This window comes from Ictalurus furcatus, chromosome 18 (genome assembly GCF_023375685.1).
Source record: "Ictalurus furcatus strain D&B chromosome 18, Billie_1.0, whole genome shotgun sequence".
In the NCBI taxonomy this organism is placed as follows: domain Eukaryota; kingdom Metazoa; phylum Chordata; class Actinopteri; order Siluriformes; family Ictaluridae; genus Ictalurus; species Ictalurus furcatus.
The window spans coordinates 14,162,388-14,450,745 of record NC_071272.1 but is presented as its reverse complement, the minus strand read 5'-3'; the positions used below and the strand labels follow the sequence as shown (position 1 = coordinate 14,450,745).

The window sequence follows — 288,358 nt, the reverse complement described above, 5'->3', positions numbered from 1 at the left end:
TACATATTCTATATAAATATTGAGACATTTGCTAATAGAGAGTCTGCTACTTGTTTCATCAGTTAATATCGGACTTTCTAGTGACATTATATATTGCAGCAACATACTGATGATCGATGGATAAAGTGCTTTCAGGCATTTTAATTTAAGAGGTGTATTAATATCTAATTCTGTAATGAGGTGAGATATCTAATTCTGTCTAATATCTAATTCTGTAATGAGTTGAGAAATGGTCAGTTAAGTTATTGAATATTTGCCAAATTACTGCAAAGTATGTCTAATGGGGAAGGTTGTCAGGAGAAGGCGCTAGCTGGAAATAACCTCAAATGTTCTCCAGATAGCTGAGTTAGCACTGTCATAGAGAAGTAGAGGAAGAACCTGTGTCATGGCTCAGGAAACTCGAAGCTACTGGCACAAAATACAATTTACACCGCACCTCTGAAACTATAGTGTTCTCAGTTCTTCTTCCATATCTCTCTTCTCCAGCTATAGAGCTGAACCCAGATTATGTGCGTGCCATTCTACGAAGAGCAGAGCTATATGAGCAGACAGAGAAGCTTGATGAAGCTCTGGAGGACTACAAGGCTGTGCTGGAAAAAGACCCAGGCATCCCGGCAGCAAGAGAAGCCTGCTGTGTAAGTTTCTTTATGTATTTAGAAAATGAACATGGCAGTTAAATGAAAACAAAATTGATTTTTGATTACAATGAGTTTTTTTTTGATAAGTTTGTCTGGGTCTGCAATGAACTGCATGTACAGCTGTACTCATTAGATAATCTCTAACAATTTGTAGGAATCTATTACTTTAATAATCAATCATAATAATAATGATTGACTGTATGGTGTGATGCAACCTGCTGTAAATCAAAGTTCCTGTTACCACCGTGAAGTTGATTATTTTTCCTATAACAGCATGTCCCAAAGAATTTTTTCCCCTCTAATACCACAGCAATTTTCCAACAATTACAATTTTCCATTTATTAAAGAGCGACGCAACATACTTTTATCTGGGTACCAGGACTAATACCTTGAGAGATGGTGGGTTCAGTTCAGATGCTTGAAGGGAGCGTGGTGCAGAGTGAGGTGTGAAGTGCCTTCAGGTAGGCAGCCGCTGGTCCGCTTTCGGCTTTGTAGGCAAGCATCAGGGATTTGAATCTGATGTAGGCCGATAAAGGAAGCCAGCAGAGGAAACACCGAAATGGGCTTGTGTGGGAAGACTGAAAACAAGTCACTGAATTCTGGATCAGTTGCAAGGGTCTGGGGGAAAAAGGGTGAGTTGCAGTCTCAAAATAATAAGGGGCTGAACACGCACCTGAGTGTCCTTCTTGTGTTATAAGAGAAACCTGTATGACCGCGTCAGGTTAGTACAGAGCCCCTAAAGTGACCTTTGCACAAAAAACCCTTATCATGCATACTAAAAAAATCTCCTGAAAACAGAAAATTATCTCATGCACATGAAAAAAAACAACAACAAAAAACAGAGAACGTAAGTGGAGGGCATTACTCGGTGTCCCTTTCTTTCAGAAAAAAATCATGCAGAAGAGAGAATATTCTGAGAAAACAAATGGACAGAACATCTTTTTTTTTTCCCTGTAATGTTCTGTTTTGTTCTGTAGTATTGTGTGCTCACCACTTAATATTATGGTGCTCACTTGCTTAATACTTGTTTTCACTTGTTTTCTTTAAGAAAGAGAAAAATAAATCTTGTGAAAAAAATATATTTTCACATTCGCACAAGATTTAAATAAGATTTTGTTTGTTTATTTATTCATTTAATGCAAAGGTGCCTTTAGGGGTTCTGTAGGTTGGTAGTGTGAGAGAAGGACAGTTGGTTGTCCAGAACTACCCCAAGGTTGCGTTGCCAGATGGTGTGAGATCTGAGAATTGTCGAGGGAGATCACAATGTCTTGACACGAGGATGCATCTGGGATTTAGTTTCAGCTGATGAGCTGCCATACGTGACGAGCTGTCCGTCGGACATGTTGGGATCCATGCAGAAACAGTGATGGAGGAAAGGAGAGGATATCAGTCTGATGCTCAATATGAATAGATATTGCTCATTGAAATTAAAATACATTATTCAAAAAAGATTTTCTGGTGACCACAAAGGAAGCTAAACAAGCTTCGAAACATCAAATCAATACACTTTCGAATAGTGTTTAAGTAGTGCCTAAGGTTGTGGCATCAAAATGATGTATTGGAAGTGGTGAGAATCTGCAGGGCCTCATAATTACACTGAACCTCATATTAAGGAAATATGCAATTATACGTGAATTCTTATGCCTCTTGAAGCTTTTTGTATTTCTACATTGATTTTATTTCGAGTTTTACTGCTCTCTGCTTTTACAATGTATTATTATTATTATTAATAATAATAATAATAATAATAATAATAATAATATTTTCATCCAACATGGTAAGCAATTAGCTTATAATTGAAAACTAAGTATATGCTATTTTCTTAATGTAATTATTTGGAAAATCCACATTTGTAAGTTTGAATTAATAATTCATATTCTGATGTTTCTGGCTTACTAAATATTTTAAGTGCTTGAAATTTAAAATAATTTCCTCCTATTCTTATGTAAGCCTAAATAAAACTTGTGCCAGTTATGACCCAACAACTCTGAAGTTGAATTAATATTTCAGGATTTTCAGGGAGACTGACTTAATAATGCTACTTTAAATTTTCATTAGGCCAGTTTCAAACTGCAGCTTTTAAACAATAAGAACATATGACGAATTGAGGTGCAATACAGTTTGCAAGCCACATACACCGCTTCCTGAATTATGCACAGCGCACAGAACGAAATCTAAACTTCTAAGACTCATCGCTGACATCTAGACAAGCACTGAATTGTTTGGCACACTGTTTAGCATTTTATCTTGCATTTTTCATCCAGTTTCTTCATACGTTAAGAGATGTGACAGAAATTAGATCAGGAATTTAAAGCTATTGTTATATATCATACTTAATCCTGCATTATATTTACACTGTTTAATGGGTCACGTAATTTTGACGTTTTTTATTATTATTATTATTATTATCCTCTCCTGCAGAGATTACCACGACTGATCGAGGAACGAAATGAGAAACTGAAAGAAGAGATGCTGGGTAAGATGTCCCTAAATAAATAAATAAATAAATAAATAAATATGTAGTGTGTGTGTGTGTGTATATGTACGTGTGTGTGTGTATATATATATATATATATATATATATATATATATATATATATATATATATAAATGTGTATATATATATATATATAAATGTGTATGTATGTATGTATGTGTGTATGTGTTCACATACACACAGTTTCATCTCAAAAAATTTTAATATCGTGGAAAAGTAAAATTTTTTCTGTAATTTAATTCAAAAAGTGGAACTTTCATATATTCTGAATTCATTACACAAAGTGAAATATTTCAAACCATTTTTTGTTTTAATCTTGATGATTACGGCTTACAGCTCATGGAAATCCAGTATCTCAAAATATTAGAATAAAGAATTAATACAGAAATGTTGATCTTTTGAAAGGTATGTTAATTTATGCACTCAATACTTGGTCGGGGCTCCTCTTGCATGAATTACTGCATCAATGCGGCGTGGCATGGAGACAATCAGCCTGTGGCACTGCTGAGGTGTTCTGGAAGCCCAGGTTGCTATTATAAAATTAGAATATTGAATGTCTTCACAATAGAGAAGGCTCATGCATTTTCTGAGTGTTTTTGTCTGTTGCGGGGAAGAAAAGGAGGGTCTTGGTTTGTTGTTTGGCTTGTTATTTTCTTTCAGCTCAGTTCATCTAATCTAATCTGTGAGCTCATGACTAGGCTAAAGGCTAACAGAATGACAGCAAAGGGACCAAATGTGCTCGATGTTCCCAGAACAAAACATTCTGAGTAGACTGCAGTACAGAACATTTTGATTTTAAAAATAGGGGGATTACTGAAGCAGCTCACAGTTGCAGTGTGATCATTTTTAATCCTTGAGATCATTCTTTTTGAGGAGACTGTCCTGAATACACTGCAGATTAAATATGATTCACATTGTTAATGTTTTCAATTGAAATATACAAAGACTATATACAGTATATTTGTTTTATTTATCCTTATGAATACATGCTGAATGTTACATGTACAATTTAAATTGACAATTTTTTGATGATGCATGTGAGTACAATAATATAATATTCCAGATGATTTAGGGTGCTTTCACACATGGTGAGTACTTCTTTGTGCAGACATGAAAAACAAACTTGCGTGATGCGCCCACTGTAACCGTAGCAATTCTAGCTTGTATCAGCTAATTAAAAAGTCTAGCTTGCTATCTAGATTAGATTAATTATTATCAGTACTAAAGATTAAATAAAGTTTGGTTTAACTCTGGTGATAGAAATTTAAAGTACGGTAGATTTGAAGGCCAAAAATCACAAGAAGAGCAGCCACATCATGTACCAGTATTTTTTAGATAGATACCGCTGTTGAGGGGGCTCCTAAGTCATTCGCCATATTGTTCAGAGATTGCAAGTCGTCACAACGTGCATTCAGCCAAAGCCCTCTTCACGTGCATCAAACATGAGTACCGCTAAAAGGTCTCTTCCACCAACAAACATCACTGTGAAAGACTGTACAAAACAGTTTCATTCAGTTGCAATTTAGCCAATTCAAGTAGTTTTCTGCAACAAAAAAAAAAATGCACAAAAAATTGTCATTTTTTAAAGCTCCGCAGCAAAATTAAGCATTTTTGGCTGCATCAAATCACTAAAAACTCTGCAAAGTCCTGTATGGACTGATGCAGAACAGGACAAATTTCCTCTTAGTGTGTTATGCAGCATGAGTAGAAGTTCAAAAAAATTCAGATGCAGTTGGCTGGTTTCACATGTCTCTAAAGAAGCACGTTAGCCTTCCCTCTCCTGGGTTGGAAGCTGTTGTCTAGTGGCTTTTTGTTGTCATTTCAACCATACACCGTGTTCCCAATTATTATGCAAGTGACACATCAGTAGGATTTCAGTAAAATAAACATTTAGGTTTTAGTTTTTCAAAGAAAGTGTTTGTATTATTTCTCATATCTTTTTAGATAACTGCTATCAATCTCAGACAGGTTTGTTCATTAGTTTGTTAAATGGAAACCTTAAAGAGGTTGTTCCACACTATTAAGCAAGTCACAGTTCTCATGCAATATGGGGAGAAATAAAGATGTTTCTGAAGATGAAAAGCATGAAATAATGCAGTGTCTTGCATGAAAACAGCTCATCTTTCAGGAAAACTGAATAGAGATCATAGAACTGTCAAAAGATTTGTGAGGAATTCAGAGCACAGATCAATTCGGTCAGATAAAGGTTTATTATAGAAAGTTTCTGCCAGATAAATGATTGGTATTAAAAGGGCAGCTATAAAAAAAAAAAAAAAAAAAAACAGGTATTTGAAGCTGCTGGTGTCTCTGGAGTCCCAAGAACCTCTCGATGCAGAATCCTCCAGAGGCTGGCCATTCCTAACCAAAGCTCACAAAGAGAAACGTTTGCAGTGGGCTCAGATATACATGAAGACTAATTTTCATACAGTTTTATTCATCAATGAATGCCTTATTCTACTGAATGGTCCAGATGGATGGAGTTCTTGACAGTTGGTGAATAGTTGTTCCCTGTTGCAACAAATCTGCGACGTCAGCAAGGCGGTGGTGGAGTGATGTTTTGGGCTGGAATAATGGGAAGTGAGATGGTAGATCCCTTTAGAGTCCTTGAGGGTGTCAAAATTACCTCCACAAGATGTGGAGTTCCTGACCGACCATATTCTGCCATAGTATAAAAAGAAGAATCGTGCCTTCACATCCCATGTTGCAAAAAACACACCATTGACTCCTTGGTTACTATGGGCATGAAAGGAGAAAAAGATGGTTCGGCCACCATCATCCCCTGACCTCAATCCTATTGAGCAACTGTGCTCATTTCTTAAAAGGAAGATTTATGATGGTGGGCAGCAGTATACCTCGAAAGAGCAGCTATGGGAGGCAGTATTGGTGTCCTCAAATGAAATTCAGGCAGAAACTATACATGGACTTACACGTTCAATGGATGAGAGAGTTGTTAGTCATCTCAAAGAAGGAACACAAAATTTTTTATTATTTTTTTTAAATGATCTGTCCATGCAGATTTCTGTTTTGAATTAATTCTAAACCATTGAATGTTTTCAAACTGCATTCTTTTCTGCATTCGGTTATTTTGTCATCTTTTCAAAACATCAATTATCAGTTCTTTCACTTGTCATAATATCCACATTGTATTATAATTGTTGAGGATTAGAAAAAAATCCTTAATCATACTGACTGTTTAGGAAAAACAAACAAATATAGCATATGCATAATGATTTGGAACATGTTGTATACAGCTGGTACAGTACACAGTGAAACGAAACAACGTTCCTCCAGAACCATGTAGCTACATAAAACAACACACTAACCACATGCGACGACACAGGACTAATTAAAGACCTACACAGTGCACTTGCGAACGTGTGCAAACAACACAAGACCGTACAGTAACTACTAAAACGGGATTATGTAGTGACTGAAACGCCAACCAGTACACAGTTCTAGTGTAGAAGTGTTCGATATAACAGGTAGTGCAAAAAGATGTAATAGCAAACGAATAATATAATTAAAAAAAAGAAAATGCTATGGTAAATGGTACACTTATATAACGCTTTTATCCAAAGCGCTTTACACTGTGTCTCATTCACCCATTCACATACACACACACACACCACTGGTAGCAGAGCTGCCATGCAAGGTGCTAGCTTGCCATCAAGAGCAACTTGGGGTTCAGTGTCTTGCCCAAGGACACTTTGGCATGTGGAGTCATGCGGGCCGGGAACCGAACCGCCAGCCTTACCATTAGTGGACAACCCGCTTTACCACCTGAACCACAGCCGCTCATTATATTATTACATTACATTATATTATTCATTATATTATATGAATATAAACATAACATGCATAACATGATTAAAGCCGATTTTTTTTGGCCATGATTTGGTCGTCTGAGACAAATTTTGAGAATCCTAAGAGATTCTTATAATCCTAGGCCAAAATCTGTAGTCTTTGATTGCTAGTTTGACGTTCCCCGACAGCCGATTAATGACAGCAGTTGCTCTCATTGGTTCCTCTGTAGAATGTGGTGTGGATGAGGGGTGGGAGATGTACTTTGTCTTCACAGAATGTAGAGACGCTGCTGGGCTTTCTTGGTTATGGAGCTGGTGTTGAGGGACCAGATGAGGTTCTCCGCCATGTGAACACTAAGGAATTTGGTGCTTTTGACAATCTCCACAGAGGAGCCGTTGATGTTCAGTGGAGAGTGGTCGCTCCGTGCGCTCCTGAAGTCAACAACCATTTCTCTTGTTTTGTCCACGTTCAGAGGCAGGTTGTTGGCTCTGCACCAGTCCGTTAGCTGCCGCACCTCCTCTCTGTATGCTGACTCGTCGTTCTTGCTGATGAGACTCGCCACGGTCGTGTCATCAGTGAACTTGATGTGATTCGAGCTGTGCGTTGCTGCACAGTCATGAGTCAGCAGAGTGAACAGCAGTGGATTGTGAACAGCAGCAATCCATTGGAGTGTGCGTTCTGCGTTCTGTTGTATGAGAAGGAAGGGAGAGTGGGCTGGTGGATGGGAATCGGCAGGTGACCAAATAAAGGAGACAAAATTTAGGGTGGGGAATTGGATTTTTTTGAATTACCCAAGTTGTTTCATCATTCACTCAATAACACAGCTGGTTTTTCATTGGCACGCTTGTCCTTCGTTTTTATGTTTCTCCCTTGCCCCTCACTGTGTGACCTGATTTTGTCAGACTTGTATCACTGAGCTTTTCTGATGAGTCATTCTTTTCTCAACTTTGAACGCACTTTTTAAAAGTGGCTGCATTCCGCCCACCTTGCTACCACTTCACGTAACATAAAATGTAAAATGTGTGCTGGAGGCTGAGAGAAAAATCCACCTTTACACAGCATTGAACTGGAGATAATAGTCCAGGCAGGTTTTAAAATGTGAGTTCAGTATATTTTTAAAGTCAATGCTTCAAAATAGAGGGAGGATGGAACAAAAGCCAAGTTCTTGTCAGCTGTGCTGAGTTTCACAGCCAGGTTCTGCTACTGTTAGAACAATTTAACTGTTGTCTATAGCAACTGTGCTTTAAAAAGCCATAATATTTGACATTTACCTTTGGGCTTTTTCTGTTGAACACTGATGCCAGATTACAATCTGCAGCCATTTGCACCAGCTGAACACAAATCAGGGTGGAAAGTCTGTCTTGGATTAACAATAATGATGTGTAGAACAGACTGTTAGGAAAAGTCAATGTTTAAAATATTTTTTGATGTGCTTAACGAGTTGGTTCTAATTTGGTGGCTGGTGCTGTATATTTGTTATTCCTGTAAGAAGTCTGTGTGTCATGCTTGCATCACAGGAAGACATTGCTAGCATGGTTACAATGCCGTTTTATAGGAGAAACGTTTTAATGCTAAAAACAAAAGATCAAGAGCTTCTTTTCTCACTCAATATTTTCTAGCAACATTAAACATCATATTAATGAGAAGCAGTCCAACATAGAAATAGTGGAGACTGCAAACTGTGGACTCAAAGTTCCAGGATGCAATTCAGTTATACGGCACAGTTACGTTATGGCAGAGACTCGGGTCAGCAAGTTCGTGATCTGTGAGATGATGAGTAGGATGGCATTGATGGCAATCTTGTGTCAGCAGTGCAATGCATAAAATCATGCAGATGCAGGCCAACCACTTTGGGTAATGTTCACATCAACCATCAAAATGGAGAAAAATGTAATAGCAGTGCTTTTGACCATGGCGTGACTGTTGGTGCCAGACGGGCTGGTTTGAGCATTTCTATAATTGTTGATCTCTTGGGATTTTCACATACAGCAATCTCTAGAGTCTACAAACGTTGTCACAAACTGGTTTAATGAACATGACCAGTGTTCTTCAGTGGCCTTCTGAATCCAATAGAAGATCTTTGGTATGTGGTAGAACAGAAGATTCGCAGCATGAAAGCGCACCTGAAACATCTGCAGGAATTGCATGATTCAGTCATGTCGACATGGAGCAGAAACTCAAAGGGATGTTTCCAAAATCTTGTGGAATCCATGCCGTGAAGAACTGAGGTTGTTTTCAAAGCAAACGGAGGCCTTATCCTGCATTAGCATAGTGTTACTAATAAACTGCTCTGTGAGTGTACATCTTGGATGGCATCGAAAATCATATTGGATTAATGTGCAAGTCATTCAGGGTGGAGTTTTCCTTTAAAGCTGTGTCACGGCGCAACGTAGTGTCCATTTTACATTCAACCGAGGCTACAGTAGAGTTTACTTCCCTCTGGTGCAATCGGCCACTGATCCAAATTGTACATTAAAAGGTGTGCTGCCGCATTGAGTGATTCCATAATTTTTTCCTCTACTTGATCTGGGAAAAAAATGCCGTTAATTAAAATAAATGCAATTAATTTCATGTCATTTGTTTGAAGTATGTTTCACAAAGCCAGAATGTTCAGCTATTAAACAAAAATTGTTTTGTGTCGGATCTGTGATTTGTTTATTTACTACGAAGTTAAAAAAAAAAAAAGCTGGGTGAGCATCCTCTAAGTGTGGTGATTCCATCATTTTTTCCAGGAGCTGTACATTCGCTTTGCAATGACTTTATCTAGGTTAACTTTGGCCTGTGTCTTGGTGTTGTGAGCCAGTTGGTGGGTTAAAGAATGAAGGAGGATGTTATTATTATTATTAAGTAGCCACGTCCACGCTAGGGTTTTTGTGGTAAAATTCTTCTTCTTTTTTTTCCTCTGTCTCTCTGTGCCTTCAAGGATTTCCTTGTTAGCAGTGTGAGTGAGTGAGCAAACAGTGGCCTGTGCCTGCTTAAATATTCCATATTGATCATACTGCAGTCACAGCTTCACAGATATAAACAAACAGAGACAAATGTGAAATCCTGTTTTATTGATATTAAATCCTGTTTTATTTCTTTTTCTTTTTCTTTTTGCCTACAAAGGTAAACTCAAGGATTTGGGCAACATGATTTTGCGTCCCTTTGGCCTCTCTACTGCCAACTTCCAGGTCAAACAGGATGACAACTCAGGATCCTACTCTGTTAACTTTGTTCAGAATCCCAACAACAACAGATAGCAGCATGGACTCCCTTCTACAGCACAGCAGCAGCTACCAGACTAATGCAACGGCGCACCATCAACATGTTCGTCAGTGTATTGTGGTGTATCCCTAGAATTCTGCTTAAATTATAAGTAAAAATGAATCTGGCCGATCACTGCTTGGTGACTGGTTGCCTTTATTGGTGGTGTTATTACATTTACAAAGCTCAGAGTTCCTACCAATTTGACTTTCCTTTTGACTGAGTATAATAAAGAAACCACAGCCTATAAATCCCATAACCATGAAAGAATATAGACTAGTTTAAGTATGACATTGCATGAAAATTACTACAATGCTAAATATTATTACTAATTTATTTTATGGAATGTAATAGTAGGTATCTCCAAATTTAAAAAAATAAATCCAGTTGAGGGCAAATGTTTGTATCCCCTATTGTTTTCTTGGCAAGTCCACTTGAAGGACAGGCCACTGCAAATCAATAAACAGTTCTCCTGACTTACTATTTAATCCTCTTGATTTCTATCCTGAGGAGAGTGGTCTCTTCCAGGACGACTCCGCATCCATCCACAGGGCACGAGGGCTCACAGAATGGCTTGACGAAGATAAGAAAGATCTGATGATATGATCTTCTCAGTCACAAGATCACAACCCATCTGAACTCCTATGGGGGATTTTGGAGTGACGTGTTCGACTGAACTCTCTGCCGCCATCTTTAAAAAACATCTGAGGCAGTATTTTTTGGAAGAATGGCGTTCATCGTTCTAGAGATGTGTAGAATCTGTACCAAGGATCATTCTGGTGGCTTGTGGTAGCCTGACACCTTTTGAGATGTGTTTCCACTCACCACGGTTGTAAAGAGTGGTTATTTGAGTTACTGAAGCCTTCCTGTTTGACTATTTTCCTTTGACTGCTCTCATCAACAAAGCATTTTTGCCCCCAGAACTGCTGCTCACTGGATGCTTTTTGTTTTCTACACAACACTATGTAAACGCTACATAGCGTTACGTGCGAAAATCCCAGATCAGCAGTGTCCTGAAATACTCATCCAAGCCTGTCATTTTGTGATCATATTCTATATGCAGCAAAAACATCCCTTATTAAAAACAGTGCACAGATGTTGATATGAGGGGGAAAAAAGCAGATTTATTTTTATTGTCCATTTCATAAAGAGATACATATAAATCATAACAAAATCTCTTTGCAAGCCCACATCCACCATTCTCATGTATATTCATGAGTTGTCCAATTGTACTGAAACATATTAGAAAATCTTCCAGAAAGAAGGGGGGGGGGGGGGGGGGGAGAGACTGTGTGTGTGTGTGTGTGAGAGAGAGTGAGAGAGACAGCTCTTGCAGCGTTCCTTTTCTCTTTCACTCTTTTCTCTTCATGCAGAGCTCTGAGGCATTAAAGAACACCTGGCTGAAAGCAATGAGTATGTTATATAGTTTTAGGGTCACCATGTAAACTTATGACAGGTCAAACTCGACAGCTGTGTCTTTAGAAACCTTAGAAATCTACGTAGATTTGTGGTAAAATCATGGTGGAGGAGAGGGATGGACTGATGATGCTATGACAAGACACATGGACTATTATTGGTCATGACAGTGTAAGGATGCACACTTTATAACCTCGCAGTGGCACAAAGAACAATACTACCACATTATTTAGTCTGTTTTTTCTTTCTTCAGATTCTATTCTTCACTTCTTTTCTTTATACAGTTCAGGAACAATTTTTTCCCAAAGCATTGTGAAGTTCAGATCATTTTAACTGGGAGAGAGAAAGAGAGAGAGAGTTCAAAGTGATGCTCGCTTTCCCATTTAACAGTGATCTTTGTGCTGTGATGCTTTTGGAAAGCTCATACAAGATTGTTGAGCAGTTTGTGTTGGCTCACTCTTTTATAAACTCCTAACATAAGTAAAATAAAAAAAAAGCGAAATGAATTTCTTTACTTTTTATATTTTATTTTCACTACTGAGCAGCAATGCTCTGGGAAATCCAGCCTTCATTCTGTCCGTGTTTTAAAGCTCAGACTTTCTCCCTTCATACAAAACAAAATAAAAGAGCATGAGGAACATTTCTGCAGAAACACTGGCATTTATTCATCATCTCAGAACAGTAATCTCTCCCCAGTGCTCTGTAACTTGTCCTTTGAAGCATAGCACATGCAATATTTATTGCATTTCACATAGAAAAGGTTTCCATCATTTCTAAATGAATTCTTCATTCTTATTTTTATCAGAGATAAATATACACTTAAAAACCCCTGCATATACCCTGACGCCTAGACATCACTTATAATTTATAATAGTAAAAACAAATCTGTGCCGTCCAGTATTGCAGACGTCCTTACTCAAAACATGCTGTGACTGAATGTGCACAGAAGAAAAGGAGCCAAAAAAAACCAAAACATCGAGCAGGATCAGCATGATTGATTGAGCAGGAGGTGGACAGTCTTAAATTCATTATTATAAATATATAATTATTCTTAAATAAAAATAATTTCTCCATTACACCTGGTTCTCTCTGTGAGGACGGCTCCTCCCATCCTGTTGGCTCTTGACCAATGGCAGTGTCCTGGGTAATGGACCAATCAGCATCCCTTCAGTGTCGCAGCACTGAAAAAAAGCAAAGAGAATGACAGGTCAGACCTTCACCCTGAAGACATCTTAGAGAAGCCACGCTGCAGGTTCATTTCATGAAATACACAAGCACTGAATCTCATGAATGCAAAAAAACAAAACGATGTGGAAATGACCAGCACAAAATATCATTAAAATGGGTATAAGATAACTCTGAATTTAGACATGGAGTTATTAACAGTTGAATTTAGACACAGGAATCTGTTCTGCTCAGACAGGTAAGTGTTAAACTTGGTAAACAACAGTTAAAGTTTTGCCACAGATTTGCTTTGTACTGTCTACCATAGCGGCTTAAAAACCTTAATAACCCTGGTTCACTGTACTCAAGCCAAGATCGACAGAATGACTAAAAGAAGATGAAAAGCATGCAGAATTTGAGTCTGGAATGATCCGGACGGAAAGATTTACATGCTTGGAATTTTATACTAATACACACACACAATTTTAGACATATGCTATAGGCAGGGCACAACGGTGAATACCCTTGTGGCGGTCTGCAAAACCCATGGGATGTCGCTGCAGCTGAAGTCTAGCAGACATTCTGACATGCTTTATCACTTCAAGCTTAAGAAATCATAATTATATAAGTCTCAGTCCGCACACATTCACTTGTGATTGCTACGGCCTAAAATGTTTGATTTTGCTGCTTTTTCCCCCACCAAAATCTGCGATTTGTGGAGTTTTTCTGGAAAACTACTTGAATTGGTGAAATTGCAATCGCAGGAAATTGTTTTGCACAATCTTTCACAGTGACGTTTGTTGGTAAATGAGACCTTTTAACTGTACTCATGTTTGATGCATGTGAACCGAAGAGGGCTATAACTGAACGCGTGCTGTGATGACATCACATGATGCGTCTTGGCCCAAGTCCGTAAAAACCTGCAAAAAAATTGCAAGCTGCTCCAAATATTGCAGAGATTGCTTGATTTTGCATTCATTTCAAAATCGCAAAATCCTGGAGGGACTGATACACGTCATACATATCATAAATATGATATAAGGAGCCAATTTGACAAATGCTTGGTTTAAAAAAACAAAACAAAAAAAAAAAACAGCCAATCTAAACTAAAGCAGGGATTACACTATGATTTTCGGTCTGATTTTGCTGCTGCAGACCTAAATAAATAAATCAAATCGCACACTGAATACAAATTCTTTAGCTGCAAGTTTGGTGGTCTTATGCGCATAATGTGACGTGCTAATTTAGTTCAGAAAAGCTTGTAGAACTTTTATATATATATATATTTATGTGAGAGAGAGAGAGAGCGAGAGAGATTACCCAATATCTCATTGCACTGTGTGAAAGGTTTTCCCAGGGCACCACACATATTTGTGACACCATCCTGATAATGCCTATAACGATTAATAAACTTGAACTATTCCAGTCTTCCAGATCAGCAACATGTGATCTTATAAACTGCAAACTGACATGAAAATTTCAAAGCAGATTCAAAAGGCTAAAATAATTTGGTTTTTACAAAATACATTAACTATTGTAGAAATGTGAAACGTGAATAAACGTAACGTCATCTTCTAATTCTAACCTTCACTCATCTGTTTGCAGGTGAGAAAATAACCTTTTCTTTGTGCCAATATTGAAGCACTGTGTTTTTATTCCTAATAACAGCTCTGTTACATTATTCTGAGGTTCAACAAAAAGGACCAGCTTTTTGTTTTTTGGTAATGCTTTTTTGGGTAAGTGTTACAGAGTGCTAGCTAATCTCAGTTATGGTTTAGGAATTTTAGATGAAATGCATTAGTCAGGGAAGATACAAAAAAAAAAGACAACTAGGTAAAATTCTTGAAGTTCACATTTTATTTATATACTCTTAAAACATCAGAAAACATGTACACAATATCTTCCACTGTAATTTTTTTTCAATTGTTTTACAGCATTCTCTGACCTGCAAACAGATAGAAATAATAAATGTAAAAAATAAAGAGAACGAAATGAAACAAAGCCAACCACCAAAAATAAATACCATTTTGCTCTGCTTTTGACAAATAAACGTCAGTCAGTCAGTGTGGTCTACCAAGCAAAGTGTTTTGTTGTTTTGGGGTTTTTTATTTTATCTTATCTCAAGTTCCTGATCTATGCCTACGTGACTGTCGTACTTGCGAAGACCAGGCTCTTTTACAGTAAATCCCTTCTCAGGTGGAAAAAAAAAAATACAGTTAAGAATGCTAATGCAAGTGAAGGACAAACATGGACACAGAGAAACTGCATTTTCTCTTAACATAACTCTCACTTGCTTCATACACATTTCCAACCATTTGTTCTCAGGTACGAAATGTTCTCATGTTCTCAGTATACCATTTCCTCACCCAAATCACCTGGTAAAATACATGCTAAATAAAATACTGTATGTATGTATATATGTATATATACACACATACTCACACTCTCTCACACACACACACACACACACACACACACACATACACACACTCACACTCACACACACACACACACGTGTATCCCACATGTTCAGCCCTGTGATCCAAAAGAAGTGAGATGTCACAAAAATAAAGTTTGGGCACAACAAATAAACACCATTTAAAAAAATTCCTCCGAGACACAAAACACTAGAATCAGATAAATCATTGAACTACTAAGCAAACACGTTTTTTTTTCTTCCTTAAAGAAGCTTTAACGCATAATTATGGTTAAACATATTATATTTACTTATCAGAACTGCTGTCTTGTGCTTCAGTGCTCTAATTTTCGGAAAGACATTTTAATAACAGTCTTCTCTTAACGGTGTAACGCAGCTTGAATTTTAATGCTCGATTGTAACAAAGTGTGCTCATGAAGAAGCACGGTGATAAACAACGATTAAACCAAAAGAAACTAGAACACCACAAGAATGAGGGAACAGGAATATATGAGATAAAACCAGATATATATCTATATATGTAGTGGAAGATGAACACATGGGAAAGGTAGGAGAGAAAGATGTGACGTGGTGACAAATGGAGAAGAGAGAGAAGTGGGTGAGAAGATGGACAAGTGAAGCAAGCAGTTGCAGCTGTGAGGGTGGGAATCATGGCTGCTCAGTTCGGCTGGCATGTCTGCTTCTGGTTTTATCTGCTAAGAGATGAACAGGGCCTCTGCTCACACCGCTCTCTGGCATTTGAGGTGGCTTTGGCTTGTACACACCTCCAACAAAAACTCAGCTAAACTGCCTGCGAAGCCAAGGCTGGCCAAGAACCACACCCAGGTCAAGACTCCTCTCTTCTCCTCAGACCGAGGATCCAGCATCTGATTAAGTCTGATTGTAAAGGAGGAGCAGCACCAGGCAAGTCTCTTCGTCTACCTGAGTTAGAGACTTTGTACCCACCAGGGTCCTTTTTCACATTTTACTGTCTTTCTTATGTGTTGTTCCGTTTTACAGCGAGTGTTAGAGTACAGTAAGAGACATCTAGTGGAGTGGTCTGAACTCCTCATGAACACTAAACTGTTCCCAACAAAGCCCACAGCACCTCTGTTCTACATACCACCAAAAAAAAAAAACTATAAACTAGTAACGACAGAAATGCCTTTAATCCGTCTGCATCTGGACCGATATTCACATCTCCCTGAAACGTCCTTTTAGCTATAGAACAATTTATCCTGTCTAAAGCAAGTCCAATTCAATAAATACTATTTAAAAGATTAGGAATAATAACATTAATTATAATTAAAAAATAATACAAATTTCTTCCACTGACTGATTCTTTTACTATATGACACTAGAGGTTTGAGCAAGTGATTGATCTGGGAAGAAAAATGATTAATTATGCACTAATACAGTAATGTACTGACATGAAAATATCAAATGATAGATTCAATATGGCATATGGGCTCAAAAAAAAGTTAAATTATACATGAGAATATTTCATCACATGAATCATGACAACCATTTCCTATCATTATCATCATTCTCATTAATCAGCATCTCAGTCAACTTCCAACAACATTCAGCTCCCCAAGACCCCCTAATTTCTGCTTTTCCAATGAAAATAAATGAGTCCTGGTTGACTGGCCTGACACTTTTTGGGCTTCTCTCTGGCAAGGTGGCTGGGTACGGTAAGGGGTGAAGAGTTTGTATTCTTTCTTTTCTGAAAGGGGTATGGGGCAAAAGCGGTGCCTGCTTTGCCTACCTTTCAAAGGCACACAGACTCACGTCTCAAACTGAGTTAGCAAGGCGCGAACCTCAGGAGTGAGCTGTTTGGCTGCCTTGGCAGCCTCTGTGATGGCTTTACGGTACAGACCCTTTCTCTTCTTGTCAAAGCGAGACTGGAAGTTTTCTAGAAAGGGGGCCAGCTGAGTAATTGCCAGGAAGGAAGTGGTAGGCGACCCAAACCAGGAGACGCGGGCCTCCTGCCTGACTAACAGCCCATTATCTTTGCGGCTCACTGTGATAGCTAAGATGCGGGCAGGCCACCATGGGAAGCCAAGGATTTTAGCCCACACAATGTCCCCTACGCAAATCGTCCTGCCATCCAGAGCAACACACTTTGAGACATTTTTGGAAAAAACTGCAGCTTTGAGGGATTTACTGCGCTTTTTTGAATCCTTGGGAGCAGAGGAAGAGGCAGAGATGAAAGTGGAAGATGTGCCAGGGGCAGAGGCAGATCGAAAATCGCCAGGAGGAGGGAAGTCAAGGGTCTCAGTCGAGCTACACTCAGAGTTTGATGACTTTAAGTCATCTGCACTATCGACGCTGCACATGGAGGTGCTAGAGGAATCGGGCTGCCTGGGTTTCAGGGTCATGTATACCACCAGGTTGCCAGCCTTGCTCCCGTGCATCTCCTGCCCCTGTTCCTCTGACTCAGGCTGCGGTTTGCTGTGGTCCGAAGGTGACTGGGAGATCGGTTGGGATTTGGGTCGTGCCAACTCACCGTCTGGACCCTGAGGCTCTGCAGCGGCAGTGGCCTGGCCTGCAGAGCGTGTGGAGGTGCAGCGAGGAGCAGCTAGCTTAGGCAGCGTTAAACGCCCTCCTCCCGGCACTTTCTCCAAGCAAGGTGGCTTACATGAGGAAGAATCATTTTCTTCATTACGGTACCTTTGAGGCTTGATGCGCATCCTGGGTGGCAGCGGGTTGGACATGCCTGGTCCTCCTCCACTGATCTGCTGCAGTCGTCGGGTGAAGTGGACCTTCTGGTGGGCCTCTTGAAGAGCTGCAGCCCTCGTCATGGCCTTTGTGTTACCGCTGCCGCCAGTGACAGAATCGCTCTGCCTCTTCTGTGCTTTGGCCATCTTCAGCACTTCCCGTGCCTTCGAGTGGTCAACGTTTTTGCTCTGCAGCACTTTCTTGGCACTGAGTTGGACTCGGGAATTGGCTGAGGCCGGTGCTGTGGCGGACACTCCTTTAATCACTCGGCTCCCTGCAGCTGTTCCTTTTACTTGGCTCTGGCCCAGACTGGATGGGGTCGAAGAAGTGACCCGTATCGCTGCAGCTTGCCGCTTGGGCAAATCAGCCAAGCGGCTCCTGTCCTCTGAGCGCGCATCGTTACGAGGCCGCTTCCCAGCACCCGGAGCTGTGCTCTCATTGCGCCGACGCTTTGCATCATCACTCCGGCAGTCTGATATAGGGCCTCTGCGAGTTTCACGCTTCTCCCCTTGTACCACAGCCCCTTTGCATTTATCACACAGTACTTGTCTTGGTCGAAGCTTGATGGCATTCATAATGGAGGTGGGCTCCTCTCTGTATAATCTGCGCTTCGGCCTTTTGATCTTACGAGGTGGAGGCTGAGGTAACGACTGGTTGTAAGTGTCCCTGATGAACAGCGGAGGCGGGTAAGGAGCCCCCTCCTGAAACAAAGGGGGTGGTTTTACGGTCCATGGTTTGGGCTCAGGGTTAGGACTGGGTTGAGCCACTGAAGGCCCCTGCACAGGTTCCTCTGAAAGGATGTCAGGAGTTCCTTGAGCGACTCCCTTCTCATTCTCTGACTGGAATGCCTCCGTCTTAAGCTGCATAGATTCTGGTTTGTCCTTGTACTCTCTCTTGGGAAACACAGTTATTGGAATTCCATAGGGTCCAAATCTGAGGACAGAGAATGGAAACAGGTAAACAGTTAAAAAGTGAATGAAGCATACATTTTTTTCCTCATTTACATCCTGAACATCTCAGAGAAATCTCAGGCTTCTTGTTTACCATTTGAAATATTTACACATCTTATATACTATGATTGCAGCAATCAGTTTCATTCAGATCACAGTGGCTGCAAGCAGCATAAACTCGTACAAACTCACACAGACTCATGACATCTAATACCTACAGAATTTTCACTGCTATTTAATTCATTCACGTGTTTGTGGAATGCACCTTTATGGCTTGTTATAAATACATTACAAACCCCGTTTGGTCTAGGAAATCCTCTCGGTGTCTATGTGGATCATTTATTGCTTCTGATGTTCAAATACTGAAAAACTAAACAAAATTTAAAATCCTCCCTAAGTCCCCCAAACAACAAAAGATCAAAAGATTTTGCTTTTAAAAACAAAGTTAATCATGTCTGTTTTTGTTCTGTTATGCATGTTGTCGGCTCATGTAATCAGTACCATCTAGGTCACACCATTTTATTTGTGTAATGAAATTCTGTAATGCCCTTGTTTTTTTTTGCCCTTGCCTTGCAGAAATAAAGAGTCTGGTAGAAAGAGAAAGTGAAAACTTCACATTTCATATGTCTGGGACTAAAGGAGACTAAATTATAGTCTGCATCAAAAGAAAATGAATAAAACATAATAGCTTGCCTTCAATGCTTTCTAGGAAGGAATCAAAAGATCCAGTTCTTTTTCAAGATGTGATGATCTAACAAATCTAACGGGAACCAAGGCCAAAATGCAAAAGGTGGTCACCTCCGACTTGCTTGTGACTATTCAATTCAATTTTAATAGTATAGCGCTTTTAACCATGGACAAAGCAGCTTTACATAATATATAAATTCAGAATATAGATTTTAAATGTATGAATTTGTCCATCATGAGCAAGCCAGAGGCGACGGTGGCGAGGAAAAACTCCCTGAGACGATATGAGGAAGAAACCATGAGAGGAACCAGACTCAAAAGGGAATCCATCCTCACCTGGGTGTCACCGGATAGTATAATTATAAATAAATCCCTTCTATAAATGTGCTAATACTACATGGTCAAATAGTGCAGTTGTGTATCCAGGAAAATTCATTACAGTTTTTACATGAAGTCTGACTAAATATGGTCGGAGCATCATTTCAAAAGCTACGATACAGAACGGTTTGGGCTGAGTGCTAGAAACTTCCTAGCACACTAACAGGGTGTGGTGAGCCAAAATAATCATGAGTACACTGTATATTAATCACTTTTATCCACTTATGAAAAGGAAACCTATTCATTGATCAATTACCAGGTCAATGTTGCGTCAAATCAGATAAAACACTCTTGACAGGAAAACCCTGTACATTTAGAAGTGTACATTTGCTCCTGAGTAACAAAGCAGAGAATAAAGAGCAATAATGTCATCAAATAATGTACAACTATAACTGGAACAGTAGGTACCATATTACTATACACTCTCTGCTTGTAACTTGGGAGGCCATATGGCATGTCTTATCAGAGCTGGAGGAAACTGTTTGGCCAGGCACTGTTTTTTTTTTAAAAAGAACGACAGACGGCTAGAACACGACAGAACCCTCTGTAAAGAAGTGACATTTCATATCCAGTGCCAATATTCTAAAACACAGAGGAGTGTTCAGTTTCACACGGACATCGGCATGCAGTGCTAGACTGGTAAAGAATTTCACGTATCTAATCCAACGACGTATTCTTTAGACATATTATGAACATGTAACAGATTTACTGACAATTTTCTTCCTTTTATGCTAATTAAAACAGGCAGGCTTTTCATTTTCATTCGAAGTGCATTCATATTTGAAATGTGACTTTCCTCACACACACACACACACACACACACACACATATATATATATATATATATATATAAAAAATATGAGGGGGAAGACTGTATCAAAGAAGTATTGGGTATCATCTGCTACTCAGATCTAATATCTGTAACAGTGTATATTAACTATTGACCTACAATCACCAGCCACTTTAATAGGAACACCAGCACCCCTACTCATTCATGCAATTACCCAATTAGTTAAAATTGTGGCAGAAGCACAATGCATAAAAGCATGCCAATACCAGGTCAAAGGCTTGGGTTAATCTTTATATCAAACAGAATTTGGGGGCGGGGACTTGTTTTTGGAATGGAATGACTGGTTAGAACTTACAGAACGACTAAGGAAACTTAAATAACCACTCGTTAAATCCGTGATAAGCAGAAACGGATCTCAGAATGATCATCTCAACATGTCAATTATTGAGGTGGGTGGGCTACAGGAAAAGACCATATCGGATTCCACGCCTGTCAGCCAAAAACAGTGTGTGAGGCTACAGTGGGCACGGGCTCACCAAAACTGGACAGTTGATTATTGGAAAAACATTGCTTGCTCCAGGGCTGAAGTTTTTGATTTACCCAAAACAGGTCAGCAGTGTCTTCACCATTTAGGCATCAGAAACTGTGAAGAGCAAAGCACCGTTTTTGGCTCAATGCATTTTATATACACATTTTATACACACACACTCACACATCCATCCAAAATGTTTACGTTTTTGTGGAAATACTTCTGATTGTGGCCGGATTAATGGTTTTGTATATGTTCTGTAGCATGGACAGATATTGTTGTTTTATGTCAATAATGGACTGTCCTGAGGCTACTAGTGAAACTTTGGCAGTAAACTAAAGATAAGAACGTTCACAGGCAACCAGCGTAGAGCTATTTGAGCAAAAAAAAAAAAATTGCTGCTGATGTGAGACAGTGTAATCTTATTCATGTGAAAAATGTTCTATACTAAATGATAAAACCCAAACTGACTCTGGGTGTAGCTGGAGATACACTGTTACATAAAAAGTACCATTCTCAGGGGTCTTTGGAGAGTTACGGATATTTAAGCTTCCAAAAAGGATTCTACAAGGAACTGTGAAGGGAAACAAACCCACTGTCGTTTGCCACAGAACTTTCAAGTGATCCTTCGGACACCTTTAGGTGTCCAGATTTAAATGTTTTCTAAGCATGTGGTGCTCGTTTCTGCACATAGCCCACCAACTGGATTTCACTTAAATATCAATATCTAGGACTAACCGATATAGCTATTCATAAAGCGACTGCACATTTATGTTTAGTGACCAGTTCTGCCATTTTGAAACTCGATATCACACACACACACCCCTTACTGATGTTATAGCACATTTAAATTGCTTTTAAATGTAGAAATTGGGATTTCTGTTTTACACAAAACCTTTTATTTAGCATGCTATGAGGAATAATAGTACAAAAATAGTTAGTCCATAACTTCAACATAAACCTGAGATTGTGTATCGAACTTTAAATATAAGTAAGGAAATTTTTTTTTTCTTCCATCTTTAAATATATTAATATCAAATATCTCAATCTTGAAATGTTATATGCTACCTGATACTGATCCAGACATCCTCATAAGCTTCTGGGTTTCTTAGTCATAAAAAAAACCATAGCATGCATAAAGAACATGTGCTTTAAGACAGTTTGTGCATGATCTGTAGCGTGTCAATCAACACATCTTCACATCTGTTACAGCATTTCAGGTTAATATTGACCATGATATCAATACTAAGTACCAGATTGGTGCATTCCTATACATAAGGACTTCTAGTAGTTGTATTATGCAGTGATTGTGTGATTAATAGAGCAGAACTGTACAGATCCTTTTTAAATTGTGTAATGGTGCCATGTGTAGAGGGTGGGGCTTCATTCAGACCACCCCATAAGGTAAACAAAGATTTCTGACAATGCCACTCAGGACTGAGCAGAGAAGAAACACAAGCCATTATCAGGTTTTAATTCCTTGCACCAATGCAAAGCAGGTGTTTACCTTTTGGAAAGGTCCATGAGAACCCCGGAGAAGATCTTCTCGCCTAAACGAAACGACACAACAAGTGCATCGTCGATGATGTGATCCAGTGAGACCCGAACCTCGGAACCAGGTACGAGTCCGCAGATCGCCTCGGGCGGTCTGTCCACAGTTTCTGCACACAGTTTCTGCTCAGACTCTGCGCCGACACCCGAGTCACACCCCACTAAACTCTCATCCTCCGGTTCTGAGGAGGTGTGAGGATGCTCGATCTCTGCTGGAAATTGGACAGAGTCCTTACTGGAGATGTTAGAAGAGTCACTTGTGCAACTCTGTGCTACCGATTCTCTAAACGACGTCTCTTCTGATGAAGTGGACTGCGACTTGGGAGACTGAGGGCGTTCATGGAAAGCATCCTCTGCAGGTCTGAAGTCGGAGCAAGGAGCATCACATGCAGCTTCGGGCTCCGAGACTGTCTCTGATCCTAGGAAATCATGCTCCAGATCAGCAGGGCACACGGATTCCAGATTACTGTGGGCTGGTTCGTCTGTTTCAGTCACAGTCTCTGTTTCAAGAACGGCTCGAGCGGGGACAGAATGCGAGAAAACGGTGGAGGGATCATGACCTGAACCGGAGCAGGGCGGAAAGCAGGCGATGGACTCATGTGGACTGACCTCGTTATGAGCAGCCGGCGCGTTTGGAGAAAACGACTCTTTCAGGCGCTCCTCTGCAACCTCAGTGTCGTTATGCATACAGTCCGTGAGCACGCGCTCGTACGTGTCGCTGTGTCCATCCTCTGCGTGCACACGGAGCGCTTTTCCCGCGACTCGCAGGTCCGGCCTTCTCATTTCCATTCGGACCTGACTGCATTCCTGAGCTGCATCCACACTCTCAGCCTGGTGACACAGCTCCATTTTTGAGACGAAGCCCGCTGCCGAGTCGGGCTCTAAGCCGGCCACATGCTCACCAGGCTCCGCTTCGTACTCGAGCCCGTCCCCCACTGTTGTTGTTGATGCAGCAGCAGCTCCTGGCTCCGCAGCCACGGCCGCCATTTTCTTTCCGCTTTGCAACTACTACTTGGCCCTCTCCTACTGATAAGCAGAGATCCCGCCCACCGAGGAACTAAGCGCACTCGCTATTGGTTAGTGTGGCGCGAGTCTGTCATTGAGTGGCTCAAATTACTGCCATTCAAATGGAAGTCCTGGAAACGCTATTGTGATTGGCTTCTATTTTGTCAATATTGCTTTGCTTACAAAAAAAAAAAAAAGGACAAGTTTGACGCCACAAGGGGCAATGTTGAGTTGCGAGCGTACTGGACCCTTTGCAGCAGTGGTTCTCAAACTTTTTTTTTGTATAGCTAGGGAGTCCTTTAACTGTAACATAATTTTTGAAACCCCCTCAACACAAATATATTTTATGAACAATATTTAAATGTACCATAATATTCAGTCTATTTATCAGAGCCATAGCGCTTTCTATTCCGGAAGCTTCCACTGCCAGCATTAGGTCCAAGTTGACAATATTTAGGCCAACCTTTTTGTTGTTGTTCTGGGGTTATTAATGTCAATTCAAGTGACCAGTCAAACAGACTTTGATAAAAGTGGTATAATGTGTTTCCACTGCTGTAACCATCCATCCATTTTACATATCGCTTATCCTACATAGGGACGCTGGGGATGTCTGGAGCCTATACTATGGAACTCGGGGCACACCCTGGATGGGGTCCCAACACATCACAGAGCACAATCGTGCACACACTCACACAATATGGAAAATTTGGAAATGTCAATTTACTACAATGCATGTCTCTTGACTGGGGGCGGAAACCGGAGTACCCGGAGGAAACCTCCAAAGCATGGGGAGAACATGCAATCTCCACGCACAAAGGGCAGAGGCGGGAGTCGAACACCCAACCCCAGAGGTGCGAGGAGAACATGTGAACCACTAAGCCACCATGCCCCCATACTGTTGTATCCAAATTTCAAAAAATCATGGAACATCTGGCTACACTTCATGGACCTCACTTTGAGAACCACTGATTTAGGCATTCGTTAACTACTCTGCTTGTGAATCAAATTAACAGATTACCAAATTACCTTGACACCAAAGTTGCAATTCAGTAAAACAAGAAAAGGGAAAAAATTATTTGATATTCTGTATAATATATAGTATAAGACAGAGGCATCAGCATGACTGTTGTACTTGCTATTAGTGGATTAGTGTTGAAAGTGTCTGTTACACTACTATCCAATAAACTGTGTTGTATATATGTTGTATTTATTCGTTAACTATTTGCTGAATCCAGTGGCGAACATGAGGAACTTTGAATGCAACTTTTGCTCTCTCCACTACTTCTACATTGAACTAAGCTGGAAAACGGTGAGTGAGAAAAGAAACTCTTACCTTTTGTTTTTAGAAACTAACAGCAAAACCTGGTCTTTATCCCTTAACAATCCGAGATTATTGACTTTTTTTCTCCTATTAAAACATCACTGTGAGTCATTCCATCTCAAGTGGTCCAGTGCAGGTTGCTTCTAATAGCAACACATTTTCTTATTATGTTTCTCTATGTATCTTTACTCATTAAAATTAAGAACATTTTGTTTTACAAGATCCTATCTCTTTCACCATTCTTTCAAATTCTTAACATCATGACCCTGATGAGCGGAATAGATTCTCTGTGTTCACACAGGTACATCAGGTTCTGTGTTATGCATATTTCCGTCTGCTCCATCAGTTTTGTGGTAAAACACAGAGAGAATGTGTGTGTGTGTGTGTGTGTGTGTGTGTGTGTGTGTGTGTGTGTGTGTGAGAGAGAGAGAGAGAGAGAGAGAGAGAAAGAAAGTGCAAGCTCAAGATTTGCATATTTTTTACTAATGCACAAGAATTTAGCACAGTGTATTGATAGCTTATTTAGCAAATTGCAATTTAACAAATAATTAATAATAGTATAAAAATATTATTTTTTTACACTTAGTTTACATTTGTTATACAATAGGGAAAAATAACTTATTTAGTGTTCCACACTTTCTTGACTTCTTGACTTTCTTGAGTTTTCTTGACTTCACAGCACAGTACTTACAGAAGAACTAGGTAACGTCTGATACTAAATGTTCACCAAGCTAATAAAAAAATTAACCTGTGACATTTACTTAAGTGATTTGTCCTCACAGCAGGTTTCATCACAGCACATTTATTGTCAAACCTTAAGGGACACTTTGTATGACAGTATTGTAAAAGTTTATGTTCCACTATAGTTTATAGTCAGTGAACTGATCTAATCTTAAGAACAGACCTGTCAAGGTCAGTGGTTAAATAGCCATGTTGTAACTTAATGTAACCTTGGTCACAGGTGCTGTTTCATGGGTTTTGGCACAACCTGAGGAGACTTTTTATGTCACTCAAAATACAATGGGGTCAATGACTTTTAGGTCATAAATGAGGTGATATTCTACTAAACCCATATCCACAGTGACATTTGAAAACATATCATACTAGCATGGTTGGAAGAATATATAAATACAATATATACATATACAATATATACGTATATATATATATATATATATATATATATATATACACACACACACACACACACACACACATACACACACAATACAGGCTAAAAATAATTTATTTTAAAAAGTGGAACTTTCATATATTTTAGATTCATTACACAAAGTGAAATATTTCAAGCCTTTTTTGTTTTAATCTTGATGATTACGACTTACAGCTCATGAAATCAAAAATCCAGTATCTGAAAATATCAGAATGAAGAATTTATAATACAGAAATTTTCACCTGAGAAAAGCTCTAATCAGCTAATTAAATCAAAACACCTGCAAAGGTTTCCTGAGCCTTTAATCGCTCATTCTGGTTTAGTACACACAACCACAATCATGGGGAAGATTAAAGCAAATTTTGCATTCCAGGCTGCTATCTACTTGAATGGTGAAAGACATGTTCACAAAACAGATTGACAATATGACCTTTTAAACAATGAAATGGATGGTAAAATCTGCCCAAATTGGGTAATTTTTGGCTCAAATAACACAAAAAAATTAATGCGTCCTGCAGCACAAAGTGCCCCCTATATTTATGCAGGCATCAGTGAAAGAAATTGATAAGCCAAGGATTTCCAAGTAACATCGTATCCAACAAACTGACTGACTCTTTTCTCAAGTGCAGACAGAATCTCAGAGATAGACAACTCTCTCTATTCAAACAGTCTCTGGTAATACACATTCAAGAAGAATTCAAGGCTGCATCCTAAATGAAATATTATGCACTAAATAATTTCTGTAGTGTTGTACTGATATACTATTTAGTACAGTAGTGATAGGGCCCAACTATTTGAGGCCCTGAGGATGTAAGTATCACCTGTCTTTATGGGTATGTCCTCAGTATTACAGAAGTGTTATGAGAATAAAAAAAATATTGGACACATCATTGTGATTTACAGTTACTGAGTACTAAAAAGCGAAAGCTCTCTCGCTGGTCACACAGTCAGCTCTGTTCTCATTCCTTAGCTCTGTTTGTGCAACATGCCCTCATTCATGTTCTGCAGAATACAGCACAAAAATCAAGCTAGCCAGCTAATGTAGCTATCTATCTAAAATATAAGCTTTTGTTAAAGGTAAGATGCTGTATAATTGTACTCTCTCTGTGCAGGGCCTTGTTTGACAGTACACTAAACAGGGCTAAGAGCTAGCCAGCTAATGGCACCTAGCTAGCTAAAACATAGAGTGAAGTACAAAACATACTCTTGGTCACTTCTGGTGTGTGTATTCTTATCATCCAATCTGTGGTCACTGTGCATTTTGTTACCTGATCTGTGTATTATGGTTTCTGATCCAGTTTGCATTCACAGTCTTTTAGCCAGCTAGCTAAAGTTAGCCAGTTAGCTCACTACTGTTTGCTTTGTATAAACAGAATATCATGTTGCTTCAAGTAGGATATTTTGCTTCAACCAAGGGTGCCCAATATTATCCAAAAAGAGCCAGTATTTTAGTTCCAGCCAACTAGGCGCACTTGCAAAAGATAATATCTCATCGAAAGGAAATTCTCTTATCATGTACTCTCTTATATTATGAACTGCTATCAAATACCTATGATGAATGTACACATTTAATTACCTCTTTGAATAAGCTGATCACCTGCCATCTTTATTATAGTAGACTTATTTTGTAGTATGACCCTGGGTGCTGTGTGTTTTGTCTAAATCTGTCTGGCCCCTGCACCAGTAGAAACCGTCCATGCACTGCTTCTTATCAATGTGTATAAATACTCTTGGTTTGCATGAATAAACTCGGATGTCTATTTGAGCATGCATGTGTTAGTGTGTGTTCATTTAGGCTCCCCAGATCGATCTGAAACGCTCTGAGGAGAACCACACTTTCTAAGCACAGAACTAAAAGTTAATAGAAGTAATTGTAGAACAGGTTGAAAGGCATGACGGAAGATCTGAAAGGCATAATCTGAGATTCCTGAGATACATGGAAATCTAACATTAATAATATCTGATAATATCTGTTGATCAATGTCCCCTTAATTTTCACTGTACAGAATAGGCATACAGTTGCCTCTTACTAAACATCTGTTTTATCTAAGGGTAGATGAATGTAGACATTCAGAGGATGCTGCAGAACCTGTAGCATGTTTATGCTCTATTTATTTACAGTTATAATCAAAATTTTTCCACCCCATTGTAAATCAGGTTTATTGTCAATATTTACAGACTTTCAGATGTTTTCAATGAAAAAATCAAACAAAATCAATTGAAATAGTTCAACACAAGAATGCTACTAGTGGTTTCCCCAAATTCGACTGAAAATGCAACTTATAATGATTTCTCCAGTTTCAAAATTATTCAACCCCTTCATGGCAAGCATATTTAGTACTTAGTAGAGCACCCTTTTGCTGTTATGACCTGCTGCAAACGAGATGCATAGCCAGACACCAGCTTCTGGAAGCATTCCTGAGGCATCTTAGCCCATTCCTCATGAGTAATGGCCACCAGTTCAGTAATATTCTTGGGTTTGTGTGCTGCAACCACCTTCTTCAAATCCCACCAGCGATTTTCTATAGGGTTCAAGTCAGGAGACTGTGATCGCCCTGTAGAATCTTCAAGGACTTCCTCAGCAACCAAGCCTTGGTGGAATTGACTTCAGCTTCCTCACAGATGGCATGACATTTTCTACTAGGATTTCTCCAATGAATCCATCTCGCCTTCCACACACTGCAGGTTTCCAGTGCCAGAGGATGTAAAGCAGCCCCAGAGCATCACCGAGCCACCATCATGCTTGACTGTGGACATAGTGTTCTTTCTTCATTCTTCTTTCTCCAGACATACCACTGATTCATCATGCCGAAAAGTTCCAGTTTTGTTTCATCGGTCCACAGAACAGAATCCCAAAATTTCTGTGGCTTATTTATATGATTTTAAGCAGAATTTTCTTGTGCTTTTGGTTCAGTAGTGATGTTGAGCTCTTGGAGATCTGGCATGGAAACCTTGTGTGTTTAGTATGTGCCATACTGTGCTCACTGAAACCTCAGTGCCTGTTGCCACTATGTCTTGCTGCAAGTTTATGCAGTCACTCAAGGGTTTTTCACAACCTGCCTTCTCAGAAATCTGGTCACAGCCACTAATAGCTTCCTTTTTCTGCTCTGTACAGGTACTTAAAAAATTTTCTGCCCATAGCCAGTTCAGGTATTTCATGTGTTCCAGCACAAGCACACATGGTGCGACTAATGAAGCCCTTGATTAGTTGCATCAAGTTTGCTTGAGACAACAGATGTTTTGCATATTTGTGCTGTTGTGAGGGATTCTATTCAGGGGGTTAAATAATTTTGAAACTGGAGAAGTCATTATAAGTTGAATTTTCAGTTGAATTCTGGGAAACAACTTGAAGCATTTGTTGTGTTGAACTATTTCAATTGCTTTTGATTGATTTGTTCATTGCAAACAGCTGAAAGTCTTTAAATTTTGATAATAAATATAATTTGCAATGGGGGTTGAATAAACTGTATCCTCATCACATCAGTGGCATAAAGAAGGAAGAGACAAATTTATATCCCTTAAATAAACTGAAGCTATGTTGCAATTAAAGTTGTAATCCATGAACCACTGGCATTGAGTTTAATGTGGTAAGGGCACTGACCTGTGGGTCATGCATAAACTGTGACCTGTATTTTTCCATTTTACCAAACTACGTTCTGAAATGTTCAGAATGGACCGTTTTACTCATAATATCTTAAGTGCAAAGATTTAAAAATAAAATTTGAATTCGGTGACAATTAGCTGAAGACCTAATATTGGTTATTTACTAATTGAATGATGTCTACTGTCAATAGAGTGTAGTTACTTTAAAAATGAAAATCATCTTCTAACAGTTTTAGATAAATAATTTTGCAAGGTTTATTCACATGAAAACATGTCATTAATATAACTTTGTCTGTTAAATACATTTACTTTTTAATATTGAGTACCTGAGTACATTTAGAAGTAGCAACGTTTCTAATTTCACTCAAGTACATTTTGGTTGTATACTTCCACTTTTAATTGAGTAAGATTTTGATGCTTTTATTTGTTCTTCATTTAAGTACTGTATTTTTTTTGTTCAGTTTCCACCCTTGCCTCTATAAGACTTGTTTAGGATAATATTCTGATATAAGTCGTGCTGCTCCTCACCTTTGGAATTCTCTCCCAGTTAACATCGGCAATTCAGACTTGTTATCCCAATTTAAAGTCAAACTCAAACTCACTTATTCAGAATAGCTTATCCTTCATGATTACTGTCTGCACTCAAATCTAGCACTTTGTGTTTTTGTTATTCTTACAGTTGTCATATTTGTAATTGTCGCTTTCCTCTTTTATCATTTTATTGACAGTTATTTATTGTTATTTATTATTTTGACATTATTGCTACTTCTTGTTCTTGATGTATGGTGACTTTGTGTGATTTGAAAGGCACCTTAAATAAATAAAATGTATTATTATTATTATTATTAACTCTCAGATAGCTAATGATATTGTAATGGTTTTCATGGAAACTGTAATGGTCATTGTGGGTCTCTACTGGTAATTTGTTGCCTTCTAGTGGTGGCATGTTATGTCTAGTGGATACTGTTGAATAATGGTAATTGTAATGGTTTTAATGGTTAGCTGATGGTTTGTAATGGTATTTGTAAAGGAAACCATTAGAATTTCTGTGCTGGTTTCCATTGTTTTGTTTTTCAGCAGAGTTATCTGACCTTCAAAGCAAAACACTCAAAAAGCATACAAAGCTGATGCATTATAAGATATGTTACAATTCCTTTAAGAACATACATTACAAACATTGGGAAAACATACATATTTAGACAAATATTCATAAGCAGGCTATATTCTATGATATTTTGCAGTATTACTATATAGTTCCTTGCTATAAGGGTATATGTATGACTAAATCTACAACTGAATTACTGAATTATGTGTATATATTGGCACACAATATTGAAGCAGTACAACAAAAAGTGAATGAAGTCATTCATTACAGATCTCTAGTCACTATTTAATGCAGGTGAGAAACCTCACAGTCAAAATCTTAATGACTTGTCATTTTGCCATCATACAACTGTACAGGTTTATGGCCTAATTATGATATTGCTGTGCTCATATCATAAAGTTGTAGAGTCAGCAGGAAGAGATGTGTATTTAAGCAGAGGAAATTTATCCACGAGTACTTTCCTCTAAAATCAGCCATCCATTCACTCCGCATTGACATCATTTCTGTTCAGCCATGGCATTCTCTGGCAAGTGGGAGACTGAAAGTCAGCAGGGATATGAGGACTTCTGCAAACTTCTTGGTGAGTGATTTGGTGCCTGATGGCTTAGTCTGGATTAGGGATGTGTCGTTTTCGTGAGCGTGTCAACTGTTTGAGACTCTTTTGACAGGGAGGATCCTCTGCACTGCTGCTTGGTAAAGATGTACAGGATTGGTTATCACGATAAATGAATCTTCTTAATGAAGCACAGATGCACCAGGCAAAGGGGTGCTTGCTGTTTTTTTGTCAGTGCATATTTTCATTTGGCAGATGCCCTTATCCAAATTGACCTACAGATGTGCACTGAAGTCTCTATCAATAAATACATCCTCATACTGGTTCACTAGGTCAGGGACTAAGAGTACTATCAGTCTAAAAACCCTGTTGGGGAGGTAAGTATGGGGTGAAAGAAAAACACATGACAAGGATTTTTCTAGACAAGTACTTCATGAAGAGGGAGGTCTTCAGTTGTTGTTTGAAGACCATCAGTGACTCAGCTGTTCGGACAGCTGGGGAAGTTCATTCCACCACCTAGGTGCTAGAACAGAGGAGAGCTTTGATGCATGCCTTTCTTGTACCCCGAGGGATGGTGGGTCCAACTGAGACATGCTATGGGATCGGAATGGGTGTAGAGCAGAGTGATATGTGATGAGTGCTTTAAGGAAGGTAGGTGCTCATCCTTTTTTAGTTTTGTATGCAAGCATCAGTGTTTTAAATCTGATGCAGGTAGCTACAGGAAGCCAGTGGAGGGAGCGTAGCAATGAGGTATTCAGCTGCATTCTGGATCATTTGCAAAAGTCCAATTGCACGTAGAAGCAGACCTGCTAGGAGTGAGATGCAGTAGTCCAGTCTCAAAATGACCCGAGTGGCCTGTGTGGATAGAAATAGATGAATCCTCCTGATGTTCTAAAGGAGAAACCGGCATGTGTGTGCCAGTATAGCCATGTGAGATGGAGAGGAGATTTGATTGTCTATGGTTGGGGTAACTATGAACAATCCAAGGTTAAATGCAGTGACAGAAGGTGAGATCTGAGAGTTTTCCAGGGAGCTCACACGATCATGATGTGTTGATGCATCTCCGGGGATGAACAGCAGCTCAGTTTTGCTGGGATTAGGTTTCAGCTGATGAGTTTATTGGACATAGTGGGGGGCTTGGGATTATGAAAGACAGCCCCATAAACATCTCTACATGGAACATTATGGAATTTTCTGATATATGCTGCATTTATTTATTTTTGCATGTTTGTAGGTGATTTATAAGAGACCATAATCAACCATGTTCAATTTGAATAAACACAGTAGGGGTTACTGAGTGTAAATGAGTGAAAATAATTGAGTGCATATGTTCACATACACTTAAGAAAAAATAGTGAAGACAAAACAGTGCCTGCTTCAGAACAGTTCTTGGGATCAAAAGGGTTATCTCAAGATAAGATTTTCATCTCTTTCTTTTGGTTCTATTAAAACTGGTGCTGTCTTATGCTTTGGGCTGTAATTGACTTCTTGTGAGATACACCCTTGTTTCATGTTAAATCGTTTAGTTATTTTTTCCCTAATTTTTTGAAAGTGTAAAATTGTGTCTTGGAGCTAATATTATTTTGAGAATTTCATCAGCACATGTAGTTTTCTAGCATCTGTGTACACAGTCCTTACTGCAAGGACAAGCATATACTGTATAGCTCTAAGGTTATAGAGATTTATTCACAGTATTTGATTTATTAAGAGCGTTTTAACACAGGAAGGACAATAATTAGTCTGTACCTTTGCACTTCAGGTATCCCTGCTGATGTGATTGAGAAGGGTCGTGATTACAAACTTGTGACGGAGGTGGTTCAGAACGGTAATGAGTTCTCTTGGACTCAGCATTACCCAGCCAACCACAGCGTCACCAACAAATTTGCTATTGGCAAGGAATGCGACATGGAGACCATCGGAGGAAAGAAGTTTAAGGTAAGATTGAGATGATCCCTTTCGAAACAATAACACAGAAAAGAAAAATGCAGGCTTTGCTAGAACTCCATCAGAAAATGCACAAGATCTAAAGATCTACTGTATAGTTACACTGAGAAATTACAGCTCAGCAAGACATCACAGCACTGAATACAGATTTGATTAAGATAATGATTTTTTTTTTTTGAAAATCAATCTATTATAAGATCTGTGAATGGGATTTATTCTTACCATCACCAGGCAACCGTCACCATGGAAGGGGACAAGCTGAGGACACAATTTCCCAACTACAACCACGTAGTTGAGATCAGCGGCGGGAAGCTGGTTGAGGTACATCACTGAATAAAATTTGCTTAGATTGTACAAACTGAAATTTTCGAGGTGGTAACTATTAAAGTAGGAGTACTTCATTACTATACTTGAGTATTATAATGATCAAAATAGTATATTTGCATTATTAATTATAGTATATTAAAAATGAATACTTTTACTCTGTTAGATGAACAAAAACACACTTTTTACTATTTACAATTTCATTTAGACCTTCCAAATGATCTCAAAGATCATTACACAATTTTTTTTCTGTCGATGTTTAAAAATCTAATCCTTACCTCTGGATAACACAAGGACAATTTGCATATTAGCGTTACTATTTCTTCATGTATTAAATTTAATGGAAAAATACTCAGTCATGAGAAAAAAAACAAGGCAAACAACATTTATAATCTTCATAACTTTTAAGTCATCTGAATATTTACTGACTGTGTGAGACCATGTGAAATATATACTGATTTCTATTTTAAAAAATTATTCTAAACAATATTTTTTAGTTGAGTTTTTTTCTTCAACAAAGCATGGGCACATATTTTAACTTTCACTCTAGTCCAGATTTTGACACTACCCATTTTTTTTTCACTTTATTTTCACATTGTCACTGTGTGTAGAAAATGGCTAACGTGACTACCATTCTCTGCTACACAGACTTCCACGGCCACGTCAGCTAAAGGTCCAGTTGTCCTGATCCGAACCAGCAAAAAAATCTAAACGCATCACATTGCCTATGTATGACTACAAACGTGTTCAATAAACTATAAACATTTATTTTAATCTTTGTGTGTGCCTCTCAATGTTTCTTAAATGGAGACTTTAAGAATATAAATGCTCAAAATCTTAAATACAAAAACAGCAGCAGCATTTTAAATCACTATATGGCTACCACTGGGGGGCAGTCAGCTTTCAAAATGTGCTCCTGCCCTGAGGGTACGATGTACCCCTGCCAAAATCCTTGGTAGTTCTCTTTGTTACAGAACATTGAGAGAACATTAGTTTGATGTTGCTAGAAAGGATTTATTGCAGCAAATCAGACATTTCAAAACCAAGTCTTAAACGATGATGCAAAAAGTAAAGTGATTGATACTGAGGTAATTATAATAGACTAATACATGCACTTAGACTAGTCTCCTTTTATTTTAGCATTTCCATTTCCAATCCTTTTGACTTTATAGTATTTTTTAAGTGGTAAAACAATCCAAGTGAATGCATGTTTCAGTTTGGGTTTGAAAGTAAACCTTTCTAATAATTAAAAGTGTGCCAGCACCTCCCCCTCTCTGCTGTTCAAACAAAGGTTGTGAAAATGATCCATTACCCAACTGGCACCCACCCTCCAATTCCTTTCTTCACACCGGTTCAGACATGTGGTGTACCTCCCTGGGCCTGCACATGTACCCCCAACAGAGCATTCGCACAAAGGAGGCTCCCTCCTCCCCTCCCAGGCTTCCTCTCGGTCGTCTTCCAGCCAGTATCTTTAATTACTCAGATAAGACGGCTCTCTCAACAGACCCACTAATCTAACATGACATCCCATTCTCCGGGTTTACACCTTATCAGACTCGCATCAGTCCACAATCCCACAATGAGTGTCTTGAAAAATATTTGCTCCTTTAAACAGTAAAGACAGTTGGATGAGCAAATAGGACAGAGGCCAACGTTCAGTTAAATAGAACGAGTGACATAAATACAGCATTAAGGGTTTTTTTTTTTTTTAAATTGTCCTTTTTTGAGCTGTTCTTTGATCCAGATAATCTCATTTCCCAGCCCCATACCAAATGGCCTGAATGTCCTACACAAATACAAGCTTTTAAATGAAAAACCATAGACCACTGAACAAATCTATCATTACTTCCTGGTATACTAAACATCTAGATTTAGAAGACATCAGTCAAAATGTGCAGCATGTTCCTAATGGAAAATAAATTTCACTGCCTTCATGCAGTTATACCCTGTTATAAGAGCACACCAACGCTAAATTAGAACAAAACAAAGAAAATAGAGCATACGCCAATTCATTATAATATGCTCAGGTAAATAAAAACTCTGGTGATTTATAAATACAGCACTAAGCATTTTTTTTCACCAGGTATTTGCAAGAACTAAATAATAAAATCATTAACTGGCTAATAGCACAGATAGTTGAATTTCTTAGTGTTTCCTTTTCATAACACTGACCTCTGCAGAGTATGATTAAGAAATACATTTTCTCTCTCCGTCTTAGTTTTTCAGGCTGTTCTTTGAGCCGGAAAATCTTTAGCCCTTGCTTTTTATGTTTGCTCTTTATTTGCTGTTTAGTGACAGGAAAGAGTGTCATGCCGAGCAGGAATCCCCTCCATTGTCTTGTATGTAGCACATGAAATGGGATGTCGGGGGGGGGGGGGGGGGGGGGGGGCGAGAATGACAGAGGGACGGAGGGAGGGCACTGCTTTCTGGGGTGGGGCTAAAGGAAGAGAAGAGAGCTCCCCACTCCCTTCTGACCTTTTCATGTGCAACGACTTCACATTCATATTAAACAGCACGTGACCTATGCAAATGAACTGCTTTTACTATTTAGTACAGTATTCAACCAAGACGACGAAAAAAAAAAAAAAAAAAAAAAAAGACATCTCTGCTGTTTTTTCTTTTGTTTTATTTTTTGGGATTTTATATCCAAATGTCATGTTCACCCCACCCCTCCCCACTGGCCACAATCTCCTACACAAATACAGGCTTTTAAATAAAACCATAGACCACTGAATGTACTCATCAGTATTCACTGGTCTACTAAATGTCTAGATTTAGCAGACATCGGTTGCAATGTGCAACATTTTCTCGGTGGACAATAAAATAAAGTAAAAATCCACTGCCTTCTAGCAGTAATACCTTGTTATAAAAACACACTAAGGCTAAAATAATAAACAAAATAACGGAGTGGTTAAAAAAAAAAACACAAACAAACTGTAACAGCTCTACAGTAACAGATGAAATGAATGGTTACGTATTGCACACACAGAGGCTTCACTGAAATACAAAAACAGTGCCTACATCTGTTACAGTGAACACAATTCATCTACCTACATAACTAGACTCCAACATAAAAGATTAATGTGTGGAATAAAAAGTTCTGGGAATTAAAAAAAACAAAAAAAAACAAAAAACAACGAATCCTGAAGCTCATGACCAGTCAGAAAGAAGATAATCAAATAAAATAGAAGTCCTGCAAAATAAGCATAAAAACAATGGCATACATTGAGGTAGTTAAAGATTCAGGACTATCAGAGGATGATTTAGATCCAAAGTCCAATAAAGTGGTTAAAAAGCTAATAATTTAGCAGGACATAAAGCAGACACTTTGGTCTTGCTGCTGGTTGATTTTTATTGTGCAGTTGACATCCCTGTAAAACCCACCAAAACCTGAGAGAAATGGACTTGGAGTTTGCGCTAGTCTAATCTTTAGTGTTCCGTGAAAATGTGTCTGCTTCATGAATATTCAGCTTCACTCGATTTTCACAACAAAGCAAACCGTTTGGAATGACAAAAAAAATCATAAATCATGAAATTGAAGAAAATGCATCGTCTCTGCTGTTTTTACCCATCACAGTGTCATCAAGCTCACCCATGTGTGCGTAACTAGATCTTCCATAACCGATGGATCAGTAGTATAGTTGATTATGTAACTGTATAATATTGTCTAATCTACCAAATATGTAGGGCAATTGTGTCCACAGTATCCTAGCATTTGATTGGAGAATGACTGTCAGTAGTGTGAGGTAATATGCATGCACCACAGTGACTAAATGGATGAGGTAAAAGACAATGAAGTCATCTTTCTATGGTAGTGAGCTTAAAATGGATGAATCAAGGAGTCCCCCCCACCCTCCTGCCCTGACCGGGTAAGCAGCTTGTAAAGCTCAGCTTCCTCCAGCGTGAGCTACAGAGGCGACAGGACAGATGCCTCATTCCCCTGGGGTTTCCCCTCCATCTGCCTGCGGGAAGGCCAGAGGGATGGGGCTCTAAACCAAAAGCTGCAAGTAACCATCCTTACAGACATGCTCACCTTTAAAGCAGAATCAAATACAAACATATTTACAAATTAACCACTTCATACAAACATCAGCTGGTATTTTTCAATGGCATTTTTTTTTCAAGTAATCTGCGCATCCCTGATATGTGTTTTATTTAGTCACTGTAAACAATACCAAAAAGGGAGACAGGTTTCTTGGTCATAAAGCCAGCATCTGACTTTTAAGGCAGCAGCATCAAGGACGACACAGTAATTCCAGTGTGAAATTTCAAGGACGCCTTATTTATAAAAAACAAAACAAAAACAAACAAACAAACAAACAAAAAAACGGAAGAGAGAGAGAAAGAAAAGGAAAATAAACAGCAGTTTGGGAACCCGATATCCACCGTTTCTCTTCTTAAGGCTTTGTTTGGAACTAAAATGCTCCTGTGGGACGTTTCTAAGTGTCTGATAATCATATCTTGCAGTGATGGCATTCTACTTTCCTCCAGTCATGTTCTCAGAATGAATTAGCCCCAATAGATACATGGGCATTTTGTAGTCTTTGAGATATTTTCTCAAAACGGGCAGAGCAACAGGCACCTAGGTGTTTAAAAGGAAGAAAAAAGCAGAAGGTCCACACTTGAGCTAGTTTCAGCTTGTTTTAGCTTAATACTATGACCTTTGATGGATCTGTTTGGCTGTGGGCCTTCTGTTTAGAAAGTCTATGCCTCTGGCTGAGGGTGGATGGCGCCGGGGAGGTGGAGAGGACGGCAGAGGACAGCGAGTTCTGTCTGCCCTCCCTCTCCTGGCGTCACCTGTCGAAACATCCGGCTGCGAAGCCGTGGTGTGAGCCAAGGTAGCTATTTGCGTAAGCCAGGCCCACACAGGGTCGCGGTTCTGCCGCCATGCTAACCTGCATGGAGAGGGGTCCCTGCAAGGGTAAGCCACACAGCCCAGACGCCAGACTGGGGAAAGACGGGAACGATGTGGTCGGCATAGAGGAAGAGAGCAGGCTAGCCTGGTGCGGCTGGAGATATTCTCGTGTGCTCACTGCACCCATGGCCTGGCACTCAGCCAGCATGTGCAGCTGTGCCAGAGCAGGGGAGTGCTGTGTGAGCGGCGGGTAGCTGCCAGTCTGGAGCAGTAGCTGCTGTGAGGTGGATGCAGGGTGTCTTTGCAGGGCTGAGGGAGCAGGGCCGGGTGAGGCATGAGCCTGGGGTTGTGCACTCTGATTGGATGAAGGTGACGACTTGGACTTGTTGGCTTCTTTCACGTCATTATCATGCGCACTGTAGAAAATACACCAACAGTTAAGAAACAATTAAGTTGTTCCTATTAAGAAACTTTTGTTCCTGTAAAGCTCTTTGAGACAGACAAATGAGCTGAGAATAATATACAGTCATGTGAAAAAATAAGTACATCACATGGAAATCGTTGGATTTCTTTTTGACATACCGTGCCCTCCAATAATATTATCACCCTTGGTAAATATGAGCAAAGAAGGCTGTGAAAATTACTCATTTTTAACCTTTTTTTTTAAATCACAAAAATACTCTGCTTTCATGGATAAACAATCACAAACATTGTTTAAAATGTTTTGTTTGCAATTATTTGATATCCATGAGAGCAGTGTGTGTTTGTGATTTTTTTTAAAACAAAAGATCAAAAGGTTAAACAGCCTTCTTTGCTCATATTTAACAAGGGTGCCAATATTAGTGGAGGGCACTGTATTTGGACAAGCAAACATTTGATCATGTTTGAAAACAGTGCCTATTAATGAATTTGATATACTTGATCAAAACCACAAGGAAAATTTGCTTTTTCAAGCATTTATTCAACAGTAATATCAATAGAAGTGATATTCCTCTGTGGAAAAGTAAGTACACCCTTGGCCTCAGAAGCTAGTATTGCCCCCTTTAGCAAAAATAACTTCTTGTAGGCATTTTGCATATTTATCCACCAGGCTTGCTGGAATTTTTGACCACTCGTCCAAGCAATATTACTTCAGTTGCAAGATGTTGGAGAGTTTTCTTGCATGTACGACCTGTTTCAAATCCCCCTCACAACATTTCAATGGGATTCATATCCAGGTTTTGACTTGGCCATTCCATAACCCTCCATTTCTTCTTTTTAAGCCATTCCTTCGTGGATTTGCTAGTGTAATTAGGATCATTATCCTGAAAGGTCCACTTTCGGTTCAACTTCTGAACAGATTGCCTCACATTATCTGCAAGTACTCCTTGATATGATGCAGAATTCATAGTTGAATCAACGAATGCAAGTTGTCCAGTCCCGGAGGAATCGGCACCATTTGTAGATTATAGACATCTTATAGACATATATAGACATCTTTTTAAATCCCTTCCCAGACTCACAGGCATCCACAACCTTTTTCTGAAGGCCTTACAGAACTCTTTAGATCTTGCCATGATGACATCACACATCTCAATAACAAAGGCAACACCAGACACTAGATATGATAGGAGTATAAATAAGACAGGTTCCACCTGCACTCCCAAAGCAGGTTCTAATCACCGCCATCCAATCTTGAACACCTGATTCTAATTTTATGGATTTGAAGGTGTGAAATGTAGGGGTGTACTTATTTTTTCCATGTGACTGATCTGTTTGTCAATTTAAATTGTGAAAATGACTACAAAATGTCAATTGTGTGTGTCATTTGATAGACTGTATTGCCTTTATTAATAGACACCGTTTCAAAGAGAATCAAATGTTCAAATACATCCATCCATCAGTACTGTGCAAAAGTTTTGCCCCCCCCCCCTTTTTTTTTTTTTTTTTTTTTTTTTTTTTTTTTTTTAAGTACAAAAGTTAGTTTTTTTTATTTTGAGACTACATTATCAAGTCAGTACAAAAAACATTTTAGATTCCCAAACATTAGTTTTCCAGCACAAAATTAAATGTTACAGAAAAATGTGTCATAGAAGACAAAACATATGAAGGCTGCTGGGTTTTGCTGCAAAAATAAGTAAGTGCGACAGTCAAAGTCTCCAGAAGAACCGTGGCTGGTTCTGCAAGATGCTCAGTAAAATTACCAGCTCATTTCCTTCTAAAACTGCACAAACTGAACCAGAGACTACTATTTAGATTTTTTTGTCACAGCAAATAGTGTTTCATTTACTACTGTTTACTGCTTTTTAATGTATTTTTTTATGTAGAAACATTTAATTTCATAATTTCGAAGGCATCTTTGCTCTACAGCATTTCTTTGCATGTGCCTAAAACTTTTGCACAGTACTGTATGTCAAAAAATCCAACAATTTGCATGGGTGAACTTACTTTTTCACACGACCGTACATGAGTATTAATAATTCTCTGTAAAATGAACAGCCTTATGGTTTTTTTGTCTTTGTTGTTATGACACTACCAGTCAAAAGTTTGGACACACCACCTCAGAGATTTGTAACAGTATTCCTGAAAATGCCTAGGAGTTTTTCATAAAGTTCCCAAATAGTCTGAGCTCCTCATTGCTTCTCATGTGTTCAATTAAATTTAAGTAAAAACATATTTTAACTAAATGTTTTTTTTAAGAAATACATTTATACATATTATATAATATTATTTCTACATGAGCCTTATCTTCACTATTTACATTTGTCTTAGAAACAAATTTGACAAATTTCCTAAAATACATTCAACCGAGCAGGCCTCAACATTGGACAGTGTGTAGATGGGTTTAAGGAAAACTAAATGGATGAAGTTCATTTTTACAGAAAATGATTAATATGAATAATTACACAGTCCACTCTTACTTTTCTGTTTTCTCCCAAAGGAATTTACAGGAAGATATAATAATACTATTATTATTAGTAGTAGCATTATTATTATTATTATTATTATTATTATATAAATACATATTAATGGAGAACAATCTGCAAAATAATTACATATTAATGGAGAAAAATCTGCTATATAATCCCTCATGTTTAAAATGAAAACATAAAAGGACAAACAATACACTGCAAACAATGACATCTTAGCAAGTGAAAATATATCAAATATAGTCAAACGTATCTAGCATTTCATATTATAAGATTATAAACCATAAATCAAATATAAGCTTAAACCTATTTATAGACCTTTTTAAAAAACATTTCAAGCTTGAAATAGTCTTATTCTATTGTCAGAGAATTTTGCTCATTTTTAGCATTTATTTCCTGAAAGAAGCAAAATTATCTGCCTATAGAATAAGACTATTTCAAGCTTGAAATGTTTTTTTAAAAAGGTCTAGAAATCGGTTTAATAATCTTAGATTTGTTTTATTGTAAACTTAACAGGAAACACTAGATCCATTTGACTATAGTCAAGATATTTTCACTTGGTAAGAGGCCACTTTTTGCAGTGTAGTTCTTTAGTTTCAAAAAAGCTTTTTATTTTTTACCTATATATTTATAAATTACATGACATATATACTTAATATATAATTTATATTGTAAATATTCTATTTGCATGCTGTACTGATGGCTTTTGTATGATGTGATATTTGGCATGTTCTTACAGCAGCATGAGCTGGATGCACTGGGTCAGGTGGTCCCAGGAATATCCTGTGAGCAGGTGGAGCACGGTGGTCCAGCTCGGTGAAATCTGCAGGCAAATGCGAGAGGCTGCGATGCAGGCGGCTGCCACCTGTGAGGGTCTGAAGCTCAAGAAGGCGTGATCTGCGACGAAAACAAGTATTCAGTCGGACGAAATGAAGGTCACTGACCTTGTGCCATCTGTCTTTCTTGTCTATTAGAATATTTCTTTTAAGAAATATTTAAGAAAATATATTTAAGAAAATAAATGTATGCATGTAATATTGTTTATAATAATGCTGAAGCTAATCCACATTAGCACTAAGTATTGCTCTCACAATCTCAAGTCACCTTGCAGGGAAATCTCCAGGAAGTAGTGTGTGTATTTGTCCATGAAGGCTTTGGTCTTGGACAGCGAGGTCAAGGGCCAGCCATTGTACAGGTCACCCTCCTGCACGGCAGCGTGGAGGTAGTAGTCGATAAAGTGGGCTGGCGTGGGCATGCACAGGTTCCAGCCAAAGGTCTCCAGCAGCAGCAATTCCATTTTGATGAGGTCACGCTTATTCAGGGCCAGGTTGAGGCTGCACATGAAGCCCAGCGTGTTCAGCTGCTCCAGCTTAGGCACACGGTCCTCCTTCTCCTCAAATTTACCTACAGAGAGAGAAATATGGAGGGGGAGGAAACTTTACAGTTAACAAATGTACTGTAGTTCATTTTTCAGTTTAATCACAATGATATAAGCAAAGAAAAAAAACCCAAGAACTGCTTTTTTAAATCATAAAGACTGTCTCACACTCATTCAAGGACTCTGCCTTTGTCTGAAACAGATCTGAATTATTTTCCCCTCAGCATGGACACACAAATCTGATATTTTCAGATCAGACTCGAGTCACTTTTATATCCAGATCGGATCAGCAGCGAGTCAAAACAACAAAGTAGGCAGCAACAACAGTGGCCAGTTATATTCAGTTGAAGGATGGGGAAATAGGTGATTTACTTTCAGTATACTTCCAAAATACTTTCAATATTTGGTTTATCGATTCAAGCAAAACTGGAAGGAACTTACAGATAAGAGAGTAGTGTAGAAACAACTGGCCAAGAAATCAATGTGCTCATAAAGAGCATTTCAGGGGATAGAGGGGTTGAAATTAAGGACAGAGAATGTGAACATCAATTTATCAAGACAGACAGATACAATCTGTGCAAAGTAAAAATTAAAAATAAAAGCCCAGAGCTGTGTAAAGAAGTTTGTAATGTGAACCCAGTCTTATATGCCTTTAAGTCCTCTAGACCTGTATATTGTAACAATTTATAATCCCACTATCGGGTGTTACCCAGAAGAGGGGAGTCTGGTTCCACTCAAGTTTCCTCAATGTCATCTCAGGGAGTTTTCCCTTGCCACCATCACCTCTGGCTTGCTCATTAGGGCACTAAATCTATATCCTGATTTTGTGACAATGTCCATTGTTAAAAGTGCTACAGAAATAAAACTGAAATCTACAGTGTTTTACAAAACTCCAATATATGCAAGTGAAAAGTATGTTAATTCAATATGCGAGTGAATAATTGCTTTCTTTTCTGCCTCATCACATTACCAGCAAGATCTTTGGGAAACCAAGACCAGGCTAATTACACATTTTTATTTATTTTTTTAAATAAATGCCATCATTACAGAGATGGTGAACACATTTGTGTTTACTGGTTGGGAAAAGGAGACCTGGAACTCATTTCTGTGAACCTCCATTCACACATTTCCCTGTTGGCATTTCACACATCACAATATCAGAGATGTCAGTCTGCCAGCCTGAACAAGTAATTATCACACAGGCTAGAGCCCAGATCTCTCATTCCTTCCACATACCAGTGTGTTTAGAAAATGCAGGGTGCCTGTGCACATTCTCCTTTCAAGTATAGCCGCTACAACCAGATAAGACTGTGCTTAAAAGCCGATATCCAAGTGCAAATTCGAAAGGTATGAATTTTATGTTGAAATGAGTAAGACACAGAGCAGATGGAGCATTTTGGTAATCCCTTTGATGAGAGAACCAGTGGTGGGCTAGGATAGCTACTGGTGCAAATAACACACTGGTGAGAATTTAAACACCGTTTGTCCTGTGGTTGAGCAAACCTACAAAAGTAACTAACTTGCACATTTGCGCTAAAAGCATGTAGGTTCACTAAACGTACAGTTTATCCCCCATGAATGTTGGAGGAGAAAAGGAAAATGCATCTACTTTTACAATTTATTAATATTAAAAAAAATTATGTTTAAAATGAGATATGATTGTGTCTTCAACAAGACAGAAAAACAACATAGATAACTTTGAAAATGAGCCTCCCCAGCCCCAGACCTGATTACAACTAAAGCTTTCAAGAATGCATACTTTATTACCATTTTGAGATACTTGAGATAATGAAGGAAAATATGTGAAACCCAACACACAAACAAACGGCTTGTTGTGATGAATCAAATTTCTTTGTCTTCTTCGGTTTGTCCAAAGGGTATGCAAATATTTGCACTCGACTGCAAGTTAGGCAGGAATCACATTCAGCATGTCTGGCGGTCTCAAAAAACCAAATGACATACAGAATAAAGATTAAGAGTGGTTAAAATGGTGTGTGGAAAGGGTTTGGAAACAATTATACTAAGCTTTTTAATAGGTTATTAAGAACATTTGCTAATTTTGCCTTGGCGCCAGACTGGTTTGTGGTGGAGCACACGAGTAATAGTTCGCTATAAAGTTCTGCTTTGTGAATTTGTTCTATGGTCCGTTTCAGTGCAGTTCACACGGCTGTTAAAATTCTTCATGTGCCACCTTAAGTGTGTAAAAGCCTCTTTAGCAGTCATTTACAGATCATGTTTCTATAAAAATGTGTATGTTTTCCAAGATTTTGAAAATGTCCAAGTTTCAATATTTTGCATGCATCACCCACCCCCTGCAGTGAGGACTGCTTTAGATGGAATTCCTTTCTCTCACTTTATACCCCTCCCTTCGGTCTCTCTCCACCCTTTTGTGCTAGGTGTTAACATCTTTACTGCAAAGTCCTAGTCTCCTGTATTACTTCCCCTGCATTTAGATGCCACAATAATAAAGCCAGCATGACCCCTGACCTCTCCAGCTCACGCTCGTGTACTCACAGTCTTCAGATCAGTAGCGGGTATAAAGGCGACCTGAGCCGAGGAGCAGGGGGTCAATAAAATTCCCCACAAGCGGTGCTCACATCTGCATTCTTTGAAGAAACCAGATTCCTACAAGATGGCTTGTACACCTTGAATTTAACTAATTGTTTAAATGTTTATTTAAGAAAAAACAACCGGGTGTCCATAAGATGAAAATGTGCACAAAATATGAATTTGTTTTTTTGTTAACAAAATCAAAAATGATCTAAATGCCACTGTCAAAAATAACATTTGATTTTGGAAACAAACTTAAAAATGTTACTTAAAATGTTATATTTCAGCTTCTTAATTCACACATTGCCATCTAACAAGTCCACATTTATACCATGATGACCTCCATACATTTAAACAAATTTTTCCATTCGTCGTCACACCGGCATCTGTGGCCAGCATATAAGGCTCTGTTTTCTCAATTATCTGTGGTGTATTAATTCCCTTCATTAGCATCAAACCTCAGGGGAACGTCCGTCACACTAATCTGAAGATCAGGAACCCTGCTGAGTGTTTCAGTTCAAACATGACCCTCTAGGCTTTTTTTGGCCCTCCCTCCTTCCTCTCTGGCCGGAGGAGGGAGAGGGAGTGAGGAGAGGACGTAGCGAGACGACCCTGGATGTGCTACTCTCCACTGCTTTTTCAATAAAATAACAACAAAAGAGAAAGAAAAAAAAAGTGGTCACATAATCGTCCAGTTATTATGCTTGAGTTTTCTTTCAGGTCAGGAAATATTAAGAATACGTAAATGTTAAACTGCTGCACGGGGGTTTTGTTTACTTGCCGTTTTGGCTGATGGGATTCTGGGTAAAGAAAATGGCACTCTTTTTTTTTTTTTTTTTTTTTTTAAACAGACGTTGTGCTGTGGCAAGCTATAAACTGGTTAGCATAACAAACCTCATGTGTCCCAGGAACATGAGAGGAAATTCAGTATGCTTTCAGCCACGAGCTGCTCTCCTCCCCCTCACGCTCACACACAGCTGATAACACCCGGCCCAAGAGTGCATCCATGCGTCCCCCAAGCCTGCCCATGGCCATTGCTCAAGCATTATTATCAAAACAGCAGCCCTAAGAGCAGTCCATTAGTTGTGTAATTATCGAGTACTTGCTTAGTCTCAGCTTCAAGGCTAATTAAAAAAAAAAACAAAACAAAAAAAAAAACATGTTCCTGGAATAACTGTTTAGAATAAAGAGTTAACTGAAGGCAAAGGACTTCCTTCAAAACAGACAAGCTTAGATTTAGCGTGGATTACAAAATAAGCAGACAAGCTTTAGTGTGGATTACAAAATAAGATGACTATTTCAGAAGCACAAACTAAAATTAAGAAAACATTCCAAGCCAGAAACATCTGAAAATACTTGATTGAGGGGCATTTTTATTCAAAAAGGGTTTTATTCAAAATGAGCAATTTGCCTTCATGTCCTTGGCCTGAATTGCGAGTGCATCTTGAATGTAGCACTTATTTTACTGGAAACAGTTCAAACCCACTGTGTTCGACCCACTAAAAAACCCCGGCTTCTATTCAAATGTGGCCCGATTCATAGTTTTGAAGTGTGTCATGTCCACTATTTTCAATTTCATCAGTTAAATATTCAGCCAGTTTTGGGGAATGAACATCAAGCAGAATGAAAGATATCAGAGAAGAAATGGAAAATAATGAACAAACCATAATTTAAAAGCACACAATGCCATGGCACTATCTTTAAAAAAAACAAAAAAAAACACTTAATGGATTCTGGGAGGAATAATGTTCAATTCAAAATGAGCAATTCCCCTCCATTTGTCAAAACAAATAATGTCCTTGGCTTGAATGGAAACGAAGCCTTTTCTCCCCCCGGGTTTGGCCTGGAGCAGGCCTCTATAGCCCATCTCGCCGAAAGCAACGCAACAATAGCGGCTGCAGAAGAAGCGTGAATCAATGATGCAGAAGAAGCGTGAATCAATGACTCAGAAAAGGGAGGGATACTTTAAACCCAGAGCATCAGCAAGGTCATTACTCATTCAGTCCTGTGCAATTAATTAATGTCTGCGCAGTGCCAATTGCCAGCCAGCCTTAACGCCCCCTCCTTTACTGAAACCAAGCACCTTCATGAATGACAGAAGGATGAAACAAAGATGCTGGACTTAGAAAGTCATCTTTAATACAAACCGAGGTGTGTCTTAGGAAAAATTATGGGTGTTGGCGGACAGGGTTCAGTGTTTATCTGACTGTTGTTCATGAAACATTATAGGACTACGGAATAATACAAGGTTTTACAAATGTACACATACCAGTCATACCAACGCAAAACAATAACAGCCTTGGAAAATGTTTTTAGAACAATGTAGCTGTCGATATATGATCAATATTAAGTAAAGAATAAAACATCGGGGGGCATGCTGTTACAAGAAAATAATCAATCAATGACGGGTTGGTGTGATGCAGGCCAATGCAAAACAGAGTTACTGTTTCCACCCTAACCATTATTATTATTTTATTATCTGCTTGTACTTGTACTTAATGTTGTGGAACAGAGTTACTGTTAGCACTTATGACTTACAGCAGCTATAAACAAACAGTTGTTCCTTCACCAGCGTCTCTTTTCCCTCTCTTTTGCAGCTTATCACGTTACCGTCAAACCACAATACCCTCAGTCTCAAAGAATTTCCCATGCCAGAAAACTAAAGAGAACAGCTTCATTCATGCAAAGTAAACTATGTATCCTCACAGAAAACTTGACCATATCAACAACTGGAGTGTCTGCCATTCTATTCCATGTGCAAGTGGTTACTATTAAATGACAATATAAATTGCAGCTGGAACTACTGTCCAAGCCGAGCGTTAACAGTGCTGTGGTATAAAACGTCTACATGTCCACATAATCATAACATATGTAAGGAGCAACAGCCTATATTGCTGGCCATTTAAAATGGAGATATATATATATATATATATATATAAATATGCAATTATTTTGGGTTCTGTGCGTAGAAAATATAAGGGTTAAAGAAAATCATCTAAGGCTCAATTTAACAAATATAATAGTACACATTAAAAAAAGGTGAAATGCGTTCAGAATATTAATCTGTACTGCCAAGATTTAGAAACATGATTCCAATTTTTGAAATTTAGACGGGATTAAGAAAATTCCCAAAGCAATGTTACATAAACAATGTCTGCACACTACACTTTAAAAAAATAAAAATTGTCATGTTATGTTACATGTCATATTAATTACTATTTCACAAGGATAACAATGTTGCTCTGTCAGATTTTGTTCCCAATAAATCAAAAACTAAAAGAAATGTTTATTTCTAAAATGTTGCTGCCAAACATCTGGAAAGAACAAACATTCACAAAGTTGTTATCCAAGACCCATGTATCTGATCTGTGCCTCGTTTTCGCCTCACTTTGTTTGCAAGCAGGGCGACATGGCTGCCTCTGATAACACATCTCAATACAGTGCTTTAAACACTGATAGACAGCTGGTTTGCCCTACAAATTTCCTGAGCAATAAATCTCATTAGGAGATGAGACCCTGTGGCCGCACCACAAAACCATTGCAGCGTGTGTGTGTGTGTACGTGTGCGCGCGCGCAACATTCTCAAATCATCCCAACAATCTAAATGTAGTTATAGTTGGCGAGCTCTATAAAAAAAAGAGAGAAAGAAAGCAACCTTTCTGATTTGTAAGTGTACAAGCTGCCTTGGTGACTAACTGAAGGTTCTTTGGGGTCCGCCGAAGGCCATGGTCTCTTAAGCGCACAGCTGTCATGGAACACAATGCAGCAGCCGGTGAGGCAGCACCGAGTGCCAACTACCGCATGTGACGTTCCAGCATACAAAGTCTACAGTGGACAGTATAGTTTAAGTCATAATTGACACTTTCATTTTGGTGATGGAAACTGAAACAGTGGACTGAAAAATCAATGAATTTGATCAACACTACAAACGTGGCAAGCAATTCAGTGCTCTAACTAATCTAGCTCACGCCATCATTTCAGCCATGCACAGTGTTACATTCATGTAGAAAACACTGAATGTTCAGACTAGAAGCTATCTTACTGGCTAGGAGAAGGCAGGAAAGGGCGATGACGTAAAGTTGTCTCACGGCTACGTCATAATGGTCCATGAAGAGGTCGAGCAGGTAGACAGCCAGGTGGCGTGCCGTGGGACACAACTGGTAGCGATTACTGAGGACGGCGAGCAGGTCGGCAAAGTAGCGCCTCATTCCAATCTGCGGCGAATGACCATGGTATGTAGGTAACTTCAGCTCCTGGGGACAGACAAGCGGGGAATAAAAGAAATTAGTGCTGGGTGATGGTATAGATATGTTCCGTGTCCAGGGAAAAAAACAAAAACAAAAAAAAACTCAAAATAAAAGAAAATAAGTTGTTCATGACAAAAAATTATTAGAAACATCTTAGATATCTTACAAAAGGTTATTGTTTCAAGATTATAAATAACATCCAAGTGAGATTATAGCACACTGCTGATGAGGGCTCAAGTCTAATTGGTAGATTAACTTTCAATAACTGCAGCTCTGACAGTAGTGACAAGACAAATCACAGGTTTATATTAATGCGCTGTTCTAACATGCTATCATTTCTATAGTAACAACTAACATAGATTTGTATGGTGGATGCTCACATAATCTATTCTAAGCCTATTAATATACAAATAAAAACTGTGGGGGTTTTTGACAAAGAAGAATTGTTATGGGAAAGCTTTCAATAAGGAGACGTTTATTTAACGTATACAAAGGAGGTTCCAGTGTCAGCACTTTGTAACGGTCAAAATGAAGGTTTCCACCACAGTAAAGTCTTCAAGACAGAGGAATTTGCTTTGTGTTAACATGACAAGCTGGGTGTTTTTTTGTCCCACTCTGCTGTGTCGTGTGGTTACAACAAGCACTATGTTGTTGTGGGACCTGAACAGATTCATATACTCGCCCACTGTAAATACGATCATAAGCATAAGCATGTCAATAACACTGCAGCCTCTGATGTCCTCCAGCACATCGGGTTGCTTTATGATGGCTGTTTGAAAGAGAACTGGTTCCTCTGCTGGCCCAGCCGCCATGTCTCCCAGCCATCTGTCCCTCAGGGTGTAAGGGGCTGAGCCTCGACCCTCTTAAGCAGCCCTTTCTTGTGTGTCGGCTGTCCGCAATTCAGACAACTCTACAGCTGCTGGTCTCTCTGAACGACCAAAGAGGTTGGTCAAATTCACATCCCTACACTGCTACAGGCCTCTTTTAGGGTTTACTGAGAAGAACTCGAAGAATTCACAGATAAAATACATTGGCAGAGGTAGAGGAAGTACGTCCAGCCAAACCAGTTCAATTAATCACTGTTCTTTGTCATGTTTGTTTCCACTCGTCTGCTTCCAGAGCGGGTGAGATCGGGAATGAGCTTTTCGCACATTTAAACGGCACATTAAACAAGGAAAAGGTAAACTGTTCGAGCCTTGTTAAATCGATAGCATACGCATTGTAACACCAATTATGATGCACATACCAGACTTATTACAGAGTTCACTGGAAACATTTATATTCGTCAGTAAATAAAGCCGTCAGCCTAATCTGGCATGTTAAATTAAACACCATTTAAATGGGGCTGCTTCTCATTACAGCCATGTGCAGACAAGCCGGTAAATCCAGCAAATTCAGAAACAGGGGGAAGGCAATAAAGACAGCGTCGGCAGGGGGGGAAACGTTCAAGCAGTCAGGCATGGCAAAACAGAACGCAAACTTCTGCTGATCTGCACAACGATTAAGTCAATAATTCTGCATTTCATTCCAGAATAATACACACAAGAGGACAGATTATGCTGATTCAGCACACTGCCAGTGCAGCAACAATGAATCTTGTGTACGTTTCCACTCGTTTCGCACAAATAGCTGCATAGACGGCTTTAATTCACTGCGTTGAACTCTGTACAGGGGTTTCAGTGACAGAGAAGGCAACTCAAACAGAAATCTTTTGTAAAAAGCAATGGAGCCCACAAACATACACAGCAAATCACTTCTTAATAAAGATCCATGTAAGAAAACATTACAACAAAAGAGTTGCATTCATTTTTCCTCTATTTTCCCACAATGTTCACTGTGTATTAAACCTTGGCAGTGTCTTTTTTTTTTCTTTAGTCCGATGAAGTTGCAGTAGAAGTTAATAACAGAGCCTGTTTTAAAGACCAGCAGAGACTTGAAATCGGACAAATACGAACCCTGTTTAAGGATAACTACTGCTTTGCTTACGTGCCACTAGAACTAGTTATTACAAAATGAAAATTTAGGCAACTTTGTGGAAAAACTACGTTAACAATCTAAACACATACCTTACCATATCATCTTGCCCTAAATAGTTATGTATATGCACTCTAGAATGAATCAGCGATCTCTAAAGCTCTAGAGATTTGCAGACCAAAAATAAAAGCAAACCAGATTTAGAGCTAATTATTCAATTAAATGATCAACTATATCTACTTTAAAACAATAACAACAAAACACACATGTTCCTCATGCTTGCAGGAATTTTGCTTCTTGAGAAGTAACATGAAAGACCTTTTTCTAGCGCTAGATACAATAAGTAGCAACAATTAAACTTAATAGTCAAACTCAAGTACAAACAAACACAAACGGACCGCTTCCACTTTGCATTCCCAGCCGGATGAGGGATTGAAATACAGCCCCCTCATAAACAGGCCAGACAATAAGAGAATGACACACATGTCCACTTCATGAACAGTCCAGACTGAGAAAACACACACACATTAGCCTTCACACTGCTCTTGGCACACAGCAAACTTAAACACAAGCCCAGCTGACAAGTTCAGACTTACTGAAATCTCACAGTTCTCATATACAACAGACTTCCTAATTCATCCACATGCCTGTTAAATTAAGCATTAAGGTCTTTATTGAACACATACATGTGTCTGTACTGATCAGAGAACATTTCTTTCTTTGCAGATCATGTTTTCTACAGGACATATAGGTTTCTGTCGGCATTGAATAACATTTCATGAAAGATTTTTGAGAAGGAAGAGCCACTGCTTATCACATTCCCGATGCTGACAATGAGAAATAACAGCTGGTATTTAGTGATGTATAAAGCAGGCCTGCTGTACTCAGTAACCTTTTTTTCTAGAGGACATGCAAAATTTCACACCTTTGCTTCAAAGACAGATGGGCATCAAACCAATCCAAGTTAACATGAGCAATCATCCAGCTCTACAACAAAAAAACTAGAACACAATACTGGTAACATGCAATGCATCACAGTTCCATCTTAGGAAGAAAAAAAAATTAACAAAGGTTTAGTTAGGGATAGTTAATGATTTTGCGATTTCTATTCGAAACCCTTTCTGATATGGGAACACCAAACAGATTAAACTTGTATCCTAACAGTTCAATGCCACGTTTAGACGAGTTTTGATCAACTGATTAACAAGTCAAATTAGTTAAATAGCATTGTGACAAAAATGGATGGAAATGTGAACAAAAAAAAAAAATCTGATCAAAAGTAATGTGATGTTGAAAGCTCACCTTAATTCGCAGAGCCTGATGGATATCTGAAGCAAGCTGGCTTTTCCACCACTGTCTCTCTGCTTCCATCTTTCCATCCAGAGAGGCCCTCAGCCTTGAATAAAAACATCATCCAGAGTGAAAATAGACCGTAACTTTAGATATCTTTCATTCACATTTAAAATAGTGGGTTTAAAAAATATATATACACACACTTTCTCCACTTGTTTGTTATGAGACTTCAAGTTCCTCAAGCATCTACTCGGAGGTGCTGTGACGTCACAACATTAAATCCTTAAATATATACACGAGGTCATCGTTAAACTGCTTTTCTCTGGATTAAAAAGTTTACAAAACACTACTATTCTTTTAAAACATACACCAGAGGTGCAAGTTGCCCTAAAACTAACACGGGAGTGAATTCCAGTATTAAAAGGACACACTCACACGCGCACCCCAAACACATACACACACGAGCAGCTCATTACGGTTAGTGCTGCGAAACTAGAGTTTCGACGTAAAAACGCAACTCCACTCGCCAACAACTGGACAAAGAGAACCGTAAAGCAAACACACAATAAAAGCAGATGAAAAGCCACTGCGTTCGGTCAGTGTTTACCTTGCAGCCAGTTGTGTTTCCAGAGAACAGAGAACGCCGCTCGGAGTCCCTTTGTTTCAGAGCCGCTGCATTTTCGGGAGCCACACCGCGCGCACAGAAATAACAGCCGGCTTCACGCGCTCATGTGCACTCCGTTGAGAGCCAGGTTTCCCCCTGGCCTTCTCGCGTGCGTTTCTAATAAGTTGGACTTTCTACAAAGATGTGTGGGTGGTTGTGTGTTTTTTTTTTTTCTCGTTCGCTCTCGCTGTCTGTTCTGTGCGGTGTTCCCCCAGCGGCCGGAGCTGAACGGACAGCCTAATGACACTGTAGAGTGAGTGAGGGGGCTCAATGAGGAGGAGGAGTGGGAGAACGCGTACAACAAGCGCGCGCACACAATCACACGCGCCCTGATTTAATATCTTCCCTATGTGAGATTTATGCTGTGTTGAAGCTAGGTCTGACTGTGTAACTTCCACAATACATTCATATATATATATATATATATATCTTTATATATATATATATATATATATATATAGAGAGAGAGAGAGAGAGAGAGAGAGAGAGATCTTTTTTCACTAACGTGATGAATGATATCTCATGTTTACAGGAACTGGTCTGGATGAATGGAGTTGAGCAATCCTTAGTGTTTTCTTTTCAAATTAAGAGACCCCGGCTTTTTAAGATGCTTTATCCATGTTTGAACACTAGATGGCCGCTTGATAACGCTCCTCGGTATTCCTCATAATAATAATAAGAAGAATAAGAATAATAATTCATTCATGCGGTATGTTTCTGTGGGAAATATAGATGTATCACTATTTCGCAGGGTTTGTTTTCCCCCACATGTCTGAGAACTAAAACAAAGTCCAGGTTTTGCTATGACACCATCAGAGGGTATGAAAGAAGCTGTGTGCTGTTGTAAAAGTAAAAGAAAAGAAAAAAAGTTTCAAAAAAGCACTTATTACAAGTTATTATTTATATCACAGTATTGAAAAGAGTATTTATAAGTTATTATTTAGAATCAAATTTATTTGTTGTTTTGGTTCATTCTTAACAGAAACAATATTTTAACGTTCCCGCTCCAGCACTCCACACAGCCATGTAGCTGGAAATGTTATTTTATCTGGAACAAACTAAAAGAATGGTTAATAATAACTTTCTTTACATATGATAACCTGCTTATATTATTCTTATGGTATAAATAAAGCCAAACACTGCATTTACACCAGAAACATGTATTTATTTATGAACATTTTCAGAGCATCTTTATCTACTTTTTGAATTGTTGCTTGCAGAATCGTCGAAAAAATACTTCCTACACAGATTTTCTTGCCATCACCCCATCTTCAAAAACCTGGTGTGCATGACATGACAAATTCTGTACAGGAATATATGCCTACTGAGGAATTTAGGCCTATTGAGAAAATGTTTAGGATATACTTTCTTGAAATCACACTGAAATAAATAAATTTATAAAATAAATCAGTTAAGCACTTTTTAAATTAATGTTTTCTCTCAAACAGTTTAGGGTGATTAAATTTTGATTACATTCAATGGAACAAGTTTATTTTTTGTTTTTGTTCCCTGTTACATTTGCATTCCCTGAATAATTCATTTACACATTTCTGGGGCAAAATATAAATGTATTTCTGTTATGCAATTTATTCTTTTAAATAGAAGTTTGAAATCTAAAATGAAAGCTTGCCATGACACTATCAGTTTGTTTTTTTGGGTTTGTTTTTTTTGTATCTGTATCACAGTTGGGGGAAAAGATTGATTATAAGTTATTGTTTATATCACAATTGGAAAAAGAGTTATTAGAAAATATTATAACTTTAATAATTAAATCATATTCATAAAAAATATTATTAGAAGTTATTATTTATATCGCAATATTGGGGAAAGGAGTTATTAGAAATTATCATTTATATCATTTGTGTGGGAAAAAGTTATTAGAAGTTATTATTTATGTCACATTCAGAAAAGGAGATGCAAACCCTTTTCAAACTTTCAAAAAAATTTTTTAGAAGCTATTATTTATATCACATGCTGGGAAAATTCGTTATTAGAAGTTAATATTTATGTCACATTGAAAAAAGAAATGCAAACGTTTTGTTTAAATATAAGGTTAGATATTCTCACTAAAATAATTCAGTCCCTTCATCTTGGCACACCAAATTTTATGTGTTTTTCAAATAAAATGTATCTGTTTTATGAGCAAAGACCTTTAAACATGAATTGTAGTTGCTCTATACTTGTACATTCATGCTAGCAAATCATAGTTGTTGGAAATCTCAAACAATAACCAGATTGTGTTAATTAATTTCACAGCTTTATACCTGGCATTATTGAAGTTTTTCCACAGCTCTGAACATGAACATATCTGTAGTCATGACAAGACTATGGCCTAACATGTTCATATTTGTAGCTAAGTATGCCTGAGGATTTTTTTTTCTCTGCTGATTGATTTGCTAGTGCACCAACAAGGCTGTAATTATATTATAATCATAGAAGAGAACCTATTATAAAAAATAAAAAATAAAAAAAGGTTAACATTTCCTATGCAGTCACATTTCCTAGAACATAGCTTATGTGGTTTTTTCATCTGTTCCTTTCACATTTATACCATTGTTTAGTCTGTCTGACAGGTGGCTGCCAAGATATCTTAAAATTACAACTGATAGAATATTCTGCCAATTAAATGGAAATATAGTATTTATATAAAATTCTAAATCTGGTACTATGTTTGTATGACTGAATTATTGTACCATTTCTATTTTTGTTCATAAATGTACACATTTACACACTTAAAATACTCAAAATATAAAATGTGAGGTTTATAGCCTCACATACCAAGAAAAGAAACATTGGCAAACTGTTCACCAAAAAATAAATATTTCTCTGTTTTTAAAATAAGTTGTATCCCTTTTCAGAGGCCAGTATGAAGGCCGCACAATACCATTAACCTTCATGACATGTACTATAGCTTTCGGTCACATTAGCACCACAGTGTTACTATTGCCCACTAATCTTAAAGGGTGTTCTATACATCCGAGATATCCAGAGCTGATACCACAGGCTCATGTTCAGACAGACGATTATATCATGTTATTAAAACATTTGCAAAGACCAACTGGTTCACATGCTTCAGCTCTCATAGCATGCATGGTTTCATTTCCTTCAGTGGATGTCCCAGAGTAAACTGGCATAACACACAAAAAAAATACATGGAGGATACACTTGCACATTTGCTCTTTAATGAACTCTTTGCTTCCAACAGCAATGGTAACACTGGAAGCTCTTTGCCCATATTGACCAATTAAATTCAGGAAACTGGATATTACAAATTACTCCAATTTAACCACTCTGTTTGAAGTTGTTATTTAGAAGGTCATATGTTCTTCCCAAGCCTTCTCCAAAAGTCCCTAGCTCTATCTCTCTGATGATAATGTTATGAGCCTGAGGGAGTTATATATAACTGGCTCTGTGACTGGACTGGCCCAGCAAACTGGATTCCAGAGGCAAGCTAACCACACAGCCAGACCAGCACCTGCTGTAAAAGTTAACTGCCACGCTTCTACCTCAACTCCAATGGGGCCTGGATCCTGTAAACTGGGCCAACTCTCAGCAGCTAAAAATTAAGGTCTGATTCATTTCCTCTGCAGAATTTAATTTAACACAGGTTTTAAGATGGTCATTGGCCTAGTTTCTTATTTTAGCTATCTAGATGTGTAAATAAATATAAAAAAAATATATTAAACATACTAAAGATTCTTTCTTTTTTTTCAACCATGCTTTGGAAATTACAGGAGTTTCTGTACAAGCTGGTTTGAAGATTTACAACAGGTGGGTATATTGGATCTCATGAGAGTTTTAAATTGTCTTGGGAGCCAGAGAGTTTCTTGTACATTACCAGCAGCTGTCACCCTGGAATATCCAGTATTTCACATGACCAGCAAAACATAAACACTAGTAGAGCACTGGATGCTTTAAGGTAAACAGTGTAAACATGAACACGAATTAAAGCAGGAGTAAGCACAAGTTCTCAGATTGTTTAAACTAAACTGATTAAAATGTCTTCCTTTGACAATGTTTGTGATGTTGAGTAATGCTGTGCACTCTTTTTCCATTCTAGAGGACAGGAATCAAGTCAGGGAGTGACTTGGAGTATCAGTGCAGAGCTTCTTCTTTGATCCAAAACTTGAGAGTACTGTTCATCCAGCTATAAATCTGTACATGTCCTGTTGCACTGGGATACAGAAATTAATTCCGTTTTCTTTGCATATACTTTAAATATCTTTGCCACATAACTATGTCAGAGGACAAAGTTCAAGATGACAATTTAAAATATGTGACTCACTCATCCTTTCCTTTGAAAGAAAAAGCCTTTAAGCTTCAAACAACACGAAGAGATGAGGAAGAGAGTAACCCAGCACTGGCAGATGATGCCTTGGATGACTCATCAAGTTCATATTGCAGTGCACTTTGTTCACTCAGTGAGTATAGTGAGGCTTTGGAAGATGAAACACAGACAACCTGTACTGACCGACCATGCAAGAATGCTTCCTTTGAGTCCTCACAATCTGTAGCTCTTTCAGGACGAACCTTGACAAACTCTTCACCTGAGAACACTGATCTACTTCAAGACCTCAAAACAAAGCAGACGGATGGTAAAGGAACTTCACAGGATGTTTTAAGTAAAGAACCACTATATGGCGAAAATATAGTTTCTGCCAAAAATCCTGTTTTGAATGAATTAAAACAATTTTCATCAAGCCCTAAAATAACTATTTTAAATGTGAATCTTATAAATATAAATTCTGTAGATGCTGACCAAGACAATACTTCCACTAGTACACCTAACCTAATACCATGGGATTATTTCAAATGTAAGAACAATGCTGCTCAAACTGATATCAAACCTGTTCAGAATGTTGTCTCCCTGGAGCAAAAAATTACCCAAAATAGTATTTTGACGAGAAGTAATGGATATAAGTACAACCAGGAAAGGAACCAAGAACACAATAGTATTAAGCCAGAAGCCACAACACTTCAACAAAGCTCCAGAAATGCTCACTATAAACCCAGCACAGAGTTCAAACTGGACAGTAGTGAATCTATTGTCAGTAAAATGAAATGGGAGGGGGAGGAGCAGGGTATAGGGGTTGGAAAAGGGCAGGCAGAACTGTCACTCAATACTGGAAATAGAAAACCGCCTGCAAGTTGCACCTCAACACTCACAACCGACAAGCAGAAGTCAAGAATTGAGCCACGTTGTTATTCCAAACGTCTCCTCGCAACCAGGAACCAACACCAGTCCCAGAGCCCTCCTGTTTCCCGGAGGTTGAAAAAGCAGAACGGACAAGGCATCGGGCTGTCCACATCATTTCAGCCAACACCCTGCAGTAGCTCCATGCAACACTGCAGCTCTGCAAATACCAGAGGAAAATTCAACATGGCTACAAAGGTAGCTGGGACAACCACAGAAGTAAGAGGCCTTTCTGCACTGGAATATACAAGCTCATCATGTCCTGAAACTAACTACCTGGATGTTTTCAACTCCACCTGTTGGTCCTCAACTCAGCTGCCTTCTGATAGAGACTTTTATGATTGGTCCAAGGATGTCTTGTCCTTCAAGATGCCAATGATATCATCCAACAACAATAACACTTCAGCATGCTCAGAGGCTAGCAGTTTTGAATGTATTGATGTGGCCTTGGAAAACCATGAAGAAGTGGATAGAAATGCAAAGACAGTACCAAAGAGACAGATTCAGCTGAAAAGAAGGGACAATGCAGAGTCTCATGCTAGCGAAAACGACATTATTCCATCTACACCTAGCAGGCCTCGGGACACTCTTCAGCGCCAGCATAGTACCCCTGCTGCCTTTCATCAGGACTTGTATGGATCCGAAACCAAGTCTGGGCAAACTGAGCAAAAGCAGAAGCTTCAGAAATCATTATCCTTGGATGAAACATCCAGCAAAACCAAAATGGCTTCCTGTATCATTAAAAATGTCCTTTCAAAGAGGATGCAACATGAACAGGTCCTTCACAGTGTGGATGTCCAAGATCAAACCTTCTGTCCTACCAAAGCAGATGGCACAGTCAATAATATTGATTACCTGTCCTCTTGCACTATGGAAGAGTGCACTGAAAGTAATAAAGTTAACGTGGCTACAGTTCCTCTTTTAAGTTGCCATACTTCATCTCAGAGTCCAACGCTGAAGACTGACTCCCAGACAATGAGCTCTATCAAAGAACATATCAGTGTTAGCTCCAAAATACTTCCTAAATTGTTAACCAAACACAGTTTCAACCCTCTGCATGGAGGCCTTGGCAAGATTCAGTTTCAGGGGAGTGGTACTGAAATAGCTGCCTATTCTGAAAGTGAAAAAGAGAAGCTGAGTCCCAGTAAGGAGGCAAACCAGGGCAGTGGAGAGAAGCTATCCCGTGACTCAGCAAAGGGTAAAGTATGGAAATTGAGTGCAGTGAAAAGCGGCACTATTGGCAAACAAGCCGCAGTGAAAACTATACCTAAGGAATGTGTCGATGTGCAGGGAGCCCGGAAACAACATTATGTCAAGGATCAGCCCATTGAGAAGCAAAAGAAACCAGGTGAGAGGAAAGAAAGTTCCACAGTGTCTGCCTGGCTAACTTGTAGTCTGGATGCAAGCACAGTGGATAATGTCCTGTCCCAGTCTGCTCAGTGTAATCTGGAAAAAGATCAGGAGAGTGTCAAGGGAGAACTCAGTCCCCCTGGGCAGTCAGTAAATATGGGCAATCAGAGCCAAGGAAAATTCAGAGCAATAGCCCCTGTGCATGTGGTGAGGGATATGCGGAGCCTAGTGAAAAACACATACAGTCTGTCATTCAGGGGGCCCAGTGAGGGAGTACAAGGGCAAGATGACACAGTCCCTAGTGTTGCAACAGCATCATCTCATCCAGTTATCAGCAAAAGGGAGAACAATGTGAAGGGACACAAGCAAGTTGAAAAACGACATGTTCAAAAGGCAACTCCACCCCTTGCACTGGACATACTCACAGATTTGGCCTCTCTTGATACAACTTCCAGAGAACATGCAACAAAGGCTGACTCTATCCTGGAATCAAATGACAAAATTCCTCATACTGGATTTACGAAGGTCACCCCAATTAGTGCAGCCCAGACAAACAGTTGTGGATTGTCAAAATCCCCAGAGGCACATGACAGCCTAACATCTATCAACCTAACAAATGCCCAATGTAGCAACACATACATGAAACAAATAACTTGCGCAAGCATGCCAATACAGGCTCATAAAGGGACCTTAACTAACACATCTAAAAATGAGCAGTATGCAGACACCAGAAAACCAGAATGTGAGAAACCTAGAACCTTTGCTGTGCATCCACCACAGCCACTATCAACTGCATCACTTTATTGTCTACCTGTAGAAAGTCCTGACCAGCAGGGTAACTGTAAGCTCTCCAACCAAGTATGCTCTGCAGAGAAAGATGATCTTCAGACCCCAGGCATACCTGCCAAATCACAAAGCTCAGATGGGCCTCCCTCTGCCTGCATCTTAACTGTTGCTCCAGCACCAGTGTTCCCTTCATATTTCTACAAACCTAATCTACTAGGCTACCAAACAATCTCTCCAAGCATGGGGACAGTGAGTTATGTTCAAGGCCCTGTCTTGCTGCAAACGCAACCTCACAACCAGCCTGCTGCAGCAAGACAGATATCTCAGCCATGCACAGCAGATGGCTACCCAGTAATGCAAGAGTCATCTAAGCAGATGGAGAATGGAGATACCAGCCAGAAAATGCCTTCTCCAGATACCCAGCCATGCACAGCTTTCGTCACAACCTTGGGTGCTGAGGGCAGACATGAAGGTGCTACTATGCTGTATCCGGAAATGGGTGGAAGTCAGCATGTGTCGAATCCTCGACACATGCTCCTAGACCCTGAAACCGGCCAGTGCTTCTACATAGACATGCCACAACTGCCACAACGCAAGATGCTCTTTGACCCAGAAACCTGCCAGTATGTTGAGGTTGTAGTTCCACAGCAAACTTTGTCCAATACTGTTATGACAACCCCCTGTGCTATACCTTTCCCCTCTCTTCACATCCCAGCTATGTACACTCCACATTGCCTGTCTTATGTCCAGACACACCATCAGGTGCTGCCACCACCAGAACCTTGAGAGTTGATACAGAGGCCTGTACAAATAGTTTGAACTGGTTAACCCATGGACTCCTAGTTCTGGACAATAAATATATGAAATTTGCATAATGTTTAATAATGTTTAATAACATTGCATCATGTTAATAACTTGCATACCTGAGCACAAACCGACATGTCTACCTCTGGAATTAGTAGCGATCCTTGCATTAATTCTGAAGGATGCACACATATACACAAGTACAATACAAAGCCATGTTGAAAGAATGCCATGAATGTAAATGTAACTCAATCTCACTAATACTAAATCTAAATCATACATGAAGCCCCTGTCTTTTTTTATTATTTCTAAAACAAAATTATCTTTTTTCCAAGAACAGGTCATTTATTCATTTACTGGAATTTTGCACATTTTATTGCATCTGTGAGAACATCTGGTCCTCACAGTGTAGAAATTGGAGTTCACTCAGCAATTAAACAGTGAATGTAATGGATAATTGGAGCTTCAGTGAAAATTTTTCCAGGTATTTTTGAGTTTTAGAAATGTTAAGCATGGATAGGGCTTAGATAAACTGATACACACTGATAGAAGCACTTGCACTTACAAGAGAACTATGAGAAACCTGCACAGTGTATTTTGTACTAGAAATAATTTCTATTGTCTATATCATTTATATTAGATATGGTTCCTTGGAAATACTGTAAAAAATATGTTTGGTCACTTTTTGGTGGAACCTTACAAATGGGTATATTCCTTTTGAGAAGCCAATAGTCTTTCTAATGGCCACTCATAAAAAAAATCACCAGACTGTTATGAATGCTATGAACTAGGAAACATAGACCTGTCTATATTTCCTTTACATCAATATAATTAATTTACGCAATAACAAAGGAACAGATCCACAGGTTAGTGTGTAAATCATGGTGTATGGTTCCAATGCTTATTTTTACATCTTATTTTTCAATAAGATATATGACATAGTAGTGGCATGTCATCCATTTTTAAGTCTTCTTGAATGTCTGATTTCTTTGGTCAATAGTGAATAGTGATTTTTTGTATCTAAAATTTAAATAAAACAAATAATTATAAAACAACTTGCAACTTCTTTTGCTTCAATTTATTCCTAGCATAAAAATAAAACGTATTATCTTATGTTGGATTCCAGTCTGAGGTAAAACTAATTTGGCTCTGAAACTTTTAATCTATATTTTGTGTCAATTTTTGCAATGAATTTTTCTGTTCTTATTAATCAGTGCTCATAACATAGCAATAGATAGATTCATTAACAAAGAAAAATTTTATTTTTTCCAGATATGAAAATTCAGCAGTGTATAAAATGTAAGATACAATGACATATGAGAATACAAGTCTACACTTTGGTGCAGTTTGCAATCTCTGGAATGTTCCTCACTGCACTTTCATCACTCTTATTGTTCAGTTCCTTACACAAGCTTTTTTTGCGCCGACACATCTTAAAGCCCTGAAAAGTGGGGCAGATGGGCAGGTACCGAAGACAATCAAGCCGTCTTACCATCCCCATGCCGACTGGGAAATTATAAGTGTCTGAAGTGACACCATCAATTTCTGAGGAGTCCTTAGCCTTCCAGTCGGTGAGACCGCGCTCTTTTTTTGTGCCTGGATAAAAATACAGATAATGAGTAGTGACCTAATGACCAGTGGTGGACAAAGTACAAAAATCCTGTACTTGAGTGAAAGTAGAAACACCTTTGGTAACATGAAACTCGAGTAAAATTAGAGGTCATCTATTTCTACTTGAGTTAAAATACAAAAGTACCTGCTTTTAATGATACTGAATTCTTTGTTATATTGTTTTGATTACCAGTTTCTAGAGACCTCTCTGACTGCACACCAAAACAAGAGTTTATTGTCAATCATTTGAATTCATTAAAACTCGCAGAAACTGTTTCCTCAAATTAGAGGGTGAATTTTTTTCTGTACCCCAAGGAGACACAGTTTGCATTAAAAAAGAGAGTAATTCTTCTATTACCAATATTTCAAACATATCTCTTAGATAAGAGCAAGATATTTACGATTCCCTAACCTCATTTCATCTGGCAGAATTATTATTATTATTATTATTTTGCCTTTTAAACCTATTGCTGTATGGTATAGACAGCTTACAGTTAGCTTTCTCTGCAAACTGTAAGCTGCTATTTTAAAAGGTGTGCTGCACTATGATTGGTTTGCTTCAATTTAAAAGTGTATCATATTCAGTTACAGTAGTTTAGACAATCCAGTTTTCTCCTACTTCAGAGTTATAAGTAACGATTGACATGCTGCAAAGACAGGAATTCAGTAAAAGTCTGACATTTTGCACTGAAATATAATGAAGTAAAAGTTAAAGTTTGACAAAAATGGAAATACGTGACTAAAGTACAGTAAAGAATTACACATACTTAATTACTATCCACCACTGTTAATGACAGGTAGGTGTTGTGGGTGTATCAGGTTACATTCCTACTAGTCATTCTGTCTATAATATAATTATATACCTGGAATGGTGTTGTCCAGAAGAAATGCTAAGAATCCTCCAACAAACATCTCTGTGGTCAGGAGAACTGTAAGGATTTGATCCAGCTCTGGGACACCTGAATAAATCACATTTAAAATACGGTCATCACTGTGTACAGCAAGTAATTTATACATGTTATCTCTCTAAACTACAACTCCATGGTCTTAGTGTAATACTAAACATTTATTATTCAGTAACTACTATAAATTAATCAGTAACTAAAGTGAAACTAATAGAAGTAGAGTATGTAGTTTGAAGAGGGAGGAATGTACACCTCTGGGAGTTTACAAGATTAAAACAAGACTTAATCCAAGGAAAACTACAGTCAGACCTGTCTTGATGCTGCCTGGGTGAGTTTCCAGGTAATTGGGGAGCATAAGGCCAGAGAACATGGAGAACCCCAGGACAAAAAGGTTTCGTGAGGAGTTTAGATCCACACTCTGCAGGTTAGACAAACCCACAGCTGTGATCATACCTGTTCAAAAGCAAAATAAAATGTAAAGGGTCAGTAAAAATCTACCTAAAATATATAATTTACTAAACAGTGGCACTGGATATGTGAAAAAGCTACTTCTATTACAAGTATAGGTAACACTTTACAATACTGTTCAAAAACTCATCACCTGCCTTAAGAGTTAATGATGTTAATGACTGAAATGTTACTGTATCCTTCACCAGGAATTAATGATGATCTGAAACAGTACTGTAAAGTGAAACACAATAACTCATTACTAATGACTGCAGTGTTATTGTGTACTTTCTAAGGAGATAATGATGATAAAGGGAAAAAAATCTATTTATACAGTTCTGTACAAAAGTTTTAGGCAGCCTATTTATTATTTTTTTTAAAGTACAATCTTTGTTATAGATTTTTTATTTTATGACTTCTACATTATCAAGTCAGTATAAAAACATTTTATATTTCCACACATTAGTTTTCCAGCACAAAATGAAATGTTACAGAAAAATATTTGTATGTCAGTAAAGAAAGCAGCATATTATGTAAGAGAACACTTTTCAGACAAGAAAAAAACCTACTGAAGGCTGCTGGGTTTTGCTGAAAAAAATTAGAAGCAAGTGCGACAGTTAAAGTCTCCAAAAGAACTGTTACTGCAAGAGGTTCTGCAAGATGCTCAATAAAACTTACCAGCTCATTTCCTTATAAAACTGTAGAAAGTGAACCTGAGACTACTCTATTTTTTTTAAGCAAAGGGTCATCGAACTAAATAGTGACTTTGCTTCATTTATTGCTGTTTACTACTGCACTTTATAGTATTTATTTTAATGTAGAAGCATTTAACTTCATTATTTTTGAAGGCATCTTTGCTGTACAGTATTTCTTTGCATGTGTCTAAGACTTTTGCACAGCACTGTATTTTCACATTTTACTTATTTTATGCATTTATACTATAGTGTGTTGGTGTAGGCTACATTGCATCAGCTAGTAGTTTTTTTAATAGGTAGGTAAGTCAGCATATGATGAGATATTTATTCTGTAATTAGCTAGTAGTTCTTCAGGAGATCTATAAGACTCTGTAATTAAGGCTCAGCTCATAATGAACTAAAAACAACGACTTTATTATTACTTATTGGGTAATTGTCCAGTATTCATTTATAATTAATAGGCATGACATAGGTGTTTATACACGGTCACTGGTGCTTGAAAGTTTGGAATTTTCTACATTTCTGAATTAATAAGACCTAAAACATCATCAGATTTTCACACAAGTCCTAAACGTAGATAAAGAAAACCCAATTAAACAAATGAGACAAAAATATTATACTTGGTCATTTCTTTACTTATATATATATTTATATGTAAAATTATCCAATATTACATAACTGTTGGTGGAAAAAGTATGTGAACCTTTGCTTTCAGTATCTGGTGTAACCCTCTTGTGCAGCAATAACTGCAACTAAACATTTCCGATAACTGTTGATCAGTCCTGCACATCGGCTTGGAGGAGTTTTTTCCCATTCCTCAGTACAACTTCAACTCTGGGATGTTGGTGGGATTCCTCACATGAACTGCTTGCTTCAGGTCCTTAAACAACATTTTTATTGGATTAAGGTCAGGACTTTGACTTGGCCATTCCAAAACATTAACTTTATTCTTCTTTATCCATTCTTTGGTAGAATGACTTGTGTGCTTAAGGTCATTGTCTTGCTGCATGACCCACTTTCTCTTGAGATTCAGTTCATGGACAGATGTCCTCACATTTTTCTTTAGAATTTGCTCAAAATTCAATGAATGATGGCAAATTGTCCTGGTCCAGATGCAGCAAAACAAGCCCAAACCATGAGACTACCACCATCATGTTTCACAGATGGGATAAGGTTCTTATACTGGAATGCAGTGTTTTCCTTTCTCTAAACATAACCCTTCTCATTTAAACCAAAAAGTTCTTTTTGGTCTCATCCATCCACAAAACATTTTTTCCAATAGCCTTCTGGCTTGTCCATGTGATCTTTGGCAAACTGCAGACAGGCAGCAATGTTCTTTTTGGAGAGTAGTGGCTTTCTCCTTGCAACCCTGCCATGCACACCACTGTTGTTCAGTGTTCTCCTGATGGTGGACTCATGAATATTATATAACATTAGCCAATGTGAGAGAGGCCTTTAGTTACTTAGAAGTTACCCTAGCTCCTTTGTGAGCTTGCAGACTATTACACGTCCTGCTCTTGGAGTGATCTTTGTTGGTTGACCACATGTAGGGAGGGTAACAATGGTCTTGAATTTCCTCCATTTGTACACAATCTATTTGACTGTGGATTGGTGGAGTCCAAACTCTTAAGAGATGTTTTGTAACCTTTTCCAGCCTGATGAGCATCAACAACTCATTTTGTGAGGTCCTCAGATATCTCCTTTGTTCATGCCATGATTCACTTCCACAAACATGTGTTGTGAAGATCAGACTTTGATCGATCCCTGTTCTTTAAATAAAACAGGGCACTTACTCACACTTGATTGTCATCCAATTGACTGAAAACACCTGACTCTAACCTCTCACCTGACCTTCAAATTAACTGCTAATCCTAGAGTTTCACATACTTTTCCCACTCACGGATATGTAACATTGGATCATTTTCCTCAATAAATAAATGACAGAGTATAATATTTTTGTCTCATTTGTTTAATTGGGTTGTGTGAAAATCTGATTATGTTTTAGGTCATATTTATGTAGAAATGTAGAACATTCTAAAGGGTTTACAATCTTTCAAGTGCCACTGTATACTGTACTACCAGGGACTGCTCAGTCCATGCAGTTGCCTATGCCTATATTTTAAATGTTACCCAACAGTCTTTGCTGCTTACAGTCTGTTCTTGGTCATTGTGTGCAACAGGAAAAAAAAATACAGAAATAACATTTACATGCTATGTAATACCATTGCAATTAACCCTAACCCTAACCCTGAGATGGGCCACAAAGCTGTTTGGCTCCACACTGCCCCACTGTGGACACAACTTGCCTGTGAACAAAACCTCAAAGCCTCTTACCAAACAAGGTGCAGAACAAGCCTCCAAGCACTGGATCCGGCAGTGAGGCAAACAAGGCTGTGAACTTCCCAATGGTCCCTAATAGAAACATTATGAGTGCCCCATACTGCACCACTCTCCTACTGCCCACCTGTGCAGGAACATAGGACATAGGTGCAAGTCTTTATAAACATGTCAGTACACTTCTGTCTATTTAATTTCAGGTCAGTCACGGCTAATTTTCATTGCAAGTGATCTGAGTTTTATTACACATCAGCCCCCTGGGAGGACAAAGGCCAGCACAAATGGAGATGCATTTATCAGAGTGTTATCTGCTCCACCCTTTAAAGTAAACCTCTAATAACCTGTCAAATGATGGAATACAGCTTAGCCATTTCAGTGGTAGAACAGCAATGTATATGTGATACTGTATACTGTATAATTTCTCCACCTTGGTAATGCCAAGCACCCCAATATTAGGACTGGAGGAAGTGGAGCCATTTCCTGTTCCCAATAAGCCTGCTATGATGCAGCACACACCCTCCGTGAAGATCCCTCTAAAAGAAACAAGAAGGAAATGTATCCATGTCAGTGTAATGAGTATACAATGAAATGACTATTATAAATATATGTCCTGTTGTGCAGTATAGCGCTTCTCTAAACCTGTTGATGGCATGAACAGGAGGTGGGGGTGCTCCAGCAAGACGGGCACATGCATAGTAGTCTCCAATAGACTCCACTATGCCAGCTAAAGTGGCACTAAACATTCCCAGCACACCAGCTACAGTCACTGTGGGTAAACCCCATTGACCTGGGCCACATAACATCCAAAGAGTTAGCATCGGATTTCAAGAGACCTACTGACATACAGTACAATCATCACACAAAGGCATGTCAGAGCTCTATGCCAATATGAATAAGCTATGAATAACTGAGCATTTTCATTCCATACTTTTTGAATAATATGCATTGAAATGAACATTCTGATCACTTCTAAGCATGACTTTTTACACAAGTGAATTCTCATTTAGAAATCTTCAGCAGCAGATGTTTTATGATCATGCATTGTAAAAACATATACTGAGAGATAAGCAAGACATGGAGGGTTCTTGTTTCTTAAAGGTACAGTTTGCAATAAACATGTCTACAAAAGTCTTTCTAGACATGGTAATATTCATATAACTTGAAAAACACCTTATCCAAACTGTTATTCATGATACTGACATGCAGTGGTTGTGGATAGTTTCTCCAAGTCAGGCTTCTGTTAATGTTTTTCTGGCCCATAAACTAGATGATAGATCTAAAGCTGCTAAGGTCTGTCCCTTTAAAGACATTTGTATGTCGTTTCAGTTGGTGAAAGGCTTGTCAGTGGGTTCATTACAATTGCAATTCTCCTCCCAGGCAGCAGAAGGTTCAAAAATACAAACTGCCCCTTTAAGACTCCTTATTGCAAACAGTGCACCAGAGCATTATACTGTACTGATATTTGAAAAAGTTCTCAATGCCTGCTTTCATCACATTCTACCCTATTTGATTTTACACTTACAGGGATAGGGCATGCGAAACCATGGCGCTTGGGACATGATCTCCCCCCTGGCATCAGTTCGAGCCTTGTAGCCATACATATCCGGGTCCTTGGGCAACACATCCGTCAACGTGAGGATATAACACACGAACCACACCAGCATGATAGCCATGATGATCTGTGAAAACAATGCATGACAGATATACTGAGAATTTAAATCCGTTGCTGGACCAATAACTCACTACAATGTATCAGTAAGCTTTGCTGTTGCAGCTATAACTGGAATATGATACGAGTGCAATGAACTCTGTGCTGCGTTCCAGTGAGACAGGTTTATGGCCTACTAGGACAGATTGACAGAAACCAGAGGAGAAGACAATAGCAGTCATGGCAGTTTCCAAGCAATATGGCTATGTTTAAGTGTAAATGTTCCCTCATACCGGAAACATCTTGAAGATCTGGAAACGGGAGGTGTGACAGCCTTTCTGTCTCGAATAAAAGGGAAAGGGGACAGCCCAATTTCTGAGATACTGAGCAAAAAGCAGAATGAAGAAGATGCATCTGGAGAGACAGAGCACACACACATGAAAAACTGATGAGAAGCAACGATGAGAAGTTAACAGTGAAAGGAGTGATAACATGCCTCACACCCTTGTCCATTAAACATGATGCTTCTAAAGAAAGAAACAGATTCACTGAATCTACTGAATGTGTGAATGCTTGAGGCAAGATATATCCCAGCCTTGAATAGCATAACATCTCTAGCAATTCACTGCTCAATTATTCTTTTCATTAATTTCCTGTGTGCTAACAGACCAATCAACTAGCTTTGTTCTTAAAAAGGATAGACAGGACGTGGAAATAAGCGTTTAGTGCAGTTAAAGTCTAAGTGTCTTTACAGCAGAGAGAGGCCCCAGTGGCTGCCTGCACGGTCTCCAGCAGTTTGGAACACGGACAGGCCAATCAGGGACACGGTTGGCGTGACGGTTAGAGGCCCGATGGCATTGAGCAGGAGTCCAGGAATTCCCACCAGCCCAATTACCACTTCCACCAGACTAGACACAATAATGGCCCCCTGGATCTGTAAGCCAGAGTTATAAACATTAATGACTGGGATTGCATTGTTTAAGAATTTTTGGTCAGAACTCAAAGTACTTTGAAGTCTTTTGTCTAAGATCAGGGAATGATATTAATGGAACCTAGGTGCTGTTCATATTTTCAAATCATATGTTAATAGACACAAACATTTCTCTCAATTATTGGCAAATGTGTGAATCATGATCCAGCAATTATGGATCACTCAAAATTGTATTTTGACAATTGTTATTTAAAAATGTGAAATGTGTAGCAGAGACAGACAATACATAGTATAAAGTACAATAAAGTAAACTAATGAGCTTTTAAACTAATGATCTAGTTTTCACTACAGTGTCTGGTAGTTTATGTTACTAAACCTTGAGCAAAAACTTCCCTCTGTTCACAGGAAGATTCATTTGACCGAGGTTATGTCCACATTAATCCCAATAGACTTGAAAACTGCATTTTTGTTTTTAAAACGCTCTGTCAACACTGGTGTTTTCAAATGTTATTCCAAAAACTGCTCCTCTACACTGAAACGTCTGAAAACACTTACATCCATATACAGCACATGTGTAAAAACGTAATAAGCTTTGGTCTGTATCATTTTATCAGGCATTTATTTAAAAGTGAATCTGAAGGTTGTACAAAGTGACTTTAATCGTTAACAAAGCTTTCAAACTGGATAGCAGGCACAGCACCTGTAGAACAACATCGTCCACCATCTGTTTTGTTGTTGTTGTTGTTGAATGGGTCACATGACTGTGTCACATAACTAAAAAAAACTTAATTGTTTTTGAATATTTCCATTTTCTCAGTCCATACTACAATGCGAAAAACAGTGTTTTCAAATTTATCCACTATGGAGAGTGTTTTAGCTGTACAAATACGCTGTCCCACTGTGGACAGAAGGTCAAAACATGAGTAAAAGATGCATTTTCAAATTTATTTGGATTAATGTGAATGTAGCCTGGCATTGCAAATGCGAGTCCACAATATTCATTCAACTTTTAAAGATATAATGCCATGAATTGTTTCCAATACAGTGAAAATACCTTGCTCCAAAAAGCTCATTGTGTCACAGTGATTAAAAGTTTTTTTTGCTGTTACACACATAGGGGCACATACACATACAGATAGCAACCTTCAAGATTCTGACGCTTGTGGGCAGAAAGGTGCGCAAAACAAATCAGATACGCTGATCAAGTGTTCTGAGGCTGTGACTATGTATCAAGTGACATTGAGTGATGGAATTTTGAGTTTTACTTTTTCAGATTTTTGACTATTTTTCCAAGCACATTTCCAAGAAATTCATGGACATACTGCTAGCTAACTTCCTCCAACTCAACAGCATTATGAAACAGCCACCCTAGAGCAACAACTACCAGCTTACAAACACAAGTTTGTTCATGTTTAGTTGTACATTCTCATTTAAATTTACAAAACATATCCAGAGACATTTCATGTTTGATAATGTCTTGCTGCAAAAATACATACATTTATTTTTATTTTCAACATATAATTAATTCGTATCAAATGTGGTCACTGTTTGTATACATTGTTGCACATTTTCCTCCATGCGTGGAGAATGATGGATGGATCATGATGCACATATTTTTCAATAATTATTATATTAATTTTCCACAACAGTTGCATAAACTGCTGTTTGGTTATAATGGGCCAAAAATCATTATAAAGGTATTTTATGGGCCAAATTAAACTGAGGTCCATCCAAAATACATGATATAAAATGATGATCCACATATTACAAGGTGATCAATCTGGAGAGGATTCATACAATGGTGATTAAATGTTATTAAGAACATGTTAGGGTTTTTGTTTGACTTCTCCACAGTGGGCCTTTAAGAACATAGTGATGTATACCTCTCTAATCCGGGGCTGCCAGATATGTGTGGTATTGAGGGGTAGGCTCCAGTTTCCATAAATCTCCTCTGCAAAATAATAGCAGCATGCAGTGCCAAAATCATGAGCATGTTAACAATGAATATACACTTAGCTCTAAGAAAAACAGGGTAGTAGACAACTTAATGCATTATACCTTCAGGAGGACACTTCCACCTCTCCAGTCTTAGAATGGCCTGGGCAGGGATGAGGAAAGCAAAAGCACTGGCCTGAAACAGGGGCAACCTAGGCAAAATGTACCATATATAGAGACATACAATCAGCTAACAAAAACAAAAACACCATCTATAATAACTAGTGTCTAAGAGACTCACCTGACACCAAAAGTGGTTTGTATAAGAGTAGTAATGCCCACACAGGTGAAAATCGTCCCGACTAGCTGGCTTACAGTGTACTGATCTCGGCCCACACACATGGCCTCAGCCAGTAGGAAAGGCACAGCGATGGTGCCGCTGAAACATGTCAGGTAGTGCTGGAGAGAAACGGGGACACAGAAGGTATGCAGGAATGGTCAGCACTTTGAAACCTTCGATATATAAGGATCTGTGATTTAAAAATACTGAGCCATAAAATTTTGACTCTTAATAAAGTCAAAGTTTTAATAACTACTGGTTACATTTTACATTACAACTCTATTAACTGAAATTATCTAGCGCATTAGTTTACATTAGTAAACCATGAACTTCAACATTAATAAACCATAAGTAATGTTAACAAATGAACACATTAAGTGTTTGTTAAAATGTTAAGAAAAATGCACCTGCATTGGCATGCATTTATTCAATCCATGACTACAAATAAGTCAACATAAATGAACAAAAAAATTTAACTACAATATGCTCCTAAATGCTGATAACTTCCCAAAATCCGGTCTGCAGGTATAAAATATTAATCTTTGCTATTCATCTTTAGCTCTGAATTTATACATTTGCTCATTTGGCTGACACTTTCATGTAAAAATGGAGTTGACACAAAAAATTGAGACAGTATACAACTTAGCAGGTGGGGTTTGAGGTTTAAGGGTCTTGTTCAAGAACCTAACAGTGACAGATTCCAATCAGTAGCCCAGAGCCTTAACCACTGAGCTACCACTCCCCTATTTTCTTTTTTTTCTAGTTAATAACTGCAGACACATTAATTTAGGTGTTTTTTCATGTTGGTAAATGTAGATTTAATTTGACCTATGGATGGGATAAACATTAGTTAATGCAGGTGTTGATTATTTGCCTTATTTGGTTTACTATTTAAAAAAAAAAACAACATAAATTAAGTGTTTGTTTATGGTTTGTTCATGTGTATTATATTATATTACATTATAATATATATATAAACACACACACACACACACACATATACACCCTTACACACATAGTCACTGACATGTCTACAACATGTTTATAATAACTCAACTGCAACTTTTTCCAAAAAAAAAAAAGTAAGATAGAACCTCAGATAGAACCAATTTCAAAGGCCCAATACAGATGGAACTAAAAAGCAAGAAAGAACTGGAGAGATTAAAAGATGGGGGAAAACAACTGCTAGATAGTGTTCATAGCACTACATGAAACCTACATAGTGCTTCCTGACAAATGACATAAACCTATATAAACATTTAGGAAAGCTTATTGCAACGGTTAGCAGCTGTCATGAAGATCAATTGTCTTCTGAACAATTATGACGTCAACTTGACAGATTACATAGGATAACATTGTTAATGTAGGATTGTGTTATGGCACCTTCCTGGATGACATAAGTTATAGCACCTTTTATGGGTCAAATAATGGTAAATTGGTATAATTAAGCATCAAATCCATACTCACGCTAATTTACAGTCAAAGCCTTTGACATTACTCTGTCATTATGTCATACTGTATGTTTTATTTTTAAAAATTATGTAAGTAGTCAAATAAATAGATTGCTTAAGGGCCAGCAACAACTCTGTCATGCATTCTGTCATAACAATGTCATGGGTTTGCCAAAAATCTTATAAATAGAAAATTAAAATTAAATTAAAGATATCAATGTTTCTAACTTTGTCATTGCAATTATTTACTTAAAGGCCAGAGTAATTATATCTCTTCTGTCAGTGTCAGCTTTGTTGATGTTAACAAATAAAGTAGCTAAATGTGAAGTGTTTAATCTACAGATTAACCTTACTTAACTACAGTATGTGACCATTATGTGACTCTGACATAACAGAAGTACACTGCACTACAACATTTGTCATGATATTGTAACTTCACTTGGTTTAGAAAGTATCAGGCTCTGTGACAGATGCCTATTGTAAGCTTTTATACATGTTTACATAGGTTAATGTCAGTTATCTTGGGAGATGTCAAGTGTTTCCTTAAATAAAGTGTAACTTAAGTAAACAGTGTATACACTTTCTGTACCTGTAGTCCCAGCAAAATACACAAATACCAGGGTGGTACATCCTCGATTCTGTAGATCATATCAAAGCCCAGTGTCTGTGCATTGACTCTAGAGAGCTGTTCACTGCCCTCGACCTCCTCAGAAGCCAGGTCCTGCACACGGCCATCTTCAAGGGGCAACTGGAAAAGACGATGAAGTCACTCAAGCACACACAGCTTTTCGTCAATCAGTCTTTACTCAATGATTGACAGTGCTTAGTTAGACTGTAACACTGAGGAAAAACATCACATTCCAGTTTTTTTACTGCAGTGATCAGATCTGCAAGTACAACTTACTAGATTTGAATTGATGGAAGCAAAGTATGCCAGATTTATTGTCATCCTTTTTTCTTTTGAAATCCATGAAATTTTGGCCTTTTGTAATTAGTTGCAATTACAGTAATTAGAGTAAAATTTGTAAAGGTTGGAGGGAAAAAAAAAAGGCAAAATGAAATACTTAATGACTTGATTTAATCGCCAGCTGGAAACATTAAGTTTAGATATTCTGCCATGATTTTGAACTAAAACAATCAAAGAAAACAAACAAGGTTTTAACTGATATCAGCCTAACCTCCCTGTCATATCTTTTCAGATATTTCAGAAGATTTGAGGCACTTAGTAAAACCGTAAAGGTTCTATGCATTTATCTATCAAAGGAGAAAACCAAATAGAACAATTTTCAGAACCCCTTGAAGAAACTTTTTTTAATTAATGAGTGGTAGTTTTTTTTTTTAATTTTATGTATGAGTGTTAAATCTGGCAACACTTTCAGTCAGGAATTCAGTTCCAGAATATGGCTACGATATATTTTAAGTATGATACATTTTTGAATGAAAAGTTACACAACAGATATAAGCGTGATCTGAAATTCATGAGAACAAAGAACCACTGTTGTACAATGTGCTCTTTATTCTCATAAACCGTGCCACTGACAAAATAAGATGTCAAAAGAAACAGCACATATTAGTATACCTTATGTTCATTCTGTACACAATTGAACCATTTAATCTTTACCAGAAAGTTCTCCAGTTAAACAGTAAACATGTTTTAATCATTACATCGGCAAGTTTTATTGATTTCCTTCACAGAACAGCTACATCTGGAGAGACGACAGCTTGAGTTGTCTTGATTTTACCTCAGGGTCAGCTGCTGCGTTGGAGTGCTTCCTTGATCTGTGGAGGCTGGACGTAAGCGTGGGCTCTGCGGGGCCCATGTTACTGAGTCCTTATTCACACGTCTTCCAACAGGGCTTTATAGAGGAGAGAGGAGCAGGGATAGATTAAGCAGGTTAATGATCTGCCTCTGGCTGGACTTTACTCAGCCCGGCACATCAGTGAGCATTCAAGAGCTGCTTTCTGAGAAAGCAGAACGTGTGAAGCGATGGAAGATGCTTCACACTCAGCAAACGAGGAAAAACAAGGCGACGTGATAAAACGTGAGATTAGGCTTTGTGTGGTTATGTGGGAGTAATGATTGGCTTGAGGAAGAGTTTTCACGAAGCTTTTTCCTACATATGATCAACTCCTCCCATTAAACAAAGAATTCTCCAACTACTAATGCCACAAGAGAGAAAGCATGGAGCTCAATCCATCATTATTAGTGAAATAAAGACTGAGAGCAGTGAGAAAAACTTTGGGCTATTCATTTAGACCGACTGTCAAACCCACATAAAATAGACCTACACTTCAAAAGTATTGGCACCCTTTAAAATAATTTCCAAAATGATTGTAAAAAGAACACTACACACAATGATGAAACATTTCCCCTTAAATATCTGGAGGACAAATTTATCTTTACTCTAAACAAATCATTTTTAATTGAAACTTCCTTTTTTTCTTCTAGTATTTTCTCAATATTGGCACCTCTCAGGTATGTGTAAAATAAATGCAAACATTTTGTTCACAGTTTTGCTTACAGTTATCAGGAACTATTATTGCCTTTGACAATTTCTTGTTTCCTTGGGTATAAATATTATGTGAAACCTACATCAAATTATCGTTAAGCACAAAGGAAGCAAATGGATTTTAAAAAAACAAAACAAACCTTTAACCACAATCAAGCCCAAAAATACCCAAACGTCTGGAATAGTTATGCAGGAGAGACGTACTCCTCACCTTCAACCAGTATAGTGAGGACAATGTGAGGGAAGCTAAGAGGAACCCCAAAAACTATACTTAAGGAATTGCAGTTTAATTGGATTTTGGAGTTGTCAAATTTCCAAATCAACTATTTATCAGCTACCTAAACAACTAGATGTTTGGAAGTTTTGCACAAAGGAAGTCCTTCATGAGACCAACCCACAAAATGCAGATTTTCCTGAACTTCACCAAGCCTTGTTAGAACTACAAATAGAATTGGTCAAATGTGACATAAATCTAACTTTTTGGCCATGAACATGCTCAGCTTGATTAACAAATAATTTGGGGGGGGGGGGGGAGAGATGCAGTGAGGAAGAATCCCATATCCAGTGTAAAATATGGTGGCGGATCACTATTGGTTTGTTTTGCAACTGAGGGTATCATAAATTCTTCCAAGTACCAGGATATTCTTGTCCAAAATTCGGTTGCCTCTTTCAAGAGGATATGACATGACCATAGATTAATCATTCAACAATATAATGACTCCAAACCGATATCCTAATCAAACAGAGAAATGGTGATGGGAAAATAAAACCAGTGTTTTGTGATGGTCATGTTAACCTCTGGACTTGAACCGTATCGAAAGCCCTGTGGTCTGAGCTGAAGAGGACATTCACACGAAAAACTAAGAGTTGGAGACTGAAAGGAGCTTGAAATGTTGAAGATGCACGAAGGAGTCTCAGATATCCTTCCCAAGTGTCTCCAACCATGTTAGACTTTACAAGAAGTGATGGAAGCAAATATTAATTATAGCTATTAAATACAAGATGGATCATTTTTGTGTCTTGCACAAAATTTATATTCAAGCTCAAAATATCATTTATTTTACATGTTGATCATTTTCATGAAGGTTGCAAGTAATTGAGTTTATTAAACCATTGGTAGATGGACTGATGTCCCCAATCGGAATGAATCCTCCAATCTTGTGCTCAGTGTTCCTGGGATAGTCTCTGTATCCAAGGCCACCCTGACCAGGATAAACCCAGTTACTTTACTACATAACCACCAGAGGGCAACACATGCTAAAATTTCCCTCAAGATTCCTCCCTGATGTAAAATAACCTCCATCATGCATGACTCAGGGACATTCAATTCAAAGGGAATTTAAAGCATTCCGTAGACTGGATATAATATAATTACAATGTCAAAGAAATATGCTAAAGCCTTTTAAGCAAACTAGAACAGCTCCACAGGGAGGGATGAAGCTGACACCACTGTTGCACAACATTACATTTAGTAGACAGTCCTATTTTGGATGTGTATATACATGCCGTGCAAGGCACAACCAGATCTGGGATAGGGACTGTGAATAAACAAAGTCTTAACAGGTGTCAGTCTCACAACTTTGGAGGAAAATTCATAATATCTTATTATATCTTAGAGTTGTACAGAACATGCTGGAGATCAAATTTACTCATCTTGAGTCATTAACGCATAACTCTCAAATAGGTGTGAGGTTTCGAAAAAGGAAAAAGAGAGGCCGGTTAATAGGCAGTTGAAAGAGGCGCAACAGGAAATAAGCTATTAACAGAGAAATGGTGATGGGAAAATAAAACCAGTGTTTTGTGATGGTCATGTTAACCTCTGGATTTGAACCGTATCGAAAGCCCTGTGGTCTGAACTGAAGAGGAAGATCACATGAACAACTAAGAGTTGGAAATGGAAAGGAGCTTTAAATGTTGAAGATGCATGAAGGAGTCTCAGATATCCTCTCCAAGTGTCTCCAACCATGTTAGACATTACAGGAATTAATGGAAGCAAATTTTAATTATAGCTAATGAATATAAAATTCACATACACACACCAAAAAGGAAACATTCGTCATTCAATAAAGTACTCTGGTAGTATCTCATTGGCAGTCTTCCATGCTTGCAGTCTATAAACCACACGGTCAGTCATTTAAACAAACACCTTCAATACCACACCAACACCTTCTTAAATAAAGGGAAAAAACAACTTTATTACACCCCAATGAAAAAGTAAACATGACACATCACAGTGAAAGGAGCAACGGTTAACAACTGACCGACCTACATGCCACGCCCATATTCATCCAGTCTTACTGGCCCCCCTCGAAAAGAACAATGATTCATGTTTTCCATTCCTAGAAATAACTGTATTCCCCAGGAACATGCAAAACGTGTTTAAATGTGAAAAGGTAAGTGAAAAAAGGGCTGTATGTGCACATTATTGCGCCCGCCTGGACATTAGCATTTCTCTGATGTTGTCCTCTGCCTCCTTCACACTGCGCTCCAGGTACGTCTTCTTTTGCTGTAGAGAAAAGAGAGACAGATAAGACGTGATATTGAGTAAAACACCTTGAAAAACCATTGTCTGCTTATACCCTCAAGCAAATCACAGAATGCTGATAATACACTATATGGCCAAAAGTTTGTGGACACCTGACCATTACACCAATATGTGGTTCTTCCCAACACTGTTGCCACGAAGTTGGATGTACACAATGGTATAGGATGTCTTTGTCTATTCTGGAATTACAATTACAATTTCCCTTCACTGGAACTAAGGGGCTCAAACATGTTCCGGCATGTCAATGCTCCTGTGCACAAAGCGAACTCTCTGTAGACACGGTGTGCCAAGGTTAGAGTGGGAGAACTCGAGCGGCCTGCACACAGCCCTGACCTCAATCCACTAAACACCTTTGGGATGAACTGGAACGCTGACTGCACCCTAGGACTTCTCGCCTAACATCAGTGCCTGACTTCACTAATGCTCTTGTGGCTGAATGAAAACAAATCCCCACAGCCACACTCTAAAATCTAGTGGAAAGCTTTCCCAGAAGAGTGGAGGATATTATGGCAGAAAAGTGGGACTAAATCTGGAATGCAGTGCTCAACAAGTATATGTGTGTGTATCTGATGGACTAGAGTCCCATCCCAATTGAATTTTCCCGCCTTTTCCAGCCTCTTGGGAGAGGCTCCAGATCCACTGAGACCCTGACCAGGATAAAGTGGTTATGCAGATGAATGAATGAATAATACACTAAAAGGTGATCAAACATTTTTTGGTTTTATTTATGAAATAAATGGTTATGGCGCTTTCCTATGGTTACCACATGAGAAGCCCAAGTGTTTTTTCACTTGCCGTATGAAATGATGTGCTAGCAAAGTAGAAAAGAAATAGGAAAAGTGACTTTTCAACTTCTGAGACAGAGCAGCGGAAAGAACAGAGATTTGAGAGACAGAGACAGCATGTAAAAATCTTATATCTGCAGACATGTTTTTCAATTTAACAGCCATTGTTATAAACAGAATCTATCTGCAGGTCCTGATACCATCATCAATCAGTTCAAGCCTAAAGACATCTATACCATAACATTCTTAGGACTACAAGAGACAGTCAAAAACAGGCAATATTCCAACAGGAGTCTCTAAAATCTATGGTCCAACCAAACAATCATCCATCCATCCAACTGTTCAATCCATCCATCCATCCATCCATCCCACACATCCATCTATCCGACTGTACATACAGTAGATGTACATACAGTAAACCCTCCAACCATCCATTCTATCAACCAACCAACTTTTAATCAAAAAGATGGATAGAAGGGGTGTCTTATACACTAGAGCTACTTGTCCAGGAAAATACAGTACACTTAATCTATGTATGGAACACTAATCCATGATGTTTAGTGTTACTCAAATCAGACTCAAACATATAGTAATGTTATACCTGATGTAAACAGCACATACACATATTCCGTCCACAGAAAGTAAGGCTACATATCTGCATGGTATTATACGAACATAAATCACGATGAATCAGTATTCCAGATAATTTTTAATCCAGACACTTTGCTTCCCAAAATAGTTGGCGTAAAATCGCTAACACTTTACAGGCAGCCAAAAAAAAAAAACAAAAAAAAAGCTGCTCAGTGATGTCTCTGCTCTGAATAGCCCAGATACGCAGGTAAGTATGTGAACAATGCTTCTCAAATAACCGCCACGTGCACACACTCTCATAGGAGTTTTTTCTTTATATGTCGAAAACAACGACAGACTAAACACTCTTTTCACACTAGATACACAAACATCTCCATTTCCAATATTTGACATTTACAACTGAAACCAAATGTGGCATTACATTTCCTTCATTCGGCTGATGAAGTGACCCTTTCAAAAGCTTAAAATTCTAAAGATACACTAGCCCATTCAGGAATAAAGGTGGAAGGGTGGGGCACGTCTCAAACACCTGGGTGAATGGCTAAATTAAAGTGGTGTCGGGAAACATGCTGTTATCTGAAACCTCCCAAACATGCCCTGTACAAGAGCCTCGAGTCATTACTACAGTGCGCGCACACACACACACCAGTTACAACAGTGTACCTTTGGCTCACAGGCATTTTGACCACATCTCAAATAACCCAAACCAAGGTCGCATGAACAGCACTGTTGTGAAACATATGGATTCACATGCGTATTTACCACTCAAGTCTAACTTGTGTAGATGCTGGTCTTTGGGCTTATGACCAACATTCCTTTTGCATGAATTATACGTGAGAACACTAAACGACTGACGGGTTACTTTCTCACATACCTGCATTTGTTCAAGAACTTTGTAGTTCAACAAGTTTGACGTGTGCTTTCTTCAGTCTACAAACTCCATGTAATTCCATGCTCTTGCTAACACTCCTTGAAATATTAAAGCATACTACGCACATAACTATAATAGCAGGCTCATGGGAAGTCACATGAGGAAGCATTTGTGTGGAAACAATAAGAAAAGGAATGTCTATGGCATGTTTCCAATGAAAAGACGCACCCCTGCAAAGTCGATCTGCAAGGTACATAAATACATACGCTGATTCTTTGCACAAGTCTCATTAATGTAGCAGTCAAAGTTTTTATTTTCACATGATGTTTAAATACTGCTTATAAAACAGCACTTTTGAGATCCCTACTGGGGTAGTCTCATTTAGTTTTTGTCCTGCTATTGTTACTGTAGTTTGGGGCTTGTGCATGTTCTCTGTCAGGCCTGGAAAATATCTACACAAGTAAGAGGTCTTTATATAGTAATGTTTAATGCTGAAAGCTTGTAATAAGTGCAGCTACATTAGGGCCAAAGTAACCATGGTCTACCTGCTGGATTATCACACGTACCATAAAAAGACTAATAAATGCGCATATAATAATTATGCTAATTTATAACTATAACTTATACTACATAACCTAAAGCATGACAACAACCCATCTAATTACTGGGTTTGGCTATGTCAGTTATACATACTGCTAAAAGGCAAGCTTTGTAACTCCCCAAAACAAGTAGAATCTGCATTTGTCATACCGAAGAGCTCAGCAGCTTTTCACTGTGGTACATTTTCAACATGTCAGTTCATCAATTCTGAAGTAGAAACATAATAGCAGCTCATCTGTGAAACAAGTGAACAGTAAGTTCTTGAAGTTGATGTGTTGGAAGCAGGAAAGCTGGGCAAGTGTAAGAATCTGAGTGATTTTCACAAGGCCTTTGTGAAGGCTAGACGTCTAGGTCAGAGAATCTCCAAAAAGGCAGGTCTTGTGCGGTGTTCAGTATTCAGAGTTAATTACCTACCAAAAGTGGTCCAAGGAAGGACAACTGGTTAACCGGCAACAGAGTCATGGGCACCCAAGGCTCAATGATGTGTGTGGGGAGCAAAGGCTAGCCCGTCTGATCTGATCCCACAGAATACCTGCTATAGCACAAACTGCTGAAAAAGTTCATGCTAACTATGAAAGAAAGATGTCAGAACACAGTGCATCACAGCTTGCTGCGTATGGGGCTGCGTAGCCACAGACCAGTCAGAGTGCCCATGCTGACCCCTGTCCACTGCCAAAAGTGTCTACTATGGGCACGTGAGCGTCAGAACTGGACCACTGAGCAATGTAAGAAGGTGGCCTGGTCTTTGAGGTTACTTTGTCACAGACCACCTAACTAAACATTGTTGCAGACCAAGTACACCCCTTCATGGCAACAGCATTCCCTAATGGCAGCGGCCTCTTTCAGCAGGATAATGTTCCCTGCCACACTGCAAAAATCGTTCAGGAATGGTTTGAAGAACATGACAGAGTTCAAGGTGTTGACTTGGCCGCCAAATTCCATAGATCTCAATCCTATTGAGTATCTGTGGGACTTAAAGGATCTGCTGCTAATGTCTTGGTGCACACCTTCAGAGGTCTTGTGGATTCCATACCTCGATGGGTCAGAGCTATTTTGGCAGCACAAGAGGGACCTACACAATATTATGGCTGATCATTGTAGTTAGGTGGTGCAGTGTTGTTGCCTCACAACTCCGGTTTGCCCAGTTAGATCCTGAACTTGGGTTACTGTCCATGTTCTCACTGTTTCTCTGGGTTCTTCCAGGTTCTCCAGTTTTCTCCTACTTCCCAAATCTTCTTGTTGGCAGGTGGTCTGGCTCTGTTAAATTGATGGACTGGGTGATGTTTTATCCAGTGTGTAGTCCCGCCTTGCGCCCAGTGTTCCTGGCATAGGCTCTGGGTCCACCACAATCTCAATGAACGAATGATGGAACAAGGACTGCAGTATGGCCAGTGTAGTCAGTTTACAGTAAAATCTTTATTTTTAGCTGATGTTACTGTGGTCTCTTAAGTTGTAACTTGACTTAACTTGTCTCAAAATTAAAATAATTTGGAAAAAAAAACACTGGTATGGAAGCAACAAGGCTCCATTGATGCTTTTGACAAAATGGCATCAGATAAACTGTTAGTCATTGTGCAATGAAAGGAAGATTTAATTATAGCACCTTGCTGATCCTGTTCACCAACAAAACAGCGTCTGTGAACGATACATTAAAGGCAACAGAGGTATTAGATGAGAGTGTAAAGCACCACAGCTTAACCACAGACTTTCCTGTTTTAGAAAGAGAAGGCTGGGTAGGATAAGAAGGGGAGACCTTTTCCATCATTATCATGTCTCCTGTTTATCACTGGCAGGTACCTTTATATACAAAGAGAAATATGTCCTGAGAAACCCTGATAAAACTTATGACAACAACTGCTTTCTGTCTCATACCACACATTCCATCAATCTACAGGCAGATATAGAACAGGTACTTATTCTTAAAAGGTCACTGTGGACAATATCTTTAAAATGACAGTGAAATGACAGAACAAACAACAGGAGTGAAAAGTGCCTGGAAGATTCATTCCTAAGGTTTGACCAGGAGGTCAACAACTAGAACATCATTTCATGTGCATGTATATTTTTAAACTTGCCTGTTCATTAACTACTTTAGTTGTCTGTGAGAAACAAATTATAAATCACAAAGTTCCAGGCAGCCCTACAGAATTTACTGAAATACAGTAAGGACAGTGATTAATGCTATGTATTTCCCCCAGGGCCGGGATTATTGCAACATTACACATGAACATTACACATACGCATTAGGTTATGGTTTGTGGAATCAGACTTTTTTTTTAAGTGAAAGAATTAGCTTAATGTGCACAAAAAGAAACAGTGATGATATCAACATCCCTCAAAACATCATCAAGGACTCAACTGACTAGTACTGGACTGCACTGGACATTAATGTGCAATGTGTGATTGGCTAATTCCCAGCTACACATCACCCACATCTGCACTAGATCACTGTACCACACTATGACACTTTGGTTGCATTCAAAATGAATGCAAAATGAAACAAATATATCACAATATTTATTTCTTCCTGATGACCACTATGTAGAAGGAGAAGAAAGGAAGTTTTTATGTGTCACATTTCACACTGCAGTGAAATATTTGTAATGAAGCTGGGGTCAGCGCAGTATCAGCCATGATACAGTGCCCCTGGAGTAGAGAGGGTTAAGGGCCTTGCTCAAGGGCCTAATGTTGACAACTTGGCAATGCTGGGCCTTGGACCCCTGACCTTCAGATGAGAAACCTTAATCACGGAGCCACCACTGCCCACTACTGAATACTGATTTCCCATCATACAAAAAAAGAGAACCATAATAGTACCCTATGCAGCATTTTGCTCATACTAAATTCACTAGATGTTTTATAAAAAAAAAAAGCTATCCAGCCATTCACACAAGGCTAGACACAACACTGAGTGGGGAAAACTATATTTTTCTTCCATCAAGCAGCACATGAGTTGGGAAAACCTTCCCACTTGCTCCAGCAGGAAACAATCTTGCCAGAAGATAATGATACCTTTTAAGGCTGACCTTTACAGAACAATGCAGAAGGAGGCACAAAGACAAGATTTCTGACGATCTGTGAGTCAAGTCGTATAACCTCTCGTTGTTCAAGCCTCAGTGGGCCTCTAACAGCAGCCCTCTGTGCTCTGAGCAACTTCAATCAGCACACACGACAGGCCAGATAGACTGCACGCATCCTTCTTTTAAATAGGGCCCTTTGTTGTTTGTTTTTGGATGTTCCTCTTTTGCAAGGCGCTGAAGTGCTGACCTGCCGGGAATGCCAGCACAATCTCTCAGTGACTAAAGAACAACAGAGCCTAATACAGCACTGCTTTGGCAAGTGTAAACCATATCTGAAACTTCCAACATGTGTTTATCATGCCGTACTAACCGCCCACCTAACAGAGTTTTTGCTCAATGGTATTCATAGACTGTGACATGTTAAACTATTATTAGGCTATCTTTTCACAAAGACTACAAACCACTTCTGGAAGTCGCTTTGTATAAGAGAATCTGCTAAATTCTGTCAATTTAAATGTAAATGCAACAACAACGTGTTAACAACCTCGCCCGCATTTCTTGCGTTCATCTGAAGGATGTACTTAAGCGACATCCGCTAGATGGCACATCAGAGCCCTGTCCGTCTGGGTGTGGAACTGTCAATCTGTAACGTTTAGCGATTTCATGCACAGCGAATATAAACACACTGATGAGTTCCATTTCCTTTTCAAACTTACATTTTCAGCATGATTACTTTAATGAGCAGTATCTCAAATGTAAAACTATTAGCTTACATTTAAAAGTGTTTGCTAATCTAGAAAATCCAGAAAACAGGTACTCAATACTGTTCATTAAGTAGGTTTAAAGGCTTCATGAGAGGTTTTAAAAAAAATCAAACACTAATTGTAATAGGAAAAGCAGTTAGTGAATGTACTCAATAACGCTCTAAAACAGTACAAAGTAATCAACGGATAGCAGGAAGCAGCCATCTTGCATACACAGTCAAAAGCAACCCATACAGGATTTCATGGAGTTTTTTGTGACTGTTGCGGCCAAAAATGCTTGATTTTGCTGTGGTTTTTTTCAAAATTTGCGATGAAATTTGCAGTGTGTGTTTGTGGAAAACTACTTGAATTGGTGAAATTGCAATTGCGCAAAATTGTTTTGCATGGTGTTTTGCAGTGATGTTTGTTGGTAAATGAGACCTTTCAGCTGTACTCATGTTCGACGCACGTGAATCGAAGAGGGCTTTGACTGAACGTGCGTTGTGATGACATCACACGACAGGTCTTGGCTCAAATCTGCGAAAAATCTGTGGTCATTTTGAAAAATTGCGAGCTCCACCGAATATTGCAAAATTTCCTTCATTTTGCATTCATTTCTGCCTTTGCAAAATCCTAGAGGGACTGAGCAAGTATTCTCTTGTAAAAGAAACCAGCATCTCAAACGAAGATTCCTCCAGTTTCTTATAAGAATGCTGCATAAAACTGCTGCAGTAACACTTTTTGCACTTCGATCAGTCATTCAAATGAATTGACCCATATTATTCAATCCCAGTTTAGTATGAATACTACTTCTACTACTAGTAATAATAACAACAACAATAAAAAAAATATTATTAGTGTTGTTGCTGCTGCTGTCATTATTATTATTATAAACTAACCGGCTGAATTAGTAATTGTGTGGAAGTAAGGAAACATTAAGTGGTGAAGTGCAGACTCCCCAAGACTGGATAAAAATAAGTCTGTCATACTCTTGAGTGTACATGAGTCATAAACCAAGAGGTTAAAAGAATTGCAATCCTGCATCCAAAAATAAGATGGTTTATTCAGTTTATTCTAAATTATATGCCTAACTTGTGCATAAAGAAATGCCATAAGATATGCAATGCTGTCCTGAGAACAAGTCAGATGACTGTGAGATGACAACAAGAACACACCAGTGGATTTCTAAAAATAAAATTAAAAAAAGAGGGCATTAAAAGTCTGCACCACAATTGTACCAGAGCGTGTGCTGCACAGAAGCTTAATGCTATCTGTTATAACATTATCGGTTATGTCACTCATGACATTGATGGTGTGAAGACACCTATCAGATGTCAAAGACAGGGACTGAGCATCAAAGTGCCTTGTAGGGACATTTGTCCCCAAGCTCACACCCAGTGCTGACACCCAAGCCTCACGACTAATCCTGCTGGCCCCTTGAGTATTAATAACGGCCATCACCCATGCTTTCCTGTCAGTACAGCAAACAATGTCCTGCCCATGACAAGGCAGAAGAGTTGACAGGTCCATAAACTGATCTGTCATTAAACTCAGTCTCTCCTACACAGCAAGCCAAGAGTCCACCTGCATCTTGGGCCAATTATGAGTTCATGAAGGAATCATCAGCAGACGTATTGTCATCACTCATACACAGTGGTCACGAGGATCCCTGAGGGGGTCAGCAAACTGCTGGGATGTTAATGACATCATGTTACCTCCTAAATCACTGCTCCTTCCAGGGTAGCGGGTGCAGTGGCCACCAGAGCCATGAGCTCATGCACACCCTTCGGTCTAAATACAGTACAGTCACGTCTTATCCAAAAAAAAATGGCAGCAATGTCATCTCAATGTACACATGATTTTAAAAAGGAAACCAGCATCTCAAACAACGGTATGCTATTAGGGGGCAAGTTAAGGAACCTCCTCAGTTTGCATCATGTTTTAGCACACAGTCTGCAAGTCAGTGCCATTTCACAACAAGCAAACACATTATCATATCCGCATTTCCATAAATCTCTGGATTAATTATGAAACTTCTTAAGGCTTGCTGTACCACTGGTCTTCTCTCTAAGCAGGACTTTTGTTGCTGGCTCAGTAGATACAGGATAGATGATGAACAGAGCGTGGGCACTGAGAGATAAATACGATGTCAAGAGCGTGACAAGGCACTATGTGTTGTCCTCACTTCACCACTTTGTGTGGTGAGGGAAGCCCTCAGCTGCATTCCTGGCCAGCTATCCTGCACATCATCAGTGGCCCAGCCTGGGATTACACCCAAACCGCCATCTACAGTGCAGCCACATACAGGCCCAGACACGCAATGCTAGAGATGAGCCAACACTTACACAACAGTGATGTTGTTCATCTGGTATACAGAATGTAATAATATAACTGGGTGTCAAGTTCAGACATTCTCCTCTATGGTAAACCATATACCAATTTCCTTAAGATTTGAAATTTTTTATTAGCATGTATGTGTTATTGTCCGTGTTATTACACTGCATTTTTAATAAACAGGTCACAAACTTTGCTGCTGTACTAAGTGGAGCAGAAGGATACTTTAAAAAAGGAAGGACACAGAGCCCAAAGTGGTAGAATCTGGAGTTGCATGAGCACTGTCATTTAATAAAAAGTACATGTTTTAATCCACATATAGTAACAGTCTATAAATCATTTTTAAATAAGGACTGACATCTCCTGTAATAAATGTGTTTGCCCTTTTAAGATAAGCACCTTTCCTTTCTGGAAAATGAAGATGACTGTGGATAGAGATTGCCGTGTGACATATTTATAGGAGCATCAATATATAGTGTGACATCGGTTTAAGGCAACTAGGGCATACTAGAATTAGGTATGTGCAGATAATTAATTACAGGATTACTCCCCCATATTAAGTTTAAATGCAAATGCTTTTCTTAACTTTGTAATGTCTCACTGCTATACAGCTGTATGCAAAGGTTTGGGCACCCCCTGCAAAATAACACTTGGTTGCTTTTTGTTTATTTAACATATTTCTTTTATGTCTATTCTACAGCACTGCTTGTACAAACTAAATCTGCATGGAAGAGTCATCAGAAAGAAACATGCACAACCTGCAGCCTCATTACAAAAGTGACCATCTGATGCATGCAAAACATTATCTAGGTAAGCCTGAGGCATTTTGGAAACACGTGCTGTGGACTGATGTAAAAATGGAACTCTCTGGCCACAAATCACTAAATGTAGGTTTGTAGAAAAAAAGGAGCAGCATTTGATGAAATGGGTCTACTATGCATTAGGGTTGTGTGGCTACCAGTAGCACAGGAAACACTGTACAAGTAGATGGAAGAATGGATTCCAGTAAATATAACTGGAAGCAAACACGACACAGTCAGCCAAGAAACTGAAGCTGAAAGGGGCTTCTAAAACAGAACAATGATCCAAAAAATACCTTAAAAATCTAGCATCAACTGTTTAAAGAAGTACCCACACATTACATATTAGGGTGTCCAAACATATGTCACAACTACAATTTTTTCAAGTTCATCTAATATGCAGTAATTGTGCACTAATTTTGGCAGAGAAATATTATTAATATTTTAATTTTCAAAAATCAGCTGCCAAATCTTTGCATACAACTCAGTGTTTCTACCTTGAGAAACACAAATGCACCTACACAGTATGTTTTTTTTTAATTCTAACATCATTGTGCAGTAATATAATCAGATTCATCATATTTCATTTTTCTTGTGCAAATGCAAATTGTGATGAATTCAATCAGAATCGGATACATCCAACCAGAATTTTGATTCCTCAGTTATCCAAATTAAATTAAAGGCAGCCAACACTGCACATATGGCTCACAGAACCACATTTTTCACAACAGCGGAATTACCGTGCATAACCAAGACAAGACACTCGTTCAAATCCACAAGAAAACACAAACATTCAAACCCATCCCTCAATTCCCCACAGCTGCCATTCAAAGTCAGCCAGAAGAAAACTCTAAAGCCAGGTGCACACTGTGCGATTTTTAATAGTCCTCTGTGACTGTTGCTTGTCAGACTGCACGAACATGATCCCTGCTGTAAGCCATATCACACTGTAGGATCTCAGTGGTCATTAATGTCGGACTGTACGACAGTCAAGACGCAAAAAGCGGATGCACACAAGAAGACTCATACAGAATAGGAGAAGCCACACTACAGGACTGAGCCTCATATCTTCTGACACTGGCAGAATTTAATCGGAGGAAAAATCTGATCACAACGGCCATTAATCTGCTGTCGGGGAACTACAGATTTTAGTCTAGGATTATAGGAATCTTGGATTATAGGAATTTGCCTCAGATGACCAAACCGTGGCCAAAATCCTACAGTGTGAACCTGGCTTTAGTTATATAGCACAACATTGTTGTCTCAGAATCTTCAACATATCAGAACCAGAGCTCAATTTGTGCACACTACTTAACAAATCCAATTTTTAATGATGCCAGATTTACTCAACATTATCATTCCAAACCTAATTCTGTTCAACAAATGCATCTGAGAACAGAAATTTTTGCTGGATTGGATTGTTTGAGAACTGTTGTTTGAGGAAATTGTATGGAAGCCTGGAGAGGCAATTACATTTTTTCCCTTGTGCACATTGCAGTAAAACATGCAGTTTAGTTTAACATGGTTAAAGGATACTACTTATATCTGTATATCAATATACTTATACTACTTATATTATTAATTATAACATGAATTTGATCATTCGAGCTGGCAATACTTCTCACACCCCCTTGCTAACACATTAATTAAAATGATCTACCCAAACACACAAGTAGCAGAGACTTATGAACTCCAGCTGTAAACTGCTTGGTATCAAATCACGTGTGTGTTTTTGTTTTTATTTAGCAAGTTCATGAGTGTGATTTTCTGTATTGATAAGAATTCTTCTAATAGTGTGATCTCATTTTGTTTACATTGAATAAGGCTGGTCATGAGCTGGTTTGAGCTTAGGGACTTGTCGACTTGGTAACAAGTCTAACAACAGACGTTGAAGGAAATGAAGGATCATGTCAAATTAACAATCTAATCCAGCTAACAGGTAATCCATGTATATGTATATCCTGTTAGACTTGAGAGGAGGCTTCAGACAAGTGACACATTAAAGGAGAAAAACAACAACAATGTGTATCAGTAAGGAGTCAGTCCACCACAGGACATTTCCCTGGAACTGTACTATAGGGATGAACATCACCCTTCAAAAGATTTTCCCTCACTTGATGTTTTGATGATGGTAGTGGAGGCCCCTGTCTAACACGTCGCTCCAAAATCTTACTTACTGCGCAGGCCATAGCATATGATTGAATGGTTTGATGATGAAAATTACCTCAATGAGCTCTCATGCCTTGTGAATGGGCCACTCTCATCAGGATAGAAATTTGCACCAAAGGATAGTGATCAGTCAGAGGAACTTTGTATTGAGTTGCAATGACTATGGGGACAAGTGGACTTGCCGCATGACAGCAAAAAAGAAATGCCTCCCACATCATAAAATAGCCACCTGGTTTTCCCTTTAATAGGTCACCTGTTCCTTCATCCTACTTGACAATTCCCATATATAAACTCTACTACTACTGCATTCGGCAGGTAACATGAGGACGATTCTAAAATCATTTGGTGTAATATTCTAAAACAGTTTAATAATTACGTTTACTCATTTGGCAGAATTACAAGCGAGATAAAAACTGTTAAAAATGCTGAAGAACTATCTCTTCTCCATATGACAAGCAGCACATTGTCGAAATAACATAAATTCAAATGTAGTTTTAGTAGTTTCATGTCTGATAAACCATAATGAAAGGTTAGATGATTAACATGCTATGGAACATTTAATATTTATAATTACACACATGGCTAATTAGAATGCCTTAAACTGATCAGATTAACCTGCACATCAAAAGGTTACATTATTCATATTAGAAGTGGAAACACAGCATCTGGGCTACAAAGAGCAAATATTTGCATTGAGTTACTAATGAGAATCTCAGACTCAGACTTATAACAGTAGGCAGATGATGAAACTGAAACTTTATGACTCATCCCACCCAGACAGATGGAAGGTGAATTAGATAATGACGCAGTGCCTCATTTCCTGTGCTGATGTGTAATCATCCATGCCACCTGTGCACTGTTTCAGTAGGGACATAGGTGAAGAACACTGATAATATGGACTCATGATCACAAACCAGAGGCTTTTGAGGTTCAATCATGGTCAAATCCATAAGCCAAAAAGGCATTACACTAATTACAACTTGTGTAAATATGTGCCAGCTATACTGGCAACTCCAGAATTACAGGCAATTAAATAAACTCTTTACTTTTCCTGTAACAAAAATTATTCTAAATTAAAAGACAAATGTTCAGCTTTGAAGCTTTTTAAAAATGATTCCTCTCAGTCTGCATCCCTGCCTTTTACCATTTTCCATTTATAAGTAATCCATTATCCAGTATCCATAAGAACAAGCTGTTTGGTAGAAGTGCATTGCTGAAAGCAACAAACTAAATGCAGCTCCTACACTTCACCAAGCACTACTGGTGCTACAGCTGAAAACCCGTTGTCTGAATTAAAGAGGGCAGTTCATATGTAAACCTTCATAATCACAGATTTTCATTCACATAGAAGAATTCTGTCCAAACCGTTGATCGATTGCGCAATTTCATACGTCACATTTGTACACACAGGTTTGCAAAATGGTAAGCTCTACAGTACATTCAACTGCTCATTGTTCTCCTTTGGTACCAAAACTTAAGTGGTGAAGAACAGCACTTTTTGGCAGCATGGCATGTCATCGTGCAGGAATAGCTGCAAACAAGGAGCTGTTCTCATATGGTAAACTGTTCTGTGCCATGCAGCCAGGCACATGTCATGCATTTTTCATGATGTTCTCAGTGCCACCACTTGCACCACAATGGTGCTGAGTTTCTATAAATTGTGTCCATTTGCATTTGAATGTTTTTGTCACTCCATATATAATGGATAAGGCATTCCATCTCTTCTGCTGTGTGTGTGTGTGTGTGTGTGTGTGTGTGTGTGTGTATATATATATATATATATATATATAGACACACACACACACACACACAGCAGTGGTGGCTTAGTGGTTAAGGGTTCAAGCCCCAGCAGTGCCAAGCTGCCACTGTTGGGCCCTTGAGCAAGGCCCTTAACCCTCTCTGCTCCAGGGGCACCATATCATGGCTGACACTGTGCTCTGACCCCAGCTTCCTGACAGGCTGGGGTATGCGAAGAAAACAATTTCACTGTGCTCTACTGTATATGTAACCAATAAAGACTCATTATATACACACACACACATATATACATATATATGTGTGTGTGTGTGTGTGTGTATATATATAAATATATACTGTGCCACCACTTGCACCATAATGGTGCTGAGTTTCTATAAATTGTGTCCATTTGCATTTGAATGTCTTCGTCACTCCATATATAATGGATAAGGCATTCTGTCTCTTCTGCTGACCAGAACCAAAACAACCTTGAACATTAACAGTTAAGGTCCTGTCTTCTCTTTTGAGGCTTAGTATCGAAGATATAATTCACATAAGAAATAAAACATGTCAGGGTTTGCTGTTATAGGAAAATCATCAACTACAAGGTGGTGCGATGTGAAGCCGTTACCTCCCAGAGTTCATTATTTTCCTATAACAGCATGTTTCAAAGTATTTCCTTCTTCTCATACCACAACAGTTTTACAGGAAAGTGCCTCTACATTTCCAGGAACTGTAACTATACACTAATATGTAAAATACTCAAGTAGAATTTCAAGATTTATTTGTACATATTAAAGTATAGTTACTATCACTTACATTATAGTCATTATAAACAGTCATTCCCTCGCTAGGCTAGCTTCATCTTTTTCTTGATCTTTAAGTTAATAAGAGAAAAAAAGATGAAGCTTTAATTATTTATGATTCTAAATAATATATTAAATTATGGCAAAACTTTGAGCAAAGGTTAAAACAAGATAAAATAATAATTTCAGGTTTCATATTTGTATTTTAAAAAACGCAATAATTTTGAATGTATGTAAAGCCCTAAAATCAAGAAAGTTGTTGAAAAACATTCAGTATGATGTCAAGAAACATCATGTTCCATTTCATTGGTTCTCTTAAGTTCCTGACAGCCTGAGTTCTTCAGAAGTTCTGCAGGGCATGATGCAAAGCAGATGATTAGTTATAACGACATCATGGGCATCTGATGCGATAAAGAGCAGAATGGCATAGAGAACAATCAGGAAGATGTTGAAATGGGAACTATTTTTGTGTTTGGAATTTCCCCCAAACTCTGAAATTCAACTGGTTGTAGAATGCAGACAAATACAAAAATGCCAAGACCGATGTCTGTCTCAATAATATATCAAATAATGTCAAATAATCTGTCTCAACAATATCAAATATTCACCACAAAACATTTTCAATATTCTACAACTAGTGCATTAGTTCACTTCCCTGACACTGTTAAATCTAATTAATTACATGATTATTCAGTGATATTATATAGATATAAGAAGTATTTAATACAAGATGATTGTGAATTGGGATTTTCACACATTACAGTTATTTTTCTGCTACTGGGACCAAATATGTGCCTAAAATACTGAATTGGATTTCCAGTATAATTTATGCCACAAATGTGTGTGTGAGATGTTTTTTGACAAAACCAATTTTACATACACCAGCTCCGATATATATCTGTATTAAAAAACAAAAATGTCAAATCAGTGCCTCCCTAGTCCTTTCATTTTCGCAATGGAGTATTTAATCAGTACGCGTCCACAACACAATCAGAAAATAATCAAGGGTGAGGTAGTGTGATGTGACCCGAAGCAAACAGAGTTACTGTTACCTCCCTGAAGCTGATCAGGCCCCGAGGGGTTTTATTCCTCTAATACAACAGCAATTTGCCAATGCTAACTATTTATTTATTTATTAATCAATGGCATGTCATTTTATCAGTTACATTTCATGCTGTGAAACATGTTTTATGTTACAAATGTGTGTGATTAGCCAACAATACAGATTCTGTATCTTAACAGCTGTGATATCATACTGAAAATGGATGAAGTGAGATTGGTGCTTCACTAGTCCTGTCTTATTTCACAATGGAGTGAATAATAAATAAGTGTTCGAGTGCACAACTCCTGTAAATTACCCTGCTGTGTGCGAGTGTGTGAAAAAGAACTTTACCTCCAGCTCCTTGATCTTGTCATCTGCTGTTTTCTGCTTTTCTATCAGCTGATTATTAATCTCATCTTTTGACTGCAAGATAAACCTGTAAGGTAGTAAGAGTAAAGCTAAATCTATGAATTTCAACACCTTGACCCTGACCTTCAGTGGTAACAGCAGATAAAATGTGACAGCATCTGCACAACAAGGGAGATACGTACATGCGTCCTACTCCTTCATACACACGAGTGTTATTGGGGAGTGAAGTGATCTCGACGTGGGTCAGATTAGCATGCTTCTTCATGCGACTCAGTTGCTCGATTTGTAAGTCTGCGAGCTTCACCTTCTGCTGTGTGTCAATCATTTTGGCTTGCAATTCTGCAAAGGCCTGAGAGATGTACAGACAGGAACACAATATATTTCAATGGAGGATGACACTGGAATGACAAAATATATTACAGAAACGACAGGTTTTGTTGCATTTTGATATTCAATCACATATGCTTGACCCATAACTAAGTTAACATATATGTCAATACTGACATATAAATTGATTAGCTGGCTAACTAATACTATTTTTCATAGCTTGAATGTGGGCTATCTGGGAAAACGTGACTAGGTAAAGGATTAAAGTTAGCTAGCTACCGATCAAATCAATCCTCAGCAAATCATTAATCATAAAATTTGTATTATTATTATTATTAATATTATTATACTTGTATGCGTTATTATACTTGACCATTATCTAGCAACCTACATTCAACTCGCACCACGTCGCTATTCTTATACTAAAGTAATTCAGCTATACAAGATTCCAACCCAGGATTCTTAACACGAATATACAGTTTCTATTGTAACTCAGCGAACTTGAAAACATAAAGAGAGTTTCTGTGCATGCTAAAAGAGCCGCTGTTCATTTATTAGGATTTACCTTCTTCAGTTCTAGGTCTACGGGGGCCGCCATGTTGCTAGAGACAGGCAGAACAAATGCGCATGCGCACTGTAGGTTTCCCTCGGCGTTCCCTTATTGAGGAAAGAAGGTTTTACGGGAATTACTGAAATGCTTATTAAATGTCGCGCTGATTTAGAGACAGTTATTGTAAGAAGAGTCTGTGAAAATGATTTACTCTCGACACATAAAATGTAACCATAAAATGAACTGAACTGTTTAACCATGGTATGTGCTTGTAGGCTACATATTTCAAAGTAGTTCTCAAAATGGGGACAGTGGCAGTTAGAGTGGTAGAAAAAAGCACAATCCATCATTATCAAAGAGTTTATCAATATTATTGCATATTGTTATTAGCTTATTTTGGTGGTCACTTGAAGTGAATGGGTTTTAATCCAAACCTTAATAAGACTAAAAGAAAAAAAAGATGGAAAACAAGTTGACTTATAAATAATATCAGCTTGTCTTCTGTCAATGGAAAGTTCAGGAATAAAAAGCATCATGACCATAATATTATTGTATAGATTTGAACAAGCAGGTTAATATGTGAATATTTTGTAGAATAAATTTGTGATAAGGCGGTCTGTGGATGTTTATTTATTTATTTTTAACAACTAAAGGTGTGCCTGATGGTAAAAAGTTATCATGTAGGCTATAGCCTATATCAAGGGTACATACAGTTCCATTACATTACATTTACATTTATGGCATTTGGCAGACGCCCTTATCCAGAACGACTTACATTGATCTCATTTATACATCTGAGCAGTTGAGGGTTAAGGGCCTTGTTGAACGGTCCAACAGTAGCAGATTGGCGGTGCTGGGGTTTAAACCCATGACCTTCCAACCAGTAGCCCAATGTCTTAATCACTGAGCTACCTCTGCCTTGCTTATAAGTTCCTTGCTTATAAGGTCTGGATAAGAAACTGACGTGACTGAATGGTGACAACCATTTACTGCCTTTTAATGCTTAAACATTAGTACTAATTCGTGTTTATCAATAAGACAAATCAGTTTGAACTTACTATGTTTTGTTTCTCACTGGCGTTAAATGTTACCACTTTTGACTAGCGTCATGGACTCAGATGGGGTAGATGAGACAGCTGTTTTGAATTTGAAGTGAAGAATAAACAAACACTTCAATAAAAACCTCTAAAAAATTCTGTTTCCATCATTGACTTTTTAAATAAATGAAGTCTATTAAAATCTGTGAAAACTAATGTGATTGAATAAGCTGCAACAGAGGATCTGCTTATAGTTTTAGATAAGGAATGGCCAGGGTTACACAGAAGCAAAACTATTCCCTGGAACCACTGACCACAACAAACAAATGGGTGGGCAATAATTGATCAAACTTTGTAAACAATATTCATTATTTGGAGGCATAAAATCGGATATAGAATGCATAACACTGGTGCACTTCATAAAATTTAGCTTAATGTTATGTTAGCTATGATTTTTTTGTAGCTTGGTAGACAGTAAATGAATGCTGCTTTTACAGGATATTTAATCCTAATACTACTGTACTACAGGCATACACAGATAGGGATAGCAACATAATGTCATTTATCTATGAATGTGGATGAGTAGTTTGCCCTACCCTAGACTGACACCCTAAAAATGTCATTGGATCAAACTTGTCTGCAACATTGTGAATGGTTTGGCTATGCCCCTGGATCTGTTACCAAAGCTGTGACGGTTCATGTTTGAAATACTGGAGCCAATGCATTATGTCTGGTTTTTCCACATGTTGATTGGTTCTGTTTCTTCAAGTGCTTTGTTGCATCCAGACAGAGGTCCACAAGTTGACAGCCCCTGGTCTATATATTGGTTTGTCTATCCTGCTGCTGAAAAGAAATATATTACCCTTTGCAGGTTACTAATGGTTTTCAGGTCTTTGTCATGGTTAGTGATGTACAGTGGGGGAAATAAGTATTGGGTGCGTCAACATTTTTTTTTCAGTAAATATATTTCCAATGAGGCTATTCACATGAAATTTTCACCAGACATCAGTATTGACTCAAGAAATCTAGTAATATAAAGAATTCACAACATTAAAGTCCATAAATAAATTTATGCGTAATAAAGTGGAATGACACAGGGAAAAAGTATTGAACACGCTAAGAAAAAGCAGTTCTCTAAGGCAAGGTAAGGCAAGGAACTAGCTGAAATCCGTAAGTAATTATACCTCCTATCTGTGCAAATTAATATCAGTTGGGTTAGTAAATTGATGGTCTATAAAAAGGCTTTTTGTTACCAAGGTGTCACACAAGAAACATCTTATGATGGATAAAAGCAAAGAGCTCTCCCAAGACCTTATTTTTGCAAATCACATTGATGGAATCGGATACAGATGTATTTCAAAACTTCTGAATCCATCAGTAAGCACCACTGGGGCCATTAACCACAAGTGAAAGCAACATCACTCCATCATCAACCGGCCATGCACCGGAACTCCTCGCAAGATTTCTGACCAGGGAATCAGAGGAATAGTCAGAAGAGTAGCCCAAGAACCAAGTACCACTCAGAAAGAGCTCCAGAAACACTTGTAGACAACAGGTGCCATCCTCACAGAGAAAACAATAGGCGATGCACTCCACTGCTCACGCTCACCCCGCAAGACTCCATTACTAAAGAAAAGGTATGTTGAAGCTCGTTTACAGTTTGCTACAACTCATTTGGTCAAGCCTATGAAATACTGGGAGAGTGTAACTGGTCAGACGAGAGCAAAATGTAACTTTTTGGCTATCATACTACACACCATGTTTGGAGAAGAAACACTATACCAACAGTGAAGTTTGGAGGTGGAAGTATCATGGTGTGGGGCTATTTTTCATCGCATCGTACTGGCAGACTTCATATTATTGAAGGAACAATGAATGAAGCCCTTTACCGGGAGATTCTTGAGAAGAATCTGCTGCCATCCACCAGGATGATGAAGATGAGACGTGGGTGGACCTTCCAGCAGGACAACAATTCAAAGCATACAGCAAAGGAAACTCTCAATTGGTTTCAGAGAAAAAAAATCAAGGCGTTAGAATGGCCCAGTCAATTACCTGACTTGAATCCAATTGAACAAGATTTAAAGACAATATGTTTAGAAGAATGGACCAAAATCACACCTGAACACTGCGACAGATTAATTTCTTCATACAGGAAGTGGCTTGAAGCTGTCATTACAAACAAAGGCTTACTCACTAAATATTAAATACATTTCAGTTAGTGTGTTCAATACTTTTTTCCTGTGTTTTCAATGGGTTCTAACAGTTTAACTGCTGATGAGGGCTGGATACTTCATCCATCCATCCATCTTCTACCGCTTACTCCTTTTCAGGGTCACGGGGAACCTGGAGCCTATCCCAGGGAGCATCGGGCACAAGGCGGGGTACACCCTGGACAGGGTGCCAATCCATCGCAGGGCTCACTCACATACACACTCACACACCCATTTAGACATGCCAATCAGCCTACCATGCATGTCTATGGACTGGGGGAGGATACCAGAATACCTGGAGGAAACCCCCGCAGCATGGGGAGAACATGCAAACTCCGCACACACATGGCCCCGGCAGGACTCGAACCTAGGACCCTGGAAGTGTGAGGTGTGAGTGGTTAGTGCTAACCACTAAGCCACCATGCGCCCTGGATACTTCATGTACTTGATTATTTTCTCTTTTTTTTTTTTTTTTAATTGATTGATATTTGCATCTGCTGTGATCCTGCATTTCAGGTTTTCTGTAAGGAAACAAAAAAAAAACTGTAATATAACAGTATCTGGGAAACATTCACTGAAAATTCAACTACTTACTGTAAACTACAACTACTCACCTGAGTAAACTACAACTACTAACAAATATATTAAATATAGTGTTACGGCCCAGTCTAGGTTAGGCCGCACAGAGTAACCAGCTCGGGATTCAATGGAATTTGACCGTAAAAAATGATGGAGCCAGGAATACCAAGACAACAGGGTTGTTCAAAACAAAGTTGTGGTATATTGTAAAACACAGAATTATAAACATGCAACTCTACAAAGAACCAAACCAGGCATAACTTCAGGGTGGGCCAAAGCCAAATTAATAAACAAAAGGATTCTATTGTTAGGTAGCTAGCTTACCTAAAAAGAAAATAACGAAGAAAATACAAATATTTCTCTAACTCCCTAAGCCAAAAACAGAGACAAAAGGACCCTCTCCCAAAAAAGATTTCGCAGCCACACCCCTACTGCCGGTGAACCAAGTGAACGTGTATACACCGGTAAAGAGTATACACAACCAGATACAGGAACAACCAAAACCATTGCCCATCCCCAGGCAAGAGAACAGCAGTCAGAATATAGAATTGTGAATATAGAATATATCTTCTTCCTCTTCAGATATGGCCGCCGCTCAGTGATGTCATCCTGGGAGGCGGGAGCAAGGCAGACTAGGGCAGGCTGGAAACTCTGGGCGGGTGTCCGAACATGCACACAAAATATGGCACAGCACACACAAAAAAAACAATAGTAACACAGTTAATTAACACTACAATTCCCACAATTATGAAGTGAAACAATATTTCCAATGTTCTTTTTTTCTACCAAGGTAAGGTGTGTGTGTGTGTGTGTGTGTGTGTGTGTTGTTGGGTTTTTTGTTTTTTTTTAAAACCCAAAACAAAACAAAACTTAGAACCAGCTTGTTCACAAATTGACCTGATGAAGTGATATTACAAAGTCTTGTGGATGGGTGTGTCTCAAATATTATATGTAGAAGTCAACTTCATGCATGCCAGAATGTCTATTTATATGCAGGGTGACTATCTTCTTTAGTCTCTTCTAAGCGGGTAGCTCAGTAATCTGAAATCTGATTTTAAAAATAATAAAAACTTTCATAAAAAGTAATTTGCTTACCTTAAATTTAATGCCCAAAAAATGTAGAGAATTGCGTTACTTTTATTGCCAACTAACTAAGACAAACATTAAGCTCTCAATTAATAAGTAATTGGTTGTAATAGTTATTTCCATTTTATTTAACAGTAGCTGAGCTGGCAATTATGCCAATTATTTCATGTACCACTGAATAAACTAATACTGCTCAAATAAACCAACAGCTCTTTCATACATCACAAGACAAAAAATCTGGAATCAGCACTAATTTTACAAGAATAAACATGTGACAATTTAATTTTTAAGTTATAAACAGTATTATGATTGTTAATAGAGAATAAAATGGTTTTAGTCTCATTGGTAAGAGAATGAGTGCCTGTACAGGCCATGCCATGCCTCATGGTTCATTTTCACTAGCTGTCAGTAAACATGTTGCATTGTATTGTGTTGACTGTTAGTAGAATACTGTTGAAATCCTTCTTGCTTCCACATTTTTGGCCAGTAATGTACAAACAAAGGTATCGCCAATTATCTTTAACTGGGCTCCATGTTTCACAGTATAGTCATAAAATCATCAAATTGTTTTCAAGAATAATTGAAAAGAATAAGCAAAACAATGTACTAAATTCAAATGACCAATATTTTTATACAGCAACAAATAAAGCATAAAAAGGCATCCCCCCCCCCCCCCCAGAATGTTTGTTGGTTATACAATAATAAATATTTTAAAACATTTTAAAATTCAGCCTGTAAGATTATTTTCTCATTTTGGCTCTGTACTCCAGTTTGAAATGAAACAATGATTATGATATTAAAGTGTATAATGTTACTTTTTACATTTTAATGCTTAATGCACAATCATCTGGGATCATAAATAAGCAGACTGCAAATAAGAATCTTATGTAGTACTTGGTGCAATGGTGGCTCGACGGTTTTCTGGTTTACTGACTGGCTTTGGTTTACTGATCAGAAGGTTGGGAATTCAAGCCCTTGAGCAAGGGCCTTAAACCTCTCTGCTCCAGGGGTGCTGTATCATGGCGCTCCCTAATAATTTGGGATATATGAAATAAAAGACTTTTATTACATTGTAATGTATATGTTTCAAAATAAAGGCTGCTGGTATAAGTGTTTCCTTTACAGTTAGTGACTACCTGAAATGTAGGTGACGTTACAAACAACATTAAACACTAAATATCTTCCTTGGTGACACTGTTTCAAGCCTGTTAATGCACATTTAATGATGAAATTATGTTTTTTAAACTTACAATCACACTCATTTCATATCCAACATGCTGGAGTACAGGGACAAAACCACCAACAATGCATCACTGTTTAAATACAGACTGCACTGTACATATTACAAACTGGCAGTGCATTCAGTAAATAGACATCATTATTACAACCCCAATTCTGAAAAAGTTTGGACAGTATGGAAAATTAATTAATTAATTAATTAAATAAACAAAGCCATTTGAAAATTCAATTCACGCTGTACTATATTGAAAACACATTATTAACAAATTATTTGATGTTTTACTTTGTGAATTTAATTTATTTGTGAAATTATACAATATTGAAGTTGGGACAGTTGATTGTTTACCACTGTGTAACATCACCTTTTCTGTTAATAACACTTATTAAGTGTTTCGGCACTGAAGACACCAGTTGGTTAAGTTTAGCAAGTTTCTCCAATTCATCCATTATGCATTTCTTCAGCTGCACAACTTTACCATGCCTTCATTGCCTTATTTTGCACTTCATAATGCGCCACACATTCTCAATCAGAGACAGGTCAGGACTGCAGGCAGGCCATGCTAGCACCCGCACTCTCTGCTTCTGCAACCATGTGCTTGTTATCCGGGCAGAATGTGGTTTGGCATTGTCCTGCTCTGGATTGGAGCATATGTTGCTCCAAAATGTGTACATATCTTTCTGCATTAATGGTACCCTCACGGATGTGCAAGTTACCCATGAAATGGGCACTGACACACCCCCATACCATGACAGACACTGGCTTTTGAACCTGACCCTGATAACAGCTTGGATGGTCCTTTTCCTCTTTGGCCCGGAGAACACGACAACTGTTTTGTCCAAAAACTATCTGAAATGTTGACTCGTAAGACCACAAAACACAATTCCACTGTGCTTCTGTTCAACTCAGATGAGACCGAGCCCAGAGAAGTCGGCGGCGCTTCTGGACAGTGTTGATGTATGGCTTCTGCTTTGCATAGTGAAGCCTTAACTTGCATCTGTGGACGCAGCGGTGAATGGTGTTGCGAATGGACAAAGGTTTGCCAAAGTATTCCCGAGCCCATGTCAGGATATCCATTACAGACTCATGATAGATTTTAAGACAGTGATGTCTGAGATAATGTGCATTCAGAAGTGTTTTTTTGACCTTGCCCTTTACGCACCGAGATTTGACTGGAATCCTTGAATCTTTTAATTATATTGTGCACTGTAGAAGGTGAAATGCCCAAAATCCTACCGATTTATCTTTGGAGAATGTTGTTCTCAAAGTGTTGGATTATTCGCTGTTTTTTGTTTAAACACAAGTCAAAGTACATTTACAAAATCAGTCCTCTTTGTTTTTATTAGCATTTTCAATACTGTCCCAACGTTTTCGGAATTGGGGTTGTACATGATAAAATAAATAGTTAATATATAAATAAATACACTAGCATGACTGACCTTATCCTGCTCAAGTATCCTTTAAAAATAAATAAATAGTAAGTTCAAACATTTAAAAATTGTAATGCAACTACATTCACTGACTTTCCTATGTTCTTTGTGTGTTGGAGTTACACAGACCCATAGACATGCTCTACAATTCTCTTAGACATGCCATAGACATGCTCTTCCAATCAATGTTCATAATTTCCTTCAAGTCGTCCTTTGGAGACATATGATGTGCTGGACACTACCATCTTCCTCTTCAGTGTTGGCAGGATGTCTCCAGGTGGTAGCCGTCATGTCCACTGAGCCATTGGCTTGTGTCTCTAGTATGAAATGTATGTATTAATAATGAATCTAGAGCATAAAGATTTCTAAGGGGGAAAAAAAACTTTCAGTATTGTACTTTGATTGCGATGCATAATTATGTGGCATATCCTTTCTCAAAATATGAACACCTATTAGACTTACTTTACTTTTTTGTCACTACTATGCAGTGGCTGAAGTCTGATCTTCTCCTCCACACTACTGTCACCCTTTTTTTGACATCTGTAAAGGGCACATTTCCATTGTTTTAGACATCTATAGTGAGGTAAACTGTAGAAGAGGTGCATGTGCTTAACAAAAGTTCTAACCTTAAGGCCAGTAAAATGCCAATGACGGTGAGACACATTAAGGACAGAACCGCTGCAATTATAGCCAGAGCTGTGGTGTGACTGTTGCCTTCAACTTCTTTGCTAACAGGCAGGATGAACAGGTGGCACCTCTCACCCGAGTATCCTGCCTCACATCTGCAAATATATACAACCTCAGGCACGACTGATAACACAGAGCCAATGTATCATTTTACTCTTTGATCAGTAGCATTATACTTTTACTTGCTCGTTTAAGTTAGCTATGTGTGACTTACATGCAAGAGGTAAGATTTAGATCTGCCAGGTACCAGCAAACGCCATGAATGCAATAATTTCTGTATCTTGATCTCTGGCAAGGGTTCTTCTTCCTAGCTCTGCCTTTCCCTTGACCTTTCATTGCGGTCGATAAGGAAACTTTAGGCTTTGTGGAAAATGCAACTGTGGAGAAAAAAGAATATAGTCTAAGTCAAGAGATCGCAGTAAAATATACTAGTTCCAAGGCAACACATATAGTGGCCACATACTGTTAGACACAAATAAACACTGCATTCATTCACCATCAATAACTATTTTAACCTGCTCAGGGTTGTGGTGGATCCAGAGCCCTGGGTGTGAGGTGGGAATACACCCTGTATGGGATGCCATCATGCACACACATTCACATACCAAGTACAATTAGTTTTTGGAAGATGCAAGGAAATCAATCCCTGGACCGTGGAGCTGTGAGGCTGCAATGCTACCAGCTGCACCACCATATCTCCCCACAAATAAACACTGTAATAGCTAATCCAACACTAGGGACACATCAAATTACCAACATATTACCAGAGTGAAGAAGGGGGTATTAGATACTTGGAAGTCATTTAAAGAATTTCCATTAATGCATTTGATCCCTACTTAAAGCAGGTTCTGTCATGTCATCTTCATATCTCATGCATTGCCTTTCCCTCTTATTTAGCTGAACATATAGTACTTAATAGTGCTTAGAATATTGATTGATTAAAAAAAAAATCAGGACGCTTGGCTTTTGCAAAATCCAGACAAATCTGTGTGGTTATCAGCAGGTGCCAGCAAACTCTTTTTAATATAATACACCTCTGCAAATCAGACTACATACAACCACTCATCCAACTAGATGAATGTAATTAAGTAAAATGGTATTTACATTTCTCTACGGATATAACATATAATATGAATGAAATCAGGTGTTATCAGCTACATGCAAAAACATTCCATTGAGTTTCTTTGAAAAATGCGGGAATCTTATATTAGTGATCAATTTCAAATTTAAAAGAAACACAAAGCTATGAGAATAATCTAGTTTCTGTCTAGGTTTTGTGTGGTCATGCTACAAATAGCTAAATAAACAGACCAGCATGACTGACCATCCTACAGATAGATAGTCAGACAGTCTGATAGACAGATAGATAGATAGATAGATAGGCAGGCAGGCAGATTACAAAGAAAGAAATGTTGTTAGAATTGGAGACTACCTTTGGGATAGTCATCCTCATATTCCGCAGAGATGTAGTCTTCATTACTGTCCAGAAGGTGCTCTTCCATTTCGGTGTCATTGTCTGGAGTGTGCACTTCAGACAGAGTGTGCAGAAGTTTCCCTGCCGTCACTGCAGGGTTCATACTCTGATCCTGGGACGTGCAGCCACTTAGCTGGAGGAAAACTGCAAATAAGGGGGTGCCAGTTAGCAGATGTGTGTATGGAGGGTCATCCTGGGATAAGGACTGGAATATCAGAAAATTTTGACCATGTTGGAACATTTAGCTGGTCCTACAAGGCATTTTTTTTAGTGCTGCTTTTATTTCAGGAAAACCAAAAAAACCCCAAGTTTTTCTGTTGATTACTGAGGTTTAGGTTAGGGATAGAATTCGGTGCAGCATACCTTTATTTAATAGCATTAATAATTCTGTCACTGGATGGTTCTCAGAAGTAAGTGAAACGTGTGTGTGTGTGTGTGTGTGTGTGTGCCATGAAACCGTCTAACCGTCTCACCGTCTAACCTTAAAAAAAAAAAAAAAAAAAAAAAGGAATCAATCAGAGCAATAATGCTTCCAACCCTCATGATTTGAAGTCATTTTAGACCAGGAAACCTTGGTGAACTTCAGCACTACACTGCACATCATGTCTCTGTTAGTTTTCATAGAAATGAAAAGCTGTTGTGTTAAAAACACCCACCAACATAATGAAGGAAAACAAGTCCGAGTCGAAAGCTGTTCATATTCCAAATGAATGCTGTATCCAGTTAGGTTCCAGGTGTCCACAGCTTGCTGTCCGTAAAGCTGACTGACCTGAGAGGAGAGAGAGTGCTGTCAGTGGCAGTGAGTCCTGAGAGAGCAGTTAGTACTGCACCGCCCCTACTGTTATATAGCCGTACTGTACACTGTAAACTTCCTCTATGAATCACGGACACACCTGAGTAGTCATTGCGCATTAGAAAATCATAAAAAAGCACGCTGATTGCTCTTTCTGAATCATCCAAAGGCGTAAAAGGCCCTTCGAGGAATTGAAACAAAACCTTTTGAAAACAACAACAACTGGGGTTTATGCAAAATCATCATGTAACCCAGGAGTCAACTACTCTTATGCAAATCAGTACCATTTAAATGTATAATACTGAACTGTTAGTAACAGTATGATAGCAGTGTGTGTGTGTGTGTGTGTGTGTGTGTGTGTGTGTGTTTTTTACCATCGAGCGCCATCTTGTGCTTAAATTGTTAAACGCTTTACTTCAAAATATATCAATGATTACCTACAATCTCATTAACAGAATTTGTAATGGTTTTAATGGTTATGATGGGAATTGTATTGGTTTTAATGTGGTCCATGTGGGTCTCTACTGGTAATTTGTTACCAATCTTCTATTGTTGGCAGGTTATGTCTTGTGGATATCATTAAGAACCAATAATCGTAATGGTAATGGTTTTTCATGATTGGCTGATGATTTGTAATGGTATTTGTAGTGCAAACTATTAGAATTTCTGTGATGGTTTCTATTGTTTTGTTTTGTTTTGTTTCCCAGATGGGTATTTATTGTGAATTTGGACACTTTTTTGTATTGTTCCCACATTGTCTTAGCTTTCTTCGTATTAATAAAACAAAATCCCCAAAACATTATACATTTCTGAAATTATTATAAATTAAAGTTTTGACTAGCTACACTACACTGCCAGTAGTAAGTGAACACCTGACCATTACACTAATATGTGCTTGTTGAACATCCCATTCCAGATTTAGTGCTGTTATAATAACCTCTACTCTTTGGGAAGGCTTTCCAGTAGATTTTGAAGCATGGCAGTGGGGATTGACCTGTTCAGACATTAGTGAGGTCGGGTACTGTTTTTGGGAAAGAAGGCCTGACATGCAGTCAGTGTTACGATTCTTTCCAAAATTGATCAATAGGGTTGAGGTCAGGGCTCTTTGTGGACACCTGGACCCTAAATGTTCCATACCAACCAATTTACCTGATGTCCCAACGTACCTGAATTAACCTACATTAACAGCAAATTTAGATATATATGAATAGCCATTAATAGTTGAAATAGTTCAGTATTAACATCTTGTTAACTCATTTTGTTAATTAATATAATAACTTCCTCAGTATTAATAAAGATGTATATTAACCACAACTTTAGGCCATTTAATTAACTTGGGACAATTTGCAATTCACAGTGTGAAGCCAAAGACACTAACAAGTTACTTTTAAAAAGCATTATCCAAATCAAATGACATTATAAGTGTTATATTTAGCCCTAGAATGCATAAAGTGGGTCAAATTGACTTGGCATGGTGTGATTTTTTTTTTTTTAATGTTTGAACAATAAACATTTATTTTTTTGATATTCCATGTAAGAAACTTGTTTCTGACAATCATCAATGTAATTTTCATATTTCTTGGTCAAAGTTTGGGGAAAATTTTTTACATTTTCATATCACCACCACAAGCAAGCCTTCTTAAAGCGGGTCAAAATGACCCATATACATTTCCTATGGAATTTTTGACTTAAACGTTTTTTTTTTTTTAAATAAGTTTTGTTAACAATAACATTTCTTTCCTTAAAACTCCACAGATTACTCAAAAATCTACTTTTGTCTCTGAGCAAAGAATTTGCTTCAGACATCAGTTGTCATAGCAACACCACACTGCTCCTGTGATCCTGTCAGGTAAATTTTGTCTACAAATGTATTTATTTGTTTATTTGTTTATGTAACTAGGAAGGCCCCGTTGAGATACAGTATCTCTTCTACCAGGGAGTCCTGGAAAATTCTGTATTTATATATTATAATATATATATTATGAATAAATTAGTAAGTAAATTATGATAGATGGCTTCTTGCCAATTTGATCAAGTTCTTTTAGAATTTTCTTTCAATTTCGTTGAGAATTAAATGTGCTGCAAAACAAAAATACAAAACAGTCTATATTATATATCTATAAAACCTATAGTGTTAACTTTTACTGTTTAATAAGATGTTAATAAATTGTAATCGTTGGGAAAATCAGTGTGGTATGAGAGGGAATAACACACACAACACCACCGCTGTTATAGGAAAATAAACCATTTATTTAACACTGAATTTTATTATAATTTTGTCCCCCCCAACCAAAAATAAATAAATAAATAAAAAAAATAATGAGTGATATGAGGGCGTTCATTGCAGTGACTAACAATTCCTTTGCCCGTGATTAAATCACTGTAATGAGCGCCCTCTCGTGGCTGATTGCTTTAATATGATCTAATGTGTACTGAAAAGATGTAAGTTTTTGTAACTTTACAGAAGGTAAACAGGGTTATGAATGTTGTATATACATAATCAAATCAGTGGTGCTTTTTTTTTTTTTAGGTAACTAACTCAACCTTGTTAATGATGTTAGTGGTAGTGATAAATGTTAGTGGATTGGAAGAGAGTCTGCTAATTAGCTAAGTAACACTGTTTACTTTTTGCTACACTGAATGAGGCGTTGATGCTGAGGAGCCTGTTGATATATACAGGATGATTAACAAAATGAGGCTAGGTTGCCGTTTCAAAAAAAAAGTACTGTAAAGAACAGACTGTTATTGCACACATATACTGCATTAAAAGTGATCGTGAGACTTAATTAACTGCAAGATTGATAGTCACATTTTCCTAGTTAGCCTCCACATAAGCCATAAGACCTAGTAATTAGCAAGTTAACTAGCTAACGAGTTAGTTACCTGCTCGACATATAGAGCATGTTGTGCATGGGTTAAATTTATGTATATGAACAGTTTCACATTGTGTTTCTGTTATACTGTAGTGTTTCTAATAAACTGCTCAGTGAGTGTATACTTTATATTTATATATAAAGTGTCTCTTTTGGCCAAAAACAAACAAAAAACATTTATTTATTTATTTATTTTTCACTATTTTGGTGGAAAATATTTGACTATATGGCCAAAAGTTTGTCACACCCACAGACTTTCCCCAAAAGGTTGCCACAAAGCTGGAAGCACACAGTTGTATGACTTTCTGTGCTGTAGCATTACAATCCCTTCACTGGAATTAAGACACCCATAAATGTTCCAGCATGGCAATACCCCTTGCACAAAGCGAGCTCCATGAGGACATACTTTGTCAAGGATAGAGTGGAAGAACTCGAGTGGTCTGCAAAAAGCCCGGACCTCAACCTCACTGAACAACCTTAGGATGAACTGGAACACCCGACTGCACCCGATATCTTTTGTGAGACCTGAACAGTAGGTGCAGAAAATGTTGTCATCAGTGTACCAGTGGTAAAAGAAGCCATGTGATCTGATGAGTACAGTAACTCAATAAGCACTTCAATCATCTAATATCACAGAGATTTTCCTTTTTAATTTTTTATTTATGATTAAAGAATTTTTTGTAGTTATATTTGGGTCCTGTTAGGACTCGAGTTATAGCAGCACCAGTCTTTCTTCTCTCAAAGGTAATGACAAAAAATTGCAGCTTTTCATGTTACAGAGAAAAATCACAAAGCCATCCATCCTTAAGATTTTCCCCATGTCTGCGAACTTACAGTTTTACCTCTTACTGTTACAAAGTGCTGACACTGGAGACTTCTTCCAAAAGGCTTAAAAAAAAAAAAATTAAATAAAAAAAAAGTGTCTTTTTACAGAAAACATCACCATATTAAAAAATTACATTAAAAAAAATATCTTATGTGGAACATCTGCTATACTGGTTAAGTTGTTGCAATAGCAGTAATGTTGCATTGCTATAAGCACATTAATATAAATGTGATTTTTCTCTATTTACTGTCAACACCTTCTGACCAGTCAGAGTTGAGAACAACATCACAGTGATATAAATATGATTATATGCTCTGATTAATTAGTCATTTAATTAAGACTAATTGCCACAACAAAGCTCCATGAGTGGATAATGCTTAAAAGCAGCTTAAAAGGCAACTATTTGTCTTGAAATCCAGAGCTGAAAGGTAACTGACATCATTCCTCTCTACGTTCAACAGCTACTGTACAACATACACAAACACAGTTATAACCACAAAAGTTTATTTGAGAAATCAGTGACAGACTATGGGAAAGGAAGACATGCCTACAACAACTCAAAGATTAAAAGATCTAGGTTTGTATCAAATTTGGCCAAAAGAGATTTTTCCAGTTTTTTCTTTTTCTTTTAAAATTCACAACCTTCACGTTATAAAAACCCACAGGCAAAGCAGATATGTTGAATGCATTCAACAGCCTCTGTACTAGATATTAATGATAATATTTACAAGCATAAACTTGGCTCAAGGGTTAGAGCACAATCAGCATGAAACCCCACTGTAGCCTACTGTTTTGGCAGATTCACAATACAAGGACGGAGACACTGAATGCAGTGCGGACACTCAAAACAGCGGGACAGGAAAGGATCCTTTCCTCGCTCCTCACAAAGAACAAAATCTGTAGCCATTCCAGCATGTTTCTTTTCTCAAAATGTCTCTTTTTGGTCTTGGTGGCTGCATCATGAAAACTCTCACATGCTCCAGCCTCCACCCATGCTCATGCCACCGTTCATGCCCATGGAGCCACGACTGCCACTGTAATAACTGCTGCTCTGGTTTCCTGATAGGAGAGAAAAGCACACAAAGGGAACGATATGTCAAAGCACCACATAATATTGCTGGTTAAACCACACCTTTAGAAAACACTACACTTTGTTTGGCAGTTTAAAAGACTTTGTGGTGTTTAGTGGAAAGATCCTTACATAGCCGACACTTACCATAGTCATTGTATCCCCCCATACTGGACTGGCTATTATAGCCTCCACCATAGCCACCTCCCATATTCTGACCACCATGGCCATAGGACGACTGATTGCCTACAATAAATAGAACAAAAAGAAAAAAAGAATAATCTTGTGGGTCATATTTTAATAAAGTTTTGTTACTTATAACCACACCCATCATCTGTATTAACAGAACCCCCCCCCCCCCCCCCCCCCCCCGCCCCCAATAACATATAAACTAATGATGCTAAAAAGATTTCAATCCACCTACACAACAACTTACCCATGCCTCCCATGTGGCCTCCATATCCTCCATTACTGCCCCTTTCTGTTGAGTTTAAGAAAAGCTCGACGTAACGATGCTCTGGAAACATAAAAGGAAACCGATAAGCAAAACTAAAAACAGATACAAACCCGTACCTATCGAAATCCAGTTCTAGTTCAGCAGTACATACGCATATTGGCCTTATCCTTGGACATGGCAGCCACAGCATCCTCATGCGTGGCGAACTCCACATCAGCTTCTCCGGTCACCCGCCCATCTGGACCCACCTCGATGTGCACGCGCACGGGGTTCAGAGGAGAGAAGAACTGCGAGGCACAAAATAAATACCATCTAAGCACATTTGCACAGTAACAAAAATAATGCTATGATATCATATCATGTCTAATCTCCACATCCTTACAGTGTAGATGTCATTTTCTGTGGCACGGTATGGCAGCCCTCTCATGTGCACACAGTGGCCAGTTGTGCTCGAGAAGTTGGAACCACCATCTCGGTAGTGTCCATCTGACATTCCTGAAGGAAGGAAAGATTTCACGCATTCTTTAGCATAAACTGGGAAAAAGAATGAATTGTGACATACATACAGTGTGTGTAATTTATATAGAGATATTACAAGTCATGTTCAAATTCCACAAATCATAATAATCGCACCTCCTCCATATCCTCCACGTCGTGACCTGTCGAAGGAACCTCCTCTGCTCATGCTGTTATAGCCACGGCCGCCCCCACTGGGCCTGTCGTACGGGCTGGGTCTCTGCATGCTCATGCCTTTACGAGGAGGCTCGTAATGAGTGCGTACTTCAGCACGGCTGCTCTTGAAGATCTCAATGTACCTACACGTCCACAGAAAGACGTTAGTGCTACGTTTCCGGTATTAATACAAACTCAGGCTAGATACAATTTTTTAAAATTCTTTATAAGTACACTGGCCCTTTGGATCTTGATCTGTCAGAACTATTTCTTGCTGGTTGAAGTGAGAGTACAATAAGCCTTTGAATACCACCTTTTGCACAAAACATCTCCAGATTTCAAGGAATACGCCGATCAGAAGAGCCATTTTGCAGCCCTTCGATTTCTTTCATATTAGCCAAACAAAAACATCAATCTCTTCATTTAATGTCCAGAGATTTAGATGCGTGTTTATAGCCTGTGCAATGCACAGAATGAAGGCTTCTTACAAAATATATGGTAAGGGTTTGGGAAAACCCTTTAGATATGACTGAATTTATCAGCTGATTCTGGTAAACAACACCCCCTGAAAAAAAAAAATCAGGTTTTGACCAAAATGGGGGGGGGGGGGGGGGTTTGGACACACTTTGACACATGAACTGTAAGAAACCAAATACATGTCTCATCAAACTAACATGGAAATGTTTTATTTACATCTTATTCTCGCTTAGGCTTTCTGTCTGCCAAGATCATGTTGGTAAGGAGACAAAACAATGAGATGCAGTCGGACTAAAACAAGCAACTGGCATCAAGGGCTTTGAGTGTGTTATGTCTTTAAAACATAATTTATAATAGCCACAAGTAGACACATGTGCACAAAATTAACAGGACTTAAAAGAGGTTTCAACTAACCACTAATCACAATAGTTGAGGATATGCAGACCAAAGAATTTTTTTTAAATATACAACCCATGAATGTGGTGAAATTCCACTTCTGGAGACGTTTGCATGTCCATGACACTTTGTGTGGGTTAATTATGTATAGTGTTAACACATTGCTGGCCAGTTTTCCAGGCACAGGTTAAGTCAAGACTCCGACTTACCTTCACGTGGGGCACTTTAGTCATTTAGGCTTGGCTTAATCTGTGTCTAGCAAACAGGCATCATGACTGAAGTCAGTGAATTCCACAAGAAAAGCAGCTGAACCCGCCAACCATCCCCACCTGTGCCCTATTCTTTCCTTGTGTTTCTTTAGAGCCTTTTCAGCTATTTCCTGTGAAGCAAACTGCACGAAGGCCTCCCCCGTACTCCTCCACATGTAGTCCACCGGCAATGTTATCCCATTTGGCACGATTTCCAACCCTTCAACCCAAGGACAGATAACCCCAGCAGGGGAAACATTAAATCACATGCCCATTCACACGGTTCGTACTTTTCATGTTTCTGACAAAAGAATAATATTAATAATAAATGATCATAATAAACCATACACACTGACATCTCAATGCAATGAAATTGATTAGATGGTTCTACCAGTTTGATCAGATAACCTAACATTTGAATTGTGTTTTGATTCATATTATGAATGCTTGTCCAGATCAACAGCTGGAATCCGGAAAATAAAACTTAAGAATCAAGGAGTTAAAACATGCAAATGGCCAAATATGCATCTATATGTCAGTTAAATCAAACACTGCTCTTTGCAATTTGCAACTTCTAAGTATTCAGCTATGTTCGGTAGTGACAACGGGACATACCTGAGAAGAACTGCACAATCTCCTCCTTGCTACAGCCAAAAGGCAGGCCACGCAGACGCACCAGTCCGTCTCCTTCTGTCTCTGGACCGTTTGGGCCAGTGTGCTTAAGAACCCAGTCCATCTCCACGTTATTGGATTTAAATACTGTTAGAAAAGAAAATGTTTCCTTAATGCAACAAGACAGCAGGACAAGGAGGTTTTCAAATCTAACATACAAAACAGGTGACAAACGGAAAAACCTGAATAACAAGTGCAGCTGCTTCCAGACATCAGGTTCACTTTCAAAATGTAAAGTTTCAATACGCATAATGTGTTCTTTCTTGTATGGGTCTAGTTTTTCCAAACTCAGGAATTTATAGCTGTGTTACTATCCAAAAGAAAGCAAGTAATCTTAATTACGTTGTACTGTTTACAGCTACTTTCAGAGACTCAAAGTGTGTCTCATGACGTCGTTATTGCAACAGTACAATTAACGTAATTCTGAATTGTAAGTCATAGAACTTAAAACATTTATTGATGGAATTTAACAACTGACCCTATAATTCAAAAAGGTAACTTTCAAGTTTCCAGTACAAGTTTCAAATGCTGAACTTATTGTCAATGGTGGAAATTCAGTCTTGTGGCACATAAAAACTCAACTGTTTGAATGGGTTCTGCCTCATAAGTAGGGTTGTTATGGTGACACTGTTATTCACAGCGTATACATTACGTACTGATAAGTGTACGCAAATGATAAACATATTTACCTCACCATATATTTTTCAAAATACTGATCTACTACCGTCTACCTTTTCATTTTTAACCTGATCCAAGTTCCTTAATCCAATGGTTCTAATTGGTTTCGTGTCCGGTTATGATGCCGGAAAACAATTCCTAATTCCCATTTCAGCAACCTGTATTTCTTCCTCTCTGGAGATGTGGACTACACTGCAGACCACCCGGTTGCGTAATCCTCTACTGCTGTAAACCCATTACATTTTTACAGCTGTTCCAGCTCCTATCATGTTTGTAACTTTATCATACATGACAGCTATCAAACACACAGAAAATAAACATGGAAATGCAAACTAAACAATGATCTAATTTATTAGCTAAGCAGCACTGCACACTAGTTAGCTAAATCAAATGCTAGTTCGATTTTTTTTTTTGGCTCTGTGTGTCATCTTTCCTCTCAGCCAATCCCTCTTAAAAGTAAACAACAACAACGTGACAAATATTTAGATTGTTACGGTATTATGTTTTGTTTTTGAAAAAAATAAAAATAATCACTCAAGCATATCTTTCTAAGAAAGAATTACAATTAGGGGATTTCATCTCCCCTCTTTCTGTTTTTCTTTATGTATAATGACATGCAAAGAGACTCTTGTACAAAGATTCTGCAAAGTTTGCAAATAAATACCTTCCACATATCTATGTCCCATTGTTTCTCTGTCTTTTTTGAGAGCAATCTTTAGTTCATCCTCTGACTCCAACTCCACAAACGCCTCTCCACTTGGTCTGCCTTCTCGAGTATAGGTGAAGTGGATGCTCGTCCCATTATTAGCAACTTTACAATCTGAAAATAAGTTGTCAAACACCAATTTAAAGACAGGTGTAAGTCTATTTTTAAAGATAGTAAAACTGATTAACACAACCGCTAATTCACAAAAATAGAACAGAAACGTGAATACCATGCACAGCCTTTTATGTTACACTTCTTGCACTAAATGTTTCAACGGTATGCAGCTGCACTTCGAGTACTTAAAATAATGATAATGTTTAATTGTAGAGGTGATTTATTTTCTTTGTTCATTTCTATGCATGAGCTATTGATTGTGATGCACAAGTGTATAATAATTATCGTCATGTTTAGCGTAATGCACGTTATTTGTGAAAATATGATGGTGTAAACACAGCTGACATTCATGTTTTATATTTGAGAGAAAAAAAAATCTAGTTTGGAGGATGCGGGCATCGATCCCCCTACCTCTCGCATACTAAGCGAGCGCTCTACCATTTGAGCTAATCCCCCACTCAGAGGGGCCCATAAAACATAAAAATACAAGACAACATATACTTAAACGATACACGTTCATTGACCATTAAATTTGCTTTAGTGTTTGTTGTAGCTCATTTTGTCGTGTGTATACAAAACTAGGTATTAATAGCACTCAGTCATTTCCACATTCTTACCAGAAAAGAATCTGGCCACCTCATCCACGGAGCAGGACCAGGGCAGCCCCCGAACTCTCACCACAAATCCCTCATCTTCAGCCATGATTAACACAACTCTGTCATCAAACACAACACCGCTCATTCACAACACTATAATAGTCCATTTTCTACGATTATATATATTATTATATATATATATATATATATATATATATATATATATATATATATATATATATATATATATATATATATATATATAAGAAATCAGCATGGCTATAAGTAAAACAACAAGCTAGTTAGTTTGGGTTAGAAGTACTACCGTAGCTATCAACAGAACAAAGGCCAGAAAGCAAATGGCGCTAACCAATAAACAAAAACCAGGCCTCGAAACGAAAGAAGAAAAAAAACAAACAAAAGCACCGCTGGTATCTTGAAAAAATATTACGCTGTTTCAACACCATATGTATATATTTATTTTCAAAAATACAAATATACGATACTACTATCAGTAAACATTATGTGATATATAAATAAAACAGTACCTTTACGTTCGCAGTTATGCAGCGTGCTCCACTTCCACTCATGCACCACTTCCGGTTAGAGCGGCTGTTCTTCTTCTACGCATTCTGTGGCTCAAGAAAGAGTCGACTCTGAGACTGAGATAAAGTTGGTTTGACGTTGAACGTTCGATATTCGCAGAAATGCAGAAATTAAGGGACCGTCTCTAAAGTTACATATGACATTGTTAAACACGTTTCTAACTTCAATAGCATTTGAAGGGAATGACTTACAGTCATATGACCAACTGTAAAGTGTTCATCTAAGTGTCAGGTATAAAAGGTGTGTTCCATACCTGACACCTACATCATTCCCTTCAAATGCTACTGAGCTTTAAATAATGGTATATTTTGTGTATGGGCCCATTCTGTAGTGAAATTCATGTCTAATTTAAATGTGATTTAATAGCTCATTTTAAGAATTATCAAAAATCTAAAAGGTGTGCGTTATACCTGACACCTAGATGAACACTTTACAGTTGGTTGTGTGACTGTAAGTCATTCCCTTCAAATGCTATTGAGATTTAAATTATGGTATATTTTGTGTATGAGCCCCATGCAGTAATAAAATACATGGCAATATTTATATATGATTTAATAGTTTATTTTGTTAAATCTCAAAAATCTAAGAGGTGTGCGTTATAGCTGACACCTAGATGAACACTTTACAGTTGGTTGTGTGACTGTACAGTACCCTTCAAATGCTATTGAAGTTAGAAACGTGTATAACAATGTCGTATGTAACTTTAGAGTCCCTTAATTTCCGCATTTCTGCGAATATCGAACGTCCAACGTCACACCAACTTTATTCCAGTACATTACTCAGCAATAAAATGTCAGCCGAGTACCTGAATGTACTGAATGACCATGTTATCCAATCAATGGATTCTCTTCTTCCCTGACAGCACAGGCATATTCAGAATGACAATGCAGAGACTCATTGGGCTCAAATTGTGAAAGAGTGGTTCAGGGAGCATGAGGTAATCATTTTCACACATGATTTGGCCTCCACAGCGTCCTGACCTTAACCCCACTGAAAGTCTTTGGGATGTACGTGCTGGAGAAGACTTTACGGCGTGTTTCAACTCTCCCGTCATCAATACAAGAGCTCGGCCCAAAATTACTGCAACTTTGAATGGAAATAAATGTCACGAAACAATGCTACGATGAATGCATGCTATAATCAAAGCTAAAGTTGGTGCAACGAAATTTTAGAGTGTGCGACCTTTATGGCCAGGCAGTGTATATTGTCACTATTGTGTGAGGTGTTAAGTTTTGGGGATGAGCTGTTTGAGAGCTGAACCGATTGCTCTGATTCACTGCAAAGAGCCTGAATTCTCATGACCAGTCGGGTGTACAGCGCCCCCTGCTGCACTGGCTCGGAATACTGTAGCCTGTAATAAAATACTAAATACGTAGATTCACTCTTTTCTGGAGTTTTATATCACTTTCTAAACGAATCCTGTTTCTGCAATATTCTCCCAGAGTACATTCGGGCTGTGCTCCTGCACTCAGTGGCCAATTTATTAGGTACATCTACCATCTACACCACAAAGTATCCAATCGTCTTGGATAACGTGGATTAGATTTGGAGCGCACAAGAACGTTAGGATTATGGTTGGATTAAGGGTTTTTAAATGTGCAATTATTCATAGACTAAACTGAAATGATTTTAAATGCATCTGGTATGACTGGAGTAATTACTGGGTAGTAGAAACATGTATAACAGAGTCTTGTAGTATGCTGCACTTCATGTGACTAAATGTCTAAGTAATTCATTGTTTTGAAATGTTTCTAATTGTGTGGCAAGTGCACTTTAAGTAATTAAATACGTTTAATCGTAGAGATTATTTATATTATTTGATATAATTTCTATGCACGTGAGATATTGAATGTGTGATGCCCGAGCGCCATCTAAAGTGATGGAAAATTTGAGGAAAAACATACTTGGAGGATGCGGGCATCGATCCCGCTACCTCTCGCATGCTAAGCGAGCGCTCTACCATTTGAGCTAATCCCCCTCCTCTACTCAGTTACAGTGTACAGTCACTGCTACTATTTATTTGTTTGTTTGTTTGTTTAAGTGCAGTGTGCAGAAAGGAGCAAATAAAATAAAGCCAGAGTATATTTAATTGAGGCAGATTTGTTCATCATCAAAGTGGCTTAATGTTGTAGCATTTGGTGTATTTTTATTATAACAGATGGTGAAATGTGTAACGAGAATAAAAAGGAACAATTTTAAACATAAACTTCTCCATATAGCCCTAAGTAAACAAATAATCTGGTGTTTATATGCACACTATTGGCATTTCCCCCCAAAAACTGTCTATTTCTATTGTTAAAAGGAATAACAACTCTACTGAAAAATCCACAACAACAATAGAAACACTGAAATTCTAATCGTTTCCATTACAAATACCATTACAAACCATCAGCTAACCATTAAATCCATTACCATTATTGGACCTTAATGGTGTCCACTAGACATAACATCAACAGAAGGCAACAAATTACAAGTAGAGACCCAGTGGTACTATTACAGTTTCCATTAAAACCAATACAATTGCCATTATAACCATTAAAACCATTATATGAGAGTTTCTATTGTTTTCTTCAGCAGGGAGCATATTTTAAATGACCAAGAAACTCAGAGGAAAGCAATTGTGCATGTGCTCTAGAAAGAAATAGTCGTACTATTACGAAAAATAATAGTGCCAATAGACGAATAACGAAAATGAACCGCGGTATAAGATTTCCTGACTGATTTGCATTAGTATTGAATGCACCATTGAACCCTTGCTCATCTATTGGTTACAATGATAATTCTATTAAAATTCTACAAACACCATTTAATCTCTCGTTATTGAGATACTGCGCTAATACGGATCTTGATATGCGCTAAACAAAAATCTTGTTCATTGGGAATGTTCTTAAAGAAAACCTAGCTTGGAGGATGCGGGCATCGATCCCGCTACCTCTCGCATGCTAAGCGAGCGCTCTACCATTTGAGCTAATCCCCCTCTGAAAGACTTCGCTGTCACTTTTAAGTAGAAGTCTGTCTATCACAAGTCAACGCGACAACTCGATCCCAAGCCTTATTAAAGATTCGTTCAAAAAAAAGTGGCACCACAAAGAAATCTATCGCTATCTCTTTGCCTGTGTGTGGCTGCTCTTATAACTGTCTTTTATGTACACCATATAATGATAGATCCATACAGCCTTGTTGAATACACCTCCTTAGATGAGTTAAGATGCATGTTCATGGATTCTCCAGAGTAGTGAGTCTTAGCGATATCAGACTAGTATTCGGTAATGAAAATGTTTCTAATCAGTTGAATGGTGAATACAGAATGGTGGGGAATCACTGCTATTAAAAACAGTGTGTGAGTCACCCCTGTGATATCATGAGATAAACCTGATCCTAGGATCTGGAGGTGTGAGCTGGCATGAAACTGCAGGGTAGTCATGCCAGGTGGTGCTTCAGATCTCACCTTCTGTTCAGAGATGTTTTTCCCACTTTAGCACAGATGGCATTGTCTTCTCTGTTTTGAATGAGCATTCCTTAAATGACAGTAAAGTTTTTGAGTAATGTCATCCCAAGTTGGGGCATACATGTTTGATAGCAGGAATTTCCCACCAGTCAGCAGCACTGGTGAAGTTTCTTGGATGATTGAAGCATTTCTATGATTGCATGCAAGTCTAGGTAGAACTTTTTCTGTCACTGGCTCTGCAAAGCTTACTACAGGACATTCCCCAAGTCAGTGTGATGATCATGTTCAGTTCATCATGTTTTTTACAACAACTTCAGGGCAGAGTGAAATTGCAAAGGTTGTTAGAAGAACCATGTGGTATCTTTATTGTAGAATTCAGGAGAAGAGATTGTTGAGTGTTTTATTAAACCAGCACAAAATCTCCCTCTGCACCAACTGACCAAACACCGTGTTGCACTGCTGAGCATTCAGCGTAGCTGTCAGCCCTTACTGTGTGCTGGGTTAATAAACAGGTTTTCACATTCAAAATTTCAGGATGTTGACTTAACATGAGGTACAACATATTAACATGTCAACAATTCAAACAGTAACAGTTTGCAGTTAATTTACATGAAAAGCATGAGGTCTAAATGGAATCTTTGACCGTTGATCGTTGTGTGCAACACAAAGCAAAATAAAACTCCCACTGGATTACATGCAACTCAAAAAAAAAGAAGAAAAGAAATTCCCTAAAATATGTAAATATAGATATTTAAAAATGATGACTAATATAAGGGCTTTTCGCAAGGTTTTCAAAGCATAAAAATGACTTTTTTTTTTCTTTCTTCACAACACAAAAGAATAATAAATACTAATGCCCTGTGACACCAAGATTTAAGCACCAATTAATAAATCACTTAGGAAACTAAATCTAATAAAGTAATTTCACCTTTATGTGGACACCTCGCTCTAATCTGAAACAGCTTTTAAAAGAAGTGGTTTAGGGCTGTGTATTTTGCATTCATCTTTTTAGGTGAGCATAGCCCCCCCCCCAAAAAAACCCCCAATAAAACTAGTGTTTAACTTAACCGTCTTCAGCCTGATTAACTCCATAGTTAAATGTAACTCTGCGCACATGAAAAGAAAAATAAATAAGATGAATCAATGAAATAAATTAAATTATTTTCTAAAGACTATGTAATATACTACTAAAACTCAGGCATATTATTTCAAATAAGAGCATGTACAGAAGAATCTAAGTATCAGTGTACCTGGAGCCTAAATTCCTTAATGTAAGGAAGTAAAACCCAGCTCTGGCACAAATACACAAAAACCATGTCCTCTGTGATGAGGCTACGTTTCATTGTCGCAAAAAGCTGACCGAATCGATCACTTCCAGCAGCTCCAGTGCATTTCGTCATGCTGATACCTTTACCTGTTCAGCGGGGCTAAAAGGCACCGCACTTCCAATAAACTCTCTCTCTAAATAACATGATTAATCACTGCAGAGATTAATCACAGAGACTAAAATCTTATGTCTAGCCAAGACCGTGTTTTTTGATCGAGGATTTCCTCCTTTAATTGCCCCTCTGACGGCCCACAAAGCGGTGCAGCTTCTCGCAGTGGTCTAGCTTCATGGTCTCGGCTTTCTGCTTCAGCCGCTCGTCACGATAAAGCTGACCCAGGTTAGCTAGGTCCGACTCTGAGAGGTGCACAAACACAGCACGGTTAGTACAGGATAACAAGTTGTCACACAAACTGGTTGTTGCTCATAAATAATGTACATGTTTGAGGAAATAATACCACTCCATTCCAATCAATTTATTAGTGCTATTCAGTTTATACAGCAGAGCCACAATTATAATGATACTAAATGTATTTATACCACAGCACTGTTGAAGGGGGAGGTTTCCACTTCGTGCCACAGCAAGTTTTGTTTTAAGGAAGCTGTGGTAACTTAGCTGTCAGTGTATGATCAGACCAAAAGTTAGAGTTATCATAAACTTTCCTTGAGTGTTATTACTGTTTGCAGGACTACCAGACTGATAAAATGTCAAACTTTTTGGCCAATTAACACAAGACCCCCCAACTTCCCCCCTCACACTGACTGTATGAGCTAGTGTTTGGCAGAATTGAAGATAAAATACACCACTCCATTCACCGAAGACACAAAATTACAACACTGCTGTCTTCTTTTACTGATGTTCTGTTACGTAGTGACAAACCGCTACAAGTTGAGAATTAGTTGGGGCTAAAGAAAAAGCCTTGCCCTGGCCAGGTTACACCCCTGCCATGTGATGTGATGAAGCATATTCGGTACTGTCAGTGATCTGTGCAATTATGGTGTTAGCCTATATGGCTTAAAATGCATTACCAATTATAAACAATGCAATGGAATAACATCATATATAAATGTATTGTAAGATGGAGCTAATCCATATGCACATGCATACCCTGTATACCTGCTATTCAGTGCTTGTTTTAGGAATTTTTAGAGATCTCAACTAGCTCACTTATAGCCAGAAATGAAAATCAAGACACAGAGGTAGTTCATGTGAACTAGCTTTAAATCCTGTATGTGGCTCATATAAAAGAACTTCAAATTAGGGATGCACCGAAATGAAAATCCTTGGCCGAAGCCGAAACCGACTATAATACCGGACATGTTTTTTCGCGTTTTTTCCATTTATTTTACCATTTTTTTTTTCACCACTGCATAAATTAATAGTCAAAATGTGCGTTTTACTATTTTGTCTTGCTTTTGAAAGAAAAAAAATCAATTACAAAAACTACAATTTCAAAATATTTATTTAACACTGAACATTTTTTTTTAAAATTCCAGCAGGCATAGGCTACCAACAAGGCACAATATAACTTTAAATAAATAAATTAGTAAAATAAAAATATTTTGATGTGGTCATCTTTGAGCCCCCCTTGAATAGCTTATGTTAGGCCTATAACTGACTGCTGAAAGAATGTAGCACTCTGTAGACTACAACAAAAAAGTGCATTGACAAGAGTGCAAAAAATGGTTATATTTGGTTCTATACGGCTGATTATATTGGAGATATATACCGCTCGCGTCCCTGTACACCTCTGTACAGTATTATAGTAGATATAGTATAATTAGATACGTTGTTAATGTTATGTTTCCTTAAATAAATACATCTTTACCTGCTTCCGTACTCTACTCCCTTACCTCTCGCAACGTGACAGAATACTCCAGAACAGAAACAAAACAAACGCACGTGTCCACAGTAAACAATGTCACGGTTGTCAACATCCGAAGAGCATGCGCTCGTGTACGTAGCTTGTACGTGAAATTCGCGCATCTCACTTTGGTTGCTAGGATATTTGGCGCGTCATCAAACAGGTCATTGTTCGGTCAACTTTATTGGGCCTTTTCACTTATTCGGCCGAACACCGAAAGTGCTTTTTTTGCTATTTTCGGCCAAATAATTTTGGTTGCCGAACATTCGGTGCATCCCTACTTCAAATGAAATTTAATAGTTTAAATGATGTAAGTTATCAGAGTGAAACTTACATCCACCACATCGCAAAGAGCCGAAGAGAATTCGATAATACAAACATACTGATGAGCATACTCACTCTGTTGCTTCTCTTTCCAGCAGCTGCTCTGTAGATGGTCTATGTAATCACTCTCGATGGTCTTCTCCAGCTCATCCAGAGCCACCCCATGATATTCCTTCTCAAAGCTCTTATCCACATAATACTGTACACCCATGTGCTGTGTCTCCCTGGACACCACCAAACCCATGGACCTATAGGACAACAGAACATTTTAATCAGTGTGGTCCACTACTGAAACCAAATTCCTCAATGGTAATAAAAATTCATAGTATGATAACCCAATCCCACAGTTTTTCCCATACATCATGGTATCGACTTTGAAACTTACATGTAGTCCGTTGTTACAAGAAATCAGTCTCTTTATACCAGCCTCACATTTGTGTTTACAATGCCTATATCAAACATGCATACTGTAATCCCATCAGCACTGCTCTGAGTGAGGTCTAAGGAAAAGATCAGACTCACGGTTTGTAGAAGAGGCTGTAAGGGGGGTTAGTGGCCATCAGCTGGGTTATTACAGAGATGAGGATGAGCACCAGAACAGGCAGAAGCTGCAGGAAGGCTGTGAATGTATTCTAAAAAACATAAATTCAGTATAAACTATTGTAAGTCTTAAATTAAAAAAAAAAAAAATTAAAAAAAGAAAATCAACAACTAAAAACTATTTAATTTGACAAAAAGGATTAGGAGTGCTGATGAATTCTCAATTCTGATGTTATGCATTTATTTTTCAGTAACTGCACAGCTAAAGTAGTAGTAGCTAAAGTAATAATTAACGAAGGGCCATTTAATTATTAGAAAAATAATGAAGTGGTAATTCAACCACAAGGCAAAGCAGAGGCTTGAGCCATTGATATGCAGTTACGAGAGGGAGAGAGAGAGAGAAAGAGAGCGCAAAGGGGGAAGAAAAAAAGAGCACGTGTGCTTGCAGTAATGAGGCAGAAAATCCGGTGAACAAATATCAATATTTATTTATTTGTTTGTTGTATTTTCTGCAGTAATAAAAATCTCTCCCTCTCACTCCCTCCAATAACTGCATCTCAATGTTTCAAGCCTCCGTAACTAGTTCTAAAATGGCTTGAGATTGGCTGCGTAATAAATTCCACACACACAAGCATTTTAAGGACAAAAACCTGACAGATGTATTGAAAAAAACAAAAAAAAACATCTGAAGAATATTTTGTGTGGTGACTGTGGTATAAGTGGAATAATTGACTCCTGTCCGTTGAACGATTAGAAAATAAGTGCATACCTGAGGTGTAACGGCCACTCTAGGAGGATTAGCATAATTCGAACTCTGGATATACAGTGGCACTTGAAAGTTTGTGAAACTTTTAGAATTTTGTATACATCTGCCCTAAAACAACAGCAGATTTTCACACAAGTCTTAAAAGTAGACAAAGAGAACCCAATTAAACAAATGAGACAAAATTATTGTACTTGGACATTTATTTATTGAGGAAAATGATCCAATATTACATCTGTGAGTGGCAAAAGTATGTGAACAAGTACGTTCGCAGTTAATTTAAAGGTGAAATTAGAGTCAGATGATTTCAATTAATATGATGACAATAAGGTGCGAGTAAGTGCCCTGTTTTATTTAAAGAACAGAGATCTATCAGAGTTTGATCTTCACAACACGTTTGTGGAAGTGTATCATGGCATGAACAAAGGAGATTTCTGAGGACCTCCGAAAGAGAGTTGTTGTTGCTCATCAGGCTGGAAAAGGTTAAAAAAAAAAATCATATCTAAAAAGTTTGGACTCCACCAATCCACAATCAGACAGATTGTGCACAAATGGAGGAAATTCAAGACCATTGTTACCCTCCCTACATGTGGTCAACCAACAAAGATCACTCCAAGTGAAAGACGTGTAATAGTCCATGAGGTCACAAAGGAACCAGGGTATCTTCTACGCAAGTAAAGGCCTCTCTCACATTGGCTAATGTTATTATTCATGAGTATCCACCATCAGGAGAATACTGAACAATGTGTGCATGGCAGGGATGCAAGGAGAAAGCCACTGCCTTCCAAAAAGAACATGCTGCCCCTCTCCAGTTCAAAGATCACATGGACAAGCCAGAAGGCTATTGGAAAATTGTTTTGTGGATTGATGAGACCAAAATAGAACTTTTTGATTTAAATGAGAAGGGTTATGTTTGGAGAAAGGAAAACACTGCATTCCTGTATAAGAACCTTATACAGGAATCCCATCTGTGAAACCTGGTGGTGGTAGTCGCATGGTTTGGGCTTGTTTTGCTGCATCTGGGTCTAGACGACTTGCCATCATTGATGGAATAATGAACTCTGAATGATACCAGCAAATTATAAAGGAAAATGTCAGGACATATGCCCATGAACTGAATCTCAAGAGAAAGTGGGTCATGCAGCAAGACAATGACCCTAAAGCCCAAAGTATACTTCGCTTTTTACACATACGCTAGGAACAGCGTACAGAATGCTTGATGCAGATCTTGTCATCAGCAGAGTATGCTCGCTAGATTTTTCTAACCAGTGGTCGCACATGTGCAATTAATTATTTTTTTTGCACTACTTAGCTGTTCCACAAGGTGGTAACAGTGACCCAGGGCTGTTGATGCGCAAGGTAGTCAAAGAAAAAATCTGAATAAACAGAAGAGAAGGGAGTGCAAGCTCTTTTCTGGTTGAGTGGTCGCACAGACCATCTTCTCTTACTCTTTTTTTTTTATTTTAATTTCTTCTTCCTCTAGTAACAAAAAGTGAAGCAACATGTCTGTCATCCATTGTTCTTCACGTTGTTATGATTCTTCTTCGTTGTCGTCCTTCAAGACCTGCTTTACTGCTCTGTACTGACTCTTGTAGGCCAGGAGGGGTAGTGCAAGTTGTCATAATGCACATGCGTCACCCGCCTGTGTATGCATACATGTCAAATACACTAGTGTATTTGTAAAAAAAACTAAGTATACCAGAGGCTTATGCACACAAGTCATTCTACCAAAGAATGGATAAAGAAGAATAAAGTTATGTTTTGGAATAGCCAAATCAAAGTCCTGACCTTCCACCAACATCCCAGAGTTGAAGCTGTTCTGTACTGAGAAATGAGCTAAAATTCCTCCAAGCCAATGTGCAGGACTGATCAACAGTTACCAGAAAAGTTTAGTTGCAGTTATTGCTGCACAAGGGGGTCACACCAGATACTGAAAGCAAAGATTCACATACTTTTGCCACTCGCAGATATGCAATATTGGATCAATTTCCTCAGTAAATAAATGACCAAATATAATATTTTTGTCTCATTTGTTTAATTGGGTTCTCTTTTTCTACAATTAGGACTTGTGTGAAAATCTGATGATGTTTTAGATGATATTTATGCAAAAATATAGAACAGGCTAAAGGTTTTACAAACTTTCAAGTACTACTGTAGGTAGATTAAGAGTTGTGAGAGCAAAAATCAAAGGGATCAGTTGGGAAGGAGATACTTGATGGATATGGAGTGTGACAGACCTGGCTGCGGTTCTCCGGTACTTCCTCCTCCCGTCTCTCGTACACACGCCGTCTGCGTGGCTGGTAGAAATTGGAATAGGAAGCTCCTCTGTTTGTGTATACATGAATGTTTCCTGTAGTAATACAATAAAAAATTCAATACAAATTGAACAAATCATCTGCATCTGAATGCGCACACACACACACACACACACACACCTTAAATTCTGTCTATTCAGACAAAAAGAGAATAGTCCTTTGCTTTAAAAATTGCATTACATAATGCCTGCACTGCAGATAAAATGTGGCACTGTGACCTCTAGTATTATAATCTTGTTTAGTTTTTGTCCTGTTAGTGTTAGTAGCTCAATACTGCATAGCTTCCTGAGTGAAAACATTTTCTACAGCCCTGATCTTAATCTAGCTGTCAGGTCTGAAAAATATCTGTACATACACCCTAAAGAAATCATCATACACCTTGTAGTGCACTTTAGAAATATGGAATGCAGTTAATACATTTGGACTAACCTGTTGGAAACCTGCCACCAAAGAACATATTGAAGAGCTCTTCTGGTGAGATGTCGGCTTCAAAGTCCCTGTTGAAGGTTCGGTGGCGTGTGTGAGTGTAACGAGGCTGGGCTGAGGAGTGACTAGCTGTCTCTGCGGCACCCTGTTCTCCATATTCATCATACTGCTGCCTCTTCTCTGGGTTACTCAGCACTGCGTAGGCATTACCAATAGCTGCCGAAAAGAGCAAGAGATGTAAGACACAGCTAGTACAGGAAAACTAAGACTATAGTCCACAAAAAAGGAAAAGGATTTGCAGCATACAGGATTGTAATACAATCTCTCATCATGCATTATACATAAAATACAAATTAAGTGGTTCCTGATTGTGATATGTACATCACTGACTTGTATAGAGCTAAAGGAATGTTCCAGCATTACATTAACATTATACCTGCAGCACCTGCTGAGGCAGTCCATGAAAAAGAAATGCTTGTGTAAGTCAAGCTCTACATGTTAACAAATGGCATTGCTGAATGCAGATTCATACCTTTGAAAGCATCAGTTGCTCCAGGAGCACAGTTCTTGTCTGGGTGAAAGCGTAGTGCAAGCTTGCGGTACGCCTTTTTCAGATCCTCATCACTGGCATCCTTTGGCACACCCAGAATCTCATAGAAATCCTTACATCTCTGTATCCTGGCATTATACAAAGACAGTGTCTGGGTCACTAATGAAAACACAGTAATACTTTAGAATAAGGTCTCAGTGTGCTGATAAAGAAATGAACCTTAGTACTCCCTGCCTCTGTTCTTCAGTATAGCTGTTCTTGTCATCTCTGGGTGCCTCACCCGCATCTCCTGCGCTGTAACGCTGGTGCTGCCGCTGGCTGGGGATGTCCTCGTCCATGTTCCTCCACCCAGGCGGCGGTGTGTACGTACGCTCAGTTTCTGGGGCGGCTGTACTCCCATTCTTCACAATAGCATCAATGAGGACTAATTGATAGAGAGGAAGACGGGATAAGTGAGATGGCTTTATCACGACGTTTTACATTTTAAGTATTAACATTAAGCTAAATTGGACATCACAAAAGCCTGGATAGGTGATGGCAAGTCAATCAGTTGCCATTCTCTACGTGAGCAACTCGATATTAATGACGAACTGAAATATGTACATATTTGTGCTGAATAAGCTCTAAAACGTGTGGTTCCACGACATGGTATCCATGACATATACATGCAGGCGCAGCTATAAAAAATTTTGAATATCGTGGAGAAGTTAATTTTTTTCCGTAATTTAATACAAAAAGTGGAACTTTCATATATTCTGGATTGATTACACAAAGTGAAATATTTCAGGCCTCTTTTTGTTTTAATGTTGATGATTACGGCTTATATCTCATGAAATCAAAAATCCAGTATCTCAAAATATTAGAATAAAGAATTTATAATACAGAAATGTCGAACTTCTGAAAAGTATGTTAATTTATGCACTCAATACTTGGTCGAGGCTCCATTTGCGAGAATTACTGCATCATTGGGGCGTGGCACGGAGGCAATCAGACTGTGGCACTGCTGAGATGTTCTGGAAGCCCAGGTTACTTTGTAATAACAGTAATAATATGGTCAGCAAACCAGTTACTAGTAGTTCTGGCACTGTGGGCAAGTGTTTTGAGTTAATTAGCTGATTAGAGCTCTTCTCAGGTCAACATTTCTGTATTATAAATTCTTTATTCTAATATTTTAAGATACTGGTTTTTGATTTCATGAGCTGTAAGCTGTAATCATCAAGATTAAAACAGAAAAAGGCTTGAAATATTTCACTTTACATGTAATGAGTCTAGAATATATGAAAGTTCCACTTTTGAATTAAACTATGGGAAAAAATTAACTTTACCACAATATCTTAATTTTTATAGATGCACCTGTATAGTCTGCACTTTCATTAAAAAAAATCATTATGATGAAAAAATAAAATACTATTACTGAATTTAAATTTAATGGGTTTATAAAGGTTAATAGCTTTAATATAATGCCAAATGACTTTTTTTTTAAACAGTAAATTGAATAAAATGCTGTTATGATGATACAACTGCATTGTGTTAAGTGGATGGAAAGAAGGGACGTAAGAAATAAAAAACTGAGCATTGGATATCAGGGCTGATATCGGCCTGGTATAAGACTGAATTTTTGATCCTTTCTAATCCAATCCATTATGTTGAGACAATTTTGTCTCTGAACTTGCAAAAAGTCGGCTTAGTTATTAGTGCAATGTTAGTATCGGACCAGCATCAGAACATTAACTAAAAAAGCTAATGTTTGAATATAACTGGATTATACTCATAAATGCACAAATATTAAATTGTGTTTACTGCTACATACAGTTGAGGTCATAAGTTTACATACACCTTGAAGAATCTGCAAAATGTTAACATTTAAAAAAAACAAGAAAACAAATAAAAAAAACCCAAGAGGGATCATAAAAATTGTAGTTTTTTTATTTATTTTTTTTATTTAGTACAGCCCTAAATAATCTTTCATATAACAGATGTTTAAATATAGTCCACAAGACACAATAATAACAATTTACACAAATGAACCAGATCAAAAGTTTACACACGCTCGATTCTTAATACCGTGTGTCGTTACCTGGATGATCCACGACTGTTTTTATGTTTTGTGATGGTTGTTCATGAGTCCCTTGTTTGTCCTGAGCAGTTAAACTGTCCACTGTTCTTCAGAAAAATCCTCCAGCTCCTGCACATTCTTTACTTTTCCAACATCTTCTGCATATTTGACTCCTTTCCAACAGCGGCTAAATGATGTTCAGATCCATCTTTTCACACTGAGGACAACTGAGGGACTCGTACACGACTATTACAAAAGGTGCAAACATTCACTAATGCTCAAGAAAGCAACACGATACATTAAAAACCAGGGGGGTGTAAACTTTTTAACAGGATGATCAGTGTAAATTGTTATTTTATTTAAATATATTTTTCTCTCATTTAGTACTGCCCTTCAGAAGCTACTTACATGTTTCCCAGAAGAAAAAATAACAATTTACACCAATCATCCTGTTCAAAAGTTTACACCCCCCTGGCTCTTAATGTATCCTGTTGCCTTCTTGAGCTTCAGTGAATGTTTGCACCTTTTGTAATAGTTGTATTTGAGTCCCTCAATTGTCCTCAGTGTGAAAAGATGGATCTCAACATCATATAGCCACTGCTGGAAAAGGGGTATGAAAACTTGACCTGGTTAATTTGTGTAAATTCAGTTCTTATTATCCTCTTATATCCTTTTAAATCATTAACTTTCTGCAGATTCCCCAAGGCGTATGTAAACATATGACCTAAACTGTAGAGCAGCTTATCTGCCTTAAACATACGGATCTTGGCTGAATAACCAACCAAACGCATAAAAATCCTATTTATGGCAAAGGAAAACACTACTGCAAGACCCAAACGGACAACTAAGCCGAGCGTTGATCATGAGACATGCTGTTATATCTAGACGCTGCACTTTCTATTTCAGTGCCAGCGTCTACATCCTAGGGTTACTCACCTCGGGCTCGGGTGCTGGGATATATTTTCTGTGCTTCATATAACATCTGCAGGGCTTTCTCTTTCTGCCCCGATCTTAGACATAGCTTTGCTTTCTCTATCAGTCTGTCCGATTCTTCTTTATCAAATCCAAACCCAGGCATCTCCACAGCTGCTTCAGATAATGGTACTGCCTACTGTACTTCTCTGTAAGACGGACACCCGAATGACAGCTGCAATAACAGGCTGCCAAAAACACGAATCACAACACGGAAACCGGGAATTTTTTATTTCCCATACGTCGACACTAAAGCCGAAAATAACCTTAATAAGCAAATTTACATCAGGTAACGCAGGTGGACGTTAGCATTAAGTATTGAGTGAATACGCCAAATAGCTAACAGGCTAATAACATCTAGCGAGCAGCAGCTTACTTAACGATTTGCGGCAACATTACAACTATTTTAACTGCTGTCACTGTCACACAGTTCATTCCTATGTACGTAATACAAGAAATATAATTTCTGAAACTCGAGGTCACATATTGTTTTTTCTTTTTTTCCTCTTTTCAAAATATAACCGTATTATAAGCGAGAAAACTAAGTGTCTAAATAACGGTAGCTAGCAACCACCATCGCTAACCGGAACCGGAAGCACAGTAAGGACCAATCAAAAAGCGCCAAGATTGCCCTTATATGGTGCACACTGCACAGTGTGTTCCAGTGTCGTTTATTACAGTGGGTCGACTATTTAGAAACGTTTCTTTTAACGTTTCTTGAATGAAACATTCGGGCTTTAACGCTGAAAAGAAAATGCTAATATTTAGTATGTAACAGCAAAATGTTACAGAAAAACCCAAGCTTTATTATCTCTTTTTTTGACACTGAGTCTAGAGTAAAGCGGTTAGAGGAACAGAGGTCATTGGAGTTGTCCAGTGAGCTGTTTAAAAAGAATATTCAGACATCACACATTCACCGTTCATTAGCTTATTCTTTGTGCTCATTTAATTTTGCATAAAAAAATTGCAAATGTGAGACAAACTGTACAGCAATGTAGAACTGTGTCATTTTAATAATACTGTGGTCTGTTATTGCTGAAAAGTAGCTTGAAAAGGCAGCTTTGTTCAGTGAATTGAATCAGTCCTACTCTGATTCTGAGCTATTGGTCTTCGTTGTCCAGTGCTGCACTGTAAATGGAGGAGATCCGCAGTGAATCTGTGTCTGTAAATGTAGAAGACAGAAAGAAAGAAAGAAACATTGATGCAGCCAATCATGTGGCACCAGTACAAAGCATACAACCATGCAAATACAGGTCAAAACCATTAGCTGATCTTCACATCAAACATCAGAATGGGGAAAAATATAATCTCAGAGACTTTTATCATGGCATGGTTGTTGGTGCCAGATGGACTGATCTGAGAAATTGCAGATCAGTCTGTAGATTTTATACTGAATCTGTAGATCCCAACCACTGACAGAACACTGTGAGGGTTGGGAAGGTTACTTAAAAAATGTATTCCGTTACATTCACAAATTACTTCATAAACAATGCAATCAGTAACATAATCCAAGTATCACAATATGAAAGTAATGTAATCAGATTTTTTTTGGATGACTTCAAGGTCACATATGTAAATAAAGTCAAGAGAAAAGATTTTTAAAAAACCAAACTTTTATTTAGACCTTAAAACATGTTCAATGTTTGGATTTGTTTTAATTAATTAATTAATTAATTAATTAAACTAACAAATAAATAAGTTAAAGATCACTGTCCCTGATGCAGGTAACATTACATCACAAAAGCTATAGGGTGACCATATTCTGTTTTTGTGAAAATGAGGACACTTTTTTCCCTTTTTTTTTTTTTGGAGGGTGTGTGTGTGCCTTAATAGCGTTTAAAACAGTGTTACTATATATGATACTACTTAATACACTGGAAAAGACACTATTAGTATCACTTAAATATAGAGTAATTAAATTGGTTTCACTCTGCCCACATTTCACTTTTTTTCCTACATTCTTTTGAATGTCCATGGAATGAAATAAAATATCAGATGCCATGAGAGTACCTTCTGCCATCATTTACACATTTGAATGACCATGTAATATGAAATTAATGGGATAACATGAAATTAAAAATGATCTTATATGGCCATGGGAATTGTTTTGACACAGCTGTCATTTGCTGCTATTGTCAAGCAACTGTTTGATGTCATACACAACAACGCTTCACCTTCATGCTTTCGCTGAGAGTAGGCTAATGGTTGAGAGGCAGGAATTTGCCAATAGTTGCTGCAAGCCTTTTATAACCAACCAATTGGTGTGCGAGAAGGCGGGAATTATAGAGAGGGGTTTTTACAATGCAAATATGCGCAAATATGTTGCAGTATTGGACCAAAATGAACCACAATGAAACTAAAGCCGAATCCCGAAAATTTCTCAAATTTGAACTCCTGGCTGGACACTTTTTAAAGATCCGAAAAAGAGGACATGTCCAGGAAAAAGAGGTCACCCTAACAAAAGCATTTCAGAGAACAACTTGTGTAAATTTCTACCAAATTAGAGGTCAGACGAGAATGGCTAGACTGGTTTGAGCTGACAGGAAGGCTATGGTAATGCAACCACAAACCACACAGGTGATCCAAGAACAGGAATCTGAGGTAACAGTGGGCAAAGGCTCACTGAAACCGGACAGTTAAGGATTTAAAAATACTGCCTGTTCTTTTTCCAATCTTCATTTCCAGGTTCACTGGCTGATTGGAATAATTGCATGAATGAACAGGTTTACATGTGTTCCTATTAATTTAACCAGTTATACTACATACATAAGCACAACTATATATGCTTATGAATGTCCCATTCCAGATTTAGTACTCCATTTGATGTTATAAAAAAAAATATGGGCACAGACTCACCCAAACTGAACAGATGAAGATTAGGGAAAAAATATCAGAGTCTTTTTCCAGTGTTCAACTGTCTAGTTTAGGTGAGCCTATGCCCATGATAGCCACAGATTCCTGTTATTGGCGGACACGAGTGGAACCTGATGTGGTCTTTTGCTGTTGTCCACCACCAGGGTTGGGGGTTCGATTCCCGCCGTGGCCCTGTGTGTGCAGAGTTTACATGTTCCCTCCGTGCTTCCGAGGTTTCCTCCGGGTACTCTGGTCTCCTCCCCCAGTCCAAAGACATGCATTGTCGGCTGATTGTCATGTCCAATAGTGTCCGTAGTGAATGTGTGATTGTGCCCTGCGATGGATTGGCACCCCGTTCAGGGTGTACCCCGCCTTGTGCCCCATGCCCCCTGGGATAGGACCCAGGTTCCCCGTGACCCAGTAAGGATAGGCGGTACAGAAAATGGATGGATATATAGATATAGACTTCCTGTCATTCTCCTCTGATCTTGCTCATCAACAAGGTGTTTCAGACAGCAAATCCTCCTTTTACAGGATGCTTTTTGCACCATACTGTGTAAACTATAGAGATTGTTGTTTGAGAAATTCCCAGCAGTTTCTGGTTTCTGGTACCAACAACCATACCATTATGAATTGTGCTGCTGCCACATGATTGACTGATACGATAATTAAATGGCCCTGAAAGTATTTCACTGTATTTTATAAACTTTTACCATTGTCTGTGTTTATTGTCCTCATGGAGACAAGCATGATGCTTTCCTTCTCTCCCATGTTGCTTATATGACTGTAAGAACATTGAACAAATCACAAATATAATTTAAAAATGTAACTGATGATCTGCTTACATATATTCAAAAATACATTTTTGAGTTTTAGTTCATACCCTTCTGATATCACAGAGCCGTAGTTTTTGACACCTACAGGGTAGATAAAATCCTCATTATTTCCATTAAAACTGTGTGAGAACACTCACTCACACACACACACACACACACACACACACACACACACACACACACACAGAGAGAGAGAGAGCATCTCACCCTCTTCCTTTGTATTAGCGCACTGTCCTCTGAAGTTAACAGCTGTTACCAAGATCACCATAACAATGATCAAAATGAGAATGAAGCTCATCACACCTGCCCAAAAGCAACAAAAAAAGGCAACAATACCATTACAAAAGTTAAACTGAAATATATCTCTGAACAATCCTGATCCCATGATTGCACGTGCAGCCTACCAAAGGCTAACATTGTGAGCCCGTTGTCTGGCGTCTGTGTTGGTTTAGCACCATCACCTGCACATAGAGGAAGACATCACAGATTGGACTACATCCAGTGCAATGGGATTTACGAGGTTGATATTTTACCTACAGGGCAGTAGTTTAAGGGTGAATGCTATAATGTATAGTATAAGTTAACTCTGCACTTATTGTTTTAAGATTGAATTGGATTGTTTAATTGTTTAATTTAATTTAAATGGCTCATTTACAGATAACTACATATACAGGTAAAACACAGAAAAGAAAGGCATTAATTCATATGACAGTTACAAACTGCTAATTTACATCCATTTATATACAACCCCAATTCCAAAAAAGTTGGGACAGTATGGAAAATGCTAATAAAAACAAAGAGAAGTGATTTGTAGATGTACTTTGACTTGTATTTAAACATAAACACGTATAAAGACAAGGTATTTGATGTTTTACCTAATCAACTGCATAGTTTTTTTTGACGATAAAGGTTTATTTTGAAATTGATGCATGCAACACGTTCCAAGAAAGTTGGGACAGGGGCAATTTAGGACTAATAGCGATGTGACAAGTTGAAATAAGAAGGTGATGTGAAACAGGTGAGGCAATCGTCTAATAGTATATAAGGAGTCTCCAAAAAAATGCCTAGTCCTTTAAGAGCAAGGATGAGTCGAGGCTTGCCAATCTGCCAGTGGTAGGATTTTGGGCATTTCACCTTCTACAGTGCAAAATATAATTAAAAGATTCAAGGAATCCGGTCAAATCTCTGTGTGTAAAGGGCAAGGCCGAAAACCACTTCTGAATGCGCATGATGTCCGATCCCTCAGATGTCTTAAAAACCGTCATGAGTCTGTAATGGATATCCTGACATGGGCTCAGGAATGCATTGGTAAACCTTTGTCAGTCAACACCATGCGCCACTGCATCCACAGATACAAGTTAAGGCTTTACAATGCAAAGCAGAAGCCATACATCAACACTGTCCAGAAGCACCGCCAACTTCTCTGGGCTCGGTCTCATCTGAGATGGACAGTAGTACAGTGGAATCGTGTTTTGTGGTCAGACGAGTCAACATTTAAATAGTTTTTAGACAAAACAGCTGTTGTGTTTGGGCCAAAAAGGAAAAGGACCAAACAAAGCTATTATCAAAAGCCAGAGTCTGTCATGATATGAGGGTGTGTCAGTGCCCATGGTATGGGTAACTTGCACATCTGTTATGTTTACCTGGTAAGTTAGGAGGAGAGGTTACACTAAGGCCACTAGAAGTATTAGTGTCTTGTGAAACTGAAATGTAAAGTATCTTATTATAATGATGACTAAGCCACACACACAAAAAAAAACCTGTGACCATTGTATAAAAATGTCTTTAGCATTTATTACCCCAGACTTAAAATACATATCAAACCACAACATGTTGAAAGACTGATATATATGGCTTTAAGGAGAAGAATGGAGGATCAAAAAAGAAAGAAGCAAATAAAGAAGGTTGAGCATTTTCAGCTTATCTTAAAAAGTAGCGCATTTAATAAAACAAAAATACACAGCAACCTCTATCTGACATTATCCACAAATATTTCAAACATAAAGAATCAGGTCAAACTGTATAATCTGCTGAAGGTCATTAATAAGAAAATTAAGACTACTTTTTAATACTCTGTTAACCCTGTAAGTCTAGAAATGACTGTAAGTTATTCATATGCAGTTTAAATTATGTAAAATGGTACTGTATTACCTGTTTGTTGTGTTACATTCATACTAGTTGTATTTACTGGGTTTTCAGTTACTGAACTTTCGTCAGTCACTGTGGAAAGAATGCAAAACATATTGTATGCTTATTTATAATATTGAAATTTTTGAATAAATGTACTATCATTTCATGTCATCACCCATGACGTTAACCTTTTTGATGGAGCGGACATCTGATATACAAATTCTTCTGCAAGAACTTATTTCCACCAAAAGATTCTCCAAAGCCTCATATGGATGCTTTAATCTAACATTGACCACACTTTAAAAAAGCAACGGTGAAAGATTCCATTCAGTATGTGGCGGCGGAGAATCATGGACATTTTGACAGACATTATCTGAATACACACAAACTGATTAGGTTTATATCCATTTTGCTATGGCACACAGCTTTGCCAACAGCTTGATTGAAGTGTAACATTCATTGTGTGATTAAATCACACCTCAAAGTTTTAGACCTCTTTATACAGTTTTCAAACACTACATTTGTTAAACTGGCTCCTTTACAAGATTATATTTGGAGGAAGATAGTCTAGGCAAGATTCAAAATATAACTAAAAACATTTCCACATCATTACAGTGAAATATGTTTATGGTTTCTTGAAGTTGAGGTGCCTAAGTATACTTATAGGCAAAAAAAACCTAATTCTGTTCAAAACACAATAGATTTTTTTGGCTGTTTGCCAGAATTCAGACAACATCCAGTAGGTTTACTCAGAATGCCATACGTTTTATTGTCTACTCAGCCCATATAGGTCACTCATTAATATTATTATTATTATAAACTGTTAGTACCCAATGGTGACTTAACAAATTGCATTTACAGTACATGGTGGCAGAGCTGCTTATTAGTTTGTGGATTTAAATCTTGGTTGCCGATATGAGGAATTTGTTACTAGCATATGTCCACATCCAACCCGGATGTCCTCACAAATTAGATTGTAATCCCAATGAATCTTTCCTAATAGTCATGTTTGTTTGTTTTTTTAAAGATAATGTAGCTATGTCTATATTTTTGTCATTTTCTCATTGAGAACTATCATTAAATTAGTTACATTTATTGTAAGTATTTCCTCTTGGCATCTCTGTTGTACAGAGACTAGATTAAACTATGTAATGAAGTTCTGTCAATAGGAATGTTTTAGACTTACCTGCAACAAGCGATACAGACATACAGAGGACAACAAAACGATATAAGAGTAGAGCCATAGCTTTATCCACAGAGTTTTAGGTGTGTTCCTAGAAAAATGCTGACTATTAAAGCTCACCAGGCATAGATGTGTATTAAAAGAGACAGTGCAGTCAAGTTTTAAAGTGTGCACATGTGAGTGAGTCCACAGCAATGTGCAACTCCTGATGGGAGGAACAAGATGGTGTAAAGTGTGGTTGTATCCTGGTGATTGACTGCGTGTGTGAGTGTATTCGTGCCTACTCCTGGTTTCAGGGAGAGACTGCTGTGGCGCTGACAGTGACCCATAGCTTCCTGTGAAAGAATAGGAGGAAGCAGATGTAGTGTTCTCATGGAAAAGCAACTCTCTGGCCTTGTGTTTGTGCTTCAGCCTGGATAAGAGGGAGTGGTTTCTCTGCAAAAGAGTGAAACAGTCAGGAATGGCTCATGACTATAGTTTTTGGTGGAGCAGGACAAAATTATAATGATTAACATCCTCGAACAAATTTAAGTCAAAAGGCTATAAGACTTCTGCTATAGGCTAGTTAATTTTTAGATCAACTCCATAACAGACAGTTGAGAGTCAAAGGGACTTGAATGAACTTGAACAAACTAACTGTACACCAGTTTTCAACTGAGAACAGAAAGATGAAGTCTGGTCTAAAAGCCAGCAAACAGTTGATCCCCTTAGTTGATCAAACGGAACATCACTGACATACTTCTGACACCTCACTTTATGAGGTTTATTTTGCCTCATTTCTAAAGAAATTTGGCTCATTTATCTTTCAGATGTGCGAATTCTTCAATCATAGCTTCAGGTACGATGGATTCTGGTTGCTGATAATTGCACTCCAAAGACACATTACATTAACAACCTAGCTAGTTATGGAAATTGATAGATAACAGTGTAAAGCAGGTGTTGTTCCTGTTACCATTGTCACAGTGTGTGAGATAAACACTGAAGCATTATTGTTATTATTATTAACTGTCCTGACTCCTGGCTCTCATAAACAAAACATTCATACAACAAGCATGGGGCAGCGTGATTCCTGTCCAAATGGGCCCTTATTAGTGCTTGTTGAAGTTCCTATTTTTGAGCACTAGTTATTGTAATAACTCTATGGCCCCACTATTGCACAACATCTAGAAAGGTGAGCAAATTGGCTTATATCTGTCTAATAGCAAAATTTTGTTAGTCACTCAAAAGAGGTAATTAGTGTTTCAACAGCACATGAAGATTAACATTTGTTGAATGACTGATATACACAATATAGTATATGGTTGGGTCCTGCCCCACCTGTCCCAATGGACGAGCCACCACTGGAAACAGCTACACGATTGTGGGAGTGCAGTAGGATTTCCTCTAAATTTATGCATATTTACATTTGACCCATAGTCTCTTGGGGCAAAATATTTTATCCATGCTTAGGAAAACACACGTCACAGGGATAGAATAGCAACAGACACAGTAGTTCATGCATATTTTATTCAAGAGTAAAAAAAGTGATTTGTCCCATAGGGCATGCTTACAATGTGTGTTATCATTTAGGAAGTCAAATGCCAAAACTTAGTTCAAGAGAAAATTGCAAGAAAAAATAGTCACAAGTTAAAATCCATTAAACTCCTTCTCTGAAATAAACCACATCTGGACCAAACAAGGATCAGAAAACAGTGGAGAAAAGAACTGTAAGCTTAATTGTAAGAATAAGAAGTATAAGGATATCATCAAGAATTATAATGAGAATATAGTTTTCCTTCAAAGTGAGACACAGGATTTTCAGCGTGTCCAATTTGTTTACATGTGAATAAACCATGCGATCATGCTTTGGCAGCCTGAATGTTGCTTTTCACTGAGTAATATGTTCATTCACACTATTGAACACATTCTTTACACCAACTAAACAAAACAAAAACAAACAAACAAAACAAACAAACAAACAAACAAACAAAAAAAACCCACAATGGCTTAACACCTCAAAAAGAGCATCGGTGCCTGTACAGCAAAAACAATGCAAAAAAAAAATCAACCAACAAAATAACATAAAAAAATAAAATAAATTAAAGACAGAAGAAAAGATTACAAAAAAATCATATATATACTGTATATAGATATAAAAAAAAACAAAGTTGAACTTTACAAATATAATCTGAAGAGGGAAATAATTCAAATCTACTATATTGAAACACATCACAATTATAATTTCACATATCAATAAGGAACTTAATTGCATGCATTGATGCGTTCCATACCACAGATGCTGTTAAAAATTGTCCTCAATATTGTCCATCATTTATTATTAATAATATATTTATATATGTATATATTTATACTTATATATAGGTTCATTCGACTTGAGAAACATACTATGTGCATTCTCTCTCGAGTTACAGGCAGGTGAGAAACAATCAGGTAGGTGGTGCCAAAGGTCAAACTTCAACTGCATAACCCCCCCCCCCCCCCTCTTCCCCCCTCTCCCTCATCGTCAATTGCTCACTCCACACAAAAGACAGCGGGAGTCCATAGCCAACATACGCAAGCTCTCTACACCTTACATCCACGCAGCTTTATGGCATCTTACCAAAGAAAAAACAAACAAACAAACAAACAAATAAATAAAAAATACTCAGGTAAGATTGCATTGCAAGTAATAAAATGTACATATTTTTCTCTTTAAATGTCCTTTCTTAGAAATGTTTCATTTTTGAGTCATTTCAAATTTCATATTCATTAATACTAGTAGCAAAACATGTCAAACAGTGCGATCATTTCATTACAAGATGGGCTCATGAAGAAAACTCATCAATCAAAATATTCAAATGTGTGCGTGGCATTGGTACTGACTGGTCACCTTCACCGATGAGCTGCGATGGATCAGGCTAAAGAGAGAGTTCTAAATCCCTAGTCCCCGCCCACTTGGTGAATGGGTGGAGTCAGAAAGGAATTGATAAAGACACTTTCAGCCCTTGACTGACATTACTCCCCCCTCCCGAGCAAATCCCACCCCCTAGCCTGTTCGTCACACCCAAAAAGCGGCAGAACTCGCCCGAAACAGCAAGAAACCCGCATATGGTAAACTGGCAGCGGAAAAGAGCGACCGCCTTCCACCCACATCCATGACAGATTTGAAATTGGATAGTTTGCTTCCCTAATTTGACATAGCAGTAGTGGATGCATACGTATAGTTATGTCGTTTGGGTTTGGTTGGTATCAGGAGGCTTTAAATTTTCAGGTTTTGGCGATATCCTGCCAACAGTGGCACAGGTTTGGGCATGCGGACACTGCAGGGGGCTGATGCATCACTGAATGTTGCTGTTGTCGTCAGTACCATTGGCCTCGGACATGTTCATTTTGCCCATGGAGTGACCAACGTGGTTAACGCCGTCTTTACGGGGAGGCATGCGCTCGTTGATACGGTCTAGACCTTTAGCCTCCTCGAAGCTGCTGATCTTGTGCTGTGGAGAAAAGCCGCGGATGGCTGTGGAGAGGCACAGATCACAATGAACACCAGAACACCATATGTTTAATGGAACTATACTGTCGAAGCTGCTTTCTGTAAAAAGTGTAATATGTAAGGAATAAAACATGACAGGGCATGCTGTTATAGGAAAATAAGCAATGTTATATTTATTATAACAGCAGGTCCCAAAGTGTTTTATTCTTTTTATACCACGGCAACTTGCCAACAATGATTTAGTTACTGTACCTCTGACTGTTACAAAGTGTTGACGCTGGAGAATCCTTTCCTTCCAAAAACAAGCTTTCAGAGAAAGCTTCACCATATCATTGATTACCCACATTTTTTAATTGTTCATGTAGAGCATCTGCCATAGACCTCCCTGTGTAAGTTCTTACTATAGACGATTACATATTAGCGCAAGCACATTAATATAAACCTTGCAACAGGAACTACTTTTATAGCTGCTGTTGTAGAAAATGAGTCAAACCTTCTGATTCATCAGTATTGAGAAATTATCAGTGCTGTGGTATAAATTTTTTTTGTATATATTATAAAATCAAAAGAGCACCACTTGTCATTCCTTTTGCACCTCATGTAATTCAATAGTCAGATTGGATTTTATGGAGAACCAAACAATACTCAAGTTTGAAAATAGTGGCCCTGTCCTGTTCATTCGCTATAAACCCATTAACAGTGGTCTGTGATATGTAGTATGCTGTATATACAGTACAGAAGCCTATAACATGAAGAAATGTTTTGAAGTTCTTACTACTTTCTGTTACATAACATCAGTGTTTAAATTATAATATAAAAGTATGATATTAATACTCTGTGATGATAGCTAGTCTTAGTTCTTTACACTTCTTATATTAAAGAATAAATGTTGTGTATAGGCTTTAACTTATAAAGTAGCTTTCAAGACTCACTGCAGAACAATCTTTACTCAGGATATTAAACCCATTTCCCCTCTATCGTCTGTATTCAATTACCAGGCCTTTTTTTTTCCTTTTTCTGCTTGTCCCAAAAACAGGACTGGAGAGGAAATAGCGATCAGTTCCCTTTCCATGTGTGAGCCACTGAGGTGTGCCTGCTTTCAAGCACGAGAGGTTGTGGAAGAGGCTAACACACTCTGGTTGGCTGGGAGTTCCTGAGAGTTCCAGTTATCACATGCTACGCTCACAGTTGCCTCATGAGAGGACAAGAAAAATGCAGAGTTTAACATACCGACTCAAGAGAACATGCGTCTGTGTTAGACACCATCTCAAAACATCATGCATTCTTCACAGTGAATGTCCCTATTCTCTTGGCTGTTATCACTGAGAAAGGGCAATTGTAAATATCTGGTAAAGTCATAAAAATGAAAGACTGTCCAAGTTCAATCCCTTGGACCACAATATAAAAAGAGGTCTGAAAAAATACTTGTGCCTTTGCCACTGCAGCTGCACTAAAAGCACAAGGTACTTATGCAACAATACTTTACTCCAGAGGCACTCAACTTAAAATGACATAAAAAGTCTTTGACTTTCTGGATGCAACCGAGCTTAAAGGAGCAGTTTGTAATTTTCAGAGTCCTCTTCTGCCTGTGAATGAACATATATACTCTTCTCCTTCCCCCTAACAAACCACACCCCCTCTGTGGAAACCTCACCTTTTAAGGAAAAGAGGTACAGCTAAATATCATCATGGTCATTTTCTGGGCCTGAAAAAATGTAAACAGGAATCTGAGAGAGCCGCTGCATGGCAATATCTCGAATCTCAGCTTTTTTTAAATGTATTTTTGAAAGTAGATTATTATTATAAGTCTAGAAACACATTTAAAGATCACAAACTGCAACTTTAAAACGGTTCCCAGATATCTGTCTTGCCCTTTCTTAGACCTCAATGCATTGTTTCTCTCAGTGATACCTCTACACTGCTTTCGTCCTTGTGTGAAAGTGAGTTGATCATGGCTGTGCAACAGCTGACGCTAAGCCCAGATACATGTCCTGAATTTACCTTCTCCGTCCTTTGCTTCTGTCTCGATGGCTTCGATGGCTTCAATGGTGGCTGGGGGAAGAGGAGGGGACCCGATTACACTCGAACAAGCCATGCATACGGCAGTAAGGCACAGGCAGCAGTAGTGCACCAGTAGCGACGATCCTGCGAAATGCATGCATGCCAACCAGACTATGGAGCCCAGTCAACCCCTCAGGCACACACACACGTTCCTGGACGCCTGGCCGTCCTTCTTAACCTGGTACAGACTCACAGATGCTCACCTCACCCCAGTTTACCCACTGTGGGGAAACCGACCCACTGCAGTCCAGGCTTTGGGGCCACTCATAGTGCACGTAGTATAGATAGAAGAGCACCCCAAAGCCTGGTGTCAGAGGATACAGAGAGACAGATGGAGAGACAGGTGGAAAAGACAGGCGCAGGTTTATAAAAGTGCCCAGAGACCCTGTGTAGGCTTGTATGCTCACCGCTCTGCAGTGTTTGCTTGCCCCCGGACAACACACCACTGGGCAGCATGCCAGTCGGGGTCAGCCCCTTCAGCGTCAGCACGTTCTCGCTCTCCTCTCTGTATTTAGCCATATACATACACACGAACTCACATAAGTCTCTAGTCTCTGAGTCGATGACTTAGATTAGCATATTGAAAGTGACCTCATCACTGAAAGTCCTTCACGTACCTGAGCACAGAGAACATCTTGGCCATCTTGCCGATGGCACGAATCTTGTTCTTAATCACCTCTTTCCGCGCAGCTGCTGCGTTGGCTGTGGGCGAACATAAGATTTCAGACTATATTGCTACAGGGAAAGTCATTTAAATGCAAGGTTTGATGGGAGCAAAAACACTATGCGATCTTCTTAAGAACACTGTGAGCTCGTGGTTTGCAAGGAGGATTCTGAATACATCGCTTTCGAAGACAAAGCCTGCAATGGGAATAGGAGAAAATAGATAGGACAGTGTGCAGAATATAACGGCCATGCCTCACCATCAAAGATCTCATCTCCATCGTTCATTAGTTCATCATCGGAGCAGATGCTCAACACGTTCACCAGCATCTCTGTGACTGCAGGGGAGAGTTTATGCATAATTGTTACAGGGGTCATATATTTCATCAGTGTTTTCCAATTGAATGTCAGTGCTTAGAGAGAAGAGTTACCTTTCTCTCCCACGAAGGGCAGAGACCAGGTGAAGACGTCCATGAAGTTTGGCAGCCAGTAGGGGTGGGGGGAGCAGTTAAACTGTCGAATGTTCATCACGTTGTTCTCATACTTCAGGACAGCCGCTGACATGGGATCACATAAATACACACATGTGTACAAATACCAACATTTACAGAATGAAAAAAGTCCAAAATATAATGCAAAATCAGCAGATTTGTTCATGATCCATGGATGCCAAGACCAGGACTTAAAATGTGCACCTGCCCAACTGCCAAATGCTAGTAAAACATGGTAATGGATACTGAGTGGCACAAGTGTGTCAAATACGACTCCTGACCATGCCAAAGCAGCAAAATTGGTTGTGCTGTATCTCTCCCTCAATTACAGCGACATTCATCATACTGCATATCCTACACAAGGTCATGGGGAGCTTGGAACTTGGGGTACAAGGCGGCAGACACCCTGTACCTGTTGCCAAGCCATCAGAGGGCACAATCACACACCACAGACAATGCCCATAACATAATTAGCCCATAACACATGTCTTTGGACTGTGGGAGGAAACCGGAATACCCAGAAGCAACCCCCAAAGCACAGGGAAAACATGCAAACTCCACACACATGGTGGAGGCGGGCTTTGAACCCTCAACCCTGGAGGTGCGAGGTAAATGTGCTAACATTCTTCTGAGTGTGTTACATGGCACTGTGATGCAGCATGAGCAACAGTTCAAAAATATGTGAATACCGGCTTCACGTGTCTCAGAAGTAGCATGTGTTAGCCTTCACCATTCTTCTGCCACTTAATCAGATAAATCAAATGTAAATAGTCACTCCTATATGGTCTATTCATTCTCACTTCATGGATCTTCAGCTGAGCCAAATGTGCCGACATACAGTACAGCTGATATGAAAAGACCAGAGAGGAAGACCACAAGGAAAAACGTTTAGACCAATGACAGAAATGAAAAGTGTGCATGCTTGGTTCAAGTGTAATGGTGGCACAGTTGATAGCATTGCCACCACTTCAGCATTGCAGGGTTTCCAGTTCGATCCTAAGCTCCGGTTACTCTTTGAGTGGAGTTACATATGCTCACCCCCTGTCCACCAAACATTAGCTCCTGACCTGTCTCTGCATGATGTTATGCAGTATGCTACTGCCAGATGATTAGTTGATTGGATAAATGCATGAATGAGCAGGTGTGCAAGTGTTCCTGTGTCTATATAACTGTAGATAAATACAGACACTGAATGGTACATAAATAATATATTAAGATTTTACCCACACATACTTGAATGGCTGCAAAGCAATTTACGTTTAGAGAAAAAAAATTCTTGTGTTATGTGAATTGTCTACATTTATTAACACTGAGTGCAGTAGTATGTTTACGTCTTAATCGCTCGTGTGTGTTGTATTCTAAGAAATATCCACTAGATGGCCCCTTCTGAAGCCCGAGCTGCTGACCCTGTTCCATCAGGAGCAATAAAGCCACATGGATGGAGTCAGTGAAGCTGACAGTCTCTCCCACCCACACATCTCCTCCATCCTACTCTGTTTATTATAGATAACACTCCATGCACACACATACAACCGATCAACTGCAGTCAGATTGGTCAATAATGCTTTTTATTGCGACTTGCTTAGTGTCGTCAGTGCATTATGGAGTGAAGAATATAATATTTTAGACACGTATGCTAGTTCCACCCACCTTTGTTGTTGTAAACATCAAGGTAGTTTGGTGCAGAAAAGATGGTGATTAGTGACGGGAAGCCAGTGGTCTGACTCTTCCTGTACATCCGGTATCTGTGACAAAACAGCCACACCAACACACATATACAGATAGCGGGACAAGAATGTGAGGGGTTTGACTAGTCATCAAATGAATATCACTATAAATTGAAGAAGAAAGTGTGTGTGTGTGTGTGTGTGAAACAGAGTGTGTCTGCATACATACCCTGCATCTTGTGCTTCATGTGCTCGGATGACTGATAGCAAATTATTATTCTGTAGGAACTCACATACCGCTGGATAACTGTAAGGCAGAAAGAGCGAGAGAGAAAGAGCATGCGTGTAGTTTAGCTGCAGTCAGCAGGGGCACTGTAACATGTAGACAAGTTTCCAGTAGGGGTCTGAAAACACTGGACAATACCCAAAGGTAGAAATGTCAGCACTGTCAGCATGAACTGCGAATTCTGGCTTTGACAGTTCCTCAACCTTAGTTACATTGCTCGAGGTTATAACTGCCCTCAACTAGAAACGTGCTCTGGAATAATTGAAAAAAAAAAAGTTATTATGTTTTGTTTGTACATTAGAACAAAATATGTTCTAATGACTGTTTATTTATTTATTTTTAAAATTAAAAACAATTGGACACGAATCCAATCTCGAGATGTTTTCAGTGGTGACTTGGACTTACTGGACTTTACATATGAACTTTTCTCTGTCTTGGGCATTGGTCTCACTAAATATGGTCTTGGTCTTGACCAAGTGTGTGTAACAAATAATGTTTGTGTTGTTTTGTGTGTTCCCCGTGCTGCGAGGGTTTCCTCCGGGTACTCCGGTTTCCTCCCCCAGTCCAAAGACATGCATGGTAGGCTGATTGGCGTGTCTAAAAGTGTCCGTAGTGTATGTGTGAGTGTGTATGTGATTGTGCCCTGCGATGGACTGGCACCCTGTCCAGGGTGTACCCCGCCTTGTGCCTGATGCCTCCTGGGATAGGCTCCAGGTTCCCCCGCGACCCTGAAAAGGAGTAAGCGGTTGAAGATGGATGGATGGATGGATGTTTTGGGTCTGGTAACCCAACTGTATGCCTTTATCTATTTTCCAGAATTATTCTGTAGGATTTGAGGTAATTATCAATAGAATTTATAAATTTGGTCAAGCATATATAAAATGGAAGTAAAGGATTTGATTGTTTTTGTTCTCAATCTTGACTTGGTCTCATTTTCATTTGGTCTTGATATTGACCAGGCCTTGATCCCTTTAATACTCGGTCTTGACTTGATCATGGCTAGTCTTGGTCTTGGACTTGACAATGGTGGTCTATCTATTTCCCAAAATATAAACAAATTTGTAGTCTAATTTAAACAAATGTTGCATCTCCCATTTGTATCTATATTTGTATCTGTGTGGGCTGCAGGGGTGCCCTGTATTACACTAGGATTTAGAGATGTTTCAATATGATGTTGGACAATATAATCTCTCACCCTTTCTTCAGTCGATAGTTTCACATGGATACTAAAAGACTATGAGTGCCATAAAGACTATGGTACTCATAGTAAACAGTAGTAGTAGTAGTTCTGTTTGACTTTATAGTATACAACTGTGGAAGATTTAAATTCATCCACCAAACAAACTGAACCTTTGCTGCACATGACTGTGGTAGTCAGGCAAAAGGGAGAAAATCAAACCCATAGATGAGAACGTGTGTAAAACACTGGATAGTTTGTTAATTTTTTTGTTGATGTACAGAAAGTGTTTTAGTAATTAATGGACTGATACCACTGTTACTAAGCAACTTGGAAAAAAAAGACACCTAGTATAAACTAACTAAAGACTGAATGATTTGGCTAGCTAGCACCACATGTAGATATTAAGTCTTTAATTTATTGAATGTAAAGGCATAGTGACAGTAGAAACTAAATTCCCAACCAAATATCAATATTTCCCTCAAAAGTTGATTACTTTAATTAGCATTTCTTAGCACTGAAAGGACACCAAAATTCTGCAGTTTACGCCATATTGGAAAATGTAAACATTGTGTCCAAACTTGTAAAAATGGGAGCTATGAGAAAATTTTGTCTTCAGTAATCATGAATACTGCAAGAGGAATCTTCTTTAAACACAGTGAACACATCCAGTAGCATATGACACAAGCACAGAGGCAACACACAAATAATTACACATATGCTGACAGTAATATTACAGCTTAATGCTTGAAATAGTCTTCAGATAAACACACACACACACACACACACACACACACACCTTGTAAAATGCTCACATACTATTCACTAATTATTATGAAGTGTGCTAGGTGTTATGGGGAATGTTTTTGGGTTAAACGGGGAGTTTTTACAGCTCCACATAATAAACCACAGGGCTCGCCATGAACAGTGTACATAATTCTGTCCTGTCAAGAGCTAATGGAGCGCGCAGTATGATCTAATGGAGAGGAGCTCATCCTGCGGCTCGCATATTGCCAACAGCTAGCTTTCCTTCTGTGTGTGCGCGAGAGACACAGCAGCATGGACAGAAGCAGAATCTAGACCAGGAAGTGAGCGTGAAACAGTCCTTTCTCTCACTCCGTTCTGAGCTACAGCATCTGTTAACGAACGGCAACCCCATCTCGACACTACTGCTACCTTGTACAAAACAGTGCTTCCTCTGTCTCTGTCTCTTTCTCACCCTCTGTCTTACTCTCTCGCTCCAATTTGGGCAGGAGGAATGAGTCGTCATGGCAACACCACACTGCAAAGCCCCAGGGGATTGTGGGATAGATCGCAGAGCTGTGTTGACGCTGCTCCTGGTCGCAGTGTGGGCCTCGCTCTCTTTACCTCCCTCCCGCTGCTTTCTTTTCTTCTTTAGCAATCCCTCTCTCTCTCTCTCTCTCTCTCACACACACACACACACATTATACGTTACTGCTGACTAAAGCATTATTCAGGAGATTTGGTGTTCAGGTGCACACTCGTCTTCCTTCAGTTTCAGCTCAAAGATGTCTTTCCATAAACTCCCATATCTGTAGTGTAGAAAACCTCCACAGAAATCCTAAGCACTGCACAGATCAATGAAATTATCAAATATAAATACTATACAGTTGTGACACAACACAATGCAAACATCTACATAGTACATAACGAGTTGCCAAATTTGAAACCCGAAAACATATTAAGACTACAAAAAGGTCATAGATACACATATTAGAGACCTAATATGTGCATCTCCTTAGCCATCTCCTCTACTCTCTGTTCACCAGTGACTGCACCAGTGACACCAGTCACTGTTCACCAGTGACTGCTTTGTTCATGGCTCGAACTCCATAATCAAGTTTGCAGATGAAACCATGGTGGTAGGCTTAATCAGTCACAATGATAAGACGGCCTATGGGGAGGAGGTCGAGCACCTGGCAGTGTGGTGTGCTGAGAACAACCTGTCCCTCAACACAAGGTTGGACCTCAAGAAAAGGAGCAATATGCACACCCTTATCAGCATCAATGGGCTGGAGGTCGAGCGGGTAGCTGGCTTTAAGTTCCTGGGTATCCACATCTGCGAGGAACTCACCTGTGTCATCACCACCTTGACCCTGATCAAAAAAAGAGCCTCAGCATCTTTACTTCTTGAAGAGACTGAGGAAATCTACTCAGATACTAGTAAGCTTCTATCGCTTTACCTTCAAGAGCATACTGACAAACTGCATCTCAGTGTGGTACAGCAGCTGCTCAGTCTCCAACCAGAAGACCCTCTAGCAGGTGGTGAAAACCATCCAACACATCACTGGTGCCCAGCTACAGTACCCTCGAAAAGAGATATCTACCACAGACGATGTCTACAGAGGGTGAAAACATCATCCAGTATATCTCTTACCCCAACCATAGAATGCTCAATCTTCTCCCATCCGGGAAGTGCTACAGAAACCTCCACTGCTTCAACAGCAGGCTAAGGAACAGCTTCTTCCCTTCTGCAATCAACATACTGAACATACTCACAACACTGTTAATCCCCCATCCTCCAACCCCCACATTGCGGTTTGCACGCGGATCAACTTACCCCATTGCACAGTTTGTACATGCACATCCCTACTTCTGCACATGGACTAACCTTAATCTGTTTGCACAGTACTACCTCCATTCCAATTTGCTCCGTTGGTCACTGAACTGTACTGTCTTCATTACTGTAATCCATGTCTCCAGACTCATTTACACACATCCTGCCATTTGCACTGTTGTTTTTTCCCTTATGCCTTATATTCCGCTTCACTGTTGATAAAATGCCAATTGCACTTTATTGCCACCCTAACTCATTGACTATGTTTACATGGACAACAATAATCTAATTACTGACTTTATTCTGAATAAGACAATACTATGATTAAGGTGTTTACATGAGTCGCTTTTAGAATACTCCTTTCATGTTCTCGTGTTACATGTTATAGAACAGAGATCGATTAACGGCACACGTCATTACGTCCCCACGCCATGCCGTCCAACGTTCCCTTCAGAATTGCACGTATCGACATACAGGTCGTCTTTGTTATGATACCGTATACAGTTTTGGGTGTTTCATTTTTAATTTTACGAAAGCTTCAAGTGCAGTCAATTATTTGTCATGCTATACGTGCAGATAGATGACTGCTTGATGCCAGGGGCTGCGTCCCAAACCATACTATATAGTAGGTAAGTACGCGGTTTTGGACACAGCCGCGCTCTCTTGTTTGCCGTAAAGCGGTTGAACACTGCCGTGTGTGTACGTGTCCTGTCGCAAAATGCGGGGAAAACTCTCACACAACGTTAATAGTATGATTACGGTGTGAACATGTCTGCAATGCACGTTGACAATGTGACTAAAATAGGAATACTCCACATGTCTTAATTCCATTTGTGTTTAATTCAAGTATGACTTTAGTTGGATTAAGGTAATCAATAATCGCTGTTTACATGATAGTTTCTTAATCAGAGTATCGTTATACTTGGGTTAATATTAGATTATTGTTGTCCATGTAAATGTACTGACTATGTATTTGCGCTTTATACCTAATGTGACTTCTAATGTGACTTGCTGTTTTGCACTTCTGGTTAGATGCTAACTGCATTTCATTGGTTTTGTACTTGCACTCAGTTCAATAACAGTAAAGCTGAATCTAATCTAACTAAACCATTTAAATGGTTATTTCAGTGCAGTAAAATTTGTCAAATTATTGTGAGGAAATTGGTCATACTATACAAATGCACTAGATAGAAATTAGGTTTGAATTACGATATAATGTTTCTTAAATATAAGGCTCTTGAATCTAGATTTTTATTATATTCACTATAATCTATTTTGACAACACTGATGGTATTATCAGTACTTATATTGCTCTTCTCTTGGTCAAGTTTGATATTAGTCAGAGGTACCTGATAGTTAATGTACATTTTACATCAATTGTTACATTTTTCTTCCTTTTCTTAGTTGGAAATTTTGTAAATATTGAATTTGCTGAAATGTAATAATCTCTGCTTTTTTTTTTGTTAATTGTGTTAGCAAAATGAAATATAATAATACATACTGTATATCGTGATATTCAAGTAACATGATTTATTATGTAATATTTCCAAAGATAAAATGACTGTGCACATCGTTCCCTTTGCATTAACTGCTATAAATGAGCATCCTTTCCACATTCGTCCTCTGAGACCAGTCACAGTGGGAAATAACCAAATACACAACGATACCATAATGTATATAAACACAACATTAATGAGCCTGTAATTTTATACTCAGACACAGCCAGAGCCAACATTAACAATGGCATCATATGTTTTATAAGTGGAAAATTTATAATCTTTTAAGCAAATAAAACTGTGAGGAGGAAATATAATAATTTAATCATAAACTGGGGAAATTGATAACCGAAACATTTGTTTAATCACTGAGTCCGAGCATGATTTGTTTAAACACAATTTTTTAATGCTTCCTGGGATCAACATCTTCACACCTTCTATTTGATTAAAATAAAAAATAAAAAACAAAAATAAACCCTGATTCTTATTATGAGTGACTGCGCACACCCTGGTTTGTACAAACTGTAGAATGTTCAGATAATCAGATTTAGATATCCCAGATTTTGATTTAGAAATTGCAGATAGATATATAAAGCTATAGTTTTCATAGAAACTTGCAACAGTATGGGAATATAAATAAATGGACTGATTCTGGAAGTCTGTGTGTGTTAGTGGAATGGGAGAGTTCTTGAGAGTATTTTCTGTGCTTGGTACCCAAATACTGCAATTGTTAAAGGGTGGTCCACACACCACCAAGGATCTATTACTGATAACCAGGGGGTCCATGATTTTTATTTATTTATTTATTTATTCATTCATTCACTTTACAGTGGTCGAGCTCACAATCAACTACAATCAAATTTGCTATTGTTGTTATAGCTATTAAACAATTGTATATTGTACAATATGGTGAACAGCCAATTTGTTGAGTGAACCCCATTTTTTTTTTTTTTTTAGCTCTTTGTTAAATTTAGCTGTGTCCACCCAAATGTAAGATAATTCGCATAATATGTGAAACATTCTTTTGGAAACTACTCCTAGAATTTCCTTCACAAAATTGGTACTCAGTGGAGTCTGAGCCACAATAATTATTAAGAACATTTTTAGGAGTATTCCACATGCCAATCAATACTTGTGGGGCGGCACTTAATCTACTCAAACAGCTGTAACTCATGACTTGATTACAGAAATTTGCACTAAATCTGAAAGGCATGCTCAGGACAAGATTTGATTAGCATGGGCATGGTGGCTTAGTGATTAGGACGTTTGCTTTTGCACTTCCAGTGTTGGGGGTTTGATTCCCATCTCCACCCTGTGTGTGTGGAGTTTTCCTGCTCTCCCTGTGCTTTGGGGGTTTCCTCCCAGTAGGTTGATTGGCATTTTTAAATTGTCTGTAGTGTGGGATTGTGCCCTGTTTTGGTTTGACACCTCTCCAGGGTGTCCCCTAGGATAGCCTCCAGGCTATCATCTGAGTTCATAATTCGGTGTACCACGTCACTGTACAAACATGTCATTTATTATCTAATGATGACTAGATCTCTTTAGTGTTCTATGAAACAGTAAGAACTGGCCACTGTAGATGCTATTTGCAAAGGGTGCTTGGACCCCATTCATATTTTAATTAATGTAGTATAAGCCTAATTGACTGAACATTTGTCCTGAATGAAATTAATCTAAAGTTAAATTAAACAAGTATGACCTGAATCTCAATAATATTTTAGGAATAGTGCTTTTTTTATATGCTTTTTAAGTGTTTTGAACCTACATTTTAACACTGTATAACTTGGTTTAGTGGGTAGAAATCCCAAGGATGAAAAGTTTATAACTCCAATAAATAAATATAACAGTATATACAGTAATTGCTTAACCTGTCTTATATTGGAATCATTAGATTAAGTTAATACAATTAATTTGTGGTTATTGGATGAATAAATCATGATCATGAGGGAAAGGTTTTCATACTGGAAATGGGCCTGATGAGAACCTGTACCTTAATAAACATAAATGCAGTTGTAGACTCATGCTGACTCTTCATAACATGGTGAATAAGGAAGGAACAAAAACTGCTGCTGTGACTTACATAATAGAAAAGATTAATGGAAATACACAGAGCATCATTTGTGCTTTAGAAGCATGAGAAACATCACTACTGCGGCATGAAGCATGAACACAACTCATGCACATGGACACACATTTATGCAGCCATCACACTACCTTCCCACACCCAACACACACACACACACACACACACACACACACACACACACTGCAGACTGGTCACTCCCTTGAGCAGGGAAGAGACGGTAATGAAAGCAATGATTCTTTTGAGAGAGAGAGAGAGAGAGAATATTAGTCCAAATGGCTTTAAGACAGGCTTTGACTCTGCATAGAAACCTAATGATGAATCAAGCACTGCAATTGATTGGCCCAAATCTGCTGCAGTTTTCTCCTGGCTCAGTGCTGCACTGATTCCTTCACTGTGTCTCACCCACATCCAAATCATGAATACGAGGGACAGAGGCATGGTTCAAAACAGCAGAGGATTACATGTGTGGTTTGTGTGTATACTGTATGTGTACTCTAAGTCTGTGTATGCATGTCTGTATATGCAACACTTGAGGTGATGCTGGTAATGGGCTTCCTTGTGTTTCCCATTACCATGACCAGCCAGAGAGAGCGCTTCCTTGTGTTTCCCATTACCATGACCAGCCAGAAAGAGAGAGGGAAAGAGAGAGAGAGAGAGAGAGAGAGAGAGAGAGAGAGAGAGAGAGAGAGAAAGAGAGAGAGAGAGGGAAAGCTCCCCACCCTCAAGTAGTGCAATGTGGGAGGTCAGTCATCTATCATGGCAGAGCAAGAAGCGTAGCTCGGAGGCTTAAACATACACACACACACACACACACATCAAAGGGCTTGTAGTGTGCGAAATTGCAAACTGGGTCTGTATAAAGAGTGTGGTACATAAGTCTACGCATGCTTTATGAGACTGCATTGGACAGGCCACATGATTTTCCCTTAAAACAGACAAATGTATAAAACATGAATGTGGGCACATTCACACCCACACAGAAGCTCTAATGTGTCCAACAGGGGGGTAATGCAGTGTGTGATGTGATCTCCTGCAGTGTGAGAGAGTGTGTGGGTGTATGGATGTGCATATAAAGATATTAGAACTGTCACAATTCTTCAAAAAAAAAATTGCATTCAAACTGTAATCACGTAAAAGATATAATTAGTATATGAATGTGTTTTCATATTAATGAGCCTATAATGTGATATACAGATTGATAGATTGATAGATAGCTTGATAGAGAGATACATACATACATACATACATGGACTTTACTGATCCCCAAGCGAAATTTGGGAGAGCACAAAACACACATTAGACTATGAGTTTGTATCTCATTAATCATGGAAGATGAAAATCATGACACTGTCTACTGCAACAATTTCTATTGTTTCAAAGAAAGCCATTTGAGATTCAGGCACAGAAAAAGTGTGAATACAATACGTGACTGTGAAATGTATAATTATTATTACATCTAATCTCTCATTTAGCCCACTTTTTTTCATTGTTACATTTAGTCTGAAAATGTATACATAAAAATAATGTGAAAATAAGTAGTGAAATGCATTTATTCAGTCCATTTTCTGGAAAAAAAAAGGTTCCATTAGACTTACGCCAGGTGTCTAAAAATAGAGCCTTTTTTCCTGCCCTTGAATACATAAATAATTCAAATTGCATTTAAATTAAGAATAAAACATGCCAGGGCATGCTGTTGATTATTTTCCACTAACAGCACATCATACAATGTTTTATTCCTTTTATATTGCAATTATTAATTAATTAATTATTCAGTGACACATGATCATCTCACGGCTCTTGAACTAACTGCCCAAACACACAAAGCTTGCATTTAAAAAGTGATGGTCCCTTTCCTCCAGCACACACACAAGCATACACTCAAACACTCAAACAACTCACAGACACATACATGCCCGCCATTGTTCATCAGATTTTCAGTGGAGAGTGTGAAATATTCACGGCCTGGTGGTATGTGTGGGAAGAGCAGAGAGAGAGAGAGAGAGAGAGAGAGAGAGCGAGAGAGAGAATGCTGTTAGCTTGCAGAACCTGGACAGACTGCTCTTTCTCTCTCTCTCTGTTTGTCTCTCAATTCAACAAGCTTTATTAATTGAAATTAGATTTCAATTAAATAGCAGTCTTAAAGAGGTAATTCTCTCTCTCTCTCTCTCTCTCTCTCTCTCTCTCTCTCACACACACACACACACACACATAAACACACACCCCTCTCCATCCTCACACACTTACAAACTCAAACAAAATGTAATAATTTTTGACACATGGATCATCACAAAAGCAGAGAGACACCATAAGATAAAAAGATGGTGTTTAACAAAAGCAGGTTTTTATGACCTAAAATGAGAAATGTGTTGTTTAATGGATGTGTTCCAGGACTCCTACCTGTAGAAGTAGGAACAGCCTCTGACTGTGTTATGGCTGAAGTACTCCTGGCTCTTCTCGTTGCCAAAGTCCTCCAGGGGGTCTGACCACAGGAGATCGCACATGGGTCCGAATGCTGGGGGCTCCTTAAACCGATCCAACTAGGCCACACAGAGAAATATAGTAAAGAACACATTAAATATACATATACACATTGCCCACTTCCCCCAGATTGTAATAGAAGTGGAAGTGAAAGAAGGCAGTACCTTCTTTATGTCATCTAAAGTGTGTATTTCTGGGGACAGGCCACCGTGAACACACAGGAACTGCTGGTTCATGAGAGCAGCCAGGGGAAGGCAGTCAAATGCATCCATACAGGAGTCATACACCTGCTCTGAATACTTGATTTTACCTGAGAGGAAACAGTGGCACAGAGGGATCAGTATGAGATATTTCACCCATATAGAATAGTCCGTTTCTAACATATCTAAAATGCACATATCTATAATGGCCAGACTGGTTCAAGCTGAAAGGAAGGCTCCAGTAATCAAATAACCACTTTATCCAATTGTGGTAAGCAGAAAAGCATCTCAATGCTTCCACATGATTGGCATGAATGAGCAGGGGTTCCTATTTAACCGGCTGGAGAGTGATCCTGTCATGTATTGAGAGTTTGTATGTAGAGCTATCTGGCCAAGAAAGACAGACAGAAAAAAAGAACAAAAGAAAGAAAACCTTGACTGTGTTTAGCACAAATAAATGATTTTAGTTGCATGTCCTACTGAATCACGTTCAGTTATTTTTGTTGCATAGCCTACTGAATCATGTTACCATTATAATAAACACTTGAGGAAAGTAAAGAAACAAACAAACAAACAAACAAAAAAGGTAAAATACCCCCATGTAGTCTTGATCTTACCTAAATACAGAGGTTACATTGTTTAGTGACTTGACAACAAGAACAAATTGAAATCCCTATAATTGTTTTGCGACTTGTGAAATGTGATTCTGAATGAATGCGTTAAATAAAAACAACTAATAACACAATTGGCAAACATTTTGTACAATCAAAACCTAATATAAAGTTTTCCTCTAAGTTTCATTAGAATTAGATTATCGTTAGCCAAATTAGCTGGCTAACAACATCCTCCTGTGATAACTTTATGTAGCTGGCTACTTTAACATAGATGGTGACATTGGGTGCGTCTCAATCAGCTCCCTAGTTCAGTAGTCAGGGCACTGATCAGGGAGTCGGCCATATTAAGGGCTATCTCAATCGAAAAATCCTTCCAGTTCACTGGAGTGTTCACTCCCTAAAAAAAAACCCAACAATACACCACAAAAGCCAGGGAGCATCCATGCTCATTATGTTCCCTTACTGGAAATGTACTGTACACTCAGCTCAAAAAAGATGCCGGAAAACTCTCAGTCAACTTTGTCTACAAATATAAGTAGATTGTAACTATTATTGAAGCTTTCAAATGATTACTTAATTTTAATATGTAATTGTTTCCATAGTAACAATTACAGTGAGCTGTATGATAGATGCTCTTAGACATAATAAGACTAATAATAAGTGGGTTAAAAACATATTTATTAGTTATTTAAATAATATGTAAGTCATTTAAGGCTAACAATAAACTGTTAAAAATTTGTGTTGTTATTTTAAAAAAAAAAGGAAAATATACAACCGTTGATAGGCTGTGAGATTTCTGTAAGGGGATGTTTATTTAACATTTAAAGAAGGAGTCTCCAGTGTCAGTAGGTCTTCCATCACAGGAAGGTCTTCAGGTTAATGTCTAAATGCCTAAAAAGTATGATGTGTCCCTTATTAAGTACAAAACTCTTTGGAAGATGCTGTTATAAGAAAATGATAAACCTTTGGATAGTAACAGCAACTCCACTTTGCGTCGGCCTGCATCACACCACATTGTCATTGGTTATTTTCAACTGTTACTTCAACTGGTTTTAATTTCTTACTTATTCACTGTATTTTTGTGCCCTATATTGTGTTTTTTGTGATGTCCTTGCTGGAAAAAAGCAACAGAAACCATCACATAAATTCTAATGGTTCACTACAAATGCCATTATAAACCTTTACCATTATTGGTCCTTAATGGTATCCACTGGACATAACATGGCACCATTAGAAGGCAACAAAGTACCAGTAGAGACCCACAGGGACCATTACAGTTGCCATTAAAACCAATTAAATTCCTATTATAACCATTAAAACCATTACAAATGCTATGAGGGTTTTTATTGTTTTTTTCATCAGGGGTATGTTTTTGTGTACTGTTCTAGACTGTGGCTAGACCATATTCTCTAAGAAAACATGTCTGTTCTTCATACTCTTAGTACTGAGAAACAGCTGCTGAATTTTTATAGTGCTCTTCCAGTTCATTCTCTGGGTTGAACTTTTCTAGCCCTCCTGGGTGTCTCCCTGCATTACAAACAAACCGAAGGAACACCACGCTAGTCTGGTAAAGGTCCTTCTCTGCGTGGGACGACGTGTGTGTTCCCTTTTTTTCATTAAATCTTAATTCGCTGCCTCTCAGAGGCATTTGTATCCATGGTGACAGGTCCACAGAGTAGGTACAGAAATAGGTTGCCACCAACTCGACACTTGCCCCCCCTTCACCTGTGTCTGTATTCTGTCACTTGGCCTTATGGGATAGGTCTACTTGTGAGCATTATCTAATGTGTTTTGCAGCCTTCCCTCACAGTCAGCTGCTTCTCCCTTAAGAACAAAGCTATTTTCACCTGATGCACCTGATCGAACACTTCTCCTTACTAAACTCGCATAAACGAATCATGTCTCATGTCCCAAACAGCACACTTATGGTTCTCTTCTGAGCCAATCTTCTCAAGTCTACTATTTTTGGGGTATTCTATGCACCCTTCATATGGCAAACTCCTTATTACTGTGGACGACAGTGATGTACTACTCACTCTAAGACATGTGGAGGGAGTTAGAATTGACACAACTTAGTGGGTAATACACAATCTGGCCAAAAGTAAGTGGACACCTGACCATCATACCCACATGTACTTGTTCACCATCCCATTTCAGATTTAGTCCCCTATGGTGTTATAATAACCTCCACTCTTCTGGGAAGGGTTTCTGCTAGATTTTGGTGTATGGCTGTAGCGATTTTTTCATTCATCCACAAAAGCATTGGTGTGGTCGGGCACTGATGTTGGGTGAGAAGGACTGGGGTGCAGTTGGTGTTCCAGTTCATCCCAAAGGTGTTCAGTGGGGTTGAGGTCAGGGCTCTGTGCAGGCCACTCGAGTTCTCCCAGTCAACCTTGGCAAACCATTTATTTATGAAGCTTGCTTTGTGCACATTGCCATGCTGGAACAGGTTTGGGCCTCTTAGTTCCACTGAACTGAAATCGTAATGCTTCAGTGTGCAAAGTCATTCTTTGACATTCAGACCAGAGGTGTTCTAATACGCAAAGGGCCAGTGTGAGCTACACTGGAGTCTATTGAAAGCCAAGATCAACTGGAATCAGATGTGTCTCCTGCTTGATTGGAATGAAAACCTGCAACCACACTTGCGCGGATAAGTTTGGGCACCCCTGTTCTAGACAAAAATTTTGTGTGTTTCCAAAATTCTGGCAACAGTTTGGGGAAGAACCACATATAGGTGTGATGGAAAGGGGTCCACATACTTTTGGCCATATAGTGTATATTTAAAAAAAAAAAAAAATCCCAGACATTCAAGAGATGTCTATTTTTCTGCCTTTAAATATTTAACATGTATTTTAAGGATGCACAAAAAGACCACTGTGCTTGTATACAAGATGTCAGATTTAATATGGAATAAAAAAAAGCACATATCAAAACAGATATGGACCACCTTAAATGAACCAGTAAGTAACCAGCAGGTCAGATTATGTCAGGGCATGTTGTTTAACATTACTGAGTAAAATTCAAACGAGCATGTTACCTTGTCTGCTTTATAGCTGCAGTGACAATCTTAGTACAACATCTTAATACCTTTGTATTTTATCGTTTAGATGGCATCTAAATATTATAATTTATGCTAATATTGATTAGAGAGTTACATAAGTTTAGCTTTCATTTCTTTATCTGGCTAGCCAATAATTAGAGTTGCCAATATGCGTGGCCAAATTCTCAGAAATCTTCTTCCCCAAACTGAGTTCCTTTAAACATTGCACTGCATTTGGTACTGGTGTTAATTTTATAATTTTTTATTTTTATTTTTATTTTTTTTAAGCTGTGGAATTTAAAAGAAGTGTACAGGGTTTCATGTTTCTGGGTTATTTATTTTGATGCTTGGGCTGCCTTTGTCAGCCAACCTTGTAGTATTTATATGTATGAAATAGTAATAAGTACTAAACTCATTGGGAAGTTGTTAGTTGTGTATTTAACACAGAAATCACATTTAACACTCATACTCTCTGAGTTTTCTGGGCACTGAGTGTTGACAGGGCTCTAGTGTTTTCCTGACAAACAGACACATAGTTTTAGTGTTAAAATACAGCGCTAATCAATTTTGGAAGTCGTGTCAATAAACCCAAATGTTGAAACGTATTATACCACAGTGCTGTTGAACTATCAGTTCTAATTGGTCAGAAGTTGTTGATAATAGTCACTCTGGCAATAGTGCAGGTAATAAGACTAAAAATAAAAATGAGTTATTTAACAACAACAACAACAAAACAAAACAAAAACGCATATTTTAATGCTTATTGCCCTCCACTAATATTGGCACCCTTGGTAAATATGAGCAAAGAAGGCTGTGAAAAATGGTCTTTATTGCTTAACCTTTTTATCTTTTGTTCAAAAAAGTATGCTGCTCTCATGGATATCAAACAATTGCAAACACAACACAGGTTTATCAAAAAAAAAAACTTTGTTAAATATACAGTGAGGGAAAAAAGTATTTGATCCCCTGCTGATTTTGTACGTTTGCCCACTGACAAAGAAATGATCAGTCTATAATTTTAATGGTAGTTGTATTTGAACAGTGAGAGACAGAATAACAACAAAAAAATCCAGAAAAACGCATGTCAAAAATTTTATAAATTAATTTGCATTTTAATGAGGGAAAAAAGTATTTGACCCCCTCTCAATCAGAAAGATTTCTGGCTCCCAGGTGTCTTTTATACAGGTAACGAGCTGAGATTAGGAGCACACTCTTAAAGGGGGTGCTCCTAATATCAGTTTGTTACCTGTATAAAAGACACCTGTCCACAGAAGCAATCAATCAGTCATATTCCAAACTCTCCACCATGGCCAAGACCAAAGAGCTCTCCAAGGATGTCAGGGACAAGACTGTAGACCTACACAAGTCTGGAATGGGCTACAAGACCATTGCCAAGCAGCTTGGTGAGAAGGGGACAACAGTTGGTGCGATTATTCGCAAATGGAAGAAGCACAAAAGAACTGTCAATCTCCCTCGGCCTGGGGCTCCATGCAAGATCTCACCTCGTGGAGTTGCATTGATCATGAGAACAGTGAGGAATCAGCCCAGAACTACACGGGAGGATCTTGTCAATGATCTCAAGGCAGCTGGGACCATAGTCACCAAGAAAACAATTGGTAACACACTACGCCGTGAAGGACTGAAATCCTGCAGCGCGCGCAAGGTCCGCTGCTCAAGAAAACACATATACATGCCCGTCTGAAGTTTGCCAATGAACATCTGAATGATTCTGAGGACAACTGGGTGAAAGCGTTGAGGTCAGATGAGACCAAAATGGAGCTCTTTGGCATCAACTCAACTCGCCGTGTTTGGAGGAGGAGGAATGCTGCCTATGACCCCTGGAACACCATCCCCACCGCCAAACATGGAGGTGGAAACATTATGCTTTGGGGTTTTTTTCTGCTAAGGGGACAGGACAACTTCACCGCATCAAAGGGACGATGGACGGGGCCATGTACCGTCAAATCTTGGGTGAAAACCTCCTTCCCTCAGACAGGGCATTGAAAATGGGTCGTGGATGGGTATTCCAGCATGACAATGACCCAAAACACACGGCCAAGGCAACAAAGGAGTGGCTCAAGAAGAAGCACATTAAGGTCCTGGAGAGACCTAGGCAGTCTCCAGACCTTAATCCCATAGAAAATCTGTGGAGGGAGCTGAAGGTTCGAGTTGCCAAACGTCAGCCTCGAAACCTTAATGACTTGGAGAAGATCTGCAAAGAGGAGTGGGACAAAATCCCTCCTGAGATGTGTGCAAACCTGGTGGCCAACTACAAGAAACGTCTGACCTCTGTGATTGCCAACAAGGGTTTTTAAACCAAGTACTAAGTCATGTTTTGCAGAGGGGTCAAATACTTATTTCCCTCATTAAAATGCAAATCAATTTATAACATTTTTGATGTGCGTTTTTCTGGATTTTTTTGTTGTTATTCTGTCTCTCACTGTTCAAATAAATCTACCATTAAAGTTATAGACTGATCATTTCTTTGTCAGTGGGTAAACATACAAAATCAGCAGGGGATCAAATACTTTTTTCCCTCACTGTAGGTGTGCAACAATTACTGGCACCCCTGTGAATTCATATGAGGAAAATATATTTGACGTATATTCCCATTCATATTTTAGATTACCTCATATTTATACCCCTGTGAAACAGGAAGTCATGCTTGTACAATTTCCTGTTCCTAGTCACCCAAGTGTACTACTCTGGGAACTCTTTTTCTATTTTGGGAGACTAAGGCTAACTAAGGCTTCTCCGAGCTAATCTAAGAGTTAAGGCAACCTTAACTAATCTATCATGAACAGCGCTTTTAAATTTGATTGTGGCCTGAATAAACCAGCCATGATCATTTCTGTTTGAGAGACATTTCAATAACTAAATCTCAGATGTGCTAAACAGAATTTGCTAGGGATGGCATGCTCAGAATTTGAGAACAAATTGCTTCCTCTCAAGTCCCTGAAGTAGAACATGCAGAATGGAGTGTTATGAGTGAAGACAGAAGCTCTCGTTCGGAGCGCTACATAATGCTGCACAATGCTGCACAGGTAAGAGAACAAGTAGCAGAAAAGAAGGTAGGGTGATTAAAGGATGAATCCATACTTACATTCTTGTTTGAAGGTGAAATATTCTGTCAAATGTCTACATTCATGATTTCCTCTCAGTAAAAATAGTGTCTTTGGGTAGAGGATTTTCAGCGACCAAAGGTACAAAACACACTGCAGAAACAGAGGTCGAGAGTAAGTGTAATACATTTGTGACAAATTACACCATTACATGCTATTAAATACGGTGTCATCCTCTACAACTATAACACGTACTAGCTGCTTACAGCTTAAAACTCAAATGATTATGGCTCTTAACACTCAAATGATCTAGGCTCTTAATGCCTAACTCCAACTAGAATGTGCACTCTGTGTGTGTGTGTGTGTGTGTGTGTACATGTTTTTATATCTTGGTGGGGACCAAACATTCCCACAAGGTTAAGAAAATCTGACAGTTTTGATCTTTTGGGTCGTTATATTGACTGATTGATTGATTGATTTATTGACACCTGTAACACCTCAATAACCAATATAACTGTTAACCCTCACTGATGCATGTTAATCTACTTTTAAACCTTTTATTCCTTTATTCCCTATAACCATGTATTCATGAGCTAAAATCATTGCTACAGTACTAAACATAGTCCCAGTGTCAGGCCTGGAAAATATATCTGTAAGTACATCCTTATCAAATATATATTACGTTAAATGCTGACACCTCCACTATAATTAGCTCATGTTTGTTTAATTACTCTGGCTATAATACAGCTAGTGCAGCTATGAGATTTTCAATGTCATGATAGTGTCAATCTAAAAGTGTGCTAATCATAAGGGGTTCCATTTCATGAATGTTTAATTGATTTGCCACACACTTTTGTGAATCATTCATTCATTCGTCTGTCTTCAGTAACCTGGTACATCGGATCCAGAGTCTATCCTGGGAACCCTGGGCATGAAGTGGGAATCGCAGGGCACCATACACACACTCATTCACAACAAGGGGAAAATTAAGGTAAGCAGCATGTTTTTAAGGTGCTGGTGTTTGATTTGTGTTTCCCTCACCTCGATACTGAAATAACCCCGGTCCACGTAGTCTCCAAGGAAGAGGTATCGCGTTGTAGCAGGCGAGCCCCCTACTTCAAATAGCTTCATCAGGTCAAAGAACTGCCCATGGATGTCCCCACACACTGGCACAGAAAGAGACAAGAATAGAGAGAGAGAGACAGAGTGAATGAAAGAGTGAGTGAATTAGAGAATAGAGCCTATTAATCTCTACCACCAGTAGAATCACTCCATAGAAACCTCTCGTGTACTCTGTTACAGTGTGTAGAGGCACTGCAGTCACTCCTGTTTCAGTCTGCTTATTGAATGCATAAATGTTAAAGCTGCAAAAGAAGGACAGATGTACAGAAAGATTTTGCTAATGTAAAGCATCACTCTGTGTGTATGTGGGGTCAGGGGATTGTGTGTGATTATGACTCTGGGTATAGGAGATCCTGCGGCCAGATCTTTGTTATCTTTCAGTTTGATGAATCTTTCCTTGAGGAGGTGCGAGAGAGAGAGAGAGAGAGAGAGAGAGAGAGAGAGAGATGCAAACTCCAGTTGCCATGGCGACATGAATTTGATGAGGATAAATAATGAAATAAATGAGGAGTTATCATTTCTCTTGCCTTTGCTCAGCGTTGGCATGGAGATGCTGCCTAAGCGTTTACCCATGAGGCCCATCAGCCAGTTCATATTTGAATGTGTGTGTGGCCTCAAGACATATTAAAGGTAATATAAACTCAGCAAAAAAAGAAACATTCCTTTTTCAGCAGACTGTATTTTAAAGATAATTTTGTAAAATCTACATAAGCTTTACAGATCTTTATTGGAAAGGGTATAAACAATGTTTTTCATACTTGTTCAGTGAACTATGAACAATTACTGCACATGCACCTGTGGAGCAGTCCTTAAGACACTAACAGTTTACAGGCAGAAGGCAATAAAGGTCACAATTACAATAACTTAGGACACTAAAGAGACCTTTCTACTGACTCTGGAAAACACCAGAAGAAAGATGCCTAGGGTTCCTGCTCACCTACGTGAACATACCATAGGCCTGCTGCAGGGAGGCATGTCTGTAATGTAAGACGCCTAAGACAGGAAGGACAGCTGACAGCTTGCAGTTGAAAATTACATGTAATCATGTCCCCCCCAGACGTGACCGAGAACTTGCAAATGCCTTGGTGGAAGACTGGGGTAACATCTCACAGCAAGTACTGACCAATCTGGTACAGTCCATGAGGATGAGATGCACTGTAGTACGTAATGCAGCTGCAGGCCACAACACACTAACTGTTACTTTTGATATTGACGACCACCCCCCCCCACACACACACACAAACTAGTATTCCTCTGTTATGTCAACACAGGTGTTTGGTAACATTGAACAACATGAATTCCTGGTTCAGAATTTTGGCACTCACTCTTCACAGCTTGTTTCACTAATCGAGCTACTTCTGAATGTTAACTAGCTAGCTAAGCTGCATTAGCCAGTGTTGTAAGCTAACTAGCTAAAAAGTCAAACCAAAAACGTCCCCAGTGACGCTAAGAACAAGGAAATGATGAGGAAAACATCGGATTTTAACCACAATATTTGTTTATTTTACAATATCCATATCAATGTCTCTGATGTAACTGGAAGGATTTTTACAATTCTGACCATCTATGAGACTGAGAACCTTGTGCCTTGTGTAAGATGACCTACTGTAACTGTGTTAGTCTGCTTTAGATCTTTGACAAAACTGTGGTGGACAAGCCTGCATTTCACTTCCTCAATCTTCACTGCCCTCCTTCATCTCTTTCTCTCACACTCACACACAATCTCTCTCTCTCGCTCTCTTTCCCTCCCACCTGCCATCTCTGTCTCTGCTGATCTGCTCCGTTGTGGCCTTCGCCCACTCAGGGCTCGGAGCAACACCGGTAACGCTTTGCAAAATACTTCACAAAAACACAAACAGTGCCAGCCAACCGTTTCAGCCTTGCAAATGTTTGGGACCTCAAACACCAACACAGGTATGTATATTTTAAGCTCAATAAACTGACCATGTGATCCTCTGCAGACGAGTGGAGGCATTTTGTCACCACAATTTCTCAAGCAGTACATTCAATACATCAATCGCTGAATCCGTTGAATCCATCAATCAGACAAACAAAGCATTTAGACCTGAATGGTCTTCAGGGACGCAGCTGAAGTGAACATAAGCTGTGTTAAACGGACAGCAGGCTTATCTTTGTTGAAGTAACTGGAGCCATGGGCATTGAAAGCCTGGGCTGGGCCATTAGGATAAGCCATTAACACATTTTACAGTGACAAGCGGCTAGCAGCAATGTAGCAGTATGAGACAGCCAAGTAGTTTTGTCCTGCCTTAGGGATATCTCAGAGACAGACAGAGGAAGATAGATAGAAATAGTGAGAGAGAAGCCATGACGGGTAGTCATGATATTATGTGGGAAATAAATATCTATCCACAGCTCAACAATGAATTCATACTTGGGCAAATCCTTATATATATATATATATATATATATATATATATATATATATATATATATATATGTATATATGTGTGTGTGTGTGTGTGTGTGTGTGTGTGTGTGTATATATATATATATATATATATATATATATATATATATATATATATATATATATATATTACACAGTATCTCACAAAAGTGAGTACACCCCTCACATTTTTGTAAATATTTGATTATATCTTTTCATGTGACAACACTGAAGAAATGAAACTTTGCTACTATGTAAAGTAGTGAGTGTACAGCTTGTATAACAGTGAAAATTTGCTGTCCCCTCAAAATAATTCAACACACAGCCATTAATGTCTAAACTGCTGGGAACAAAAGTGAGTACACCCCTAAGTGAAAATGTCCAAATTGGGCACAAAGTGTCAATATTTTGTGTGGCCACCATTATTTTCCAGCACTGCCTTAACCCTCTTGGGCATGGAGTTCACCAGAGCTTCACAGGTTGCCACTGGAGTCCTCTTCTACTCCTCCATGACAACATCACAGAGCTGGTGGATGTTAGAGACCTTGTGCTCCTCCACCTTCCGTTTGAGGATGCCCCACAGATGCTCAATAGGGTTTAAGTCTGGAGACATGCTTGGCCAGTCCATTACCTTCACCCTCAGCTTCTTTAGCAAGGCAGTGGTCGTCTTGGAGGTGTGTTTGGGGTTGTTATCATGCTGGAATACTGCATACTGATCATGCTCTGCTTCAGTATGTCACAGTACATGTTGACATTCATGGTCCCTTCATGGTCCCCAGTGCCGGCAGCACTCATGCAGCCCCAGACCATGACACTCCCACCACCATGCTTGACTGTAGGCAAGACACACTTGTCTTTGTACTCCTCACCTGGTTGCCGCCACACACGCATGACACCATCTGAACCAAATAAGTGTATCTTGGTCTCATCAGACCACAGGACATGGTTCCAGTAATCCATGTCCTTAGTCTGCTTGTCTTCAGCAAACTGTTTGCGGGCTTTCTTGTGCATCATCTTTAGAAGAGGCTTCCTTCTGGGATGACAGCCATGCAGACCAATTTGATGCAGTGTGCGGCGTATAGTCTGAGCACTGACAGGCTGACCCCCCACCCCTTCAGCCTCTGCAGCAATGCCGGCAGCACTCATACGTTTATTTCCCAAACACAACCTCTGGATATGACGCTGAGCGCGTGCACTCAACTTCTTTGGTCGACCATGGCGAGGCCTGTTCTGAGTGGAACCTGTCCTGTTAAACCGCTGTATGGTCTTGGCCACCGTGCTGTAGCTCAGTGTCAGGGTCTTGGCAATCTTCTTATAGCCTAAGCCATCTTTATATAGAGCAACAATTCTTTTTTTCAGATCCTCAGAGAGTTCTTTGCCATGAGGTGCCATGTTGAACTTCCAGTGACCAGTATGAGGGAGTGTGAGAGCGATGACACCAAATTTAACACATCTGCTCCCCATTCACACCTGAGACCTTGTAACAATAACAAGTCACATGACAATAACTTTTGTTGCCAGCGGTTTAGACATTAATTGCTGTATGTTGAGTTATTTTGAGGAGACAGCAAATTTACACTGTTACACAAGCTGTACACTCACTACTTTACATGGTAGCAAAGTGTCATTTCTTCAGTGTTGTCACAGGAAAAGATATAATCAAATATTTACAAAAATGTGAGGGGTGTACTCACTTTTGTGAGATACTGTGCATAAATAAATAAATAAATAAATAAATAAATAAATATATGTGTGTGTGTGTGTGCATGTGTGTGTGCATGTGTATATATATATATATATATATATATATATATATGTGTGTGTGTGTGTGTGTGTGTGTGTGTGTGTGCATGTGTATATATATATATATATATATATATATATATATATATATATATATATATATATATAGCAAGAGCGAGAGAGACAATTATATTATGAGAGTTTTATGTCTGTACCGCCCTACTGCCTCGTTTCCCAACCAAACATCGTAAACAGAAATGTTGTAACCCTTTCATTCATACAAACAAGCAAAAAAAACCCAAAAAAAAACACTGAGCATACAATTCTACCACCTGTACTTTAATTGGACAATGTGTTCTCAGTCCACCTACTTTTAGTATGTCCCCCAAGACATTTTGGGAGGGGGGAAGATAAATTAAATAATCTTTTATATAATATTTTAACACTGTAGGAATGTTAACAAAATCGGATTGGATTTTACATGTTTCCTTCTCCAATCCATTGTTATTTTTTTTCATGCACTGAAATTATGTGGTGTTGACTGGCACAGCACAGATCCTGCTTATCACTGTTCTTTTTTCATTCACACGTTTTTATTCATTTTTAAAGAACCTATGCCAGCATTTCATTTGGATAAATTTTAAAAGACCTAATACACTCAATTTTTTTTTACAAGTTTGAACAAAATCAAAAAGAAATGTAATATATACCAATAGAATATTTAGTGTCCTGGTTTTTACATGTGTGGTCAAAAACATGAATGTTAAGATATTAATAGTGAGAAAATCTAAATTATACTAGTTCAGGTTTGGAGACAGAGAGGGGCAATAACAAAACTTTGCCTTCTTGCTTATGGTTCTAATTTTATGTTGAGTTTGCCTCTAATTTTATGTTGAGTTTGACTTATGTTTTGTATGGTATTATTGTCACAGGATAGACCCCAATTTTATGTTTAACTTCTTGGAATTCTTTTTATTTGCTGATAAATTGTAAAATAGAGACACATTTCCTTTAGCGACACATTTTTTCTGAAAAAAAAAAAACCAAAAAACATAGGGGGTACAGACTTTCAAACACAGCTTCTTTTTAGGCATTGTCAAATCGCATAGTTAGACTCAATATCACGTTCCGGAACGTAAGGGATGATTGTACAGATGCAAGTGCAGTAAAAGACTTTTATTTACGAGCGACAGGCAGATAAATTCAAATCATAATACAGAAGCATGGTAAAAACAGGCAATGGGTCGGCTGACGTGTTCTTCCTAGCGTGACATCTCTTCTGTCTTCCTGCTCCGCTGAGGACGTCGCTCTGCCTTCCTGCTCTGCTGAGGACGCCACTCGGTCTCCCGATTCAGCTAAAGACATTTTGCCCAAAGGGCTAGGACCGCCAGGGGAGTGGAGTGTATTCTGGCACTCCGGGAGGAGCGGCCTTGGGTGATGTTCTGTCACGATTGCCCCTTGAGTCAGCGCTGCAATATTGCAGCGTGCTCGTAAAACGAAGCGCAAGCTCATGCACGAGCCAGGTGCGCGAGCCCTTAGTGAACGCACGCTTTTTGGTCTTCAATGACTGTGACTTTGTTTACGTTGAACACGTGCTTTTGTTATGTTCATGTTCTGTCTCCGCCCCTGTTTTGTCATTGGGTGTTTTCCGAATGTGTGTCATCATCATTTTCAGCTGTCCTGTGTTTAACCCATGATTATGTTTGTTATATAAACCTCTTGTGTCTATTAGCACTTTGCGTAGTATTGAGTTTATCTGTTTACCAACCGGTTGTTCTTTGTTTCTCGTTTCTCGTTTTGATTCTTGTTATTGACCTTGTTTCTCGTTTCTCATTTTGATTCCAGCCTCACCCTGTTTATGCCTGTTTGTATATTGCCTGACCTTTTGTATGTTATTAGACCACGCTTTGGATTACCGTTTTGGATTTGTCTGCATATCTCTCTAATAAACGACTTTTACTGCACTTGCATCCGTTCTAAACCTCCCTTACCTTCTGGAACGTGACATAATACTACGCCTTCAAGATGGATGCAGCAGGAGCTGCACGTGCGAGCATCATGGCAATGTACATGGGATTGTCTGGCCACCCTTCAGGTCAGTCGAGTTTCCCCAGTGGACTGCCATAGACCTCCTGGAGATGAATTTTGGATTGTGTGATTACCCAAGGCGGTTCTTGTTCTACAGCCAAATGTACTTTTCAAGCCTGGCGAAACCCAAGCTGGACAAGAGACAGTGGCTTGGGTTCATTGTGTCCCGGTTTTATGGCCCGGCCCGGCCCGTGAATGGGTGGAGCATCTGGCCAGTACAGGGTCCAGTGCCCTCAATAATGTAACACAGTTTGCGGAGCTATTCTTGAAGGAGTTTGGGCATCCAGGGCTGAGCAACAACGTGGATCAACTTTTGAGGGGAGTCAGTGTGACGAACAAGCCTGACCTGCCATTCCACACCTATTATTAGTGGATTGACAGGGCAGCCTCCACAGCTCAGCTTCAGCACCCGGCCGACAGGGCAGTGGTGGAGGTGATGTCGACCTGCAAGACTGAGGGCTGCGGTAAAGAGGACCAGCTACAGTGTCCCACATGCAGGAAACGTGGGATCCATGGATCAATTTTCTGCTCTCGGGGATGTTTCAAGAGCAGCTGGCGTACTCACAAATGGCTCCACAAGAGAGCACATGCTGAGCTCCAGCTGGACGTCAACATGGTGACCTCATCTACAGAGCTCCAATCTGAGACCCACGAGGTGGTCTCACCTGCTGAGCTCCTGCCAGAGGTCAACATAGCGACTTTGGCTCTGGAGCTCCAGCTCGAGAGCAACGAGGTGGTCTCACCTGCCGAGCTCCAGCTGGAGGTCAACGTGGTGACCTCATCTCCAGAGCTACAGCTTGAGATCCACGAGGTGGTCTCACCTGCAGAGCTCCAGCATGAGACGCACAAGGCGGTCTCATTCCCAGAGCTCCAGCATGAGATCCATGAGGTGGTCTCAGATACAGAGCTCCAGCCAGAGGTCAATGAGGTGACCTCACCTCAAGGGCTCCAACCTGAGACCCATGAGGTGGTCTCATCCCCAGAGTTTCAGCCTGAGACCCACAAGTTTGTCTCATCTCCAGAGCTCCAGCATAAACTTAAGTTCCTGCTAGAGTTAAACGAGGTGACCTCCCAAGCCAAGTTCATGTCCAAGGTCGAAGAGGTGACCTCTCAAGCCAAGTTCCTGTCAGAGGTCGAAGAGACGAGCTTTCAAGCCAAGTTCCTGTCGGAGGTCGAAGAGACGACCTCTCAAGCCAAGTTCCTGTCTGAGGTCGAAGAGGTGACCTCTCAAGCCAAGTTCCTGTCCGAAGTCGAAGAGATGACCTCTCAAGCCAAGGTCATGTCCAAGGATGAAGAGACGACCTCTCAAGACAAGTTCCTGTCTGAGGTCGAACAGGAGACCTCTCAAGCCAAGTTCCTGTCCAAGGTCGAATAGGCGACCTCTCAAACCAAATGACTGTCAGAGGTTGAAGAGGCGACCTTTCAAGCCAAGTTCTTGTCTGAGGTCAAAGAGACGACCTCTCAAGCCAAGTTCCTGTCTGAGGTCGAACAGGAGACCTCTCAAGCCAAGTTCCTGTCCAAGGTCGAATAGGCGACCGCTCAAGCCAAGTTCCTGTCTGAGGTCAAAGAGACGACCTCCCAAGCCAAGATTTTCTCCAAGGTCGACGAGACGACCACTCAAGTCAAGTTCCTGCTAGAGGTCAAAGAAGTGACCTCTCAAGCCAAGTTCATGTCCGAGGTGGAAGAGGTGACCTGTCAAGCCAAGTTCCTGTCAGAGGTTGAAGAGGCAACCTTTCAAGCCAAGTTCTTGTCTGAGGTCAAAGAGACGACCTCTCAAGCCAAGTTCCTGTCCAAGGATAAAAAGACGACTTCTCAAGCCAAGTTCCTGTCTGAGATCGATGAGACGACCTCCCAAGACACTTTCCTGTCTGAAATCGATGATGTGACCTGCCACGCCACGTTCAAGGCTGAGATCAACGATGTGACCTCCCACGCCAAGTTACTGTCTGAGGTCGACAAGGTGACCTCTCATGCCAAGTTCCAGTCTGAGATTGATGATGTGACCTTCCACGCCAAGTTCCAGTCTGTAACCAACATCACGACCAACCAGGATCTCCTCATGCCTGAAACCGACATCACAACCAACCAGGTTCTGCTCACGCCTGAAGCTGACTTCAGGACCAACCAAGTCCTGATAATGCCTGAACCTGCTGACACGGACAACCACGTTCTGTTCACGCCCGGGTCTGCTGACATAACCAACCAAGTTCTGCTCACGCCCGAATCTGCTGCCAAGGACAACCAAGTTCTGTTCACGCCCGGGTCTGTTGACACAACCAACCAAGTTCTGTTCACGCCCAAATCTGCTGACACGGACAACCAAGTTCTACTCATGCCTGAAGCAGACATCATGACTAACCGAGTGCTCCTCATGCCTGAGACTAACGACACACCCAACAAGCTCTGCGTACAGCTGAGGATGCCACTCAGCCACCCTGTTCTACTGAAAAAGTTTCTCCGCCTCCTGTTGCAGCCAAGAGCACCGTTTGGCTTCCATACTCCGCCGTGGATGCCACTACGCCAAGGTTCTCTGAGGATGTCGTACCGTCTTCCTGCTCTGCTGAGGATGTCGCTCCATATTCCTGCTCCGTTGAGGACGTCGCTCTGTCTTCCTGCTCCGCTGAAGATGTTGATCTGCCTTCCTGCTCTGCTGAAGACGCCACTTAGTCTCACGGTTCAGGTAAAGAAATTTTGCCCAAAGGGCCAGGACCGCCAGGGGAGGGGAGTGTATTCTGGCACTCCAGGAGGAGTGGCCTTGGGGGGTTTCTATCATAATTTCCCCTTGAGTCAGCACAGCAATACTGCAGTGTGCTTGGAAAACCAAAGCGCAAGCTCGTGCACGAGCCAGGTGTGCGTGCCCTTAGTGAACGCACAATTTTTGGTCTTAATTGACAGTGACTTTATGTTGGACATGGTTATGGTTATGGTTATGTTCTGTCTCTGCCATTGTCATTGGTTGTTTTCTGAAAGTGTGACATTATCGTTTTCAGCTGTTCTGTGTTTAACCCATGATTACGTTTGTTATATAAACTAGGGATGCACCGATACCACTTTTTTCACACCAAGTACAAGTACTTAAATTTGGGTACTTGCCGATACCAAGTACCGATATGAGTGCTTCACACTTTTCGGAATGGCCCACGTCTGAAGCATGTCATCAAACGCACCTGCTATGGCTTGGCCAGTGTGCTAACCTCTAAACTGCATTGCTTGTTAAACGACTCTCTGGGGAGTAAAATCCTCATCGATCCACTGTGCTGTTAAACCTATAAGAGACATTGGGCTGACACTGCTAGTCCAAATATCAGTGGTGAAGCTAAAGACCGAAATGTCCTGCAACAGGTTCCTGATGTGCTTTTTCACCAAATCATGCGGCTTTGGTAATGCGGTATCTGTAATGTGGTGATGGCTTGGAATCTCATACTTCGGCTCAAGTACACCAAGAAGACGACGAAATCCTGTGTTATCTACAACTGACAATGGTTGGTCATCAAGAGCAATGAACTTGGTAAGAGCTTCTGTTATTTTTACTGCCCGTGGGTTGTCTCTGGACATTTTCTCTTGCTTCTCCAGCGTTTGCTACAAAGTTGGTTGTTGCTGTATCCCGCTGCTAGCATTAGCAAACTTTGCACTCTGCGTTATGTTTGTTCTTTAGATGTTTAATCAAATTGCTTGTATTAAATGACAGGGTGGCAGGGTATGCTGGTGCGTTTTGCTGCCGCTCCTGTTACCGTTTTGTTTGTTTTCGTTTGTTATTTTAAGTCATATTGTTTTAAATAACTGCAAGTTTTTTAATGTTATATTGTTTTTAGTGCAGTTACAATTGCGATGTGGTGGTGCCATTTTAAATATTTTGGACTGTTGTTTTTATTTCTGTGTTCCACCTGGAATAACCTGCAGCGTGCAACGCGGAATCAACGCCTCGGTTTGGCTGCGTGTGTGGATTGTACGACTTTGTGCTCACAGTGCGCTACAGAGTTTCAGCGCCTTGGTCTTGTGAGTGTGCACTTAATGACCATGGCCCTAAGGTACACTACACGCCAGATTCTGAATTTAAAACAGAGCTCTTATTGCCTAGCCAAAGACTCTTACAGAATCTGCCGAGACGCTGGATTGCTACATCCTAAACGATATATCCATCGGGGTTTGAGGGGCAGTTTTACTGTGTCATCTTCTCCTGACATCTTTGTCCTTACCTGTCGACGTAAGACCAACAAACTGCTCCATACTGGTTTTGATCACAGTAATTTAATATCGGTTCCCCGCGTGGAGATTAAACCACTGTCGTCTCCATTTCAAAGCCTGGCTTATGCCGCATTATTCAATGTGTGGCCCATGAATAACAAGGCGCTGCTTTTATCGGATTTTCTTACAGATAAAAAGCTGGACTTGTTGTTTTTAACCGAAACCTGGCATAAAGAAAATGACTTCTGTTTAACCAGATTACTCCAGTGGGCTTTGGAGTATTTGACCTCCCGAGGTTATCTGGCAGAGGCGGAGGCATTATTGTGGTTTACAACCTGAAGTTCAACATAAGCTCTGTGTCCATTCCCCAGTTTTCATCATTTGAATGCCTGGTCTTGAGTATTTCCCCTCCTGTATCTACCATCATCGCTACAGTCTAGAAACCACCTAAGGCTAAGACACATGCAGCTTTTATGTCAGAGTTTGCTGACTTCCTGTCAATGTTGAGAATGAAGATTGACAGAATGCTAATTGTGGGAGATTTTAACATTCATGTGGACCGGAGTGACTCTGTGGCGGCTAAGGAATTTCTGTTGCTAATTGATTGTTTTAGCTTCACACAGTTTGTAACTGACCCGACTCATAACAAGGGCCACACCCTGGATCTCGTGATTGCAAACGGCTCGTTTATATTGCAGTTTTCATCTGTTGACATTGGACTGTTTGATCATTCAGTTGTCTTTTTTAATCTAGAACTGTATCATCCAAGTGAACTTGGTTACCATCCAAACAGTAACCTTCCGGAAGTGGAAGTCTATTGATCAGACAGTTTTCTCCAATTCGGTTGTTTCCACCTTAAGTGATCTGCATCCCTAATCGCAGGAGGAGAAAGTTCTGCAGTTAAATTCTGCTCTTGCTGCTAATCTTGACTCTTTTGCTCCTCTAAGGTCACGTAAGGTCACATTCACCCGCTCTGCTCCTTGGTATAATGACAATCTGTGCTCTAGAAAGGCTGCTTGTCGGAAGATGGAGCGCAAATGGCACCTTACTGGACTGAATGTCTACTATCAAGCGTGGAAGGATCTTCTGGGTGATTATCGAGCACTAATGGAGACTGAAAGATCCTCTTACTTCTCTCAGGCTATTGTAAACAATCAAAATAATCCCAGACACTTGTGCCAAACCATAAGCAGATTGCTTCAAGTTAATGCCACTACATCCATTCTTATTCTTCTTGATCTTAGAGCTGCTTTCAATACTGTGGATCATGGTCTTTTACTTACCTGCCTTGAAAGTGTTTTTGGTGTGTCTGGGACAGTTTTAAACTGGTTTAAATCCTATTTAACTGACCGTTCCCAGTTTATTTCTATGGGTGGCTACAGGTCTGACACTAGCTCTGTGCTCACTGGTGTTCCTCAGGGTTCAGTTTTAGGCCCACTACTCTTCAATATTTATCTATCTCCACTTGGGCATCTACTGCGATCGCTCGGCCTCCATTATCACTTTTATTCTGACGATACCCAAATCTACATTCACTCAAAATCTGGTGAAAACCTTGATGTTTGTTTTCTTTCTGATTGTATTTCTGAGATAAAAACATGGATGAATAATAACTTTCTGTGCCTGAACAGTGGGAAAACCGAAGTTATGCTTATAAGCTCCCGTTATCAAATTCGCAAAGCTGGTCCACTGTCTCTGTTTGTTGATGGCTCTGTTCTATAGACCCAAAGTAAAATGAGGAACCTTGGAGTAATTTTCGATACCAGCCTTGCATTTGATTTTTTTGTTCAGAGCACTGTGAAAGCATCCTTTTTTCACCTCAGAAATATAGCTAGACTGCGCCCAATGCTAAACTTCTCTCCGGCTGAAAAGCTGATTAACTCATTTGCTGTCACTCGGCTGGATTGCTGTAACGCTGTTTTAGCCAGAGTTTCTAAATCTACAATTAACAAATTGCAGTATGTTCAAAACTCTGCCACCAGGATCCTGACGGGGACCAGGAAATGTGAACATATTACTCCTGTTTTGGAGTCCTTACACTGGCTTCCGGTCAGGTTCCGTGTCGATTTTAAGATCATGATGTTGACATACAAGGCACTACATGGCTTGGCTCCGCATTACTTAGCTGGTTTATTAATCCCTTACACCCCATATTGCAGACTATGCTCCTCACAGTGCAATTTGTTAACTGTTCCACAAACCCGCCTAAAATCCATGGGTGACAGGGCTTTTTCTGTCTATGCTCCTTCACTTTGGAACTCTCTTCCTCCTGAACTCAGGGAAGCTCAGACCTTTGACATTTTTAAAGCTTTACTTAAGACACACTTTTTTAAACTTGTATTTGACTGTTGATATCTTTTTTATTATTATTTTATAATTATTATTATTAATGTTGTTGTTGTTCTTATTAACTTTTATATTTTTTATTTTTCTGTGTACTGCTTATTTTGTGTACATCGCTTTGAGAAGCTGCTTTTAAAGGTGCTTTATAAAATAAAGTTTATTATTATTATATTATTATTGAATGAGCTATTTTTTACCCCTCCTCTTGACAGTTTAGCAGAGCATAGTTTGCAGTCTGCTCTACTTTTATCATCATCACTTATCTTAAAATATCTCCAAATTGCTGACATTGCTCCTCTTCCGTCTACCTACTCAACTGACGGAAGGTTAAGCTATGTCACGCTGTCATATAGTGGTATCGGTGTGGTTGTATCGGGGTAGTTTTACAAGTACGAGTACAAGTACATGAGCACAGTATTGGGCCGACACCTGAGTACTGGTATCGGTATCGGTGCATCCCTAATATAAACCCCTCGTGTCTATTAGCACTTTGCGTAGTATTGAGTTTATCTCTTTACCAAGCGGTTGTTCTTTGTTTCTCGTTTTGACTCATGTTATTGACCTTGTTTCTTGCTTTGATTCTAGTCTTTTTATGCCTGTTTGTATATCGCCTGACCTTTTGCATGTTATTAGACCACGCTTTGGATTACCGTTTTGGATTTGTCTAACTATCTCTCTAATAAACGTCTTTCTAACGTGTTCTAAACCTCCCTTACCTTCCGAAACGTGACACTCAATATTTATCATCATAAACACGAAATTAGTTGAGAAAAAATAAGGTCTTATTTTGTAGGGATGTAATCGAATACAAATACATTTTTTGGACAACAAATGTGCTATAAACAGATACAAACACATAGGAATAGGAGGAACATTTTTTTTAAGGATTGCCGGAACAATTCATAGGGCATTTACTTGAAACTAGCAACAAAAATTAATGTGAGCGGGAGGTTTTTATTTTCATACGAATGCGAGTGAGAGTTCATTAACATGAACATATAGCTTTCATTCATTCATCTTTAGCCTGGTCAGGGTGGTTTGGTACACTGGCATTTCATTCCGCTGGCAGAATGGAAATCGACTTATTGGACATTTTCAATCACTATAAACAAATGAATTATTTTATTGCCACAAGTCTGTTACAAAATTAGTCAGGATGCTGTTGGGTTTCTGTGCGTAGAGTATCATGACTGTGTTTAGCTGCTGGTGAGCAGGGCAACAGGATATTGGAGGGGTGTAAGCCCCCTCCTGGGCAAACAATTCACACCTCTCCTCAATACCATTGGTAAACTAAAGCTTTTTTCATAGTAAAACACAGTATATAAACTGGCACAATAAAATTACATATTTAATATATTAAGAACATATTAATAACATATTAGTATTTAAACCTAGTATGGTCAGTAAAAAAAAAAAAAAAGAAATATGACAAACTGCTATTTTTTTAAGTTCTGAGTGTCTACTTTCATATGAGCCTGTAACCACTACTGTGGAGAGATACATCACAAATAAATTCAGTGGTGAACACTGGCACTCCCAAACAACCAGAAATTCCTTTTTTGCCCTCTGGTAAAAAGAGTTAAATTAGGCTACTGGTTTGTTTATATTTTGCAAAATTGTCCACTTAAATTTTGGAACAACAGAAAATATGAGCTATTTTAAAAAATGTAAACATAATGATACAAACAAAATTAGACAAAAAATTAGAACTGTGCAAACAGGATTTAAAAAAATGCACACACAACTCTAGCTGAGATCAATAATAAACTTGCGTGATGTAGCTAAGGTTGAAGAACTGTCAGAACCAGAATTCACAAAGCATGCTGATACTGCTGCCATTTCTATTTACCCCCAGTGTTTTCCAGTTTTTCTGGAGGCAGAGTGGTATTCTAAAACCCCTTCTGATTTAGATCACGCCCCATTCATTTCAAATCTGAATGTAGATATAGATATTTGGAGCACTAAATAGATATAGATACAGATAATGCTAATGGAATTGTGTTACACCCCTATTATCTTCTATCAGACAATACACAAAGCTCTCATATATAGTGAAAATGAAAAAAAAAGTGGTCTGTGCAGTGCTGTCTGGGTTGCCTGCATCCACACACCCACATACAGGAACTCGAGCTGATGAATGACAGCAATGTGACAGGCTGCGGGTGGATAAGTGGACACACTCCATCATATACCTGCACTCTTTTCTAATCCCTCTCTCACTCTTTCAATGCTTTTTACAAGCAAGCATCTCCATATCCACTAATCACTCAATTGCTATCTATTTGCAACTGTAACTCCCTCTAACTGTTTTTGCATGTTTGGAATTTAAAGTAGACATCAACGATGAAACCAAAAAGGAGTTTTAATGTGTTCTAAAGAACTATTTCAGGAAGCAAATTACACGGCATCAACCCTTCAAGGTTTCTACACCAGCTGTTCTCAAAAGAAATACTATTAGGCAACAGTATGCTGAACAAAAACGGCCATTTTGCTGATTCATTTCATCTGTTCCGACAATTTTTTTTTTTGTTAAATTGGTACAGCCGTAATGAGGAATTAGCAGGGCTTGTGAAGTGTGCTGTGCACCATGAGACTGATACGCTACTCCTGCTAGTATCTCCAAGTTCACTGTTTTTTTCTCCTACCATCTCCTGCAGAGCATGGGATTTTCTGAAGGCAACTTCAAAAACCTTTCAGCCAAGCACGACTCTTTTGCTTACCGTCAGCCATGTTTTTTAAAGGCTTTGTAGATAGGAAAAGGTTTATATAATCCCTGCCCCTTATCCCTTGGAAAAAAAAGGCAGTCACATTGCATGATGAGTGCTGTATAATGTATGGTGAAATCAAATGAACATAAGTGAGCTGGAAAGCAGGCAATGGGATCTGCTGTGAAGGGGATGTTGTGGGTAGCGCACATTGTGAAACACCACAATGTCCACAAACACATCAGTTTTTATATAAATGTTGACATACTGTCAACTGACATGACTGTTATAGTGAACGTAATAACATGTTGTACTGTACAACCCATTCTGTTTATTGTGACTAAGGGATCATACTTTTTTTTTTGGTCAAATCACACATTAGACCATCATGATTTTGTCATTTCAGCATACTAAATAGACAGTAAGCAAAGAAGAAATTGCTCCATGATCACTAACTCTCTCTCCCCTTTAGGTTTAAATTGTGTAACAGTAAATGGGTGCGGTGGTTTATGCTCAAAATAAAATAAAGAAAAACTAGTTCTACTGTTTAAAGTTGAACTGGCTATTAAATTACAGTAGTTACAACAAGTCAGTATTTTCAGGTGCAGTGAGTCCCTTGAAATATGCTTTAAGATTTCAAAAACAGTAAAGAAAGATCAAATATACCAGATGCAAATCAGAGAAAATAGCATTTCTAGATTATTTTGATAAACTATAGAACTACTATTATACTGCTACTACGACTACTACTGCTACTACTACTGCTACTACTATTACCACTACTACGTAACGTAGACTGGAGGCGGATGCAGTTGCAGGTCAAAGTCTTTATTAACAGTAGACAAACAAACACAGGAAACGCGGTCTTCACCAGGAAAACAAGAAACTGGTATCGTGGCTTGAAACTAGAGCAGGGCATGAAACCAGACCGCTTAACATGCTAACGCATTCACTATCGTACTCAACCATAAACGGGAACCGCATCAGCCGTCTGGTACAAACTATACCAACTATAATACTAAGCGAAGTGCGCAGTCACACGGGGGTTTAAATAGCAAACCTAATCAAACCAAAACATGGACACCTGGGCTAATCAGAGACATGATCAAACTTAATTCAATGTCCAAGGGGGAAGCGAACGAAAACAAAAGTCACGTGACCAGTCAGAAGCCGTGCCTCAGTGCCCTCTGCTGGCCGTGGCGTAACACAACTACTACTACTATTACTACTGCTACTTCTACGACTACTACTACTACTACAACTACTACTACTATTACTACTGCTACTACTACTACTATTACTACTATTACTAGAACTACTACTACTATTACTACTGCTATTACTACTACTACTACTACTACAACTACTACTACTATTACTACTGCTACTACTACTACTACTACTGCTATTACTACTACTACTACTACTATTACTACTACTACTACTACTATTACTACTACTACTACTACTACTGCTACTACTACTACTGCTGCTACTACTACTACTACTACTACTGCCATGACCATAACTAGCTATGAGGACACTCATAACTGAGGTCTGGACCTTGATAGTTTCGGAAGGTTTTTCCCCCCTCCAGCTGTCAAATCCTTTGTGGAAAAGTGTTGATCCTGCGTGGCTGAATGTAGCATACTATGTGAATGTTGCATCCCAATATTACCAGGTTGAAGAAAAATAATTTGTTTTAGTTTGAACAAACTTATGCACAACAAGCATTATATTCTAGGAAAAAGATGCAACGTACAGAAGTTAATAATAACGTGTGCATGTAAATTTTTTAGTGCCTACATTTTAGCTAAAACAGATGAGCAGCTGCATTATTCCTCAAGCGCCCATTGGCTATCGTAAAACCCCGTATATACACAGTTTGTTCCATGACTGGCTTGACCATGGTATGCTGCATTGCCAGACTTCTTGTTGAGAGATATGCAAATACATTATATGGCCAAAAGTATGTGGACTCCTGACCATAACATCTATATGAGCTTGGTGACATCCCATTCCAAATCCATGGGTAATAATATGGAGCTGCCCCTGCCTTTGGGACTATAACAGCCACCACTCTCTGTACCATGTTCTGTACAAGATTTTGGAGTGTGTCTGTGGGAATCTGTGTCCATTCAGTCAAAAAAAGCATTAGTGAGGTCAGGTTCATCCCAAAGGTGTTCAATTGGGTTGAGGTCAGGGCTCTGTGCAGGCCACTGGCGTTCCTCCACATGAACCTCATAAAACCAGTCATGCTAGAAGAGGAAAGGGACTTTTCCATGCTGTTGCATATTACACTGAAAGCAGATAATTGTCTAAAATGTCTTCGTATGCTGTAACATAAACATTACCTTTTACTGGAACTAAGGGGCCCAAACCCTGAAAAACAGCCCCAGACCATTATGCCTCCTCTACTACACCTTACTGTTGGCACTATGTATTCCGGTAGGTAGCATTCTCCTGGCATATGCCGAACCTAGATTCGTCTATCAGACTGCCAGATAACCAGATCTCCAGAGAACATGTTTCGACTGCTCCAGAGTCTAGTGGAAGTGTGCTTTACATTATTCCAGACAATTCTTGGCATTGCACATAGTGATCTCAGGCTTGTAGACAGCAGCTTGGCCACGGACAACCATCTCATGATGGTCCTGATGCAGTTCTTGTTTTGTTGTTGCATTCAGCGGCAGTTTGGAACTCTGTAATGAGTAATACAATAGCGAATAGGCAGTTTTTACGCTCTATGTGCTTCAGACTTGGTGGCCCTGGTCTGTGAGTTTACGTGGTCTGCTGCTTTGTGACTGCTGTTGTTGCTCCTAGATGCTTCCATTTCACAATAATAGCACTTACAGTTGACCAGGGTATTTACAGTTGATTTATCAGGGCAGGAATTTCATGAACTTACTTGTGGGAAAGGCAGCATCTTATGACAGTTTAAAGTCACTGAGCTCTTTAGTAAGGCCCATTCTACTACTAGTGTTTGTCTATGGAGACTGCATGGTTATGTGCTCGAATGTATGCACCTGTTAGCAATGTGTGTGGCTGAAACTCCTGAACTCAGTAATTAAAAGGGGTTTCCAAATACTTTTGACAATATAGTGTTTTATAGGCTAACATCTGACATACTTATGATGTAAATGTTTGAGCTTATGTATGAATGTTAACCCCAGGTTGCTTTTTTTAAACTACAAACAATATTACTAGCCAGATCAGCTTGCTAGCTGCAGTAATATTAGAAGTTAGGCTACAAGATAGATATAAATAAACACTTCATATTCATTAGATTTTAAATTAAAGTAAATTTTTTACTGCGGGTTTTGCCATATGGCAACAATTAATTTATTTACAATTTTTTGAGGCAATAATACAAAACTAATATTTTACTATGTAACTGGAAAAAAGTGGGCTTTAACTTTAACATAGCAAAAAATAAAGTTAATTATGAACTGTTGTCCCGATGGGATGAACGCAATAAAATGCAAAGATTAAGGCATTTATTATGTAGCACTTCAACAGAACAATATACATTCAGTAATAAATTAACTATAAGACCATGAAAGTTACTCCAAATTATGAAACATGCTCTTAGAAAAAAAGAGTTCCTCAAGGGTTCTTTGTCTAGATAATTGTTATTAACTTCTTAAAAAGGTTCTACATGGAACCTTCTCTGACATTCTGTTGTAAGCTTCTGCAAAGAACCTTTCCAGGTTGTGCCAGAGAGTCAACAAAAGAACCCCTAAGGCTTTTAGATTGATCTTTCTTCTCTAAGACTGCACATACAGAAATGTGTCTAGGTGTGTCTAGGCACCATTTATATTTATAGTATGTATTTATGTCAGTAAAGAAAATAACATTTTCACTTTCACTTTTGTGGAAAAAAACACAGTCAAGGCTGTCTGTCATTAGCCGCTTAGACAGAAGACCAAGTTTGAAAATGAACTGTGGCAAGTTGTGTGTATATATATATATGTATATATATATATATATATATATATATATATATATATATATATATACACACATATATATATATGATGGCTTGCCATCATTGATGGAACAACGAATTCTGAATTATACCAGCGAATTTTAAAGGAAATTTTCTGAACATCTGTCCATAAAATGAATCTCAAGAGAAAGTGGGTAATGCAGCAAGATAATGACCCTAAGCACACAAGTCATTCTACCAAAGAATGGTTAAAGAAGAAGTAAATGTTTTGTAATGGCCAAGTCAAAGTCCTGACCATAATCCAATAGCAATATTGTGGAAGAACCTGAAGCAAGCTGTTCATGTAAGGAAACTCATCAACATCCCAGAGTTGAAGCTATTCTGTACTGAGGAATGGACTAAAAGTCCTCCAAGCTGAAGTGCAGGACTGATCAACAGTTACTGGAATTTATTAGGGTTACACCAGACACTGAAAGCAAAGTTTCACATACATACGTCACTCACAGATATGTAATATTGGATCAATTTCCTCAATAAATAAATTATTGAGTATAATATTTTTTGTCTCATTTGTTTAATTGGGTTTTCTTTATTTACTTTTAGGACTTGTGTGAAACTCTGATGATGATGTTTTAGATGATATTTAAGTAAAAATTGAACTTCTAAAGGTTCACAAACTTTCAAGCACCACTGTATGTATATTCAGTATTGTGCAAAAGTCTTAGACACCCTATTTTTTAGTACAAACTTTGTTATAGATTGTTTATTTCATGACTTCTACATTATCAAGTCAGTACAAAAACATTTTAGATTTCCAAACATTAGTTTTCTAGCACAAAATGAAATGTTACAGAAAAAAATGCTTATATGTTAGTAAAGAATGCAGCATATTAAGTGGTAAGAGACACTTTTCAGACAAGAAACACAATGAAGGTTGCTGGGTTTTGCTGCAAAAATAAGAAGCAAGTGCGACAGTCAAAGTCTCCAGAAGAACCATGGCTGGTTCTGCAAGATGCTCAATAAAACGTACACTCATTTCCTTATAACACTGCACTAATTCTACCTGAGACTTTTTTAAAGCAAAGCTTCATCACACCAAATATCGCCTTTGTTTCACTGATTACTGTTTACTGCTCTTAATAATATTTTTTTTTAATGGAGAAACATTAAATTTCATTAGTTTTGAAGGCATCTTTGCTCTACAGCATTTCTTTGCATGTGCCTAAGACATTTGCACAGTACTGTATCTTTATTGTCTAAACTTGTTGATGTTTAGAGAACATGGTCATGGTTAGAACAACTGAAATACAACTTCCTCCAGCTGAACTGAGTGATTGTTAGGATTAAATGCAGGCCTTCCTCAACTGTGAGTTAGATTAGACTTCAGGAGCTCAAGACATGCAGGGTTTATATTTTTTTTGTTGTAGTTATCATACCATGAATTTTTCATATAGTTCCACCCCTACATTTAAACCTAATTTCTCACATTTGATCTAATTAATGTCTTCAGAAGTATAGGATGGTTTGCTTGCTCATCATGAACACAGATCTCCAGCAGAAGTGTCAGCGACCACTGAAATAATTCCATCCATCAGTGCTCATTTCTTAGTTCATTCTGCTCTGATATCAGGTCGTTTATCTTCAACGTACCTAACATTCTCTGCTGAACGCTGCTGTTTGGATTCAATCTCTTTAAACTCCTTCTTACAGTTCACAGCACTGCTGCCCACAAGCTCACATGAGTTTCATCTCTTCAATGTCCTCCTATTTTTTGCTTCCTTCCTGTGCAATAATCTCTCTTTCTTAAAGATTAATTTCAGGAGGGGTGAGAACTCTTAAAGCTTACCACTGTTTGGGCTGAATGTAAGACGTTCAGTTTCAACTCACAGAGCTACAAAAGGGACTTAGGATGCATTAGTCCAGAACTGAATATATTGAATTTATCAAGTCAATAATGTCCTAAATGCTTGGATTAACTTTCAGACTCACTGTTTATCACATGACTGTGAGCACTATGATAGTAAGTTATCAGTACTGCAATAAACTATGTCTCAATATACTCTTTAGTTCTTTTAGGAGACTGGCTATCAGTATATTTCATTAAAATTACATAGAGAGACTTAATTTTTTTTTTTTAAACATAAAAATTTATTTCCTCATGTTACTGTCACGAATCGTGACGGAGCAGAGATAGGACAGATGCAAGTGCAGTATGAACGGTTGTTTATTAGAAAGAGAAACAGGCAGACAAATCCAAAACATGATCCAAAACGTAATCCACAACATAATCCACAAACATGCAAGAGGTCAGGCGATTGGCAAACAGGCATACATGGGGCAAGGCAGGAATCTAGGTCGATAAACAAAACAAGAAATGAACTATGACGAGGGACTGGAAGCGGATAATCCAGCGCGAACTAACTCTAAACATGGACCGTAACTATGACTATGATACGAGCTAAACCAACTCCAAACATTTAATCTTCCGCGTTGTGTGCTGGGAGGCGCGCGGTATATATGCGGACATAATCAGCGTCTAAACTGCTAGCAGCTGAGAGCAATACAGACCCACGTGAAATCCCAGCCAATGACAGAACAGGGAGGAGACATGACAGAAACATAAACAAAACACGTGTCCAGATGTCACTACGGTCAACAACGGGAAAGCAGGTGCTTGTGCATTCGCGCTTAGAGCACGCTGCTTCAAGGGGAAATCGTGACAGAACCCCCCCCCCAAAGGCACTCCTCCCGGAGTGCCATGAGTCATCCCATTTAATTGGCGGACCCGGCCCCCTGGCCTGAATGTCCCAGGCAGAGCCAGGAAACTGCACGGTGTTCTTGGCGGCGCAGGGAAGCGGAGCGACGTCCTGAGCGTAGCAGGGAAGCAGAGCGACATCCACAGCCGGGCAGGCAGGCTGAGCAAAGTCCTCGGCGGAGCATGAAGGCAGAGCGACGACCACAGCAGGGCAGGCGGGCTGAGCGACGTCCTCGGCGGAGCATGAAGGCAGAGCGACGTCCTCGGCGGAGCATGAAGGCAGAGCGACGTCCACAGCCGGGCAGGCAGGCTGAGCGAAGTCCTCGGCGGAGCATGAAGGCAGAGCGACGACCACAGCAGGGCAGGCAGACTGAGTGAAGTCCTCGGCGAACCATGAAGGCAGAGCGACATCCACAGCCGGGCAGGCAGGCTGAGCGAAGTCCTCGGCGGAGCACGAAAGTGGAGCAACGACCCCAGCTGAACTGGAAGGCAGAGCGAAGTCCCCTGTAAGGCCAGGGAGAGGAGCGTGGGTCTCCATGCGGCCAGGGAGAGGAGCATGGGTCTCCTCGAAGCAGTAGGGGGGAACGACGTTTGCCATGGAGCTGGAAGGCTGAGCGACATCCACAGCTGAACAGGGAGGCTGAGGCTCTGAGATCACCAGGTGAACCTTGGGCATGGGCGGAGCTTGGCTGGCCGTGTCAGCAGACTTGGGCGTGAGCAGCATTTGGTCATTAGGCTGAGATATTAGCAGAGCTTGGTCAACTGGATCAGCAGGCTTGGCTCGGACCTCAGGGACGGGAGGCTTGGCTCGGACCTCAGGGACGGGAGGCTTGGCTCGGACCTCAGGGACGGGAGGCTTGGCTCGGATTTTAGAGACTGGAGGCTTGACTTGGACCTTAGGGACTTGAGACTTAACTTGGATTTCAGAGTTGAGCTCTGCATGAAGTTGCCTGTAGTAGTGGGTAAACGGCAGGGCAGGTTCACCTGCCAGACTTACCCCCCTGAGAAGTTGTTCTAGCTCATCCTTCGCCTCCGGACTCCCGAATCGCATCATGAATTCCCCCACAAACTGTTCTACACTGTCCAGGTTCCTACAGTGCTCATCCAGTTTGAGCTGCACCCATTGACAGGCCGGTCCAAAGAACCGGGACCACATGAATCGGAGCCATTGCTTCTCCTCTGGCTTAGGGTCTAACAGGCTGGTGAAATAGTATTGACAGTCTACCAGAAAATATTCAGGGGCACCGAAAAATCCGTCAAATGGATCAGGAAGCTCCATAAATGTCCATTGTGGGAAGTGGACGGAGTCCATAGCGGGGACGGTTGGCGTCGACTTCCGGGTTCTGCGTCTCCTCCGTTCTCCTGCTGCATCCATGTTTTGGCGGAAGATTCTGTCACGAATCGTGACGGAGCAGAGATAGGACGGATGCAAGTGCAGTATGAACGGTTGTTTATTAGAAAGAGAGACAGGCAGACAAATCCAAAACGTGATCCAAAACGTAATCCACAAACATGCAAGAGGTCAGGCGATTGGTAAACAGGCATACACGGGGCAAGGCAGGAATCTAGGTCGATAAACAAAACAAGAAATGAACTATGACGAGGGACTGGGACTGGAAGCGGTGACTATGACTATGACTATGACTATGACTATGACTATGACACGCGTTAAACCAACTCCAAACAATCTTCCGCGTTGCGTGCTGGGAGGCTCGCGGTATATATGCGGACATAATCAGCGTCTAAACTGCTAGCAGCTGAGAGCAATACAGACCCACGTGAAATCCCAGCCAATGACAGAACAGGGAGGAGACATGACAGAAACATAAACAAAACACACGTGTCCAGATGTCACTACGGTCAACAACGGGAAAGCAGGTGCTCGCGCATTCGCGCTTAGAGCCCGCTGCTTCAAGGGGAAATCGTGACAGTTACATCTTAAGCAGGGGTGAAAAAGGACAGAGAATTTGTATTTAATTAAAAGAATGAGTACTGTATTCTCCAACAATTGTGGACAAATCATCCAAGTTTAGTCTCAGCAGTGTTGAGGTGAAAAGTCTTCCCATAGCTTGCGAAGGTGATAACAATGCTGGTGTTGCTATGGTAAACAATCTTTAAAACTTAAAGTTTTACCGGAAATCAAGATTTTCCCTGCCTCTACGTACTTCTGTTTTTTTGTGCGAAAAGGACACATTATCACAGTTGTGCACATTTTTGTTTGCCAGTGATGTGAATTTGATTGGATGTCTTCGTAAACAAACAAATCATACAAGACAAAACAAACAAACAAAAAAATGGATGGGCATAGCAGATGAGCAAGGAAAAAAATGAAAAAAATATCTCTGGTATCTTGAGACAGTATTTTGAAGTTCAAAATGAAAGTGTCAAAATTTCATCAAAATGAAATTTATCTTGGAAATTTACTTGCATATGAGTACAAGTATTCAGTTTCAATAATACTTGACTAAAGTACAAATCTTCACACGGTTCAGTAACAAGGCACATTGACTCAAATATTTTCCATCTATGGTCTTAAATATTGAATTGAATTAAAAACATTATTGTATTCAAAGGATTTTCAATGTAGCCATATTGCACTCCACTACTCTCCAACCTTGAAAAATGACAAACTTAAATATTGCAGTGTACGATGAAAAGAGTGTCATAATATGATATTTTTGACATCTGATAATTAATTGATTCATATTAAGAAGAATGACAGTCAATGCAGTGTCCTCACAGCAAAACACAGCCTTTGTGATTATTAAAGTGACAAAATAAATGTTAATATCTGGTCAGTATTAGTATTGATCAATGCTTACAACTCTGATATTGGTATCATTTTGAAAATGAAAAACAATGGAATAGAAGCATCCAGAAAGTGGACAGTCAGCACTAAAAAAAATCGAAAGAGGCAAAATGGAGATTTTCTGGTGACAGCAGCATTATGTAGATGTAGCTTGGCTACAGCTTCATTGGACTTAATGAGAACCAGCACGAGAAGGTGCACTGAACAAATCAGCCTTAGTTTGAATTGATGATATTGACCTCAGCTTGAACTGGGAAACAGCATGTGTGTATGACTGTGTATGTGTGAACATGTAAATTTGTGCATAGAGTCTTTATTAACAATAGCACTACATCAGGTGCTATAGAGCTGTGTGAAGGTATGACAAGCATGCAGAGAGATTACTTTTGTTTTCCATTTTGGTGGCTCACAAAAGGAAGCGGCCCTATTCACTGTGACATCTCCTCGTGTACATGTCCCCTCCTGCATATTTCATATGCTCTTGACATCATTAAGACACACTAGCATGATATATATATAAAAAAAACCGTCACTTGTCCTAATTTTGCCTATGCTGAGGAAATAACCGTGGCCATCCAGGCAAGCATACATGTTTACACATATGAATGCAAACACACAGGCACAGTTTCACGTATGTGTATGAACATATATGAGATATGAGCATACACAGGCACACACACATACACACACCCACACAGATATAAATCATCCAGCAGCCGTGAGGGAGAGAGAAAGCTGGCCTGTGAGGAGATGACTCAGAGGTGTAGGTGTGTTCTGCTCGACAGATCTTCTTTCTCCCTCTCTTCTCCTTTTTCTTTTACCTTCCTCTACAGTTTTGATATACTGATTGATTTAAGCAGCTGTGCTAGAAAAAAAAGGCTAAGAAATGGTCAAACTGTGCTATTGTACTCAGTCTGAGTGACTCAAACTGATGCTGCTTTCAGAAACACAGCTGCAGGTTTCCCTCTGGTTAAAAGTTCATGTCTCATTGTTTATGCTAGTAAGAAAAGCATCAGTGGTGACTAGCTCTCTCGGATGGGGCACTGCTCCCCAATAGACTCATTAGTAAAACCTTGAGTCTTCAGTAAGCTACAGCTAGTGTACCTCTCTCAGACAAGGCCACATCTCTGTTTGTGAAATTTTGGGGCTCATTGGCTCATAGTCACCTGCTTGTAGTTCCAGCAATACCCAATACCTCTGTGGTTGCCATCAACAATCCTATATTCCTCAACAGGAGGCAGTACCATACACAGTGACCTGGAATCTGATTGGCAAGCATAATAATATGTAAGGTGTAAGGTGATGTCAGATGTAAGGTGCTCTTTTCTGAACTCACATGAGGCCAAGTGCCACAGTGTATATATGGAGCACCTGCCCTCCTTGGGCCTGCTCCTTGGGACCCTTTACTGATAGTGGTGGGGAATGCTGTTTAGGGACCACCCCATTAGGTGGCGCTCAAGTGGTAGGGGCCTACGGACGTGACGCTCCTTGCCAAAGACCTGCATGAGACAGGTGGAACCTTTGTGGTGAGCTGAGTTGTAGTCAGATAAAAGTGCTTCCACAGATGGTCTGTTTAACTTGCCCCACATCCTATATTACCAATATAAGTAGGGCTCAGTCCCAGCTCCTAAACCATCTATTTCAGCTGAGCCATGTCTGCCACCATGTCATTAATTCACTGAGAAAATAACTCAGATTGTTTCTTGGCTCCTTTTTGTGCTTATCAGTCATTGCTGAATATATGTGTTTGTAACTAGCAAGCTGTGTAGACTGTGGGGTCAGGTTTTACTCCAAATAAGGGGTTTACTCGAAGGAGATGGCACCAGGGGAGGACCTAACCCAGTGGGCATAACGAGAAGTGGTGTTACTGAGCAACAGCACAGAACAAGTTTGTTAAGTTAACTAGCAAACAACATGGTGAGATTATTGAGTGATGGCTAATAAGGTTAGCCAAATCAAGGCCACTGAGCTCCATAATTTATCACAAAATGTATCATGTTCTGTACAAGCTTTATATGGTTGAAATGACAATAAAGCCACCTGACTTGACTTGACACTAGAGAAAAGCTTGAAATGTATAAACATACACTCCCTAGGGCACAAGAGGAGTTGGGAGATGATAGGAGTTCTGTATATCAGGCCATAGACACAAGCTGTTAAGTGGATAGCTCCATATAGTGTACATGGTCTGATGTGTACAAGGCAAGAAGAAAAAAGAAAAGATGGCTGTATGACGGCAGTCATTTACTGCAAATATTGGATCATACACCATTTTGTGACTTTGTTGGAAGGTGTCAGCACAAGGTGGTATCTAGGTGGAATCCCAGATGGAAAAGGATGCAAATGTGCAACAGTTGTTTGAAACTTTGAAAATAATCGATAATAGGGAAACATCCCTTCTTCACTGGGTTTGTCAGGTGACAGAAACAGAAATGGACAGTGGCAAAGGAAATATTTAGAAAAATTTGAAGATATAAAATATATCTACTTACAATTAACTTTTAGTACAAAAGGAACTGCATGAGTAATATTGGACCTTACTGATATACAGTGCCCTCCACTAATATTGGCACCCTTTGTAAATATGAACAAAAAAATTCTGAAAAAATACTCTGCTCTCATGGATATCAAACAACTGCAAACAAGATAAAGGATTTAATAAAAAAATATCTGTTAAATATAGGTGTGTAACAATTATTGGCACCCTTTTAGTCAATACTTTGTGCAACCACACATTGCCATGGTAACAGCTCTGAATTTTCTCCTATAATGCCTGATGAGGTTGGAGAATACATGGCAAGGGATCTGAGACCTTTCTTCCATACAGAATCTCTCCAGATACTTCTAATTTCAAGGTCCATGCTGGTGGACTCTCCTCTTCAGTTCACCCCACAGGTTTTCTATGGGTTCATATTTAAGAGATTTTTTTTTTCTTTTTTTTTTATAAATCTTTGTTGTGTTTGCAATTGTTTGATGGCTCTTTAATGTTTTGGGGCTGTTTTTCTGCCAGAGGACCTGGACATTTTGATAGGATACGTGGCATCATAGACTCTATAAAATATCAGCAGATATTAAATGAAAACCTGACTGCCTCTGCCAGAAAACTTAAAATGGGCCGGGGTTGGATCTTCCAGCAGGACAATTATCCAAAACATACATCAAAATCAACACAAAAATGGTTTACTGACCACAAAATCAAGGACCTGTCATGGCCATCCCAGTCCCCTGACTTGAACCCCATAGAAAACCTGTGGGGTGAACTGAAGAGGAGAGTCCACCAGCATGTATTGTCAATATTGTTAAGTAAATGACATGCCTCAGATAAGCCTGATAACATCCTGTAAAACCTGAAGACGCAACGTTTACAATACATCATAATAAAGTAGAAATCAGTAAAGTTCCTTTTTTCCATCATTTGCCAGTCATAAGCACTGCTGGTATCCCATACCAGTCCACCATAGTTGTGTTTTGTCTTTTTCAGCACTCCACCTAACCAGCTTATTAACCACTGGTCCTATCTATTAACTTTACCTAATATTTAAGCTCTTTGCCTTTTGTGTACCCCGCATAGCCTGTCGCTGTTATTGTGACTAATTGAGTATTTTCTACTATGCCAGTCAACTGTCTTTCTAAACTTATTAAACATGCTCAGACACTGTATCTTTCACCTTGCATTTGTGACAGCATGCCTACATATTTGAATGTGATAAACAAATCAACATTAATCCTAATGAGTACAAAGTGACGGCTGTCTTCATACTGTGAACTTTCCTGAAACTTTTTCACTTAGCTGTCTTTTGTTTTCATCTTTAGCTTCACTCTTAGCTGAGTTTATTTTTGCATTTCAGGTCACTATTTGTATATCTCTTTCCCTATGTAGTAATGTTTGGGACTCAAACTCTCTGTGACTCTCTCTCTCTCTCTCTCTCTCTCTCTCTAGCTCTTTGTGTTAAAGCTGGTTTTGGGATGAATACAGAAAATAGCACTTAGACTTGGGCAGGACATGAAAGCAGTACATGTCAGTTGTAAATTGAGGCATTGGAAACAGGAAACAGGGAACAGTTCAGTGACATGCCCTTTGCAATGAGTTCAATAAAAAAATATTTACTTGCAAAACACACATTACTTGTTATACTGAATAGCACAGCCTCTGACCTGGTAAACCAATGCACTCCAATAGATGTTTAAGTGTTTCCTGCTCATATGTACTTGGTCAAATGTGTAACAACTGTAACAAATGTGTAATTCAGCGATGTTCAATGAATGGGAATGTGCAGTGAACGGGATCCCCAGAGCTGAGGCTGAGAAACATCATGCTGGGCATGCACACTAGGTGTCTGACCCACAGGGGCAGAAAAAGTACAGAGAATCTGTACTTAAGTAAAAGGATGTGTACTGTGTGAAAATCGTACTCAATTAAAAGCAGACATATGGAGACAAAAATCTAGTTGAATAAAAAAAAAAAGAATCTGCATTTAAATATACTCAAGTATTCAAGATTAAAAAGTATATATTTTTAATGATGACTAGATCTTAGACAAACCCAGAATATTGCTTGCCGGTTAGCAAATGTTGAATAATCCCTTTGAAATGAATGCTAGCCAATTTAACAAGCTCATTTACAAAACTTAACTACCTAATTAGATGTAATCACAAATTTTAAAAGCTGATATTTTGCTTTTTAATATGGGATGCAAAGGAGATGACTGAATTGAAAAAAAAGAAAGAAAAAAGAAAAATCTCATGTCATTGTACTGAGTACTCTGAAGTTCAAAAAGAAAATGCAAGGAGTACAAGATACACAAATTGGCCAAAGGTTTGTGGATACCTTGTGGATAACACTCACATGTGCTTTTTGAACATTTCATTCCAGATTTAGCCTCCCTTTGCGCTTATAAAAACCTCCACTCTTCTGGGAAGGTTTTCCCACTAGATTTTAGAGTGTGGCTGTGGGGATTTGCCTGTTCAGCTACAAGAGCAGTAGTGAGGTCAGGCATAATGGTTCACCCCAAAGGTGTTCAGTGGGGTTGGGGTCAGGGCTCTGTGCAGGCCACTCGAGTTCTTCCACTCCAACCCTGGCAAACCGTCTTCATGGACCTCGCTTTGTGCATAGAGGCATTGTCATGCTGGAACAGATTTGGGCCTCTTGTTATGCTTGTAAAGATTCGGGATATTGTAACGCAAAAGCATACAAAGACATCCACAAAGGTGTCCACAACCTTCACCCATATATTGTGTTTTGTCTCTTGGAAATGTACTTTAATAAGAGTTCAATAATACGTCAGAAAAAGTACAAATCTTCTGAAAGAGTACCTAACAGTAACACAGTATTTTGTTACAGAAATTTGAGTATTTCCCACTCCTGCTGATCTATATCCTTTATGTGTAATTTACACCCTTTTCATTTGTTTTGAGAGCATGAACATTTAACACACTTTCTTGCACACTTCAGTGTTTTAATATAGTATACTACACAAAGCACACAAACATGAAATTAAAATTCCCAATACAGCACCAGCATCGTAATACGTTTCCAAAATCTGCATTTCCCATTATCCACACTACAATACAAACAAAAAAAGTTTTCAGATTTACCCACTATGGAGCGGATTCTAGAAGATGCATTTTCAGTGGTCAAAAATGTTGCTTTAGTGCGGTCGGAAAGGCAAACCACCAAATGTTGTCACACATACAGGGATCTAAAAATTAATATTTACCTGCAAGGAAGTCATATTTTATCTACAAAATGGAAATACATCCACATGAGAGAACTAGAAAATTAGTTAGTTCATAAACTTGCACCATGACCAGAAAAATAATGTGAAAGATGTGATTTTTTTAAAAAAAAGTGTATAATGGTACACCTGACTTTTTCAGTTTAATTCTCAACTTTTCATGGAGCAGTTATCTGCTTATAAACCCTTTTTTTCTTTGTTTTTTAGACACTTATTTCCATGTTTCAATGCTTCTGCTGGTGAGTCAAACACAAAAACACCAAAAAATGTAGCAGCTTCCTTGCAATTAAGTGCTAATTTTCTCAGTACAGCTTGCTACTGCAGGCGCTTGAAGCATGGGAGTGATAGCCAACTCACTTTCACCCCTCATCCAACCGAGTAAAAAGCAATCAAGATAACTTCATTTTCCAATAAACTCCCAAGCCCACCGAAAAGCAATAAAGATCTCTAACACACCTCCAAATCAGACAGAACAGAACTAAAGATTGAAATGGAAGAAATTCAGGACCCCAAAGCAAAGGCATGTATCATATGTGTCTCTGATCAGATCTCACATACAGTAATTCTCAATATTGCGACACTTTACATTGTAGATGAAGGGGATATGGTAAATGGTGAAGCACAACATAAAGTCTCTCACCTGTGACAGGTGCCTCGATGTCCAGCATGGTCTTCTCCTGGCGTAAGATAGCGGCGCCCTCATTGATGACGCGCAGGGCCACGGCTTCTTCAACTCGGCCCTCTTTGGTTAGGTGGGCTTTGAGAAGGTCCACCCGGGGCTTACCCTCACAGTCGAACACCTCCTTCATGGTGAGGCGGTGGCTCAGAGGGAAGGGCACGGCTGGGAAAAGTGAATGTGAGACAGAAGGTTATCTATCACATCAAACTGTGAATGTGGATACACTGGTTTGCATTCACTCTCCTTGAACGTTTCCATATTTTACAACCTGGAAGTGAAATGGACTTAACTGGAATTATGGCATGAATGTACACAAAATAGCCCATTCATATTGAAACTAGGGAACAATATCCATCCATTTTCCATAGTGCTTATCCTACACAGGGTCACAGGGGAGCCTGGAGCCTATCCCAGGAAACTCGGGGCACAAGGCAGGGGACACCCTGGACAGGGTGCTAACCCAGGGAACAACTGCACACTCATTCACAAACAAAGGACAATTTGGAAATGCCAATCAACTTACGGCGCATGTCTTTGGACTAGGGCAGTAAACCCCAGAAGCACTGGGAAAACACGCAAACTCTGCGCAACTAAGGCAGTGGTGGGAATCAAACCCCAACCCCAGAAGTGCGAGGCAAACATGCTAACTACTAAACTGCCAAGTTCACTAGTTTCCCTTTAGCTCTTGTTTTTTCTCTCTCTTTCTAATCCCTTTTTAACCTGGTTACTGACTGTTGGTCCTCTAGGCAGAGTCATGATTGTGCAATAGTCTTTTTATTTTTTACATAATGGATTTTTTTGGTGTTCAAAGTTTGGGATAATTTTTTATAACCAAACCCTGATTGATACTGTCCCAGACTTGTTTGGATTACTCCCTGGTCTTGTTTAGGTATGTTCCCTAACAAACTCTGGGCCTAGAGGACAGGTGCATTTATACTGACAGAGATCACATGACAGTTTAATTGCACATAGAGTAACTCCATCCAACTAATTATGTAACTTCTGATGGCAACTGAATGAATAAGACCTAATTTAGGGGTTTCACACCAATGCGAGAGTTCATATGCAATTACAACTTCTATCATGTTGCTGAATTAAGTTGATTTCACTACTTAAATATTTGCAACTATTCTTCCACTTGTATCTGAGCTCCCTACCCCCCAAACATATCCCCCAAACACTCGATTGCAATATTAGACTCATGACTCTGTATCTCAGGAGAATGTGTTACAAATACAAGCCAGTCACGTTATTCTAGCCAATCAAATCACTATAAAAATGTGATAGGTGGTATTTATTGCTGGTCTCAGCCAGACCAAGTACCAGTTGGAACTTGCTGATACTACGTGACCTGCAGAACAAGGATTAAACTCATACAATCTATCAACTGCCATAACATTCCACCTGTGGTCTCCTGTTCTCTCAGACCATTTGGCTATGATATAAAACCAAGACCAGAGCAAATACAATTTTCTAGAACAGGGAACAGGATGACGCCTTCTTTCCTCATGAGAGGTTAAAGAGCTACATACTTAAACGCTATGGGATTTTAGGGGCCAAGAAGAACCTGGCAGGTAAGTCACTAATGAGCTCATTAAAGACTGGGGGTTCTGGATTCGAACGTAAGCCTTATTAGTTTAAACAAACACAAAAAAGAATGCCCCACGGTGCACACTGTGCAAGTGACCACCACTTAAAACTCAATTGCTTATTAATATGTATGGTCTTACATAGATGATGGAAATCTTTGGGACTTAAAAACATAAACACTGGAAATGAAAAGTGCAATACAGGCAGGGTTGAAACAAAAGAAGAAAGAAACAGTGAAACTTTGCCGGAAACAGACTCAATAAGTAACACATCATCTATCAATGCCAAATAAAATATAATATATTCAAGCATCCTTCTCAACATAATGACACAGTACAAAGCTAAGTGGGCCATTTTTCAAAATATACTTGTGATCAAAAGGGCACTTTTCATGAATGGCTCATTGCCTAAAATAAATCCTTAAAATTCTAGATTATTTTAATTATACATGCTTCATTAGTATTATTGTTCATTCATTGACATAAATTAACAAGGTAAAATGGCCTTTTAGCATTTAAACAATAGGAGTGCTTCATTGAACAGGGTGAATGACACTCCACAACAATCGCTTACACTGCCACCACATGAATTATTGATAAAGCAGTAGTATAACTGTTTCCTCAGTAAAGTAACATTTTCGGTTCCTGATCAGACACAAAGCACAATGTTGAACATGGTGCAAAGTGTGACTCATTATGAAATGTGTGCAGCGATGTTGGAGCTTCAACAAAGCATCGAAATGGTGAATTATTTACGCGTGTGTACTGGTGGCGATGAGCTGCACTGTAATTACAGAGTGTGGTTACAGGATCGATGAACAAGAGACAAAGCATCTTTGAAATGGATGACGCGATCACCGTTTGTATAAATGTTACTGGTAAATTTTTATGAATGGAATGATAATGAATGAGCGCTTGAGCGAAACTGTGTTCTTTAAATCTGTGAGGGGAAGTGTGTAGATATCTTAAGCTGCCTAAGAGTGCAAAGAGAACTAATTTGGACTACCTTTCATCAAAATTTGGTTCCAAACTGATAATGAAGTAGACTGGTTATTACTGGTGTCTCAGAAAAATGACTTCAGGCCAACTGTGGCCTGCTGCCACTTGCATACAAGTAAGTTACATTGGGCATGCTGTTATAGGAAAATAATCAATGACAGAGTAGTGTGATGCAGGCTGACTTACAGATTTACTGTTAACACCTCGAAACGGATTATTATTTCCCCATAACAGCACTCCTGGAAGTGTTTTATTAATCTTATACCACACAACTGACAACAATTACCATTTAACTTATTAAAAAAATATTTAAAAAATAATGCTTTTAACCACGTATAGTTATATTTAATGGTGTGGAACATTCCTCCTCACGAAAAAAAAAAAAAAAAAACCTGACTGTTACAAAAAATCCAACACTGGAGATTCCTAGCACTCCTGGAAGTGTTTTATTAATCTTATACCACACAACTGACAACAATTACCATTTAACTTATTAAAAAAAGATTTAAATAATAATGCTTTTAACCATGTATAGTTATATTTAATGGTGTGGAACATTCATCCTCACGAAAAAAAAAAAAAAAACCTGACTGTTACAAAAAACCAACACTGGCGATTCCTACCATAAATGTTAAATAAACATATCTTTACTGAAAAGTTGATAATATCAATGATTATATGCTTTCCATCCATCCATTTTACATAACACTTATCTTTCACAGGGTTGCGAGGAGCCTGGTGCCTATCCCAGGGGACTCGATGCACAAGGCTGCGGACAACCTGGATGGGGTGCTAACCCATCACAGGGCACAACTGCAACTACATTTGCACACCACGGACAACTGGGAAATGCCAATCAGCCTACAATATATGTCTTTGGACTGGGGGAGGAAACCAGAGTATCCAGGAGAAACCCCTGAATCACGAGGAGAACATGCAAACTCCACACACAGGACGGAGGCGGGATTCAAACCGCCAAACATGGAGGTATGAGGCAACAGTGCTAACCACTAAGCCACCATGCCACCCGATCATGTTTTATTTTAAAATAAAAATGACATTTTTAAAATCCATTTAGTATTAGGCTTAATTTATGAGGAGAATCCATTATTCTGAATTTTGTACCCATTGGAAGTTGATAAAAGCACCTCTACATGCCCCATTTCTTAACCACAACACAGTACACACTGTTGGTCAATATACAGTACGCAGTATAAGTATTCACCCCCCTTCAAACTTCAATATACAATCGGGAATTCATTTATGCAATATGTCTAGCACTTGAAGGTGTAAATTTTTTTCATTGTGATAGATATCAGATATCTGTTGATTACATAATTATTCACCCCCCTGGGTTCATTCAATAACCCTGTTGTTATTCAACCCCTACTTGGTTGAACCCCCATTAGCTGCAATTACATCTGACATAAGTCTCTATTAGCTTTGCACAGGTGGATCCTGATATTTGGGCCCATTCTTCTTGGCAAAACTGCTCAAGCTCTGAGAGAGTCCACACCAAGTTTCAAGTTTTTTGCCACCTCCCCCTCCACTTTTCAGTATAATGAGATTATATTGTTGTAACACAGCAAAATGTGGAACAGTTTAAGGTGGGGAACACTTATGCTGCATCTGCACTGCATCTTTACCCAAAACCTAATTTTTATGGTAATACAGCCTACACAACCAAGATAAGGCATATGCAGTACACTGCAATAAAATAAGTGCAACACAAACATGACTAAGTGCACAGGAGGGGATTCTGGGAGTGAAGACTCAACAGGATCAACATATAGTTAAATAATTCATGTTTGACTTGAGGGAGAAAAGAGAGGAATCTCAATCACCTACTGGTGGCATAATGGGCCCAGGTCTAGTGTGGGATTTAAGTCACTGTGTGTGTGTGTGTGTGTGTGTGTGTGTGTGTGTGTGTACTTCTTATAAAATGCTCATTAAACATTGGGATATAACCAATAAGCGAACTTTCATACTCCAACATGCCTTATTGGCTAGAAAATATGCCAGATGCAATGCAAAACACTGAATAAATATTTTCCATGTTAAATCAAACAAAAGACATGTGCATTTCTGATTCCATGCATTAACATAAGCGGGAAAAATAATGCTGCCATCCGAGTCCAAAAGAGCAAAAACTGGCTGTGCTTTCTGGTTGGCCAGAAAAGCATTACACTCTCTCCTGTCAATCATGATTTGACAAACCAATCATAGGCACGTGAAGGCACCAATGATAAAACGATCAGAGTCACATTGTGCTTGAACTACAGAATTTGAATGTAAAAGTTCAGAACCTTCTTATGTCATAATAGCTGAGACCAGAGAAAATCTTGATGATATATTCACTAGACCCATTCATAGTCTTCATGAAGTTAGCCATTATTGTTTACATTGTGTTAATTGAAGCATGAAAAAATGCTTGCGTGGACTCTGATCTTTCTTTTTTTACAGTAATACAGTGATGAATTTATATTAATTTATTCAACTGAGCATCATCAACATCACTTAAATACTGAAAACTCACAGAATATACATTATACATCAATCTCAACTTGAATATTATCCACAATTCTGTCATTTAAAGGGAGTTCATCAAAAAAAAGCTTGACTGAGTGGTCCACAAACCTTTTTTAGACACTGAATGTCGTTGTATTTCGCACGTGACATGTTGTTTGATCTAGTACTGTTTGCTGAGAGCAATTACTAATGAGATATGTTGAATAAATTTGACAGTAAGTTAACAATGAAATTCACTCAGCTGGGAGTCCGCTATTACTCAAAGCCTATTGGCTGATTTCGGTCATGTGACTGGACTGTGTTCATTTTTCCATAGCATGGCTTTATTTTAAATGGAAAATTCTGTGACTCTGATCTTTCTATCATCCAAGTACATTTATGAGATCATTCTTCAATGCTCAATCAACAGCCGTGGATGCACAACTCCAAAAATACAGTTTTGTGACTCTGATCGTATTTTCATTGTGGTCTTCATTTATGTAGAAGTGCTGTTTAGCACTTTCCTCTGAGTGTGTTGTGCTGCCCTGTGATGTACCATGAGCAGCAGCTGAAAAGATACGTTGGCTAGTTTCACACAGCTCCTGAAGAAGCACTTGCTAGTTTTCACCCTCGGCGGTTGGTAGATCTCATGTTATAGGGGTGAGCTACTGTAGCAAGTAAAGGAAATGGCGAAAAATTAGCAAATTGGGAGGAAATGGGGTAAAACAATTATAATTAAAAAAACAGATTTGAAGAAAATCTGCAAGATGAAGAAACACTGACACATATTGAACATTTAGTTTGAGGCCAACTGACTTCATACTGCAGGCAGAGAGCGAGAGAGAGAGAGAGAGAGAGAGAGAGAGAGAGATTAAAGGAGAGATCTGGGAAGAAGAAGCAGTTTAGCACACTGTCTCATGCAGTTCCAAAGGCACAAGTGCATAATGTGCCTCTCTGTCTCTGTCTTTTCCAGCTCTCCATTTACTGGAGGCCAAAGGCACACGCATACACACACACACACACACACACACACACACACACACACACACACACAGGGTGTATACGTGTTTATTTGTTAAATAATCAGACTGACAGAGCGGAACAGAATGAAGCCTGCAGGATATTTGAAGGTTTATGAACTATAATAGGTCAAATTATACAGCATGATGAATATGGGAATCACTTGGACCCTTATTTTTACTCGTCTGCAACATATTAGACTTAATGTTCTGACTAACATGTTACGTACACTATTACACATTACATATATACATGCAGTAGTATTATTATTCCTTATTTCTATCGCAACAGAATTACATTCGACTGACTAATTTATTACGAACACCTGTACACCTGATTACATTACATTCATACAGTAATCCAAATATCATGTGGCACCAGTGCACTGCATAAAATCATGCAGATACATGTAAAGAGCTTCAGATAACGTTCACATAAACCTGTGACTTTCCACCCTTCTCTAGTGTTGGCTTCTGACTGTAACACTGCTGCTGGCTGATTTACTTATTTATTTCTTTTTGACTGATGGACTGCTCCTCATCCCAGCAGTGACAATTCAACATTTTTCAGTATAAAACACTCAATCCAATGCCACACACACACACACACACATTCATGGCACTGTTAGTGCTGTACTGAGAATATTCCAACACAAAAAAATATCTGGTCCCATGCTAGTCTGTTTTTCAGTAATGGACAGGTTGTGTATAGCTATATGACAAACTGTCATGCAGTCAGTAACACGCAATATAGTAGCTACTGAGTGTATATATTTACCTCAATACAACATAAGTGAAATATATGAAACAGCTTGTCAGTATGATCAATATATTCTCTTATACAGTGCTGTGAAAAAGTATTTGCCTCAATCCTGATTTCTTCTGTTTTCGTACTAGATTGTTTCAGATTTTTTTTACTCAATCTGAGTAAACACAAAATACAGTTTTTAAATGATAATGTTATTTATTGAAGCTAAAAGGTTATCCAATACCAACTGGGCCTGTGTGAAAATGTATTTCCCACCTAGTTACTAATTCCCCAAATCTATGAAACTGCATTCATAATAGGGTTCAGCTGGACTAGATGCAACCAGGCCTGATTACTGCAAACCCTGTTCAATCAAATCAACACTTAAATAGAACTTTTTCCACAGCATGAAGTTGGTTAAAAGGTCTTACCCAGTAACACACTATGCCACAGTTGAAAGAACTTCTAGAAATGATGAGAAAGAAGGTGATTGAAATACATCAAACTGGGAAGGGTTACAAAGCCATTTCAAAGGCTCTGGGACTCCAAAGGACCACAGCGAGAGACATTATCTCCAAATGTACAGTCGGCACAGTAGTGAACCTTCCCAGAAGTGGCCGTCCTTCCAAAATTACTACAAAAGCAAGGCAACTACTCATCCAGGAAGTCACAAAAGAGCCAAGGACAACATCAAAGGAACTACAGGCCTCTCTTGCATCAATAAAAGTCACCGTTAATGGCTACACTAATAGAAAGACACTGGGCAAAAATGCCATCCATGGAAGACAGGCGAGGTGAAAACTACTGCTAACCCAGGAGAACATTAAGGTTCATCTGAACTTTGCACACACCTTATGATCCTCAAACCTTTGGGAAAATGTGTGTGTGTGTGTGTGTGAACAATTTTCTTTATTGTTTAAACTTTTGACCATTTGTTCAAAAAAATTCACAAAAATATTCTGCTTTCATAGATATCAAACAACTATAAACAAAACACAGGTTTATCAAAAAAATACCTTTATTAAATATAGGCGTCAACAATTATTGGCACCTTTTCAGTCAGTGCTACCTCCCTTTGCCAAGATAACAGCTCTGAGTCTTCTCCTATAATGCCTGATGAGGTTGGAGAATACATGACAAGGGATCTGAGACCATTCCTAAATATACAGAATCTCTCTAGATCCTTCAAATTTCAAGGTCCACGCTGGTGGACTCTTCTCTTCAGTTCACCCCACAGGTTTTCTATGGGTTTCAAGTCAGGTCACTGGGATGGCCATGGAAGGACCTTGTTTTTGTGGTCAGTAAACGATTTTTGTGTTGATTTTGACATATGTTTTGGATAATTGTCCTGGTCAAAGGTCCAACCATGGCCTATTTTAAGCTGTCTGGCAGAGGCAGTCAGGTTTCATTTAATATCTGTTGATATATGTTAGAGTCCATGATGCCATGTATCCTAACAAAATGTTCAGGTCCTCTGGCAGAACTCTATTTTGGTTTTATCTGACCAAAGGACCCGATCCCTTTTGAAGTTCCAGTAGTGTCTGGCAAACTGAAGATGCTTGAGTTTGTTTTTGAATGAGAGTAGAGGCTTTTTTCTTGAAACCCTTCCAAACAACTTGTGGTCATGTAGGTGACTTCGGATTGTAGTTTTGGAGACTTTCTGATCCCAAGACACAACTAACTTCTGCAATTCTCCAGCTGTGATCCTTGGAGATTTTTTGGCCACTCAAACCATCCTCTTCACAGTGTGTTGAGACAATATAGACTCGCATCCAATTCCAGGTTGATTCATAACATTTCCAGTTGACTGGAACTTCTTAATTATTGCCCTGATGGTGGAAATGGGCATTTTCAATGCTTTTGCTATTTTATTATATCCTTTATTGACTAAGGCCTATGAATTTGGCCTATGTGTTACCTCATATTTATACCCTTGTGAAACAGGAAGTCATGGTTGAACAATTTCCTGTTCCTAGTCACCCAGGTGTACTAAAAAATGTAAAATATCAATGGGAATATACTTCAAATATATTTTTCTCATATGTATTCATATACATGCCAATAATTGTGGCACACATATATTTAACAAAGATTTTTTTTATAAAGATGTGTCGTGTTTGCAATTGTTTGATATTCATGAGAGCAGAGTATTTTTGTGATTTTCTTATATATGCATGCATTAGTTCTCATTTTGGATTAACTAATATTAAGATAATAAAGAGTGATGACCAAATATAGATTATGTTGTAATTATTATACAGCTTTGTTATTACTGTTTTTATTGATGTTCTATAATTGCTTTGGCGGTACTGTAAAAAAGAGCAGTAATGCCAGTAAACCAACTTGGAACTGAAATGTTGAAGAAAGAGAACGAGCAGGCTGCACTGGAGAAAGCAGTCACGCTTGAGAGCGCTCTAGCAGGCCGAGGTGGCCGACAGCAGCTTTGCTCCTTACTTACACCCGAAGCCGAGCTGCTGTAACTGTGGTGTGTGTTGCTGAGCAACAGCCACCGACTACTGGAGGGCGGCCAGCACTGACACACTATACATTGTGATTGGGGAGTAAATCCCAACCATGCAGGTCTGCTCACATTAACACAAGAATGCAGCCCACAAACCCTCCAACACACACTCACATCCACTGACAGACAGAAAAATACAGCCATCATTCCACTCAAACAAACACACACCAATTAGACAAAGCAGCCTGAAGTGTGAGCTGTTTCTGAGGCCAAAATTCACTACTTTAACTAGGCTAAGTAAATCACAGTATACAGAAACGTGCATCCTTTCTCTATAGCTGTTACCATCAACTGGCTATTGAATCAGCACTCTACCACACAGCCATGGGCTAAAAACAGAATACATTCGACTGTAAGTAAAACATAATACTTTTTATTCATGAGACCACGTCTCATATTCTGGTTTAACTTTATTTATCTGCTAATACTGTCATCTGGATCTGTTTCTGCTCTATATTGTGCACTTATTTAACTCTAAACTCTAAGATTCACTGATGGACAGCAAGGGGGTCTGCTGTTTTGTCTATTTTCATTCTTAAGGGTATAAGGTGAGAATTCACCCTGGATTAGAAACCAGACCCGATTGCATGGCACCATGAACACACATGTTCACACACTCATTCACACCTATAACCTATTTAGCGTAGCCAGTCCATCTGCATGCATTTCTTTGGGATGTGGGAGGAAACCAGAGAACCTGGAGGACCCCACGCAGACACTCTAAGAACATGTGTAACTCTACAAGCTGAGCTCAGGATTAATCCGGGGACCCTATATGCAATTTTGCCCAGTCTGACCTATCTGACTGGCCACTTGAACTACAAGTTTTAATCTAAACCAACAAAATACAAATAATCAGCTTTGATTTAACTGCAATTAAACTGCAATTAAACTGAATAAAAACTAGCTGGTGAGATGCTTGCTAGTGAGCTGGATGCTAGCAAACAGGTGCTAGAGTCGTGTAATTATGTTAAGCTCTTACCAACATGTAGAAAAAAAATACAAGTAATGTTCATGCTTTGGAAAGCAGAGACAGTATAAATGACTGACCCTTCACAAGATGAGGGCCAATAGCAGTCTATTGAAGAGTCAGTGAAACAACTAATATGAACATCAAATAACCTGTGTATGCTAAGTTTTTCCACATATGTCATGTCTCTTAGTTCAAGTCATGATGTCACACCTGTTAGTATGCTCCTCCCTGGGTCTATTGATGTCAGGAGCAAGTGATTCTTTTCCCAGTGGACAATTAAGTACACGTAATCAGCATGCTTAATATGGAATGTAATAGATGCTGAATGTCATTTCATGTTACAGAGGGTTACTAATTCAGTATTAAACACTTCAGCACTGACAGATGGCATGAAATGCAACAATAGAGAAAAAAAATATCTGAAGCTGGCCAAATGGGTCTAAAACCACTACACAGTATTTCCATGGTGAGCCATTAAGAGAACCAGAAGCCTAAAATATCTGTTTGCACACAGCACAAACATAAGCAAGCCTTAAGCGGCCATGCATTATAAATTTTTTTCTTTGTTGTTTTGCTTGTGATCTCGACATCACAAAAAGTTATTTTCTCCTAATATCAACATATCAAAAGTTGTTTTCTCGAGATCTCAACTTAATTTTTTCGTGATCTTAACATAACCAAAAGCTATTTTCTCACGCCATAATTTTATCCTGAGAAAGTCTCACGCCTTGTGAATGGGACTGGTGTTACATGCACGTTGGCAACTTTGCCAACATAAATGTAATAATTGCCCGCTGTAGAGATGGACTTTATCTCTGCATTAAGAGAGAGTGGTGTCCCCTTCACAAGTGTCCCCTTCCACTAATGTGGAAGTCGTCAATCCTGCAGGGATAACGTATTTTTGTAGGCCATCCCGGAGGGAAGCACCACCCTGGTTCCTTCAACAAAAATCCAATAGGATTTTTACAATGGTTTTTAGATTATTGAAGAAAATAAGCTCTGTGACCAGCAAACATTTATGATTCTTACACGTTTTGTTCAACAAGATAATCTTCACAAATTAACACAACTTTTATGAATTTTGAAGCCTAAATACAATCACCAGAAGTAAAAAGCTAAAGTTATATAAACAAACGACACTACGGTCGCATGACAACGTCACCAATGCTATGCTTCAGCCAACTCTTACAATCTTTATTTAAACAACACTACAATATGGAAAATACTATAAATGGATAACTCTACAAGTGTGAGTTGGACTAGTTTATAAGATTGCGAATATAAACACTACGAGGCTGTAGTAGATAAGTTTTCCTGTTCGGTGTGATGACGTTTAATGTCCCCAAAAACTTCTGTAATCCCATTTAGCCACTTGTTAGCAACCGTCTTTTTCAAGACATGTAAAAGCTTAACAAAATCACGAGTGGGGTAATACCAATGTATTTTATGTTGTAAAATAAAATGTGAAACTAGAATGGCCCATGATTCTTTCACAGGAAAAAAATATAGTAAAATATAGTTCAGTTTTTGCTGTCCACATCATATTATTTGCCATTAACATATGGCATAAAGCAGATATATATATATATATATATATATATATATATATATATATATATATATATATATATATATATATATATATATATATATTTATGGTTGTTTTTTTTACTTTTGTGGAACCAATATCTGTAGTGGTTGTTAGTAAAAAATAAATAAATTATAAAAATAACAACCACAGTTATATGAAGAAGCGAGGCTGAAGCTGATTCTTTCTAGCCCAGACTGTAGGTTCACACAGCCTATCACTTACATTTGTGTTAGATGATTCCACTTGATAGGACTTTATTTCATTTGTCCATAACACCAGAGTGATTGAGAAGAAGCATGTGAAATACAATAGTGGGTGCAATGAACACGACCAACATGGATTCATTACTTACATACATTACATGTTTCCCAAAACGCAACTGGAGGAGAACTTAGAAGTAACCAAACCAATTAAACACTGTCCAATCAAAGTACGAATTACATGAAGGGAAAATGGACTGGAATGCAGAACTCAACTCATTACAGCATTGTTGGAGAATTAATATCTATACAGTAGAATAGCATGCAGTTTTTAGGCAATTAGAATCCCATCTGGGTGCCATTACGTTTTGGTCCGATTCATTTGGTGTTCTGGGCAGCTTCCAAGGAAATCAATAGTGATTGCAAAACTGACTCGACCCATCTGCAGGTAGCGACCAATGGATGAAAAATTTTGCGCATATATTTACAGATCTGCCCCTTCCCACACATCCCTCAGCAACTTGTACATGTTTATCTGGTTAAAGTTATACTTTCTAATGTTTGAGTGTTTCGATTCTTGTATTAATCATATAATTTCAATGATACCTTATAAAAAATGACATGCACTATTGTTGCACAATGGATTTGGTTATTTTCGTATATGTTTGCATTTTTTCTGGCCTAGAAATAAACTCCTCCTAAGTCTGAAAACAGCTGTTCAGCTCTGCCCTTTTTCAATATGTCATTTCAACAGAAGGGGTAGCATCAGCTGGAGGTGGAGGAAAGGCTTGCCACTGATTTCGTTGAAATTGCACATCTGCCCCACAGACAGCAGTGTAGGCTAACATTACAAACTGTTGCGTTAATTGCATGCAACGTGAAATCGAATCAGACCAGATAAAGTAAGTAAAGTAACCAGTAGGATCATCTTCACTCTGAAACAGCATCGAATATAATAAGAGTTGAGAAAGCTATTCACCTAACATATCACCTAAGCTGGTTAACTAGTTAATATAAGGTGAAAAAAAATACCCAGCTGTATTCTTTACTGAACTGTAACAGTGGTTGGACATTTCATCACCCATTGTTCATGTTTCTTGGACAAAACTGACATGGAGGAAAGCAAGCAGGCCTATCATTTCCACCTGAACTCCACACACCTCACATAATCTGACATAATTTAGGTTTTTCAAACATCAAACTCTTTGCCGATTGCTGCATCTTGGTGCTGGATAGAGCTCTAAGAACAGTGACATTGATAGAACATTATAAATAACTGAGCAAACCAGGTTGCATAACCACTTCCTCACTGTCTAACACATTAGCTGTGGCTGGATCAACTGCAGGCCTACACAGACTGATCCTGTACAGCTGGACATAAGAGGAAACATTAGCTCTGGCTACTGCAGCTCATTTTTGTTGTTCTGTGATTGCGTTAGGAAAGAACGAGCTATGCCTTAACACTTCTGAGAGCCAAAATCCACCAGGCTCATTTGATGTGTCTGCTCTGACAAATGTAGTTTGATCTGAGAGGAATGTGACCCAAAAAAACCCCAAGAGTTAGACCAAACAATGCTAGCATAAGTGTCAGGAAAAACGAATGTTACCACACAGCATTAACTAGCAATGCTAATCTCTATTTATTGTTCTCTTGACTCTACCATCTGTTTTTAGAACATTTCTGCTGCTCAATTCTTTTGAGTAGAAGAGATGCTGATTTCTCACATGGAAATAAATTTACTTAGCTAATTAACAAGCACCAGTATGTAAATGTAGCCCAGTTCCTTCTGACACCAAAAACATATCTACAGGACAAGTAAGGCAGGCCTAGAGCCTGAAAGTTGATGATATACTTCTGTAGACATGTAAAATATGAAAATGTAGGAACTGCTTTAAAACCTCAATGAGCAAAGCAATATCTAAGGAAGTCCCCTACAGAGGCCCCATCTCATTAGCGTGTTCGTGACTTGTATGACTTTGTTCAAATGAACGCACATATGGTACTTGACCGACCTATCAGGAGGTCATAAGAGAAAAAGAAAGAAATAAGAACAGGACAAAATGAAGAAGCAGGACAGTGGTAAGCGGCAGAGATAATGACAAAGGAATTAAGGATGTGACTGTAAGTTGTAAGGACTGTAAGACTGTGACTGAGAAATTATGTTATGATAACTCACTGATAGTTTTTTTAACACTTTTAGGAAGCAACGAAAGGAATTGATGCTTGGTTTGGAGCTTAATAGTACTAACTCAGCTTTTTTTGTAGAATCTATAATTTGCCAGCAGTTTCCTTAACGGTCTTGGATGAAACAGACATTAATGGTGTGTTCAAGTCATGCAAGAAAGATCGTATTTATGAGTTGACCGCACATGAACGGCACCACAAAGTTGTGTAATTATAAGTGGGAAACTCAGGATTTTCTTCGAGCCCCGAGTTCCTGAGTTGGGGGTGTGTCAGTAAGAAAACATGGTGGAATCAATAGATGCAACGTCTGTAGTTGACAGTAAATTTGTTGAAATTGACTTGAACGCACCTGACGTCGTAATTACGACTTCCCAACTCGTAAATACGAACTTCCCAGGAGAACTTGAATGCACAGTAACACCTTACTCTCCTTCTAATTACACACAATATTACATCTTGTGACCTTGTCATTTTGGAAGCTGTTATAATTGCAGTATGAATTAGGGAATGGATAAGTTATTTGTTTTACCAAAAAAGCATTTGTCAAGACTAGCCTTAAAGAGACAAATGAAAATATGAATATTAATACTATTTATTACAGTATGCACTCATTGGCCATTTTATTAGGTCATTGCCTGGTCTTTCCTCTCCACTATGCCCAGTTTCAATGTGCTCACTGCAGCATCAGATTTCTGTCCTTGGCTGACAGGAATGGAACCCAGTTTTGTCTTCTACTGTTGACCATCCATCTCAAGGTTCATTGAGCATTCTGAGATGCTTTTCTGCACTCCATGGTTGTACAGAGTGGTTATTTGAATTACTGTAGCCTTCCTGACAGCATGAACCAGTAGCTACTTGAACTGCCACTGCTTCTGACTGGTGAGTTCAGTAGGTAATTCTTTTCTACATAAATTTTTAATATTTTAAATGTTTCTGATATGACAGGATGCACCACAACAAGTCAAAGTTTCTTCTAAATTGGTTGTTCTAAGATGCTTTGGTATGGGCTTCACTGAAAATTGTATCAACTTAGCTTTTTTGCTTAGATGACATTACACAATCTTTAATGTAGAAATGGTTGAAATGGTAAACAACATTATCAATAGCATGCTTTAGTTGAAATATCCATTTAGACAATCAAGGGATACATGCATGAAGTGGAAGCTTGCAGTTTAACTAAGCACAATCCATGCATGAAAAGGCAATATGCTGGTGGCAGGAGAGTTGAGAGGACTGTAGAAGTCTGTATTTGTATGATGGGTGGTGCTGGGGCAGGATGATTATCCTGGTGCTGGTTAGGATGGGGATGAGATTTGCTCCCTGAGAGCTGGAGCTTCAAGGTTAACCTCTATTAGCTACCTAAATTTCTATGCTAGATCAATTGTAAGCACTGTGTGATGCTATGTGCCTTCTCCTTTCTTGTTTTCCTCAGCACCAGTAGCCACATCTCCATTTTCATTGTTCATGAATTAAGCTTATGTATTCTAAATCTCCAGTTCTCATCTCTCTCTCTCCCTCCCTTTCTGTCTCTCCCCAATTTTATTCTTTCCACTATCATACAGCATTTATGCTTCATCTCTCTCTGAGTTTCCCCCAATGCATCTCACAGATCTCAGGGAAGTTTCATTATGTAAGAGAGCAGTGTGCAGTAAAACACTGCTGCAAATCAGTTCTTAAATAATTTACCCGCACTGCTAAATAAAGCCAGCAAGAGTATACCCTGCATGCGGATCACCCCACCTCCCTCCTCGCCCTCTCAGCCTCCCAGATAGCTATTACACCTTCCCATTCACCTCTCACCATTCACCTCTGTGGAGCCTGCAGGAAGTAGACCCTGAGCACGTGGACACCTCTCTGTTCTGCTTTATGGCTATTGTGTGCAGCTAATTTAGTATCAGATTACTCATAGTGTGTTTTACACACGGTGGCTCACTGTATAATAGGTGGTTTGTCAGAGCCTAGCACATTAGATAGGCCATTAGAGCGAGTACTGAGTGAACATAACTATTCAGTTCCATTGAATCTCCTACATTTGATTAGGCAAAACACATACATTTAGATATTATACAACAACAAAAGGAAAAAAATGGATGAGACCATTTCACACATTAAAGCCTTGAATCTAGTCATTTCGGAATGGTGTTTGTGAACAAGACATAAGCTAATGATCAAGACTGACCACAAGAAGAAGACGTACTATAGCTTTCTACGTAGGACAATTATCTCTGAGGACATGGTTATACATGATTATTTACTATGTTCATTTTACTTCTACCATCAAACAGTCACTTACAGTTAATGACCTTTTAGTCCAAATGAAAGCAAAATTAATACTTTTGGTTTGTTTCCTATTTGGTTTGATTTGGTTTCACACTAAACAAACAAACAAACAAACAAACAAACAAACAAAAAAGCTTGACTGAAGTTCGTCTAACAATCTACTTGTACGTTTACAATAAACGTGTAAATATCCTTCATTCATTGGTGAAAAATACGAGTTTGATTTGTGGAAACGAAATGTTGCATACTGTATTGGCCTTTCAGGGAATTTTCCAACTCTGTCCTGAGAATAACTCCAGTAATCAACCAGGCCCTGCCAGCACCAACACAGTTTATGCCCTAGAATCAAACTCTTTAAAGTAGGCTGCTCAGAAACATCCCTTTGGGACCCCAATATGTGGCTAAGTGGCATCTACAGCACACTAAACTCCTGTCACCAGACTAGGCCATTTATTACTGGGGCTGAGCAAGCGGAGCCAGCCGCTGACCTAAATGAATCCAGGTGCCAGTGTGAAATAATATTACTGTCACCTATGACACAGCTTTCCTGCCTTTAGAGGAACTGAATGTCCACTTGAATGTGAAGACATTAAATTACGTTCTAAACCCAAAGCAAGTTAAATCTGGAGAATAAACCAAGGACAGTGATGTGGATGTATGCAACCCTTTGTTTCATATATACTGTATATATAAATATTAATTAATTGGGCAGTGAGAGGAAACTGCAGTACCTGAGAGATATTACAAGGACACCTGGATAACATGCAAAACTCTACACAGACTGTAAACAGACCTCAGGATTGAACCCAGGACCCTGGATCCAAGAGATGGCACTCAAATTTGGTAAATCAGTCCATATAGGATTTCGCTGGGGTTTTTTTTTTATTGTTGCAGCCAAAAAGGCTTTCTTTCAATATTCAACTTGTGCTTTTTGTAATTTTTTGCGGAAAACTTTTACTGTGAAGTTTGTTGGTAAATAAGTCCTTTTAGCTGTACTCATGTTCAACAAACATAAATGAAAGACAGCTGAATGCGCGTTTTGGCCCAAATCTGCAGAAAATCTGAGGTAATTTAGAAAAATTGCAAGCTCCTCCAAATATTGCGGCATTTACTTGATTTGGCGTTAAATTATCATATTTATTTAGTAAGCTATTCCAGTATTTTACAAACAGGACCCAAACCATTACACCGTGTTAAAATAATTTCACATAATTTCAAAACATAGTCTAATCTAAATTGCCATTATATTACATGTTATTAAGTTATTGAGCTTTAGATTAAATAATCATATAAATGAACTCCCTACAAGAAACACATTAGTGTAACTAGCATCATTTTAAACCATTTGATTCAGGTTAGCAGTCACTTTGTTGTAAAACTATAATAATTAAATAATAACTGTAATAATATCTTAGGTAGTCATTGAGTATTGCTTTTCACATCATTACATATTTCTTTTTAAATATGTAAATGTTTTAAAATGTATTAATAAATACACACACCTGCTGGTCCCTGAACTCCACTTTGAAAACATAATGGACTTTTATTAAAGCAAATGAAAGGTTGTACTGTATAACGGTTGTGTATATATTAACAGACATAAAGCCACTGTGAGGTATTGATTCAACAATAATATATAGATCGTAAGCTTTCAGTATCTCATGCATGTATTTATGAAAAGCTGTAGATATTATTCCTTTATCCTATATTCCAAAGAACAGGTGCATGGCTCCCCTGAGAATAAAAGCTAATAAATAGTGATTGACTGCACAAACCAAAAACAAACATATAGCATATATGCCGATATGCTGCCAGATGATGTTTGAGCCTGTCAAAAAATATCAAATGTACCTTATAAAGTGGTATTGCACAGACCAGTAGAGATCTTTCTGATGATTACTGTCTGTGGCTGTGCAATATAGTCAATTCTTTTCATTTGTCTTAATTACAGAGGTTGTTACAAGCAATTATTACTGATGCATGCGCTCATGATAAAATCTTTCAATTACACACAAAGCATCATGAAGCTGTGTGGTGTTGGAGTGAGTTTAGGAGTGTATTAGCACACACTCAGTCTATCAGTGAGGCTGATCTACAGTAGTGCATTCCCACCGATCCAGCTGTAAGGCGTATGGGGAGGAAACAGTCAGTGGCCTGTCACAGTGACTGTGTGGACGTTCTGTTAAGCTGTGCTGAGTGAATATCCTGAGGTCTGTGTGTGGGTGCAGGCCACCATGACTCACTACTGTTAGTGACTGTGTCTGTACAAATAAGGCTTGTTAAGGTTACTTTGGCTTCCTGAATAGATTTCTTATGGTTTCCTTTCTCCAGTCTCACAAACTATAACAATGAAACAAAAACATTGATTTTTTACTGTTAATAGTGCATGGACTTGCACCCTACAATTGCTACAAAGCAGTGGATTGAAATATTTTCATCATAACATATTTAGAAATGTGTGTCTTTCCAGTGGGGTGAAACAACTATAACTACAAACTACAGAATATTGTTAGTGTCATTTGAAAAGAACTGAAGCAAACTGAGAGTATACAGTATATCTGAGTTCTTGAACCCATGAACAAGGAACAGATGCAGGTATAATGAGCAGGCTATACCAACGCAGAGGCAGAACTCATGTGAACCAATCAGGAGGCAGGGATTTGCTGAACAGGCTCCTCCTCAAGAGACTTTTCTTAAATATAATTAAATATAATGCAAAATATCCATCCATCCATCCATTGTCCATACCGCTCATCCTACACAGGGTCACGGGGGAGCCTGGAGCCAGGAGCTCAGGGCACAGGGTGGGGGACACCCTGGACAGGGTGCCAACCCATCGCAGGGCACAATCACATACACATACTCACAAAGTACGGACAATGTGGAAATGCTAATCAGCCTACAACACATGTCTTTGGACTGAGGAGGAAACAGGCGAAATCTCGGGAGGAAATCGGAGTACCCGGAGGAAACCACCAAGTACGGGGAGAACATGCACACAGGACGGAGATAGGGTTTGAACCCCCAACCCACGAGCTGCAAGGAAAACATGCTAACCAGTAAGCCACCATGGCCCCCTAATTCCAAATATGAAAATAGTATTTACGTGTGTCAGTATTAAAGGACAAAGATGAGTCCCTGTTGGTGCATTGCTGCATGTTTGAAAATATGCTTAAGGTCCTTCTGCAGGTCAGTGCCAATTTATTTTTGGCAGTGCAAGGCTCAATTCAACACTAGAATATTTGGCACATAGCATATAACAGATGAACTTCATTTTCCCAAAATATTGGCAAATGTGCCATGAGCTTAAATGCCACAGGAATTTTGTTCTACATTGCAGTGTCATTCTGAGAAGATGACTTCTGGATAAGCCATTGTATTGTAGACCAAGCAACCATTAAGGACCTAGACATGTTATTAGCAGGTACACACTCAGTAACTCTTGAATCCTCATGGACACCTAGACAGTTGCAATATAATTAACACGGTATATGTTTCAGCAAAATGTTTCTCTAAATAAAAATGAGTCTAGTGGTCTTGTTCTAAGAAACATTACACAATCATCAGCCAGACATACAGTGCATACATACACACACATCATTTAAACAAAAGTGAATCTTAACACATGTCCAACCAGCAGGATGAAGCAATTATTCAAATTATTCAATTATTCATGCATTATGTATACAAGCTGTAGAAGCCATTATTTCATAACCCGACCTTTATATGAAGGCGGCTTTTGGGGATCACATGACCATCAAGCTGGAACACCCCCCCCCCCCCCCCCACCCGTCCTCTTCCAAAAATACGGAAGATTATCAAACACACCGCACACGGAGATAGATTTGATCTTAGATTATCCTTATCACTGTAGACACGTCGGAGTGTGGGGAGAGCCAGCATGCGCCCTCTACCAGCGTGCCAAACGCAATCATGCTGCATCACCGCCTCCACAGAAAGTGCATGCCTCATCCATCCACACATCCATCCATCCAACCATCCCTTATTGTGCAGTAAATTAGATCAGACGAAACTACACATCCTGCAACTCGAATCCCTTTACACACTACTAATAATTTGACTCCCATTCGGCGCGCATGAACATAAGCCGATCAGAGGAAAATGCCATTATCAGACATATGCATCATCCAACTAGCTTATGGCGCGGCCGATTGGATTTGAAACGACGCCCCCGTCGGTCGCCAGTACGCGCATTTACAATCACATAGGCTACTGAAGCACACCGTGAGGGGAGTTGAAATATCACTTACATTTCACTACCCGATCGGTGGCGTTGAGGACCATGTCGGCGTTAGACATCTTCCTGTGCGGCTGATGTCTCCGGGTGAACGGTTATTGTCCCTCCTCGCAGAGGAAGCGGCTTTAGGCTTGGTGTGCTGGCGCGGTGGCGAGATGCGGGTGCTGCAGTGGCATCACCTTGGACACTCTGTCCGGCTCTCAGCAACGCCGCTGGACAGGACTACGCCACTATCCAGCTAAAGAGTCGCGCTAAACTACAAAAGGGTGGATGCTGCTGCTGAGGCTGAGCTGAGGATGCTGCTGGTGCTGCTGCTGCTGCCGTGATGTGGGGGAGGATGGAGGGAGCGGATGGGGAGGGGACGAGAGAGAGAGAGAGAGAGAGAGAAATTGGGAGATCCATGAGGCATGGAGAAGAGGGGAGAAGGGAACTCCCACGCACCCATTTGAAGGGGCTGCCTGATGCTGCCATCAGGTGGATGTGAAGAGGGGTTTCCCGAGAGCAAGACACGCCATGTTTGTTAATCAATATCCACTTGACGCAAGAGTTTTTGGCATCCCTCTACCCCCCTGTTGTTCAACGGTGTTTTATTTTTCTTGGTTTTGTTTGTTTGTTTGTTTGTTTGTTTGTTTTAACATATAGCATAATGAACGCGTTACTGCAAGCACCAGCTTCAGTGTCTGATTTAGGTCATGTATCTAGGCTACATAAGAAGATAGGAGTGTTGTTTTTAGTCACGTTGTTCACCAAAAATCTGCCAGTTTAGGAAATCTCAGGGCTTCCCTTCAGTACCGCCCCAACGCTGATTGGCAGCTGTCAATCAACAGCATCACTGAGCACAGCGACGCCATGTAAATCAACAATGTAAAAAAAAAAACAAAAAAACAGTAACGATTTCTCTATAACAAAATCTACATCATTTTATACAAAAGAAAATCCTAAACAGGGAGAATGCAATAAAGCAATATAGAATTCTGACGGTTTCTAAAATAGTAGGTTGTATACAGTAGAATGTGTCTTGTTCGCATTAGTCTAATACTCGGAGTTCTTTCTCTATTGTTATTCAATTTCTATTTTTTTTAAATAGTCGTTTAATACTGTTAATAAAGGGCTTTTGCTTTGAAATCTAGATTTTAGCGGTGCTGCTTGAAGCATTGTTGCTGCCTTCACACAGTCAGCCACAGTATAAAAGTCAGGGAGCACTGCACTTTTAGAAGAAGAAAAAAGAGAGTAAGGATTATTTGATTATTCTAAAATGTCATATGGGGAAGGGGCATGGATCTTAGTGGTTAGCAGGTTTGCCTTGCACCTCCAGGGTTGGGGGTTCGAATCTTGCTCCCACCCTGTGTGCGTAGTGCTTGCATGTCCCCCCACCATATTTCATCTCCCAGCCCAAAGATATGCTGATTGGCATTTCCAAATTGTTCGTAGTGTCTGAATGTGTGTGGGATTGTGCCCTGCAATGGGTTGGAACCCTGTCTAGGGTGTCCCCCATGACCCTGTGTAAGATAAGCGGTATGGAAAATGGATGGATGGAAAATGTGATATGATAAACACACAACAGAATATGTGTTCATCTGAAAGGTTTCCAATTAGAACCATTATCTATCCAAAGAACTGAAGAATAGTGTATGTCCAAAATCACATAGTAGATATGTCAAAAACTGTACTCCACCCCCAGTACAGTACTGCTTTGTAGGGGTTTTAATGGATGCTTGTAACATTTTTAAGTGGTCTAGAGGTTAACCATTATGACCTCTAGAGTGCTAGGCTATATGCACACAAAATGGATATAATTCTGTATGTATACATTTTTAAAAGAATTATGTTACACAAAAAAAATCAACAATATTAATATTTATATAATAATATGAATAATAATACTATTTGGCATGCTGGGACAGGTTCATGGGACCAGAGCTATTCATGTTCTTCTTGTGTCCAATGTGTTTATTATTATTATTATTATTATTATTATTATTATTATTATTATTACTGCAATATTGACATGTTTAGAAGTTAGAGTTAAACCACTATTAAATCACATGATCCAACAATTAACATTTTATATTACTTATATTTTATAAGTATAATTTTGATCAAAGTACTTTACAGATTGGTGACAAATTAAAGGAAAAAAGTAGTCACCTCATGCTGTAGGGGCATTTTCCAGCATTGTTTGGGCCCACTTGTCCCCTTAGAGGGAAGTGTGACTGCAAAACAATGCAAGGTTATTCTGACACTTTTAGCCAATGAAACATTTCTATACTGATGGGCGTTGTCTCAACTCACATATTCCAACTCATAGAATATCTTTTGGAAGAAGAGTGTTCATCCCATGTTGATTTTGCTCAACATATTCAGATTGACATATTTGCTCAACATATTGACAATGCTACCTTACTTTTCAGACACCCTGTATAATTAGTAAAAGATCTGCAGTGATTCATATGTCGTCTCAATGAAATAAACAAAAATAATTACTTTTTTTTATTATAGTGTCATGTTCTTTTTAACTATTCACTCCAGCTGCCAAATGTAAATTAGACCCTAATCTTGCAAGCCTTGTCTGCACTTTTTATGAACAGTTTATGCTGCACAATGTATGCTATATGCAATACTTAGTTTTGCCTCAAGAGGTCTCCCAATAACTATTTAATCGTTTTATGCCTACTGCTTCTAGCAACCAGCTTATTATACTATAATTATAAGAGCACAGCGTTATCTATACAAGATCTATCTATCTATCTATCTATCTATCTATCTATCTATCTATCTATCCACAGTATATATTCTGTGCATATTTCAATTGAGCACATTCACATTGTGAATCATATTTGACCTGCAGTGCATTCATGATAGCCTTTTCAGAAATAATGATTAAAGATTATCAAGCTGAAACTGTGGCCTGCTTCAGTAGTTCCCATTTTTTTTAAACAAAAATGTTCTGTACTGCAGTCTACTCAGAGTGTTTTGTTCTGGGAACAGTGAGCACATTTGGTCCCTCTGCTATCATTCTGTTAGCCTTTAGCCTATTCTTGAGCTCACAGATTAGATGACATGATCAGAGCCGAAGGAAATTAACACAATTTGGCCCTTGTCAATGTCGCTCAGATCCTTACATTTGCCCATTTTTCCTGCTTTCAACACCTCAACTTGAAGAACTGACTGTTCACTTGCTGCCTAATACATCCTACCCATTGACAGGTCCTATTGTAATGAGATAATCTTTGTTATTTACTTTAGATATATACAGTGCTGTGAAAATGTATTTGTCACCATGCTAATTTCTTCTGTTTTTGTGTATCTCTCATACTAAATAGTTTTAGATCTTCAAATGAAATACAACATAAAACCAAGGCAACCTGAGTGAACACACAATACAGTTTTTATTTATAATTTTTTTATTGAAGAAAAAAAAGTCATCCAACACCTACCACCAATATAAAAAATTAATTGCCCCCTTAAATTTAAAATCTGGTTGTGCCACCTATAGCAGCAATAACTGCAACCAAACGCTTCCGATTACTGGAGATCAATCTTTCACTTACTTCTACGAATAGGACTTACTCCTGTGCTTTGGATTTGTCTTGCCGCATAATCCAGTTGCGCTTGAGTTTCAGTTGACGTACTGAAGACTGGAAATTCTCCTTTAGGACTTTCTGGTAAAGAGCAGAATTCATGTTTCCCTCAATTAATGCAAGTTGCCCAGGCCCTGAAGCAACAAAGCATCCCCACACCATCACACCTCCACCACCATGCTTGACCGTAGGTATGATGATCTTTTTGTGGAATTCTGTGTTTGGCTTATGCCAGTTCCTCTTTCAACTCATCAATCCGTAGAACATTCTCCCAAAATGTTTGAGGATCATCAAGGTGTGTTTTGGCAAAATTCAGATAAGCCTTAATGTTCACCTCGCCTCTCTTCCATGGATGCCATTTTTGCCTAGTATCTTCCTGATAGTGAAGTTTTTCCATTTGGAGATAATGGCTCTCACTGTGGTTCTTTGGAATCCCAGAGCCTTTGAAATAGCTTTGTAACCCTTCCCAGGCTGATGTATTTCAATCACCTTCTTCCTCATCATTTCTGGAATTTCTTTCAATTTTGGCATAGTGTGTTACTGAGTAAGACCTTTTAACCAACTTCATGCTGTTGAAAAAGTTCTATTTAAGTGTTGATTTGATTGAACAGGGCTTGCAGTGCAAGAACGTGAAGATAATCACCTAAATGACAATATATCAGTTCTACTCTGACAGTTTCCCTACAATCTAGAACAATACACATCTCCTACAGTTTCTTTTGTCAACTCATATGCTTCCTGTTTTTCAAACTGAAACATTATTCTGCTCTTGTGTGTCTATATCTGAGAATCTGGAAATACCTGTGCTTGTCACCAGTCGAAGGTTAACATGGGGCTTGTTTAGACATGCATGCACAGGCAGGATAAGTAGTTTTCTCTACTTTCCCCGCAACTATTCCCTGATGTTTGGTCCATTCCCTGTGCCAGAAATTCCTTGCCTTTACAAATCAGCCCACAATAAGGATTTTCTTATCTTCATTTAATCAAACATATTGATTTAATTAAATATATTTGTTTTTGTAATGGTAAATGCATCTCATTGTCTCCTCTCTGACAGATTAGCCTTAGAATTTATGCAAAGGTGCTGCTTTGGACTCGGAAAATTGCCCTTTGTTCCTTTGGAGACTTGACACACAGAACTGTGAAAACCAGTTTGCACTGGGGTGCGTTATTTGAGCTGCACCATCTGCAACGTTGCACTTTGCATCCAATCCATCCTCTATTTGTGTGCCAATTAGTACATATCACATTTATAGGTGTTGGAAGAAGATGTACTCTCAAGCTTCTCTGATTCAGATGGAGCCATGTCAGAATATTTTCACCTGTGAACTGTATGAGGGGTTTTTTCCACCCCATTTTCTCCTTGTTTGGCTAATTCCCACCCACTAGCTAATTTTCCCCTAACCAGAGAAAGCGAAGGTGACCACATGTTTCCTCCAAGACACATGAAGCCAGAACTGTGGACTTTTCTCTTTCTACAGTGCAAAGTGTGATGATACCTCATTTCAATGTTTAATATTAGGTATATAATATTCAGCATTTTTGCATTCTGCCTGTGCAACACCTACTTGAACTCACAATGAGCTATAAACAGTCACACTTCATTACTTCATAACACATCATCGCTTCCAAAAAGACACCATCTAGCCTTTATTTAAACATTGAGTTGCTTTGAGAAATTTAAGTGATTTTTTCCACTGACTTAGATACAGCACTACTCATCAAACATCATGCACACAATGTAGTCTGTAGATATAAAGACCAAGATCATATTTTACTTGCTAAATTGTGCTAACCCGTTTTGCATAAAACATCAGCTTAAGCCTGAATAGTACTTTCCACATTGCACATTACTGCGTAAATGAGGTGTGCTCTGAAGTGGTTCTCCTCGGATTTTTTCCAGATGGCATGACTGGCGTCCCCGCTTTAAAATCTACTCAACTGGTCTTTTCCAGCAAGCTGAACATCACTCCATATTACTGCTGTCTTAACGGCTTAAGGAGGCAGTTCAATGGCTAATGTGCAGACCTACAGAAGATGTAAAAACCCCTACTTGTCAATTTATCCTCCATCTACTGTATGTGTTGCTTAAATTTAAAGCAATAAGTGTTAAGCGTACACTTCCAGGTAAATGATATCCAGGTTTAAAAAAATTAAGTTATATATATATAAATATATACATACATACATCATCATCCTCCTCCTCAACTGGACACTCGAGCTGTCGATCCAAATCGCACTAGCCAAATCGCTGCTAAGCCCCGCCCACATTGTGTCAGAATGGCGAACGTAATCTTGCTGAGCATGAACAGAAAGTTTGAACTTGTAAACAAAAACTCTAGAAGTGCATTCATAAAGCATGATTAGCAAAAACAAAGCTTAGAAAACTGTTAAAAAGAAAGCTGTTAATTTGAAGACCATGTTAAATTTTTGCCAGTGAGTTCACTGTTTTCAATTTCAGAGTATTTTTCTTCTCTCATTTTATATTTCTGTTTGTTTCTTGAAAAGTTAAGTTCGATACATGTGGCACAAATTTAATTCCTTAGTGGAATAACTAAATAAAAAAGGTTGATGTGGTGATTAAAAAAAAGAAAGTAACTGAAAAATAGTCTCATAAGCACCTGTAGTTTTTTCCCTCATGAAATATGCTAATTATATGCAAATTGGAAACTCCCCCAAACATTGAATCACCCACCCCCTTCCCTTACCAAACCAGTGTAAGGTTTCATATACTCTCCTGTACTTTTTAAGGCGTCATTTGCATGTTGAGACCGGATTGGCTCTTCTATTTTATTACACAACAACATTTGCCTGTGACATGTTGAAGCCTAATAGGATTATACAGTGAGATGTTTAGGGTGAATTTAATGGCTAGTTGTATCATTATATCATTTATGATTTTGGTGTTGAGATCCATCCTTATATTGGATTATCATCTGTAATGCTATCAACACACCATTGGATGGCGATCAATTATTGAGAGATAATTTCCCGACATTTATGCACTCACTCAGAACTCCTTTTTCCTGTTAAATGTGTCTTCCAGGATTTGAGAGAAATTTTGAAGAAATCCTCCTGGACAACATTCTGGTTAATATTCTTATGAAATCTATTTGTGTTTAGAACATCTTTGGGTGCTGAATGTCCAGTGTGGGAGAAGTCCTGTCAACATGTCATGTGTGGATGTTTGTGTTGGCCGCACCTGTTCCTGTGCTGACAGTTCAAATCACTCAGGTTAAGACACTGAAACCTTGTCTTCTCTGTTGAGACATGACAGTGCTCATGGCTCTCAAAGTTCAAATGTGAGTCACCTCTCTTGCCCCCCCCCCCCCCACCCCGTACTCTCTCATTCTTCTAAGAAGCTTTGCACAGAGAGAGTGGCCCAATATCTAAGTGATAAACAGACACCAGAGCAAATATTAACGAGGAAAGCCCATCCTGTCCTGCTGTAGTGCTGTACGTCACGAGGACATTGACGAGGACAGAAGCAGAACCATGTGTATTGTGGGGGAAAAAGGGGAGGGGGGCACAGCGGTGTTTGTTTGGAAAGCTTACGCAGCTCACAACATTCTTCAATGTCTGAGAAGCCGTACATCTCCCACCACTCCCTTTCTTTCTGTGTCTCTCGCTCTTTCGGGGTGTTTAGGAGCACTCCTGTGGTGCTGGCCTTGTGTGCAGCTGGAGAAGGAGGCATGGAACACTAATCCCCCCTCCCCTGTCAGGAAAAGCTCTCTGCCTCGTCTCGCACATGGAGAAAACAACAAAGATCTGAGTGTGGCCGCAGCCTTGAGGCTCAGCGCACCCACCCGAACCTCTCCTTTGTCACGGCTTGCTCTCTCTCTCTCTCTCTCTCTCTCTGTTTCTCTCGCCAAGAGACAAAACGTTCACTCCATCTAACTTGGTCTGACTTTCCATTTTGTCTTTACTCCCACGCCTCATGCGTGAATCAAATGTCCACTCTCATAATATGCATGTAATTATGAAGTTTTTAAGTTGGTCATGATTGCTTGTAAGCATTTTTGCCAATACCTCATAATATGTCATAAATAAGTTCTTGATCGTTTATAACCATGTTATAACACAAGTGCCATTATTTTTTTTTATAACACCATGCGATATTCTCCACAATCTTCACAACTAATAATGGATAATTAATGAGTAATTGAAAGACAACTGTAACATTTGTTAACAAATATAAAGACATTATAAATCTTTAAAATGCCATCATTGATTGTTTATAAAAATGTCAAGGACACACATGTAACTTCCTATTATTATTATTATTATTATTATTATTATTATTATTATAGCTTTGTACTTATGCACAGGTCATTATAAGTTTTTGCAGTACAGCACAATACTTTAATGGATTTAATGTTGATTTTACAGTAAACAACTGTAAAAGATAATTACAGTAAAGTACTGTAATATCTTACAGAGTATAATATATATTTGCTCATTTGGCTGATGCAGGATAATCAGGTTGCCAGATAATTACTGTAAAATTTACAGTACTTTTTGTCAAGAAATCATTTATACCATATTATTAGAGCTTTATGGGGCATTGTTATCATTAATGTCATTATAAGCACAGCTATATTCATGATGTCATATGAATATGAGCTTCACTGAAAGTGTTAGCCACAAAAAGTACTATACTGTACATTTGTGTTTTTAGCATACAAACAATCCCCATGAAGGTTTAACAGTGGCCCTCACTCCAATTATGTACCTTATATAATGCAAATCTATAGTCATATTTCTCTCACAAGGTACAAAGACAAGCTTTTGAGGCTATCACCCCAATACCAAGTTACATTTGTTACACTTTCTTAATGAAAACAGACATTAACAAAGATTTTGCATTTATAAGTTGTGTTGTGTGCCACTTAAAAGAAAGAATCATATATGATGTGTACACACAAAGCTGTGTATAGTAATGCATCCCCTTTCTGGTTTCTGTATCCTCAGTACAACACATTCCTATAGTTTTTCAAGTCTGCCAAGATAAAACCTTGTCAAGCAGAGGTCAGAAGTGAGGAACAAGCTCAAGCATAGTCAATAATAAAAGGTTATTTTGGGGAAAAGCAGCCACTGCAAAAATATTTGTAATCTTATGTGGTAATTTCATTCTTAAGCTGCCCCGGTGCAGAATTTTAGCTTGTGAAGTGTGTTAGAAATGCTTTTATTAGAACATTGAAAGTGTCAGAGTGAGTAGTGTTCAAATGAAATTCAACTGTATATGCAGACATTTCAGAAAACCTGTGGGATGTTGCTGTGGCTCAAATTTAGGCAAGCAGCCAATAAAGACAAAAATTCAAATAATGGTTTGGCTAAAATTGAGTTCATCCTTGTGGAAGGAGCTAACAAACGTGGAGGTAAATGCACTCAGGCTGCCAAAAGATAACTGAAAGCTTGCTAAGTGTGATTTCCTGACCCAGTGAATGTCCGGATTTGATCAAGATGGAAAGCTACATGCTGTAGCAAAACAGTCATAAGCCTAATCAAATCAAAATGTCCGTGATCAAAATTAAATCTTTAAATGTTTTTTCTACTTCCCTTTTTGAGGTAACCAAATTTTAAAATGCTAGAACTTTATATCTGATTCGGATGCATATAAAAGATAAATCTATTTCAGTTCAGGAATGCCTGTAGTTTTCTTTTAACAAACAGTACTGTTCTATGGAATTACCTTTCTCCATCTTCATTGTCCATTGTTCAATGTGTTTCATATCTCTGTTTGGTTTTGCACCAAACATTCTACCTTCATCCACCATGAACATTTCATAGATTTATCCAATGTTAACCATAATCAGAGTCATTTCTAGCTTTAATGGTATTAGCATTTGCTTAGGACCCCCAGACCACAAGGGGGCCCCATAAGAATGCAGAACTGTTATATACTATTTGTAATATATTTATTTCTTTTATTGGTTCAGAAATAACCCTTACCATTTCATATAATATTAGAGCTGTGTATCCCATTGTCTCTGAAATCATATGCCCACTTTTATAGTGGTCATGTAAGTTCCTGGGTCTTGCCTGCTGGACTGTCTATGGTATGTCTTCCTGGGAATCCTTCATCATCTACAGTTTTGTGTTTTCCAAATTCAAAGTCCTGATTCAGTTAATCAGGTAATGATAAAATTGTAAGAGCCCTTAAACACAGGGTTTGGCTTCCAGAGATTGTTCCAATTAAAACTTTTCTATACAGTAATGATATATTAACTCTAACGTTGGGGCTAATACCCAATACTGATTTTTCTCCCACTAGAACAGTTACAAAGGAGAACAGTCTTGTTTGGCTATTTTATTAGTGCTGATTCATGCCCAAGCTTTGAAAGAAATCATGTAAATGTTACCAATGACGTCACTGTGTCTGTATCTATTTGAGGAAAGACTCAATCTTTCAATCAAGTGGGCCATGATCTGTCTATCCACCACACCAGTTTCCTGCAGACAGTAGTACAATGTCTGGGGCAGCACCAATAATCAATATTCCTGTTGTTAAATCCCTACTTTGTCCGATTTTTTGCATCACCGTGCTGTAATCATGGATGGGACACCATAGAAAATGCTTTTCAATAACAGCATGTTTGTTGGTAGAAGATAGCCAGTCTGATAACAAGCTGTATTCACAGTAAGTACATCTATATGCATATGATTTTGGGAATGATTTATATACACATCACTTGTTTTACAAATATGCATTCTGATATTGGGATCCCATTGGTTGCTGAAGCAAAGGAACTGGTTTAATTACAGTTTCCAGTAGTGAGGTGGAGCATCACCATATTGTAAAACATATAGCTTAATTATTTCAACTGTTTTATTTATAGAATGCATCGTCTTATGTATTGCCAGTCAGCTGGTTTATTGAACTATTGGCTCGCTTATTAAATACTGGCTATTAACACAAGTTATTCTCAAGTTGCTATGATGGTCATTATTTCCTTCTCTGAGGAGCACAATATTCTATTTTGACAACTCGTTTATTAAAGTTGTACCCCCTAGTCCAAGGCGATGTCATGGCACATGTTATAAGTCTAATATCAACCCATAACTTGTTAGAAGATACAAATTTAAAGGAAAGCTAATGACACAAGTTATGCAAGACATATTGGTCTGATATTTATACTGAGAATCAGCTTGGTGCATCCCTAATAAGTACAATAATAAAAACATAATTTCTAATAAATTGTCTTTGACTGATGCTTTGACAACAAAAGCTGAAATAACCCAGTATAAACCATGTAGATACATTTCCCAGTCTTTTACTGTAAGGAAAGTTAAAATGAGTTGAGTTGTCCCCATGCACTGGTGATCACCTTTTTATGTAAATACCCTTACTATAGACTTTATTCAGGTGTGCAACTGAATTTCCCTTTTGACCTCTAAATAATGATTGACTTCACTGCACTTAAGGGAACCAAACTTGTGCTTCTCCATTAAATCTCTCCCATGTAGCTTCTTGCAAGTAAGCTTGTCAAATCCATTGCCACCTTTACACTTTTCACCTGCAGCTGAGCGCCATGTGCGTAGCTTTGTGTACCTGTGGAATTTCACACATCTCAGGCCCAAGGTGTCAAAAATGACACTCCACTGTGTTCACGCGTTTACTATGGCTTGGGCATTGAAGAAAAGTACAAATAAAAGTAGATCGAGTATGTGTCAGGGAAGTCACAAATATATACAAACCAAGTAATGAATCTCAGCAATATAGGGAAACAATCTACTAGAACTAATATTCTATCTTCAAAATTAAGCAAATTTGAAGAAATTGGTTATATATTATTTTACATCCTGATAGCTCTCACTATCAGTAAAATGGTCTACGTTAAAAAGAACAGATTGTGTCAGTTAACTAAACATTTTTACACACATTTTCTCAAAGAAGCAGTTCACTCTTCAAATTATTTTGTGCATATATAGCTAGTCAGTGCAAGGTTAAGCTGTAAAGAAACATCTACACCTACATCACTGCTATTAACTACTAATGAATACTGGTTAATTCCTAAGTAAGGAAAAATTAAAACAATGTAAATTAAGGGATTGGTTGTTCATTATGAACTAAGAAATAATTACAAAGTCTTATATTATGTAGTAATCAGTCCATGCAGGATTTCGTATTTTTTGCGATTGTTGCAGGCAAAATATTTATTTATTTATTTATTTATTTATTTTCAAAATTTGCTTTGCAATTTGTGGAGTTTATTATTTTTATTTTATTTATTTATTTATTTTCACTTTTTTGCGCAAAACTACTTTAATTGGTGAAATTGCAGTTGCACAAAATTGTTTTGCACAGTCTTTTGCAGTGATGTTTGTTGGTAAATGAGACCTTTTATCTGCACTTACAAGCGGTGCTCGAAAGTTTGTCAGCCCTTTAGAATTTTCAATATATCTGCATAAATATGACCTAAAACATCATTAGATTTTCACACAAGTCCTAAACGATGATAAAGAGATCCCAATTAAACAAATGAGAGAAAATTATTATACTTTGTCATTTATTTATTGAGGAAAATGATCCACTATTGCATATCTGTGAGTGGCAAAAGTTATTAACAGTTTAATTTGAAGGTGAAATTAGAGTCAGGTGTTTTCAATCAATGCAATGACAATCAGGTGTGAATGAGTACCCTGTTTTATTTAAAGAACAGGGATCTATCAAAGTCTGATCTTTACAACACTTGTTTGTGGAAGTGTATCATGGCATGAACAACGGAGATTCTGAGGATCTCAGAAAAAGAGCTGTTGATGCTCGTCAGGCTGGAAAAGGTTACAAAACATCTCTAAAGAGTTTGGACTCCACCAATCCACAGTCAGACAGATTGTGTACAAATGGAAGAAATTCAAGACCAATGTTACCCTACCCAAGAATGGTTGACCAACAAAGATCACTCCAAGTGCAAAACGTCTTATAGTCCAGGTCATAAAGGAGCCAGGGTAACTTCTAAGCAAATAAAGGCCTCTCTCACATTAGCTAACATTAATGTTCATGAGTCCACCATCAGGAGAACACTGAACAACAGTGGCAGGCTTACAAGACGTCACTGCTCATTGCTAAAGATCACATGGACAAGCATAAGTGCCTTATCCCATCTGTGAAACATGGTGGTGGTAGTCTCATGGTTTGGGCCTGTTTTGCTGCATCTGGGCCTGGTCGACTAGCCATCATTAATTGAACAATGATTTCTGAATTATACCAGCGAATCCTACAATAAAACTTCAGGATATCTGTCCATGAACTGAATCTCAAGAGAAAATGGGTCATGAAGCAAGACAATGACCCTAAGCACACAAGTCATTCTACCAAAGAATGGTTAAAGAAGAATAAAGTTAATGTTTTGGGATAGCCAAGTTAAAGCCCTAACCTTAATTCAATAGAAATGTTATGGAATGACCTGAAGCAATCAGTTAATTTAGGAAACCCACCAACATCCCAGAGTTGAAGCTGTTCTGTACTGAGGAATTAACTAAAATTCCTCCAAGCTGATGTGCAGGACTGATCAACAGTTACCAGAAACGTTTAGTTGTAGTTATTACTGCACAAGAGGGTCACACCAGATACTGAAAGCAAAGGTTTACATACTTTTTCCACTTACAAATATGTAACATTGGATCATTTTCCTCAATAAATAAATGACCATGTGTAATATTTTTGTCTCATTTGTTTAATTAGGTCCTCTTCATCTACATTTAGGACTTAATGTATAGAAAATTCTAAAGGTTGCACAAATTTCAAGCACCACTGTGTGTTCAATGCATATGAATCAAAGAGGGCTTTGGCTGAATACGCGGTGTGATGACATCACATGATACGCATTGGCCAAAATCTGCAGAAAAATATTGCGCCGTTTACTTGCTTATGCATTCATTTCTACAATCGCAAAATTGTGAAATCCTAGAAGGACTAAATAACGTTAAAAACATGTGATGATATCCAAGCATCTTTGAACAGCCCAAAAGGACTCCAGGTAAATGCATCTGTACTCAATTAAAGGACTAAGGAACTGATTAAGGTCTACGTCTGCAGATTCTGATTCACAATGTCAAATTACATGTTGACAATAAACCTCATTACCTATATTTTAGTTTGAGTTTCCGCATGTACAATTATGATTTACTTTTTTTTTTTTTTACTTTATTGTTATTACTTGTACTTCTGTACTTGAAGTAATTACTGATAATATGGATATTGAATTGGATTTTGTAAGTTTGAATGAAGCATTTTATCAGCTGCCACACTCAGATTGACACACACTGAATTTGTTCATTGACAGACGTGAATTTGATCTCCCAGATATGCAAAATGTGAAATGATCCCATGGTTTATGATAACTTTGATCAGGTAAGTTCTGGGTGACATAAACCATCTACTGGAAGAAGATTTAATATATGGTTGCTGTGTAGATTTTTATACCATATGCAGAATTTTTTTTTGACTCATATTTCACTAGTGCAAATAAAAGGTAAATTTTCTTTATTAAATGATTTAATGGTAACAAAAAATGACTCTCATACTTCTATTTCACTTGGTTGTTTAGGAAGTGGTCTGTGTTTGTACCAGTCTAACATGTGAAGCATTTTGCACCAATTTACACTGTTTACTAAGTTTACTAATGAACACTGTAAAAAAAATTCTTTCTGGCAAATCTTTTGTCATAAGAAAGGTAAATGTCATAGTCAATGATTATATACCAATCAACAACAAAAAAGTTTTTATGTCTTTTAGCTCTGTACAGGAGTGTCTAGCTCCTAAACCCTGTAAAGTCATACTATCCAAAACTGTTCATTTACACATTATTATTATTATTATTATTATTATTATTATTATTATTATTATTATTAGTGTTATTATTGTTATTATTATTATTATTATTATTATTATTATTATTATTATTATTATTGCACATTATTTATTTACTAGCATGAATAATCCAGTAAATAAAAGAACAGCAAATTCCAAGGCTGAGAATGAAGTGTGGGCATATCAATAAATCCTGTGAGTTTAAAAGTAAGCCCATTAGCATTAGTGATATAGCTTAGTTGTAATTGCCAGGAAAGTGGTTATTTCCTTCTCAATGCTGCTGATGTCATAAGTTCTTGGCTCTGGACCAATGATATTTTGTCGACTCTTTTGTAGGGGTAGAGTCTGTAATGGTTCAAGATTAGTCATCAGCTCTGGAACCAGAAGAAAGAAAAAGCCTATTAAGGGCCATTGTGACAGTCAGTTGTATTTTTCAGGTGGAATCATTTTCAGCCAACAATGATTTTAAAGAGAGCTAAATGTGTCTCTCATCTAAATGGAGGCCACTAAATGAGACCTTTAATGTAATACGATGTGTTTCCACTATATCTTGGATGCTTGCCCTAATCTAAGGGTAGAGTGTCTGAGTAACATCAGGCATGAAGGTTATTAAAACCTGAGGGTCTCTGACTCATATGTTCTTTATTATTGCTCTATTGGTGAACTTTGTCGTTATGAATATAAGACACATGTTGCAGCTAGTAAAAAATGGTATAGATACAGTGAGCCCAAATGAGCAATTTTGGACAGGTCTAATATAATAAAATGGAATTATGGACACATTATGTAAGGAATAAAACAGTGCATGCTGTTATAGGAAAATAATCAACAGTCGGGTGATGTGAATGGGACGGCTGTTATCACCCAATAACAGCATGTCCCAAAGAGTTTTATTCCTTTTATAGCACAGCAATTTGTTTTAAAGCTAGCACTTAAAAAAAATTATTTAAGAATAACATAGCATACTTAAAAAAAAAAAAATCGAATTACTTACATGTACTGTTGAGGAGCATCCATGAAACAAGTATCACTTATGATATTAGCAGCTGTTTCCTCACTAGCCTCTCTTTCTCTCTCTTTAAAAAAAAAAACACAGCTTGTTTTGTTGCTGAGAAAACACAAAGCCTTTTAATCATGAAGACTCTCCTGCCATACAGCTAAAAAGTTACAGCTATATCTCTGATTACTACAAAGCACTGATGCTGGAGACTCCTTCCAAAAATGTGAAATAAATATCTCTTTACAGAATAAATTGGACAGCAGGTTGAATGTACCGGATTTCTTTGAGGCTCTGTGCGTCTCTGGGGATGTTATATGCAGCTAATCCATTAACTCTAGCTAGGTAGATAAAATACAGTGTAGAGAATAAACCTATAACACGTGGTTGTCTTCTATTTTTTCTTTTTTTACCAGGACTGTGTTTGCAGCGTATTTTACTTTCTAAAGTGTCCATTTTTCTCTCCAGCCTGTCTAAAATGTTTACACCCAAATAGCACTAGCACGCTAGCTACAACCCATATCAAAGGATAAAAAGACACATATCAGGCAAAAAAATATATAACTTAGTTTAAAGTACCAAATCACACAGATACTCAACCAACAACTCCTGTCAGTCACTAGTAAATAATCATAATAGTCATGATTTACCATTCACTAGCTTCCCACCAAATTAGAGAAGAAAAAAGCTTAAACTCCATGAATCCTGTCTTTTTTTCTTATAGTTTACTATCAGACCCCAGTTTGCTTTGTTTGCACTCTCACACCCTCTCTCACATCTAATTGGCTGCTGGCTCCTGCCAGTCACGATGCAGTGAACTTCTTTCATGTCTAAAATTAGTCCATGATGACTGTTCATTACCTGTCAATTCCGACCCGACATCCCTGGCTGTGAATTACTATTACAGGACTCACAGTAGCTCATCATATTATTTAGTAATTTTCCTCCCCTGACTAAATAATCATGGTTTTTTTTAGATCAGTTTGCAGCTGTACACAAGATAGAGACATTGTTAACATATATTTTACTTGTTACTATGAATTATCCAGTAACTGCAGGAAAGCAAGAAGGAAGGTATGTTTAGCTACAAAAGTGAGAATGAAGTGAGTCCAGGGGGTTTACAGGTTAAACCCATTAGCATTAACGATATAGCTCATACGTAATTGCCTGCAAAGTGGTAATTTCCTTCTCCAAGCTGCTGACGTCACCAGTTCTTGGCTTTGGTCCAGCAGTATTTTGCTGTAGTAAAGTGTGTAACAGACAGACAGACAGACAGATAGATAGATAGATAGATAGATAGATAGATAGATAGAAAGAAAGATAGAAAGATAAATAGAACTTAGTGAGGGAGGGAGAGGGAGAGAGACAGAGAGAGGGGAATGGGGTCATGAGGCAAGTTGAGTATCCATAATCAGTGTGACCATTTATAGAGTCACTTGATGTGTTCTATTGAAGCAGGCTGTGCTAACCATTCAGGCCGTTCAGGTCTACGGTAAACAGTGACTAAAAATGGCGTCAACAGTGCGGCAGTCCACGCCAACTGTTTTTCTGTCTCCCTCCCCCTCCAGAAGAGCGCGGAAAGCGGCCGGCCACTTAGGCATGGAAGTGATTTTGAAAAGCTAAAAGAGGACGCACAAACGGACGTCTGCTTAATGTAAGACACGGTGAGGCCTGGCCGGGAAATGGAGACGCTCCGGGGATTTTAGCAAGCAATGCGTGTCCAATGCCTTCCCCTCGTGAGAGGCTGCACACAGCTTCCTTTGGCGAAAAAACAACAACACACAAACACCAAATACGTCAGCTGTGGAACAAACGCTGTCACCTTAATGATGTAGAGATTTAGACCATATTCCTGCTGTCTTTCATTTTCTGTGAATAATCCAATCTCATTGTTTATAGATTTTCTTAATCTTGGGCACCCAGTTTTTCATTGATTCTCTTCCCTTCCTTTTGAAGCATCTTGTGTGATAGTTATCTGGAGACTATCTACTGTGATCATACTCCACAATATTGGTGAAATGCATTCGCCATACAATGTAATTGGTCAATTTACTGTACATAAATCACAAACCTGCGATTCATGTAAAACCGTGTTCTGCATGGGTGACATATGTTTTATAAAGGAAACCAATCTTTCCAAAAGTATCATTAGTAAAAAAAAAAAATCTAATCTACAAGAAATTGTGGAAAGTCCCAGTCCTTGCATTTATAATATTAGTTTCAGTGTAGTTTACTTAATAAATAAAACATGACTATAGGAAAATAATCAACGACAGGGTGGTTACTAGCCTGAACTTAAATATTTTGTAATAACAGAACATCACAAAATGTTTGATTCCTATTATTGATATAATTAATTAATTACAGATTGCAATAGTCTGATTGTCATTTTTAATTTGAAGGCAATCCACCTTTAGTTAGTTCCTTACCAGCTTCTCATTTTTCTCTCTCTTGATGTTAATAAGACAAAAAAAAAAAAATGCAGCTTGTCATGTTACTAAGAAACCGGAACGCACAAACTCCTTCCATCAATCCATATATTTTCCATAATGCTTATCTTACACAGGGTTGTAGAGCCTGAAGCCTATCCCATGAAATTCAAGGCACAAGGGAAGGACACCGTGGACAGGGTGCCAACCAATCGCAGGGCACAATTACACAAACATTCACACACTACGGACAATTTGGAAATGCCAATCAGCCTACAACGCATGTCTTTGGACTGGGGGAGGAAACCAGAGTAACTGGAGGAAACCCCTCAATTACAGGGAGAGCATGTAAACTGGTGCAAGGCAAATGTGCAAACCACTAAGCCACCATGACCCCCCCCCCTCCCCCCCCGGACTCTTTCCATAAATGTTAAATACACATCTCTTCAAGAAAGACCACCTATGGCTAGATATCATTTGGGTAGATTAACAATTAACACAAACTGTGTTGGGGAAATATGGACTGTATACTCGAAGCATGTTACTACAAGGTGGAATACAAAGGTCGATGTGTCTGAAGTGGCCAAGTATATAATTACAATGGGTTGATGGGCTATTCAGTATACAGAACCCTTCAGGGGTTTGTCAATGGATAATTATATGGATAATTAAGGCTCCTTCAAGGTGGAACCATTTTTGACTGGAAAACTCTGTTATACACTCTTAGAAAAAAAGTTTTTCAAGGGTTCTTTGGTAAGGCAATGGTTATATAGTATAAAGAACCATTTGAGTACTTAAATTATTCTCTGCAATCCAGAACATTTCTTTATGTGTGCTATTTATTATCTTTATGTACACTTATTCAAGGTGTGCTATTCAAATACATTTAACTAATTTTGGGTATTTGTGCTTGTTTGTAATATTTTAATGTTTGGTAAGAAAAGTAAACTTATAACCTTTGCTTAAAGCAAAAACAAATCAGAACCACAGGTGGAACAAAGATTAAACAGGTGCAGTTTATTATTTTAACATAATGAAATGACATTAGGTCAGGTGTGATGGGGTGGACAAGTACATTTTATCACCACATTGTTGATTCAGGTGAAATTTAGACAAATTTGTAGACATTTTCAAGTCAGAGTTTTGATTATTGGTCTTGATATTTTTATGTCAGAGGAAATGTAGTGCTTCTCTTTCACAATGAGTTGTCTTCTAGTAATAGTTTTGTGTTGTCACAAAATATGTGAATACTTAAAATAACTTACACATTTAATTATTACTCATTCTTAATCATTCTTACTAATTAAAAATTGTAAATAAATAAGTTACCTGATTCCCCCCCAACCCCCCCCCCCCAAGTAATGTCAATGCATTACTGTTTAGGATGTATAATAATAATAATAATAATAATTATTATTATTATTATTATTATTATCATCATCAAGGATGGCTGGTATAAATGGGTTAGCAAGACTAAGGTTGGGGATTCGAATCCTGCCTCTGCCCTGTGTGCGCAGAGCTTGCATGTTTTCCTCGTGCTTTAGGGGTTTCCACTGAGTACTCCGGTTTTCTCCCTAGTCCAAAGACATGCGTTGTAGGCTGACTGACATTTTCAAATTGTCCGTAGTGTGTGTGAATGTGCCCTGTGACGGGTTTGGTTATCGCCCTGTGCCCTGAGTTCTCTGGGATAGGTTCCAGGCTCCTGTGACCCTGTGTAGAATGAGTGGCATGGAGGACAGATGAATCATCATGGTATAATCGGATATCAAAAAGGAAAAATCCATTTAGAACAAGCATAAACTAAGAAAACATAGTTTCTACTATGGCTCCATATGGAAACATTTGTAGCCTATATGGTCTTATATAGGATTTATTTATTTATTCATTTATTTTAAAGAAATGCTTCTACATGGCATAAAAATTCTTCCACAGTTTTTACAAGCCAACCTTTTTTGCTAAAAGTATGGGTTCCGTAAAGAACCTTTAAGGCTTAACTTTATGCATATTGTTAATTTGTTTGTGTTTTTCTTTATTCCTATTCTAATTTTTAATCTTTTACGTAAAGCACACTGAGATCTATAATCAAATGTGCTTCAAAAATAAAGATGACAAAAAAGATTATGATTATAAGCCAGAGGGCCAATCAAGAGCACTTAATGAGTGTACCTGATATAAGCTATAAACTTGCAACTAAGTGTAGTTTTAATAATATGGCGGTTAATCAGTTTACCAATATGCCTAAAACAAAGAACAGAAACACATACTTCAACCCTACTACATAAAGAGTGTTCTAATAAAGAACAAAACTTCTCTACAGTATCCTAGAAGAAGTCTAGAGACACAGGTAATTTGGTGTCCTCTAATCAGTCCAACACTGATTGAGCTGTTGATCAAATATTGAGTACTAAACTGTCCTCAAACCTGCAACGTTTACTTCCTAAGTGGATTGGGAACAAAATGTGTTATCCAAAAAATCCCGACGCGGTCACGTTGTGTGTCGGTTCAGTGAAACGAAACGGAAAGGCATTCAATGGAAGATTAACGCGGGCTATAAACGCGCTCTGAGCGGCGGGTGTTAGTGTGAAAAAAAAAGGGTTGCATGCACCGCTATCGGTAGAACATCCTCTCTCTCTCTCTCTCTCTCTCTCTCTCGTAATTTTCCAGCTCGGAAAGCCTCGAGCCGCGCGGCCCGATCGATTCGCATCGATTGTCCCTGACGAGCTGCTCCACTTTCTAGCCAATGTCAGCCCGTCTGCGATCGGGAAGGAGAGAAATGAAGGAAAATCTCTGCCGCCCTGGCGGTGTCATTTCCACACACTCGACTTGGCCGCCTGCCATCGGAGCGGCCACTCCAAAGAGACGGAGTGGACTCCAGCTCAGCGCGGAGAGGAGAGAGGAGCCGAGTGCAGGGACACGGACACATTACCAACGAACCAACACGTCACCAACCAACCGACACATCACCGACCAACCAACACATCATCAACCAACCGACAGATCACCAACCAACCGACACATCACCAACCAACCGACACATCATCAACCAACTGACACATCACCAACCAACCGACACATCACCAACCAACCGACACATCACCAACTAACCGACACATCAACGACCAACCGACACATCACCAACCAACCGACACATCATCAACCAACCGACACATCACCAACTAACCGACACATCATCAACCAACCGACACATCACCAACCAACCGACACATCACCAACTAACCGACACATCATCAACCAACTGACACATCACCAACCAACTGACACATCAGCAACTAACCGACACATCACCAACCAACCGACACATCAGCAACTAACCGACACATCATCAACCAACCGACACATCACCTACCAACCGACACATCAGCAACTAACCGCGCCAGCTAACCGACACATCGCCAGCCAAACGACACATCACCAACTAACCGACACATCACCAACCAACCGACACATCAGCAACTAACCGACACATCACCAACCAACCGACACAACATCAACCAACTGACACATCACCAACCAACCGACACATCATCAACCAACCGACACATCGCCAACTAACCGACACATCGCCAACTAACTGACACATCACCAACCAACCGACACATCACCAACCAACCGACACATCGCCAACCAACCATCATCAACCAATTCACACATCACCAACCAACCGACACATCATCAGTCGACACATCACCAACCAACCAACCCGTGTGCACACATTCTTGCAATATTGCAACACCCCGCTTCCTCCAACACCTTTTAACCTACCTGCGTGGTAAAATCACCTATTGCACATGCTGGGGTACACATTTTAAAAGGCCAAAAAAAAAAATTCATTCTAAAAGAATACATTTTTTTATCTGTCAACCTATCATTGCAACACCATAATTGTTGTAATATATACCATATAGTGTATATTGGCTATTTTTAGCATATAACATATTTTATGTATATGTATAAAATATTGCATCATTAAAATGTATTATTATTATTATTATTATTATTATTATTATTAATTCTTCGTCATTTTTGTTTTGCACGATGCATTCCCTGCAAAAACAAAGCACTCCGCAAAACCATGTGCTTTAATAAGCGCCACCAGTAACCACGTGCATTTGTGTTTGACATTGTTTGACTGTAAACATGAATCTGTTCAAAGAAAGTTCAGTCTTAAAGAGGTATGAGGACATATCAACTTTTGCTCATAGAGGAGCAAAAGCCCAAAGGCTGTGTGTGTACTGCAATGGCAGGCGAAAGAAACGGCTGCTGATCACGCGCAGCTGAAACAATAGCGCATAAAGCTTTTAACCGTGTACCTGGCGACCAAAGAAAAAGCCTGCGAGTCCAGTCCAACCTTTCACCCTCGGAATCAAAGCAAATCAAAAGCAGCGTTTAAGAAATCGCGACGTCTTTGTCACGGTTTGTGCGCTGTTTTTTTTCCTTCCCTCCCCTTTCCGCCCTCGCGCATCGTGCGGGAAACTCCAGTTCGGTTTTTACGTGAAGCTCCAAAAATCTATGAAATGTGTTTGCATGCTCGTCTCCGTGAGCGGGGATGTAGAGGTGGGATTGCGAGAGCGGAGAGGCTCGGGAGCCCACGCGTTCAGGCGTCCAGAAAAAGTGCGTTTGGACGTGATTCGCCGCCCGGTTCGGCGCGCTCTCGCCTTGCTCAGGGGCTCCGCGCTTTCCGGGAGCGCACCGTGAGCTTTTGCTGCTTTCGTTTTGACGTGGATCGGCGCGGCAAGGGATCGGAGACGGACCGCTCGGACGGACACTCGGAGCCCTCCCCTCAGCTCGAAGCCGCCTTGGTAGGTGCGAATTAAAAAAAAAAAAAAATAGAGGAAAGAGGAGGGGGACGCGTTTGCGAATATGCAGATGTATAGAAGGGGCGGGTGGATTTGGAGTAGAGGGGATCATAGTTTGTTGAAGTCTCAAAAGTTGGCGTGTCATCTTTGCTGATGATCAACTGGTCTGGGTGAAAGAGAGAATGGTTCCGCCGTACGCTCGCGGTCGCGCCGCTGTACACCGACCGCCGGCACTGCGCTTTCACACCGCCGAGCCCAGACAAAAGGTATTTTTGTGCCGCTTTTAATGTCACTCGGGTTCGCTGCCTGGCTATCTATACCTGATGCATTTCTCTTTCATGGCTTCCTGCGCGTGAAAGTAATTTCCTACACGGTTCGTGGCGGCTATTCAAAGTACGAAATCATTACAAAAAATAAATCCCGCGTTTGATATGAAATGATTTTTAAAATTATATATATATATATATATATATATATATATATATATATATATATGCATAATCGCGAGGTTTTAATCTCACCGTGCATTATCTTCCAGAGGACACGGTGCGTTATTGCTTTATTGTATATCACCGTTGTGATTAAATATTTGGCAGCGGAACCGCGTGGATGAACCCTGCGTTTATGGACAGGTGGGCTCGGGTGTGTGCGGTGATGTGAGGCTTTATGGTAGCGGAACTTTATGGCAGCGCACCTGTGCAGTATAAAAGCTAGGCTATATAACGCAGGAAGCTGTGCAACTGAGCCTTTCCGACTAATTACGCAGTCTACTTAAGCGCAGAGGAAACGTGTTGCTTGAGCGTGTGTGTCGGAGAAGGAGTTGAGGATGTGTGGTCTGTCTGTATTGTTCGCCGCTCATCTCGCGCATCACTCATCTTCAACTTTGGTCATTACTGCACAAGTTTGCATTTCATTTCAACTCGAGGGCGCACAGGATTTACACTGGATGGTGAAAGTGCAGATGTTGACGCGTGAAAGCGCGTCAATTTCTCCTTAACATCAGCGGGGGGGGGGGGGGGGGCGGGTGTAGGGGGTGCGTGTGTGTGAGAAATTGAGAGTGTGAGGGAGTGAGGGGGGTGGCTGGAGAGGTGTGTGCGTGTGCGTGCGCGCGCGTGCGTGTGTGAAATTGAGAGCGTGAGGGAGTGAGAGAAGGGGGGTGTGAGTGTGTGTGTGTGTGTGTGTGAGTGTGTGTCTGCGTGACCGCCCGTCTTTAGGGGAGTGATGCGTTAGATTCCGCATTACCTGGACTAATAAGCATCTGCCTGCGTGACGTCTCGAGGCAACCTCAAGTAGATTTTTCCTCCTGCTTGTACTGTCAGCCTCCTAGGCGAGAGAGCGTCTCAACACTCTTTTTCCATTTTTGTTTTGGTCATTTTATTCTGCAAGTGTGCTGATTTTTTAAATCTCACTTACATTATGGGAAACACATAAATATAGGCTTGAAATCGAGAAATTGATAAAACAGCACAAAACAAGAACACACACTTAAATCATCCTGCTATTGATTTCTGGCTCAAGCTGGAGATGTTGGGATTAATGTGGTGCGTGGACGTGGATGGCATGGGGTGTGCAGAGGAGCTGGTTCGGATGGGATGGCTCTCCTGCAGAGGAAGACCAATTACCGACACATACACACCTCTAGGGAGGAAGCGCGAGCTGTGGTTACGAACAGCTTCTTCTGACGGGATCAGTGTAGTGCTGAAAAACGGCTACAGTAAACAAGGGAAATGTTCCTGCGGAAGTGTGCTGCTTTTTATAGGCATATACACATGTTGTAAGCATGTAATAACTCAGTTTATCGCATTACAAGGATATAACCTGAGTTATTACATGCTTACAACATGTGTACAACATCTATCTATCTATCTATCTATCTGTCTATCTATGAAAGAACTGTCATGTTTGATAAGAAATTAATACAGCAGCTATTACATTTACATAGTATAATCGTGTTTTCTTTGTAGTTTATTGTTTAAAGGAAAAATAAGATAAAGACTAAATTATTTAATTTTCTAATAACTGAATGACTGCATAGCCGGTTACCAAAGCTTCCTTATAACTTTTAAAGCATAACTTACACTGGGGACGCTGGTGACATTTCCCCACCACTTTTTGATATGCTCAGTCTGGGCTTCACCACTTTTTGATTAAAAAAAAAGTCTTCTAAAAATCAGCTTAACCCTATTCATTTTGTGAGCTTCATACATCTCCTATGATAAAAATCTCAGTGAGATTTGGATATTTGCACCACACACACTGATTGTCATATCATGGTTTACTTATTGTTTTTTTCTTCTAACAGGCTTCCAGTGAAGACATGATATAGGTGATGTAAACAATAGCAAGTCAATTTTAAAAGACTTCCAAAACAACATAATTTAAATATTTAAAACGTTGGATTTATTGTGGATTCAGTTAGAATGGAAGCCTTTTTCACTGAAAGGTATTTAATACTGACATAACTAAGATTGATTCCTAATTGATCATGATGGGGTTTTTTTGTTGGGGTTTTTTTTGCCTCATCATCAATCTTGTCCCAGTCACTTTTAGAGAGTTATTAATATGACAGCTATCCAGAACATATAGTCTGTTTCACAGTTTATACTTGAAGGTTTTGTTGGACACAGCTTAATTGGGTTTGGCCTGAAGGGGTTGTGACATAATGACCTGTTACCTGAGTACCTTAGCCCGCTTCACCTGGCTTGCCAAACTCTTTACAGCCAAATGATAATGGTAAATATGTGCACAGCCTGCTTAGGTTAATACTTACACATATTATATGACAATAAATATAATATAAGAATATAACAGCATATCCTTCTGATTTTATTTAACCCCTTCACACCAAAGACATTTATTTCACCCTCAAATATGATCATTTTGACAATCATGCTTCTTTTAAAACTTTGTATGGCAAAACTGGATTCCCAATGCCTATCCAATGGCCTTTAATACGAAATCAATGAATTTTCTTTTCATTTCTTCATTTAAATGAATAGTTTTATGGCCATTACAATGGATGCTGAGTCTGAAAGCTTCACTATGAATGACTCTATTTTAGTTCAGTCACTTAATAAAAATGTACAATGCTGTTTAGGTGCTATTATAATAGTCCGAGTTGCTAAATGTACACCCTTTGTGGCTGTAACCCCTCTCATTTAACTACATTTCTCATTTTTCTCAGTTAAATTCATGGTTTATTTATGTTAATTAATGTAAGTTACGGAAGCTATATGTCCTTGAACTAACCAACAAGATCAGTCCTAAAAGTATTATAAAAGTGTTGGCCATTGTTGTTGGAAGATAACTTAGTTATCTAGTAAACATTCAAGTAAACATACGTTAATACAATTATGAATTACTTTGTGAATGGTAATAATGCCATATTAACCATGTAATCTTTCCTGGTAGCTTCACTGTAGTTACTGAATTGCTCAAAGTAGTTACTGAGGAAGACATTTGAACTAATGTCATAAATAATGCTAGTTAACACTTCCTGTATTTGTTCTCTCTTGAGGTTACGTGCAATATTCAGTTAGATTTTTTAAAACAGAATGTTTCCGGGACAGTAAAACAAACAAAAAGAGCCATTTGAAAATTCAATTCCCCCTGTACTATATTGAAAATACGTTATTAACACATTATTTGATGTTTTACTTTGTAGATTTAATTTATTTTAGAAAATATACACTCATTTCAAATCTGATGATTGAAAATAATCAAAATGCTTACGCAACCATGCGCTTGTAATCCGGACAGAATGTGGTTTGGCGTTGTCCTGCTCTGCACGGCAGCATATGTTGCTCCAAAATGTGTACATATCTTTCTGCATTAATGGTGCCCTCACAGATGTGCAAGTTACCCATGCCATGGGCACTGACACACCCCCATACCATGACAGACGCTGGCTTTTGGACCTGACACTGATAACAGCTTGGATGGTCCATTTTCTCTTTGGCCCGGAAAACACGACGGCTGTTTTGTCCAAAAACTATTTGAAATGTTGTATCGTCGGACCACAAAACACAATTCCACTGTGCTACTGTCCATCTCAGATGAGACCGAGCCCAGAGAAGTTGGCCTGGACAGTCTGGATGTATGACTTCTGTTTTGCTTAGTAAAGCCTTAACTTGCATCTGTGGATGCAGTGGCGAATGGTGTTGACTAACAAATGTTTACCAAAGTATTCCTGAGCCCATGTCAGGATATCCATTACAGACTCATGACGTTTTTAAGACAGTGACGTCTGAGGGATCAGAGTTCACGCACATTCAGAAGTAGTTTTTGGCCTTGCCCTTTACTTACCGAGATTTGACTGGAATACTTGAATCAATTAATTATATTGTGCCCTGTGGAAGGTGAAATGCACAAAATCCTACCGATTTGTCTTACTCTTTGTCTTACTTTGTCGTACCCAAAGTGTTGGATTATTTGCTGATGCATCTGTTAGCAGATTGGCGAGCCTCGACCCATCCTTGCACTTGAAGGACTAGGCCTTTTTTGGAGGCTCCTTATATGCTATGATTAGATGATTGCCTCACCTGCTTCACATCACCTTCTTATTTCAACTTGTCACATCGCTATTAGTCCTAAATTTCCCTTGTCCCAACTTTTTTGGAATATATTGCATGCATCAGTTTTAAAATAAACATTTATCTTCAAATAACTAATAACTAAGTTATTAGGTAAAACATCAAATACCTTGTCTTTATACATTTTTTGTTTAAATACAAATCAAAGTACATTTACAAATCAGTCCTCTTTGTTTTTATTAGCATTTTCCCTACTGTCCCAACTTTTTCAGAATTGGGGTTGTATAAGTACTGCTTATAATTGTGTTTGTGGTCTAGAGCCCAGGAACTGGCTTATCTTTTCTCTGTAAAAGATAAACAAAATGTAAAACACCAATATGTAGCCATCTAAAACATAAAAAGTTTTACACAGGAATAAGATGTAAAGGCTGTAAAAACAAACAAACAAAAAAAAAAAACTCCAAAGAACTTTGTCAGCTGTCATAATTTCAGCTTTACTAGTGCTGCGGTGAATCATAATGTTGTCACAATGCTGTTATTCATTGTAGAATTACAGCTGTCTGAAGATGAAAAAATACCCAGTATGTTTACTCAGCAACTGAATCCTCAGTATATCCTCTCAAGATTTAATTTAGACTGTAAACAGGAAGCTAGGCTAAGACAGTTCCCCAAACTCACCGCTGGAGGTAACACAACACTGAATCAGACCTTCTTTTATTATGTTTGTCCTCATCATATGATGATAAAACTGAAGTGAAGTTGGCTTGTTATATGGCTTCTGATAACGATATGTTTATCCATTGTCATTCAGCTAACCCTCAAATATTTTCGACATGCTTATTCTTCTGTCCTTTTGCTAATTATGCCTCTCTTCAAACCATTTCTATGTGAATCTCAACGTCTGTCTGAAGCTCAAACTGGATTCTCACTTGCAACCCAGTGACCTCTAAGAAACAATCTGTGAATTTTCTTTTACTTTTTGCATTTAAATGAATCATGTCAGAGTCCGAGTGCTCCAATACTAATGATTCTATTAGTTTCTGACAGCACCATATGCAGAACTATTGCTTTAATGAACTCACCTAACATGAAACTGTCACTGTACCCACATTCAATTTGAAAAAATATTTTTATTCCCAACTTTGGCTATTATATTTCTTTAATTCAGTAACACATTTATTTTCAAATTATCGTTAATTAATTTGTGAAATCCTTATACAGGTCAAGTTGTGTAAGACTAAATGTTCTCCTTGATCACAAGCACACACTGATATTTTTACTTTTCTGTGCAAAAGTCTTGTCTTTGTCTTTGACCTTTTGCAACCTCTTGCTATGAGTCACATGGTTGTTCACATGACTGCACAGTTAATAACTGCTAAAAGGCATTTATTCAGCTCATGTTGGATTTCTGCACACAGGTGGGCTGAGGAACTAGAGGCCCTGAAAGGCACTGACACTATCACACATACCATACTCTTACTCTGATATTGTGTAGGATGTTGCCTGGTTTGGCACAAAATAATATTAGCTGTGATAGGGGATTGTGTATGAGATGGCAATATTTTCAAACTGGACATTGCCTAATTCAATCTTTAACTGTCCAGTTTGGGTGAGCCTGGGGGAACATGATGTGATCGTCTGCTGTTGTAGCCTGTCCTCCTCAAGATTGAGTCTGTTGTGCATTCTGAGATGCTTTTTTGTTCACCACAGTGGTTAACAGTGGTTATTTGAGTTACCATTGCATTGCTGCCAGCTCAAAACAGTCTGGCCATTCTCCTCTCATCACCTCTCTTGTCATCAAAGTGATGAGAACCACAGAACTGATGCTCACTGGATGGTTTTGGGGTTTTTTCAACAGGTTCTAAAATACTCAGACTAGCCTATCTGGAACCAGCAACCATGCCACAGTCAAAGTGACTGAGATCACATTTGTTTCCCATTCTCAGGTTTGATGTGAACATTGACTGAAGCTCTTGCTTCAAGTATCTGCATCATTTTATGTTTTGCTCTGCTGCCACATAATCACATAAATGAGCAGGTGTATGGGTGTTCCTAATAAACTGGCTGGTGAGTCTAGTTCAAAAAGTCATTGAGGACATAAAGACCAACATTCTTTGAGCAGAACTTATTGCAGAGAAGAAGATAAAGAGACAGTACGATTGACAAACACAGCATTTTCCCTTTGGAGGCATTGGAGAAGCCGTTTTGAGAGACACCCTCTCTCTCTCTGTGAGAATCGGATCTAAAAGAAGTGTTAATAGACAGAGCGAAATCAAAATTGCTGACTGCTGAGTGTGGCGTTTAATAACTGACAGATGACAGACAATGCCAGAACTCTCTAGGCTGCATATTTACAGATCTATGCAAGATCTTACTGTATGACCGCACTCCAGATATGGAGTTTAGCAATGTAATAAACTACTTTAAACTGGTCGTGTCGGATTTTCTTCACTATGTGGAACCAAACTCAGGAAATAATCGGTAAAAATATAGTACAGTGGTTCAGTGAACAGTTAGTGATACCTTTATAGCTAGTCTGTTTCTTTTTTTTTTTTGAGCAACAAGCTCAATTAAGAAAAAAAATAATGGCTGGCGATTGCTATTTAATAATGATCAGTTCCACCTTTTCTTTAGTTACTAAATATATCTTAGTAGTTATTAATATATATTCTTTAAGGTGAATAACTGATGGCTAAACTGAATTCCTGAAAGGAATCATATCAGAGAAGGGATTAATGAATGAATACATTTTTATAACCAGGCACTTTATATACTAATGCCTATACATTTTAATAATTAAAACTAATGCTATATTTGAATTGATCTGATCTTCCTGTTTCCTTTTCATGAGCCTGTTTGTCTTGTCATCTCGTTTAATGAAGTGTGGTGGGGATGACAGCATTGCACCCTCATGTTGGGTCCTTAGCTTTGCACTACACCGATGATGATTTAGTATTGCACCATGAGTACAGCTGATGGCCCAAAATCTAATCACATCCCACCCTTAAAGGGAAGGGTGTATGTTTGTCCTGAAGAAGTGAAAGCTAGCCTATTAACAACACACTTTAATGTGATTACTAATGAAGTTACTAACAAACCAAGATTTGTAACAAGACTGACCCAGATAACAGCCATATTCTTGAAGATGGTGAGAGTGTTGCATGGTTTGGGGGGATGGTTGGTCACTGATGGTGTGTAGCCAATCGTTGGCTCCATGCAACACCCATGCGAGTGGAAGGGATTTTAAATGTGCCATGTTGTCGTTCTCAGCCAGAATGAAACAGAACCCAAAGGCTGCCAGTGATGAGCTAGCAAGGTCTGGGTAAGACGTGATTTTTCTGAAGTTTCGAGCATCCAAATGAAAGTGTTGGCGCACAGAGCGAGTTGAACGGATAAGAAATGTGCTGGTGGGGTTGTGCCATGGACCCATGAGATCTGTGTGTGATGGGGTTGGCTTGGCAGGCGGGAGGCGAAGCTGCCTGGCTCAGCATGGCCACTGGTCAGGAACAGAACGAGAGAGAGAGAGCGAGATATGGACTGGCTGTGGTCCACTGGCGCCACAGACCCCTGAGCTGGGGAGAATGCGGGGGCTGCACTCCTGCCTTTGAAGCTTTACCTCCCACTAATTCTGGCCTTCCAACTTCCACACACTGCGTAGACACCCCCCACCCGCCTAGCCCTCCCTCCCCCTCCCTTTGTTTCCCTTATAAGGCCAGGCCTGGCCATTTCCTCAGCAGGGTTGTACATGTATGCGTGTCTGTGGTCACTGTGTAAACTGATGAAGAACAATAACAAGTCTTTTTTACTGAATATGTTTGGGATCAAACGATGTGCAGTATCACCATGCAAGATCTCTCCAGTTTCATCCATGTCACAGATGTTACGAACATCTGCAAATACCTTGTTCCTTGGTTAAATTATTAGCATCAGATTTGTGTAAGTATCTATGACAACTCTTAGATCAGCTGGTAAGTAGTTCAGTCAAAAATGTGACTGACTGATCCACAGTGGACCAATTGCACCAACTGGAATATGGGTAGACAACATATATGACCTCATTAGAGATGCAGATTCTAACAAGATGAAGGAATGCAACAAGCGAGACGTGACGGTACACTCTGGAGAAGTCATGAAAAAGAGTCCTAGTACGTGACTTCAGAGATGAAATCATGGCATATTATCAGGAAAGAGTGCATTGACATTGTGTTCTAATGTGTGTGAATGTGCATTTCATGTGAGAAACATGAAAATAATTTTGGTACCCAATAATTGAGATGTATATTCATGATGAAATTGGACAAACTTTTATTTTATTTGAGTTGTTACAAATGACACTAATTACCTTTGGAGATAGTTGTCAGGTATCATAATTTGTTTGACTGTAATCTGAACCAAAACTCAAAACTCTCATTTTGTACCATTACCTAAACACATACAGCGTAAGCTTGTTTCCAGTGTTATCATTGGTAGTTAGCAAAGATTAGCAAAGATTTATTTTTCTCTAAACTTTGTGGCCTGCTTTCCCAAAAGCACTGAAAAAATGCAACAAATAATATTTGCTTCACTACATTGCATTGATGTACACTGCTTTTAAAACCCAGGTCCTGAGTCATGTCTTTTAAAGCCTGACTTTACCAGTTGTACTCAATACCTTTGTTTAGCTTAACTCAGAATGATGAAGGGATAGCTCATCTCAGAGACAGAGAGATAGATCTGAAGAGCTGTAGTGCTATAAACCTTCCTATTCAATACTGTCTAACAAATTGATTCCATCCATTAGGCTTAACTAAGCTAAATGCTTAGAAATGATTCTAAAGAATAGCATTTTAGTAAACAGTCTTAAACTGTTTAACATCTTTGTAAAACTGTAAAATACTTCATATGAGGACTTGGGTTTTTTGATGGTTCCTCATGGTTGGGTATGTTTCTTTAATGCTGTTGAATGGTAGATGAACAAATATTTGTTTTCTTTTTCTTTCTCTTTCACTCTGTCCTTCTTTATGGTAGTTTACCAGTTGCCAGTGGGAAGATGACGGCTGAGGTCTAAAGCTGGTTCTGCGGTGCCAGGGCCTGCCTGCCATTGGCTGGCCAGTTTGTCAAAGAGGAGGCTCCTCCCTCATCTGGGTATCCAGTGGACTGAGAGTACTGCCTGGCTCCTCCTTTGCCAATCCCCTGTCCCCTCCCCAACCCCACCCCCTACCCACCCACGAACACACATACACACACTCACACCCTGGGGCTGGACCATGTCTGGCGGACGGCCGGAGGGCAGCCGGACACCCGAGGCCCAGGACAAGGACAAAGATAAGGACAAGGAACGGGAGCAGCACAGCTGCAGGGAAGACAGCCCCGTCGTTGAGCGCCGCAATCGCAGCGGCATTATTAGCGAGCCCCTCAGCAAAAGTCTGAAAAGGTCTCGCACTCTTTCCCAGTACACAGCTGCCTGCCCACAAAACACCAACGGACTGAGCCATAACGGCCAGGCCAAGGGGAAGGTCCAGTCTGGCCAACGCAATCAGCATCAGCAGCAGCATTCGTCATCCACGGCTTCGTCCCTGGTGCCTGCCAAAGCGGACCGGAGCCTGGAACAGGCACTTGAAGGACACAACGGCCTACTACACTTTGCCCAGGCAGCAGCGCTGCTCAAGCGAGCAGGCATGGAGCACATGCTGCTGCCTGGGGGCATGGGTGCAGGGGTGGGAGTGGGTGGAGTGGGCACTGAAGCAGGGTCAGGTGACCTGGAGGGTGCATCAGCAGGTGATAGTGTGGGAGGCCACACGGACTTCCCGTATGGCATAGGTGGTGGCTTTCCCTTCAACCCGGCTGGGCTTTTCATCATGACGCCAGCCGGTGTGTTCCTTGCCGACAGTGCCCTGCACATGGCCGGCCTGGCTGAGTATCCAGCACACAGTGAGCTGGCCTCCGCCATCAATGCCGGCAAAAAGAAGCGTAAACGCTGCGGTATGTGTGCGCCTTGCCGGCGCAGGATCAACTGTGAGCAATGCAGCAGCTGCCGCAACCGCAAGACGGGTCACCAGATCTGCAAGTTCCGCAAGTGTGAGGAGCTAAAGAAGAAACCATCTGCTGCACTGGAGGTAAGACCAAAAAACACTACTTGCTCCTGAGGGCTGTAGGGTAAATTTCTTCTCAGAAGAATTTTCTCAGAAGAAATTTATGGTATATCTGTGGTATAACACAGATGAAGACCGACCATTCTTTGAAATCCTCAAACAATTTGCTTTATGACATGGTAATCCTGGTAGTGTATCCTTACTGTGAATACTTATATCTGGTGTATGTTACTGATATTTCATGGTGCAATGGGTTGTAACAGACAGCACGTTCACCTTTTTTGGAGGCAGGGCTGCACATGGTAGAGGTAGCTGAAATGTCCAGAGAACACATTCCCCTCCTGGAGGTCCAGATTGGTGGGGTTAAAAAGGCAGGTGATGAGGCTTTGGGGTGGCAGGTGGCAGTGGCAGTGTTGGGGGAGTGGGTGGAAGGACAGACATGCACCATGGGGATTGCTCTAATCTGTCCACCCACTGTGCTTCACGTCTCTCTCCACACAGCTTGCCTTACTGACACTGCATGCTGGAGAGCTTTTGGTAGACTTCTTCAGTCTTCAGACTTCTTCATAGTCATTTCAAGACTATGGGAATGATAAGTGTGAAAGGTGTGTCTGAAAAGTAATAAAAGGGTTGGTGCATGTGACAGGAGTTGGACTCCTGGAAAGCATGTGTCTTATAAATGAGTATAATGATATGTAGTAGGGAGAATGTAAGTTTATAGTAGAAAAAGTGGGATGCACATTTGTAAGTTTTGTTTGACATGGTCCATCTGGCCAAAGGACAGTCATCTGGAGCACCAGGTGCCACAGTTGCCCTCTGTTTCTATCTCTCTCTCTCTTGCACATGGCCCTCCAAACTTTATGCTGAGGTCATCTGAAGTTGGTTTGGCTGTGTTTCACATACTATGAAATGTGCCATTCAGTTATTAATTTAATTAAACTTATCTTGCTTTAATCATAATCAGTATTTTCTTGTAAATTGGATCAGTTAAAATCAAGTTTAATTTTCTGCTAACAATGCAAATACACCACAGCAGCATCTGCCTGTGTTAAGGCACAGCCAATCATAAAGCACACAGGACTACTAGACAGTTGGTGTCAGCATCTCAAAACAGGCATGACCAGGCTGGGTGCAGTCAGAAATTTAGCTGTAACTTAGCATATTAGCAATTGGCTATAAATATTGTGGAAAGATTGAAAAGAAGAGTACTGTTGAATACGCTTTCATTCAAACACTCTTCTTCATGCGCATAAAAGTGCAAAAAAAACAAAAAAACACACAGTATCGATATTTGCAAGCAGTGCATGAAGTGGTAAAAACATGTACTCCGCTTTTTGGTATGTTATATATTGTTTTAACAGATTTAGCAAACCATTAATTGACTAATTCTGAAGCAGTGAACAGGACACTAAACTACAAATGTTTAAAACAAGCATGACAATTCAAATATTAACAAAATATTCAAATATTCATAATATTTTGCTTAAAGTACCATCAATGGAGCTGACTGCTCCTTGCTTTTCTTTGGTTTGTCAGTGTATGTTTGAGAATTGGACTCACTCTCATTGAGGTGATGTTATGTTGTCCTCTGGTTCCTTTCAGGTCAATTCACACCAGACATGTTTATGAAACTTTTTTTTTTTCGTGACAGTTGGCTTCAATTTTACAAGTTGAAGTTTCATTCCATGCCAGCTGTGTTAAGGCTGTAAGACGTTGCTACATGTGCTTCTTGCCGTCACTATTTGTTCATGCTGGCACATAAAAGTGAAGTGTAAATGCCATAGAAATCGATTGAAATCACACACTGACATATTCTGCAGGCTGGGAACTTAAAAATATTGTTCTTATTAGCTAGATAGTCCCTTTGGTTCTGTGGCTAGTCATGGGTAAAGTGGAACACTAGGAGCTTATATGAAGTGCTTGTACACAAAAAAGAGCAAAATGTAGCAGTTTAAACATCAACTAACTGCTAATAGTCTGTATACTATAGCTCACTAGTAAACTAAGCCACTAAGAAAAACATAGACATTTAAACATTAGCTTACTTAGTTTACTGCTAATAGTATGTGTGCTATAGCTCAGTTAGGTTAATAAGTCACTGTAATTTAGCGAAATGATTAGAAACTGCAAAGCTAGCATGGTTTGTCATCCTTTTAGTAATGTTACAAACTTGACATCACTTGAGTATTCTGAATTATTTTAAAAGTGATTTGTCTGTCTTTTTTTGTTTTTGTTTAGTAGTACATCATGATTTGTAATCACTACGCGTAACATCTAAAGTAGCAAACAGAGGTACATTTCAGTAAATGTACTGAATGTACTAAGTAGAATGGCTTCCATCGTTATATATATATATATATATACACACACACACATGCAACCATCATCCAAAAGCTCATCAAATATAACCAGGATCAATGTCAGACTGATCAGGGATTCATTTGCCAGTTTGCCATGCTTTATAGCTTATGTTTGCTTAAAAATTAATGTGTCTGGCCTCCAAGGCTGGTTATAAGGCTAATAACATTTTAAAGAGATCCTAATAGACAGGTAAGATTAATGTCACTAATGCTTGTAAGGATGATAGAAAATACTACAAGTATGTCAAGCTGATTGGGTAGCCAGATGTTTTCCATATAGGATGCTTGTAATGAGTAATGAGTGCCTTACAGATTGTTCATTTGAGTATCTGTTTCAAAGTCTGAATAGGGTGCACCTGGTCTCTAAGATGGGTCAAACATCACACAAGTAACATAAGGCCAACTAAAAGTCAAATAACACTGTGTTCATGTTAATGTTGCTAGTGGTGATACATTCTGTATGAATTAAGAAAATAGCACCATCCTAGCTAGCGTCTCTACAGTATATGCTAACCATTTCCTTTCTCATTTCTGCTAGCAGTTAGCTGTTACTTAATGTAGCTGAATTGTTCAATGAGTGCAGCAAGAAGCGTGCAGCTTGGCATAATTATTTGATTTCTACTGATTTAGAATTGTGGTGTCAGAGTGGACAAGTGATAAATTTATTAGCTAGGCCACAGCACAAGTAAAAGTTCCAATGTGCTGCTAGGTCCCATGTTTAGGGACTAGGCTAAAAAGTTGTAGCTAACGTAATGTAATAACATCGAGAGCTAGTTAGCTAAGGGAAAGCAAAGCGTATGTGAACATGTGCACATAGTGTTTGCATCATCAACAAAAAGTAATTGGCAAACATTTCTGCTACGAGCTTTGTTATTCTGTTCTCGCATGCACATAAAAAACCATTAGAGTCTGACTGGCTTCTTTTTGTGTTCTTGATATATTTAATTGAGAGGTGACTGAGTGTAGTAAGCAGGTGAGTTAAATGACTGCTTTGTGCTGCTCAGTTTCATCAGTGTTTCCATACCTGTGGCACCTACCTAATGCACCTAGTAAAATGTGTGGTACAGTTGGTACAATTAACATGGAATTCAATTTGTGCCAAAAGTATTGAATGTAACTTTTCAAGAAACGAACAAAAATATACCATGAGAAAGAAGAAAAACACTGAACCTGAAAACAGTGAGCTCAGTAGCAACAACGTGGTCTTCAAATAAACAGCATTCTTTGTTAACGGTTTTCTAAGCTTCCTTTTCGCTAATCACGGTTTATGAATGCGCTGCCAGAGTTTTCATTTACGCTTTCAAAGTTGTACGTTCTCTCCATTCTGGTACAAACCTCTCGTGTGGGCGGGGCTTAACAGCGATTTACTCTCATTGGCTAATGAGATTCGGATTGACAGCTCTCTGACCTGGAAGTAGAGACTTCGGTGGAGCGAATGTTGGAGAATGTTCTGGATGCGGTTCTCTGTATAGTTATAGTGTTTGTACTTTGTAGTGGAAATGACTTACTTACTTAATCAGCATATTAGTTCGTAAATAATATTTGAGGTTTGGGTTGTTTCATCTGATAATTGTTTCGAGATGAGCTCTCAGGAGAGGCACGGAGTGGCAGCGTCATCATCCTCCTCCTCCTCCTCCTCAGCTGGACACTCGAACTGTCGATCCAAATCTCACTAGCCAATGAGAGTAAAGCACTGTTTAGCCCGCCCATATGGAAGGTTTGTGCCAGATTGGTGAATGTAAACATGAGTGTAAATGAAACCTTTGAAAACATAAACGAAAACTCTGGCAGTGCATTGATAAACCATGATTAGCGAAAATAAAGCTTAAAAAACGGTTATCAAGGAATGCTGTTTATTTGAAGAACATGTTACATTTTTGCCACTGAGTTCAGTTTTCAATTTTAGAGTGCCTTTCTTCTTTCTCATTATATATTTTTGTTCGTTTCTTGAAAACTTATGTTCAATAATTTTGTCACAAATTTAATTCCAAATAGACACAGTATTGAGGTGAAGTGTGTGAAGTTTAAACCTACCAAATACAAACCTGTTTTTGTGGATGTTAGAAAGGAGGGTCATTTTTCTGGTTGTTGTAAATACTTGTCTATTGGGCAACTATAAATAAAAAAATGTTTATAGCATGTCCTGGGGTACTGATTTGTCCAATCCTGCAGTAATAATTTAAGTACTTTAGAGACATTTACTGGAGAATAAGTAACCATTTGGGTTTAAAAGTAGAATTAAATTAAAGAACCAACAAATCAATTATATTGGAGAATAGAAAAATGGGAGAAAGAAGAATACACGTCTTATTTCATGCTTATATAGTATTACTTGTGTTGTTGCATAATTCTTCTGTTATTGTTGGAAGCCAATCAATTCAGATTTTTGTAGTCTCATGTAAATGGATAACAATGTATTGAATACTTAAACGAATTATATTCAAATGAAACAGATTCAACAGTTTTGATATGCAGATTATGCATTATCTCCTCTCTGTGAATTAACTCAAGTTGAATTAGTATTAATTAAGGTAGTGAATACACTAAGGCACTAAGGCAAGTGTACCTTCTCATGCAGAACATGAGCTATGTAATGCATCATCATTTTGGCACTAATTAATGGTTTTCAACAATTACGTGCTGATACAGCTGGGACGCCGGTATATTAACATGCCTCCTGGGATTATCCTCCTTTCAAAATGTATTAAAAGGCCTTGTGTCATTCAAATTCAAATTAATATAATTGTAAAAATGACATTATTACAAGTGCATTATAAAGTTGATCTGTATAATCTACATTGTATTAATAGAGTATAATTTGCACCTGTGTTTTGTAGAATTTTGTTTTATGGTGCTTAAATTCTCACTGATTTTGCAGCCATATTCTAATAGATTAATAGGTTGTCTACAAGTAGGAAAGGTTGTATGTTCAGTGCCACTTGGTTGAAAACTAATAATACCGTTTTTGGAGTTAGCTCAATTCAATAAAGGTGGAAGGTCTCGAGTGTCTTCTTTATTGTTTTGCAAAGGAAAATCTTTAGTATGTCTGTTTTGTGTTTCATGTTGCCTGTTTCTGATTTTGAAGTACTTCAATCTCATTGTTTTAAGATTTTTAATCTCTCTCTCTCTCTCTCTCTCTCTCTCTCTCTCTCTCTCTCAGCTTCTAGTTCTTTGGTATAGTCTGGCGGATTCCACAATAGTTTTGCCATTTGGCCCTTGTAAAATGTAAACATTATTGTTTAATCACTTTCCAACACTGAATATAATAAAACATGCATTCAGCCATTCAAACATTAATGCATTACCCCATCCCAGACAACAGTACCCCCCCCCCCCCCTTTAAATGAGTAACAGGGTTAAGGTTTTAGTATAGAATTAGCAAATAAAGAAAATGTGGTTAATAGGGCATTAAGGATATTCAAATTATTAACTTAAAAGTTATTTTTAAATGACTAACTTACATTCAGTCTATAATTTGTGTAACAGGGTTGTACATTCAAAGAGCAACATGCAATCAATATCACAATATCACAGAAAATAATGGGGGAAAAAAGACTGTGAAAACTTACTTTTTTCTCTCCCTATGATCAGGATATTTGGATGATGCAACTGTTGAAAATGTGACATGTGGAATATTCAGAATATTTCTTTGGGGTAAATGTGTACCCAAACTCTTTATTGAATATTTTTGATATTTTTCATAACCTATAATGGATGACTCATGGAAAATTATGTTTCAAGCATGTGCTTTGTACATTAATGTGAAAATAATATGATTTTTGAAGCATTTTAATTATATTTCGAGGTAAACTGTAGTTATGGTGAGCTGTACAGGCAAAAATGCTGTTTTTTAAGCACAGTAGACTTGTTAGGTAGGTGTTATTAATGTTGTAACTTATTTATCTGAAGCACGCACACAGGTTGTTGTGAAGGACACTTTATCTATGTTTAAAATATCTTCTACCTTTACGTTCAATACTTATTTGTAAATGCAATATCATTGGTACACAAATGGCTCTCCAGTAGTGGGGTGATAAGGATGTCTCAGCACTTTACATTGTAATTCTGCATGCCACAAAACTTCTAAATATGCATCACTTTCGTGATCTTGTGTCAAGAGAGGGTTGCTCTGCAGGATCCTGATAAAATAATGTGTCCCTTGAGATGTTCTGCTACACTGATTCTAAGCCATGTAAATAACAAAAGGTTTGGAATAGAAAATGTCTTGTGCGTATACAGGCTTTTTAATCACACACTTTCAATTTTTTTACTTTTTAGTTTTTGTCCTAAATGCTGGACCTTCATTAATTTGTTATTGATGACAACCATTTAGCAAACGACTTTAGATGTATTCAGTCTTCAGTCTTCAGACATCACAGAGAATAGGATGGTGCATCGATGTACCACAGACAGACTTACTGCTGTAATATCGCTTTCATTTCCTAAGCTGCTCTAATAACTGGAAAATTGGGTACAGCGTGAAGCTGTAGCACTGCTTAAGGGGCCACTTTGAATGTGTATGGAGTCAAACAAGGTCATGGTGTGCAATGGGATCAGAGTGCCATCTTACATTACAGTAATTAAACTCGCGCAACGAGCCTTTTGTAAAACAGGTGACAGAACCATTTCAGCCGCCTTACTCAACATCTCTATGAAGTGCACAACAGGTGTAGAAGGTTTGTGCAGATCTCCTCGCTGTAATTTCAGGTTTTCCCCACAGCTCATCAGAAGTGTTACCTGTTAGAGTAATTCCATTATTAAACTGTACAGACTGAGCATGTGTTTTGACAAGATGCATAATTGTTTGGCTCGCAAACGGCAGTTTTGCTAAACAAATACTAATTCCGGCACAAACCCAGAGTGATACAGTTGGCATACACACAGACTCTAATTAAGATCATTTGAAGCTGAAATTTCAAAGTACATAAACATAACGCATATTGATTGATGTGGACGTGGAAATATTTTTTGCTAAGTGAACATGTGACAGAAGAAATGTTTACATTTTGAGTGTAAGGGTGGATCAGAGCTAAATTGACTTTTGTAGACAGTTTAGTTTGGTGGGAGCATGGTGGCTTAGCACATTCGCCTCACACCTCCAGGGTTTGGGGGTTTGATTTCTGCCTCTGTCCTGTGTGTGCGGAGTTTGCATGCTCTCCCTGTGTTTCGGAGGTTTCCTCCGGGTACTCCAGTTTCCTCCCCCAGTCCAAAGACATGCATTGTAGGCTCATTGGCATCTCTAAAATGTCCGTAGTGCGTGAATGTGTGTGATTGTGCCTTGTGGTGGGTTGGCACTGCGTCCAGGGTGTCTCCCTGGGCATCGCTGTATAGGATAAGCGGATGGATGGATGGGTGTTTGGTTTGGTATAGTTTCACTGCAGATTTATGTGATGCAGTACGAAAAAAAAAAAAAGAGGAATGTGTAGTGTTCAGAATGAATAGCATTCATTGGTCAGAAATAAAGTGATGTTAATAGTAAACAAAAGCCAAAAATCCCACAGGCACTCAACACAGAGTCAGTGCTAAATAAATGATTAGATAATTATATAGGGAAATAGTTTAAAACATTTTGTGTATCACATCCAGCATTTACTTTCTCTTTTTGTTTTAAAACCTAAATATCCAGAACACATAGCATTTCTGCAGTTTTACATATCTGTCCCTTTGCACTGTTTGTGGCTCATGTCTTATTTTAGCAGCTCAAAACTAAAAAAAAAAACATTCTGTCCTACAACCCACAATACACAACATGTTTGCTTGCTTCCTGCAGTTGGGTCAATTCAGGGTCAAATCACTTACTCATTGCAATCAAACCGTACTAGAGTTTGCCTGAAACTACCTTGCTCAGATGGTCTCGGACCGGTTGTTTTAGTCTCCACCCGAATGTGAATTCTTTGTTGTCTCCTGTCCGAAAGAACCACACAGAGGGAGGAAACGCACCAGGGTTTGATTCAAACTGACTAAATGCTGCATATGTGAAAGCACCCTAGATGGACCAAGGAGCCTGTTCGCTCCTCACCTGCATGGGTCCATATGGATTCTTGTGTTTGTGAAACCATGCAAGAGCGTGGGCAAGTGACATTTGTGGCCTGTGTACCATGTGTAGGTGTGTGTGTCGGGTAGGGGTGAGGAGAGGAACAGACGGAGAGAGAGGGAGTATGTGGGTGTTGCTGCAATGTTTGTGGGGTTGGTGGATCTGCAGGTTTCATCATGTGTTACTGTTGCCTAAGTGAGGGCCATATAAAAACACTGAGAGAGAGAGAGATACAAACAGAGAAAGCATGTGAGAGAGAGATAGTAATAGAGAGAGGAGGGGGTGGTGTGCAGTGCGCCACCTCACACCTCTCTGATGTGTCTGAATTTATTTTGGGATCACTCAGTTTAAACAGCAATAGGAGAAGCACAGGAGAATAAGAAATGGCCAGAATTGCTTGACACACACTTAGTCCAACACTCATCCCAATACTTATCATCCTTCCTTGCATACTTACCTCCACATGTTTTCTGTGACCTACCTTAAAACTCACCCCAAAATGTATTCTGATGCTTAACCCAATGCTTTTACCAACACTATCCCACAACGTATCACATTGATTATATCAAAACTTATTCCAGCATTTGCCATGCTTTTACCATTACTCATTATTGTAACATTATTTGCATTCATCATTATTACACCAATACTTATCCCAATTCTTTTTTATCCCAATGCTTATCCCAACACTTATACTAATGTTTATCCCAATATTATCCCAACAATTATCTCAATGCTTACTCCAATAGGTATTATAATGTTTATCCCAATGCTTACCACAAACCTTAATCTGGCACCTACCCTGTTACTTGTACACTTAGGCCAACACATTCCCCATCCTTTACACCAATATTTATCCCAACACGTATACCAGTGCTTAACCATACACTTGCACAACACTTAACTTGACATTTAGTACAACGCCTACCTGCAACATAATGCTTTTCCTACTCATTCTAACACTAACCCAAGGTCACAACATTTATTCCAATAATTGACCCAATGCTTGACCTACGTCGTATCCTAGCATGTAACCCAAGGCTTATCCAAAACACTTATTACAAACCTTAAACTAATAGTTAACCCACTATTTATCCTAAGGCTTAATTCAGTTCTTATTCCAATAATAGGTCCAGAATTTACCCAAATGCTTGACCTAATATTTACACGTACATTTATTCCAATGCTTAGATCAGAGACTTATCCCAAAACTTATCCTATTCCTCAGCTATACTTTGACAACTCGTTTTCCTCTGACACTATGGCACTGTTCTTCATGAGTATAAGTGTGTATAAGGGTATTGTGTTCCTAATGGGGTGTTTGCTTACTTTTACTGTACATTAATTTCAGGCTGGTTGCTTAATTTCTTGAGTATGTTCAAGTGTAGATATTCAGGAACTGGTGCTCTGTTTATGTGTCTGGCTTTGTGTCTTGACACCTGCATTAGAAAGGGTGATTGATGTAAGATTAGACTGTATTAAGACCACAGGGAAAAGGCAGCGGGCAGTCTCTTAAGCACGTGTATAAAGCAATCAAAAGTATGTTTAGACCTTCTGACATGCTCTTGTCTGTGTATGAATGAAGATGCTTCATCATTTATTTTCTACTCTGTAGAGTCTCTACAAAGGTGCGAGTGGGATGAAGGGTAGGAGACCACTTTCAGCAGGTAGAGCGCTACTACGTTCATTGTAAAATCAATGAACAGAGAATAAAATGGGACGATTAAACTGGTGGAAAGAATGGGCAAACTCTGAGTGTCAGTGGGCTAGGAAACCAACTGCTGCTACTCCGAGACCACGTGACAGGCTCTGCTATTTTTACAGAGCATGGGTCAAAGATCGTGGGTCATGGGGCGTCACTAGTGAGCGAGTCTTTGAGAGGGTAAGGATTTTTATGCTGACTTCTTAAGCATTTGCTGGTTCATAGGTTGCTATTGACATAGAGGCAGTGGTTGATGTGTAACACAGTGATGCCTGATGCTGTGATTTCACACAACCTTTTGTGATGTCTTAGAAATAGGTTTGGCAAAATGCTATGAGATGGGCATACATTTTTCTATAAAATAATTCAGCCAAATTTAAACCAAATAAATTACAAGAAGATGAAGACACTGGTTTTACATCTATAGCTGACAAAATGACAATGTCCTTCATTCCTTTTCTCAGTTATGTCATGCATGTCAAGGCTTATTTGTGTCATGTGCAGTATGAAATTAGTTAATAGGTCATTCTAGTAATGATCCTTTACGACACCTTGCTTGTTTTTTTCACTCATCATCTCAGAAAATGGGTCCTACTAAATTGTTTTGAGATTGTTTTGAGGAATTGGTTTTTGGATTTCTTGCTGAGATACGATAATGTAGTGGTTGAAAAGGTGCAGGGAGAAAATGAATTAGCCATGGATTAAAACGGACGGATCAAGTCTTTTTTCATGACACAAATTTCGACATAAACCTCATAATCCACAACATAACCATAATCAAATACATGCTTGACAAAGTAAGCTAATGATAAAAATAGAGTGTTTCCCGATTCCCTGTTGTTCTGTGATCTTTTGCTGGGAAAGCACAGACATTTTGCTTTGTTCTTGTTTTGCTTTGATCATTATATTTTTTTATTCTTAAAGTGTCAAATCAGAACAGTAAAAAACTTACTGTGGCCTGTTAATTATTCTGGTCTGCGTAGTCAAATTTAACATGAGTAAAGTTTATAGTGCCTGGGTCTGTTTGTGTATTTATTTGTGAATGTGGGTTACTCTGACTGAGAGTGAGATTGTGTGGGCTAGAGTGTGTTTGACACTGTGTGCATGTGTGTGTGTGCATGTGTGTGTGTGTGTGTGTGTGTGTGTGTGTGTGTGCGCGCGTACGCACAAGAGGAGACGTGAGCTCCTCCTGGCTCGGGGCAGTGTTGGTGAATGTGTGAGATTCTCTGCCGCAGTAGTGTTGCCTTTGGGAGGGAGGCGACAGCTCATCTCCACAGCCATGCCTCAGTACACACAAGCCCTGCCCTAGTCTCAATATTAACTACTGCACCTACATACAGCCTCAGTACAGCCTACTACATCCAGACACTGCCACAGTATGATCTAGTACACCTACACACAGCCTCAGTACTTCCTACTACACCTATAACCAGCATCAGTGTTTCCTACAACATCTATACATAGCCTCAATACTCAATACACCTACGCACAACCTCACTACACCTTACTGTACCTTCACACAGCTTCAATACTCAATACAACATGTGCATACAGCCTCAGAACTCAATACCGCACCTACAAAAAACCTCAATACAGCCTACTGCATGTATACACAACCTCTATACAACCTCCTATTACTAGACACAGCCTCAATACATCCTACTACACCTACACACAGCCTAAGTGCATCCTTCTGCAACTGTGTACAGCCTCAATACTCAATACTACACCTACACAAGGCCACATTACAAGCTACTACAGCGACACACACTATCAGTACACCTTACTGCATTTACACACAGCCTCAATACACCATATTGCACCTTCACACAGTCTCAATACTCAATACTTCACCTACACACAGCATCAATACTCAATACTAAACTTACCGACAGCTTCAATACTCAATACTGCATATATGCACAGTCTCAATTCTCCCTACTGCATCTATATACAGCCTCAGTGCACCTGGCTACACCTACACACAGCCTTAGTACTCCACAATATGCCTACAAACAGGCTCAGTACTCAATACTACACTTACACACAGCCACAGTACATCCCACTACATCTACAAACAGCCTCAATACAGCCTACTGCACCTTCACACAGCTTTAATACACCACATCACCTTCGCACAGCCTCAATTCTCAATACTACATCTAAATAGAGCCTCAATACATCCTACTTCAACCATACACAGCCTCATAACAGCCTACTACACTGACAAACAACTTCAAAACAACATACTGCACCTTCACAAAGCCTTAATACTCATTACCGCACCTACACACAGCATAAATACTTAATACTACACTTATAGATAGCCTGAGTACTCAATACTTCATGTATACACAACCTCAGTACTCCATACTACATCTATACACAAGCTGAATGCACCTGGCTACACCTAAAAACAAGCCACACTACTTACACCCACACACATTACACCTCATTACAGCCTACTACTCCTTCACATACCCTCACTATAGCATATAGCACCTTTGCACAGCCACAATACTCAGTACTGCACCTACAGACAACCTCAGTACACCATACTACACCTATAAACAGGCATAATGCTCAAAATTACACCTATATACAACCTTAGTATTCAATACCTCACCTACACACAGCCTCAATAATCAATACTACACCTACACACACTCTTAGTACACCCTACTGCATTTACACACAGCGTCAATACACCATTCTGCACCTTCACACAGCCGCAATACCCAATATTTCACCTACACACAGCAACAGTACTCAATACTAGACTTACATACAGACTCAATACTGCATGTATACACAGCCTCAGTTCTCCCTACTGCATCTATACACAGCCTCAGTGCACCTGGCCACACATACAACCAGTCTCAATACATCTTAATACACCTACACACAGCCTCAATACTCAATACTACACTCACATACAGCCTCACTACAGTCTACTACACCTTCACATACTGTAACCTCACTACACCATACTGCACCTTCGTGCTGCCACAATACTCAATACTACACTCACACACAGCCTCACTACACCTTCACATACTGTAGCCTCACTACACCATACTGCACTTTCGCGCCACCACAGTACTCAATACTGCACCTATGTACAGCCTCAGTACACCATACTACACCTACAAACAGGCTCAATGCTCAATACTACACCTGCATACAACCTCAGTACTCAATACTACACCTACACACAGTCTCAATAATCAACACTACACCTACACACACTCTTTCTGTTCGGCTAAAGAGTATGAGTCATGGTTTTGGGGTTTTTTTGTCCCCGTTGCGTACATTTAGAAACTGTGAGAGTAAAATTTTCCTTACTCACACCTGTGTCATTTGGGAACTTTATATGTTTCCAAACTCATCGCAGAAGTGACCTGAAAGACGGTTCTCTGAAAAGTACCTGAAGCCTGAAAGTGCAGCGTGTTTCTGATTTGTTTAAAATAATTAATAAGAATATGTCTTGGCAAAGGATATGTTTGCCAAATGTTTTTATCGATAATTGAACATTAATATAGCTTTGAAAACACAGTATCTCTTTTGCCATTATTGTATATATTACTGTATATTATTATATATTATTATATAGTATATATTATTATATATTGTATATATTGTAAATATTTGCAGAAGAGCTGAAAAGATAGTTAATATCAGGTCTATATTTTTTACTTTGAGAAGGAAACTTCCATAAGCCCCTTGCCAAAGCCCCTTATGTTTGATTAGTCACAACTGATACAATAAATTTTTAACGGCAAAATGCACAAACAGATATTCTCTATAGAGTCCATGGGGATTCAAGTACTTGTGCACTTCCTTATTTTACATGTTAAATACTCGGGCTATCAGAATGACCAAATTGCACAGTGCTAGTCTTGATACATACCTAAAACTCAATACTGCACCTACACACAGCCTCTATACTCAATACACACCTACACACAGCACTGCTGCACTCATTTAGCTGACCATGGCCTTGTCCCAGTCTGTCTGGGCTTCAGAAGCAAACTCTAGTAAACAAGGCGGGAAATGGAGGGAAAGACAGAGAGACAAAGAGACACAGATAACGTGAGGGAGTGTCATGAGTGTGAGTAGCGGGGTGAGAGCGCGACGTGACTGCGTGGTGACTAAATAATAAATGTGCCATATCAGGTTTCACGTGGAGCCAAGGCCATGGCCTGTAGCTGGGGGAAGGGAGAAAGGACAGGAAGGACAGCACATATGAGATGCAGAGGTTTTCAGCAGAAAAGAACTTTAAAGTGGAGCACAGACAGTAGATAAAACCAACTTTCAGCTTGTGTGTCAGTGTGCATGACTAAATGATAAAGCACCTTCTTAAAGGATGATGTCTTAGTTGTAATTCCTTTTCTCTTTCTTCCCTTCTGTCTCTTCTTTCTCTAAGAAGGTGATGCTGCCAACGGGCGCGGCATTCCGGTGGTTCCAGTAGGGCTGTGACCGCCGACCTCCACCCAAAGCTCTGCCATCAAGTGCAATGCTAACTCTCACTTGGACCGACTCCAGCACCGACACTGGCTAGCAAGCATTCAATCCACGAAAAAAAAGAGGAAACAACCACCAGAAACTTCATAGAAACACACACACGCACACACACACACACACACACACACACACACACACACACATACACACACACACAACAAAGCAGAAACGCAACAAAAACGTAATCAATCGAATAATGGATGCACCTACTTATTCCTTGAACCAAAAATTAAACATAATGAAAAAAAAAATTATGGCAACTTTCATTCCCTTTTATATGTTTCCATTTTGGTACCTTTTTGTCCTTTTTCCAGCAGGTTTTTCTCTCGCTTAAACATTGGAACAGTTCATTGCCAAACAGAAATGACAGACTGAGTGTGGACAATCAACAAAATTTCTGTGTTTGGTGTTAATGTCGTTCACGTGTGGAAAGATACAGTACTTGTGTAGAGAATGTAAATTTTACAGCTATATTTTAAAACTAGTGGCTCATGGCAAGCACTATTGTAATTTAGCACCGTTGTTCTTACTTAAAACTCTGTATTTTATTGATTGTTTCCTTTTTTTTTAAGTTTGATTTTAAATTTATAGATTGGAAAAACTGATCAATGTTTGTCATTTAAGAAAAAGAAACTATTTCAAGATGTAAAAATCCCGTTTTTCTGAATGGAATGAAAAAACAAATATATGTTGAGACCCCACGGTAGTGTATAGTCAGAATAGATGATGACTGTTGTACATGTGGGGTTGCTACTACTGGAAGCTCCTTGACCGCCAAACCATCCATCTGTCCTAACATTTAAGTCTGCACTGTTTTGTTGTAAGACTGCGGCCATACTTTTCGTTACGACGTCGCCATTGTGCAGGTGTGGATTCATCCTCCTAAGCACTTGGAGACAGCACTTGCCCAATTAAACGCACTGAAAAATTATTCTTTTTTTTTTTTTTTTTAAATTGTTTGTTGGTTACTTTTTTTTTTCATGACATTGCCAGTAGCTACATCTTTTAAAATGAACAGCGATGTTTGTATTGGAATTAGAAGTATGGGCTGGTTTTGTGAATAAAAACAAATGCATGTATTTGTGTCAAGAATTTACAGCTCTGACGTCTGTCTACTTGCATGTTTTTTAAGAAACGACCACAAACGCTTAAAAAAAACCCCCACGAGTATGGAAATGTTCACAAATCTTATAGATTGTTCGGTTTTCAAAAAGGTAAAAATAATAATAAAAACGCGATTGGACAAGAACTGTCATTTTGAAATGCAGTCAAAGTCTGTGATGTTATTTTGGGAAGGGGAGGTTACAGTAAGTTGTAACTGTAAGTTGCTTACAGTAAGCCATATAGGACGTATAAAATAAAGCATATCGCACTAAATAAAGCAGACCGCTGTTAACTGAGGCCGGATATCCACATCAGACACTAAGAAATGCTCCTATAGTACTAATCTTCAGGAATAAATCTCTTTCTGTGACACAGTCTGACATTTACAGGTAAAAAACACAATTAGAGCCAGATGAATAATTGATACTGAGCCAGTATCTCCGATCCACAGCCGGGGTTTTCTGAGCAGGAGTGTGAAGCTGGATTCGAGTCGAGGGTGCTGGAAGGGTTTGAGATCTTCTGCAGAACCTAAGGAGAGACAGTGATGAGGCGCTATCCTGATTATCTTCATACTTTTACACCAAGCAGCATCAGTTCTACTCCTTTAGTAGAACTCTTTCACATAATCATTAAAAATTTCCATTCAAAAACCATGTGATAAACTATTTAACTTTGTTTTAGTAAACATTTTTATTAAAAATAGTTTTATAAATGACAGTATTAAAAAAATGTGCTAAAATAATTAACACTGCCAAGGAATATTTTAAATAAATGCGAACAAATTGTCATTCTTGAAGATTTTATATTATATTTCCTTTGCTCTCATTCCCCAGGAACTGATCTTTCCTTTGGGGTTTCCCTGGGGTATAAATATGATGCACACATGTAAAAGCCCTTTATCATCCATTACTATGGGACAAAGACAAGGAATTGTCAACACAAAGGAGCTAGTTGTTGTTGTGTAGGTTGTTGACCTACACAAATCAGGTGATAGATATAAAAATACATAAGCAGTTAAAACACAAATTGGGTCATAATTTAAAGTTTCACATGTCTGAAACATGGATAATTGCCATGCATATAGAACTTATTTTATATTTAGACGTTCAAAGTATTAGTGTAAAGTGTTACAAATCTTTAAAGACTCTCATCAAGCCAATGACTGTAAACTATATATCAAGAACAAGAAATGTACGAATTTGACATCTGCTGTGACCTTCTCATGCTACACAATGTACCCAGTCCTATAGATATCCGTGTGCGTTTGAAGATCAATAAACCACTGGACTGCAGTTTTGAGCTTGAGGATGAGTATCCCTGGCCCTACCTCAGTAAAATCTTTCAACATGCTTGAGTAAGCAAAGACTTCTTTACTTCCCTAGAGGGCACGAACTCCATCTTGAAAATGCATGTTGAGGTAAGTTTAGCTAATTTGCTAATTTGTAAGATAACCTGATTTCTTTGCTAATACCAGGTTAGACTAGCATTGTTCCAGTAGCAAGCATAAAATGGCTAGGCAGTCAAATTCTAGCTAATGATAAATATTCAGATAATACTTTACTTCTGATTAATTCATTAGCAGACTATGTAGCGTTAGTTATGCATAAGACAAGCAAGTTTACAGAGATTGAATGATGTATTCAGGCAATAAAGTGTAATTGCCTGACAAATTTAGCAACAACTTAAATTATGTTTTTAATATGTATTATATATTATGTACGAATACATGCATTAGAAATACGGTGTATCCCAGCTTGCAATTTCTGTAAGGTACCACACATGTTCTTTATGAATGATGTATTTACATTTATTCATTTACAAATGAGGAAAATACAAGTAAAACGATATATCACGCAGAGAACAATACAAGTAGTGCTACTATACATGATCTTTTAATTGAGTTCTAGAAAAGCAAAGTGCACAGAGTAGAGGTGTAAATGCCAGAGTAAGTTTTTTTTTTAGGATAATGTGGGGTTGGCGTTTTAGGGGTTAGTTAGGTGTTCACGGAAGAGATGGAACTTTAGCTGTTTTTTGAAGACAGTGACAGATTCTGCGGTCTGGATTGAGGTTGGAAGTTCATTCCACCATTGAGGGTCAGTTAGTGTGAAGGTTCTGGAAAGGGACCTTGAGCCACGCTGAGTAGGCACTACTAAGCATCAGTCATTAATAGATTGCAGATTGCTTGAGGGAATGTAAGCCTTCAGGAGAATTACACGTCAATTGATTACACATCAAGTGGGATAATAACATTCGAAGAAGAAGAATAGTAAGAAAAGTGTCAAGCTATCTTTTGTTCCTGTCATTAGCTATAAGTAATCAGTGAGAAAAGTTAAGGAAAGTAAGTACGAAGTATTCCCTCCAGAATGAATCATTTAGTTTCCTGTTATTTTATCACATGATTTTTTCCCCCCACATGGTTCATGTTCATGAAATTTGTTCACGATTCATTTCTTTTCGTGTTTTTGTTTTGTACACAATTCATTCATTTTCACACAATAATGTTTCACATGAATGACGGGGTTTTATTCATCACAAGATTCTCATGATGTCTCATGTGTACTTGAGTTTACATGCTCCACTGCAGGGGCCATGTGTTATTCATATATTGCTTACATAAAAACCACAGCAAAACAAAAAAAACCCATGATGGCATGTGATATGTACGTGATTTTTCTGTAAGGGAAGCTAAGAAAGAGTGGGGTGTGGTTGTATGTCGGGTGAACGTGGGATGGAGGGGGTCATACATGAGTATAGTGAGACTGACAGCGTAGGCCTGTTCTGCTCTGCCCTAGATTGAGTCCTCACACTGTAATGAGCGCAAGTCTGTGGTGGAGCCATCGCAGGGGGATCAGTAATGAAGTGAAATCTCTTGTTGGGGCCCAGTTTGTTGGGGTTCGAATGTGCAGAGAATGTGTGTGTGTGTGTGTGTCAGAGAGAGAGAGAAAGAAAAAGATAAAGCTAGAGAGAGTAAGGGAGCGTTCCCAGCTCCCCCCTGGTGACAGCGATGGGCCGGTGCCATGGCCACGGTGCTGGGAGGAAGCTGAGGCTCTGCATTATTAATGTGCACCGCGGCGTCCTCGCTCCTCCCAACCACACTGCCTACTGCCCAGTCTGCTGTCACACAGGGAGAGAGGGAGAGCAGGGTGAGATAAAGAAAGAATGAAAGAGGAAGCAGGGATAGAGTGTAGTGAGGTTCGTTAGTGCATACACTATGTGTGCGTCTTTGTGAGCACGTGTGTTGGCGTAAGAGAGCATGAAAATTTTTTTCTGCACTTTAGGTCAGTGAAAACAGACTCATAATATATAGTAGATACATAAGGTTTGACCAAAACCAGTCAAAAAGAATCCACGGATACACCTCATCTTACTATCTATGTCATCACATGTCTTTAATCAGAGCTATTATTATTGAAAAATAAAATATTACACTATTTTCCTTCTCATACTGTAGGTGCTTTGACTTATAATGAAAGTGATTTATATGTAATAATTTTTGTACCAGTCTAAAAATAATATTTTCATTAATAAGACTTCATACAGAAGATGCTGCTAGTCTAAGAGTACAGCGGCATAACTAAATAAATGTCAACCAATGACGTACATCATCAGGTCTTTTTCCAATCTTCAGCTGTCCAGTTTTGGTGAGCTTCTGCCTACTGTAGCCTTAGATTCCTGTTCTTGGCTGAAAGGAGTGTAACTCGTGTGTGATCTTCTGCTGTTGTAGCCCATCATCAATGTGTCATGCTTTTCTTCTCACCATGCTTGTAAAGAGGGTTTATTTGAGTTACCTTCACCTTCCTATCAGCTCAAGGATCCAGTCTGGCCATCCTCCTCTGACCTCTCTCATCAACAAGGTGTTTCTACTGACTGAACTGCTGAACACTCTGTGTAAACGCTTTAGATGGTTGCTATAGATACAGTATAGATGCTATAGATGGTGGCACTATAGATATGAAAATCCCAGGAGATCAGCCATTTCTGAAATCTGGCACGGTCAACCATGACACGGTCAAAGTTACTGAGATGACATTATTCCCCATTCCAATGTGTGATATGAACATTAACTGAAGCTCTTGACTTCTGCAAGATTTTATGCATTGCGAATCAAGTGTTCTTAATAAAGTAGACAGTGAGTACATTTGACAAATTCTATAGAAACTGTTTGAGGATAAGCATCAAATTGCAGAAAATGAATTGGAATGAGTAATAATTTGGGTGCTATTATAGGTCAGATGAAATACAGCTAACATATGAAAGATACTTTGAAATATGTTTATAAGGTAAATTAAAAAAGGAGAGCAGAGGAATGGAGTATGGTATGGTTTGTTATAGAGGAATCAGTGTTTTTTAAAGACATATAGCCAGCACTAATGACTTTAGGTAGTAGGAGATAAAAATCAATTAGATAACAGTTTTGGATTTCAGTTGGCTTTCTAAATAGATTTTACACATCCTGTTAAAAATGTTCCGGTTTCTTCAAGATCCAAATCTTGATTAATAACCTCCAAATGGTTAGAATAAAAATGTTTAATTATAAGATATAGCTCACTATTTGCGTACATGTGATAAATCAAACTAAAATGATATAATGAATATTTACATTAAGATGCCATTAACTCTTTCACACTTTTATTTCTCCATTTCCTACTCATCCACTCTACTGTACTTTAGATGTTATGTTAAGCTACACATGGTGTAGATGCCATAAAGCGGAAGTAGCTGTGGTTGAGGAGAGAGAGAAAGAGAGAGAGTAGACGTGATGGTGAACAGGAAGGAAACGTGAGGCTGTGCTGGTTGCTGAGGCAGGGTTAGCAGGGTTAGCTGTGAAGAGGAAGGTCAGAGTGGCTGAGCGGACTGTCACGGCAAGAGAATCCTGCAATCTTATCAGCACCTCGCAGACATGGAGCGGCGCTGATCTGCTCGTCCTCTTGGCCAACACTCACACCCTGCCCCCACCCCCGTACTCCCCTCCTTTTCCCAACCATTCGCCAATACCATAGCCACAGCCAGCACAGCCCAATGCTGCTGCTTATCCAGGCCAAGAGAAAGCATTCACTGTAGCACGGAGCCAATGGTGATTTGACCATGAGTGAAATGAACGACTAACAATATACGAAGAGAACATTTCTGAGTCTTAGTGGTCTAATAGTTGTGAAATATGCCCAATGAAATTCAGTTAAAGGTTATTTGCTACATAAAGAGGTTCTACCTGGAACTCCCTCTGATAGGAACACCTTCTGTTGTAGGATTTCCCATAGATTCGTTCAACAGTCCCAAGAAAGACAAGTCTTAAAGATGCTAATGTTATGTATTATTAACCAGTTATAATATATCTTAATATTCAAATGATATGATATTGTTATTCCAAGCCTCCCCTATTTTCTGGGCCGTCCAATCACTGTTTAGCAACTGTTGCTATCTGCCATTACTTGAATTTCCAGCTTTACTTTTTGTGAAGATGTGCCTGGGGAAAAAATCAACACCTGAAACCCGAAAGGTAAAAGGTAGAGGATAGAGATGTTCTTTCATCCTATTTCCATAAAAAAAAAAAAAAAATCATATTTGATTTCATCTGTGTGGTAACAGGTACCCATCACCATCAGCAGGACATGGACACCATAACCAAACACCATAACCCTGGGTCTGATCATATACACAAATCATTTAATAAACCATTTAGTTGGTACTGTGAGTGAGTCTGCTAAATAACAAGAAATGTAGGAAATGTAGGAAAATACTCTGTGACCTCAACATCTCAAAGTAGCCAAGGATAGCCAATTTGTTATCCTAATCTACAACCCCAATTCCAAAAAAGTTGGGATGCTGTGTAAAATGTAAATAAAAACAGAATGCAATGATTTGCATATCTCATAAACCCATACGTTATTCACAATAGCACATAGAAGAACTGAAAAAATGTACCATTTTAAGAAAAAATAAGGTAATTTTGAATTTGATGGCCGCAACACATCTCAAAAAAGTTGGGACGGGGCAACAGTAGGCTTAAAAAGTAAGTGTTACTAAAAAGAAACAGCTGGAGGTTAATTGGCAACAGGTCAGTAATATGATTGGGTATAAAAAGTATCTTAGAGAGGCAAAGTCTTTCAGAAGTAAAGATGGGCTAGAGGTTCACCAATGTGTGAAAAACTGCATCTACAATTTGTGGAACAATTTCAGAATAATGTTCCTCAGTGTAAAATAGGAAAGACTATGAATATCTCATGCACGTTCACCTCACACCTACAGGGTTAGGGGTTCAATTTCCGCCACGGCTCTGTGGGTGCAGAGTTTGCATGTTCTCCCCATGCTGCGGGAGTCTCCTCCGGGTGCTCCGGTTTCCTACCCCAGTCCAAATACATGCATAGTAGAATGATTAGCATGTCCAAAGTGCCCGTAGTGTATGATTGGGTGTGTGAATGTGTATGTGATTGTGACCTGCGGTGGATTGGCACCCCATCCAGGGTGTACCCCGCCTATGTGCCCTATGCTAAACCATGGATGCCGTGTCCTCTAAACTAAAGAGGACAAAAGAGGAGAGGGACCATCCGGCTTTTTATCAGCGCTCAATTCAAAAGCCTGCATCTCTGATGCTATTGGAGTGCATTAGTGCCTATGGAATGGGTTTATAAGATTAGCAAATCATTTCATTCTGTTTTTATTTACATTTTACACAGTGTCCCAACTTTTTTGGAATTGGGGTTGTATTTGTTGAAGAAATTTCAGTAAATCATTTACTTAATAAATAATCTTAATACTACTTAAATTTAATCCACCAAAAAGCATATCCGGAAGTGTTTATTCCTCTTATACCACAGCAATTTGCCAACTGTTGCAGTTTTTATTTGATTAAAGAATAACACTCTGTGTTTTTATCCGAATGTCCACAAGACATGCTACTTCCTGGTATTACTTACCTTATAGCAGCTTATTTTATAACTTACCTTATAGCAACATTTATTCCCTCACTAGCTCTTTTTTCTTTTTCTTGAACTAAACAAGACAAAAAAAGCAGCTTGTCATAAAGAATCTCCCATGGCAGAAAACTTACTGACTGTTACAAAATGCTAGCACTGGAGACTCCTTCCATGAAGGTTATATCAACAGCTCATTACAGATAATAAATCTGACTGGCATTTTCAGTATTGTAAAGTACAACAAGTGGTTGTTGTGTGCACGGAGTTTGCATGTTTCCTCATGCTCCGGGTTCCTCCCCCAGTCCAAAGACATGTGGTGTAGGCTGATTCGCATTTCCAAATTGTCTGTAGTGTGTGAATGTGTGTGTGATTGTGTCCTGCGATGGGTTTGTAGGATAGGATAAGTGGTATGTCATCTGCCTTGTGCCCCGAGTTCCATGGCATAGGCTCCAGGCTCCCCGTGACCCTTTGTAGGATAAGCGGTATGGAAAATGGATGGATGGATGGAAAATCATAATACAATAATGAAAGGTGAGGCAATTACAATGATGTGAAAAATTCATTTCAGCACCTGGCATAAATAAATGAGGCTCTTCTTCATTGCAGGGCAAATCAAGAGAGCAGTCACAACACAATCACCAAATATGCGATCTGGTCTTTCTATCGATATCACACTTCTCTCCGTTTTGTCCTGCATTCATCATCATGTTACCAATGTAGAGGTAACAGTAGATATGCACTCCTGGTTTTAGTGCCGTACAGAAGTAGAAAGGACAGAGCTCCAGCCTGAACTTCAGCAGCTCTGGGCTATGACCTTGCTCCTCTCCTCAGGCCATGGAGGCAGGAGGAGAATGGCGTAGGGAACGGCAAGTCTCCAGTGATGTGGGCAGCAGTAGCAGAAGGCTCAGTGCCTGAGGGTACAGGGCTGAAGCTGAGGCGTGAGGGGGCAAACGCAATGAGCTGCTGCAGGCGGGAAGAGGCTGATGTGTCACTGTCACAGTGGGGCTCTTACCCATGCAGCTCAGTGTGTGCTGCTGGATAATGAAAAACACAGAAGTCAGTCGTCCAGTGTAGCTGATAAAAGACACTGTTTTGTGAGTTACAAATGAAATGCACCCCTAAATAAATTACTTTACTTATAATTTTACTTTACTTATGGCATTAAAGTCAAGTTTCAAACTAGCACTTTCAGCAATCATTACCACAGGAGTGATGTCTTATATTTGAAGAATCTCACAATTCAAACAGCATGCACACACTATATCTTCTAAGGTCATGATTAGCCACTAACATATTCCTAGCAACTTGACATTCCATTGTCCATAAGGATACAATTTTGATTGATTTGGTTATATCCAAGACAAATCTGATTAGTGTACTGTAGCTCCACATGAACCGAGATTCTGACGGCTCACATCCAGGTGTGCTAACAGTACTAACAGTTCTATCTTCCATACAGAACTAGCATTAGACATATATAGACAAAATAGCAATTCAACTGTGTATCAGGTGCAGAGAAATAAAAGCAAAAGCAAAAGTGTGATGAGACAACAAAATGTAGTTTATATCTCTCTGAGCACTCTGAAAACATTTGAAAGCACTCTTGCTAGTTATCGCTAGGTATCAGCACAGATAGTGGAAGGAAATATTTTGTTAGCTTGTTAGTTCGATATGCTAGCTAAATAAACAGATAACATTTGATCAGATATGCTTAGATAAGGCTAGCCTGCATATTGTTAGTTAGCTATTTAACTTGACACTATACAGTAGTAGTTGATGTTAAGCATTGGTATCGTAGTGTTTTACAAATATTAGCTAAATAGCTAGCTAGCTACTAAATACAGTGCCAATAGTAGTAGTAGTAGTAGTAGTAGTAGTAGGACACTCCTCAGATACTAAGATAAACCAGAACACACTATCATGCCTACAGCACATTTTAAGTGTTGTTCATAATTTAATCCAGAAAAAAAAAATTCAGTCTTCTAGTCTTTGATTAAGATGCTGCTCCTCCGAATCCTGCTGGAATTCAGAATCACAAGCAATCATGAGACACACCTCTGTTTTACTCAAACGCCACCCTCCACGTGTGTAAATTCTGAATAATGGTATAAGTCTTTAGTTATGTCTGAGGACTGAATACAGATGTGCAGGTTCAGTATCAAATCTTCACTGCGTGCGTAACTCAACTCTGAATACCCTGTATCACTTAATATTAAGGATCAAAATCATTTGAAAGCCTTTAAGTCTTTTGAAATATTTAGAGTTTATTTACTAATTTGGCCTGTATAGGAAAATGGCAAGAGGAAAAGGCCAAAAAAAATCCAAACCATCGGACAGCGGAATGTTTGGCAAAAAACCTAGCGCATCTTATCATCCAAAGATGGTCATTCCAACAGTAAAGCTCATTGCTAGCAGCATCATAGTTGTATGGTTCTTTTTCTTCACTTGGGACAGGGCACTTTGCCAGAACAGACTGCAAGATGGATGGTGCAAAACATAGGTGCTTTTCTGACGAACCTACAACTCTCAGCCAGGAAGTTGAAAATGGGAAGATGATTCACGTTTCAACATGTCAAGTGAATCTACTGCAACCATACAGTGCTGAAGGACAGGAGAAGAATGTCTTTTAGTTGCCTACTTAAAGCGCCAAAAAACCCAATCAAAACTTTTTGGAATGACTTGAAGAGGGCTGTCCATCAATGCTCACTGTGTGCTATGACTGAGCTCAAACCATTGTGTAACAGAGAATGGGCAATTCCTCTCACTAAGTTGGAAGACATGTACCCAAACAAACCTGAGGAAAAGTGCACGTTCTCTTATCCAGTCCATTAATGCCCGTTATTCATTCAATTCTTTATCCTGTTGATATTTCATCTAAAACTTTAAAAAAAAAAAAAAAAAAAGAAGCAGATTCTGATTTCTTCTTATTTCTTGTTAATATTGGATTTCGTGGTTTAATAAAAATGTAAACATAGTGAAAGAGCTTAGTGATTTTTCCATAGCTGCTGTATATTCAGTATTTTAGATATCCTAACCTTTCTGTATTATTGTATGAAAAAACATTATATGTTTGCTACTATTTCATGTTACGAATTTCAGTTGCACTATGAATTGCCAGCTGGCTTGTTCAGTAGCTAAAATCACCTACCAGGCGATAATTTTCTATTAGGGTCAATGACTCATCAAGTCAATTTGAAATATGAGATATGGTATTTTGAAATGACATTACCTTGAAATGTTACTGGATTTCAGTCAGGCACAAGGCTTAAAGTGGAAAAAAATAAGTAAAAGACTCCTCTTTTGGGCATGCTAGTGTATGTGTTACCAGTTTAAGCAAATCTTAAAAGCTCTGAAGTAAATAAAACACCAAACAGTCAATGTTTGTAACATCCATCCATCCTTCCATCCATTTTCCGCACCTCTTATCCTATAGAGGGTTGCGGGGAGCCTGGAGTCCATTCCAGAGGATTCAGGGAACACAGCGAAGGACACGCTCCATGGGGTGTCGACCAGTTGCAGGGCATGTTTGTAACATATAGTAGTTTATATTGCTTTAATTTTTTTTTTTTTTTTTTTTTTAAAAGAAACAAAATTAAGAAGTCACAAATTATTAGAGTATTCAAAAAATGTAAACTACCCAAAAGCACCATCAACACAGCTAATCAATGACTGTTTACATTATTATTATTTTTTACATTTGGCAAATGCCCTTACACAGAGCAACTTACATTTATCTTATTTTAAGACAGCAGAGCAGTTGAGGGTTAAGGTACTTGCAGTGGCAGCTTGGTAGCACTATGATTTGAACTCATAACCTTCTGATTAGTAACCCAACGATTTAACCACTGAGCTATGTTGGATATATGCTTGAATTTTTTTGACTCTCACTGATGTTGTCCTCTGCCTCTGTTATGTTGTCTAAGAAACATTTTTCCATTTTCGTTTAACAAATGTTTTACTCCACATTAGCCACAAGCTCTTGCGTCTCCTTTTTTTTTTTTTTTTTTTTTTTACACTTGTGTGTGTATGTAAAAGATAAAAGATACATACTAAAGTTACAAATTATTTCCTCTTGAATGTACTTTACTTTAGCTTTCTTCTGAGAGTGTGTAAAAAATGTATATCTAAATGATTTGACTATTTCTATCTTATGACGTTCATTGAATTGGCTTTAAAACTGACCCTTCTATCATTTTCATTTTAAACTTTTTTTGTTGTGGTTAATAATGTGTGGTGACATTTTCTTCCTTTTCTCTCATCAGACAGAACTCCACATGGCCTTCACGCTGTCTGAAATGGATGTTGATGCAAAGCATTTGGGTGTATGTCAGCAATGTGAACCAGTATACCTTGTCTGTATAAGTGACTTTTATTTTTATTTGGTGTTATTAGCCATAGTCTAATCAACCATTTTTCTACTAACATGGAGTTTTCCAGAATTTCTGGATTAGTTGGAAAGGTTGCCTTTTCTGTGGTATCCTATTTTGGAAACTGCCAACCTGCTGGATTTTATGACATTAGAAACATTCTTGCTTTCTTTCACAATAATTTTTTATGGCTGTAATTTACCTGTATATGAATGAAATGCTGATGCAATTTTACAAAGTGTGATTCCAGTCAGTTTCAGAAACTGTTGATCTCCGAGGATTTTCACCCACAACAGTCTCTAGACTTTACACTGAGTGGTGCAAAAAACTAAAAACACCCACCGTATGGCAAGTTGATGAGAGGTCAGAAGAGAATGACCAGACTGGTTCAAGCTGGCAGGAAGGTTGTGGTAACTCAACTTAGCATGCTTTACAATCGTGATGAGCAGAAAAGCACCTCAGAATGCACAACACGCAGAATTTTGAAGCAGATGGGCTACAACAGCAGAAGACAACATCGCGTTCCATTTCTGTCAGCCAAGAACAGGAATCTGAGGCTACAGTGGGCGCAGGCTCACCCAAACTGGACATTTGAAGACTTTTTCAAATCTTCAGTGGTTTGGTTTCAGTGAGCTTGTGCCCTCTGTAGCCTGAGCTTCCTGTTCATGGCTGATGTGGTCTTCTGTTGTAGCCACTCTACCTCAAGGTTTGATATGTTATGCATTCTGAGATGCTTTTCTGCTCACTTTGGTTGTAATCAGTGGGTATTTGAGTTAACTTAGCATTCATGTCAGTTAGAAACCAAAACCTGTACGTCATATCTCTATTTATGGGTTTACAAATTTTAGCATTTAGTTTTGAGAGTGTCTTTGAGAGTGTTTAGTGTTTATGGACAACTTACATACAACTTGCATAGAACTTTATTTTCAGCCCTGCCTCCTTGGGGATGCACCTGGCCACACCCCTCAGCACTCACCACTCTGGAGCCACTGTTACAATAGTGAAATGTTTCAAGATACAGTCAAGATACATACAGCTTTATTACTGTACCTAATTTTGATTTTTTTTTTGTCATGTTGGTTTACATTTGCCTTTGTAATTAACCTGTATGTGTCATCAGTGTGAACAAACCTCCGGCATGCCCACATTTTCTATGCAGTGTCACGTGTGTGGTGCACACACATCATAGATATCAACAAACAATGCTGTATTTCAGAGACAAATTCAGCATCGTAGTAGCACCAAAATTAAACTAACAGCACGAGCCTTCTCCACAGAAATTATTTACTCTGGCGGTCGGCTGATAGCTCCACAGTTGTTCATGATTTTATTGAGGAAAATAAGAAGGCCAGATGAAGAGTGTATGGTGCTTGCTGTTTTTTATTATTATTATTATTATTTTCAGGTATACTGCTGTGCTGAGACATATAGTGCCCTCCACTAATATTGGCACCCTTGGTAAATATGAGTAAAGAAGGCTGTGAAAAATTGTCTTTACTGTTTAACCTTTTGATCTTTTGTTAAAAATTCACAAAAATACTCTGCTCTCTGCTCTCAACACAACACAGGTTTATAAAAAAATATTTGTTAAATATTGGTGTGCAACAATTATTGGCACCCCTAAGAATTCATATGTGAAAAATATAGTTGAAGTATATTCCCATTGATATTTTTTAAAAAAATTTTAGTACATCTAGGTGACTAGGAACAGGAAATTGTTCAACCATGACTCCCTGTTTCACTGGGGTATAAACATGAGGTAACACATAGGCCAAATTCCCTCAGTCATTCATAACAGTGGGTAAGACCAAGGAATATAGCTGTGATGTGTGGCAAAAGGTTGTTGAGCTTCACAAAATGAGAAGTGGCTATAAGAAAATAGCACAAGCATTGAAAATGACCATTTCCACCATCAGGGCAATAATTAAGAAATTCCAGTCAACTGGAAATGTTATGAATCAACCTGGGAATTAAACATATTGTCTCAGTGCACTGTGAAGAGGATGGTTTGAGTGGCCAAAAAATCCACAAGGATCACAGCTGGAGAACTGCAGAACTTAGCTGAGTCTTGGGGTCAGAAAGTCTCAATAATAATAATAATAATAATAATAATGATAATAATAATAATAATAATAAACTTTATTTTATAAAGCGCCTTTAAAGCAGCTTCTCAAAGCGCTGTACATAAAATCACAGTCCACAGAAAAATAAAACAAATAAAAGTTAATAAGAACAAAAACAACAACATTAATAATAAAAATAATTATAAAACAATCTAAAAAGACATCAGCAGTCGAATGCAAGTTTAAAAAAGTGTGTCTTGAGAAGAGCTTTAAAAATGCCAAAAGTCTGGGCTTCCCTGAGTTCAGGAGGAAGAGAGTTCCAAAGTGAAGGAGCATAGACAGAAAAAGCCCTGTCACCCATAGATTTTAGGTGTGTTTGTGGAACAGTTAACAGATTACACTGTGAGGAGCGCAGTCTGCGATTTGGGGTGTAAGGGATTAATAAACCAGATAAGTATTGCGGAGCCAATCCATGTAATGCCTTCTATGTCAACATCATGATCTTGAAATCGACACGGAATCTGACCGGGAGCCAGTGCAAGGACTTCAAAACAGGAGTAATATGGTCACATTTCCTGGTTCCCGTCAGGATCCGGGCGGCAGAGTTCTGAACATATTGCAGTTTGTTTATTGCGGTTTTAGAAACTGCGGCTAAAACGGCATTACAGTAATCCAGCCGTGTGACAACAAATGAATTAATCAACTTTTCAGCGACAGATAAGTTTAGCATTGGGCGTACTCTGGCTATATTTCTGAGGTGAAAAAAGGATGCCTTCACAGTGCCCTGAACAAAAAAATCAAAAGTGAGGCTGGGGTCAAAAATTACACCAAGGTTCCTCATCTTACTTTGGGTCTCTAAAACAGAGCCATCAACAAACAGAGACAGTGGAGCCGGTTTGCGAATTTGATGACGGGAACCTATAAGCATAACCTCAGTTTTCCCGCTGTTCAGGCACAGAAAGTTATTGTTCGTCTATGTTTTTATCTCAGAAATACAGTCAGAAAGATAACAAGCATCAATGTTTTCACCAGATTTAGAGTGAATGTAGATTTGGGTATCGTCGGCATAAAAGTGATAATGGAGGCCAAGCGATTGGAGCAGATGCCCAAGTGGAGATAGATAAATATTGAAGAGTAGAGAAAACTACAATCCGATGTCACCTACATCACCACAAGTTCTTTGGAAGGGTTTCAAGAGAAAAGCCTCTACTCTAATCCAAAAACAAACTCAAGTGTCTTCAGTTTGCCAGACACTACTGGAACTTCAAATGGGATCGGGTTCTATGGTCAGATGAAACCAAAATAGAGCTTTTTGACGATAAACACCAGAGGTGGTTTTGGCACACACAGAGAGGTAGCCACATGGAAAAGTACTTCATGCCCACAGTTAAATATGGTGGTGGCTCTTCAATGTTTTTGGGCTGTTTTTCTGCCAGAGGACCTGGACATTTTGTTAGGATACTTGGTGTCATGGACTCTATCAAATATCAATAGTTATTTAATGAAAACCTTAAAAAAGCTTAAAATGGGCAGTGGTTGGAGCTTTCAGCAGGACAATAATCCAAATTATACAGCAAACTCAACACAAAAATGGTTTACTGACCAAAAAATCAAAGTCCTGCTATGGCCATCCCAGTCCCCTGACTTGAAACCCATAGAAAACCTGTGGGGTGAACTGAAGAGCAGAGTCCACCAGCGTGACTCTCATTTTCTACACATCACTCTCTGAAAACATCTACCTGGACTACACATAAAAACATTCACAAGTCACTCATATCACTTGTTGTCACTTGTGGATGTGCACTGCCCAGTATTCCTATGGGAAATTTATATATCATCTAAAGCAATCTAGTTAATCACAAATTAAACAATGCACTAATCAGTGTGATAATCGGTTGTTTGATTCAAAGGTTAGATGCTAAACAAGGCTGCAACAATCTAAGTTTTATTTGTCTTTGTAATGTCTCTATACATGTTTAATGAGAGGTTGAGTGTGACAAGTAAGATGAAACTAATCATAAATTATGATTCACAATTACAACATGAACATTGTAGGGATAAATCGGCATCCTTAGTTTTTGTGATATTTAGATTACAATCACAGCTGCAGATTTATGAATCAGGATATGACTTTTGGATTCACAATTAGTTGTTTTTTTTTTTTTTTTTTACTGTAAAATAGGTACCTTGTTCACCATTAGGCAAAACAAAAACAGATTTGGATTATTTAAACCTTATTATGTGAACATAGCCTCAAGTCAAAACCGTAGAATTGCAATCACATAAACGATTCCTAAACATTGTCATCATAGTGTAAGGATTTCTATGAAAGTTGCAGATTGATGAGTCTGATTAAGGATTAAGCATTTGAAGGTCGTAGAATTATCATTTCATTGTTGCAGTTAAGCCTTGTAGAATGACAGGAAAATAACTTGCTAACAGTTTGCATCAAGAAAATCCAGCTTGGGAAAAAAAACGCTTTCGCCAAATCACAGCTAAATAAACGCCACCTCTCACGCTTCCTCACGCTCACAACCCCCCCCCCAACAATCTGCCACAACACACACACACACACATGTGTGTGCGCACACGCAGAAACAGATTAAGCACAAATCAATGGCTGCGGCTGAGGCGGGGGAGATTTCACCCTGGCTTCTCGTTAAGGCCTGGCTGAGGCGCGCAGGCTCGGGGGAGTGTTATTACCGGGGTGATGGTTGATAAGACGCTCGTTCCTCCACGCTGCATCCCGCGGGACAGATGCATCGTGCAGCCATGGTAACCGTAAGGCTAGGTGTTATGCTATAATTGGGCCGGCGCTTTTAACAGCACAGCCACACAGCCAGGTATGCCGGCGTCTTCAAATGAGAAATTATACCACGGCGTGCAAAACGCGAGAGAAAGAGAGAGAGAGAGAGAGGATGAGAAGACTGCAGACTGTTTTCCTCATTGCGTCCACTTATAAACCAAGCGACATGAAATGCTGCAGTTTTACCCACAGTGCACTGGGGTCAAAGAAGACTGGGATTAATTTAACTACATGCCCAGAATAGGTGTCATATGCTCCTTGCAGCATATGCTCATAATGCTAATTACCAGTTTAGTCTGACTTTAGATATAATGTGTAAAAAACGAGCACAAGATGAACCAGTTCAAAGAACGTACACACACACACACACACACACACACACACACACACACACACTGAGCTATCGTATCTACTTTTTCTTCTCAGCTTGTTTACATAGGCTTTGAAAGCTCCACCAGGGGCTCGGTGAGGCTGTTTTGAGAGATAGATTCAAGGTGCAGGGAAGAAGAGAGATGAGGCGAGGAGAGGAGAGGAGAACAGGAGAGGAAGGAGCTTTGACGAACATGGCCGCTCGCTCTGCAGGCACTGTTGATTACGATCAATTTCCCCCATATCGACGCTTTCTCTGGCCCTGAGCAACACTCCCTCCTGCACTTTACATGCTACGTGCTTTGTGTACCATGACACTCCCTCCCTCTTCCTCTCTCTCTCTCTCTCGCTCTCTCTCTCTCTCTCTCTCTCGCTCTATCTGTGAACTAACCCTAGTCAGGACTCTGGTGGGATTGTTTGCCCATGGCCCCTGGAGTGAAAGGGCCTATGAGTCATCCCACACTACATCTGGTCTGTCTCCCGCATGAGAAAACTAGCCCAGCTAGTCAGGGCTGGCCGTGACCCAGCAATAGCGCATTGGCAGGCAACTTAGCCCTGGGTCTGACGCTGGTTGATAATGTTATGTCGCTAAGCCGGGTTGTTCAAGGCGTAGCTGTAAATAGGTGTGATGGTAATCACAAAACAGCTGGTGAGAAGATATCGAGTGAAACATGCTAACTTTGCGGTATTGATTGCTTTCTTCTTGATCGAAGGTTCCTTTCATTATTTGTCTCTCGGCAAATCTGTAGTCGGGCTAATTTAGGGTTCTTTTGGTGATTACTAAAAGGAGACATAAGGCCACAAACACATGGACTGCAGACAGTCGTAATGGAGGAAGAGAGAACTCGCTTACAACAGAGCAGCCCTCATCCCTCTATCTCTCCGCTCTTGGCAGCCTCCATCCGAATTAATTGCATCTCCGAGAGAGCAGGAGAAAGTGCGAGGGAGAGAGAGCGAGAGAGAGAGAGAGAGAGAGAGAGAGAGAGGGTTGCTGGGCCGGTGTAGCTGTGGGGGAATCATTTAAAATTCTACCTCCCGTGTGGTTCCTGGTTTCCAGTTTAATGACCCCCCTCCTTCTCTCCTCCTCCGCCGCCTCCCCACTGTCTTCCCTACTCTCTGTGCTCTCGCTTTCCTCGTCCCTTCGTTCTTTCTTTCAGGCGTCTTCAGAGAACGCCTACCCCACCACCACCACCACCACCACTGCCACCACTACTCTCCCATCGCCAGCACACACACACGCACCAAACCTCATGCTGCCGCAGATCTGCGTAACGCTCTGCTCTCCAATTACCAGCCGCACATCCACAATCCATGACGCTGCCCCTGGGAGCTGCTACACCTGTTGTCACCAGCACCAAGTGAAAGCTAATATCACAACCTCGCCAGTACAGCCAAAAAATGTGCAAGCCGTACCGGTTTCAAGAAGCAATGTGCCTATTAGACTTTTTTGTCATGACACTTGGTTGTCTCATTGGAATGGGCCTCGTCTGACTGGACTTTTTCTGCTAAGGTTTGGCCTTCACTGGCATTTACACAGAGACTGGTAACTGCATGACTCATTTGTGATTAGAAGCTCTGGCATAGCGGGAAGAGAGAGAGAGAAAAAAGAGACAGGCAGAAAGAGATAACGAAGGAGATAAAAGCTAGAAACGATGAGGTAGTGGCGCTTGGGTTCCAGCCCACCTTAACTGTCACTGGGGTCTGGGACCATCTGGCCTGTGTGTGTGCTAGGGGTGTGTGTGTTGTGTGCCCTGCCAGGTCTCTGGGCTCCTGTCACCTGCACCAGTGGAGGATGAGCAGGAAGGAAGTGCTCCCAATCACTCAAGAGTAAAAGAGAGCGAGAAAAAGAGAGCGCAAACCCCTTTCCACCAACATGGTGCTGGTGCTGGTGCTAAAGCTGACACAGATCAGGAAACTAGTAAACCTTTTTAACAATCCCGCATTTCTATACTATTACATAATCAAATTTCAAATACATAATAATAAAAAAAGTTTACTATTTGGCTTTGAGAACATATTTTACCAAAGTAGAATCTGCAAAAATAGATAGATAGATAGATAGATAATCACACATAATATGACATATACATTTTTTATTGTTTTTAGCTATTTATTGGGAGTGTGTAGCTGCTAGCAAAGTTTCCCTGCTGAAAAACAACAATAATAGAAACCATTACAGAACTTCTAATGGTTTCCACTACAAATACCATTAAAACCATTTACAAATGTAGTGTGTTCTGGGTCATGTTCTATTAGGATTGAATGGTTTGGTATTGGTTTCCATTAGACATAAAATGCACCAATAGAACCCAACACATTACCAGTAGAGAGCCACAAGGACCATTATAGTTTCCTTTAAAACCAATACAATTCCCATTGTAACTATTAAAACCCATCAGAATTGTAATGGTCTCTACGGGTTTTTTCCCCAGCAGGGTTGCTAGCATCAGCTATATAATTTCTGTTTAGTTTGCAATGATTCTTTGTACAATAGCTATTTCGTCCCACAGACCATTGATTTCTAAAATAAGTTAGCAATTCTCTTGACAAAAAATATTCAAAACTTTTCTTTTTTCAATCATGATTATGTAAATAACTTGAGTCCTGATATCAGAATTGCACAATGACATTCAAAGGTGTTAGCTTGCGAACTAGCTAGTTTTACTGAGTGTGAATGAAAGAATCCGTCATGTTTATTACTTATAGTGGTGATAACAGATGTGGAAAAACTGGTACGAAAAAAAGGAACAAGGGTAGCTAAGCTAAATAGACCATTCTAGAGTTAGCTAGTTAGCAACCATGGCAAATTAGTAGCAAGATAATAATATTTAGCTGGATAATACTAGCAAGATGCTAACATCATGTTCTCCAGCAACACTCTACACAAATAAACTAAACTATACAGCTTAAATGAATTTAGTTAACCAAGGTTAACACTAGGCTAGTTCTGTCTACATCTTCAAAATGCATGAGCATAAAACGAGGAAGTCAAGCTTGTCCCTGTCTTCAACCATACATGTTTACTTTTCTTGGTGGAGGTGTAATCAAGGAGGTCAGATCATACACAAGGTCAGAGAGTGTATGTGAATGGGTGCATGCTGTGTATGCGGTTGATTTTATTCCACTAAGGCTAGGCACAGTGCGTGTTGGCTCCCTCTGTCTCTCCCCTGTGTGGTCAATAGCAGTGTGCAGGCTGCAGATCGATGTGGGGTCAATACCTCTCAGACGCCTGCCTCTTTGTGCCTGCTCTGATTTAGCTAGCGTCCGGCCGGGCCCCCGCTCTCGCCGCTCTCTGCGTGTTTTCCCCCCCTTCCCTCTGCTGTCTTTTACGAGCAGCCCTCTTAAATACGTCGGCCGGCTGAAATTAGAGACGCAGCAGTAAATCTGTGACGCGCAGAGCTGAGCATACTCTCTCTCAGCTCTCCCTCTCGCTCACCAAACACAATAAAGCTTGCACGGCACACAGCCATAAACCCCCTCACCTGTGCCACTAGACACACTTCAAGTGCATGTGTGTGTGTGCGTGTGTGTGTGTTTGTGTATGTGTGAAAGAGAGAGAGCAGAAAGCGCATTGTGTGGCTTTCGCACAAGCTTTTTCGATCCATACAACTAGAGCTAACTTTGACCTTATTTGATTTTTGTTCTATAGTGGTAAAGCATTGGCTTTGCTCAGTATCTGTCTCCTGATAAACTAAAGTACACAAAGTCCGCTCTTCTCAGGCATGCCGTTGTGGGTAGGTTTTGTCTACATGCTTAGATTTCACAGCTCACTTGTTGTGGACGCCATGGATCAATGGCTTAAATGTGGGGCTTGTGTTACACAACTGGAACACCAGACCATAAGTAAGGTGAGTGGAAGACGAATAAGTGGACTAGCATACCTAACACAGACAGAGAAGGAAGTTTGGTGTAACCTCTGTTTTGAACAGACTTATGCCTATTGGACTGAAATGAATATGTCCTGCATGGTAGATCAATGGGTCGGTTTTGCCGTTTGTGAAGGACAGAGATAGTGCTCTGAAAATTGATCGGCTTATTGATTAATTGGAAAGCTTCAAGCAGCATTGACGTATTGGTCTGCAGCTAGGTTGGGTCCGAGGACATGAAACAAGGAGCTTAATTTCCACTTAAACACATCCACACAGGGCTGATTCGATCTCCGACACACAGAGCGGTGTGTATTCTGGTCTCGCACGTCAGCGGTCCAGATCCCTGGCTGAAATGCCGTGTGATTGAGAGGCTCCCACGAAGAGGAGGAACATTATGGTAATTGTCATTACTAGGGCTGGGGCGAGTGCGTGACTGACGCCATTAGAGAGAGTGCAATTACAGTAGGGTTTGGCGACCTTGCTGACTGGAGGAGGTCAGGGCTTCTCATTAGAGTGCCGTGGAAGACAGCCCAGTGTCTCCACCATGCCAATCAATACCCGAACCCCCCCCGGCCTTGTCTAATCACAGCCCAGCCGCCCAAGGCCCACCCTACTCAGAGCTTCATTGAGCCCCTACGAACGCTGCTGATGTGAATCTCTCTCTCATACAAACACACATACACACACACACGCACACATACGCACACTCTTACTCATTCACGTCTGCATGCATGTCGGGAAGCAGCTGAGTATCTTCAAGTGTCTTCAAGATTTCTGATATACTGGTTGTTAACTGGTATTTGACTGTCTTGATATTTCACCTTTTCTGGTGAGATTTTACACCAAATGTATCCAGTATATCATGTAGTTGCATGGTCATAAATTGAATACACCTTCATAAGAGTGTATGAGGCACAGCAGCATTGTGGGATCGAAACACCTTAATGTCACTGATCGGGTGCGAATGGGTATTCTTGCTAGTCCACCATATTGCTCGAGTTATTTGCTACTAATGATACTAACTATAATTTCGTTGCAAATCCAGGGTCACCATGATGACTTTGGTATCATAAGACACCTACCAGCCAGGAAGGGTGAAAGCTAGGACATGCTTCCTCTGAGACATCTTTTCGATGATGAAAATGAAATGCTACATCACAAGACAGCATAACACAATTGTCATGCCCTCTTCCACATACACAAGTTCAAAGATGCCCATGATTGTCTAGTATCACTGTGATTAACATGGGTATGTCATCCCTCCTACCCAGACAATTTTGTTCTCTTGGATCCCTGGCCACCATGAGGATTCAAACTCATGCTCTCCTGATAGTAGGGCAAAAGCTTTTCCGTTGCAAACGTGACTCTTGCCTTGATGTCTCATACATCAGTTGACTAATAAGGCTGTGCTTTGATATTTACAAAGATAACTAAGAAAGACAAGCTCTGAAGGTAGCATACGACACCATGTTGCCAGGTTACTGACATACTGTATGTTTAGGTACTTTAGATACTTTAGATGAATATTAAACGTTTGCATGTGTGAGACACTGCAAGATTGAATACAAATATATGTATGTATATAATGCAATGTGCACTTCCTGTTGCTGTAAGCTGTGTGTGAATGCAGGCAGCTTTCGTGTCCGTTGTCCTCTGAGACTTGGAGGGAGGGTGGAGAGGAGGAGAGAGAAACAGAAAGAAATAGTGAGGAAGAGGGGGACGAAGGGACGGAGGAAGGGAGGGGGAGGGGAGCCAGGCCAGAGGGCTCCAGGCTCCAGCACATTTCCGCACTGTTCGCACTCCACTGCCTCAGTCACCAG

At 39.0% G+C, this 288,358-nt stretch overlaps 11 protein-coding genes, 2 long non-coding RNA genes and 2 other non-coding genes across 18 annotated transcripts in view; 4 read left to right on the top strand and 11 right to left on the bottom strand.

Annotated features, from left to right (window-relative positions):
• Positions 1-10,666, top strand: part of ttc1 (tetratricopeptide repeat domain 1) — an 18,420-nt gene extending 7,754 nt beyond the window's left edge. The window contains exons 6-8 of the mRNA XM_053648527.1: positions 487-635; positions 3,060-3,114; positions 10,048-10,666. Coding sequence (XP_053504502.1) covers positions 487-635; positions 3,060-3,114; positions 10,048-10,181 — 338 coding nt within the window. The 3' untranslated portion in view covers positions 10,182-10,666. The remainder of the gene's footprint in view (positions 1-486; positions 636-3,059; positions 3,115-10,047) is intronic.
• A 2,162-nt stretch (positions 10,667-12,828) lies between these two features.
• pwwp2a (PWWP domain containing 2A) lies at positions 12,829-25,279 on the bottom strand. Its single transcript, XM_053648526.1, has 2 exons — positions 22,744-25,279; positions 12,829-18,835 (listed from the first exon to the last, which is right to left on the bottom strand). Exons 1-2 carry the CDS (start codon positions 23,772-23,774, stop codon positions 16,969-16,971), a joined length of 2,898 nt encoding a protein of 965 aa, XP_053504501.1. The 5' UTR covers positions 23,775-25,279; the 3' UTR covers positions 12,829-16,968.
• A 6,170-nt stretch (positions 25,280-31,449) lies between these two features.
• On the top strand, positions 31,450-34,587 carry fabp6 (fatty acid binding protein 6, ileal (gastrotropin)). The gene is made up of 4 exons (XM_053648882.1): positions 31,450-31,572; positions 33,305-33,480; positions 33,721-33,810; positions 34,462-34,587. Exons 1-4 carry the CDS (start codon positions 31,506-31,508, stop codon positions 34,522-34,524), a joined length of 396 nt encoding a protein of 131 aa, XP_053504857.1. The 5' UTR covers positions 31,450-31,505; the 3' UTR covers positions 34,525-34,587.
• Positions 34,588-38,580: 3,993 nt separating this feature from the next.
• ccnjl (cyclin J-like) lies at positions 38,581-53,973 on the bottom strand. 2 transcript variants are annotated; one of them, XM_053649246.1, is made up of 6 exons: positions 53,627-53,973; positions 53,029-53,122; positions 49,548-49,758; positions 42,682-42,981; positions 42,315-42,474; positions 38,581-39,084 (listed from the first exon to the last, which is right to left on the bottom strand). In XM_053649246.1, exons 2-6 carry the CDS (start codon positions 53,095-53,097, stop codon positions 38,607-38,609), a joined length of 1,218 nt encoding a protein of 405 aa, XP_053505221.1. In that variant the 5' UTR covers positions 53,098-53,122; positions 53,627-53,973; the 3' UTR covers positions 38,581-38,606. The 2 variants fall into 2 exon arrangements, with proteins under 2 accessions (XP_053505221.1, XP_053505222.1); XM_053649247.1 differs by lacking the exon at positions 53,627-53,973 and having other exon boundaries at positions 53,029-53,607.
• A 9,083-nt stretch (positions 53,974-63,056) lies between these two features.
• Positions 63,057-76,791, bottom strand: slc23a1 (solute carrier family 23 member 1). Its single transcript, XM_053648376.1, has 14 exons — positions 75,860-76,791; positions 74,707-74,865; positions 72,628-72,785; positions 72,450-72,538; positions 72,275-72,342; positions 70,213-70,394; positions 69,754-69,874; positions 69,335-69,491; positions 68,452-68,599; positions 68,240-68,345; positions 67,810-67,939; positions 64,643-64,786; positions 64,292-64,387; positions 63,057-63,413 (listed from the first exon to the last, which is right to left on the bottom strand). Exons 1-14 carry the CDS (start codon positions 75,935-75,937, stop codon positions 63,148-63,150), a joined length of 1,902 nt encoding a protein of 633 aa, XP_053504351.1. The 5' UTR covers positions 75,938-76,791; the 3' UTR covers positions 63,057-63,147.
• Positions 76,792-78,802: 2,011 nt separating this feature from the next.
• pfdn1 (prefoldin subunit 1) lies at positions 78,803-96,023 on the bottom strand. Its single transcript, XM_053648380.1, has 4 exons — positions 95,932-96,023; positions 95,222-95,388; positions 95,022-95,106; positions 78,803-79,133 (listed from the first exon to the last, which is right to left on the bottom strand). The coding sequence occupies exons 1-4, from the start codon at positions 95,962-95,964 to the stop codon at positions 79,050-79,052; spliced, it is 369 nt and encodes a 122-aa protein (XP_053504355.1). The 5' UTR covers positions 95,965-96,023; the 3' UTR covers positions 78,803-79,049.
• A 378-nt stretch (positions 96,024-96,401) lies between these two features.
• Positions 96,402-100,239, bottom strand: LOC128622131 (uncharacterized). Its single transcript, XR_008388352.1, has 3 exons — positions 99,778-100,239; positions 97,550-99,684; positions 96,402-97,052 (listed from the first exon to the last, which is right to left on the bottom strand). It is a non-coding gene; the product is annotated as an uncharacterized LOC128622131 (long non-coding RNA).
• A 179-nt stretch (positions 100,240-100,418) lies between these two features.
• Positions 100,419-110,052, top strand: LOC128622132 (uncharacterized). Its single transcript, XR_008388353.1, has 3 exons — positions 100,419-100,532; positions 108,205-108,298; positions 109,685-110,052. It is a non-coding gene; the product is annotated as an uncharacterized LOC128622132 (long non-coding RNA).
• Positions 103,724-106,657, bottom strand: hbegfb (heparin-binding EGF-like growth factor b). The gene is made up of 7 exons (XM_053648378.1): positions 106,550-106,657; positions 106,313-106,425; positions 105,615-105,800; positions 104,397-104,559; positions 104,122-104,277; positions 103,958-104,035; positions 103,724-103,812 (listed from the first exon to the last, which is right to left on the bottom strand). Exons 2-7 carry the CDS (start codon positions 106,353-106,355, stop codon positions 103,749-103,751), a joined length of 690 nt encoding a protein of 229 aa, XP_053504353.1. The 5' UTR covers positions 106,356-106,425; positions 106,550-106,657; the 3' UTR covers positions 103,724-103,748.
• A 583-nt stretch (positions 110,053-110,635) lies between the features above and the next one.
• On the bottom strand, positions 110,636-116,884 carry hnrnph1l (heterogeneous nuclear ribonucleoprotein H1, like). The gene is made up of 11 exons (XM_053648377.1): positions 116,782-116,884; positions 116,255-116,352; positions 115,482-115,637; positions 114,083-114,226; positions 113,549-113,687; positions 112,308-112,489; positions 112,057-112,169; positions 111,826-111,961; positions 111,654-111,734; positions 111,365-111,463; positions 110,636-111,207 (listed from the first exon to the last, which is right to left on the bottom strand). Exons 2-11 carry the CDS (start codon positions 116,337-116,339, stop codon positions 111,119-111,121), a joined length of 1,224 nt encoding a protein of 407 aa, XP_053504352.1. The 5' UTR covers positions 116,340-116,352; positions 116,782-116,884; the 3' UTR covers positions 110,636-111,118.
• Positions 116,885-118,744: 1,860 nt separating this feature from the next.
• Positions 118,745-118,817, bottom strand: trnaa-agc (transfer RNA alanine (anticodon AGC)). The gene has a single exon. It is a non-coding gene; the product is annotated as a tRNA-Ala (tRNA).
• A 926-nt stretch (positions 118,818-119,743) lies between these two features.
• Positions 119,744-119,816, bottom strand: trnaa-agc (transfer RNA alanine (anticodon AGC)). The gene has a single exon. It is a non-coding gene; the product is annotated as a tRNA-Ala (tRNA).
• Positions 119,817-120,346: 530 nt separating this feature from the next.
• Positions 120,347-132,232, bottom strand: dnajc18 (DnaJ (Hsp40) homolog, subfamily C, member 18). Its single transcript, XM_053648328.1, has 8 exons — positions 131,387-132,232; positions 128,614-128,818; positions 128,377-128,522; positions 127,848-128,060; positions 127,341-127,453; positions 124,323-124,432; positions 123,876-124,048; positions 120,347-121,968 (listed from the first exon to the last, which is right to left on the bottom strand). Exons 1-8 carry the CDS (start codon positions 131,526-131,528, stop codon positions 121,844-121,846), a joined length of 1,227 nt encoding a protein of 408 aa, XP_053504303.1. The 5' UTR covers positions 131,529-132,232; the 3' UTR covers positions 120,347-121,843.
• Positions 132,233-132,334: 102 nt separating this feature from the next.
• Positions 132,335-217,515, bottom strand: ppp3ca (protein phosphatase 3, catalytic subunit, alpha isozyme). Its single transcript, XM_053648327.1, has 20 exons — positions 217,200-217,515; positions 196,277-196,477; positions 164,837-164,961; positions 163,837-163,948; positions 157,044-157,189; positions 156,799-156,938; positions 147,008-147,085; positions 146,762-146,856; positions 145,052-145,177; positions 144,881-144,958; positions 144,575-144,659; positions 144,365-144,462; positions 143,898-143,948; positions 138,428-141,920; positions 137,263-137,331; positions 135,516-135,572; positions 135,319-135,414; positions 135,159-135,192; positions 134,989-135,059; positions 132,335-132,584 (listed from the first exon to the last, which is right to left on the bottom strand). The coding sequence occupies exons 1-14, from the start codon at positions 217,246-217,248 to the stop codon at positions 141,742-141,744; spliced, it is 1,563 nt and encodes a 520-aa protein (XP_053504302.1). The 5' UTR covers positions 217,249-217,515; the 3' UTR covers positions 132,335-132,584; positions 134,989-135,059; positions 135,159-135,192; positions 135,319-135,414; positions 135,516-135,572; positions 137,263-137,331; positions 138,428-141,741.
• A 21,986-nt stretch (positions 217,516-239,501) lies between these two features.
• Positions 239,502-266,125, top strand: cxxc5a (CXXC finger protein 5a). 3 transcript variants are annotated; one of them, XM_053649231.1, is made up of 3 exons: positions 239,502-239,826; positions 249,363-250,450; positions 264,952-266,125. In XM_053649231.1, the coding sequence occupies exons 2-3, from the start codon at positions 249,602-249,604 to the stop codon at positions 264,991-264,993; spliced, it is 891 nt and encodes a 296-aa protein (XP_053505206.1). In that variant the 5' UTR covers positions 239,502-239,826; positions 249,363-249,601; the 3' UTR covers positions 264,994-266,125. The 3 variants fall into 3 exon arrangements, with proteins under 3 accessions (XP_053505206.1, XP_053505204.1, XP_053505205.1); XM_053649229.1 differs by having other exon boundaries at positions 264,949-266,125; XM_053649230.1 differs by having other exon boundaries at positions 239,502-240,089; positions 264,949-266,125.
• The last annotated feature ends 22,233 nt before the right edge of the window (positions 266,126-288,358 follow it).

Excerpts from the sequence above, each read along its gene's own strand:
- hbegfb (XM_053648378.1), bottom strand. The coding sequence starts at position 106,355 with ATGAACAGCTTTCGACTCGGACTTGTTTTCCTTCATTATGTTG. Across the intron at positions 104,278-104,396 it reads CTAAATCTTACCTCTTGCAT|ATGTGAGGCAGGATACTCGG; the intron begins GTAAGTCACACA and ends ATATATTTGCAG. Across the intron at positions 104,036-104,121 it reads GGCATTTTACTGGCCTTAAG|ATGTCAAAAAAAGGGTGACA; the intron begins GTTAGAACTTTT and ends TGCCCTTTACAG.
- slc23a1 (XM_053648376.1), bottom strand. The coding sequence starts at position 75,937 with ATGGGCCCCGCAGAGCCCACGCTTACGTCCAGCCTCCACAGATCAAGG. Across the intron at positions 74,866-75,859 it reads ACGCAGCAGCTGACCCTGAG|TTGCCCCTTGAAGATGGCCG; the intron begins GTAAAATCAAGA and ends CGTCTTTTCCAG. Across the intron at positions 72,786-74,706 it reads GTATTTTGCTGGGACTACAG|CACTACCTGACATGTTTCAG; the intron begins GTACAGAAAGTG and ends GTTTCTCTCCAG.
- pfdn1 (XM_053648380.1), bottom strand. The coding sequence starts at position 95,964 with ATGGCGGCCCCCGTAGACCTAGAACTGAAGAAG. Across the intron at positions 95,389-95,931 it reads TAGACCTAGAACTGAAGAAG|GCCTTTGCAGAATTGCAAGC; the intron begins GTAAATCCTAAT and ends TACATCTCTCAG. Across the intron at positions 95,107-95,221 it reads TATGAAGGAGTAGGACGCAT|GTTTATCTTGCAGTCAAAAG; the intron begins GTACGTATCTCC and ends ACTACCTTACAG.
- pwwp2a (XM_053648526.1), bottom strand. The coding sequence starts at position 23,774 with ATGGCGGCCGTGGCTGCGGAGCCAGGAGCTGCTGCTGCATCAACAACA. Across the intron at positions 18,836-22,743 it reads CTCATGGACCTTTCCAAAAG|ATTTGGACCCTATGGAATTC; the intron begins GTAAACACCTGC and ends CTCTGTCCTCAG.
- cxxc5a (XM_053649229.1), top strand. The coding sequence starts at position 249,602 with ATGTCTGGCGGACGGCCGGAGGGCAGCCGGACACCCGAGGCCCAGGAC. Across the intron at positions 250,451-264,948 it reads AACCATCTGCTGCACTGGAG|AAGGTGATGCTGCCAACGGG; the intron begins GTAAGACCAAAA and ends TCTTTCTCTAAG.
- hnrnph1l (XM_053648377.1), bottom strand. The coding sequence starts at position 116,339 with ATGGCTGAAGATGAGGGATTTGTGGTGAGAGTTCGGGGGCTGCCCTGG. Across the intron at positions 111,735-111,825 it reads CAAGGATAAGGCCAATATGC|AGCATCGTTACGTCGAGCTT; the intron begins GTATGTACTGCT and ends TTATGTTTCCAG. Across the intron at positions 111,208-111,364 it reads GGGGGGATACAATGACTATG|GAAACCAGAGCAGCAGTTAT; the intron begins GTAAGTGTCGGC and ends CTCTCCTATCAG.
- ppp3ca (XM_053648327.1), bottom strand. The coding sequence starts at position 217,248 with ATGTCTAACGCCGACATGGTCCTCAACGCCACCGATCGGGTAGTGAAA. Across the intron at positions 145,178-146,761 it reads TGATGTTTACAACAACAAAG|CGGCTGTCCTGAAGTATGAG; the intron begins GTGGGTGGAACT and ends ATCCCATGTCAG. Across the intron at positions 143,949-144,364 it reads CAAGCAAACACTGCAGAGCG|CCACCATTGAAGCCATCGAA; the intron begins GTGAGCATACAA and ends CTCTTCCCCCAG.
- dnajc18 (XM_053648328.1), bottom strand. The coding sequence starts at position 131,528 with ATGCCTGGGTTTGGATTTGATAAAGAAGAATCGGACAGACTGATAGAG. Across the intron at positions 128,819-131,386 it reads TCCCAGCACCCGAGCCCGAG|TCCTCATTGATGCTATTGTG; the intron begins GTGAGTAACCCT and ends TCTATCAATTAG. Across the intron at positions 124,049-124,322 it reads TACAGCCTCTTCTACAAACC|GTCCATGGGTTTGGTGGTGT; the intron begins GTGAGTCTGATC and ends GTTGTCCTATAG.
- ccnjl (XM_053649246.1), bottom strand. The coding sequence starts at position 53,097 with ATGGAAGCAGAGAGACAGTGGTGGAAAAGCCAGCTTGCTTCAGATATC. Across the intron at positions 49,759-53,028 it reads ATCAGGCTCTGCGAATTAAG|GAGCTGAAGTTACCTACATA; the intron begins GTGAGCTTTCAA and ends GTCTGTCCCCAG. Across the intron at positions 39,085-42,314 it reads TGCATCCAGCTCATGCTGCT|TGCGCATGATAATGACGTGA; the intron begins GTAAGAACATGC and ends TATTTTCTACAG.
- fabp6 (XM_053648882.1), top strand. The coding sequence starts at position 31,506 with ATGGCATTCTCTGGCAAGTGGGAGACTGAAAGTCAGCAGGGATATGAG. Across the intron at positions 31,573-33,304 it reads GGACTTCTGCAAACTTCTTG|GTATCCCTGCTGATGTGATT; the intron begins GTGAGTGATTTG and ends TTTGCACTTCAG. Across the intron at positions 33,481-33,720 it reads TCGGAGGAAAGAAGTTTAAG|GCAACCGTCACCATGGAAGG; the intron begins GTAAGATTGAGA and ends TACCATCACCAG.